At 43.1% G+C, this 213,773-nt stretch overlaps 1 protein-coding gene across 2 annotated transcripts; it reads left to right on the top strand.

Moving 5' to 3' along the window:
* Positions 1-42,284: 42,284 nt before the first annotated feature.
* Positions 42,285-208,061, top strand: RFX4 (regulatory factor X4; the record flags this gene model as incomplete). Of its 2 annotated transcripts, XM_079937873.1 has the most annotated exons (18): positions 42,285-42,327; positions 68,295-68,381; positions 100,544-100,604; positions 115,597-115,720; positions 130,830-130,891; positions 134,967-135,180; positions 136,660-136,737; positions 143,095-143,258; positions 162,716-162,816; positions 164,831-164,889; positions 168,846-168,990; positions 173,521-173,615; positions 174,036-174,153; positions 186,134-186,253; positions 186,593-186,754; positions 197,467-197,629; positions 199,288-199,426; positions 207,789-208,061. In XM_079937873.1, 18 exons carry the CDS (start codon positions 42,285-42,287, stop codon positions 208,059-208,061), a joined length of 2,208 nt encoding a protein of 735 aa, XP_079793999.1. The 2 variants fall into 2 exon arrangements, with proteins under 2 accessions (XP_079793999.1, XP_079794000.1); XM_079937874.1 differs by lacking the exons at positions 42,285-42,327; positions 68,295-68,381; positions 100,544-100,604; positions 115,597-115,720; positions 130,830-130,891 and adding an exon at positions 133,299-133,393.
* Between the last annotated feature and the right edge of the window lie 5,712 nt (positions 208,062-213,773).

Genomic DNA, 213,773 nt, shown 5'->3' with positions numbered 1-213,773 from the left:
TGGGCTTTCTATCCTGTTCCATTGATCTATATTTCTTTTTTTGTGCCAGTACCATACTGTCTTGATTACTGTAGCTTTGTAGTATAGTCTGACATCCGGGAGCCTGATTCCTCCAGATCCGTTTTTCTTTCTCAAGATTGCTTTGGCTGTTCAGGGTCTTTTGTGTTTCCATACAAATTGTGAAATATTTTGTTCTAGTTCTGTGAGAAGTGACAGTGGTAGTTTGATAGGGATTGCATTGAATCTGTAGATTGCTTTGGGTAGTATAGTCATTTTCACAATGTTGATTCTTCCAATCCAGGAACATGTTATTTCTCTCCATCTGTTTGTATCATCTTTAATTTCTTCCATCAGTGTCTTATAATTTTCTGCATACAAGTCTTTTGTCTCCTTAGGTAGGTTTATTCCTAGGTATTTTATTCTTTTTGTTGCAGTGGTAAATGGGAGTGTTTTCTTAATTTCACTTTCAGATTTTTCATCATTAGTGTATAGGAATGCAAGAAGTTTCTGTGTATTAATTTTGTATACTGCTACTTTACCAAATTCATTGATTAGCTCTAGTAGTTTTCTGGTGGCATCTTTAAGATTCTCTGTGTATAGTATCATGTCATCTGCAAACAGTGACAGGTTTACTTGTTCTTTTCCGATTTGGATTCCTTTTATTTCTTTTTCTTCTCTGATTGCTGTGGCTAAAACTTCCAAAACTATGTTGAATAATAGTGGTGAGAGTGGGCAACCTTGTCTTGTTCCTGATCTTACTGGAAATGGTGTCAGTTTTTCACCATTGAGGATGATGTTGTCTGTGGGTTTGTCATATATGGCCTTTATTATGTTGAGGAAAGTTCCCTCTATGCCTACTTTCTGCAGGGATTTTATCATAAATGGGTATTGAATTTTGTCGAAAGTTTTTCTGCATCTATTGAGATGATCATACGGTTTTTCTCCTTCAATTTGTTAATATGGTGTATCACATTGAGTGATTTGCGTATATTGAAGAATCCTTGCATTCCTGGGACAAACCCCACTTGATCATGGTGTATGATCCTTTTAATGTGCTGTTAGATTCTGTTTGCTAGTATTTTGTTGAGGATTTTTACATCTATGTTCATCAGTGATGTTGGCCTGTTGTTTTCTTTCTTTGTGACATCATTGTCTGGTTTTGGTATCAGGGTGATGGTGGCCTCATATATTGAGTTTAGGAGTGTTCCTCCCTCTGCTACATTTTGGAAGAGTTTGAGAAGGATAGATGTTAGCTCTTCTCTAAATGTTTGATAAAATTCGCCTGTGAAGCCATCTAGTCCTGGGCTTTTGTTTGGTGGAAGGTTTTTAATCACAGTTTCAATTTCAGTGCTTGTGGTGGGTCTGTTTATGTTTTCTATTTCTTCCTGGTTCAGTCTAGGAAGGTTGTGCTTTTCTAAGAATTTGTCAATTTCTTCCAGGTTGTCCATTTTATTGACATATAGTTGCTTGTAGTAATCGCTCATGATCCTTTGTATTTCTGCAGTGTCAGTTGTTACTTCTCCTTTTTCATTTCTGATTCTATTGATTTGAGTCTTCTCCCTTTTTTTCTTGATGAATCTGGCTAATGGTTTATCAGTTTTGTTTATCTTCTCAAAGAACCAGCTTTTACTTCTATTGATCTTTGCTATCGTTTCCTTCATTTATTTCTGATCTGATCTTCATGATTTCTTTCCTTCTGCTAACTTTGGGGTTTTTTTGTTCTTCTTTCTCTAATTGCTTTAGGTGTAAGGTTAGGTTTTTAATTTGAGATGTTTCTTGTTTCTTGAGGTAGAATTGTATTGCTATAAACTTCCCTCTTAGAACTGCTGCATCCCATAGGTTTTAGGTCATTGTGTTTTCATTGTCATTTATTTCTAGGTATTTTTTGATTTCCTCTTTGATTTCTTCAGTGATCTCTTGATTATTAAGTAGTGTGTATTGTTTAGCCTCCATGTGTTTGTATTTTTACCATTTTTTCCTGTAATTGATATCTAGTCTCATAGCGCTGTGGTCAGAAAAGATACTTGATACAATTTCAGTTTTCTTAAATTTGTCAAGGCTTGATCTGTGACCCAAGATAAGGTATATCCTGGAGAATGTTCCATGAGCACTTGAGAAGAATGTGTATTCTGTTGTTTTTGGATGGAATGTCCTATAAATATCAATTAAGTCGATCTTATTTAATGTGTCATCTAAAGCTTGTGTTTCCTTATTTATTTTCATTTTGGATGATCTGTCCTTTGGTGAAAATGGGGTGATAAAGTCCCCTACTATTGTGTTACTGTTGATTTCCCCTTTTATGGCTGTTAGCATGTGCCTTATGTATTGAGGTGCTCCTATGTTAGGTGCATAAATATTTACAATTGTTATATCTTCTCCTTGGATTGATTCCTTGATCATTATGTAGTGTCCTTCTTTGTGTCTTGTAATAGTCTATTTTAACGTTTATTTTGTCTGATATGAGAATTGCTACTCCAGCTTTCTTTTGATTTCCATTTGCATGGAATATCTTTTTCCATCCCCTCACTTTTCAGTCTGTATGTGTCCCTAGGTTTGAAGTGGGTCTCTTGTAGACAGCATATATATGGGTCTTGTTTTTGTATCCACTCAGCCAGTCTTTGTCTTTTGGTTGGAGCATTCAATCCATTTACATTTAAGGTAATTATCAATATGTATGTTCCTATTACCATTTTCTTAATTGTTTTGGGTTTGTTATTGTAGGTCTTTTCCTTCTCTTGTGTTTCCTGCCTAGAGAAGTTCCTTTAGCATTTGTTGTACAGCTGGTTTGGAGGTGCTGAATTCTCTTAACTTTTGCTTGTCTGTAAAGGTTTTAATTTCTCCATCAAATCTGAATAAGATCCTTGCTGGGTAGAGTAATCGTGGTTGCAGGTTTTTTCCTTTCATCACTTTAAAAATGTCCTGCCACTCCCTTCTGGCTTGCAGAGTTTCTGCTGAAATATCAACTGTTAACCTTATGGGGATTCCCTTGTAAGTTATTTGTTTCTTTTCCCTTGCTGCTTTTAATATTTTTTCTTTGTCTTTAATTTTTGATAGTTTGATTAATATGTGTCTTGGCGTGTTTCTCTTTGGATTTATCCTGTATGGGACTCTCTGTGCTTCCTGGACTTGATAGACTATTTCCTTTCCCATATTAAGGAAGTTTTCAACTATAATCTCTTCAGATATTTTCTCAGTCCTTTTCTTTTTCTCTTCTCCTTCTGGGACCCCTATAATATAATTCAAATGTTGGTGCGTTTAATGTTGTCCTTGAGGTCTCTGAGACTGTCCTCAATTCTTTTCATTCTTTTTTCTTTATTCTGCTCTGCGGTAGTTATTTCCACTCTTTTATCTTCCAGGTCACTTATCTGTTCTGCTGCCTCAGTTATTCTGCTACTGATTCCTTCTAGAGAGTTTTTAATTTCATTTATTATGTTGTTCATCATTGTTTCTTTGCTCTTTAGTTCTTTAGGTCCATGTTAAATGGTTATTGTATTTTCTTCATTCTATTTTCAAGACTTTGGGTCACCTTTACTATCATTACTCTGCATTCTTTTTCAGGTAGACTGCCTATCTCCTCTTCATTTGTTTGGTCTGGTGGGTTTTTACTTTGCTTCTTCATCTGCTGCATATTTCTCTGCCTTCTCCTTTTGTTTAACTTACTGTGTTTGGGGTCTCCTTTTCTCAGGCTGCAGGTTCGTAGCTTCTGGGGTTTTTTGGTGTCTGCCCCCAGTGCGTGAGGTTGGTTCAGTGGGTTGTGTAGCCTTCCTGGTGGAAGGGACTGGTGCCTGTGTTTTGGTGGGTGGGCCTGGATCTTGTCTTTCTGATGGGCAGGGCCACGTCCAGTGGTGTGTTTTGGGGTGTCTGTGAACTTAGTATGTTTTTAGGCAGCCTCTCTACTAATGGGTGGGGTTGTTTTCCTGTCTTGCTAGTTGTTTGGCATAGGGCATCTAGCACTGGAGTTTGCTGGCCGTTGGGTGGAGCTGGGTCTTAGCGTTGAGACAGAGATCTCTGGGAGAGCTCTCACCGATTGATATTACATGGGGCTGGGATGTCTCTGGTGGTCCAGTGTCCTGAACTCAGCTCTCCCACCTCAGAGGCTCAGGCCTGACACCAGGCCGCAGCACCAAGACCCTGTCAGCCACACAGCTCAGAAGAAAAGGGAGAAAAAAAGAAAGAAAAAAAAAAAAAGGAAAAAAAAATATTAAAATAAAATAAATAAAGAAGAGAGCAACCAAACCAATAAACAAATCCACCAATGTTAATAAGCGCTGAACACTAAACTAAGATAAACATAAAAATCGGAAACAAATCAGTCACAGACAGTAAACCCCAAGTCTACATTTGCTCCCAGAGTCCACTGCCACAATTTAGGATGATTCGTTGTCTAGTCAGGTATTCCACAGATGCAGGTACATCGAGTTGATTGTGGAGATTTACTCCGCTGCTCCTGAGGCTGCTGGGAGAGATTTCCCTTTCTCTTCTTTGTTTGCACAGCTCCTGGGGTTCAGCTTTGGATTTGCCCCACCTCTGCATATAGGTTGCCTGAGGGCATCTGTTCCCTTTTGGGAGGTCTGAGGTCTTCTGCCAGCATTCAGTAGGTGTTCTGTGAGAGTTGTTCCACATGTATATGTATTTTTGATGTATTTGTGGGGAGGAAGGTGATCTCCACATCTTACTCCTCCGCCATCTTGACAGTCTCCCAACGGTTTGATCTTGGTTGGAGCCATAAGTTTAAATGTGCCCCTCACTTTCATTCAAACACTCCCAAATGTGTGCCTTGGTTACAGTGGAGACTGGGTCAAAGTGTGTGGTTGACTGAAAGTGAAGTCATTTCCACTCTTGGAAAACAAACAGCTTCAAGTATTTGCCTAATACTTGGTTACGAGCACAGTCTTCGTGTGTTCAAGAAATTCAGGATGTGCACATGGCATTGTTGGCCTTCCCATCTGGCATCCTGACTCCCTCAGTTACCAGATTTTATATACTTATATTCATATATATATATTCATATTCAGCTGTGTGCATTGAACTCCGCACTAATGTCCCCCATGCAAGAATCTGATGACCTGCGTAAGAAAGAATTTGTGTCTGAAGGAATCTTTGGCTTATGTGCAAAGGAAAATGTCTCCCCTGGAAAAATGCAGGCCTTACACATTTAGCAGACCCTCGTGTCCACAGAAACAGTCATTGGCAATTAGGCGACCACCGAAAGATCAGAGACAGGAGCCTGCACATGAAATGGAGGCGTCGTGCGGAGATCGCCGCCTTGTGTCTCTGAGTTATGGGCAGCTGAGGCTGCCTCCCCCCCCAGGCCCAGTCTACTCTGAGCTTTTCCTGCTGTGGACAGAGGCCCTGGGGACTTCGATGCACCCCAGTTTTCATGCAGCTCGCTGATCCCTTTTCACATGAATGAAAACCGCCTTTGATTTTGAATACTCACGTCTGTTTTGTGTAACACTTAGCCGATGTGCCAGAATCATTCTGTACCTTAAAGGGGGTCTCGCACTGGGTTATTAAAATCAGTCCTTCTGTGAAGAGTCACTTTGCTCACTTAAAGGATAACCGCCCTGCCTGTCTTAATGATGCTCATCTCGTTAAACCTGGATTAGGGAAAAGAGGGGCAAGCAGACCAGCCGTTGGAACACAGCCAGAGCCTATCGATGAGTTGGTCCAGCTACAGGAGAGGCTTCAAAGCACTATTACCTGCTGATCAGCTGATCTGGAGCTCCCTAAGCCTTTCAATCCTGTTCCTCTTTGGGAACCCTGCTTCAGAGCTTTAATTGCAGTTAGAATCCTGGGAAGGCAATAGAGACCTTGAACCAGTGGGTCTACTTCATTTGTTCAGATGACATAATGGGCTGTTTGATTATCTGTGGAATTCCCCGTCTCTGGAGAGGTCCGAGGTGAAGTTAAACCATTAATCCATTCAACCAACATTCTCTGTTTCTTCTAAGTGGAGGGCTTTCTACTAAGTCCTGGGAAGGTAGCCATGAGTTAGATGCTCAAAATTGGGAGGGAAGACAGAAGCTACAACACAAGGAGGAGAGAGGCTGCCCTGTACACATGTAACTTTGGCAAATTCAACTATATGCTCAGCATTGGAAAAGAGAAGGAAGGGTAGTATTTAAACAAGGCAGACAACTCTGCTCTCATCTCCCCCTTGTCGAGTCTAGATTACATGAAACATGATCTGCTGTCTCCTCATGGCTCTCACACTGTGAGAGTCTCTGCTCTGGTGTGAGTTTCTAGAATTAAAAAGATTGTGGGTGATTTTTTGTTTTTGTTTTGTACATTATGGGCCCTGAATTTAAGACACCGTCCCATTAGGTGATCAACAAAAGAAATGAGTTTATGTTGTCTTCTAGGGTAATTTTGACTTTATGGGTTTTTTCCTTTAAATGCTGACTGTAGAAGCTAATTCCCCAGTGAGAGCAGGTTCCTCCATCTGATGGCAGAAGGGGAAGCCAGCCTGTGATGTCACAGAGTGGAAGCTCCTGAGCAAGTTTCCCGGAAGAGGGGACTGCCGGAGCTGACTTTTTTTTTTTTTTTTTGCGGTACGCGGGCCTCTCACTGCTGTGGCCTCTCCTGTTGCGGAACACAGGCTCCGGACGGGCAGGCTCAGCAGCCATGGCTCACGGGCCCAGCCGCTCCGCGGCATGTGGGATCTTCCCGGACCGGGGCACGAACCCGCATCCCCTGCATTGGCAGGCGGACTCCCAACCACTGCGCCACCAGGGAAGCCCCGGAGCTTTTGATGAATGAATAGACATTAGCCAACGGAAGGGTAGTCTGGGGTGGGACTGGAGGTGAGGAGGAGGACGGGTGGAGAGAGTAAGGACGTAGAATTGACAGGATGTTGTAGGAGGTGGGAGAGAGAGAAAGGAATCAAGGAGAAACTCGGGAGTAGTGGCTCAGAAAGGCAACTGGGTACTGAGCCACCAAGACGAGGAGCAGCTAGCGGAAAGCCGGTGGTGGGGGCCGCGGGTGATGAGATGTTTCATTGGGAACATACTCAGCTGGGTGCCTATGGGACACCTGAGTCAGCGGCCCTTCAGTGGGTGAGGGGCAGGGCTGCCAAGGCAGGTTTGGAAGTCACTGGGGATCGAGGTTTCCACTGACCATGTACAAAGTTAGGTTCATTTATTTCGTTTGATTTAGGCTTTTCAGAATTTTTAATTTAATTTTGTTTTATATTAAGTCCAACTTCTATCCCTGTCTTCTCCACCTTATTCACTTCCTTCTATAGGTAACCCTTTAAATGTTATGCTTATATTTGTATTTTTTTAAAAAACTACATACATATATCCTCCTCTTTGAAAAACAGAAACATACTGTGTATACTTCTCCACCTTGATTTTTTTCATCCAACATTATATTCATGAGACCCCCTCCGTGGTAGTATATAGAGTAAATGGGTCTCTGTCAGTGGGGTCAGATATTACATACTACTTTGTAGGCTGCCTTTTATCACCTAATACCCCAGATGCCATTTTTCCCTCTTCCCCTCCTGCTTTGGAAATACAATCAGATGCACACCAGCTTTGTGGGAGGGTCCCCATGACAATACATCTCAGGCTTTTGTTTCCATCCATCAGCTAAAGACTACATATATGTAGTCCATCAATTTTAGGTCAAATAATACGTAGAGTTTCAACACATTTGGTAGACAATAAAAACCAATATTTTAAATTATTTCCACTTGTTTTAAATCTGTGAAATGGATGATATTTGCCATTTTTTTACCCAGGTTTTATATGCAGCTTGGTGATGAATGGCTACAGACCTAGGCGAGGGTACCCATCAGTCTTTTCTTATTTTTTTCTCAACTATTAATTTTGACTCAATTAGAAAATCCTAACTCACAAGTCTTCAGTGGTTCTAATAACTAGTTCTGGATGTTCATTGTGGAAAGTGTTTCTATTGCTACCTTGAACCATCTCAAAACTTGGCAGCTTAAAACAGTAGTCTGTTTCTCATGATTCTGTGCATCAGGAACGTGTGCAGGGCTTAGCAGGAGGTTCTTCAGCTCCATGCCTTGTGAGCAGAGGTCTCTCAGCTTCATGCAACTGTGGCTGGGCTGGGCTGGGCTTGGGAAGGTCCAAGAAGGCCTCACTCACATGTCTGGGGCCTCAGCTGGCATGCCTGGAATGCCTGACAGTCTCTCTTGCTCGGTCTTCGTGTGGTTCCCCAGCAAGTGTCCAGACAGGTTTACAAAGGCAGCTGGGCTCCAAGGGCGAGCGTTCCAAAAGGACAGCCCCAGGCACTCATCAAGGACAGCTTACCATTTGCTAATGCCCTGTTGGTCAAAACAAGTCATGTAGCCAAGTCCAGAGTCAGTGTGGGAGGGACCACACAGGTGTGTGAACACCAGGAGGCATAACTGGGAGCCACTAAAGTAACAGTCTACACAGGAGACCTTGTTCAAGCCTCCTTTCAGCTCTGTGTTAGACTCTAGCTTCCAAATGTGTCTGCCCAACATTGACAGGAGTCAGTGTTTCAATTTGGGATGCAATGATAAATGCACCCCTTGAGGCTGTCTTAGAATATCACCCTGGAAAATATTTCCTCATTTCCATTGCAGCACTCGGATGTGGTTTTTTAAAAGGTGCCCTGATAATTGATTTACTCTGACAAGTAAAGGAAATAAAGGATTAGGAAAGACTCAAACTGAGCATTTAAATCAGCTGCACCAGTTTGTCCTTCTTAAAAGTCTTGTTACCTGCTCTTCCTAGAAAAACTCGTGGAATACTGGCCCTGAAGTGATAGCCTATGTCTACACAAAATACTTGCTATTTCAGTGAGTTGCTTCCCTTGAGCAAGGCACTTGCAATCGTCGAAATGGTCCTTACTGGCATCATCAGCATCATGAAAAGTGTTTTATCTCATCGCTTACTTTATTTTTTTATTATTTATTTATTTATTTATTTTTAAAAACCACTAATTTTTATTTATTTATTTATTCTTGGCTGGGTTGGGTCTCCGTTGCTGCACGCGAGCTCCCCCCAGCTGCGGCGAGTGTGGGCCACTCCCCGCCACGGCGCGTGGGCCTCTCATTGCGGTGGCCTCTCCCGTTGCAGAGCACGGGCCCCAGGCACGTAGGCTGTAGAGCATAAGCTCAGTAGTTGTGGTGCATGGGCTCTAGAGTGCAGGCTCAGTAGCTGTGGTGCACAGACTAAGTTGCTACGCGGCATGTGGGATCTTCCCAGACCAGGGCTCGAACCTGTGTCCCCTGTACTGTCAGATGGACTCCTAACCTCTGCTCCACCAGGGAAGTTCCTCATCCCTCACTTTAAAAACTTATGATAGGGCTTCCCTGGTGGCGCAGTGGTTGAGAGTCCGCCTGCCGTTGCAGGGGACACGGGTTCGTGCCCCGGTCTGGGAAGATCCCACATGCCGCGGAGCGTCTGGGCCCTTGAGCCATGGCCGCTGGGCCTGCGCGTCCGGAGCCTGTGCTCCGCAACGGGAGCGGCCACAACTGTGAGAGGCCCGCGTACCGCAAAAAAAAAAAAAAAAAAAAAAACTTATGATAATAGTTACTTCCGGGGCAGGAGGTAGGATCAGGAATAGTTGTCAGGGGTCTTTAGCTTTATCTGTCCTGTTTGGTCCCCTATAATCAGAGTATTCTCAGGTACTATTTATACAATTAAAGATCAAATTAATAGAGAAGAGGCGATTTGCATGAGCACTTTCACTTCCACAGCCAACATACTTCACTGTGGAAAAGCCTGGTCTTAGGCCTATACTTCATTTGGGTCCTGAGATTGGGTGTTATTCACAGTTTTCACTGTTTCCCTCAATGCTGAGTCCATATCTGGAAGCTTATTGTTACCACTGACTGTTCTCTGTGATTCCAGTGCTGTGTGTTGGCTTTTATGGTCAACTCCTTGTTAGAGGGTATTTTTCTTATGTTTTCATCACCCCTAGTCCCAGCACACCTTATCCTGTCCGCGTCATCTCAAATAAGAACTAACCATTAATCAAGTAGGGAAAACGTCTTGTCTCCTGTGTCAGGGTTTTCACTAATAAGAAAACCCACTTTCAATATGCAATACATGTTTGTCTCACCTGTGTACTGCGATACGCCGTGAGCAGGACCATGGTCTGTTATGTTAGAGGTTTTATCCAGCTGTGCACATGTCCACATGAGAGCAAGGGCTGGTCCACACTGATAATATCCACACCCAGCAGGTCATCGGACAAAGGAAGTATGCCAGGTGATCACGTCACTCTATTTCAGAGCATAATCTTAATGGTGCGATTGGTTTCAGGTAGTGTGACTCATACGCTGAGGGCAGCTGTAGGGGAAGTTAGGAGCGAAGCTTCAGGAGGACCTGGGTTTGAAATGCAGCTCTGCCTCTTATTAGCTACATGCATGGACTATTGGATAGGTGACCAAGGTCAACCAGTTGGTAGACCACATTATGAGAACTACTGCCTAAAGCATGATTTAGTGTAAGAGTCTTGGAACAGCTCATGCTGGTGAGGAGTGAGGCTGAGTCTCAACTTTCATATACTTCTCAAAGGTGTTTGTGACCTTGAAAAATTTTAAACTATTGATGTAATGAAAATATGCTTTCTTTAATCATTCTGACCTGGCTAGCAGGTAGAGAGCCTGAGAAAGCAGATACCAGAGATTATGATTTTTGGTGTAAACAGAAGTTAAAATTGGATATTTTTGGCCCCAAAGGCTGAGAACAATAGAGTGTCCCCATTTCCTACGTCAAGGTGCTAGACCCCCGCTGCAGAGCATGATGAGAATATGAAACCAGTTCTGTCAGCATCAGGAATCATCCACCTCTAGCCTACAGAAGGATGGGGGTTGAAGAGGCCAGAGGAAGAGAATTTCTTTGGAGAGAGGAATTGGATTGTCCTGGCATTTTCCCTTCCCCTCACCTATGAAAGACAGCAGGATAGGGGAATTCTTCCCTCCCCTCAACCCGAAAGAGAGGGACTTCAAGGGGACGATTTGGAGGCTCAATAGGGGTGAAATCTGAAGCCTGACACATGCCTAAGAAAGCCAAGAATGAGAGACTGTGGCCATGGGGCTGAGGGAGCAGAGGAGAGGGACAGGCTCTACACTTTCACTGATGACAAGGACAAGGAAATGTGAGTTTTCCCGAAGGGCCGAGTGGACCCACAGGAGGAAGGCTGCCTCGTGATATTGTAACAGGGATGCCAGGGAAGAGGACTGTTTCAAGAGCTGATGCAGCTCCAAGAGAGAGTCAGAGTAGGATTGTATTAGGTAGCATTTGCTTTGCTGCAAGTGAGGAAGAATTAACAATGGCAATGACTTAAATGAGAAAGAAGTTAATTTCTTTCAAGCAGATGTAAGCAGACCAGGGCTGATATGGTGGTTCCAAAACCATCAGGGGTCCAGGATCCTTCTGTCTTGTTGCTCTGCTATACCCAATACATGGCTTGCACCAAAGGACCCAAGGATGGCTATGTTAGCTCCATCCATTACTTCTGCATTGCAGCCAGCTGGAAGGAAAGAGAAAAGCAGCCTTTCTGCATTTGAGGACATTCCCAGAAGTTGCACATATGACTTTCACTTCATTGGATAGAACATGGTTATAGGCCACATCCACCCAGCTACAAGGCAGACTGGAAAATGGCATTATTCCAAGTTGCCATGTGTTCAGTTAATTGGGGATCCTATTTCTGTGGAAGAAGGGTAAAATCAATATTGGGGAACAATTAGTAGTCTCTGTCGCATTGGTAGACTGCCCATGATTGAGAATTGAGGTGTAAGAGTCTAGGCATATGAAAGGCATTACCCAAGTCAAAAAATTGCAGGAGGCTCCCATCAGAAGCATTGCCAAACACATTCCCAGAAGCACTCCATGAGAGAAAGGATCAGCACCGATGAGGATCCCAATTGACCTCACCATGTAAGGCTGTGCCTCCTTTTCATCTGCTTGTCTCTCCCCCAAGACCTTAAGTTGGAGGAGTCAGAAATTATGACCCATGAGTAGAAGACAAACCAGTAAAGATAATAAAAGCCCCCTTTGCCCCACTCCAAGCTTTGAGTCCAGCCCAAGGGAAGGACCTATAAATTAGATAAGAGCTTGAATTTTGAAAGTATTATTCTCCACCTGACTTTTAAACCACTAAAGTAAGTCTCTTTTTATACTGCCTTTTTTAAGTGCCTGGAAGACTTTAAGATTCTAAAAATGGCAGTTCTTTAAAAAGTTGAAGGTAGAGTTACCATAGAATACCCAGCGATTCTGCTTACTAGGTATATACCAAAAAGAAATTGCAAACATGACCACACCGAAACTTGTCCATGAATGTTTATAGCAGCATTACTAATAATAACTAAGAACTCTAAACAACACAAGTGTGCATCAACTGATGAATGGATAAACAAAACTGGTATATCTATACGATGGAATATTATTCAGCCATAGAAGGAATGCATTACTGATATAACTTGGAAACCTTATGTTAAGTGAAAAAAGCCAGATACAGGGCTTCCCTGGTGGCGCAGTGGTTAAGAATCTGCCTGCCAGTGCAGGGGACATGGGTTCGAGCCGTGGTCCGGGAAGATCCCACATGCTGCGGAGCAGCTAAGCCCGTGCGCCACAATTACTGAGCCTGCGCTCTAGAGCCCATGAGCCACAACTACTGAGCCCACGTGCCACAACTACTGAAGCCCGCACACCTAGAGCCCATGCTCCACAACAAGAGAAGTCACCGCAGTGAGAAGCCCGCGCACCACAACGAAGAGTAGCCCCCGCTTGCCGCAACTAGAGAAAGCCCGTGCACATCAGCAAAGACCCAACACAGCCAAAAATAAATAAATAAATTTATTTTTTTTAAAAAAAGCCAGATACAAAAGCCAGATACAAAAGGCCGCATATTGTCTGATTCTGTTTACATAAAATGTCTAGAGTAGGCAAATCCATAGAGATTGAATGTTAATTAGTGGTTGCCACAGACTAGGGGGAGAAGCTGGAGAGTGACTGCCACTGGCTATGGAGTTTCTTTTTGAAGTGATGAAAATGTTTTGGAATTGGTGGTGATCATTGTAAAACCTTGTGATTATACTAGAAACCATTGAATTGTACACTTTAAGAGGGTGAATCTTATGGCATTTGAATTTTTTTAATTTAATATAATACCGGTCAGAAAATTATTAATCCTGCTTGAGATTTCATCCAGAGCTGGGGAAAGATCTAGCCCACAGACATATCTAAGGGGACAGTGGGAGAAAAGAGTTGTTTTTTAATCATACTTGGCAGAGCCCAGTCCCTTCAGTATAATGGTTACATTTGTGAGAGCTCATCGAGGATCCTTCATGTTAAACAGAAGTGATCAAAGTGCTAAAAAGGATTAGGAGACCTCAGGATCAGCTCTCACTTGTAAAGAACTTGGATTCTGTCATTCCCATTCTTACAAGAAAAAAAGGGAATAAACTGAAAATCAACCACTTTTCTCAGACCCAGTAGAGATATGAGTCTGTGGGTGTCTTGGTCCGTTCAGGCTGCTGTAACAAAGTACCATAGACTGGGTGGCTTATAAACAACAGAAACTTTTTTCTCACAGTTCTCGAGGCTAGACATCTGAGATCAGAGCCAGCATGGTTGGGTTCTGGTGAGAGTCCTTTTCTGGGTTGAAGACTGCTAACTTCTTGTTGTATCCTCACATGGTGGAATTGGGGTGAGGGAGCTCGCTGGGCTCTCTTCTATAAGGTCACTAATTCCATTCATGAGGGCTCCACCCTCATGACTCCATCACCTCCCGAAGGCCCCCACCTCCTAATATCATCACATCAGATGTTAGAATTTCAACATATAATTCTGAAGGTATACAACCTCAGTCTATAACAGTAGGGCAAGCTGCCACCCTGAAATCTTTAGAGAAAGGAAAATCCGAGACACATCTGAGATGTACTTACCTGGAGCAGAAGCTGATGGAGACGTAAACTAATAGGAAAATTTAAATAGTAATTTTGATGAATTTTGAGAGGTTAAGCATGGACTAGCCTGAGAGTGAGAAACGTCTGAAGCCTTCAGATTTGTTTCGGGGTGGGGCATACATTTTTGTGGGCTCTACCTCCAGTAATCCCCTCAGGTGATCATTGTTAAGATGCCAGAAAAGTCCCCTCATGGCTGTGGCAGGGGCAGGGGAAGAGTAATCATTATGAAATATACCCAGAGTGTTCTTCATAATAAGGACCTACTCTCCAGGGAGAAATCTATTCCAGAGCCTTATCCCACCTGGGGGAAGGGCATTCCTCCTGCTCAGTCCCCTCTAACTTACTGACTCACTTAGGGGAGAAATTGATGCCAGTAGAGAATCACTTGTGAAGGTCACAGGCCAGAGGTACAGCTCACCAGAACACTGAGATTTAATCATAAGGTTAGGGAATGCTCTCCCTCCACTCCAACAGGGCTCCAGTACAATAAGCTTGAAGACAGGCCTGTGGCCTGGGGGTTAGGGACCCCTGTTATATAGGATAGAGACTTGCATCCACATAAAGAAAGGAAGAACATTAGATAAGAAATGAAATCTTTTTATTTTTCTTAGTTGATCTAAAAATAACTATTTAAGGTAATAATAATAATGATTTATTGGGTGATTATAGCATATGTATAAGTGAAATAAATGAAAGTAATGTCATTAGGGGATGAGTGAGAGGAAGTGGGAATACTCTATTATAATGGACCTGCACTACACATGAAGTAATATAGTGTTATTTGAAGGTGGACTTAGATAGTTAAAAATGTATTTTGGAAACTCTAGGGCAACCAGTAAAAAAATGTTTAAAAAGAAACATAATTGATGTCCTAATGGAGGAGATAAAATGGAACCATATAAAATGCTCAATTAAAATCAAAGAAGGCAGAAGAAAGAGAAAGAGAAAAAGAAACAACAAATTCAAGGAATAGAACAGAGTTACAAACATAGTAGATATTAATCTAACTATACCAATAGTCACTTTTAATGTGAATTATCTAAATATACCAATTGAAAGAGAGAAATTGTCAGAGTGGATTAAAAAAAAAAGATCTAACTATGATACTGTCACTGTCTACTCTGTGTTCTTACATACACCTGATATCCTTAAAATAAATTTCCTATTTTTTTATTAAACTATATCCAAGTTTACTTGTAACCCAAAGAGTCCAAACTAATACTCTACAGAAGACTGCAATCAGCATAGATAAGACAATATGTGCACATGCATTATAAAGACATTTAAAAACAATGAATGCATGCATATTGAGAAAGCCTTCCTCAGATTATTTGGGACACACATGGGAAATGTGGCAGAAGGAAGCATAAAGGTTGCCATGTTATAAGCACAGCATCCGGGGGAAAAATTAAAGGGATAGAAGAAGACGTACTACACTATAATACTATCCAGAAGAAATCTGTAGTAGCTATATTAATTTCAGACAAAGCAGACTTCAGAACAAGGAAAATTATCAGGAATAAAAAGAGACATTATATAATGATAAAGGGGTCAATTCTCCAAGAATACAAAATAACCCTGAATGTATATGCACCTAACAAGAAAACATCAAAATACATGAACCAAAAATGGATAGAATTGAATGGAAAAATAGACAAATCCACTGTTGTAGCTGGAGAGTTCAACACCCCTGTTTCAGTAACTGATAGACCAAGCAGACAATCAGTAAGGATATTGAACCTGAATAACACTGTCAGTCACCTCAATCAAATTGACATTTATAGAACACTCCATCCAACAAGAGCAGAATATGCATTCTTCTCAAGCTCACATGAACGTTCACCCAACAAAGACCACTTTCTGGGCCATAAAACATACTTGAACAAAATAGGTATAGGATCTATATGAAGAAACTGCAATGCTCTAATAAAAGAAATCACAGAATAGATATCAATAAATAGATATTCCATGTTCATGAATTGGAAACTCAGTATATTAAGATGTCAAATTTCCCAACTTGATGTATAGATTCAGCATGATCCAAACCCAATGTTATTTTGTGGATATCAACAAAAAGATTCTAACATTTATATGGAAAGGCAAAAGATCTGGAATAAGCAAAATGGTCTTGAAAAAGAAGAACAAAATCGGTGGTTTCACCTACCCAATTTCAAGACTTACTGTAAACCTCAATAATCAAGACAGTGTGGTATTGGTGAAAGAACAGACATGTTGATTAATGGAACAGAATAGAGAACCCAGAAATAGACTTACACAAATATAGTCTACTTACCTTTGACAATGGAGAAATAATAGTCTTTTCAACAAATGATGCTGGAACAAATGGATGTCCATATGCAAAAAAAAATTGAACCTACACCCAGACCTTACATTTTTCACTCAGATTAACTCAAAATGGATCAGAGACCTAAATATAAAATTCAAAACAAAAACTTCTAGAAGAAAACATAGGAGAAAATCTAGATGACCTTGGGTTTGGTAATGAGGTTTTAGATACAACACTAAAATCATGAGCCATGGAAGAAAACTTGATGTTATTAGACTTTGTTAAAATTAAAAAGTCTGCTCTGTGGAAAACAAGCCACAGACTGGGAGAAAATATTTGCAAAACACATATCTGATTAAGCACTAGTGTTTAAAATATACAAAGAATTCATAAACTTCATTATAGGGAAACAAACAACTCAAAAATGGGCAAAAGATCTGAACAGACACCTCACAAAGAAGATACACAGATTTCAAATAGCATGTGAAAAGATGCTCAACATCGTTTGTCATTAGGGATTTCAAATTAAAACAATGAGATGCCACCACATACCTATGGAATGGCAAAACTCCAAAAAACCTGACACTACAAATTGCTGATGAGGGTGTGAAGCAACAGGACTTCTCATTCATTGCTGATAGAAATGCAAAATGGACAGCCACTTTGGAAGACAGTTGGGCAGTTTCTAACAAAACTAAACATTGTCTTACCATGCAGTCTAGCAATCATGTTGCTAAGTATTTATCCAACTGATTGGAAAACTTATGCACACAGGAAAGTCTGCATAGGACTGTTCATAGCAGCTTTATTCATAATCTGCAAAAGAAGGGAAGCAACCAAGATATCCTTCAATAGGTGAATTGATAATCAAACTATGGTACCTACATGCAGTGGAATATTATTAAACATTAAAAAAGAGCAATCAAGCCATTAAAATATGGTTGAATCTTAATTGTGTATTGCTAAGTGAAAGAGTCTGGAAAAGGCAAAACTTTTTGATGAAAAAGAGATGGTAAAAACATCAGTGATTGTCAGGTGTTTTGGGGCAATGCAGGAAGTAGAATAGGAGAAGAGGTGAAGCACAGGAGACTTTTTTAGAGTGGATAAATTATTGCATATGATACTGTAATGGTGAATACATAATACGACACATTTGTCAAAACCCATAGAACTTTACAGTACAAAGAGTGAACCTTAATGGATGTAAAGTTAAAGAAAATCATTTAGGAAGTTGGGGGATCCCAGGATGGGATGTAGAATGGGACAAAACAACTTGTGTTATACATGTATGAAGCAACTTCATTGATGGGAGTAGGAGGAAAATGCGCTGACCTAAGTAACCTTGGAAATTAGTAGTCTGTAAGATCTAGGCCCTGTACTCTAGTTGATAAAGTTGTTTCCTATGGGATATGGGTTAACAATTTTGGTACCACTATACAATACTGGAATTGAACAATTAAGAAAATGATGTAGTAGGGTGAGAGCCAGGTGTCTCACTGTTGGAGAGGGAGGGGCAAGAGGAAACCAAGAGGACCCTAAGGAAACATGATTACTAAAAGTAATATGTATCTCGGATGGGATTCTGAAATAAGAAAAGGACATTTAGGTAAACAGTATAGAAATCTGGATAAAGGGCCGACTTTAGTTAATCATGAATCAGTGTTGGTTCATTAGTTAGTAAGTATACTATACCAATGTTAGATGTTAACAAGGGAAAATGGGTGTGGGGTTTATGTGAACTCTCTGTATGATCTTTGCAATTGCTCTGTAAATTTAAACTGTTCTAAAATAAAAAGTTTGGGAAGTTCCCTGGTGGCTTAGTGGTTAGGATTCTGAGCTTTCACTGCCATGGCCCATGTTCAGTCGCTAGTTGGGAAACTGAGATCCTGCAAGCTGCATGGCATGGCCAAAAATAAATAAATAAATAATTTGTTTAGAAAAAAGCATTATAGAGAAGTGAGAGTTCCTCAGAATTGCAATTAGAATGATCTAAACTGATATTTAATCTGTGTATGACAGTAAAAGAATAAATGAAACAATATTGAGTGCTAAAATTTTGAAGAAAGGATTAGAGAAAACCACAATGAGATACCAATAAACCCATTAGAATGAGTAAAATTTTTTAATTTGACAATATTGAGTGATGATGTTGGCAATGATGTGGAGATATTGGAACTCTCATACATTGCTGATGGGATTGTAACATGCTACAACCTCTTTGGAAAACTGTTTTTGACAGTTTTCTTATAAGTTAAAAATTCACTTACCCTATAACCCAACAATTTAATTTCTAGGTGTTTCCCCAAGAGATATAAAAGCATATGCACGCACAAAGGCGTGTTCGTGAATGTTCATACAAGTTTTACTCATACTTGCCCAAAGCTGGTAACCACCCAAACTGGTGACTCACTAAACAAATTTTGGTATTTTTATGTAATGGAATACTACTCAGAATTAAAAAAGAACAAACCTACTGCGTATGCAATGAAATGGATCAATATAAAAGACATTATACTGAGTGAAAGAAGCCAGACAGAAAAAGAGTATATACTATATGATTCTATTTTGATGAAGCTCGAGGAAAGGCAAATCTAATCTATAGTGATAGCAGATCAATGGTTGCTTGAGGCTGAGGATGGGAGGTGGAAATTGAGAAGGAACAAAAGGGAACTTTTTAGGATAATGAAAATATTAAATATCAATTCTGGTGATGGTTATGCATATGTATATGTTTATCAACACTCATCTAACATTGTACACTTAAAATGTGTGCATTTTATTATAAATCATTTCATAATGAAGTTTATTTTTAAAAAGGAGTAGAGGGGGAAATGACAGATTAGAAGGTGAAGGTGATTAAATTTATGCAAAATTGACATCCTTGAAGAAGGATACCAAACAAATAGAACAACAGCAACAAAATCTTCAAAGTACAATTCAAGAAGAGTTTCTAGGAAAAAGAAAAGGCTCAAACTAAAGCTTGACAGATTCATCATATCCCAGGAATATTTGATACAGAAAAATCAACACTGAAATTAGAGTATTTATTAGGTATCAAAGCAAAATAAAGAATATTTGGGGCTTCCATGTAAAAAATCAGGTTACTGCATATTGTAACAGAAAAAGACTAAAAAATACCAAATGTATCTGTTGCTATCAATAAATGCAAGTGGATAAACTAACTTACTAAAAGGAGAAATATTCTGGCTGGATCACAGTGCAAGACTCAGCTATTTGCAGTAATGAATAGACACAAAACATGATAACCAAGAAAGTTTAAAATAGAGATATGGGGCAAAATTCTGGCCTATATAAACAAAAGGAATGCAAAAATGATCACAATAAAATTCAGGGCAAAAAGTATTAAATGGGGGTAAATAAAGGCAATTTATATTAAGGGGCAAACTGCACAATGAAGACCTTACATTTAAATTTATATACCAATTACAATATCATCCTAATTTATGAAGCAAAAATATAAGGAAATAAAAGAAGAGATAGAAATACAAGTAGGACACTTCATCTCTCCTAGCCTAAGAGTTAAAGTTCAGTAAGCTGAGAGAAGACTTAAATAAAATACATAAGACAAATTTAATGCACTGAACTTTACATACCCAAAACAAATAATCATTATCTTCTCAAGAACCATATAACATAACATTCTCCAGTCCCAATGCAAAAAAACTAAAACTCAATGGCAAAACTAGAAGACAAAGAAAAGCAAAAAACCATCACCAACTGCTGAATCAAAGAGAAAATCAAAGCAAAAATTAGAGAATATTTAGAAAATAATGGTAATAAAAACATATTTAAACTGATGAGATATGACTAAAGTAGAGAGAGAAAAATCATAGCAAAAGACATAACAGTTATAAATAATAAAAAAGAAAATTAATAATCTAACTCAAGAAGTTAGAAAGAGAACAATGGAATAAAGACAAGGAAGCAGAAGGAAAACGAATATAAGAGTAGAACTTAATGCATTAGAAAGTAAAAAAAAGGTATAACTAATAAGTAAAAGGAGTTATTTAGAATAAGAACAAGAACCTAATCAAGAAAAAAGGAGAAAGCACAAAATGTAAAGAACAATGAAAATAATCTGAGAGTAAACTAAAATAATTATGTCTAATTTGTTCAGTTTCAAAATAAGATTTCCAGGGAAATATGAATATCTAATTTTAACCTTAGAAAAGACAGTAAAATCTAAACAGACCATTAGATAGAGAAAAGTTAAGTGTTAAAGATTTAGTAAGCTATCTTCCACCAAAGAAAAGCCCACATGGTTTCCCAGGGGAAATTGAACCAAAATTCTAAGGAACCGAAATGCTTTAAATTTTTTTTTCTTGAAAATTAAAGAATAACGTTCTGTAAGTATATGCACTGAGGTACTCCCTTTTTTCCCAAAGATAGCAATAATGGACAAAATACTCAAACAGAAAATTAAACAAACATAGCCAGTTTCAAAAAACAAATTCAATATCTCTATGCACTGGGAAACAGGACAGTAACACGAAGTGCAAACCTCAGCTAAAGAACTGGCAAACTGGGTTCAGAACCTGCCATGGCAGCTTTTTCAGGGTCAACTCGGTCATCACCAGAAATCAGAGGCTGTACCAGGACTCCCCAATCTGTGAAAGGAGGCTGAAAAATCATTGCCAACTGCTGCCTTACAAGACTTGCATGAAGCTCTGGTCCTGGGGAGACACAGTTTATGACCAGGAATTAAATCAAGCTGTCCACTGACAGCTTGGTAGCATATTTGCCATTGCTTCAATATCACCATAGGGCAGGAACCCTACACTGCCAGATAAGACCTGGTTCAGGACCAAGAGGATGGGGTAGAACCACTAGTCTGGCTGGTGGGAGAGTGAAGAAAGAGACATTTTCCAACATACAAAGACTAAAAGTGTTTATTACCCTTCAGCAAGAAGAAAAGAGGAAAGCTGTGGGATTCAAGAAACAGTGGTGAACACAGAAATTAATAAATGTGTGGATAAATTTAATTAGCTGTAGACTAAAAAAGCCATTAACTTTTTGTGTATAGAAAAGTGAAACACATTATGGAAATCAGTATTAGGTGGGTTACAGCATGTTCAGATTCTTGTTTTATTTGTGACTTTAGCCTTTTTATAAGAAAATTAGCTACGTATATATGCTGAAACTTCAAGGGCAACCCTTAGAAGAACAGAAATCCACTCAGCACAGAGGGAGGTAAAAGAATATAGAAAACCTTATTTGTTAAACCACAACAAATTACTGCAAGCTCGGTAACTTAAAACAACTGAAATTTATTCTCTCAGCGTTCTGGAGGCCAGAAGTCCAAAATCAAAGTGTCAGTAGGGCTGTGCTCCCTCTGAAGTGTCTAGGGGAGATCTTTCTCTGCGTCTTCCAGCTTCTGGTGGCTTCAGGAGTTCCTTTGGCTTGTGGCTACATAACTCCACCTCTGCCTCCTTTGCATGGCCTTCTCTTCTCTCTGTCTCTCCCCTGTGTGCCTCTTATAAGGACACGTGTCATCAGGTTTAGGGTGCATCTGAATAATCCTGGATGGTCTCATCTCAAGATTCTAAACTTATTTACATCTGCAAAGGCCCTTTGTCCAAAAGAGGATACATTCACAGGCTCTGAGGGTCAGGAAGTGGACATGTCTTTTGTGAGGGCACCATTCAACCCACTATAAAGGTTAACTTACCTATTATAACAAGAAAGAGAGACTATCAAATTGGATTTTTATAATATATCTATACACCAATTACAAATGATATGCCTAAAAGTAAATTACATATAATGATTGAAAATCAAGGGAAAAATATATCTACCAAGGAAGTGCTAATCAAAAAAGTTATAGCAATGTTAAAGCAGACAGCTTATAACTTGCATTGTCACTTTATTTTTAATGTCTTTTGATGAACAGTTCTTAATTTTATAGGGGCAAATTTGTCAGTATCTTCACTTTTTTTTTTTTTTTTTTTTGCGGTATGTGGGCCTCTCACTGTTGTAGCTTCTCCCGTTGCGGAGCACAGGCTCCGGATGTGCAGGCTCAGCGGCCATGGCTCATGGGCCCAGCCGCTCTGCGGCATGTGGGATCTTCCCGGACCGGGACATGAACCGGCATCCCCTGCATCAGCAGATGGACTGTCAACCACTGCGCCACCAGGGAAGCCCTATTTTCACTTTTTGAGTCTTAAGATCTTCTTATCTATCCCCAAATCAGAATAATATTCACCTATATTTTCTATTAAAACTTATAAAGTTTTGCTTTTGACATATAAGTTTGTGATCCACCTGAGTTAATTATTTGTATGGTGTGAGGTGTAGGGATCAATTCCACTTTTTTTCAATATGGATAACAGTTTTTATTTTCAGATTCACTTACAGAATAATACCTCTTTTCAACACTCAGCTGCCCTGACAGATAAGTGAGTCTGTTTCTGGGATCTCTATTCTATCAAGTGTTCAGAATGTTTATCCTATCCCTATACTGTGTTATCTTGGTTACTATAGCTTCATAATAAGTCCTAATAGCTGGTAGGACAAGTCTTTCCTCCCTACTTTTTTCTCTAGAAGGTATTGACTTCTTTGGACCTTTTATTCTTCTATAACAATTAAGAGACAGTAAAGATCTAAATAAAGAAATCTATTATGTTCATGAACAGGAAGATAACAATATAAAGATGCCAGTTCTCCCCAAAATGATCTATGAAATTCCAATCACAGTTCCAACAGGTTGTTCATGGAACTTGATAAGCTGCTTGTTCTCTTTGATCCAGCAATTCTATTTCTAGTAGTATACCCTACGTATACTAGCACATATAGGCAAAGTGAATGTACAAAGAAATTCACTGCAGCATTATTGATACTAGAAAAAACATTAGAAACAATATAATATCAACAGAGATGGAACTGATTAAATTATGGAACATCCATATGAAGAAATATCATAAAAAAATTTTAAAGACAAAGCCAACTCCATATACATGTACTATGTCGTGACCTCCAACATACATTGTTTAATGGAAAAGAAAGGAGCATAGTAATTTAAATTATACTTCTAAATTATTAATTTTGATTTTAATCGTTATCATTAATATCACTAATATTTACTGAGCATTTATTATGAGACAGACACTTTCCTAGGTGACAGAGCATGGCTGAGATGTTTTTACCCTAGTGGAGTTTTGAGAGGCGGCATTGCCAGTCATCTACCATTGCCAGAGAGAAGGGCGGTGCAGTGGAGGCAGCACACACTTATATTTAACTTGAGGATTCAGCCCTGTGTTGAGGAAGAGGGAGGCAAGCTGGAAGACACCGCATCTATCGTGTGGGCCGTCCTATCCACCATTCCACTCAGTGAGCACATGGACAGAGGAGAAGGACCCATAAGGGATATCAACATTGAAATAGTATTAAGACATTGACTGAGTGTCTCAAAGGAGAACTGGGGATGATAAAAGTCTATGACGTAAGAAATTATTTATGTGGGGCCTTTTGGTTTCAAGTAGCAGAAACCAAATTCAAACTGCCTTAAGCAAAAAGGTGAACCTATTGGCTCACATATCTGAAAAGTCCAAAAGAAGATTGAACGTCGGGCATCACTGGATCCACTCAAAAGGCATTACTGGGACTCTCTCTCCCTTCATTTCTTGGCTCAGCTTCCATCTAGGTGGGATTCAGTCTCAGGCAAACTCCCTTCTCAGGTGGCCTTCAGCAGATCCAGAATTTCATCCTTCCAGTTTAAACCCTTGTTTGCAAGAATTCTAACAAAAGCCCTGGCTATGTTTGGACCACATGCCCACACCCTGGCACTGGGAAAGGGGTCAATTCCATATAGTTCAACCACATAGACTGAAGCAGATGGTATCAAAGAAAAAACAGAGCTGTTTTCAATAGAATGAGTGTGAATAGATAGATGCTGAGCAGGCAGAACCTACAGTTGTCTACAACTGGGGCTTAACCTAGTTTGGAGACCTAGGAATGGCTATTTTGGGAATATGGAATTCAAGGTGGGGGTCTAGAAAACTCTAGCAAATATGAAAATGCTTACTGCTCTGCTGAATAAAGCTCCTTGGAGAAGGTGGCTTTTATTGCTTCTACCCTTATGTTATGGTATTTAAGGGTCCCCTAAATTGGGAGGTAATAGAGGAAGAGCCGTGATAGACTTGTCTTTTACTTTTGCCTTTATCTTGCGTCTCTCCCTGAGTTTAGGAGCAACGTCTTATTCATATTATATTCCTAGCACTTAGCCTGGTCTGTAGTGGGGAATAAATAAATATTTGACAATCAAAGGATAAACTAATGAATAAAATATAAGTTCTAAGAGTATCTTTAGTCATTAGATCTTCTAAACCATATTCTTGCAATGAACTGTTTTGCCTTCCCACTTCACTTGCCATTCTTTTTCCTGGTTTCCCTGGCTCTTCTGCCCCTTGATTTTGTATCCTGGTTCCTGATAACCACTTCAGGCTACTCGTGTTTTTATGACTCATTTCAACTCTCTGTTAGAGTCCTCATTCTTCCATAGAAGTTCAACCCTCAGTTTTTATACGGCTACATTGATGCTCAGTTTGAAAATGATAGTTTCAAGCCTCCCTTGTAGCTAAGAATGGTCATGTGACTTAGTTCTGGATGATGGGAGGTAAGCAGAGGCATATGACAACTTCCAGGAAACTTCCGTGGTCGTTAGCCTCCAGAGATGGCCCCCAACAATTCTTCCCCTCCTGTACACACCACTCTTCACATCAAGAGGTGGAGTGTGTCGACTATCACCCCTTCTTTGGGCTTGTCCTGTGACAGCTTTGACCACTAGAATGCAGAGGAAGGACATTCAGGGAAGTCCAAGCTTAGGCTTCAAGAGGATTGGGACTTTCACTTTCTTCCTCTTGGGACACCCATGCTTGGAATGATTTTTTGAATGCACTTCCATGCTATGAGGAGCCCAAGCAGCTGTGAGGAAAAATCCTTATGAAAGAGAACGGAGGCTTCAGGCAATGGCCCCAGCAAGCTCCTAGCTAATAGCCACTGCCAACTTTCCAGCCTTGTGGTTGAGGACATCTTGGACCTATCATTTGTCCCAGAATGCTGGCCAACACCAAGTGAAGCAGAAGAACTGTGCATTCTACTCACAGAATCATGATGTATAATAAATTATTACTGTGTTAAGCCACTAAGTTTTGGGGTGGCTTGTTATGCTTCAGTAGAAAATGAAAACACTTTCCTTAAAATATGGTTATCATACATTCTTCGCCTCTTCTTTTTCCCTTTCTCCTTCATGTATATAGGAATATATACATGATAAATAGAGCTGAAGCAATCATACTGGACTATGAGGTAATCTTAGGAATGTAGGTCATGCAAGAGAAAATAACTTGAAGTATCTCTACTTCATGTAAGAAATATAGCTTCTATCTTGAATAAGCCACTCTTATTTTGGGTCTCTGTTCAAGCTGAACCTAATTCTAACTGTATTGACTCATTCTCAGGCACCATTCAAATGATAACATCTGCACATCCCCTCAGTTTTTTCAGTTTGCTTGTTCTTCCATTTATTTTTTAATTAATTTTTGTTTTATCAAATATATGTGTATACAGTTTTAAAATCCACATAATTTTGGAGTTCCAGTTCCTGACAACATGAAGGGTCAGCTTAATCTCACTAATTCCTTCCTCCAAATCCTACTTCATAAATATCACAAAAGCCAGAAGGAAGTTGTGTGAAACTGACATAAATGCATGAGAAAACTCTGTGCAACAGGAGGTGTTTAGGTCCTGGTGTGGGGGAGAAGTAGAAGCCCAGAGCCAAACACGGCTGAGCCCCATGGATGAAAACCAGGTCAGGTGGGTTGCGGAGACTTTGAGATGTGCCTTTTGCTCTTTAACATTGTCCTGGGCAGACTTTGCTCATCTCCATGCCATGGTGAAGCAGAAAAAAACAGCAGCCAGCCATGGACTGTCAGGACTACCGGTGTAACATCAGAGCAGGCACACTAGCCAAGTTGGGTTGTTAAGAGCTGGTTAATAATGGGTGCAAGCAGACTCGCCATCCCCTTAGCATTCCTTGCTTGCCCCACCCTGCGTTATGGTGACTGCTGCTTCACAGACAACGTTTGAAAAATAGCAGGTCCAGGATGGAAGTCTAAACCGTGAAGTCCTGAGGTGTGTTCTCATTCTCTCTCTGCAACCCCTATGTAAACTTACCAGGAAAGGTAGAAAGTAGGGCTTATGCTTTGGTCCTCCTCACCAGCTCAGATGTCAGTACTTCTAGGATTGGATTTCTCAGTCTTGGCTCTATTGAAATTTGGGGCAGATAAATTATTGTTGGTAGAGGATGTCCTGTACACTGTAGGGTTTTTAGGAGCATCCCTGACCTCTACCCACTAAAAGCCAGTAGCAATACTCTATTACTGCCCCTCGCCCAGATTGTGGCAACCCAAAATGTCTCCAGAAACTTCTAAATGTCTCCTGTTGGAGCAAAATCACCCCTGGTTGAGACCTCTATTTTAGGAGAATGGGTATAGGACCCCTGCATTGCAATGTGATAGCCCTGAGTATGAACTCATAGGAAAAAATAATTAGGCTTGTTGGGAGAGCCACTGGGATAAGAGAAAAACAACAAATGGAAAACTCAAGTATATTAAAAATATAAGAAAGGATACTGCTATAATGCCAAAGGCATAAAGGAGACCCAAGAATTTCTGGGTATGAAAAAAAAAAAACTGAAACCAGAAATTCAATAGGTTGACTATTGAATAGTAGATGGAATAGCAGAATAAATGTAGAATAAATAAATGAAGTGGAGGATTAGTTCCAGAAAACATCAGGATGGGTTATATAGTTGAAATATTAAAAGGAAAAGTGAAGGGACACAGTAAATAAAAATATAAGGATCAACATTCAAATAATAGAAGTCCCAGAAGAAGAGGAAAAATAGAGATAGTGGAACATTTAAAGATATAGTAACAGAAGATTTCTCAGGTTAGAGAAAGTTTTAAAACCTCAAAGTACAAATATAGGAACTTAGACAAATATGATCAATGAGGAAAAACATGCCTAGATATATTTTTGTATCATTTACGTGCATTGAAGATGAAGGGAAAAGTCTAAGCAGTTCTAGATACAAAGCAAATTGCCTCCAAAGAACAAGAATCAGACCAACATCATATTTTTCAGAAGCAACATCTGCAAGGAGATCGCAGAGCAATACTTCAGGTGTTGAAGTAAAAAAACCTGGGACCTAAATTCCAAATCCAGCTAAACTACCATTTAAATATGATGTCAAACTAATTATTTTTACCATACGAAGACCCCCTTTGAAAACCTTCTGAGAAGAAGTGCTCTAGCAATAAGCAAAAAAACACCAAGGGGACGTGACCAAAACTGGAAAGGTAGATAAATAACTTGGTGAATTTCACTGTTGTAAAACTCAGCAATCATTACAATGAAATAAGCAAACAAAACTTTACATGCATGGCAATCAGTAACTAAAATTGATCAGCTAGACTGAAATTTCTTTTACTTAAAATTATACATTCAATTTTATTCTTCTGGTTGTTGCTCATAACTACTAAAATAAAACTTGGTTTAATTTTACACTTTGTAATGGCAAGTAACAAGGATGACAAAAACAAAAAGAAGATGTGATGAATAGAATACATGAGAAGAAGGCTGATATTATTTTTAAAGAAATTTAAATATAAGAGTAATTGCAATAAGTAGAAATAGATAAAACAGTATAAAATATAAAAACACAGAGAGGATTAATGTGTAATATTATTTACAAGAGAAACACTTAAAGCAAAAGGATACAAAAGGATTAAAAATATAGGGATGAAGAAAGACAAATTAGAGAACTATGAATTTTTTAATATAGCAATTTCATCATCAGAACCAAATGACAAAGAAGGATGCTATATATTTGTAAAACATATTTCAATGGACAGTGATCACATATATATTCACCTAGGAATTCTCTGAAATATATATATTCACCCAAGAATTCTCTGAAATATATATATTCACCTAAGAATCCTCTGAAATATATATACATATATATATATATTTAATGACCTTTGAAAGAAATAACTAGGTCAACAAGTATAGTTGGTAGTGTGAGATACACAGGTGTAAGCATTTGTCATGCTTATGGAACAGAAAACAAGGTCTGTGCATTTTACTGTATGTAAATTATTCCTTGTCTCAGCTCAGGTCCTCCAAGAAGCAGGAGCCAAAACACGATTAGACACGCAAGACATTTACTGGGGAGAAATGCCCGTAAAGAGTAAAGGGAACAGAATGGAAAAAAATGGGGAGAATCTTCACACTGCAGTGCACATCTGATCCCTGTGAAAGGAGAGGGGAAAGGCAGACTGGGCAGAAAGACTCCCAGACTTTGACATGGTTCTAGAATGTTTCAGCTAGGGGAAGAGGGAGACCTCAAGCCAAAGTCTGCATCCTGCAAAAACAAGCAGCCCTATTCCCCATGCTGTGCCCAGTGACTGAAGTGTGGCCTCAGCAGGCAAGAAGGCGATGGTGGATTCAACCCTGTCCATCAGCCCTGCTCTCTGCAGCAGGTTCTCTTGAGGGAAATCCGGGTGGCTTATCTCCATGACTGTCACGTGCCTAAATAAGGTTATGAGAAAATAATCCAATAGTGTTCCTCCACACCAGCAATAACCACTTATGAAATGTAACAAACGAGATGTCACGCACAATAGCAAGTCAACCATAAAGTGTTCTGGAATAAATCAAACCAAGGCAAGGACTTTTACCAAGGAACTCAATTAAAGGGCACACAGATTTTTCGAATAAATGGAGAGATTATACTATATTCATATATGGAATGACTAACATGCTGATTCAACTCAAAATGATTTTAATTCAGGTCCAATTAAAATTCCTCAAGGATTTTTAATAAAGCTGACAAATTTATTCTAAAATATATACGGAAAAATTAGTTCATGAGTAGCTAAACCAATTTTGAAAAAGAAGAGAAGGGAGAACTTGCCTACCAGACATAAAGAAATGTTATAAAGCCATAGTAATTAAAATAGAGTAGCACCAGATCAGAAATAGGCAAAGAGATGAAAGGAAAAGACTAGAGAGTACCCGTACAGGAAACTAGAATATGATTGCAATGGTACCAAAAACCAGTGGGGAGAGTATGGATTAACAGTTGGTTGCTGTGGACTGAGTTGTATGCTCTGCACCCCCTACAAATTCATGTGTCATGGCTCTAACCCTCAATGTGACTGTATTTGCAGATAGGGCTTTTAGGAGGAAATTGACATTAAATGAGGTTTTAAGTGTGGGGCCCTAATCCTATAGGATTGGTGGCCTTATAAGAAGAGGAAGAGAGAAAGATCTCTCCATCTCTAGGCGCGCACACCAAAGGCCACGTGAGGACACAGAGAGAAGGTGGCCGTCTGCAGGCCAGAAAGACAACTGTCCCACAAAATCAAATAGACCAGAACCTTGATCTTGGACTCATAGCCCCAGAACTGTGACAAAATAAAATTCTGTTGTTTAAACCACCCAGTCTGTGGTATTCTGTTATGGCAGCCTGAGCTGACTAAGACAATAGTTTGGTGGGAAAAAAATGGTTAACTATATTGAAAGAATATATATATATATATATATATATATATATATATATATATATATATATGTATAAAAGATGAACTGAAGTTGGATTAAATGTTTAGATGGAATGGTAAAAAGGTTAAAGTAATGAAAGAAAAATAGTAACTTTGTAATTTTGGAGAAAGGAAGCTTTCTTAATTAAGATCCTCAAAGCATAAACCATAGTGTGGAAAAAAAATTGGTAGTGATATCCCATCATTTTTGCCGAATTCTGTTCATTAGAAGTGAGTCAGTAGGTCCAGCTCACACTCAAAGAGAGAGAATTACATGAGTGTCTGAATACCAGAGGTGGGGATTTTAAAGGTTGCTTAACATAGGATAGAAATAAGCAATCCACAAAGGACAAAATGCTACAATCTAATAAAAACAAGAAAAGGTGCTGAACCTTACTAGTTAAAACAGCAATTATTCACCATTTTTACTCCACATTTGGCTAAAAGTTTTAAAAAATAATAACATTTAGCACAAGCAAGGGCACGCATGCACTTTCATATATTGCTGGTGGAAGTGTGAACTGTTAAACTTTTGAGGAAAGCAGTCCATCCATGTCATTCAAATATTAAATGACCCAGCATTCCCCTTCATGGCAATCCATTTGATAGAGATAAAAACACCAGTACTTAAGAACATATGTGCAAGGATGGTCTATTGTAACATTATTCATAATGGGAAAAAATAACAAAAAAATACCCAGATCTGGAAGCTGCCCTTCCAGAAAACCTTCAATAAAGTAAACATTGGAGAAATTATGGTACAACTACACTGTGAAATATTCTCATCCAGTTAATTTGTTTATGTTTGAGCACGGAGAAAGATGTAGAACCACATACACTAAACTATTAATACATGTTACCACAATAGGATTATAGGGGGAAGGGAGCGTATTCATTTTTAATACATGCTCATATATAATTTGAGATTTTGTAGCAAACATATTACTTTTGTTATTTCGCAAAGGCAAAAATAATTTTTAAAAAGATAAATTTACATTTCCACATGAATTAAAATCACACTGGAATTTCTTTTGGAATTGCATTTGTGTGTAAATTATTTTCTCCCAGTCATTTAAGCATTTTTAAAGCTTCACATAGGGCTTCCCTGGTGGCGCAGTGGTTGAGAGTCTGCCTGCCGATGCAGGGGACATGGGTTCGTGCCCCGGTCAGGGAAGATCCCACATGCCGCGGAGCGGGCTCGCTGAGCCTATGCTCTGCAATGGGAGAGGTCACAACAGTGAGAGGCCCACGTACTGCAAAAATAAAAAATAAAAAAAAAGCTTCACATAGTCCCTGAGCATGATCTGTCTACTATATGTAGGAGCAGCAGCTACTAAGAGTCAAGCATTTCACTGTGGTTAATCAGTTCTCATGAACAACAACGGGAAGAGAGATTTTTGCAGGACTGGGGACATGGGTCTTCTCTGCACTTGTCAAACCAAACCAAGGAAGCGAGTTTTGAAGATTCCATCTCGAGGAATGGGTGGAGTGCAAAGCTTTGTGCCATTCTCAGTTAATATTTTTTCTCATGAGTGAACTGTTGATGGGAATCAAATGGGAGAGTGTTGGAGGTCATGTGCTCCAGCAAGGCAAGGACCTGGAGCGAAGGTATTCATGGACAAGATGTACGTTTTGTTAGTTGAGCAGAGGGCCCTTCCCACTACACAGCATGAAGTTATGCAAGGCTGATCTTCTTTTAAATGGTATGGCAGACACTACTGACTGCCTACCCATTCCTCTCCTTCTTCCTTGGTAACTGAACACAGATTTGGTTCAGATACCTGGTGTCTGTGTATTTCAGAGGAAGATGGACCCCTTTCCAGCCCCAGGGGAGAGTTTTGGTTCATCTTAGCCTATCATGGTATTTATTTGCCCTTTGTCTATTATCGGTAAACGAATGGACAGGCAAGTCAATTGTTCCATGGGACAGGAAGAAAAATCTTCAAAAAAGCATTTTAGAAAGTTTTCCTACTCTTAAGAAAGGACAAAAGAAGAGAGATATTCTCTTTTCTCCTTCCAGTCTTGGCAAGGGGTTATTTATCTTGTAATTCTCTTAATTGGCAGTTCATTCCTTTCTCCTTTCCTTTCCTTTCCTTTATTTCCTTTCCTCCCTCCTTCCTTCCTTCTTCATTCTGTCTTTCTCTCCCCTCTCTGAACTCCTTTTTGCAAATGCACATTTATTGACTCCCTCATAAGACATCTCCCTAAGACAGTGTTTCTTAAAATGGGTCCAAGAACCTTCTTCATCATATCATGTAGGGCATTAATTTTAAAATAACAATGATGGGACGATAAACAAAAAGTTTTAAAAAAAAGTTACTATAGAGGAAAGAGAATACAGAATAGATACGGATAGAAGAGGAAATCTTTATTAATATACCTTGTTTTGCCCATTTGATCTGCATATTTGGCTTTGGAAACATGCAAATGACTTACATGTGTTTTTTAAAAGAAATCAAAGTGGAAAGAAAAATCTAAATGAAACAAATGAATAAACTTCCAGTTTCAGCTCTCATGTAAAGAGCTTGGAAGTCATCAGTCCCATCCTTACAACAAGTAAAGGCTGGACAAACAAAAGTAATGACTTTTTGGACCCATTAGAGAACTGAGGTTGCAGGGCAAAGTACCAGCCCAAACTATGGAGAGAGATGAGGATCTAGAGCATCATAATGAGATCTACTTACCTGGAGCAAAAGCCACTGGAGTCATGAACTGATTGGCATTTAAATGGTAATGTTCATGAATTGTTGGAGACTGAGTGTGGACTAGTATGAGTGACAGCCCCTGGGGATCTCAGTCTTAAGGGAACCCCCAAGCTTCATGGGCTTTATCTTCAATAACCACACCAGGGTCTCAGGATAAAGAGCTGAAAAAACCCTCATAGCTCTGGCAGGGGGAGGGAAAGAATAATAATTGTGAAATATGCCCAGAGTTTATTCCATAACAAATGCCTACTCTCCAGGGCAAAAGACTACCAGCACCTTGTTCCAGAGCCCTGGGAGAAGGGCATTGTTCCCACTCCAGCCCCCTCTAGCTTTCTTGTCTTGTCTAAGGCGAGGGGAGGTAAGAAAGTTACTATAGAAGAATAAACACTTGTGAAAATTACAGTCCAGAGACACAGGCCCACTAAAAGACTGAGATTTATTTGGAATATTAGGGAACGCTCCCCCTCCCTCACACCTTACTACCACAACAACAGGGGTCCAGGATAATAATGGATCCACTGAAAGAGCTGCAAGATGCAGACCATGCATGAGAAGGAGTAGTTAAGGGAATCCTGAAGTTGAAAGGGGAGACAAAAACAAGGACACTGAGGGAAACTGAAGCCTCTGACAACTACAGCTACAGCAAACATCAAATACAGCGCAAATCCTCACCAGATTAATATAAATCCTCACACTAAAGGCTCAGTTCCTATTACCCAATGCAATGTACCCAGTTTTCAACAAAAAATTACAGGACATGCCAAAAGGCAAGAAAAATCAGTCGGAAGAGATCCAGCAGACATCAGAACCAGACTTGGGTATGACGCAGACGTTGGAATTACCAGACATTTAGTTTAAAATAACTGATTAATATGTTAAAGGCTCTAGTGGAAAAGTAAACAACATTAAGAATAAGGCGGGTAATTTAAGCAGAGAGATGGAAATTCAAATAAATGATCTAAAGGAAATGCTAGAAATCAAAAACAGTGTAATAGCAATGAAGGATACTTTTGATGGCTCATTAATAGACTTGACACGGTTGAGGAGAGAATCAGTGACCTTGAAGACAGGCCAATAGAAACTTCCCAAACTGAAATGCAAAGAGAAAAAAAAATGAAAAAAATGGAACAGAATGTCCAAGAACTGTTGGACAATTTCAAAATATGTAATATACATGTTGTTGGAATATCAGAAGAAGATAGAAGAAAGGAAAAGAAATATCTAAAGTAGCAATGGCCAAGAACTTTCCAAAATTAATGACAGACCCAGAAAGCTCAGAAAACACCAAGCAGAATTCAAAACAAAACAAAACAAACAAACAAAATTACCCTACACCTAGGCATATCCTACTCAAAATGCAGAAAACCAGAGACAAGGGCAAAACCTTGAAAAAAGCCAAAGGGAAAAACACCTTACCTAGAGAGGAACAAGGGTGAGAATTACAATGGACTTCTCATCAGATACCATGCAAATAAGAGAATAGAGTGATATATTTGAAGTTTTTTTTCTTTTTTAAAGAACCCCAACTTGGAATTCTGTATCCAACAAAATTATCCTTCAAAGTGAAGAAGAGAGAAAGATATTGTCTAACAAACAAAAACTGAGGAAACATTGCCACCAGACCTTTCTTGCAATAAATGTTAAAGGAAGTTCTTCAGAGAAGGAAAAAAATCAGAAACTCAGGTCTGTGTAAGGAATGTAAGAGCATTGGAGGAGGAAGAAATAAAGGTAAAATAAAATCTTTTATTTTTCTTATTCTTAATTGATCCAATAAGATCAATAAAAAAATAAAAGCTTATTGTTATTTAAAGGAATAATAGTAACAACGTAATGGGTGATTATAGCATATGGATAAGCAAAATAAATGACAGCAATGTCATAAGGGACAGGCAGGAAGAATTGAGTCTACTCTGTTATAAGGTACCTGCACTACATGTGAAGCAGAATAGTGTCATTTGAAGGTGGATTTAGATTAGTTAGAAATGTATATTGAAAACTCTAGGGAAATTACTAAAAAAAAATTTTAAGTATAATTTACTAGGAGAGGAGATAAAGTGCTCAATTAAAACTTAAACCCAAGGAAGGCAGAAAAAGAAGTTTCTGGCAATGAAGAGAAAATGGTTACAAACATATTAATGTTTGGTTGACATTAACCCAAATATATCAATAATCACTTTAAATATGAATATTTAAATATACCAATTAAAAAACAGAGATTGTCATGGTAGATTAAAAACAGAAGACTCAACTATGTGTTGTCTACAAAAACACAATTTAAATATAAACATTCTGATAGGTTAAAAGTAGAGGGATAGAGAAAGATATATGTCCTGTGCTAACACTAATCAAAAGAAAGCTGGAATAACTCTATTAATTTCAGACAAAGCAGAATTCAGAATTAGGGAAATTATCAGAGGGGCACGACATAATAATAAAAAGATAAATTGTCCAAGAAGCTATAACAAATGAATAAAGTTGATAACTTATCTACACAGATATTTTCCCCATGGGACTTTAAAACAATTATTTGTACGGTCCTTGGAAAATATACCCTAATGACAAAATGCACCAAAAGAAAAAGATCTTAAATGACTTTCAGTAATCACATTGTTAATAATAATATTGATATTCTGAAACTATCACACACACATGCACACAACTGTAAAGAGCTGGGTCCTATCCTTCAGGGACTTAGGGCCAAGCGCAAGATACAGACATAAAAGCTATTAATTATGGCAACATGATAAGTAATATAATAGGGCTATGAACAAATGCTGGGGTAATAGCCAGGAGGAAACACTTAACTTTGCATAATACGGTCAGGAAAAGCTTCCTAGAGAAAGTAACAATTGAGCTGTTATTTTTCCTTAGGGATTGAAAAACTGTAATGTTTAATTGTCATTCCTTCTGCATATATTAGCTGGAATTCTCAATTTGAAAAACTTCCATCAACTATTTTTGTTGCTGTGAGATAGAGTTCATATAGGAAAGGCAGGATAAATGTTTGACTTTCCCCCTTCACTTACTAGTTTTTAAGCTAATAATTCTGTTACCTAGATTCCTCCAAAGGTGAACCTCTTTGGGTATTTTATTGTAGTAGTATTATGACCTCATAGCATTAACACATTTGATGTGCTTCAACCCGTTAAGTTATTATTTCCAATTCTAAAATTGTCACATCTTGAAGCTCCCTTCAAGGATCTTGAAGTTTTTCACAGCTTCCTTTCTCGTTGGCATGACCAAGTGATCCAGGCTCATCGTTTACATTTCTTGCCCCAGACGTGGAATCAGCCATTTCTCCAACACTCTGACTCCTTCAATGGGAAATAGTATTTAGAGCATTTGGGAAGCTTTTTAAATGGTGGTCTCCTGTCTCTAGTTTCCCTCTCTTTAAAAACATTCTCTGCCTTTATGCCAGTGTCTGATGATCTTTCTCTAATGCAGATCTGATTATGTCCCTTACTTGATGATAATTGTCCATGCTGCATCATCCTCCACAGGTTCAAGTCTAAGCTCCTTAGATTGGCACACAGGGCCCTTTTTTTGCCTACCTTTGTCGTTCACATTTCTATCTACCTTTCTAGCCTACTTTCCTGGGCACATAGTGCCCTCCAACCATGTCAAAGCATTTTGTAGCTTTCCAACTGAGCCATGCATTTTGTCTTTATAATTACATGTTTGCGACCATTTTCTATTCATTGCCAGAAACTTCTTTTTCTGCCTTCTTTGGTTTTAACTGAGCATTTTCTGGATATCAGTGACAACTGTGGGCAGAAATCAATTCAGCCTTCAGGTGGTTCCAGAGTGAGCGGGGGTGGTGGGGGGGATCCCTTCCTGCCACAGCAGCTCCAGGCACCCTACTTGTAGATTACTTATCCAGATGTTTTATAGTTCTTCCTGAGTCACCTTCACTGAAACAAGACAATGTAAGGTAAACACAGTCTTATTGGATGATTTATCCCCACACCTTGCAGAGGTGCATTGAAGGTGCTCCAGCAAAGTTTGTTGAAGTAAATAACTATGTAATTAACAAATGAGTCATTAACAAACATAAGGTTGGACTCATGTCTTTACTATAATAGAAGATCCATGAAGGCAGGAATATTGTTTAACATTTGTTTGTTTATCATCAGCCCTCCCAACAGCATGGAGACTCCAGGAGGTAGAAGGGAGGGGAGGAAGCTTGTCTATCCTGTTCACCTCTGAACCTCTGCCTAGAACAACACTGGTTGTGTCTTCCTCAGCAGAGGTTTCTCTGCTGAAGGTGATCCAGGCCTAGACCCACACATAATGCAACTCTACAGTATAAACCCACAATTGGAGATTTTGATAGAGGACATATTGTCTTCCAGATTTCACTTTTAGAATTAGTGGCACAGGGCTCTGACTTTCACTTAGAACCAGAGTGTTTCAGTGCTGTGCAAAGTGTGAAACTCGTGTCCGGTGACTTCACTGCATGAGGAAATCCATCATCTTGTGCTGTTGTGGGTCTGTGTCACTTGCTACCAGTCAGACCAGTGGATGGGCCATTCATAGCAATCAATAAATACTGTCCAGAGACAGGTTGACAGCAGTGAGCAAGAGGGACAAAGTTCCAGCCCTCCTAAGGCTTGTGTTGTGGAGTGGAGAGGCATGCAATGAATAAGGAAACAAAACAGTTTTAGATGGTGGTAAGTTCTGTAGAGAAAATAGAACATCAGACAAGTAAATAATTACAGTAAGGTGAGTGTTAGGATTGGGAAGTACAAGGCACTATGGAGACAACAGCAGGGGTGGGGCAGAGCATTCCGGATGACCTGGGAGGGATTCATCCTGCACCCTCCTCTTCTATGCTGCTCCTTCATCCATTCCAAGGACTTCAGAAGCCACCAAGGTCTACACATCAGTGCCAACTCCATGCTTTCATGGGGCTGCCTTCCAGTCATTGCCACTGGGCTATTGGGAAGTTTTATAAGCACTTCAAGTCGCCTCTGCCTTGCTGCCAGATCTTCCCTCCTCCCCCCATCAGACAGTCTCTGTGAATGGTGTCAATAGCCCAAGTCAGAAACCTGTACATCACTCCACCCTGCCCCTCACTGGGCACATCCAGCTAACACCAAAGCTGATAGATGTGATCTCCTCAGTATCTCCTGAACCCCGTCACTTCTTCCTGCCCCCACTGACATGTCCCTATTTCAGGGAATCCATCAGGATTCCTCCCCCCGACTTCAGTGACCACCACCTCTAGCAACCAACCCCCATCCTGGTGTCACACTGTGGCCACACTGGTATCTCCAAAATACAAATGTAGTCCTGTATTCAAATCCCTTCCAGGATGGGATTAGCATGACCCGATCCTCACCTACCTCCCAAAGAAGTTGCTTGTTACTCCTCCCTCCCGTTCTACGTGCAGCCATGCCAGGCTCCAGACCCCAAACATACCACAGAGGCTCCTATGTCTGGAACACCCCTCAGCCCCCCTGCCTGCTGAATCCAGTTCCTGGCTTAGTCATCACTTCCTGGAGGAGGCCTGCCTTGACACCAGCCTCTTGGGCTCAGCTTCACGTCCCTGCTCTCGGTTCCCACAGTACTCACACTTTCTCCACCGCCCCCTGTGTATTTATTTTGGAGGATAGGAGCTGGGTCACTCACTGTTGTGTCCACAGTGCCTGTGAAGTGCAAGAGTGCTACACTGCACCCTAGTTGTCCTCCTCTCTCAAAGTGGGGACAACAATAATACATGTTAGCTGTATCATGAGGATCAAATGAGATAATGCGTGGAAAACACCTATCACAGTCAATACATAAAGAGTAAATGGTAGCTATTATTACTATATGATGTTGCTCATACTGAATCTAAACATTTTATTGACGTTTGAAATACATTCAGGAAAATACATAGAATCATAAGCATACAGAGCTCAGTGAATTTTCACAAATGAATGCACCCTTGTCACTGACCCCCAGATAGCACTGTTTTATTTTATTTTTCTTTATTGAAGTGTAGTTGATTTACAATGCTGTGTTAGTTTCAGGTGTACAGCAAAGTGATTCAGTTTATATATATAAACATATTCTTTTTCAGATTCTTTTCCATTATATGTTATTACAAAATATTATAGTTCCCTGTGCTATACAGTAGGTCCTTTTTGTTTATCTATTTTATATATAGTAGTGTGTATCTGTTAATCCCAAACTCCTAATTTATCCCTCACCCCCTTTGCCCTTTGGTAACCATAAGTTTGTTTTCTATGTCTGTGAGTCTGTTTCTGTTTTTGATTGGTAAGTAAGTTCATTTGTATCATTTTTTTAGATTCCACATATAAATGATATCATATGATATTTGTCTGACTTTATTTAGTGTGATAATCTCTAGGTCCGTCCATGTTGCTGCAAATGGTATTATTTCATGCTTTTTTATGGCTGGGTAATATTCCACTATATATATGTACCACATTTTCTTTATCCATTCACCAGTCGATGGACATTTAGGTTGCTTCCGTGTCTTGGCTATTGTAAATAGTGCTGCTCTAAACATTGGGATGCATGTATCTTTTCGAATTAGAGTTTTCGTCTTTTCTGGATATATGCCCAGGAGTGGGATTGCTGGATCATATGGTAACTCTATTTTTAGTTTTCTAAGGCACCTCCATACTGTTCTCCGTAGTGGCTGCACCAATTTACATTCCCACCAACAGCAGATAGCACTATTTTAAAGCTCAGATGTTACCTTCTCAGAGATGCCCTCCCTTATGTCCCACCCCCTACATAGCACTCATCATCAGACATCCTAAATAACCTAATTATGTATTTTATATATTATCTGTCTCACCTCACTCCAACATAAACTACAGGAGAGCATGATTCTTTTTAGTCTATTTTGTTCACTGCTGTATCCTCAGCTCCTAGAATAGTGCTAAGCACATAGTAGGTATGCAACAAAAATTTATACTAAAGAATGAATGAATAAGTGCTTATATTCATTTCTTTAAGCTCCTGGGTGCTGCAGCACTGTCATGTCTAAGAAACAGTACCCTCCCAGGTTAGACAGCACAGGGCAGGGACCTAGCCTAGCCTGCGCCCTGAACTGTGCACGGCACGCATCTGCGCGGCCCACCTGAGTTCTTTCTCCTCACTCCTCCCTGGCGAGTCTGGCCCACCCCGCCCCAATTTTGCGTGCATAATAATTAAAATAAGAATAATAGCAACAGCCATAACAGTCTCGTCCGCCCTCTGGAGACAACCCGGCCCCTGGCATCCCTCAAGGATTTTCCCAGGGCCTGAAGCACGAGCTTCCCCGCAACCACCGGAAGGCACCTCGTCAAGCTCCCCGCCAAGTCTTCTACCTCCCAATGGGCCCCTGCAGCTGGCTGATGGAGGTTTTTATCATCCGCCCCATTTCGTCCAGGGAAAAACGGAGGCTGCGAAAGGAGAACCCGGCCTCTCTGATCTCCTGACTTGGAATCCCGCGGTCTTTGCCACCACGCACACCACGACCACGTGCGGTGATCACCACCGTCGCCTTTGGTTGGTTTCATACCCCCCTTCCCTTCACCAACCATCGCGGCCGGAAAGAATGTGCCTGGCGCTGCTCTGGGCTCTGAGCAAACGGCTGTGCACGGTGTTCCTGCAGGAACAAACGGGTTATGAACCAGGCACCGGCCGGGGCAAGAGGGGCGCCTCACACAGAGTGGTCAGGCGCACTCCGAGGAGGCGACGCTAGCTGAGATCAGGGTGATGGGAAAGAGCCGGTCACGCGGGCACATGTTGGGGGGAGGTAGATGGTAAGGAGAGTTCCAAGTAGAGAGAACAGCGAATACTCAGCCCCTTTTACATCCACTACCTCGTTTAATTTTACCCCACACTTTGAGAGGGGACACTTTGCCCCATTTTACAGACGAGGAAACTGAGGCCCATAAAGAGTAGGGCATTTACCGAATGGGATTCGAACCCAGCTCTCTGAAATACGCTAAGCCCGGACTCTCCAGCCCGCGTTCCGCGCCGCCTCTTTTCTTCCGCACCGTGACCTTAACTCGGCACGTGCTGGCCCCTCGCCCCCCAGCCCAACATTGTCCCACTTAGGAGGGCAGACTGGGGGGCTTTCGGAGGGACCGCGGAAGTCGCGCCCTGCTTGGGGTCCCGGGTTAGAGACTCCCTCGCCCTGAGTTAGGGACCCCTCCCGCGCGCCCCGCCCCTTCCGCGGCCGGGCCGGCGCTGCCTCTGTCCATGGTCAAAGCACCCGGGTAATCCGCCTTTCTCTTCCGCCCGCCGAGCCCCATTCATATTCTAATCACAGCGCGGCCGGCCCGCGAACGGCCACTTTATCGGGGCCCGCGGAGACGCAGCCGGCCCCCCCCACTTCCACTTCCAGCCCCCCAGCTCCTCGCCCCCCTCTTTCTGCACTCTACACTCAGCCGAGGAGGGGGTCCCTGGGAAAACCGCGTTCCCACTCGCAGGCCCGGGCTTCTCGCAAACTTCGTGGCTGGCTGGGGGCGGGGGCTGGAGGAGGGAGGAAGGGACCGAGACACAGACAGACTGACAGACAGAGTTACGGGAAGAGGCGGGGGCTGCGGGGAGTGTCAGAGAGACCAAGGGGGATAGAGACAGAGAGGGGCAGAGTCCTAGGGAGAGACAAAGAGGTGAGGGGGCAGGGGCTGGACCGAAACGCACGCAGCCCAAACCGGAGACATAGAGGGACACAGAGGACGAGGGAAGGACAGAGGGAGACAGAGACAGGGAGGCAGGCGGAGAGAGAGAGGCAGATACACCCAGAAGATAGAGAAAGTTCTGGAGATGAGTCAGCGCCTCACACCCTCCCTGCCAAGCGGCCTTCTCGCCGCCCGGGGTGGGGGTGGGGTCTTAGGGCTGCAGTTCCCCTTCCCCTCCCCTTTCAGCGCTCTCCACTCCCCCACGCGTGTCCGCGGATCCGCGTGGAAGGGAGTCAAGGCTTACCTCATCCCCAGGGCTCCCACTCGAAATCTAACCCGGGACCAAACTTGGGGGGCCCAAGAGAAGCGGGAAAGGAGTGGGGCCCACTCGTGGCCGCGTAGGCGACTCACCAGGCTCCTCGGAGCCCCCTGCCCACCCCCCAAGCCTGCGCCGCGCCTGGCCGGATCGGGGGAGGGGGGCAGGGGGGAGGGGGCCACATCTAAGCCAATTTTGATTTCGCCTATAATGAGTGCCGGGCGAAGGCTGGAGAAGGCCTCTGGAACTTTAAATAAGAAAAACGTTGCTAATGCTATAATAGAAGGGGGAAGTCGGAGGGCTGGGATTGCGTCGCTCTGAGCCCCCCTTTTCGGAGGCGGCTTTTCTTATTCAAAACAGGCCCACAATGGGCTTCACAGTGCGCCTCGCCACGGCCCCATCTGACGAGCGGCCATTCATCAGGCCGGCTGGCCTATCAATGACATTGCTCCCATCGGGGCTCCTATAAAATGATGCTTTTTCCCATGAAACATCCGCAAACATTTTGACGGGTTTGGCTTTGCCCGGCTGGATTACTGAGTGTCCCCTTGCTCGCTCGCTCTTTCTCTCTCCCCCTTCTCCGAGCTCTCTCCCTTCTCTCTCTCTCTCCTCTTTTCTTCTTTCTCTGTTCGCCTTTCTCTTTCTGCCTTTTCCTTTTCTTCTTTATCCTTCCGTCCTTGCACTCTCTGCGTCTCTTTCTCCTTCTCCCCTCCTTCCTCCCTTCCTCCCTGGGCAGCTCTAGCACAGGGGACCCCCAAACATCAGGACTTTTGGGGGGCGCCTGTGCTGTCCATGGGAAGAGCATGCATTGTGGGTTACTGGAGGAACCCGACATGGATTCCACAGGTTAGTCCTACTGGTGGGGGTTGGGGGGAGACATTGGGAGGGAAAGAAGAGGTAGAAGGGGAACTTCAGCAAGAGTCGCAAAAAGTTCAGAAGGGTCAACTTGACAGCGGAACCCCAGGAAATAACGGAGCCTGCAGAAGTTTTCAATCCCATGCGATGTGCGATGTCTGTAAGCGGATGCGTGGAAGTGTGCGCGTGTGTAAGCGTGTGACTGTATGTGTAAATGTGTGTGTGTGCGCGCGCGCTGAGGAGCGCGCTCTTGCTAGCCGCGGACACAAAGTTATGTAAAGATTCGCTGGCTCGCGGCGAGCTCGAGGTGCCACTTGCAGAAACTTTGCGAGCCGACCGCCCCCTCCCGGGCCCGGCTCCTCCCCCGGTTTGGGGGCCCCGGAATAGCGGTGCGCTCTGGAGCTGGTGGCTAGGGCCAGGAAGCCGAGCGGAACGCCCCAGAGGCGGGGGAGGGCGACGGCTCCGCACAGCGCCTGGGAGGTGGGGACAGAGGCTCCGACTGGTAGAGATGCGCAGCTGGAGGGAGTGGCGGCGGCGAACCCGGTGGTCCTGGGGAATCCGCGCCCGGTCTGGAGGAGGGAGCCCCGGGCCGTCCGAGGCGGGGTGTAGCCTCCTTGCCCGGAAGGGGCACCCGACGATGCGCTCCGCTTGGGGATTGTAATTCTGCTGAAGGGAGGACAAGACGCTGAGCGGCTGGCGAGGCCTGGCGTCTGGGTCTGCAAACTGCTCGGCACTTTGGGGTCTGTTGGCTGTGGGCATCAGGTTTTGGGGTTGCGGCCGTCCGTAACAACAGAGAAAGCAAGCCAAGGAATCTCTTACAACGAAAAAGCCCAGCGTCTCGGTTCTTTCTCCAGTAGAGTCTTCGCCACCTCCCAGTTCTAGCGCCTTTGAAGAGCCGCCAAACTTCTAGATCAGAGTTATGCTCCCTGTGCCCCTTCCAGGTGAAAGAAATTCTCTGGAAGTTCACCTCCTCCCCCAGCCGCAGTCTTCCAACCAGTGCAGTCCTGTCCCGGCTTGGTTGCAGCCTTGGAGTTTCGTGGGGAGAGGCAGAAACAGGGCAGTGAGAGCAGCCTGGGCCGAGGCAGCAGCTTGACGCGATGCTTGAGGGGATGCCTACGAGCATCCGCTGCTGGACTTTGCAGCGCGGAGCAACAAGTGCCTTCCAGTCTCTGCCATCCCCTAACACACGCGCGACTCCTCCCTGAGCAAATAAACACCACAAGATTGTTTCCCCATCTCCACTCCGAAGCAGGCTGGAAATGGATGTGGGGTGGGAGTAGGGGTCATCTGGGCATTGCCCCAGATGGTCTTTCTTCCGTCCTTGCAGATAGATTTCCAGCCTCTCCTGGCTTCTGCTGGGGCCCTGGTGGACAAGACGCCCACCCCCTCTGGCCAGGGGTATATTTGATTTTCCAGGGTAATCGTCTATCTCTGATCTCAAGAGCTAAGTCCTTCTCCACTGCGCTCCCCCGAGTGGGTGTGGGTCCCCTGGGAGTGGGGAAAGGCTGAGCCCCGAAGAACTCCTTACTATGTGCAATGACTAATGAAGGTAAGGAGAGGCGTCGCCTGCCGCCCGCCCGGCTGCGGGTGCGCGGCCAGCCCTGCTGGATCCTCTCCGCTGGCGGTAAAGAGGGCGCCCAGAGAGGGAAAAGAGACCCTCCCTACATACTGCTATGCCAAGTGTTAGTGCCACTACGCACCTCCTGGGCACCCCAACTTTAGAGGTGAATATCCTTGAACAAAATTAAACCCATGTCTGCATGGTTTGTGACCAAGTATTTGCAAGGGGTTCACGTAGGGACTTGGGGTCTCCATGCCCCGCACCAGCCATGGCCCAGCTGGGGGTTTTAGCCACCCCTTCCACACGACTGGAGCTTCTCGGTGCGTTCTGGGGAGAGCTGTGGGGTTGTGGAAACGTTCTGTTTTCTGTCCTCTAGCTAGTGGTCGTGGAGACACCTGGTCATTACTTACAGCAGACACCCGCAACGGGTTCTGAAATCTTTTCTCCCATCCACTCCCCTCCCCTTTTCGAAAATCTGAGACATCCCTAGATCGCCATCCTGAACTCAAAAAGTTCTGGGAAACGGCAGCGTGAAGAAATGACACGAGGCGCACCAGGTGACATTTTCACTCGGGCTTGCAAAACCGACGACAAGGGAAGTGCGGCTCGGCGCGGTCCGGTCCAGGACCTTCCCTCACCTCGCTTCCAGAGAACTTAATCCAATTAGCTTTTCTTTGGAGTTTCCCTTTTTATGTAAAGTTCCTTTCTCCCCGTCTTGCTGAGACCTGCGCTCCTTGGAGCAGTTCGATTCTGCTCCTTTTACGGCAGATTGCGCGCAAATCTTACGGCAGAACCACGAATATTATCGTTATTATTATTTCATTCCGAAAGGGCTGGAACGATCGATTCGCAGCAAGTGCTGGGGCGATGTCCGGAGCGTCCGGGGTCGGAGCGGCCGGCGGGCCAGGCCTCCGTCCCTTCCTCTTAAAAGGAAAATCACCGCAACGTGCCTCGGGCCCGGGAGGACAGTTTTGCAGGGGCCGGGGCTCTAGTGGTCCGCCTGGGGGCCCCTTCAGCGTGGCCTGCGGAAACGCGCCCCTTTGTTCCGCGCACCGAGGCGGTAATATATTCCTCAAGTTTTCCCAAAATACTCAACAAGTGTGAGGGCTGAGACAATGCCCCGTCGGAGGAGGCCGGGGAGCCGGCGCGCGCCTCTGGGCCCTGGCCTAGCCCGCCGCCGAGTGCCACAAAGCAGAGCTCCTCTCACAGGAGGCCCGCAGCGCGACCGGGCTCGGGGAGGCGGCGGAGGCCGCAGGCGCACGCGTGGGGCGGTTGACGCGCCCTCCGCCCGGTGCGCGGTTTGCAGCTGCGTCGCTGCCGGCTCGCGCCTCAGCCCCGCGCCGCGCAGTCTGCGCCGAGCCCCGTGTGGCCCGCCGTCCCCACGCGGGCCGCCGCCGGCGCTTAACGTATTCGTGGCCTGTGGCTCCAATCCCGGCTGCCCCTCCCCGACGAGCGTTGCTCAGTTACTCAAGGTACCTGGAAATTCGAGAACGAGGGGCGGGGTGGGGGGAAAGTAGGTAGAGTTTTAGGCCACAGAGAACTTGTGCAAAGTGGGCCGGGGCCAGGTTGGTCGCCTGCGCAACAGTAAGGGTTGTTTCTTGTTAAACGGGACGGCGCCTTACGGAGGGGCAGTGACGAACCCGACCTGGAAACTTCTGCCTCTGCCCGCTTTCCGCCGCGACCTCCAAAACCCAGAGCGGCCAAAGCACCCCTAGAGCCGGATTTGAGCTCCCTGGGCTACAACGGCGGGAAGACACTCTGGTCTACAGGCCTCCGGCTCAGCACAAGGCCCGACCTGGCTCCGAGGGCCCGCAGGTGGGGACCTTTAGTGGCTTTGGCGTGGGGCCGGCGGGGCAGAGAGCGCCCGTGTGGGAGGAGGCCCCGGGCCTAGGAAAGCAGCCGTCTTCTCCAGCCCCGGGACTCGGACTGCGAGCTCGGGGAACAAGGGGTCGGAGCTGTGAACTTTGCCCCCGCGCCCAAATCAGACTGTCTCGCCCTCCCCGGCCGTGTGTGTGTGTGTGTGTGTGTGGCCGGTAAAGGGGGCATGCTCGCGCCACCCTCGCCACCTGCCAAGTGCCGACGTCTGGGTTTGGCATCAGGGTCAACTAAGAGCCGCGTGGTCCCCAGGTCCCCAGTCCGGGTGGCTGCAGCACTAGCCAGCGCGGACGCGAGGTGCAGGCCGGGCTCGGGGAGCCCCGCACGCGACTTGGTGCGGCGGCCCGGGACAGCGCGCTTTCCCACCCGGCCTGTAGGTCCTGGAGACCCGGAAAACTTTGCAGGGCCCGCCCGGCGACTAGGCCCTGGGATTTCCATAGCTGCGCCCGCCCCCCTCCCCAGCGCGTCGCCATGGAGACTGCTGGAAGTTGGTGGTGGAAAACAGACCCAGCGCAAAGCAAAATATTATGAGTGCAGTTGGGGTGACTTCAGGGGGGGCAGGGGACCGGAGGGCATGAGCGGGAGCCAGAGGCAGAGGCCGACAACAAAAGGCCGAGTACGAGGAGGAGAGAGGAGTTTGCACGGGGCCTCCCCGCCGCTGTGTGAGAGCTGGACCATCCTGCTTCCCAGAGGCGCCGAGGTCTCTAATTTCTCTCCAGCAGCTACACCTTTTCTCAGCCCGCCTGCGCGCCCTCTCTCCCACCCCTCCTCCTCCGGGTTCTCGTCCAGCCTCCCTCCCCATCCCGAAGTTAGGCGCCAGCTGGGCAGTGCGCCCGCCCCCCCCACCACGAGCCACAGGCTCACCAACGTGAAAGGTTCTGGCTTTTCTTCCCCACGACCCGTGGGTCGCCCCAGATGAATTTCTCATCGCCCCCCCCCCCCAAACTGGATCTGAAAGGGCAAGGGGTTAGGATAAGGCGGGAAAGAGAAGAGAAGGAGGTGCCTGGTCAGAAATCTTGGAGGGGTGGGGAGGGTACTGAAGAGAAGATCCTCCCAATTTTTTTCTCCTTTGTACAGTGGGGAAAGCTCGGGGTTATCATTCTGACTCAGCCACTTGTAAGGATACTTTAGGTAAATCTTCTAGCCTTTACAAGATTAATTTTAATTGCCTGTAAAATGAAGGGTAAGACAGCTCACAGACTGGGATTCTCTGACAAGTTAGACGTACCCCTCTTTACTATAGAACCCAGGTTACCACTATCTGAACTATGATCCACTGCACAATTAGTGACTCTCTCCCCAAACGAATAATATACTAAAATATTTTTACAAGTCATTTAGGATTTTAAGAGTCAAGAACCTTGAATAACCCCCTTTTAAGGACCTGTAATTGCCTTTCTCAGTTACACCTGAGGTGCTTTCCTTAAGGCGTTAGATTTTATGGGGCTGTACCCGGCGTCAACACTGAAATGCCTCTGGGTGGTGAAGTCAGCATCACAGACCCCCGCAAATGCTGGATAAGAAGCCACACTGGCCCATGTGGTGAGATGTTGCTATCAAGAGTACACCAGACTTTACCCTCCGTTGCTCAAGCTTTTAGGAAGAGGTGAGGCTCTTCTCACACCTGGCCACCCCTCCTAGTGATATGTTCAGCAGAGGAGTCCTTCCATTCTCCCCAGACTCTGTTGCCTCATCTGTAAATGAACGGATTGGATGCAAAGATTGCCACAGTCTGTCTGAAAGTTTATGACTAATTTACATGCCCGTGTCTGTGATACCTGCCTGGTACTAGGTTTATAAAGTAGTTCATCACACATTGATCCTCACAAGCGCTCCACGAGAGAGGTATTATTGTGACCTGCATCAGGCACAGGGTTTCTCTTCTGTTTCCAACACTGCAAAATCGTGATTCTAAGTCAAGTTGATGTGTGTGTTTGCCTTGGTGTCTGTGCAAAAAAAAGAAGGCTGAAAAGGTATGGAATGGTGACATCACAAGTTGGACGCCAGACAGTCAGGTCTCCACTTGCATAGACCCCTGAGAGCCTGCCCTGCCTGCTGTACAGGTTACTTGGGACACTCTTCAGCTGCCCCTCCAGGGATGCACTGTTCTGCAGGATGGAAAACGTGGTGGTGGGGGAGAATCTCTGACGTTGCTTCTCCCCACACCCACTCTATTTGAGATGTCTTTGCAATTTTATCAAGGTTAGGGGAGAGAGTAACTCAAAGACAGATAATTTGGAGGTGTCAGGTAAAAGTTAAAAAAATTACTTTGGGTGAATTTATCGGAGGTTTTATTCAGTCTCGCTCACTGAGCACCTGTTGGGTGGCAGAGCCTGGGGATGAATAAGGCCACAGTCCCTACTGTCAAGGACTTTAAAACGTTTTGATGAGGGAAGGCATGGACATATTGAGAGTGGTGAGCGCTACAAGAGACAGAAAAATAGTGTCCCCTTGGGGCCTGGAGGAAAGGATGCTCTCTCCTGTTGAACACCTACCATGTGGCAGCCCCATTAACAGGCACTTTACCACACATTAGCCAGTTAAGCCTGATAGCAGTTCTGGGTTGTCCCTTTTTAGGATAAAAGAGGGTCTGGAACTTGCATAGGGTCACAACTTGTACGTAGCAGAGCTGGATCGGAGGCCAGACTGGGAAAGCCCGTTCCCTCGCCCCACCCTGCCTGCTTCAGCTGGACACTGGTAGAGCGCTAGCCTGGCAGGGCTTGGTGATGATGCTGGCCGCCAGGTGGATTTGAATCCCACTTGGTGAGAAGGGAAATGCATGGATGAAAGTGGAGGAGCAAGGAATGTTGTGTCTTTGAGCTCCAGAGAAAACATCTCTGAAGTTGTCATATGATTCTGGTTTTGAAGAGGATTTTAAATGATGCAGTGGTAGGAGGCAGTGCATCATAAGGGTTGAGTAGAGTATAGACTTTGGGCAAATTTTAGCTTGTTTCATCCATCCATTCATTCAAGAATTCTATGTGCCTTCTATGTGCCCTGCATTCTGCTAAATGCTGAGCTTTAAAATGCCATCTCTGCTCCTCTGGAGCATAAATTCTAGACAGAGAAACAGATAAACACAAATATAGATAATCTCAGCTAGTGATACGTACTATGAAGAGAAAACACTATCTAGATTAATGAAGATAGAGTGTGGTGATGGGGAGGTTGCTACCTTTCACAGGGTGCCTTTCTGCCACATGAAGCTGTGTGTCTTTGGTCTGGAAGCTAGATATTGCTGAGCTTCAATTTTCTTACAGAATTGATAGAACCGTCTGATAGGGCTGTTGTGAGTCTGCAATGCAAAAGTGATAATAAATAACATATATTCAATACTTACTATATGTTTTCACTTTGCTAAGCATTTTAATTTAAATGCATTATCTAGGTAATGCTCACAACAATGCTATGAAGAAGGAACTCTTATCATTCGCAGTTTAAAGGAGGAAACCAACAGGCTCAAAACTGAAAAGTTTCTGAGCTCTAGAAGTTGGGCTGTGAGACATACCTTGACTGCATGGGAAGCAAGAGCGATCTTAATTGCGTGTGCCAAACTTTCCTGAGACAGAATGCAAGTAATAAATCTAGGTTTTTGTTTTCATTTTTAAAGCTAATGTTTGTCAAGTGCCTTTCACATGCCAGGCATGTACTAAGCACTTTAAATTCATTATTAGTTGTATTTTAAAATATATGTTAGGGGTACTGTTATTATCCATTCCATATTATGCAATGGGAAATGGAGGCAGATAAAGGATATCCTTGAAGGGGGTAAGTACCCTAACCTGCAGTGATCCACACTCTTAGTCACAAGGCTATACTGTCTTTCTTTTCTTTTTTGTTTTAGCGAGGGAGAGGGTTGTGTTGGAAAGGATGTCCAATGAGAGCGTATATTATTTTAGCAAAAGCATGCTGTTTTCTTCCTGTAAGAAAGCATTAGGGTAGTCTTTTATACTGTGAAGACAAAATTGTAAATTATCATTGGCAAAAATAGGGACATAAAGGGACACATCTTTACTACAGATGTGAAATGCACTGTAGTCTTCTCGGGGATTCATTTGAAGTTTAGTTACCATTCGCTTTGTGTCTGTGAATGTCTAGGCTTCATTCATGCTCACATACAAACATACCTCAGCCAGAATAAACTAATGAGGCAGAAGCCATTAAGTACTGTGATTATATATGTAGCCTTTTGGTAATTTAACAAACCATATATTAGAGCTAGAAGTCATTCACAGATATGTGTTCCCTATGGCCTCAGGTATATGTGGGTGTGCTTTAAGGAAAAGAACATGGGCTTTGCTATCGGATAGACCAAGATTTAAATCCCTGCTTGGTCACTTGCTAGCTGTGTGACCCGGGGCAAATGACCTAAGTGCTCAAGCCTCAACTTCCTTCTTTGTGAAAAAATCCACTCTTTACCTTCTAGGGTTCTTAAGAGGATATACTGGGGAGGAGGAGGTTGTTGGGTGAAATAAGTGAAGGGGATTAAGAAGTACAAGCTCCGGTTATAAAACAAATAAGTCACAGGGATGTACTGTAACAGCATAAGGAATATAGTCAATAATGCTATAATAATTTTGTGTGGTGACAGATGGTTACTGGACTTGTCGTGGTGATTGTGTGGTAACGTATTTGTCGGATCACTATGTTGTACACTTGAAACTAACGTAATATTGTATGTCGACTATACTTCAAGAAGAACAAAAAGAGGATATAATGAGATTGTGCACTTTAAGTTAAGCCTGGCTCCTAGAAATTGCTCAGTAAATGGCAGACCTTACTATGATTGAAAATAATTATCTGGCCTCCTGTGCCAAATCCTAGGTGTCTAGTTGGGAAAAGGGGATAAGAATGCTGAAAAAATTTTAGATTGTTTCAGCATATCTAGATGTTTTCTGCACTACGTAGACATAGTCTCAATTCTCATGTCAAGATAAATCATTCTCTTCTAAAAGGTTTTAGGCTGAGGGATTCATGTCATATTCATTTCTCTACCTTTCCCATGAACAAGGCATTTTATGTGCTTCTGTTTGCCATGGTTTCACCCTTGCGTTTTCCAGTTTGTTAAAGGAAGTGGAAAATGTGTCTTTGTAGAGGCAACACCTGTTGACTGGGATTTGGATCCTGCAAGAAAGTTAGTTCCATGGAGCTCTCGGAGGAGACGTATGGTGCACACCTCTGATGAAGGCCCCTACACAACCCCTGACACCCTCCCAGTTCTAGAACGTGATGGCCCGCGTTCTTCATCCACTGCCCTCCCCCCACTGCCCAATACGTGTAGGCATCACTGTTTTATTAAAGACTGAACCATTTTACACTTGACTTCCAAGAAGGGGAAACCAGCTTCAAGTGAGTCTTTCTCTGAAACTTGTTTTAGCAGGAAACGCATTTAGCTCTTTGGCCTTTCTTGCATCTTTTTCTAACGTGAGGAGAAAATGTCCATTTGTTCCGTTTCTGTCTTTATAACTTGATTTTATCTACATTGTGGTTTCTGGGTTTTTGAAATATTAACAGCTTTCTTTAAGAGAGAGAAAGATCATAAAAAGCAGAAAAGAAAGAATGAAATTCAGCCCTTCTGTTTTCAGTTGAATAGGATCTGAATTTAGGCAACCAGGGCTGAATTACCTGTGCCAGTAGATTACGTGGTTTCTGTGCTCAGATCTGATCCTCAGAGCAGAATTTCTTTAAAATCGGTATATAGTCTCCACTTTTGTGGTTGGTTAATCCTCAATAAAATGTAAAAGCATAATCTGCCTATGAGCCATCAAGAATTATTAGTAGACAGGTGAACCTTGACGTGTTGGGTTTATATTGTTGTGATTGTTTTGCTTTAACTCAAGGGGATAATAAGAAAGCCTTTGAAAAGGCTTCAACCCAGTGAAGGTTAGTCAGGGCTTAGTGCCCTGCGTGTTTTCTGACTACCCAATTGTGCTAAAGGTCAGCATTGTTTAGACGCAGCCTAAGTGAGATTGATGAATATAGCAGATTTTTATTTAATTGGAAGGGAGAATTACTACTTCATAAGCATTGATCTCCTGAATCCATCATGTTGGAGAAAATGCAGTATCAGTGAACACGGGTGAACTACTCCTGAACTAGATTTTGAACTGTCATTTGAATAATCTAAAGGGTGATTAGTGATTGCTAATTATACCGCCAGCAACCAATTTTTGAGGCACGAACGCATTTCGTGGAGAAACGTATGTTAACATGTTTGTTTTGAATCTTGTGACGGCTCTGAAGTCATTTCAAGCTAATATTAGACTTTTGAAGAAGGAGGCGTTTCTTTGAATGTTACAATTACAGAATTTATAATTTTTTTAAAAAGCAGGGCTGATATTTGAGCTCCACATCATCTTTTTCTGAACGATGAGTCTAAATTTGGGGGTGTTGATACATGTGATGTATTTATAGTTTGTGAACCGGTTCTCAGAGCTCATGGGTAGGTGAAATTCCTCTTGAAGTTGTTGGGGTTTTATAAAGTTCTGGAATTGGGCCCATGGCATAAACGCAGATCTGTTTACGGTGGAATTGATTGATCACTTTAAATATTTCGCCGTGTTTTCTTTGTGGTGTTCAGTTCCACTGCTGATAAGAAATGTAGAGTGGGGGCAGGAGGAGAATTTGGGTGCCTCTATAAGTTCTTTGTTCTACTGAAAAGAAAATCAACTAATTTTGTATCATTCTTATATGGCTATGAAAAAAGCTAAAATTTCTGTTTCTAGGAGTTGTTTTTTTTTTACTTGATGGCTCCTTTTACAAAAACAAAATAGTTTCTCCACAAAGCATTATTAGACATCATAAAAAAAATAAATAACTTTGGCTGAGAAAGCCCTGGGAGTTTACAAGGAAGGAAGATCCCAGAGGGCTTCAGGCCCTCAGTTAAAATGTGAAAACTTTTAAGCATTGGAAAGAAGATTTCTAAAGCGTTGAGCTGTTGTTGTGAGAGGGCCGTTGGTCTCCATGAACTTTTATTTTCAACTCAGTGGGCAGAGTTTTTGAGGTTGCTGTGGTTTGGGTAGGGGACCTTTTCAGAAATGCCAGGCTTTTAGAAAAAAAAAACACAGCTTTTCTTCTAATCAAGGCTCCGTTTTAAAGTTTGAAAACTTTGCTGTGATTAGAAGAATGAATTATTTGCCTGCTTTGTTGGGGTTTCCTCCGGGTGCCCAGGCTGCAGGGCATTCTCCGCCTGGGCTACCTTGCAGGGCGCTGCTGAGGAGGCACTGGGAGCGGGGAGAGCTGCCTGCCTGGACCTGGTCTCACTGGCAACAGGCGTGAGCCTCACTCAGGCTGGTTGAGCCCCGAGCGTAGCAGGGAAAGCGTGCAGGGCAGAGAGGTCCAGAGGGGTCCAGAGAGATCCGAGAGATGAGGAACCTAAAAAAAGGATTCCCTGTGGGTCTGCGTTCTGTTCAGAGTTTTTCTTGGTATTGAGACATACGTAAAAAAGAAGAAGAAAGGAAAAAAACACCAAAGCCGTATGATTGTACATAGTACCTGGAGACTATATATTGATACATAGATTGTTTTTGAGAAGGAAAGAATGAAGGAAAAGGGAATGAAGAGAGGCAGAAAGGAAAGAAGGAAGGAAGGAGACAAGGGAGGAAGGAAGGGACAGAGGGAGGATGGGAGAGAAGGAGGGAACTACACGAATTATTTTGGTAATTGACGGCAGGCTGCCTTAATGAATTATTTTCAAAATTATTAGTTGCTTTTTTTAATCAAGTGACTCCCTTTTTGAAATCGGGTAGCAGATTAATAACATTTATAATCTTTTCCAATCACTGTGCTAAATGCTTATGCACGTTAACTCATTTAATTCTCATACCCAACCGAAGGCATTATTTTCCCCATCTTACAGAAGAGGAAACCGAGGTGCAGAGAGCCTAGGTAACATGTCCAGGCCAAATGGCTAGTGTCAAATGAGGATTTGAGCACAGATTATTCTGATTTCAAAGCCAGGCTGCCTCCTTGCCTCCTAAGACCTGGAGTTAGAAGGAGAACCTCAGAGGTGTCCATCCTAGCTCACCTGCTCTACTATGTAACGAAGTTCAGGGTCAAGGTACCCCTGCTCCTGGGGGAGATGGCCGCTCATGCTGCAGTTCTCTGGAGCACACTGTCACGGGTGTCGGTGGGCTTCTGGCTGTCAGGGGCACCTGGATGTGACTTTGGTAGCAGACTGCTGACTGAGGACACCCACGGGGGCCCCTTCCTGCGGGGGCACCTTCATGTCAGGTGTTCCTTTCATCTCTAATTGTTCTCAGGGCTTCTGAGTTCAACCTGGCACCACCACTGGGGAGGTATCCCCCGCCTGCCAGTTACTCTGGCAAATCTGACATCTTATATCATCAAAGGCTTCATACCTATTTACTTACAGACATAATTTTCCTTACAATAGGTTAAGCATAAAAACCTTGGGTGTTAAAGTAACAGCCCCTTCCATTGCATAGCATGTCACAGTTTGCAATCACTGTTACAATCATTTTTCAAAATATTTATTTATTCATTTATTTATTCATTCATTTATTTATGGCTATGTTGGGTCTTTGTTGTTGCGCATGGGCTTTCTCTAGTTGCGGCATGCAGGGGCTACTCTTTGTTGCGGTGCGCAGGCTTCTCATTGTGGTGGCTTCTCTTGTTACGGAGCATGGGCTCGAGGTGCACGGGCTTCAGTAGTTGTGGCATGCGGGCTCAGTAGTTGTGGCATACGGGCTTAGTTGCTCCGCAGCATGTGGGATCTTCCCAGACCAGGGCTCAAACCCATGTCCCCTGATTTGGCAGGTGGATTCTTAACCACTGCGCCACCAGGGAAGTCCACTGATACAATCATTAATAGCAGGGAGTTTGCAATCACTGGTACAATCATTAACTGCTCTGGCTATAGAATCCCATAGACTTAGTGAGAACCGGCTTTGCCATGGGCTAGATGTATGAATTCAGCAAGTCACGTGACCTCTCTGAGCCTCAGTTTGCTTGTTAGTAAAGTGGGATCATGCAGAGTACCTATCTTAGAGGGTCTTGTGAGGATTAAATGAACTAATGCATATAAAGGGGTCCACACAGGGCCTTGGCATGTTGTAAAAGCTCAATAAACAGAAGGTGCTTCGAGCACTTGCTTCTCCTTGTGTACCCCGAGTAGCTACCGAGACCTGCCTTCTCCCCATTCCCCTTTCTGCCCCTTCCCCCAGGACTGCATAGAAGAAAACATTTTCTACAACACTTCCACTGTGTTCAGTCTTTTCAATACATAACCTCATAAACCTGTGATCTGGGTAGGATCATTCCCATCTTATACTTAGTGAAACTGCCACTCTGTGGGATTCAGTCACTGTACGTGCATCGGTTCGTACAGCGAGAGTATCTGAACTGAGGTTGTTATGGCACCAAAGCTAGTCCTGCTTTCTTTTTAATTTTTTTTCTTTTTAATTTTTATTTGTGGTACGCGGGCCTCTCACTGCTGTGGCCTCTTCCGTTGCAGAGCACAGGCTCCGGACATGCAGGCTCAGTGGCCATGGCTCACCAGCCCAGCCACTCCGTGGCATGTGGGATCTTCCCGGACCGGGGCACGAACCCATGTCCCCTCAACCACTGCGCCACCAGGGAAGCCCGGTCCTGCTTTCTTAAACCAGGCCATCGCCATACCAATTAAAAACATGCAGTTGTAATGAAGGTGTTGGTGGTTTCCCTTCCACACAGAGCTCTGACTGTCTTAACTTTGCCTCACAGTGCTCTTATCCACGGGGGCCTGAAGTGCACATACTTCCAATCCTCGTTTTCATTGTTTACTTGATGCTTCTTCCTTTGTTTCTCAAGATTTCCACCTGTGTCATTATTCTCTGTGCTTAGCACAGTGCAAAGCATCTTCCAGAGTGTCTCACACAAGTCAGTGCTTGATGAGTATTTACTTAAGATATAAATCAATTCCTCCTTCATATTCTGAGGAATGCTGCATCTCTTCCCCTGCTTTCTAGGAAGCCTGGCTCAAGACTCCATGCAAGCAAGTACTTGATAGATTAACTGCAGATGAACTGACACTCTTGAGCCCCTGTGAGCCAGGCATGGTGCTGGTGCCTCATTCATTTCTTTCTTACCCTCTCTCCTCTCAGCCCTTCCTCTTCTCTCCTCATTGATCTGCTCTTCTGTGCCAGGCACCGTCCTAAGTGTGGGGAATAAGGTACAGTCAGCTCTTAAGGAGCTTATATTATTTTTCCTAATCCTCACAGTAACCTCATGGGGTAAGTATTTTTAATATAGGAAGAAAATTGAGGTCCATGAGGTTAAGTAATTTGCCCAGGGTTGCAGAATTTACTTGGTCCCTTGTAAGGGGAGGATTAGAATTAGTGTCCTGCCGGCTCCCAAGGCCATACACCAAGAGATCCAAGAATCAAACAGAAAGAATGATAACAGGAAGGAACTAAAGAGTAATTCCTGGGAGGTGGGCATGATATAAAACTTACAATAGCTAAGACTTATTTAGTGCTTACCATGTAAACATTCTCTGTGCCTTATTCACTTAATTCTCATACAAACCCCATGAGGTGCTATTATTACCACTCCCATTTTGCAGATTAAAAAAAATTGAGGCTCAAGGAGGTTGAGTTGCTCACCCAAGGTCATACTTAAAGGAAGTCAGACTTGAACCTGGCAGTTGAGCTCCACGGTCTGTGTCCTTAACGACTACATTGTTATTCAAACAAACCAAAAAAGTGCCTTAGTCATAAACAGGTGCCTGGGACTCACGGCGGTTCCATGTATTTAGAACGTGCTCTGTGCCAGACACTGTGCTCTAAGTACTTTCCATGCATTTGTTCACTGCAATCACACCCCACTAAGATGAGGTAGGCACATCATTATTACTCACATTTTACACAAGGGGACACTCAGGTTTAGAGAAGTTGCCTAAAGTCATTTCACTAGTAAGTACTAAGGCTGTAATTCAGACCATTCGTCTGTAGCTAGTTACGAAGCCCACATGCTTACTTTTCCTTCTCCTAGGTGATTCTCAGGAAATGATCCAAATGAAAGAAAACATTACATGCACCAAGTCGTCCATTAAAACATTGTAAAAAATAGGAACATTAGCTCAGTGGAACACTGGGCACGTATTAAACAATGATGAACGTGAGGACTGTAGCAACAGAGGGGAAGTCTCCATGATAGAATGTTGAGAGGAAAAGGAAGAGAAATTGTACATTCCCTGAGATTACAGCTCACATATGTGCACAGGTGCGCATGAGGCTGGGGAGCAATGCAGAAAAAGGACAAGTAGTTCACACGTTAGAGGGGTGGGATTGTGGGTCAGTATGTTTCTCTTTTCAACATTAAAAAGTATAATTTATTCGATAGATTAACACAGGAAAGAAAAAAGCGCTTTGCTTAAGAGAAGGATACTTTGTTGATTTATCTCAAAAGTGCAGACTAGTTTGAAGTTTCTTTGGGTCCGGCAGCCAGGAGTGCCTGACTCTTGAGTTTTCGGAGGGGGAATCCACATCCTCTAATACAGGGGGTGAGAAGAAATGCAGAAGAAGTAAACAAACAAACAAAAACCTAGGAAAGGCAGTGATGTCAAGAATCAAATAATACCAGATGATGTGCGCAGCGAGTAGCCTTGGCTCCAGTAATCTTTTTCAGATTTTTTGTGTTTTAATAATATTGTAATAATAGCAATAGAAACAAAGAAAATGTCTGCCAACATTGGGTAAGGGTAGGTATGCCCCCCCCACCCCGAGAAGTGGAGGGGGAATGAAATTTTTACAACCTGGTTATGCAATTATGTACATTAACTCTGGTGTTCCCAGAGATATTTTCAGAGCAGAGATTTCCTTTCACATTGAATTTATATTCGACAGGAGGTGGCACTGAACACCTTAGCTTTAATTTTCTCTAGTCTCTGGAGACTGTTGGTGAGTTCATGATCTGTGAAATATCAGCATTGGTGCACCTTCAGGGTTTCCTCACTAATTCTTGTATATTGCAAACAATGACACCTTAATTAATCTCTTTGCCCACTTTAGAGCTTTCTATATTGAGTTTTCCTGAAGTAAGAAGGAGCAGTAACATTCCTGAGCACATATTGTGTGTTTGGTGTTATTTTAGACACAGCTTAGTCCTCACAATGAGACTTTAAGGCATGTGTAATTGTGGGTATTACAGTATAAGTTAATGGTTAGGTTAGAGTCAGATTCAAACCCTGGCTCAGCTGCTTACTGGCTGTGTGATCTTGGGCAAGTCATTGCTCCCATTATGATGTTGACGAGGATGATGGTACTTCATTGAGAGGCCACGTTCCAGGATATGTCATTAGTGGACTCACTTGCATCATGCAGTGATTGAGACCCCAGCTGATGAAGAAGAGACATGGGGACACTGGTCCCATGGATCGACCAGAGGAGTGGATACAGTTAGCTAGAAGGAGGGCAGAGTTCTTATCTTTTCTCATCTCACTCATCTGTTCTGGTTCAAGCATCGAAGACTTAGACTCTTGCAGTGGCCTCCTACTAGGGGGACATTAAGTCCCAGTTTTGCCTGGGACAATCCTGGTTTACACACATGGTCCTGGCAAAATTATTACTAACACTGCTTTTCAGTCTCAGAAATGTCCAGGTTTAGATGATAAATGATATGGTCTCCTGCTTCCCTTTCCCTCCCCACTAAAATTGTGTTTAGTAGCCCCGGATGGAGCTGCCCACAGAGCTAATTTGTTTATGCCACACTCTACCCAAAAACTTTTAGAGGTTCTCAACCATCTACTGAATAGAATCCAGACTCCTTAACCCAGCCCTGAGTACGGAGGCAGGGCTTTTACGTGCACATGCCCCTTAGCACGTTCCAGAGTGCTAGTTATACAGGATAGTCTCAGTAAACACATGTTGAATTAACACCTGAATGAATGTGTCCATTCACGCTCAGGCTGCCTGTCAATTTCTTGGGTGTGTCATTCTTCTGCCAGCTTCAGGGACTTTGCATATGCCATTCCTTCTGCCAGGAACACTCCTCCCTCTTTTCCCTGGGGTAGTAACACATGTCTTCTTACTCTTTAGCTGTCAGTTTAATGCTGCCTCCTCTGAGAAGCTTCCTTGACTCTCACAGATTAGATCAGACCTTTCTTTTTTTTCCTCTCCCCTGGCTTTCTTGGTAATTATGTCTCTATTTGTGTGATTATTGAACAGCTGACTTCTGCACTAAACTCTGACCTTCCATGAAGACAGAAACTGTCTTGTTCCCTGCTATGTCCCTACTGTGTAGCTCAGTGCCTGCAACACGCTACCACATAAATAGGTGATAAACGGACAGTGGGATGAATGAATGTAAGTCCCCTCACAGGCTGCCCTTTCTGAGCCAGTGCAGTTCATGTCACCTGGTTAAAGCCTTCCAATCGCGTCTTGGCACACTTGGAATAGATGTGAAGTTCTTACTCCAGCCAGCAAACTTCGGGCCCTTCCTAACTTTCTGACCTCAGTTCGCACTGCCCTCCCCCTTCCTTCCTCTCCTCCACCATACTGGTTTCCTGGCTCTTCCTCACACCCTCCAAGCCCACTCCCACCTTGGGCCTTTGCAGTTGCCTCAACATCACCTCCTCCGAGAGGCCCTCAGCGTCCCTGCCACCTAAAACAGCGCCCCAATCTCTATCCCATTCCAGGGCTTCGTTTCTTTGGAAGACTCATCATGCTCTAAGTCATCTTGCTTATTTGTTTTTGTCTGTCTCCACCACAGAATATAAGCTCCCTGAGAGCAGGGACCTTGCCTGCCATGTTCATCACTAGATCCTCAGAGCCTGGCAAACAGTTGGCGCTAAATCACGGTTTGGTGGGCGAGGGAAGGAATAAAAGCAGCGGCAGCGTGGGGCTGCCCCTTGGAGGCAGGACAGGGACCCCTTCCTGGAACCCAGCAGCCCCTGGGGCGGGGCCTGTGGTGTCGCCATGGCAACCCACTGACCTGAGGTACCTCCTGGAGAGGCCACAGCTGCCCGCCTCCTGGGCCCACTTTCCACAGCATCCTGTGTGTCACCACCACGGGGAGTCCCGGGGAGAGAGGAGAAGCAGCATCCTGGTGCGTGGGGGGACGGGAGCAGGCCCCAGTGGCGTGGTTCTCCTGATAATGACCAGGGCCTGGGGGAGGGGACACCGGGATGTGCTCCGGCACCTCCGGAGGGACCTGGGGCCCCGTCCTCCCTTGGTAGCTGCGAGTGTGGCATGTCAGCTCTTTCATGTAGCATTTCTAAAGCTGCAGGTTCCTAAAATAGGCCTCAGCACAGCGCCCCAAAAGACTGTTGATGTAAAGAGGATGAATAACGCCTTCTATTAAAACCCAGTGACACTTTGTAAGTCAGGCGGCGTTTTCTTCAGGTATTGCGTAAGTCAGAACTCCCTGTTCTCATCCAGTTCCTCAGAAACAAAGCTCATCGTGTTACTCCCCCACTGCTTAAAAATCATGGCTGGCTCCCAGCTGCCTGCAGGCTTCTTGGCCTGGTGGGTGAGGCCTTTGCAATCTGCTCCTAATGGACTCTCCCACTTGTCTCCCACCACTCTTTGGGTCACGGGTCAGTGGGCTCTTCACCTTTCTCAGAACCCATTTTGTGCCTTTGTCTGCGACGGTGGCCCTCTTTCCCAGAATTCCCTTCTTTCCTCCTTGGTCTGGCAGATGCCGACTCCTTTAAGGACCAGCTGAAATGCCTCCCCCCCACCCTCTGTGAAGCAGCCAGGCCGAGCTGGAAGCACCTTACTGTAATCTAGACATACTCCTGGTTACCTGCTGGCTTAGCAAGGCAGGGTGCCGTGGTGACAGCAAACAGCTTTGGGGTCAGACAGACCTGTGGTGGTGACATCACCTAGCTTCTCTGAGACTTTCCTCTTCACAGATCGGAGTTGTTCAGGTCTCTGTTTCAGAGCTGCTGGAGGTGAGCAGAGGTGAAGCAGAGTGACCGGCATGGAGAGGACACTCAATAAATGCTAGATGTCACCATTGCCATCTGTCCCCATCATGGCTGTGAGCACCTGCTGGAGAGAGACCATGCTTTCCTCATCTTCCCACAAAGCCAAGCATGCTAAGTGCCTCACCCATATCATTTCAGTTAATCTTTGGAGAAACCTGGGAGGCAGGGCTTCAGGAAGGTTCCAGAACCATCTCAGTGTTACATAGCTAGTGAGTAGCAGGTCTGGGATTTGAAACCCAGTTGTCCTAACCCCAGGCCCCACATTCTTCCTGGCCTGTGTCTGTCTTCTCTTTCATCTTGTACTGTCTACCCCATGGCCACTCCACATCAGCCCCCGGCCCTTCTTCCAGTTCCTTAAATAGGTCACACATGACCCCACCTCAGAGCCTTTGCCTTTGTGGTCCCCGCTGTCAGAACTTTCGAAGGCCGTTTTTGCTCCCTCACCACACTCGGTCTCTGCTCAAATGCTGTTTCTTCCCAGAGGCCTTCCTGGGTAGGATCCCCCGTCCACCATTCCCTGTTCCTTCATTCTGCTTCACTTCATCACAGCCATCACCGCCAGCTCTGTGCCCAACACTGCTCCAGGCTCTTGGGAACTAAGTGCTGAACAAGATACTCCAGGTTGTTAGAACTTACAGTTTTAAGAGTGGGGAAATCAATAATAAAAAAAGAATACATAAGTAACCAGGATACTTTCAGGTCCTGAGACCCTGGTCCATCAGAGATATCCTGCTGTACTGTATTGGCTTCCTGTTAAATAGCTTTTGTCCATCTCTTCTGTTAGAACTTTGCACTGAAGACACTTGATAACTATATGTTTGCAAAATGAATGGATAGAGGGATGAGAGAGAACAACTAACCTGTGCCCAGTAGGATGCAGCAGGAAGAATAAGCATAGGCTTTGGAGACTGAAGATCTGGGTTTGAATTCTGACTTTAGCACCTTTGAACTGGGTGACCTTGGCCACACCACTGCCAACAAGCCACTGCCATGTTCAGTATCCTTATCTGTAAAGTGGTGTAAATTTCTGTCTCACGAGGTAGACTGTGAAGCTCAGATCAGGTTCTCCGTGTCAGTGTGCTCTGTAAACTTCAAGGATTACCTGCCTTTTGACAACTAAGTTGTCTCCTCCTGCCAGGCCAATATATGTTCATGAAGCACTGCTCTGAGTCTTGGACTGCCTTGGACATGCCATGCCTCCGATACAGCTACTTGCTGGTTGTTTTTGCTGCTGGAACGGGAACCAAGTGTCCTAGGAAACCCAACAACCATTTATGGCTCATTCTATGAACTTGAGAAAGTCACTTCAAATTGGGGTTTCCAAATCTCCAATACGAAGTGGGGAGGAGTGAAGATTTGTCTCTAAGGGATGTGGGTTAAACTCCTTATAAGATGAAAATCTATAAGGCATTATCTGCATCCTCCTTCCTGCCCGTGATCCCAGATGAGTCAGATGAGGGATGCCTCGCAGCCCAGGAGCCTATGCTCACAGCCGTCAGTAAATCCTGTTGGGCACTTAGAGCAAGCTTGGCCCTTACTAAAAGGTCAGGTGGTTTTTATGGATCAGGAATGAGGCAGCTGGGGGGCTTCCCTGGTGGCGCAGTGGTTGGGAGTCCGCCTGCCGATGCAGGGGACACGGGTTCGTGCCCCAGTCCGGGAAGATCCCACATGCCGCGGAGCGGCTGGGCCCGTGAGCCATGGCCGCTGAGCCTGCGCGTCCAGAGCCTGTGCTCCACAGTGGGAGAGGCCACAACAGTGAGAGGCCCGCGTACCGCAAAAAAAAAAAAAAAAAGAATGAGGCAGTTGGGAGCAGGAAGTTATCCAAGTGTGAGCTGAGCTCTCCTTCTCCCGTGTTCCAGAGCACAGCGCCAATACTGCCACACTGATCACAGTATTAGAAGTTTTGCTTCAAGCCTCAGTTTTCATATCAGTAAACAGAGATATTAAGACATACCACATTATATCGTTCTGAGGTTTAATTCAGACTGCACGTGTGAAAACTTGCGTAGTATCTGGCACACAGTAGGAACTTACTGTTGTCTTTTGAAGAAAGTAATACATTCAACAAACATGTCTTTACTGCACAATATCTGTGGGGCTAGGCACAGTGCCAGGCACTGGGGACAGATGAACAAAGATGACAGGGTGCCTGCACTCATGAGCTGACGGAGTAGCACCTGCCTTGCTTTCTTGACGGCAACTAGAGGGCGGAAACCAGTCTTACTCATGTTTGTATCAGACTCACTTTACTACAGCTTCTTGTATCTAGACAGTACAAAATACATTTTTGTTCAATTTTCCTTTATTTGGAAAATTGCCTTCGATGTGTTGTCCTTTTTCATGCCTTATGTGGTAAAAAAGAAAATGATTAGGAAATTCTGTAGATACGTGAATGTACCTCCTTACATGCTGTGCATTCTTTGATATCATGCGTGTCAATAAAGTAACGTCCATTGAGGCCAGACTATAGGAGAAACTTCATACCAGGCACTAGTGGAGAGTCAAAAGAAATGGAATAAAATGGACAGCATTCTTAAGATGTTTATGTTCTGAACTGAAGAGCCTGTTATGTATAACGAAGGCTTGCAAAGAAATATGTAAGTGAATTTAGCAAAAATTGTAATATGTAAGTTGAGTTTTAGCAAAAGTTGTAATGCAAGGCAGGCTGTGATCAGTGCTGCAGTATCGGCACCATGTTCTGGAGATCATGTGGGACACAGGATAAGGAGAGCTCAGGGTGCACTTGGAGACAGCATTGTGGTTATGACCCGAGACTGAGTGCTTGTCCTGACCCTACCTCTTACTAGCTGGGTGACTTTGGACAAGTCACCTAATCTTTCTGAGCCTTAGTTTTCTCATCTCTAAAATGTGCATATTAATAGAACCTACCTTATAGGGCTGTTATGAGGATTAAGTATGATGGTGTATGGAATGCATTTGCATAATGCTTATAAGGGCTCAGTATATGGTGGCCTTTATTAAGTCACTTAATGTATGTAATGAGTAAGATAGATGAACACAGTGCTTTCTTAAAAATTCAGTATACCTGTCATTCTGGTTGAGTAATTCTTGATCTTTGCAAGACAAAAATCCATTATTAGTAGTTTTAAAGTATATAAAGTTTACTTCAGGTGACCTAAATAGAGGCCTTCCAATCCTGTGGAGCAACCTAACTTATGGGACACGAGTTTCAGATGCCACTGTTGAGGGTCCCCCTAGGGAAGAAGACAAACGTCAAAGGGCTCCAAGGCCCATGGCCTGTAGAGATATTTCAGAGTGTTGCATCCATGCAGTCTGGAATGCAAGACCTTTGAATGCACTGGAAAGCCCCATGTCCAGAGCAATAGATGTGATGGTTCTGCTGTATTTGGCACTGCTTAGACCCCATCTAAACCCTCAGAGCTCATCCTGAGTGCCACATGTTCAAACAGACATAGAAGACAGCCAGAAATAGATGAACAGGATGGCAAAGAAGTGGGAACAATTTCTCCCAAGAAAGAGCTGAAACAAGTGGAGTACTTTGACTAGAAAAATGGAGACAGGGACTTCCCTGGCAGTCCAGTGGTTGGGACTTCGCCATCCGATGCAGGGGGTGTGGGTTCGATCCCTGGTTGGGGAGCTAGGATCCCACATGCCTCGGGGCCAAGGGACCAAAACATAGAGCAGAAGCAGTGTTGTGACAAATTCAGTAAAGACTTTAAAAATGGTCCACATCAAGGGCTTCCCTGGTGGCACAGTGGTTAAGAATCCGCCTGGTAGTTCAGGGGACACGGGTTTGAGCCCTGGTCCAGGAAGATCCCACATGCCGCGGAGCAGCTAAGCCTGTGAGCCACAACTACTGAGCCTGTGCTCTAGAGCCCGTGAGCCACACCTACTGAGCCCTTGTGCCACAACTACTGAAGCCCGCGCGCCTAGAGCCCATGCTCCGCCACAAGAGAAGCCACCGCCTGCGCACCGCAACAAAGAGTAGCTCCCGCTCGCCGCAACTAGAGAAAAGCCTGTGCACAGCAACAAAGACCCAATGCAGCCAAAAATAAATAAATTAAAAATAAATAAATAAATAAAAAGGAAAAAGAAAGAAAAATGGAGACATGGTGGCTTCTCCCTATATCTGCCGTCTGCAACAGAGACCAAACTTACTCTGTGTTGCTCCTGGGAGCAGAGCTGGGTAGCAGAGTGGCTACAGGCATAAGTCAGGAGTCAGAGAGCCCTATGTGGGGGCAGTGGGTGGGGGAAGGGAGTACTTGGTGAGATTTCTTCTCTCTACCCTCTTTCCCTTCTGTAACCTTGCTTTCACCTTTCTCCAGGGTTGAGGCTGGGCAGTGTGGGGAGAGGTGCAGCCATCAGCAAAATTCTTTGACTTGAACTCTCGTGGGTGGGTGTTGCCTCTCTTGGCCCACATGGTGCTCAGAGCCAGCTCTTCTCTGGAATGTTGCCATGAGTTCTTCAGAGCGTGTGTCCCACCAATCACTGGGAATTCTCACCTGCAACAGTAGGCCCTTCCAGGACTCCAGCGATGACAGGCCTGATCTTGGCACTGGCAGATGGGTGAGAGGGAGAATGTTGCCTTAGTTCCCTGTTTCTGATGAAAGAGGGTGGTGGTGTACGTGTGAATGTTGTGTGCCTACATGCACGTGAGAGTGCAAAGGTGTGCATACCTAGCTGGGAAGACCAGGGACTGGCCCAGAACAATAGACATTGCTTTTGGTGGTGTGCTTTGGTGGAGGGAGGGACCGCAGATTTCAGGGGACGCCATCCAAAATCAGCCATGGCTGTTGCCAGGGAAAATGTGCCAGGACTTGAAAGGGTTAGAAGATCTGAGTAGAGACATTCTAGAGAGTTCTGAAAAGAATCCCGGAGATTTGTATCCAGATGTGGTTTTGCATAAGATGTGATGAGAAACACCCATCCTGTGCCATCACAGCTTTGAAAACATTACAGGCCATTTGTTTCTATGTTGTGCATTTGAAATCTGGAAGGGGGTAGCGTTTTAATGTTTTGAATCTCTCTGCAGCTCAGTGTTTCCTTAGAAATACCAGATTTCCATATACTCTTTAACAATCTGGCTCCTGTTCCTCCCCTGATATTTCTCTCCTACTTATTTACAATTTTGGAAGCAGCTTTTAAAAGAGCAGTTTGTTGGGACATAAAATACAAACCGAAACCCTAACATTTCTCCTTGCTGTTGACGTTTGCTTTCCCCTTACTACACAGCTTACTCGCCAGCGTTAGCATGGCTTCCTTTTACAATATGTTACTAAGAGCCAAGGAAAAGTAATGATCTTTTCCTTGGCTCTTTGAATTACGAGGCGTCACATTACTCTATTAAGCTTCAGTTGCTCTCTAGGGAAACTGGAGATGAAAATCCTTACTTCAGAGAATTGTCCAAATTCAATGAGATAACATATGTAAAGGGCCTGGCGTGTTAAAATAGGGGTTCAGTAAATGCTAGCTCCCATATTATAAAGAAGGCAGGGGGAGACAGCACTGTTCAAAGCACACATCCATAGGTATAGTCAGTTCTGCTATAATACCACATATGCATTCCCCCAAATCACCATCATTCTACAAAATTGCACAATAAAAAGTACAGAGATCACTGGAATAATAAGCTAGGGGCACAACACTCAAAAACTTTGTCAGTGACGCATGGGAAAAAAGATAGGAACCTAATAGAAAGGATAGCACAGTTTTACACATGTTAAATGGTTAAGAGGCGCATAAATACAATAAATATGACACTTCACCTTGGACTTGAAGTTGCTTTTGAAGCTCTACGAATCCTTAATAGTTTTTTTTTATAATACGTTTTTTAAAATTTATTTAATTTATTTATTTTTGGCTGTGTTGGGTCTTTGTTGCTGCACGCGGGCTTTCTCTAGTTGCAGCGAGTGGGGGCTACTCTTCGTTGCGGTGCACGGGCTTCTCATTGTGGTGGCTTCTCTTGTTGCGGAGCATGGGCTCTAGGTGCGTGGGCTTCAGTAGTTGTGGCTCGTGGGCTCCAGAGCTCAGGCTCAGTAGCTGTGGCTCGTGGGCTCTAGAGCGCAGGCTCAGTAGTTGTGGTGCACGGGCTTAGTTGCTCCGCAGCACATGGGATCTTCCCGACCAAGGCTCGAACCTGTGTCCCCTGCATTAGCAGGCGGATTCTTAACCATTCTGCCACTAGGGAAGCCCTGAAGTTTGCTTTTGGAAGTGGACTTCAGAAGGGCTGCAGCTTGTGTGTTATTGTGAAATGTTAGAATGTGGGCTATCTGGGCAGGTGTGGCTCACAACCCACACTGTAAACTCAAGTAGCTGGTAGATGTTTGAGGTGTGAACACGTGTGCATTTTTGCATATTCCTACAGGGCTCAGTTCAGCTATGTGCAGTTTTCTGCATTCATTTGATGTTTTTTAAGGAAGAAATCAAGCATAAGCAAACAGAAAGTTTGTGCTAGGCACAAATTGTTCCCTAATGTATCACTTGCATTGAACGCATTGGTGTTTTCAAAACAAGCATTATAGCAGAAATGATGTACTTAGCTGATGCTGTTGAATAAATGAATGAATAGTGGGTGGTCTAGATCAGTGATCCCCAGCCTTTTCGGCACCAGGGACCGGTTTCGTGGAAGACAGTTTTTCCACTGATGGGGGTGGCGGGGGTGTGAGGGCTGGTTTCGGGATGATTCAAGCGCATTACATTTACTGTGCACTTTATTTCTATTATTATTACATTGTAATATATAATGAAATAATTATACAACTCACCATAATGCTGACAGGAGGCAGAGCTCAGGCCGTAATGTGAGCGACGGGGAGCAGCTGTAAATACAGATGAAGCGTCGCTCGCTTGCCCGCCTCTCACCTCCTGCTGTGCGGCCCGGTTCCTAACAGGCCATGGACCGGTACTGGTCCTTCGGCCCAGGGGTTGGGGACCCCTGGTCTAGATGATAGAATAAGCATTATGCTACATTGTGGAAAGTACATTTGTAGCCTTTGGAACTGGATTTTTAAAAATCCATGGTCTTCTGGATTTCAAAAGTAATGGATAACTATTACCGAGCTTTTGATGCCTCCTCCTGCAGTGACCTTCAGTCTATGCTTGGAAGAGCCCCTTCAGGGGTCGCTGGCAAAGGGTGGGAAGCTGCAAGTTTCCCTGCCCTGCGCTTCTTCAACCAGGGCCCTCAGGGTTGTATCTGCTTTTCTCTTTTGTTTTCTTTAGAAGAAAGGGTTCTGCTGCTAATTTACAAGTCTCCAAACCACGACTAGTGATTCAGTTGACCAAATTTTGTTTTACAAACTAGTTCTCAGGAATGTATCTTCTTTTGAAAAAACATAATCCTCAGTTGGTACTATTGGGCTATGAATACTCCAGAATTAGTAGAATTTGACCAAGAAATAAATACTCAAGTGGGGCTTCAAATTACCATTTTGCCTCCAAACTACTCAGGCAAGTCTCATCAGCAATGGTGCATGCGGGGCTTCCTGTCAAATCCAACGCCAGTCTGGGCAGATCTCAGATGAAAGTTGATGGGCATTTAAATCTAGCGCATTGATGATGTTCTCTTCTCTTCACAGACACCAACAACATGATTTTCTTTCTTTTCATTTTTAGAGAGCTGGATTGAAAGATGTCTCAATGAAAGTGAAAACAAACGTTATTCTAGCCACACATCTCTGGGGAATGTTTCTAATGATGAAAGTAAGTGCTTGAAACTCATTCTTCCATGGTGTCCTGGATGCGGACTGTGTCCTGATGAGGAGTGGTGCTTCTAGAATGCTAGACTGGGGCAAGTTACCTGAAACAAGAGGCTCTCCAGCCATTTATGAAATACCCCAGGCCCTCCCTGTAATATCCTGCAGTAAGGAGTGCAATGCAGTCAGGTGAACGTGGAAACTGAGGCCACGGCAAAAACTTGTCATTTACACATTTTTATTGTCTGAGTCCCTAAAGACCCCATCTCAGTGATGCTCCAGTGGGAAAATGTGGACCTTGAATGGGAAAGGCCATTCCACGTAGATGTGGGTTTAAAGCGTGTCATGGGACTGTTGTTTTAGGGTCACAAATGTCCTTGGTGTTTGAAAGTAACAATTTCTCCTGGATCTTGATCTAGAGAATTGGTATTAATGGAAAGATACAAACTGCTCTGTTTACACCTTTCCCTGTGTTATGTCAGACTGGGGCTGTGGGTGCCTTATATTAAGAGCAGAAGACTACTTTGGACTTGTAATTGCTCCTAAAGCACTGCAAAAAGGGGGCAGCTTATTATAAAAGTCATTTCCAGCAGGGACAGAGTGTTTCTCTTGGTTGGTAAAGAGCATCTCCTTAGTTCAATTTTCTTGAAGATTCAGGGAATCTTCATGGAAGATTTAGCCATACTGTTGTATGTCACAGTAGTTTTTCTTTTTCATCGCTGCATAGTACTCCACTGTATGCATATATCACAGTATACATATCAGTATAAACGCTGATGGATATTTAAATTGTTTCAAGTTTTTGACTGTTTCTTAAGCATCTCTGAACATTCTTTTTTAAGTGTATTTTATTGTGGTGGAATATACCTAACATAAGATGTATCATTTTAACCGTGTTAAGTATGTAGTTCAGTGGCATTCAGTACATTCCCCTTGTTTTGCAACCATCACCACCATCCACCTCCAGAACTTTTTACATCTCCCAAACTAAAATTCTGTACCCATTAAATAATAACTCTGCATTCCCCTTTCCCCCTAGTCCCTAGCAACTACTCTTCTACTTTCTGCCTCTATGAATTTGACTACTGTAAGAATCTCATATAAGTGCAATCACATAGGATTTGTCCTTTTGTGACTGGCTAATTTCATTTAGCTTAATGTCTCCAGGGTTCATCCATGTTGTAGCATGTATCAGAATTTCCTTCCTTTTTAAGGTTGAATGACACACGCTTGTATGTATATACCACGTTTTGTTTATCTGTTCATCCACTGATGGACATTTGGGCTGTTTCTACCTTTTGGCTATTGTGAATAATGCTGCTATAAACATGGGTATACAAATATCTGGTCGATTTCTGCTTTCAGTTCTTTTGGATATATAACCAGACGTGGAATTGCTGGATCATGTGGTAATTCTATGTTTAATATTTTGAGGAACTGCCATATTTTCATGGTGGCTGCACCATTTTACATTCTCACCAGCAATGTGCTAGAGTTCCAATTTCTCGACATCCTTGCCAATACTTGTTATTTTCTGTTTTTCTGGGGTTTTTTTGTAATAGTCATTCCAGTGTATAAGGTAGTATCTAATTGTGGTTTTGATTTGTATTTCCCTAATGATTAGTGATGTTGAGCATCTTTTCATGTGCTTATTGACCATTTGTATATACACTTTGGAGAAATGCCTATTCAAGTCTTTTGACCATTTGTTAATCAGACTGTTTATTTTTGTTGTTGTTGAATTGTAGGTATTTCCCTAATGATTAGTGATGTTGAACATCTTTTCATGTGCTTATTGATTATTTGTATATATTCTTTTTAGAAATGTCTATTCAAGTCTTTTGACTGCTTTTAAATAGATTGTTTACTTTTTTCTTGGTAAATTGTAGTTCTTTATATATTTTGCATATTAACCCCTTATCAGATATATGTTGTGCATATATTTTTTTCTCATTCTGTGGGTTGCCTTTTACTCTATTGATTGTGTTCTTTATCACAGAAGTTTTCAATTTTGATGTAGTCTAATTTATTTATTTTTTCTTTTGTTGCCTGTGCTTTGGTGTCATATCCAAGAAATCACTGACAAATCCAATGTCATGAAGGTTTTCCTCTATGTTTTTTTTCAAAAGTTTTATAGTTTTAGCTCTTATGTTTTGTGCTTTGGTGTCATATCCAAGAAATCATTGACAAATCCAATGTCATGAAGATTTTCCTCTATGTTTTTTTTCAAAAGTTTTATAGTTTTAGCTGTTATGTTTAGTTCTTTGATCCATTTTGAGTTAATTTTTATACATGGTGTAAGGTAAGGATTCACATTCATTCTTTTGTTTCTGGATATCCATTTTCCCCAACACCATTTGTTGAAAAGACTGTGCTTTCCCCATTGAATGTTGACACCCTTGTCAAAAGTCATTTGACCGTGTATGTGTCTGGAATCTCTATTCTGTTCATTGGTCTATATGTCTGTCTCTATGCCAGTACCACACTGTTTTAATTACTGTAGCTTTGTACTGAGTTTTGAAATCAGGAAATGTGAGATCTTTAATGTTGTTCTTTTTCAAGATTGTTTTGGCTATTCGGAGTCCCTTGAGATTCCATATGAATTTTAGGATGGATTTTTCTATTTCTGCAAAAAAGTTTGTTAGGATTTTTATAGGGATTGCATCGAATCTATAGATCTCTTTGGATAGTATTGACATCTTAACAATATTAAGTCTTCCAGTCCATAAACACAGGATGTCTTCACATTTACTGATGTTTTCTTTAATTCTTTCAGCAATGTTTTATAGTTTCAGTGTACAAGCCTTTTGCTTCCTTGGTTAAGTTTATTTCTAAGTATTTTATTCCTTTTGGTGCTATTGTAAATAGAATTGTTTTCTTTCTTTTTTAAAATATTTATTTATTTGGCTGTGTCAGGTCTTTGTTGTGGCACGCAGGCTCTTCGTTGCAGTGCGCAGGCTTCTCTCTACTTGTGGAGTGCGGGTTTTCTCTTCTCTAGTTGTGGCATGGGCTCTAGAGCATGTAGGCTCTGTAGTTTGTGGCACATGGGCTCTCTAGTTGAGGTGCGCGAGCTCAATAGTTGTGGCACTCGGGCTTTGTTGCCCCCCAGCATGTGGGATCTTAGTTCCCCGACCAGGGATCGAACCCGTGTCCCCTGCATTGGAAGGCGGATTCTTTACCACTGGACCATGAGGGAAGTCCTTAGAGTTGTTTTCTTAATTTCCTTTTTGGATTGTTCATTGGTAGTGCAGAAAAATGCAGCAGACTTTGTATGTTGATTCTGTATCTTGCAACTTTGCTCAATTCATTATTAGTTCTAGCAGTGTGTGTGTGTGTTTGTGTGTGTGTGTTCTTCTTCTGGCAGTATGTTGAATAGAAGTGGCAAAAGTGTTCCTCATCTTAGAGGAAAAGCTTGTAGTCTTTCCACCGAGTATGACGTTTGCTGTGGGTTTTTCATATAGGCTTTACTCTGTTAAAATAGTTTTCTTCTCTTTCTATTTTGTTGAGTATTTTTATCATGAAAAGATTTTGAATTTTATCAAATGCTATTTCTGCATCAATTGAGATGATCATGTGGTCGTTCTGTTAATGTGGTTTATTATATGGATTGCTTTTTGTATGTTGAACTATCCTAGCATTCAAGTAATAATCCCACTTGGTCATAGTGTATAATCCTTTTAATACACTGTTGAATTATGTTAACTAGCATTTTCTTGGGGATTTTTGCATCACTGTACATAAAGGATATTGATCTGTAGTTTTCTTATAGTGTCTTCATCTGGCTTTGGTATCAGGGTAATGCTGGGCTTGTAGAATGAGTTTGGAAGTGTTCACTCCTCTTCCATCTTTTGAGTTTGAGGAGGATTGGTGCTCTGAATATTCTTGTGGACATCCTCTTTTGTGAACTACCTGTTCAGGATTTTACTTGTCAGGTTTTGTTGTTGTTGTTTGTTGTTGTTTTTTGATTGTGCTATTTGTCTTTCCCTTAATGATTTGTAAGAGTTGTTTTTATATTTTGAATAGGAGATATTTGTTAGATAAAAGTATTGAAGTTTGTGGTCTGCCTTTTCATTCTTTTAGTGGTATCTTTTGATGAACAGAAGTTCTGACTTCTAATAAAACCCAGTTATCAGTGTTTTTCTTTTATAGTTAGTGCTTTTGTGTCATATTCAGAAAATTTTGCCTACCTAAGGTCGTGAAGGTTTTCTTCATTTTATTATCTAGAATTTTTATTATTTTACTTTTTACTTTTCTGTCAACAGACATCTGGAATTTTTGTAAATGGTGTGAGGGAGGAGTCAAAATTCTTTTTTTATTTTTAATTTTGACTGATAGAGCACCACTTTTTCTGAAAAGAATGCCCTTTACCCACTGGTCATAAATCAGGAGATCATATACATGTGGATCTATGTCTTGATCTTTATTCTGAATCATTGGTCTGATTGTTTTAGAGCCAGTACAATAATCTTTATTACTGTACCTTTTATGGTACATTGTAATACATGGTGGCATAAGACCTCTTTTTCAAGATGGTTTTGGTTAAGTTCTTAATATTTCTATATAGATTTTAGAATCAGCTTATCTATTTTCACATGCACAAAAAAAAATCTGCTAGGATTTTGATTGGGATTACATTGTATCCACAGTTAATTTCAGAAGAATAACATCTTGCCGACATCAAATTTCTAATCTGTGTATGTGCTTTAAACCTCCATGTATTAGATGGCCTTTAGTTTCTCTCAACAGTATTTTGCAGATTTCAGTGTAGAGATTTTGCACATCTTTCATTAGATTTATTCCTAGGTAATTGATATTTTTCAGTACTGTTGTAAGTAGTATTATTTTTAAATGTTTTCTAATTGTCAGTTGCTAGTATATGAATATGCAATTTATTTTTTAGATAATGACTGTAACCAGGCACTTTGCTAAATTTGCCTATTATTTATGAGTTTACTATGAACATAATCATGTCACCGGATAATGATAGTTTTGCATTTTCTTTTATAGTCTTTATATTTTTATTTCTTTTCTGTGCCTTAGTGCACCTGCTGGGACCTCTACTGCAACGCTGAGTTGAAGTGGTGATAGCAGACATTCTTGCCTTGTTCCTTACCTAGGGGAAAACATTTAATGTTTCACCACTAAGCATGATGGTTGTTATGAACTTCTTGTAGGTATCATTATTGAATCCCTGGTTTGCTGAGAGACTTTTCTTAAATGGGTGTTGAACTTTATCAAATAGTTTACTGAGCTGAACATATGAGCTGATCATATGTTTTTCTCCTTTATTCTGTTAATGTTGTGAATTACATTGATTAAATTTTTGAAGTTAAACCAATCTTGCATTCCTAGAAGACACTGAACTTGGTCAAAAGTTTGATTTTTTGTATTTTTCTAGGTTAGATTGACAACTATTTTGTTAAGAATTTTGACATCTCTGTTTATTAGATTTATTGACCAATGATTTTCCTTTTATCCTCGTCAGGTTTTGGCATCAAGATTATACAGTCCTTATAAAAACATGTGGAAACTTTCTTTTTTTTCTGTTCTTTTGAAAAGTTTGTGTAAGAGTGGCTTCATTTATTTCTTAAATATTAGGAAAAACTTAACACTGAAGTCATCTGGGTTTGGAGTTTTCCTTGAGGGAAAGTTTTTAATGATGGATTCAGTTTTTAAAATAGCAATAGAATTATTCATATTTTTCTATTTCTTGTTTTGTTACTTTAAGCAAATTGTTATTTTTAAGGAATTCATTTCATCTAAATTTTCAAATTTATTTACATGATATTGTTTAAACGTTCCTTTTATTACTTTTTGTCGTGCTTTTAGCATCTACAATAATGTCCTCCTTTCATTTCTGATATGTTTTCTCTATTTTTCTTGATCAGTTTTGCCAGAGTTTATCAATTGTATTAGTCTTTTCAGGTATCCAACTTTTGGCTTTTTTTTTTCCCCCTCAATTTACATCTTTTAAAAATTTCATTTACTTTTGCTCTTTTCTCTAGTTTTTCCTTCCTTATGCTTTCTTTGAGTTTAATTTTTTATCTTTTTCTATTGTGAGATAGACACCTAGATCATTGATTTTCAACCTTTTCTAAGATAGGCATTTAAAGTTATAAAATTTCCTCTAAGTACTACTTAACTGTTTCACATAATTCTTCTGGTGTCATACTTTCGTTACCATACAAACTTATTTTCTAATTCCTATTGTGATTTCTTATTTTACCTATGATTCATTTAGAAATCTATTGCTTAATTTCTAAAAAGTTGGGGATTTCCTAGTTGCCTTTCTGTTACTGATTTATATTATAATCCACTGTGGTCAGAGAACATATTCTGTATGACTTCAATATTTAAAATTAGTGAGACTTGTTTTTTTGTCCAAACATATGGTCTATTGGGCAAATGCTCATGTATGCTTGTAAAGAATGTGTATTCTGCTGTTTTTGGATGGAATGTTCTGTAACTATCAATTAGGTCAGGTTGGTTAATCATGTTATTCAGATGTGCCATATCCTTATGGATTTTGTTGTTGTCTATAAGGTACTGAAAGAGGTGTTATATTGTGGTTATCTATCTCTTCAGTTTTGTTAATTGCTGCTTTATGTGTTTTGAAGTGTTAATTTCTTAGAAATTTAGTATTGTTGTATCCTCTTGTTGAAATGATCTTTTTTATCATTATTAGATGTCCCTCCTTATTTCTAGTAATACTTTTTGCCTTCAAGTCTATTTTGTCTGATGTTAATATAACTACACCAGCTTTCTTTTTTTTTTTTTTCTTTTGCGGTACGTGGGCCTCTCACTGTTGCGGCCTCTCCCGCTGTGGAGCACAGGCTCCGGACGCGCAGGCTCAGCGGCCATGGCTCACGGTCCCAGCCGCTGCACAGCATGTGGGATCTTCCCGGACCGGGGCACGAACCTGTGTCCCCTGCATCGGCAGGTGGACTCTCAACCACTGCACCACCAAGGAAGCCCTAGCTTTCTTTTTTATTGGGGTTGTTACGGTGTATCTTTGTCTTTTAATTTTCAACCTTTCTGAATTCAATATTAAGATTTTTATATAGTTGTTAAAAGCTAGGCAAATAATCTTTACCTTTAATTGGAATATTTAGATCATTTAAATTTAATGTAGTTACTTACATTGTTGGGCTTAAAGCAACAAACTTGGTACTGTATTTAATTTTTATTTCTCCCATCTGACTTTATTTCCTTATTCCTCCCTTGTTCCTTTTTTGGGAAGGATTAATGCAATTAAATATTTTTAATGTTTTTCTCTGCTAGCTTTCCAATTAGATATTCTTTTAGAGTGTTTTCAGGGATTACACTATGTACCCTTCCTTTCACGTCTGCCTCACGTTAATCCTTCCCCCGCTTCAAATACAGTGCACGAACGCTCTCATAGTTTAACCTCATTTACCACCTTCCCACCCTCTGTGCTATTGCTTTAATGTATTTTACATCTACGTATGTTATAAGCTCTATAAGACATTATTATTATTATTGTTTTAAATATTAGTCATTCACATATTTTACTATGTGAATATATGTATTCACATATTTGCCCTTTCCAGGGCTCATCATTCTTGTCAGCAAGTCCATGCTTCCATCTGGGATCATTATTTCTTTAACCCAAAGAAACTCCTTTACTATTTCTGGTAGTGCAGTATAGAGTAGTGTAGATCATGAAAAACAGTATTATTTCACCTACATTTTTGAAGGACGTTTTTGCTGGATATAGAATTCTAGTCTGGTAAGATTTTTTTCCTTTCAACCCTTTAAAATTTTTATTGCATTGTCTTCTGGCTTCTAGAAGTTAGTCATCAGACTTGTTTTTTTATTTCTATTTTTTATTTTTGTGGTACGCGGGCCTCTCACTGTTGTGGCCTCTCCCGCTGCGGAGCACAGGCTCCGGATGTGCAGGCTCAGTGGCCATGGCTCATGGGCCCAGCCGCTCTGCGGCATGTGGGATCTTCCTGGACCGGGGCACGAACCCATGTCCCCTGCATCGGCAGGCGGACTCTCAACCACTGCGCCACCAGGGAAGCCCCATCAGACTTATTTTTACTCCTTTGAATACAATGTCTTTTTGTCTCAGGCAAAAGATTTTTTTCTTTCTCTTTAGTTTACAGCAGTTTGACTGTGATGTACATAAATATGGTTTTCTTATATTTTTCCTTCTTGGGGTTCACTGAGCTGCTAGCATCTGTGGGTTGTCATTCATGAAATTTGTAAAATTGTTCACCATTGTCTCTTCAGATACCTTTTCTGCCCCATTCTCCCTTATCTCCTGAATTCCAGTTACATGAATACTAGACCTTTGACTGTACCCCATATGTTTCTTAACACTCTGCTCTGGTTTGTCCATTTTTCTCTCTTCATTCTTCAGTTTGGTGTTTCCTGTTGACATCATTTTCAGTTGTCAATTCCCATGAATTGACAATTCCATGTCATGTCTAGAGTCTGCTATTAAGCCCATCCAAGTTACCTTTTTTTTAATATAGTTTTGTGGTCTATTTTCATTTATTTATTCATTCATTCATTCATTTATCTATTTATTTGGCTGCACTGGGTCTTAGTTGTGGCACGCGGGGTCTTCGTTGTGGCATAAGGGATCTTTCTTTAGTTGCAGCGTGCAGGATCTTTTGGTTGCAGCATGAGGGATCTTTAGTTGTGGCATGTGAACTCTTAATTGTGGCACATGGTATCTAGTTCCCTGACCACGGATCAATCCCGGGCCCCCTGCATTAGGAGCTTGGAGTCCTAGCCACTGGACCACCAGGGAAGTCCCCTACCCAAGTTATCTTAATTTCGGATATTGTTTTCTTTCTTTTATGGTAGATGCTCAGTTGATTCTTTTTTTTTTTTCCAAATCTCAGTTGATATTCTACATTTTTCATCTGTTTCGTCCATCACTTCATCCAGTTTGACTGTCCTTTCCTCTATCTCCTTAATCTTATTAACCATAGTTATTTTAAAGTCCCAGTCTGATAACTCTAATATCTCAATCATCTCTGGGTCTATTTCTATTATATGTTTTTTCCTTGGATTTCAGTGTTTTGGTCTTGTTTTTCAATGTACCTTATAGTTTTTGATTCAGTGCTCGACATTATGAATGCAAAGTTGGAGAGGTTTTGGGTGAATGATGTTAATAACATCCTCCACAGAGTGTTAAATTTTGTTCTAGCAGGCAGATAGAGAACCAGCAAGTCTCCTTGATCCTGTCAAGCCTTGGTTAAGTCCAGTCTATTTCAATTTTGTCCATACTACCAGAGTGTGGTCTTTACTCCTAGGTCATAGCTTTTCTGGGTCCACAACTGAAAGCCCTGGGTATTTACCAAGTTCCTTCTACCTTGACCCAGCTTGAACTCCAATTTCTGACACCCTAGCTAATCAATGACCAGCTCTTTAGCCTCTAAGCTGATGTTTTCTCTTTGGTTTTTTTGGTTTCTCACTCTCTGCATGTGCAGCATAGGAATGGGCTAAAGACTTGAGGGGAGTTTGAATGCAGGCACGTCTGTCTTCTTCTCTTCTCTCTGGAATGTTGCTCCTTATATCTTAGCCACTCTGTCATCTACAAACTCTGACTTCAGTCTCATCAGCCCAATAGACTACACTCTTTGCTTAGGTTCCAGTGCAGCAATTTAGAAATATCCTCAGGAACAAATCTAGGGTTGATGTGGAGCTCATGTTGGTGCCAGTGCTAGATCTAAAACGTGGGCCACCTGACTTCTATCAGTCCATATTTTGTTTTTGCTTTCAAAACGCAAAAATACTACATTAAAGAAATTCACCCCCTGGCTATATGAGTCATGCATGTATATATTTGAAAAATATAGGGGAAAAGATATGAGGAAGAAAAATAATTGCCTCTATCCTGCTATCCAGAGGTAACCACTCTTGATGTTTTTGTATTGCTTTCTGGTTGTTCTTCTAAGCATATATTGTTAAACAAAGTTGTATATATGTATATATTTATAGTTAATATGTATATATGGCTATCATCTGTTAAGCAATGAGAAGTGCTTTAATTCCAATACCTCTCATTCAATTATCACAGTGGTCCTAGGAGGTAACTTATTCTTATGAGCTTCATTTTATACATAGGAAAACTGAGGCTCAAAGGTGTTACGTAATTTGCCCAAAGTTACACGGCTGGTAAGTGGTAGAGCTAGGATTTCAGCCCAGGTCTGTATGTCTGCCTTTGAACATTAGGCAGTTAGTCTTTGCACCGTTCTGCCTCTCAGAAGGTAATGCTTCAAAGACTTTTGAGGATTTCATACCTTGTCCATAGGGATACCAAGGCCAGAGCTAGGAAGGCCCACCACTCCCTCTCAGTGGCTTATTGGTATGTTAATACTTGTCTGTGCCTTGTCATCTTTCACCTCGACTGAAAGCCCCATGAGGGCGGGAATGTTGTGTGGTTCACTGTTGTAACCCCAGGTCTTGGCACATAGTGGGGGCCTTAGAATATGGCTGAAGTTTCAAAAATTAATTTTTCTCTTAATTTTAGTACTTTAAGAGTGTTTTGGATTGTAAAAGAGAGTAACCTGACAGTGGTTTAAACTGTGTAAATATTTACTATCTTATTTAACCAAAAGACGAGAAGTAGAAAGTTCTTAGGTTTATTCAAGAGCTCAACATCACCCAGGACCCAGGCTCTGTATGTATTTCTGCTAAGTCTTCCAAAGTTGTTGGCGTTTTGTCCTCATGTTGGCTTGTGACCTCATGGTCACAAGATTGCTGCTTCAGGTCCAGGATTCAGGTCCACATTTAAAACAGCTGGATGGGGCAAGAGAAGGCACCAGGTAGCTTACCTCTTATGTGTTTTCCTTTTATCAGAAAACAACAACAGGGACTTCCCTGGTGGTCCAGTGGTTAAGACACTGCGTTTCCATTGCAGGGGCATGGGTTCAATCCCTGGTCGGGGAACTGAGATCCCTCATGGAATGCAGAGCAACCAAATAAACAAACAAACAAACAAATAAATAAACAAATAAAAAGAAGAATAAAACAGCTTTCCCAGAAGCCCTCTGTAGACATTTTTCTTTTACTTTGTTTATGTCCAGAACTTTATCTAATCTGTAGCTGAGAGGGAAAATAGGAGAGTGAATATTTGTCAAAATAATAGAAAAGAGTAGAATTACGATGGTTGGATTGCTCCCACTTCAAATCCAGCCTGTCTCTTGTTTTTATACAGTCCATGATCTTAAAATGTTCTTTTGTTTTGTTTTTTCTTTTTTTTATTTTTTAAATTTTCTTTTATTTATTTTTTTATACAGCAGGTTCTTATTAGTTATACATTTTATACATATTAGTGTATACATGTTAATCCCGATCTCTCAATTCATCACACCACCCCCTGCCCCCGCCACTTTCCCCCCTTGGTGTCCATACGTTTGTTCTCTACATCTGTGTCTCAGTTTCTGCTCTGCAAACCAGTTCATCTGTACCATTTTTCTAGGTTCCACATACATGCGTTAATATACGATATTTGTTTTTCTGACTTACTTCACTCTGTATGACAGTCTCTAGATCCATCCATGTCTCTATAGATGACCCAATTTCATTCCTTTTTATGGCTGAGTAATATTCCATTGTATATATGTACCACATCTTCTTTATCCATTCATCTGTTGATGGGTATTTAGGTTGCTTCCATGACCTGGCTATTGTAAATAGTGCTGCAGTGAACACTGGGGTACATGTGACTTTTTGAATTATGGTTTTCTTTGGGTATATGCCCAGTAGTGGGATTGCAGGGTCATATGGTAATTCTATTTTTAGTTTTTTAAGGAACCTCCATACTGTTCTCCATAGTGGCTGTATCAATTTACAATCCCGCCAACAGTGCAAGAGGGTTCCCTTTTCTCCACACCCTCTCCAGCATTTGTTGTTTATAGATTTCCTGATGATGCCCATGCTAACTGGTGTGAGGTGATAACTCACTGTAGTTTTGATTTGCATTTCTCTAATAATTAGTGATGTTGAGCAGCTTTTCATGTGCTTCTTGGCCATCTGTATGTCTTCTTTGGAGAAATGTCTATTTAGGTCCTCTGCCCATTTTTTGATTGGGTTGTTTGTTTTTTTAATATTGAGCTACATGAGCTGTTTATATATTTTGGAGATTAATTCTTTCTCTGTTCATTCATTTGCAAATATTTTCTCCCATTCTGAGGGTTATCTTTTCATCTTGTTTGTAGTTTCCTTTGCTGTGCAAAAGCTTTTAAGTTTCATTAGGTCCCATTTGTTTATTTTTGTTTTTATTTCCATTACTACAGGAGGTGGATCAAAGATCTTGCTGTGATTTATGTCAAAGAGTGTTCTTCCTATGTTTTCCTCTAAGAGTTTTTTAGTGTCCAGGCTTACATTTAGGTCTCTAATCCATTTTGAGTTTATTTTTGTGTATGGTGTTAGGGAGTATTCTAAATTCATTCTTTTACATGCATCTGTCCACTTTTTCCAGCACCACTTATTGAAGAGACTGTTGTTTCTCCATTGTATATCCTTGCCTCCTTCTTATAGATTAGTTGACCATAGGTATGTGGGTTTATCTCTGTGATTTCTATCCTGTTCTATTGATCTGTATTTCTGTTTTTGTGTCAGTACCATACTGTCTTGATTATGGTAGCTTTGTAGTATAGTCTGAAGTCAGGGAGTCTTATTTCTCCAGCTCTGTTTCTTTCCCTCAAGACTGGTTTGGCTATTCAGGGTCTTTAGTGTCTTCATAAAAATTTTAGGATTTTTTGCTGTAGTTCTGTAAAAAAGGCCATTGGTAATTTGATAGAGATTGCACTGAATCTGTAGATTGCAGTGGGTAGTATAGTCATTTTCACAATGTTGATTCTTCCAATCCAAGAACATTGTATATCTCTCCATCTGTTGGTATCATCTTCAATTTCTTTCATCAGTGTCTTATAGTTTTCTGCATACAGGTCTTTTGTCTCCCTCAGTAGGTTTATTCTTAGGTATTTTATTCTTTTTGTTGCAATGGTAAATGGGAATTTTTCCTTAATATCTCTGTCAGATTTTTCATCATTAGTTTATAGGAATGCAAGAGATTTCTGTGCTTTAATTTTGTATCCTGCAACTTTACCAAATTCATTGATTAGCTCTAGTAGTTTTCTGCTGGCATCTTTAGGATTCTTTACGTATAGTGTCATGTCATCTGCAAACAGTGACAGTTTTGCTTCTTCTTTTCCAATTCGTATTCCATTTATTTCTTTTTCTTCTCTGATTGCCGTGGCTCGGACTTCCAAAACTATGTTGAATAACAGTGGTGAGAGTGGTCATCCTTGTCTTTTTCCTGATCTTAGAGGAAATGCTTTCAGGTTTTCACCATTGAGAATGATGTTTGCTGTGGGTTTGTCATATATGGCCTTTATTATGTTGAAGTAGGTTCCCTCTATGCCCACTTTCTGGAGAGTCGTTTTCATAAATGGGTGTTGAATTTTGTCAAAAGCTTTTTCTGCATCTATTGAGATGATCATATGGTTTTTCTCCTTCAATTTGTTAATATGGTGTATCACATTGATTGATTTGTGTATATTGAAGAATCCTTGCATCCCTGGGATAAATCCCACTTGATCATGGTGTATGATCCTTTTAATGTGTTGTTGGACTCGGTTTGTCAGTATTTTGTTGAGGATTTTTACATCTATATTCATCAGTGATATTGGTCTGTAATTTTCTTTTTTTTGTAGTATCTTTGTCTGGTTTTGGTATCAGGGTGATGGTGGCCTCATAGAATGGGTTTTGGAGTGTTCCTTCCTCTGCAGTTTTTTGGAAGAGTTTGAGAATGATGGGTGTTATCTCTTCTCTAAATGTTTGATAGAATTCACCTGTGAAGCCATCTGGTCCTGGACTTTTGTTTGTTGGAAGATTTTTAATCACAGTTTCAGTTTCATGCCTTGTGATTGGTCTGTTCATATTTTCTATTTCTTCCTGGTTCAGTCTTGGAAGCTTATACCTTTCTAAGAATTTGTCCATTTCTTCCAGGTTGTCCATTTTATTGGCATAGAGTTGCTTGTAGTAGTCTCTTAGGATGCTTTGTATTTCTGCAGTGTCTTTTGTAACTTCTCCTTTTTCATTTCTATTTTTATTGATTTGAATCCTCTCCCTCTTTTTCTTGATGAGTCTGGCCAATGGTTTATCAATTTTGTTTATCTTCTCAAAGAACCAGCTTTTACTTCTATTGATCTTTGCTATTGTTTTCTTTTTTCTGTTTCATTTATTTCTGCTCTAATCTTTATGATTTCTTTCCTTCTGCTAACCTTGGGTTTTGTTTGTTCTTCTTTCTCCAGTTCATTTATGCGTAAGGTTAGATTTTTATTTGAGAATTTTCTTGTTTCTTGAGGTAGGCTTGTATAGCTATAAACTTCCCTCTTAGAACTGCTTTTGCTGCATCCCATAAGTTTTTTGTTTGTTTGTTTGTTTTGCGGTACGTGGGCCTCTCACTGCTGCAGCCTCTCGCATTGTGGAGCACAGGCTCCGGATGCACAGCCCCAATGGCCATGGCTCACTGGCCCAGCCATTCCGCGGCATGTATGATCCTCCCGGACAGGGGCACGAACCCGTGTCCCCTGCAGCGGCAGGCGAACTGTCAACCACTGCGCCACCAGGGAAGCCCAATCCCATAGGTTTTGGATTGTCGTGTTTTCATTGTCATTTGTCTCTAGGTATTTTTTGATTTCCTCTTTGATTTCTTCAGTGATCTCTTGGTTATTTGGTAAAATATTGTTTAGCCTCCATGTGTTTGTGTTTTTTACATTTTTTCCCTGTCATTGATTTCTAGTCTCATAGCATTGTGGTCAGAAAAGATGCTTGATATGATTTCAGTTTTCTTAAATTTACTGAGGCTTCATTTGTGACCCAAGATGTGATCTATCCTGGAGAATGTTCCGTGCACACTTGAGAAGAAAGTGTAATCTGCTATTTTTGAATGGAATGTCCTATAAATATCAATTAAATCTATCTGGTCTGTTGTGTCATTTAAAGTTTGTGTTTCATTATTAATTTTCTGTTTGGATGATCTGTCCATTGGTGTAAGTGAGGTGTTAAAGTCCCCCACTATTATTTTGTTGCTGTCGATTTCCTCTTTTATAGCTGTTAGCATTTGCCTTATGTATTCAGGTGCTCCTATTTTTGGGTGCATATATATTTATAATTGTTATATCTTCTTTTTGGATTGATCCCTTGATCATTATTTAGTGTCCTTCTTTGTCCCTTGTAACATTCTTTATTTTAAAGTCTAGTTTATATGTTATGAGTATTGCTACTCCACCTTTCTTTTGATTTCCATTTGCACAGAATATCTTTTTCCATCCCCTCACTTTCAGTCTGCATGTGTCCCTAGGTCTGAAGTGGGTCTCTTGTAGACAGCATATATATGGGTCTTGTTTTTGTATCCATTCAATGAGCCTTTGTCTTTTGGTTGGATCATTTAATGCATTCATATTTAAGGTAATTATCAATATGTATGTTCCTATTACCATTTTCTTACTTGTAATGGGTTTGTTTTTGTAGGTCCTTTTCTTCTCTTGTTTTTCCCACTTAGAAAAGTTCCTTTAGCATTTGTTGTAGTGCTGGTTTGGTGTTGCTGAATTCCCTTAGCTTTGCTTGTCTGTAAAGCTTTTGATTTCTCTATCGAATCTGAATGAGTTCCTTGCCGGGTAGCATAATCTTGGTTGTAGGTTCTTCCCTTTCATCACTTTATATATGTCATGCAACTCCCTTCTGGCTTGTAGAGTTTCTGCTGAGGTATCAGCTCTTAACCTTATGGGAGTTCCCTTGTATGTTATTTGTTGTTTTTCCCTTGTTGCTTTCAATAATTTTTCTTTGTCTTTAATTTTTATCAATTTGATTACTATGTGTCTTGGCATGTTTCTCCTTGGGTTTATCATGCCTGGGACTCTCTGGGATTCCTGGACTTGGGTGGCTATTTCCATTCCCATGTTTGGGAAGTTTTCGACTATAATCTCTTCAAATATTTTCTTGGGTTATTTCTCTCTCTATTCTCCTTCTGGGACCCCCTATAATGTGAATTTTGTTGCGTCTAATGTTGTCCCAGAGGTCTCTTCGGCTGTCTTCATTTCTTTTCATTCTTTTTTCTTTATTCTGTTCTGCGGCAGTGAATTCCACCATTTTGTCTTACAGGTCACTTATCCATTCTTCTGCCTCAGTTATTCTGCTACTGATTCCTTCTGGTGTATTTTTCATTTCAGTTATTGTATTGTTCGTCTCTGTTTGTTTGTTCTTTAATTCTTCTAGGTGTTTGTTCTTTAATTCTTCTAGGTCTTTGTTAAACATTTCTTGCATCTTCTTGATCTTTGCCTCCTTTCTTTTTCCTAGGTCCTGGATCATCTTCACTATCATTATTCTGAATTCTTTTTCTGGAATGTTGCCTATCTCCACTTCATTTAGTTATTTTTCTGGGGTTTTATCTTTTTCCTTCATCTGGTACATAGCCCTCTGCCTTTTCATCTTGTCTGTGTTTCTGTGAATGTGTTTTTTGTTCCACAGGCTGCAGGATTGTAGTTCTTCTTGCTTCTGCTGTCTGCCCTCTGGTGGATGAGGCTATCTAAGAGGCTTGTGCAACTTTCCTGATGGGAGGGACTGGTGGTCGGTAGAGCTGGGTGTTACTCTGGTGGGCAGAGCTCAGTAAAACTTTAATCCACTTGTCTGCTGATTGGTGGGACTGAGTTTCCTCCCTGTTGATTGTTTGGCCTGAGGCGACCCAACAGTGGAGCCTACCCAGGCTCTTTGGTGGGCTAATGGCAGACTGTGGGAGGGCTCACGCCAAGGAGTACTTCCCTGAACTTCTGCTGCCAGTGTCCTTGTCCTCATCGTGAGCCACAGACACCCCCGCCTCTGTAGGAGACCCTCTAACACTAGGTCTGGTTCAGTCTCCTATGGGGTCACCGCTCCTTCCCCTGGGTCTCGATGCGTACACTTTGTCTGTGCCCTCCAAGAGTGGAGTCTCTGTTTCCCTAGTCCTGTCGAAGTCCTGCAATCAAATCCTGCTAGCCTTCAAAGTCTAATTCTCTGGGAATTCCTCCTCCCAATGCTGGACCCCAGGTTAGGAAGCCTGACGTGGGGCTCAGAACCTTCACTCCAGTTGGTGGACTTCTGTGGTATAAGTGTTCTCCAGTTTGTGAGTCACCCACCCTGCAGTTATGGGATTTGATTTTATTGTGATTGCGCTCCTCTTACTGTCTCACTGTGGCTTCTCCTTTGTCTTTGGATTTGGAGTATCTTTTCTGGTGAGTTCCAGTGTCTTCCTGTCAATGATTGTTCAGCAGTTAGTTGTGATTCCGGTGCTCTCGCAAGAGGGAGTGAGAGCACATCCTTCTACTCTGACATCTTGCTCTCTCTTGTTTTTTATTATTTTTTATTTATTTATTTATTTATTTTGTGGTACGCGGGCCTCTCACTGTTGTGGCCTCTCCCGTTGTGGATCACAGGCTCCGGACGCGCAGGCTCAGTGGCCATGGCTCACGGGCCCAGCCGCTCTGCAGCATGTGGGATCTTCCCGGACCAGGGCACGAACCTGTATCCCCTGCATCGGCAGGCAGACTCTCTACCACTGCGCCACCAGGGAAGCCCTCTTGTTTTTTAAAGAGTAGAGAAGAAAAGGAGAAGCATATGTGACAGTGACCATATGCCTGCAATATTTACTCTTTGGATCTTTACAGAACTTGTTTGCTGACCCCTGGAAGAGACGAATCATGAGTCCCTCTTAGGCTGTCACGTTACTACCTTGAATAAAACTGGTGTTTGATTAGCAAGCAGAAAAAATGGAATACTAGCTATTGAGTTGCAAGCTAAATGGTGTGCTGTAGAGTTTATCTCTGAGCCACACCAAGCAGGTAAAAATGCCTTCGCAGGGTGATTTGAGAGAGGTCAAAATTCCAGCTGCTGAAAAATATTTCTTCCACTGGCCTGAGTAAGAGCTGAGCATTAGCACCAGGAGGGTGCTGGTTCTAATGAAGTCGAGTGGGAGGATAATCAGTTTATTAGCCTAGAAGAGACTGTGAGCCTTTATAGATCATGTTAGCCCACTCTCCAGTTTTATGGATGAGGAAACTGAGGCTCAGAGAAGGGAAGTATTTGTCTAAAATCATACTCTTGGATACTGCTAAAATCAAAATTGTAAACCCAGGTCTTCTGATTTCTATCTAATGGTCTTCCTGTTATGTCCCTTTTAGCAGGTCAGAAAAGATCAGTTTAATTGAGTAACTAGAGCTTCAGGGAGCATGAAAAAAACGGGACATGGGACATTTTGATGGAATACAGTTGGGAAGAAAACCTTGGACCAGTGAGGTCAAGCCCTGAATGCCTGATGAGTGGGAGTCTGAACAAGAGTGGATGGGTCATTTACCATAGTTAGGGTCAAATAAATTTTCATTCCCAACCTGAATAAGTTGCAGTTTATCCCTGGCAGATGTCAGCAGGTCTTTATGTTTAGAAACATATGGCATGCCTACCAACAAATAGGGAGACTATGACTGTAAAATATTATCAGGTTCATGACTGGTTAGAGCATTCTGTCTAGAGAGGAAAGCTTAGCAGTGTGGATTGACAAGAATTGTACAGGTTGGAACAGAAGTTTCTGCAGAAATTGGGCCCAGAAGATTCCCTGCGCACTTACTGCATATAAGACTCTGTGGAAAGCCCAAAGTTATACATACAAGGAAAGAGCAGGGAGCCAAAATTAAAATCTATTCAGCATCAGGCAGCGTGCTAGGCATAAGCGCAGCCACTCTTTCCTCTAATACTCTGGGAGGAAGGTTTTTTTTTTGTTTGTTTGTTTGTTTTGCGGTACGCGGGCCTATCACTGTTGTGGCCTCTCCCGTTGCGGAGCACAGGCTCCAGACGCGCAGGCTCAGCAGCCATGGCTCACGGGCCCAGCTGCTCCGCGGCATGTGGGATTCTCTTGGACCGGGGCACGAACCCGCGTTCCCTGCATCGACAGGTGGACTCTCAACCACTGTGCCACCAGGGAAGCCCAGGAAGGTTTTTTTTAATCTCCATTTTACAGATGAGGAAACTGAGAATCAGAGGTTATATAACTTATAGCCTAGCAAGTAAGTGGTAAAGAGTCAAACTTAGAGCTGTCTGATTTTATAGCTGGTTCTCTGTCTACTGTATAAACTCTCTCTTCTGTGGGTCCCTGCTCTCAAAGAATTTTCATTCCAGAAGGGAAGCTAAGGCACATGCTTGAGTATTAATAATGCAAGACTGTATGTGATAAATTCAACTTGAATTATGCAAGGTGTTCTACCTGCCATACCAGGTATGTTCCTGGACTCCAGCACGACCTCACTGGAACCTTGTTAGACATGCAGACTCTTGGGCCCACTGCAGACCCACTGAGGCACACTCTGCATTGAACAAACTCCCATGTGATCAGGTTGCTTGCTAAAGCTTGGGAGCAGTCACAAGGTTGGAAGGTGACCAGGGAAGGCATCTCAGAGAAGGTGGCATTTGCATTGGGCCTCATAGGATCCATGTGGTTCCTTTAAGTAAAGGGCTGGGAGGCAAAAGGCCACAAGGCAGGTTTTGAGCTTGGAGAGTTTTCTACCTTGTCTGGAGCAGAGAGATTGAAGAATCATGGGAAACAGGGCTGAGAAGGGGAGTTTGGGCCATATTGTTGAGGGATTTGGATTCCCACAAGTGGTTTGGAGTTTGATAGTTAAGGTGCCACTCAAGGAGTTGGGTGGAAGAGTGACAGGTCAAAGTGGAGTTTTCAGGAGGCTAGTGTGGAGGTTCTCTGCAGGTGGGTTAAAGCCATGAAGGCACTTAAGGGGCTTCCGCCTGGTCCAGGTGAGGAGATGAGGCTGTAGACCAGCATGGTATCAGTGGGATGGAGAGAATTGGAGATACTGGGGTGATAGGATGGGTCCAAAGAGCAGGAACCCCGTGGGATTCCTTGGGATTCCTGTTTCCCTCCTTGGGAAACAGAACAAATTAAATGTAAGCCCAAGCCCGCTAGTCTTCAGGTCATCGTTTCCTTAATATCTAAATCAAATGACTTCAGCCTCTATCTTATATCCTAGGCAGGAGTCCAGAGTTTTCCCTTTATCGTCAAGAGTTATCAGGCTCCGTGTGTGTGTGTGTGTGTGAGAGAGAGAGAGAGAGAGAGAGAGAGAGAGAGAGAGTGAGTGACAGTCCATACTGAGTCCCGTTCCCTCTGTTCTTTGACAGCTCCTAACAACTGCCTGCCTGCCCCACTGGAATGTCCCTGCTTCCTTTATTGTCCCCAACCCTTCACCAGCTCATCGTGGCACTTACTGATAGACTGGTGGTGACAGAGGATATTTATAACACAGGGACAGGAAAAGTTGGAATTCATCAGCACGGTGGCATAGAACTGGGGTCACAGTGAGTCACAACCTAATGTGACTCATCATTAACATATTAAAATCTCATCACATTTCAGGGCGATATATGTGAAAGTCACATATCTCTCTCACTCCACTGAGCATGTCAGGTTATTATTCCAGTTTGGGATCTTATAACTCCATAAGAAGGGGTTCCAGAGAAATGTGGTTAAACTCATCCATAGTCCCGTCAAGTTGTGGACAAAAGCCTCCATCCCCGCCAACAGCAGAAAGGTTCTCAGACAGCTCCTAGACCAAGGGCAGTGCCTTAGAGTGGGAAGTCTGGGGTGGGGAAGTTCACAGAGAGTCCTCCCATGATGGCTTTTAAAAGCTGAATTGTCCTCGTGGGGTGAACGCTGCAGTTTTAGTCGTGGCTGGGAACTGAGGTAAAACAGTGCTGGAGAGCTCAGGAGGCCCAGTGGTTAGGTTATGATTTAAGACAACCCACCGACTCTTCCCCTTTCTCAGCCTCCATATCTATCACGGGCTGCCCTTCCTGCTCCCTGAGTATCTATCTGTCCCCTCCTTGAGGAGAATTAGGCTCCCTCCTCTGTGTGTGGAGCACACTGCCAGGGCCCTTCTGCACCTCCCCTCCCTCCCTCCACGGGCCCTCAATCCCTGAGGGGAAGGGAGCCTGTCTGATTGACTGTGTCTTGCCAGCACTTAATATGGAAGGCCTGGTACATAGTAGGTGCTCAGTGAGTGTTTATTAAGTAATGGATGTTAGCAAAGCAAAATACTATAAAGCCACGCTAGATTACAAGTAATAGTTGTAATTCACTTTCAGTTTTTGGCACTCCAGGACCATTTAACCATTTGAAGAGGTTCTTCCTTCTGACGTTCCCTCCTTAATAGAGTCTTTTAATTTGTTCAAAATTAGAGTATTTTTGAATGGATAATACGTTCATACAGTCCAAAAATCAAAATGCTGTAAAGGTACTCACTGAGAAGTCTTGCTCTGTCCTTGCCCTGTCGTCCCTCCTGAGCTCCCTAGTGGGAAGCATTTTTATTTGTTTTTTATGCATTCTTTGAGTATTTCCAATGTTTATTGTGTATTCTTCCAGCATTTGACTTTTTTATGCAAATAAAAATTCAAATATATGTTCTTTTTCTGCCACTTTCTTACACAAAAAAAGTAGCACCCTATATGCATTTTTCTGTGACTTGCTTTTTTCACTTAATAATAAACCCTGGCGTGTTCCATATGAGTAAGAACAGAGAGAGCATTCTCATTCTTTTCTTGCTTTTAATCTCCTTTTTTCACAGCTGTGTAGTATTCCACTGTGAGCATGTATTGTAATTTAGTTAACTAGATGAGCGCTGGGCTGTTTCCAACACTTTTGCTGTTACAGCCAAGTTGCAGTGAATAACCTCGTGTGCGGTTGTTTCCCATGTTTCCGGGAGTAGCGGCAGGATCTGTTCGCAGACATGGGACTGCTGGATAAAGGGCATATAGGATTTCAGTAGATTCTGTGAAATGTCTTTCCATGTGGGGAGGCACCACTTTGCACTCCCGCTGCAAGATAGGAGGCACCTGCTTCCCTATGGCAGAAAACTTCAGGGCAGAGTTGTGTCGTTGTGGTTTGGATTTTTGCCAATCCGATACGTGAGAAATGGTATTGTAGTGTAGCTTTCATTTTCATTGATTGAGATTGTCTTTTCACATTTCAGGAACATTTGCATTTTTTCCACCAACTGTGTATCTTGGTCTTTTTCCTTGTGGTTTTATTGTAGCTGTTTCTACAGCGGGGAGGTGAGACCATTGTCTGTGGTTGCAGTTTTCCCAAGCGGGTCATTTTATTTGTACTTACAGTGTGTTTTTTTCCCCCACATAGAAGCTTTAGATTTTTTTATGTAGTAAAATTTCTCAATATTTTCTTATATGGCTTTGGGTTTTGTATCAAAGTTAGAAAGGCCCCTTCCTACTCCAAGATTATGAAGGAATTCACCCAGAGGAGGTGAAAGGAAGCAGGTGTGGGCCCCCTCAGAGCAATGCTGCCAACATCACAGTTTTGTTTGGGACTTAGCCCTGTTCCCACGGAGAGAAGGGTTTGCTGCCAGGGGCTGATGCACACTGCCAAAGGCCTAGTCCAGGCACCCTGAGCATCAGCTGATGCTCTTTGCAGGGGCTGGAAAGGAGGTAGATAAGGGGAAATGAAATGTTTGGCAGCCCCGTGTTCCCAACAGGTGAGGTCTGGCCAGGTGCAGCCTTGATTAGGATAATGAAAGGAAATAGAATTAGAACTTTGAAGTGAAACTTGAGATTCACATAAATTTGAACCGTTCTTGGGATTTGAAAAGAAGTAATTAATTTAGAAATGTTCTCCGTCAATGTTAAACTCTGCCACATTGGCTCTAGGCAGGAAATATTCTAGAATAGGTTACCAAATATCACAAATTCAATCAGCATAGAGGCAGAAAATAAATGATTAGGTAGATAGTTCCCTAAAAATCTCTAGCTCAGTGCCACAGGTTTAAAGAGAGAATGAGGCTCGTAAGTGTTTGGATTCAGGGAGGTTGAGATGTCAACTAGCCTGGGTCCCTTTCCTGGCTCCATTGCTAAACTGTGTGACCTCAGACAAATTGCTTCCCTTCTCTGAGCCTCAGTTTCTTCCTCTATGAAAGGGGATAATACTCATAATTAAACCTAACATTGATTAAGCACTAAGTATATATCAAGCACCATATTTGATGTTTCACATGCATTAAATTATTCACTGTCTCAGGAAGCTATGAAAATTAAATGCAGTAATGTGAAGAGCTTTGCCCAGTGCCTAGCACATTATAAGACCCCAATGAACGTTCCCTGATAGTGTTGTTATTTTATATGCTTACTGCAATCAGATGGGTAGACTCAGCATTTGACTGTGGTTTTATCTTAGCCATTCATTCATTCCACAAATACTTTCATGTGTGGGTGCTGGAGACACAATGGCAAATGTGGTCTATGCCCTACAGAGCTTACAAACCAGCAAGGCAGATGCACTGGTCAGCACATAGCGACCACACGCTGTGACGAGGGCTTCGCCAGGGACCAGCCAAGGTGCTGTGGGAGCACAGGAGAGGAGTGGATGACTCTGGCCCAGGTGCAGGACTTGACAAACCCAGGCCTACGGGCAGGACAGGGATCCAGGTACACGACCTCTCTGGAGGAATGATGACTGTCGCGAACACTTAGATAGCACATGCCTTGTGCCAGGAGTGGTTTAGTTAACCCTCACGATTAGGGCTTGGTACTATTATTACCCCTATTTTACAAATAAGTGAACTAAGGGCACCAAAAGTTTGTTTGAGGTCACACAGCCAGCAAGTGAAGGATCCAGGATTTGAGCCTGGAAATGTGGCCCCAAAGTTAATATTAGGAAACAGATCCAGGAAAGGGAGTAGAGATGCTCACCACTGGGAATTGGACCAGGATTCCCTGGGCGGGGACGTATTAGGAATCATAATTGAAAAGTGGGAGGGAACAGAGCGTCAGGGAGAAGTCCAGGCACTGGGCAGCATCTCGGTGGGAGGAATTTTAAACAGATGCTGCTCTCCGGCTTTGGTAGGACGAGCAGGGTGGGCCTGGAGGATGGATGGCTCAGTGTGTGCCGTGAATGGCTCCAGGAGTCTTGTCAGCCTGGAATTCGGCCTTACAGGATGCTTCTTGTTTGGTTTGAGGCTTTTCCGCCTGTTAAAATGAAGAGGCATTTGGGAAGGCCAATTCCTAAAGTCTCTGTCAACCATGTCTATTTCCATCTTCCTAACACGTGCCCTCCTGTCCTCTTTGTCTAGCTGGCTTCTGCCTCTCCTTCACATCCCAAGCCTGGGCTCGCACCCCACACTTGGCGCTGCCATAGCATCTTGGGCCTGCCCTTCTCAGCTCTTGCCCAGGACTTGCATTTTATTTGCTGACAATTTGAGCTCAAGAGAGCAGAGACCACGTCTGCCTTTTCTCCCCGATCAGCCCCTGGCATAGGGCTGGAACATACTAGACACTCAATAAATACTTGATGAATGAGTGCCTGAGTTACCAGCACTTCTGGTGAATTAGGATGGAGAGCCATCAGGCAGGAGGGTCAGGTCTGGGTGTGACACACAGCCTCTTTGGGGATAAAAGGCTGGGAATGAAGTCACCAGTGTCTGGAGGGAAAGGGGCCTGCAGAGGTGGGAGGCGCCTGTTTGATGACTGAGTGGAGGGTCCCTGTTGGCTCCGGGTAGACCAGTTCTTATCTAAATACTATCAGTAGCTGCCACATGCCCATCACTGAGTGAGGTCCAGCCTCCACTCACGGGCCGCATGGCTTCCTGCAGATTTTTTAGCCTCACGCAAAGCTCGATTTCCTTACTTATAAAATAGGGATATAGGAGACTTCCCTGGTGGCTCAGTGGTTAAGAATCTGCCTGCCAATGCAGGGGACACGGGTTCGAGCCCTGGTCCGGGAAGATCCCACATGCTGCAGAGCAACTAAGCCCGTGTGCCACAGCTACTGAAGCCCACATGCCTAGAGCCCGTGCTTCGCAAGAGAAGCCGTCACAATGAGAAGACCACGCACCACAACGAAGAGTAGCCCCTGCTCACCGCAACTAGAGAAAGCCCATGCACAGCAACAAAGACCCAGTGCAGCCAAATGAAATTAAATTAAATTAAAATTAAACTAATTAATAGCACTGTTGGGAGGAATAAAATGAGATGGCATATGAAAAGTGATGCACAGTGCCTGGCTTAAGTACTTGGCCCGTGAAGGCTATTAGTATTGTTCTGGTATTCTTTTTAAATGTATCTAGTTTTTAACATATTTTATGATATTTAATCTTCAAACCATCCTTGTAACGTAAGTTATGATTCTCATGTTTTAGGTGAGGGCCCTCCAACTTGGATGTGTCAAGTGACTGCTTGGGCTCCCACGGAGTTAGGGGCAAAGCTGGAATTCAAAGCCAGGTCGGCCTGCCCTCAAAGCTAGTTCTCTTGCCAGCGGTTGGTATCAGAAATGGGCCCTAAGAAAGTTTAGTTGGGAAGAAAAAATCTGACACAGTAGAGACGGGTATCCCCTGAATGGGAGACACTGTGGTGGAATCCCAGAATGGGGAACTTTTCTGGCTCCAGGCAACGGACCATTTGCCTTTTCCCTCCGCTAGGAGTTTTCTCATGCTGCTTGCTCCCCCTGGAGTACCCCTGCCCTCAACATCCTCCTCTCAAAGTCTGACCTGTCCTTGTAAAGGTGACTGAGTAAAACAGGTTACAAGCCAGGATGTGCTATGTGACCCTCACTTATTTTAAGTTAGGGGTGTGTGTGTGTGTGTGTGCGTGCTTGGTTGTGAAAGAGAACATTGAAAAAAAGGCTGGAGGTAAATAGGATAAAGGGTTGACAATAGTTTGTTCTATTGAGAGGGGCTTGTATTTCCAGAGATTTCTATTTTCCCTATGTATACTACTATGTATAAATAGGTAATGAGAACCTACTGTATAGCACAGGAACTCTACTCAATGCTCTGTGGTGACCTAAGTGGGAAGTACATCGAAAAAAGAGGGGATGTATGTGTACGTATAGCTGATTCACTTTGCTGTATAGCAGAAACTAACACAACACTGTAAAGCAATTATACTCCAATAAAACTTGAAAAAACTATTTTCCAAATTAAAAAGCAAATGAACATGTATTATCTTTGCAAACAGTAAACAAGGTTGTCTTTTAAATTCTGACCATCTCTTCAAGGCCAGCTCAAATGCCACCTCCTGTTTGGAGCCCTGATGTCCCCTGCTGTGTGTTTGCCTTGCAGAGTCCCTGTCGATGCCGTTGTGTTTGCCCCTGTAAACCTTCCCGAGCAGAGAGGTGGCCTCCCTTGCCTGCTTCCCACAGTAGATCCCAGCTGAACAGAGTCGCTCCAAGGCCTCCCAGCCAGAGCAGCCCAGGGCAGCCTTTGCCATGCAGCTCCTGCACTGATGTTTTCCAGCTCTTAGCTCTTAAGTTCATTTCACTCAATCCTCCCGAATATCTTTCCAGGTAGGCATTATTATTACTGTCAGTTTAGAGACCAGAGACTCTTAAAGATTGAACGGGATTACTAGATGTCACACAGCACCGCTTCAGTGCCCTTACTCCACTCCACCTCTTGACTAGGACCCCTGCTGCAGCCACCTTGCTTCTGGGAAGGCTGCCTGATCTTTCAGGTCCCCATGGCTTTATCTGTCCCCCACCTTCTCCACCCTACCCCTGACTTCATCCCACCTTCCTTGACACCTGGTTCCCATCTCTGGCCCACTCAGGGCTCATCTTACTTGTGGCTTCTTCTCGGAAGCCTGTCTTGACAGGCGCTGCTTTTTCATGCAGTCTGGGTTGGCAGGATCCTCCTTGCCTACCCACAGGACAGCATTTATCACTTCTTACTGAACTTGGCCTCTTTCTCTACTGTTTGTCTTTCTCCTTCCCCAACCAGACTAAAGGACAAGAGCTTAATTTCTTTATTCTCAGTGTCTAGCTGGCATACATTAGGTATTCAATGAATTTTTGTTGAATTAATTAATATGATCCCTTCAATAGCCCTTTAAAATGACTAGTTTTACAAGTGAAGAAAAATGAAGCTCAGAGGTTGAGGGGTTTTCTCAGTCACGGCCAGTAAGGTTTTAAATTGATTTTAGAATATAGATCTTTTGACATGTAGCCCACGTTGACTGATGTGTTGAAATTTGAAAAAGCAGAGAAAAAAAATACCCTGCCATTTCTAGTGGGGGGGGACAAAAATATAAATCATGGGCCAGCATAAGCTGGAAAGAGATATATTTAGGTTGTTTATGTGTTTTTCCTTGTTTAAAAACATGCAATTGATCTTGTTTTTTAACATAGCCTTTCAATTATTTACTTAGTGTAATTCCTAGGAGTTGGGCTTGTTAGGCCAAGTGACTGGATATTGTAGATAGCTCTCAGTATCATTGCAAAATTACTTACCAAACCACTGTAGCAGTTAACACTACCTTCAGAGAAATGAGAGAATGTCAGTTTTTCCATTTACACACCAGCACTGGAGATGATTATTTAAAATTTTGTTGTTCTCAGAGGTATAAAGTTGTACCTCATTATTATCTACTTTTTATTTCTTGGTGAACAGCTGAGGTTGAGTATTGTTCTTTGTGTCTGTCTACCTACATTCTTATGGGACTCATGCTCCTTTTCGTGCTTTTATTTTTAAGATTGTTGAAGACAGTTGTAGAAGGCAGACTCAGCTATTTAATTAAGTGTGAATGGAAGGCATTGGCTGGAGGGAACACAAAGATGACTAAGATACCATCCCTGCTTTCTTCTTTTTTTTTAAGTTGAGATATAATTGGCATACAAGACACTATATTAGTTTCAGGTGTACAACATAATAATTTGATATTTGTACGTACAGCAAAATGATCACCACAGTAGTCTAGTTAACATCCATCACCACACATACAGAATTTTTTTTCTGGTGATGAGAACTTGTAAGATCTACTCTCTTAGCAACTTCCAAATATGCGGTTCAGTGTTGTTAACTGCAGTCACCATGCTGTCTACAGCATTCCCGTGACTTATTTATTTTATAATTGGAAGTATATAGCTTTTGACTCCCTTCATCTGTTTCACCCCCCACTTCCCCACCCCCTGGCAACCACCAGTCTGTATCTGTTCTTTTTATCTATGAGCTTTTTTTTTGTTCCGCATGTAAATGAAATCATATGGTATTTGTATTTCTCTTACTTAATTTCACTTAGCATAATGCCCTGAATATCCATCATTATTGTTGCAAATGGCAAGATTTCATTCTTTTTTATGGCTGAATAATATTCATATATATATATAAAATATTTTCTTTATCTATTCATCTGTCATTGGATGCTTAGGTTGTTTCCATATCTTGGCTATTGTAAATAGTGCTACAGTGAACATGGGATGAAGATATCTTTTCTTATTAGTGTTTTCATTTTCTTCAAATAAATACCCAGAAGTGGAATTGCTAGATCATGTAATAGTTCTATTTTGAATTTTTTTTTTTTTATTTGCGGTACGCGGGCCTCTCACTATTGTGGCCTCTCCCATTGCGGAGCACAGGCTCCAGACGTGCAGGCTCAGCGGCCATGGCTCACGGGCCCAGCTGCTCCGCGGCATGTGGGATCTTCCCGGACCGGGGCACAAACCCGTGTCCCCTGCATCGACAGGCGGACTCTCAACCACTGCGCCACCAGGGAACCCCTCTATTTTGAATTTTTTTTTTTTTTTTTTTTTGCTGTACATGGGCCTCTCACTGTTGTGGCCTCTCCCGTTGCGGAGCACAGGCTCCGGACACACAGGCTCAGTGGCCATGGCTCACGGGCCCAGCCACTCCGCGGCATTTGGGATCCTCCCAGGCCAGGGAACGAACCCATGTCCCCTGCATTGACAGGCGGACTCTCAAGCACTGCGCCACCAGGGAAGCCCTATTTTGAATTTTTTGATGAACCTCCATGCTGTTTTCCATAGTGGCTGCACCAATTTACGTTCCCACCGATAGTGCGTGAGGGTTCTCTTTTCTCCTCATCCTCACCAGCACTTATTTCTTGTTTTTTTGATAATAGCCATTCTAAAAAGTGTGAGGTGATATCTCATTGTGGTTTTGATTTGCATTTCCCTGATGATTAGTAAAGTTGAGCATCTTTTCATGTACCTATTGGCCATCTGTATATCTTCTTTGGAAAAATGTCTATTCAGATCTTCTGTGCATTTTTCAATTGGATTATTTGGCGAGGGCAGGGGGTTTGCTATTGAGTTGTATGAGTTCTTTATATATTTTGAATATTAACCCCTCATCAGATACATGATTTGCGAATATTTTCTCCCATTCAGTAGGTTGCCTTTTTGTTGTTGTCGCTGATTTCCTTTGCTGTGCAGAAGATTTTAAGTTTGATGTAATCCCACATGTTTATTTTTTGCTTTTGTTGCCTTTGCTTTTGGTATCAAATCCAAAAAGTCATCACCAAGATGAATGTCAAGGAGCTTACTGCCTGTGTTTTCTTCTAGGACTTTTATGGTTTCAGGTTTTACATTCAAGTCTTTAATTGGTTTTCAGTTAATTTTTGTGTATGGTGTAAGATAGTGGTCCAACTTAATTGTTTTGCAAGTTGCTGTCCAGTTTTCCCAACACCATTTATTGAAGAGACTGTCCTTTCCCCATTGCATATTCTTGGCTCCTATGTTATAAATTAGTTGACTGTGTGTGGGGGTTTATTTCTGGGCTCTCTATTTTGTTCCATTGATCTATGTGTCTGTTTTTATGCCAGCATTTTACTCTTTTGATTACTATAGCTTTGTAATATAGTTTGAAAACAGGCCTCCTTGCCTTCTTAAGTAGGATCTTCTTAAGTAGGATATGCAAGTCAGAGAGATGGATATGGATATGCATAGAAATAATGATCCAGATGGCTAAACCATTCGACTGAAAGACAAGTAATGGGGTACAGAAGAACAGAGTTAGGATTAATGATTCCTGACTTGGAGGCTTCGAAGAGGTGGTGTTGTATATTCTAAACTGGAAAGGATGACAAACATTTAGAAGTAACTCCAGGTTGACAAAGCAGCATGAACAGATGTTGAGCCCAATGATGTATTGGGACATTTTGTCCCTGAGAACATTTAGTTTTAGTGTTGTACCAGTTAACATGGTTTTGGAGGCAAGGAAGTGAATACCCAATGAAAAGAGGATTTATTAACTCAGAAAATTGTATTATCTCATAAAGAGGCAGCAGTTTTTAGGGTTGGTTAATCAGAGGCACATCATGACATTCAGAATCCCCAGGTTTTCCCCCTTTTTCTCTCTGCCTTGCTTGGCATTGACTTTGTCCTCAGGCTGCTCTTTTCCCAGTTGAAAGTTTGCTGCTTCACTCCAATTATCTACTCACAGCTGTGTTCAAAAGCAGACCAGACCAGTGTGTCTCTTCTGTTTCTTCCCCTCCTCCCTGCTCCTTCCTTCCTTCCTTCCTTCCTTCCTTCCTTCCTTCCTTCCTCCCTTCCTCCCTCCCTCCCTCCCTCCCTCCCTTCCTTCAGTTTTGGAGGCCAGAAATTCGACATCAAGGCCCCCATTCCTTTTTGTTACAGAAAAATAACTTTCCCAGAAGCACCCAGAGGGCTCCTTCTTAATCTGATAGGCCACATCACCATGTCACATGCCCCACCTAATCCATCAGGGGCTAGATGACATAAAATTACCGTGATAGATTTAAATTAATCAACAGTCATCTCTCTAGGATTTGAGAGGGGATAACCCTCCCTGAACACATGGTCCCCTTTAAATTGGGATTCTATTAATAAGGAAGAAGGTGAGTCTGTACAGTTGTTGAATGAGCAACAGCAATATCTTCACAGTTTTTATGAGCAGACATTGTAATCAGACTTACACCAATACAGATAAGCTTTCATCAAGAAAATATTTTCTGAGGGCAACTTTATTAAGCTACTTCATTGGCAGTATATTTTACTTTCTTCCACTTTCATTTTAGTTTTACTTAAATTATTTTCACAAGTACAGATTCTTTCCCATATAAATCTTATACCACAGATTTATTTCGTTGACTGTTTTACATGTTCTTATTAAATTTTGTTGATTATATTTGTAGGTTTTGACATTATTTTCTTTTGAGACTGTTATTTGTACCAGTTTTCTTGGGTCAGATTTTGTGGGTCAAGAAATTTTACTATTTTTTAATTTATTATTATTTTTTTGCTGCGCCATGCAGCTTGTAGGATCTTAGTTCCCCTACCAGGAATCAAACCTGCGCCCTTGAAGTGTAAGCATGGAGTCCTAACCACTGGACCATCAGGGAATTCCCTAGAAATTTAATTTTATGTTGATTATTTCTATCAATAATCTTCATTAAGAATTGAATGCAACTAATTAAATCTATTTCTCAGTTAATTCATGATAAAACTGTGAGCAGTCCTTCTTAAGTATGCAAAGATTGATCTGTTGTTCAGATTGCTGTGTTGCAGAGGTCTGCAAACTAGAACCCCACAGACCAAACCTGGCCTGACACCTATTTTCGTAGGGCTGTAAACTAAGAATGATTTTGTAGATGGATATTTGTAATCTGTTGGATGAAAGGGAATGTGAGCTTTGAACCCCAGTTAAGAAAAATGTTACCCGCTCCCCCAAATTAATTTCATTTTTAATTAATAGACCTGTATTACAAAAATTATAATCAACTAGTATTATATTTTGAATTTTGTCAATATGGAAATGGAATTTGTTTTCTCTCTTGTTATATAAATATTACATAATATTTTTGATTTTGCCTCTTGGCTCCCAAATCCTAAAATATTTACTAACTGGCTCTTTACAGGAAAAGTTTGCCAACCCCTGTTCTATTGTATTGCTAACCTGATTCTTCTGAACACTTACACTCTCCGTTCCCTACACTAACTGTCTGTTCCATTGGAGTTACAAGAAACAAATAGTGGCGAAGTCAGTGTGTTCTTAGGGTCAAAATCATCGTATCAAATGTCCAGCTTCAGTTGCGAACATAGCATGTTGGGGGAGTGCAGTCATATTGTTCAGTGATGAAGAGAGATAGCTCTTCAAACTGTAACGTATTATGTCAAATAAAAATACAAATTGATATAAGAGTTTTCCGTAAAAGTCAGTTTCTCCTTTTTTTTTTATTAAAGTGTGATAAATCTAACATGTTAGAAAAGCCAAAATATCATTGCTTTCAAAGCATCAACCTTTGAGGGCAACGTAGTCTTTTGAGACTTGGGAGAGCTGAAAGGCCTTGTATGTTTTCCTACTGAAGTTCACTCCTTTTTCTTTCATTTAACAGATGAGGAAAAAGAAAATAATAGAGCATCCAAGCCCCATTCCACTCCTGCTACTCTGCAATGGTAAGTTCCATTCTGAGCAAGTTCTCTCTTGATGGGAAGCTCATATAACTATGTCTTCCTACAGACAGGACAGCATATTACTTGGATATTTTGACATTGTCATAATAACTTGACATCCAATAGCCCATATGCAATCAGTTTAATTTGTAATTATGCATAAAATACTCAACTTAGATATAGACAGGAGATTTGAATTTTCATATTTATTTTATTTGGGAATAGATTTTTTTTCCATCATCAAAACACTGGCAAAGACTGGATTCTACATGGATGTTATTAATTGATTTTAATAGAATCTATTATTTTAATAAATAATGTTGCAGCCAATTATAGAAACATAGGTCTGTTCACCCCTACCAATGAACTCTTAATAAATTAATAATTTATTGCAACTATACTACATTTATTTTAACATTAATACAAATTATCTACTTGAGTGGCTCTCCCTTTAATATTTGGAATTCCTGGACTTGATGTTATAGTTAATGATGTTGTTTAAGTGTTTGCACCCATGTTTGGTATTTACAGGTAAATTCTCCTCTAAGAGTTTTACTTAGAAATTACGTTGTAGCTTTGAACACCAAAGCTATTCTATACCTGAGACTCACCTCTCAGAAGAACTTGTCACTTAAGGGCTATTACCACTCTAGTTCAGCCCAGCAAAGCGGAAGGAAGTAAGGAACAAAGGGGAAGGAGAGAGAAGTAGGGAGGGGAAAGGAATGAATCTACTGTGTGCCAGCCTGCATGCTAGGCACTTTGTATACATGCCTCATTTCATTCTCACAATTCTGTGAAGTTGGTATTGTTATGCCCATTTTACAGATGAGGAAAATAAAGCTTAGACAGTTAAATCATTTGCTTGAATATACACATAGCCATGAAGTGGCAGAGGCAGGAACCTGGCTGGGTCACTTTAATTGCAAAGCCTATGCTTTTGAAGAAAGGAAGAGAAAAATCAGGAAGGATGGAGAAGAGAGACTGGATCAGAAAAGGAAGCAGATTGGCTTTAATGAGCAAATCATATTAGATTCTTCTGACTAATCCACCCACAGGTGAGAGGAAAACAACATTGGGAGAAAGCATTCACAAATGTAACTCAATCTTCTCTAACAAGAGTCTCAGTAGTCAACTTGTTTTGCTACAAGGATAGCAGAGGTTGTGTTCAAGAGCTCCATTTCCAGCCTTTTGGCTTGTTTCCATCAGTTTGCCCCTACATTCTTTTTCTCATTGCATTTGCTGCTTTTTGCTTTATTTAAAATTCTACTTTACTTCCCTGGTCAAATCTCTCCCTGCACTCCTTACCCCCAAATTATGGTCACACAGATTCTCATAATGCTAGCACATTGAATGAGGCATCAACATAAAAGAGTTTGGGGGTGAGAGTTTCTAGAAATGCTAGGAATCAACAGACACTCTTGCTTTAATAACCTGAACATGTCATACATTTCAGAATAAAAAATTTGAAAGGGACTAGAAGAAAATCACCTTGTTCATGTCTGTTTTTCTGTGATTCTCTGACATTTGCCTGGCAACAGCAAGGCTGTAGATAGAGTAATCTCTTAAATCACACTGCCAGGAATTAACTCCCAGCTCTGCTTTTCTAGCTGTGTGACCTTGGGCAAGGTCCTTCACCTCTCTGTGCCTCAGTCTACCTGTAAAATAGAGATGGCAGTAGTATTTACCTTATATCAGGGGTCCCCAACACCCGGGCCGTGGACCGGTACTGGTCTGCAGCCTGTTAGGAACCGGGCCGCCAAGCAGGAGGTGAGCGGCAGGTGAAGCTTTTTGTGCCGCTCCCATTGCTCGCGTTACCGCCTGAACCATCCCCCTGCCGCCCGCCCGTCCATGCAAAAATTGTCTTCCATGAAACGGGTCCCTGGTGCCAAAAAGGTTGGGGACCACTGCCTTCTGGGGTAGTCACAAAGAGGAAGTGAGTTCGTATATACAGAGTGCTTGAACAGTGTCTGGTGTAGGGTGGGTGCGAGGTAAATCTTAGCCATGGATTGCTCAGCAGACCTCTTCCTTCTGAGTCCCACAAGGACATCCCAGAATAGGGCTTTCCTCCTTCCTGACATATGCAATGCCAGTTCTCCTTCTACTGTACGTAATTCTATACAAAATATCGGTTTTTCTAAATAAAAGGTCACATAGATCATTCCGGAAGAAATTTCATCCTCCAATTCACAGAGTTAGGCAGTGGATTTGTTTTGATGAAAAAAATCTCTTTTCAGAGTCAGATCAGGTTTGAAAATGTATAAATTTGAGTATTATTATCAAAAGGTAACAAGTTGTTCAAACATCAAATTGTCCTCTAATTCCTTTTATATTATATTTTTAAGATAGAATTTTAGTTATTAACTCATTTAAGAAATGTTTACTGAGCACCTACTGTTTGCTAGGCCCTATTCTAGGCCCTGGGAATGCAGTAGTGGATAAGACAGACCAAGAATAGGGGCCGATGAGAGAAAAAGTTGGGTGATAATTTAAAAAATTATTATATTAATGATAAATAAATAAACAAGGAATGTATTAGATACGGATAAGTGCTGTGTGGAGAATTAGAACTGGCTGATATGATCATATCTCAGAGGCTATTTTAGGTTGAATGGTGAGGGAAAGCTTCCTTTAGGAGGTGATATTTAAGTGAATATTTGTATGACAAGAAGCCCTCAGACACCATGACGATGTTAAAATCAGGGAAACGTTCTAGAGAGGGAACATTGCAGGTCAAGCTCTCCCAGAGGCAGACTCTGAGCTGTGCCTACAGGTGGCCTATTATGTAAGGCACCCAGTATTGACACCATGAGGGTACGAGGGGATGGGCAGAGGGGGTCTCGGGCTGGGAGGAGGCTACGAGAGGCTTCAGCGATCTCACAGGGAGTTCTGAAGCCAGGGTGGGCCTCAGAGATGAACTGAGGCAATGGATTCAGGTTTTTATTCCCCCATCTTGCTCATCACTGCAGGTAGTTTGCCCCGAGGGAGAGGGGATATAACTTTGGTGTTTTTTTTTTAATTGGAGTATAATTGTTTTACAAAGTTGTGTTAGTATCTGCTGTACAGTGAAGTGAATTGGCTATATGTATACCTATATCCCCTCCCTGTTGGACCTCCCTCCCACCCCCCATCCCACCCATCTAGGTCATCACAGAGCACCGAGCTGAGCTCCCCGTGCTACACAGCATGTTCCCACTAGCTATCTGTTTTACACATGGTAGTGCACTTATGTCAAACCTAATCTCCCAGTTCATCCCATCTCCCCTTCCAGCCCTGTGAGGGGGCATAACTTTGGGCGAGGCAGTTCCCATTCTGCTGAGGACAACTCCCCAGGAAGGATTCAGCCTCAGCAATCAACGTCTCAGCGGTGGGGAAGAACGCCTCAGTCCTGAAAGGTAACCTGGGCACAGACCACAGTATCCTCCACTCTCTCCAGGCTGGAAGCAGGCTGGGCTTGTTCAAGGAGCTGCAGAAGGTGGCCCGTGTGGTTGGAGCATAGCCAGCAAGGAAGACAGCAGTACAGATGAGGTGGGGGAAGGAGACAGGGGAGTATGTAAATAGCAGGGAAGAAAAAGTAGGACATTTCTCTAAACTTAGGGATAGAGCCATGCTTAAAACCATGGTGGAGGACATGTGACATCCTATATCAAGTTCCACATGAGTAAACTTTTTTAGACTAGACTTTCAGTATAAAAACTTTGTCTCTCAACAGGAACTGGATGCACCCTCCACTCTACAAGGGAAAGTGATATAATTTATACCACATGTCCCCTCTTTGCTCTGGCTGCCAGGGAGTTCAGAGCTAAGTCTGATATTTATATACTTTTTTTTGTTTTTGTTTTTGTTTTTGCATTACACGGGCCTCTCACTGTTGTGGCCTCTCCCATTGCGGAGCACAGGCTCCAGACGCGCAGGCTCAGCGGCTATGGCCCATGGGCCCTGCCGCTCCGCGGCATGTGGGATCTTCCCGGACCAGGGCATGAACCCGTGTCCCCTGCATCAGCAGGCAGACTCTCAACCACTGCGCCACCAGGGAAGCCCTATATACTTTTTAATCTCTTTCCTTTGTCTAATTTTCTTCTTTTTGTGTTTATTTTGTTAGCTTTTTAGAAAACGGCAAAAGGTGCAAATAAATTCAACAAATACACATTTACATTTAAATTTTATTTTATTTACGCAAAATGCATTTCCTTATTTTAAAACGAAAACATTACAGATAAGGTTAAAGTCCACCTCCTCCAGAGCAGCGCTGTTACCAGTGAGAAATATGTATGTGTGTGGGTGTGTATACATGCGTGTGTGTGTGTGTGTATATATATATATATTTTTTTTTTTTTTTACTGTCCCTTGCCTATGCATTTACATGCATATGTACTGATAGAAGTTTCTGAATTGTGGTTTTTTATTTAGTATTTTCTCCTTTATAAAAAGAATACAGACATAGAACACTAAAAATATTGTTCCACAACCTGTCACACTATCTTGATCCACAGCTTGCTTTCTCCCCTTAGTCGAATACCCTGAAGCTATACCCAGATTAGTCCCCAGAGAACAACCTCATTTTAACTGCTGCACAGAATTTCATGTAAGACAGCGGCAGAATTCAGTTCGCCATTTCCCTCTTTGACCTACATTTAGGTTGTGTCCAAATCTCATCTTTGCCTTTACACATAAAGTCCCAAAGAACATCTTCATATGTCCCCTCACACACCTGCTGAAGTGTTTCTTCTGTCTGGGTATCAGGCAGTGGAAGTGCTGGGTGCACAGAAAATGTTAACAGGATTGCAAAATTGCCCACTCTAATGGCCTTACCATTTTATATTCAGCCGAAGTATACAAAATGCTGCTTTTTAAAAAATGGGAACCTAGCTCCGCAACATGGCATCTCATCCTCCGAGGCGTCTGTATCCTTCATGTTGTCCCCTCTCTCCAGGGGTAGCAGGCAGCCCCAGGAAAGGACCTTGGCCTCACCGCCAAGGTGGTAGCCACTGGCCTGATAGTGCCCAGTTCTCCCGGGACGCTTGGCTTGTTCCTGGAATTGGTTTAGGAGCTATTTGCCTCTCTGCCTTCTCCCACCTTGCTGAGAGCCCCTCCCCATCACCCTAGAGACCATCCCCACTCTAAGAACAAATAATACAACAGCCAAGCAGCTGAAAATAAGCAGGGCCACGTGATCTGGAGGCAGTTCCCAGCAGAAAACAGGCAAATATTGTCAAATGCCTTCCGCCAAACACTTTCCAGCATCCTTGGTCATGAGGTTAGTAAGGCCCAACCCACTGGGGATGGTGAGCCCTGCTGGAATCCTGGCCACACAATAACCTCTATTCACAAAGAGGATTTCGGCAGGGAAAGCAGCCTGTCTGCTGTCCTGGCCTACTCGCTGCCAGCACGTGTCCACCTCCACTGCCCCGCCCTCTCACACACCTCTCTTGTTGCCAGTGTCACTCTGAGCTCCTGTGTGCCATCAGGGGGGAGACACTTCCCTGTCTGCAATTTCCAGGGAAAGGGAGGCCCTTCCCCAAAGGAAGAGGATTGAAGACCAAATTGTCACTTTCGTGGGAGACATTTTCCTTTCTTTTGAAAAAATAAAAATGAGGCTTGGGTGATTGCTAGGCTTTCAATATTTCAAATCAATATGAAACAAAATAAATTCGGTGTTTCTCTTTAAAATGTTCTCAGAGGCCAGAGGTAGAAAATTGGGCTGGGTACTGTGCCAAAGAAGTACGGTGACATTTTAGACCCAGCCACAGCTGCTAGGCCAGACCCATGGGATGTCACCAATACCTGACGTTGTGCACCCATTTCTGATTTAATTCTTTATTCAACGGTGGCATAACCTGATTTGCTTTCATAGTGTGAGTTAGTCCACCTCACTCCAGAAAGGGAGGCTAAACATTTTTAGCTCTGAATGTAACCAGAAGTGACATACAGTGCCAATAGGTGTGACTATGTCCCGCTAGAAGTCCTCAGCCAGAGATGGAGAAAGGTAGCTTAAGCAGGACAACGTGAAGGGTGTAAATGTCTCAGAGAATGAGACGCTATGTTGTAGAGCTAGGTTCTTATTTTTAGAAAATAGTTTGTGCTGTGAGTGAAGGTATAAGATGGTAAAGCCATGTGAATGGGCAATTTTGCATCCCATTAACATTGTAATATGTACATCCACTCCTGGATACTGACATGGAGAAACACTCCCCCAGGTGTGCAGGGGGACACACATGAAGATGTTCTTTGCAGCCCTATTTGTAACGGTGAAGTGGAGATGAGTAGAGGCAGGGAAGAGATGGAAAGGGAAGATTGAAGGGGGTGGTTTATGGTAGAGGATGGTGCCAAAATCCCCTCCACTGCCATTCGGGGCCACCAGCGCTCTGGCTGCCAACCTGTAGCCTAGGCCCCGACAGGTGGGTTAGCAGCAGCACAGAACTTGTGACACTCTGCTACTGTACTGCCTAGTTTTTGTCCAAAAAAAAAAGAAAAAAAGAAAAGGACTTGATTAATCAAAAAGTGAACAGAGGAATGCCAGAAGCTGGCTAATCCCAGGCCTTTCTGGAGCACCAGTTTGGTAGCTTGTAGGCAAAGCACAAGATTTGGATTAGACTACTGTAGATTCTGGTCCAGTTGAGTCAATACAATGGCAGAAATAAATCCCTGACTCAGTCCATGGCTGAGCAGGGACCAAACTTACAGGTTGGGCCAATACCCCTGGTGTGCCAGGCTTACCCCAGCTGATGTTGCTGGCTGAGCTCACTGGATCTCACGAAAACCGGGTAGAGGAGGCAGGATTATTACCCCTATTGGAAGAGGGCAACTCAACACAGCAGATGGTCCCAGTCTCACTCCACTCACGTGGGGGAGATGCCTGACTCCTTATAAGAAGACCCTCAAGCAAGGGGAGGCGGGGCCGGCGAGGTCCCAGGAGAAACACCAGGGACCCACCTGAACTCGTGTTTGTCTACCCAGCAGCAAACTGTGGGCTTAATTGTTGCAGTTTAATAAAATAGATTGGGTGGGTTTTGTTTATTTGTTTTGGCCTTCTGTAGAATCCGAGCCCACAGGAGCCAAATGCCACCATTTTGTACTTATTTATCATCTGGTGGTGGTCTCTCCTTGGTTCCCATCTTCCTCCTGAGAAACCGTCGGCTTCCTAAAGGCGACGGTAGGGATTGCGTCTTCTCGTTCACTGCTGTATTCTGCGGTGCCTGGCGCATAATAGGTGCTCAATAGGTAATGCTGACTCACTGAGCACATGGATGCCAGTCCCTAGCACAGAGTGAGAGCTTTAGAAGCATCGTCCCGGAGTTCATACTCCAAGGCGGGCTTTTCCCAGCCAAGCAGTTTGGGGCAAGTCACTTAGCCTCCCCAACTCTCCATTTCTTCCTCCATGTCATGGAGATAAAGTTACCCATTTGTGGGAGTAGTGATAGCAAATATGAACATCTCTGGCACGAGAGTAGGCGCTTGAAAATATAAATCAGATCTGTTAATATAAACAGGCTTTTCCTTTAACCCCCCAGGTGTTAAGATTTTTTTAAACTTTTTTTTGATCTGTGCAAAAGCCTGCTTTCCTTCCTTGCCCCCAGCCCTTGCCACACACACACACACACACCCCGCCTCCTTCCTTCCACACTGTTACTGACCATGTTCAGGTCACAGTGCTAGGAACTATGCTGGCATAAATAGAAGTGGTCCCTGCCTTCAAAGGACTTTCAGTCTAAGATGTGAGGTGTTACCTGAATATTCTGCGCTAATATAGAATGATACCAATAGTTACCCTCCATTGAGTGATGTGCATATGCCAGCTGGAGGGCTGAGGGCTGTGCTTGGATTCTTGTTTAACCCTCACAGCAACCTTGGGAGATGGGTGTTGGGTATTGTTTCCCTCATTTAACAGATGAAGGAAGCAAGAGTCTGAGAGCTCAGGTAACATACCTGAGACTGTAGTGCTTGCAAGTGGTGGAGGAAGATTCAGACTCAGTGATCCCTGACTGTAAAACTGCTGTCTCTCAGTGAAGCTGTTCGGAAGAGCTGTGGAAATCCCCAGGAGGCAGTGAGAGCTCTAGGAGGAGAAGATGTGTCTGCTCAGTCAAGGTGTTTTCCTCTACAGACATAACTCAGCACTCTACATGTTATCAAATGAATGAATATGTGAATTTGTCAAGGAAGAAATGATTAAGGAGTGATCAGCAGTTGGGGCTGGGTGGAAATTAAGCACAGTTTGGTGGAAGAGAAATTTGAGCTGGGTCTTGAAGGGTGAGGCCCAGCAGAGGGGGTCCCCTCCCATGGTGGGAAGGCCAGGGAACGTGTACCGTAGCGGGGAGCGTGGCAAGATATGTTTGAGGAACAACAGACAGTCCCGTCGGCTGGAGAGAAGTGTATGTGTAGGGGAGTGAGGCCAGAGAAGCCTGGAGAAGGAGAAGTAGTCAGGGTCAGAGAGATAGGGGGCCTTGGGTGCCAAGGTAAGGAATTTGAACTTCTGTGAGAGGCAGAGGGGAGCCACTGAAGGGTTTAGACTATTGTCTGGCTCTGATTGTTTGGCCAGATTTTTTTTTCTCACATATTTTGCAGTCTCAGATCTCTCTGATAACCTCAGTAATAAATTATGATGTTTAGCAAGTAAAAAAAAAAAAATCCTATTTTCTTTTCTTTGGGTAAAATAGAAGAAAAAAGTTTCTGTCCCAGACATGTCTACAAGGACTCGAGAAGTGGAGGCTGGACTGAAAGCCCACGTGAACATAGAAGAAAACATACGTTTAAAATGAGAGCAGAGGGAGAAATTATGCTACGCGCTGAGACATCTGCTCTTCACCGTAAAGCGCTAATACGAAGCTTCCACCTTCCTGGATGCTGCATGCTGAAACCTTGCGAGGAGGTCTTTTAAAAATGTATACTGCAGATAATGACTCATGTTGGCTAGTGGACCGAGGTCATTATCTCTCCATAATAGGATAGGCTCAATTCAAATATGATCAGGTTGTTAAATAGAAGATCAGAAAATGGAAGACGTGGAGAATGTTTTGGTGATCATTAAAAAAAATATATCCAGGTATAATGGAGTATTGTTCACCATGTCAGACTAATGATGTCCTGTAAAAGTGAGGAGGAAAAGGGGAAATTTCATCAGATATGAAGAGAAATAATTAACTGCCTTTCTGCCATGCCTTGGTCAGGAAGCTGGCATTTCAATTAGCAACTTCGGTACAGGCACGGACCCTCTGGAGTTTGTAAGAAGGTTTGGGGAAAGGTGTCATGATGCTATTCCTGTAGAAACTCATCAAGCATCAAAGTTGCCCTTAACTCCAATTACGTGTCTTCACTCACAGAGCTCATTAAAATGCTTCATAGTCATAAGCCACCTAGATACCTTGAGGCAAAGAAGCTCCAGTAAGAGAAACAAAACGTGGATAAGAATGTAGTTATTTAGAAGGCTCTGTCCTTTGGCAGGTACCTGCTTAATTAGCTCAGCCTGTGTGAACTGTGACTTACACCCGTACGGTTCAAACATGGATAGTTTGTTGCCGCTATGGATTCATTTAATGGGATGTATTTTAAACTTGACCTTGTATTTAATCCTGATTTCTTGACCAGATTTAGTGAGCAAACGAACCATACAAACAACAAATAGAAACTGAGGCACAGGGGGCTTAAGTAAAGTAACCAATGAGGGGGGAGCCAGGAATTTATCTGGGAACCCATGGCCTTTAGCACAACATTTGGAAGCATTATTCCCGCCCCTGTAACTCACCTCCTCAGCTTTTCTTAATCGTGGGGATGGAGCCCCTTTGCACCCATTCAACCCAGTTATGAACTTGAGGGCTTCCTTGGTTGCTCCCACCCTCCTCACATCTGGCAGCATGAGACCCACAGCCTAGGTGTTATCTCTGCCCTGACAGCCACTCCTTCAATCCATGCTCCATCATTTCCTGCCCTGACTATTAACGTGGCTCCAAACCGATCTCATTTGTTCGTTCATTCACTCATTCATTCTACAAGTACTACCTAGTCAGCCACTATGTGCCAGTCTTCACTAGTACTCCTTGTCCACTCACCATAGAGGTGCCAAGGTGACCTTTCCAGAGAATAAATTTGATCCTGGCACTCCTATGCTTTAAAAACTTAACTGGCTCCCTATAATTTAAAGGATCATATGCTTTTTTTTTTTTTTTGCGGTACGCAGGCCTCTCACTGCTGTGGCCTCTCCCATTGCGGAGCACAGGCTCCGGACGCGCAGGCTCAGCGGCTATGGCTCACGGGCCCAGCCGCTCCGCGGCATGTGGGATCTTCCCGGACTGGGGCACGAACCCGCGTCCCCTGCATCAGCAGGCGGACTCTCAACCACTGCGCCACCAGGGAAGCCCCATATGCTTTTTATAAGATGAATTCTGAATGGTTTGAAATGCATGTTTGTTGAATGTGTCCATGGATTTTTCTGGCCAAAATCAATTTTAGAAAATCATTAGTAAATATAAGCAAAAAGCACACAGCTGGTTATGCACAAAGTTCCAGCTTCCCAGATTGTTCTTGTCTATGAGTTAAACTGGAAAATATCCCACAACACAGTGGCCTAAAGAGCTGAAGTTAAGCTTTCTAAGGAAATTGCTTAGTGGCACTCTCAGTCGTCTAAGAGGAAACCTATGAGACTTGGGGGTTTTTTTGTTTTTGTTTTCTTTAAACGTTCTTTTAGTCTCAATCCATTGCTGGCAAATACAACATATTAAACTTTAAATTAATGCTAGTTACTGTTGTTGATTACATTCTAAAATTGAAGTATAGTTGATTGACAATGTTGTGTTAGTTTCTGGTGTACAGCAAAGTGATTCAGTTACATATATATTAGTTTTCACATTTTTTCATTATGATTTGTTACAGGATATTGAATATAGTTCCCTGTGCTATACAGTAGGACCTTCTTCTTTATCTACTTTATGTATAGTAGTTAGCATCTGCTAATCCCAAACTCCTAATTTATCTGTCCCTCACCCCCTTACCCCTTTGGTTAACCATACGTTTTCTATGTCTGTGAGTCTGTTTTGTAAATAAGTTAATTTGTATAATATTTTAGATTCCACATATAAGTGGTATCATATGGTATTTGTCTTTCTCTTTCTGACTTACTTCACTTAGTATGATAATCTCTAGGCCCATCTATGTTGCTGAAAATGGCATTATTTCATTCCTTCTTATGGCTGAGCAGTATTCTATTGTATTTGATTACATTATTATTATTCCTACAGCATCCTGGAAACACTCGGGTCTTCCTGTCTCTGAATATTTTTTTCAATCCTGTCTGGGTAACACTCCATTACCTTCTGAAAATAAGACTTTCATAGTAACTCTTCAACTCTGGAGGTTGCTAAACTCTTAGGCCAAGCCATGTTCTCTTATGCGGCATGCCCCTCCCCCATGGTTCTTTCCTTTCAGATACTCCATTACAAGCCCTCTTCTCCACTCAGACCAGTGTCTCCATCATCCAAAGCTCGAGCCACATTTGTCTCTTAGCCTTGCTGTTCTCCTTGCCTGGAACCCCCTCCGTCTCCCATGGCAGAATACCACAGTGGTTCACAGTGAGACAAACTCTCCCATTTACCAGCTGCATGACCATGGGCAAATGAATTTCGCTCTCTGTGCCTCAGTTTCCTCATCTAAAATATGGGCATCAAATGGTTATTGTGAGATAATGTATACCCCATGCCTGGCACCTAGTAAGAGCTCAACAGATGCTAGCTGTTGTTGTTGTTACAAAGTTCTAATTCCAGTTCATCATGAAACCTCAATCATCTGTTCCCATCTACACAGTAATCTCTCTGTCTTCCCACATTCCTCTGCACCTGTGGTTGGGAGTTTGTAGTATTTAAATATTCTTATTTCTGTGCATTATTCTCCCCACAGTAAACTGCAAAGTGAACTAGGGCATAGATTGTGTCTTATGTCAACACAAGAGCCTACAGGAGGCAGACAAGGAACAGAAAATAGATTGGGTGTAAGAAAAATAGGGAGGAGTGAGGACTCTGGCCAACCCGAGGGCACATGGAACTCTGCCCAATTGTCACGCGGGAATATGGGCCCAGTGTTGCCAGATCTCAGCCTTTTCAAAAGAAGCCAGAAATCCAGATTCTTATGTGAAATGTCCTGAATTTTAGAAGTTGGGCCAACACTGTTCAGGCCAAACAAAGAATGTTTGTGAGACCCCATTTTGTGAAAGCTGCATTTTTCAGGTGACCCCCACGAGTTTGTGCATAAGCTGGTTATTTGGACCTTTGAACTCACTTTTATAGGGAAACAATACTGTGAATGGCATTTAGGGGTCCAGGCTAAACTAGACGGCTGATCCCCATTCACACCAGCCCCGAGGCTTAGGACAGTCCTAAGAAACCTAATCTCTATGTGAAACCATTTTCCCACAGGGAAATACATTTAGAGTTCCAATGTATGATGTTGGGGACACATAGAATGTAAGCCCTTTCAGGACAGGGCCTTTGTTTTGTTCACCACTGTTTCCTTAAAGTCTAGAACACTGCCTGGCACTCAATAAATATTTGTTGAATTGAAGATTACCTGTGTCTTTATCCACCTGTCCACCATTAATCTGTTCTCCATGCGCAAACAAGGGCTATCTTGCACACCATGGTATTCCCAGCACCTGTTGGGTGATAAGAGATCAGTAAATATTTGTTGAATGAATATATGACTGACACAATCTATCCATCAAACATTTACTGAATACCTGCTGTGTGCCACGGAGTCTGTTGGACTTTAAAAATGCAGAAGTGAAGCAGACACCACCCCAGCCTCAAGGAATTAGGCTGCCTAGAAGGGATTGCATAAACTATTTCCTGGCACACTTATAAAAATTGTCAGGTGTTACTCAGTGTTCCCCTTCCCAGAAGAGGGGGGAGTGGGTGCGACTACCTGGGATGGCTCAGCACAGGCATCTTCATTTGTCCGAGCGTTCCTCGGGTTGCTTGGTCCTCCGCGTCATCCGTGGGGTTTGGATATGAAATGATTGAACTGATTTTCTTTCAACCACATGTTGCAATGAGCCGAATGAGCACTGCCCTTTCAAGTGGGCACCTCGGGAGGCCGTGTCCTCATTCCACTTCAGTTACAACAGCGCTGGACCACTTCTTTGGCAAGTGCCCTCAGAGAAAGTTAGAAGCCACTTGAGGACATTCAATTCATTGTTTTAGCATCATGCCTTATTTTTGAACCCCTAGAAAAACAGTTGGGAGAAAAAGGTTATTCCAGTCACTTTAGCCCTCAAACTTGGTTCCAAATGACTTGGGGTTGTTTCCTAATATCCAGTTCACAGTCAGAGGAGAAATATTTTCTATTGGTGAGTTTATTGAACAGTGTGTGCCCCACACTCTGAAGGCAGCGGGGCCCAAAGAGAAGTCGACAAACTGTCACGTGCCCCAGCAGTTTTGTTGGAAGAGACGTTTAACCTTCCACAGTGTCCATGACAAAGGAGCCTGATTCTTTTGGACGCCTACATTCTTTTCTTTCTTTCTTTTTTTTTTTTTTTTTGTGCGGTACGCGGGCCTCTCACTGTTGTGGCCTCTCCCGTTGCGGAGCACAGGATCCGGACGTGCAGGCCCAGCAGCCATGGCTCACGGGCCCAGCCGCTCCGCAGCATGTAGGATCTTCCTGGACCGGGGCACGAACCCGTGTCCCCTGCATCGGCAGGCAGACTCTCAACCACTGCGCCACCAGGGAAGCCCTCTTTTCTTTTTAACAGTGAAAACTTTTATATTTAGAAGTAGCCAGCTGGACTCAGTGTAGATGATCCCAACTTTGTTGGCAACATCCAAAGCCTCATAGTCAGGAGCCAGTCAAACATATGCCTTCTTCTCTCCGTCAGGCCTGATCAGGGCATTGACCTTAGCCATGTCAATGTCATAGAGCTTCTTCACAGCCTGTTTAATTTGGTGCTTGTTGGCCTTGACATCCACAATGAACACCAGTGTGTTGTTTGTTGTCTTCTGTTTTCTCCACGGCTGACATGGTGGTGAGGGGGAACTTGATGATTGGATGCCTACATTCTGGTGTTTGGGTTAAAGAGGGAAAAAAAACCCAAAACTGTATCAAGTTTACTTTTATGTTCCCAGTATCAAGCACAAATTCTGGACACCTTGAGTGCCCAAAAATGTTTTATGGAGCAGAAAAGTGGATGATAATGAGGTCTAACACCTACTAAGCTCTCACCATGTGCCAGGCCCCATGCTGATGCATGTCACACGTTACATGTGATTGTCATGACAACCTTGAGAGGCAGTTATAGTCAGTACCTCCAAAATGAAACTGAGGGCTGAGGTTAAGTAACTTACTTACCCGAGGTCACCAAGCCAGCAAGTAGTAAGGCTGGGATTTGAATCCAGATGGGAAAGTTCCTACCCTGAAACACTAACCTATAGTCATTAAGAAGATAATGGGTGTAGAATCATATAATCCCAGTACAGCAGGGAAGGTGAGCCTAAAGGAAACAAGCAGTTCAGCTCCCTGCTGTGGTCATATAACCTCCCTCAGCAGTGGGTTAGTGGCCGTCTAGCTGTCCAGCCTGTGCCGGGGCATTTGTTTTCCCAGGCTATCTCACTCTGCTGCTCTTGTTAGCCAAGAAGCCCCAAGATTTTAACACCTATCAGGAATGGCTACACAGTGGGTAGCTAGGCTGAGGGGGGTACCTGCAATATCCTCTATCATTTTTTGGAGTTTGGGGGAATCTGATTCACCCAGAATGTGGTCAGGCCAGTGACAACACAGAGGAAAGGGACTGGGAATTTGGACCGGAAAAGTGACCTGAGGTCATACCCAAAGGGACCAGGGGTCTGATCCTGCTAACCTGCTAACTCCGTTCCTGACCTTAGGCAGACTGTTTTGTCTTCGTGGGCCTTGGTTTCCCCATCTGTAAGAAAAGAGTTATTTCTCAGGTCTGCCCAGCTCTGGAGGAGGACTAGAAAGAACAGATCCTTCTTTCTTGTGTTTATTCACTGGGCTTTTATTTCCCCAGGCTGGAGGAGAACTATGAGATTGCAGAAGGGGTCTGCATCCCTCGCAGTGCCCTCTACATGCATTACCTGGACTTCTGTGAGAAGAATGACACCCAGCCCGTCAACGCTGCCAGCTTTGGAAAGGTGAGTCCAACTTCACCAGACGTTTTCCTTTTCTTCCCTACTTCTAAGTAATTTATGCACAGTTCCTAATCATGTTTTAAATCATTTAATTTTTTTTTTAGGTTATCAAAGTAAATACGTTGGTTACTTTGCTGTAAAAATTTCAAACAGTTGTTAACAGAGTAATACCAAACCAAATACCAAAACAGAGTAATACCAAAGTATTAAATATTTCAAACAATTCAGACACGTTGTAAAGTAAAAGTGAATGTCTACCTTGAATTTCCTTGGTACTTAATTTGCAGACAGTAACTTCTTTTCTCTGAGCAGCAAATATTGAACTTGCAAGTGTGTTATGTATATGTCAGTGAGCCTGGGACAGGCAAACTGCTTGGCTTGGTAATGTGAGAGCCTTAGAGAAACTGGGAAGTGGCCTTGTATGATAGCTTGGAGGTCTGGGAGTCCTCAGCTGGGGGTGGACTGTTTGTAATATCACTGCAGGCCTGACTGTTCTCTATCCACTTATGCTAAAAATACATCCCACACTCAGGGCTCTCTCTACAAAAAATCATCACCGTTGGTCATTCATATTCAGCTGGCCAAGGAAGGCTATTGGAACTCAATTTAAGACTCATCACGTGTTTATTTGATAAAGATCTAGATTTTTTTACACCCCAAAAATATTCAATTTAATTGAGTCAATACATCTAAACTCTTTCTCCTTTTATTAGCTTCTTTTTCCTGTGTGTAACTATTTTTCCACATCGGCTAATAAAAAATAGGCAAGCTTGTCCTGTACCACTATTCCTTACCAGTTTTCTGAGTGCAAGCGTCACAAGGACTGAAATGGCAGGAAGGGGTCAATGTTTCAGAAATTCACTTTTCAGATCCTTAACAGATAAATCATCAGCAAGAAAAGACAAAGGGCAATGTTAGCCCTGAGCCAACCACCCCGGAGAGTCTGAAACTGAGTGGCTGAGAATTGGCTCCACTCAGTAAATGGGAAGATGCTCTGTGGTGACTTAGGAAGGGAAAAATGCTTGTGTGATGGGTTAATGTTCCTTCTCCAAAGTGAAAAGAATTTTTAAAAAAATCAGTGGCGAAACCACCTTTGCTGTTTCTTTCGTTCATTTCTTCAGCCGGGCAGTGTTGGCTGAGACTGGCTGTGTGCCATGCACTGTGTCAGGCAGTGGAGACTCAGAGGGGTCCCAGTATGGGTCCTGCTGTGGAGGGGCTCCCAGTCTAGAGAGGGGCACTGAGAGCCTCTCAGCAGTGGGAGAAGGAAGAGCACAGCAGGAGTGCATCCCTGTCCTGTGTCTGGGATCCTGGAACATTCTCTTGCATCTACACACTCCCTCCCAGAGGCCGAAATGGAGAGTCAGGTTGGGTGAACCAAAAGACCAAGAATCCTAGCTCTCCTGGACTTATCACTTAACCTCTCTGAGACTCAGTCCTCTCAGCTGTGAAATGGAAATTAACCCCTGCCTTCTTCCTGGGATGTTGCAAGATTCACCTGAGAGGGTGGCGGGCTGATGTAGGGTACTGTGCACTCAGTCATCTGGTCGCTCAGGTATTTGGTAACACCTACCATGTGCCATTACAACTGTTATTATGACTTTTCTATGAGATGCTTGTGCACAGATACAGATAGCCATTTGTTAACTTAGATTCTGAAACAAAAACAAAACGAAAAAACAAAAAAATCCAGCATTTCTAGAAACTCCAATTTGCCTGTGTAAGGACCTTCTATTCCTTTTTCTCTCAAATTCTTTTGTAACTCTGTTGTCAGCTCAGGGTTTCCTTGACCTTGTGATCTAGGTAAAATCGATTTAACTCTTCCTCTCCTCCCAGCATCCCAGTTCCATTCCTATTTCAAATCTCAAATCTGCCACCAAGATTTCAGCAAGTCCCAGGATGTTTGCATCCTCAGGGTCACCTTGACTTGGGACTTCTCTTTCTGCATATACCCCCTCTCTCCACACCTGTGCTATCAGTACAGTAGCCTCTGGCCACACCCAGTTGTTTAACTTAAACAAAATTAAAATTCAGTTCCTCAGTCACACTAGCCATATTTCAGATGCTCAGTAGCCACATGGAACTAGAAGCTACCATATTGGACAGTGCAAATAAAACATTTCCGTCTCCACAGACAGTTCTAGTGGACAGCCCTGTTCTGTACCATGATGAGCTAGGGATGAAACTCGGGGTCCTCTTTGCTTTGCACAAGGCAGTCCACAGAAAGCATCCATGTAGACTAAAGCGTCCTAGGAGACTGAAGTGTGCAGCGGTAGTTTACATCCCAAACGTGGTTCCATGGAACAGACATCCCCATCCCAAAACGCTCCCTGGCCCTCCTGCCAGTTCTCCACAGCTGGTGCCGCCCTCTCTGCTCTGCTGCCTCTCCTGTCCTCCTCTACCGCCTCCTGCTGCCCCCTGCACTCTCCCTCTCCTTCCTTCTTGGGACAACCTCCACCAAATTTCCTCTATTCTCTAGTCCTCGCTTCCTGCTGGCATCTATGCCCACAAGTCTCATTTAATCCAAATGGCTTTTCAGAGTATTTTCCCAAATAATAAGTTTCCTCTCTAAGAAGAATTACAGTGCCAGGTGCTTCCAAAATAGTCATTTAAAAAGGCATCCAAGGGCTTCCCTGGTGGCGCAGAGGTTGAGAGTCCGACTGCCGATGCAGGGGACACGGGTTCGTGCCCTGGTCAGGGAGGATCCCACATGCCGCGGAGCGGCTGGGCCCGTGAGCCATGGCCGCTGAGCCTGCACGTCTGGAGCCTGTGCTCCGCAATGGGAGAGGCCACAACAGTGAGAGGCCCGCGTACCGCAAAAAATAAATAAATAAATAAAAGGCATCCAAGGGTAAGCTGGGACGAAGTGAGAGAGTGGCATGGACATATATACACTACCAAACGTAAAACAGATAGCTAGTGGGAAGCAGCCGCGTAGCACAGGGAGATCAGCTGGGTGCTTTGTGACCGCCTAGAGGGATGGGTTAGGGAGGGTGGGAGGGAGACGCAAGAGGGAGGGGCTCTGGGGATATATGTATATGTATAGCTGATTCACTTTGTTATAAAGCAGAAATGAACACACCATTGTAAAGCAATTATACTCCAATAAAGATGTTAAAAAAAAAAAAAGCATCCGAACTCTGTCTTATCTCCAGTCCCAAAACAAGGAAATACTCTAACTGAAATTAAAGCACAAATGCAAAAGCTCTCTGCAGCTGCCTTGCCATCAACTTCAAGTACACTGGAAATTGGGGCTGTCCTTCCAGCCACGGAGGACAGAAAGTACCTGCTGAGGGTTTTCGCATTGAGCTTGTTGAATTGAAATCCCAGACACATTTTCCCTTCCTGAGGGCTCCCGGCACACTGCAGCTGCCACCTCCTTGAGAGAAAGGGACTAGTTCTGTAAAACCTTGGCGTGTAATCGTGGACAGTCTTCCTTTGAGCCGAGCCGTCCAAACTTATGATTCATCTCTGAACTTTTAGCTTAGAGCAGGCAAAGTTCACTATTTCAGCTTAGGTTTTAGAGAAAAATTAGATTGGTGGTCGTCCTCCCACCTGGCTTGCAAGTGGGCTGAGGTGAAACAGACCTCAGTGATAAAGCTGTCCCCATGTCTCCTGGCTGGGATCCTGTTCTTGGTAAAGTGGATGGCAGCGATCGCTTTGCTGCAAGTAAGATCTGAAATAAAAATCCCCTCTCCAACACCGTGGGCAAGCTCCGAAAGCACTAGCTTCCAGTAATGTATTGACTTTGGGTCCTGGAATTAATTTCGGAATTGCAGAGCGTGCTGAGGCTGCTAGCTGAACTGACTTCTTGTGCCTGCTTTTGCTGTTGGCTGGGGTGATGAAAGGTCATCCAACTTGGAGTCACTTCACTTTTCTGAGCTCCCGTTTCCTTACCTTTAGATAGGAAGTGTCCCAGATTACTCCAGGGATAAAATGAGACAGTACTTATGAGAATGTTTTTTAAAACTGTGAAGTTCTCTATCAATGGAAGAAATCACTATTTTCTAAAATTGGCTGCATTCCGTTCTAACTCCTCTATCTTCTTACCATACTTTATTTTTCTTTATAGCACTTATCACTGTCTGAACTACTATATATATATGATGTTACTAATATATATGTATAGTTATCTATATATTGTAGTATTATCTATATATTTTATTACATATATATAATTATTAATACATGTAACTAATAAATATGTAACATATATATTTTTTAGTTGCTTGTGTTTTGTCCATCTCTTTTTCTAGAATAGAAGCTCCATGAGGACCTTTTTGTTCACTCTGCATCCCTAGCCCCCAGAATAGTGCCTGGCACATAATAGATCTTCAGATATTTGAAGATTGAATGATTTACATTATTGCTGTTTGCTAAGAACACCAGGAATCGTTTGACATGTGGCAGTTTGCTTAAGCCTTATGGTCACCATACGAAATTGGCATTGTATCCACTTTCCATTAGTCCATTTACTGAGTAGGGATGAACTTGTGAGGTACCAATGGAAACTGGTTGTATTTTCACTTACTTTAAAGAGCTGCCTTCAGAGTCCTCTGTCCTCATTCCTGCTCTGCCCTCTGACAGCATTGCAGGGCAATCCCACAGCATCAGCCATCATATCAGTCTTGGCTGGATCATTAAAACTCATTCTCAGCTATGAAAAAGCCCAGTTCTGTCCAATTTAAAACTTCCATCTCACATGGAAGGCAGACCTCCCCCAACGATGCCTCCGAATTTGCTCTGTGAAAGGGAAGGGGGGGACTCTTTCTCTCCTCTTCTGACTCCTCCAGGGTCGGGGGAGGGGGACAGAGGGGGAGGGTATCTAGAGGAAAGGCAACAGGAGTCTTTTTGACCAGCTGGTGCTCTCTGAAGGCTCCTCCCAGCTATCAGTGTCCTGTGCTGTGATCGTCATCCATACGCTGCGGGAAAGGGGTCCGGTGGTGGGTTTGGGGGGAGACCCCCTGGATCTCTGTCCACACTGGCTGAAGGGCTGTGCTCTCCAGCTGACCTCCCACTGCCCACCGCTCTTGCTTCTCCACTGAGGATTCACCCTATGGCTCTGGCCTTATGCTGGAGGGCTCTGACCAGCTCTCTGAATGCCTCGTGTTACGCTTTTATTCTTAGAGAAGCCCAGAGGAGCCCCCACGAGTGTGACGGGTATGGAACAGGCCCACCTTGGTGATGTGCAAACAGAAAATGGCTTTGCTTTGTTTCTCAACCATGTTACGGCCAAACTCCCTTCCCTGACCCCTGATGGTTTTGTGGCAGGTTTAACAGCTTTTCGGTTATTGATTATAAAAACACGCCTCAGCAGATGTAGAGAATGGACTTGAGGACACGGGGAGGGGGAAGGGTAAGCTGGGACGAAGTGAGAGAGTGGCATGGACATATATACACTACCAAACGTAAAATAGATAGCTAGTGGGAAGCAGCCGCGTAGCACAGGGAGATCAGCTCGGTGCTTTGTGACCACCTAGAGGGGTGGGATAGGGAGGGTGGGGGGGAGACACAAGAGGGAGGAGATATGGGGATATATGTATATGTACAGCTGATTCACTTTGTTATACAGCAGAAATTAACACGCCATTGTAAAGCAGTTATACTCCAATATATTGTAAAGCAGTTTATACTCCAATAAAACAGAAAACAAGCCTCTTTTCAATAATTTTAGGTGCTCTTGTAGACACTAAAGTCCAGTGCAGTGCTCTAGTTGAAACCTACAGTCTCTCATCCATTTGAAAACTCCTCCCCTCCCCCCCACCTCAGGACTGACCACGTGTGGCCTGGGGACCTGCAGTGGGGGAGGGGAGAGTGGTCTGACCTTCTGCTCTTCCCTAACCTTTCCTTCCTGCTACTGGTGCCTCCAGGCTTGTCAGGGTGAGAAAAAACACTTCCAAAATGATACCCCTAGTTCTCCAGCAAAAGCAGTGAAATAAATGTTTAGAGAGCAACACAACTGTAAATTGAAACAAACACAAGGTAATATCAGAATTGGCCTACACATGACATCATACTCACATAAATTACCCAAGCTTATTAAAGACAGTTCTTTTTAACAGATATTAGAAGTGTCTAGCTATATCTAAGTATGAATGCAGCATTCACAGATGTTTAATAAAATTAATAAAAATAGCGAACACTTACATAGTGCTTTCTATTACCTGGCACTGTTCTAAGCACTTGACATATGTCAACCTTGTCTAATCCCCCAAACAACTCTATGAGGTAGAAACTATTATCCCCATTTCATACAAGGGTAAACTGAGCCCCAGAGAAGTTAGGTAATTTGCCCAAGGTCAAACAGCCAGTAAGTAGATGTGTGATTCAGAATGTGACCCTGAGAAGTCTGGCTCTAGAGTCCCTGTACTTAACTGTCTCATTTACACAGAGCAACTTATTTTGGGGGTACGGTCCCTATGTGTAGAGGCAGGTTTTGTGTAAACAGTTGTCCTTTTGACTTTGGTGTTGTCATTAGCAGTCACTTGGGCACCTCCATATGATCAAATTTGGGAGTGAAGTCTCAGCCTGTCTCTCAGGGTCAAGTTCGCTGGTCACTGCAGTTGAGAAATTTCCCCTCAGATCTTCCCCCCAGGGTGTTCCAGGCACTGGGAACCCCCCTGCCAGCATTTCCCATTCTGCTTCCCCCTCAACACTTGGATTCACCCAAGTGAACCTTAGGTATGTATTTATTAGGTATGCATTTATCTCAGGAGATGGGAAATGGAGTCCTCTAGGAGAGGAGGCTGCAAACGGACATATGCATGTGAGAAACTGCAAAGCAAGATGGCAGATGTGCCCCCTGAGCTATGAACACCCAGCATCGGAGGGACGCAGAGGAGGAAACCGCTGCCTCCTCGGGGTGGGGAGTGAGGGCAGCCTGAGAACCAGGTCAATCCCGGAGTACCTCTAGGTACCTAGTATTGCCTTCTCCTAACCTGCAGACTTGCGGGATCCGTGGAAGCTGAAGCGAGTGTTTCAGTTTCACCAAATGCTTCTTTCTCCTGCTTTTCCACTGGTCTTTTGGAAACTAAAAACTCCACCTGCCCAGAGATGGAGCATAACTGCGCTTAGCAAGAGCTAAGCTTTTTCGGAAAGAAAAACTGGACCTCAGATTTCTGAGCTAAGAGAATATCTCTTCCTAATTGGATTGCTTTCCACGCATTTGAAACAGGCATTCTGGTGGAGGATTAAAGGCAAAAGAATGTCTTCTTCCACAGACTTTTACTGAGGGTCCACCATGTGCAGTAGGCGAGGAGTTTCCAATAACGCCAGGTTTTGGGCCCTGAATTTGAGGATCTGTCACTCTTACTCTTTGTATTACCCTGGACAGGTCCCATTTCCCTGTCTGAACCTCAGTCCCTCCATCTATCACGTGGGGAAGTTAGTCTACAAAGGTGTGAGGGTCTTTACCATATGAACTGGAAACACTTTTCAATGAGAAATCATAATGACAATAACACTGACACTCTTTGCCAGGCACTGGGCCAAGCCCTCTGCACATATTACCTTATTTTTTTGCGGTACGCGGGCCTCTCACTGCTGTGGCCTCTCCCGTTGTGGAGCACAGGCTCCAGACGCGCAGGCTCAGCGGCTATGGCTCATGGGCCCAGCCGCTCCGCGGCATGTGGGATCTTCCCGGACCGGGGCACGAACGCGTGTCCCTTGCATCGGCAGGTGGACTCTCAACCACTGCGCCACCAGGGAAGCCCCCATATTACCTTATTTAATCCTCACACAGCCCTGTGAACTAGATGCCGGTTTTTGTTCCTGTTTAAAGATGAGATAGCTGATTCCAGGGTCCCTGGAACCTTTCCTATGAGGTAAGTCCTGGGTGGACATCAGAAGGTGTATCAGTTAGGAATTGTATTGGGGCTGTGTGTAAGAGATGCCTCTCCTCATTCCCAAACAGTGGCTTAAATAAATTTGTGGTTTTACTTTTCTTCACATAGAATAAGTTTAAAAGAAGGTAACCTATGCTAGTATAACAGCTCTATAAGAGCATCAGGGACCTGGGCTCCTTCTCTCTCTGTGCTCTGCCATTCTTAGCAGATAGCTTCTAATTTCTAGGTCACCTCATGGTCCAAAGTGACTGCTGGACAACAAAGCCTGAATTCCAGGCAAGAAGTAGAAAACAGGGTGTAGGGAGAGAAAGGTCAAAACTCCAGCTGAGTCAGCTGTCTTTAGAAGCTTTCCCAGAGCCCTGCCCAGTGATTTCCCCTTTTGTCTCACTGTCTGCCCTTGGCTGTCAGGGAGGCGGGAGAATGTAGTCCATCGCCTCCTGGAATAAAAAATTAGAGTTCGGTTAGAAAGGGAAAGGGGCAGACAACTAGCCATTTTATCCACATAAGGGCATTTCAGAAATCCACGTATCCTTTTTCTTTTAAAAAAATGAGATCTAATTGACATCTAACATCGTATTAGTTTTACGTGTACAACGTAGTGATTTGATGTATGTATGTACTGCAAAATGATCAACACAATAAATTTAGTTAACATCCATCACCACACAGAGTTACACATTTTTTTTTCTTGTGATGAGAACTTTTGAGATCTGTTCTCCTGACAACTTTCGATCATACGGTACAATAATGTTAACTATAGTCAGCATGCTGTACATGACGGTTGTACATGACAACCCAGGACTTATTTATCTTATAACTGGAAGTTTGTACCTTTTGATCACCTTCACCCATTTCTCTCCATGTGTGCTTTTTTGTGTCACGACTATAAAATGGAACCCAGGATCCTAAGAGAGTGCAGGGTGTACTCTCAAATGTGGAGCCCACGGGAGGAAACATAAGTGCACCAAGTGAGTAGCTTAGACTGTGTGGGGTAACATGATTTATGGACAAAGATTTGTTGAGCTTGTCAGGAAGAGGCTGTTTCATGGATAGGCAACTAGACAGCTGTGACACAGTGCGACTTGAATACGTCGGGAGGCCCTTTAACCTCGCAAATGCACCTCCCCCGAAGGCTTGCCGATATCTCAAAATCCTCAGTTCCTTTCGTTTAAGTCTGTGGAAATGCAACTACAAAAGAGCAGGGTAATTCATTAATACTTCCCAGTTACTAACACCTCAATGTAAAGAAGTTTAATCTATTAAGGGAACTTAAAGATCTATTGGTGAGACCTTCTCATTTTCCAGACAAGGACATTAAAAGTCAAAGAGATTGAGTGGGCTTCCCAAGGTCCGATGTGTAGTGGCAGGGCTGGATCTGAGGGGAAGGGGGGAGACCAGTGGATGCCACCTGCTGGGCAGGGACCCCCCCCCCACCTCCAGTAAGAGGTAGGGAGACAGGAGGAAGGGAATCTGGGGCGGCAGATGTACTTGTATGAATTGAATTTATTTATATCCTGCCTTTTCCCCGTGAGGGCTTGAGGTACTTAGCCATTTGGGCTGTGAGTGTTGCTTCCTTGAATACGTGGCTCCTTCCTCCCCGCCGCCCATGCTTGAGCAATGCAAGAAACAAACAGACAGACAGACAGACAACAGTGTTCTGGGGACCTATGCTTCTTTCAGCCACATATGCCTGGAACAGAGATAAGGCTAAAGGTTCCTCTCGTTTTACATGACTGCCCTCTTCCTCAAGAGCGCTCACAATCTGCCCTGACCCCAGGTTGCTTGCGCACCTGTGGAGGGACACAGAGGGAGATAAAGGTACTCTTGAGGCATCTTTAGGATTCTTCAGGGATGGTCTTTTTGCAATTTGCAAAGGAAAAAAATTAAGCACATGGACAGTTTCCTTCTACTTTAAATTCTTGCATATGTTTTTCTTAACCCTTAGTATCTGCTGTGATGTCAGAATGTCTGATTTCACACCAGATTCCATATTTTGTTACTTCACACGTCTTTACTGATGTGCAGTGTAAAAGCTCAGAAATCAAATTGTGTGGGTTTGAATCCCAGCTCCACCATTTACCAGCTGTGTGAACTCAGGAGCTTTCTTAATAGCTATGAGCCTCAATTTTCTCCTCTGTAAAATGGGGACATGGCACCAACCACCTGAGGACTGTTGAGATAATGACTGTTAAAAGGGCTGCCTTAGCACAGTGCCTGGTAAGTATAAACACTCAGTGCACTTTAGCTCTAATTATGATTTCAGTTTACCATCGCAACATTGCATGACTTTAATACATCATGTTTTTAATATATCATCACTAACATATGAATGTTTCAACCTTCCTAGCTGCTCTTCCTTCTGAACAATTTTGAGAACAATTGTTCTAAAAATTTCCCACATCACACACATGCTACCATCACCACCCTCACCCTCTCGTATTATCATCTTCAGAATTATTCCCTTTTTGACTTAACCTCTATCTTATGTAACTCACCACATTCTAGCTAAATGGGTGTATGATGACTGTCTCTTCTCACACTCACAGACATGACACATCCTCCCAACATCCCAAGGACAATACTGGGCTCACATATAGATTTTTGGACTTCTTGGAATTGTTACCCACGGTACTTATCGCGAGCAACAGATCGTTACCTCTCTAGCCATGGGTGTTTGCTCGGAATCCTTCTTCGATCCGTATGCATAATCTGAAATTCCATTTCTGTCTCATTGCTCTAGATGTAAATTTCTTGTAATTTTTAAAAATTTCTTTTGTGGAATTTCCTGTGGAACCTGCAGCCGGGTAGAACCCACCTCAACCTCCAGTGCCTGGTACCCAGTAGGTGTTACTCCTCCCCAAATTGTTAAATGGATAGAGTTATCCCAGCATAGTAAAATGACTCTGGCAAGCACCCATTTCAAGATGGTAGCATCGATGGAAAGTATTTAGGAAAACTTATTCATACTACCAGGCTTAATGATTTTTTCTTCTCTGAAAAAGGCTCAAGGTCTATTGCCAACAAAGAGAGTACCCCACTTTCAGACTTAAAGTTGTGACAATTAGAATCCCTTTAACCTCTTTCCCTAACCATTTCTCTCTCTTGTTCAAAAAATCGTTGTGTGTGTTTTTTAAGAGAAGGCACAAGTACTTGCCATTGTACTGAATTTATAATTTCTTGCTGCTTGAAAAGCCCCTTTTCTTTTTCCCACACCCAGATGACCTCTGAAATAAGACCGGGAGCTCTTGTTTTAAAACCGTCTTAAGCATACTTGATTCTTTGTATACACGAGTTTGTCTCCCTCAGAGTGGGGGAGAATATCCACTGATTCCATTACACTGGAACTTCTTTTGGATCAGTTCCTGTTGGTGGCAAATCCTTGCCTACTGAGGGTGGATTGAATTTTGGGGAACAACCAAAAGCCTTTTTTCAGAGCGTCCCTGATGACTAAGTTTGGAGATCAAGCTGGATCAAGCAAGACCATATGACTTGGGGTCAAAATCAAACAAGGCCTCTCTGTAGAGTAATGAGGCCGAGTGGCTTTGCTATGTGGCTCTGAAGGTGTCTCTTGAGGTGACACCCACAGAGAATGCTGAGGGTTTCGTGCACAGTCAGTGGACCCTTGCTGGCTCCCTTGGGTGTCAGTGAAAGTGATGAACAGGAGACAGTGGAACTGGATCCCTGCTGCTTCTGCTCGCTGGCGTCTGTGAATCCGAGCAGCCTGTATCACCCTAGACCCCGGTTCCTCATTTGTGAAACGAGGACCATCATATTCTCCTCCAGTGTGGTTTTTAGGATAAATTTAATACCGAGAGTAAAATACTTTGTCTAGCGCATGGTGCCTGCTGATGCCCAATGGGTGTCAGTTCCTCTTCTCACTCTTCCCCTTCCTTATCTTAAATGAGGCCTGTGGTTTGAAGATGCCATTTCAGGAACGTTTGCCCCAAACTCACTCATGTTTCTTAAAAAACTACAACCACAAAATTATGTCAGGGTACCCTGCGTGCTGAGTTTCCTTCCACCTGGAGCCATGTGTATAATGGAGAGAAGAACGGACGGAAGAGATGAATAACCTGACCACCACCTAAAAAAGGATGCCAGCAGCCCCGGAGGGACTGGTTCGCCAGAGCTTCTCCGCATCCCACCCCTGCCTGGCCCATGGAGACCCCAGCCCCGTCTGCCCAGGCTGAAAGAGCAGAGGGTGGGATTCCTGAGTAATTAAAGGGAATTTGGAAGGCTGGGATGTTGCGGAATGTTAGATCAGTAGCTAGAACAGCATGTGGTGTTCTTTAGGCAGGCTTCATTGAATCCATACAAAAAAAGAAAGAGGGGCTGCCTGCCGTCTGCCCATTTATCAAACAGTGAAGCTCAACTCTCACAGCTCCACAAAAGTGTTTGACTGTTTGCTGAGTCTTGCTCCAGAAATTAAAAGCTGAACAGCCTTAGCAGGGCTGAACCGACCCTGCATTTTGAGACTCAAACTAAATTGTGCTGGGCTTTCAGATTCAGGGACCAGCTGATTATTTGGTGAAAGGAAAGGAGAATAATTTGTAATTTGCAGCCCATAAGAAACACTTAAAAAAAAAGCAAACTCCCTTCCCACAGGTTTTTGTTGCGGCTGGAAGGAGGAGGTGCTGTCTGCGACAGCTTTCTTTGCTCAGAGTGGGAAAAGTCTTGACCTCCAGTTGGGCAGAGAGCGATGTGGTGCAGCAGGGCCTCCACCCATCCCCCACCCCCAACTCCTAACAGGCTTCCTTTCCTCTTCGTGCTTTATTTGAAATGACCTTTCTCTCTTTTTGGAGGAGGAGGAGAGGATTTGGCCATCAAATATTTTTAGAGAAAAAGTATTTTCACAAATGGAATTAAAGATTCTAACCATGCAAATATATTGCTTGGGAGACCATAAGATAACCACAAAAGCCTGGAAACTGGGTTTTCTGAGAATCCTCTGAAGAGCCATCAAAGGATTTGAAGGATACGTCTGTCGATGAAGAGAATGTGCTAGAAAAGGGTGATGCTCCTGGAGGACATCAAGCGGGGGGCAGAGCCTGGACGATAGGTTGAAACAGTGTCGTTATCCCCATTTGATAGATGAAAAAGCCTGATGCTCAAATGGAAGAAGGAGGCACAGGTCATTTTTTGGCTCTCCAATTTAGCACATTTTTAAAAAGTGGTAATACCCTTCAATACTTGATGGGATTGGGAGAGGAAGAGGACGACGAAAGGTGAGCTGGAATGAAGGCAGAACCTGGTGGGTTTGGACTTTGTCTGGAGTCTTCATGAAGGAGTGGTTGAGGTGAGGCATGCCTGGCAGCAGGGGCAGTGAGGCCATTGCAGCAATCCAGGTGTGAGATTATGGCCCTGGGGCCGATGGAGATGGAGATGTGGGGAGAATCAGGATATATTCACAATAGAGGGAGGATGGAACTTGGTCACAGACTGGAAGTAGCAGGTGCACCGGTTTGGAGAAGGAAGAGCTCTTACCTGGTCAGGGGATCAGGAAAGGCTTGGAAGAGGGTGTAAGTGGATCAGTAGAGATTCATCCCCACCTCTGAGAAGGTGCTCATAGTTCGTGCCCTGCCAGTGGGAAATGAGCAGCAGCATCTCTTTTTTTTTTTTTTTTTTTTTTTTTTTTGCAGTACGCGGGCCTCTCACCGCTGTGGCCTCTCCCGCCGCGGAGCAACAGGCTCCGGACGCGCAGGCTCAGCGGCCATGGCTCACGGGCCCAGCCGCTCCGCGGCATGTGGGATCTTCCCAGACCGGGGCACGAACCGCGTCCCCTGCATCGGCAGGCGGACTCTCAACCACTGCGCCACCAGGGAAGCCTGTGCAGCCGCATCTCTTATGAAGGACAGTGTGCAGGCTCCCTCTGTCTGACCACACCTGCCTGCTCGATGCTGTATTAGAAGAGAAGGGAGTTAGAAGAAATGTGGCTAGACTTAAACATCCCTGGTAATAAAAGGGAATGAATGAGTCATCAGGATAATCACTGGTCATAATGGGCAATGTTTATTGAACCCTTACTAAGTGCCAGGCACTGTTGCTAATTATTTACATATGTTTACTGTTTAAATTTTCACAAAAATTCTCTGAGGTAGGGGTTGGTATCATTCCCATTTTACAAATGAGGAAGCTGAGTCATTTGAATGTTAAATAACTTGCCCAAGGGCCCCAGAATAACAAATGGCTGAGCTTGGATCTAATCCAGGTAATCTAGCTCCAAAGCCCTTGCACAGAACCCCTCTACGTACTGCCTCTTCACAAACACCATCGCTGTACACACCAAGAAAGAGGCCCATTGGTTGTGTTTTCACCTTGGCAGAAGGCCCCTCCTCCTAGGTTTCTGGCAGATCTATGTGGTTGTCCTGGGAAGCAGCACTTAGCCTCGTCCACTTGTCAAATGAGTAAAGGGTACTCTCCAGGCCAGGGGTCGGGCTTCATGCCTTCATTCGACAAACGTGGACTGAGCTCTTCGCATGTGCCCTGGGCCAGGTCCCTGCTCTCGTGGAGCTTATGTTCAAGTGGGGGGAGATGTGAAATAAGCCCTCAGAGAGCAAGCGAGCGAGACAACTGCGGAGAGTGCCGAGAGGAGGACAGAAAGCAGGGTCGCATGCTGGGGTGCTGCATGTGTTACTCTGCACCCGCTGGTCAGAGGAGGCCCCTGGGCAGAGGGACCTTGCCCAGAGGCCCGAATGTTGTAGGAGAAGGAGCTAATCTTGTGACGATCTGGGTGAAATTGCATTCCTGATGGAGAGAGCTGCAGTACAAAGGCCCCCAGTGTGGGGAGGAAGCCTGGCATGTTTCAGGAACAGGGAAAAACTAAAATAAAAAGCAAGCCAGTGTGGCTGGGATGCAGTGAGGAAGGGCGAGAGTCGGAGGAGAGGAAGGCCAGGAGGCAAGCAGGGACCGGGTTACAGAGGCTGAGGTGGGGGTGAGTACCAGGTGCAGCGGAAGCCTTTGGAGGGCTGTAAACGGGGGTAACAGGTTCTGGATGAAAGCGTACACTGCCTACGTTGTGAGGAGGGGGGTGAAGCCCAGAGCGGCCAAGTGAGACCCCCCTGAGTATCCAGAGCCCCACCGTCACTCAGGTGCTCCCCCCCCCCAGCGTCCCCAGCACCAGTGGTCTTCTCGGGGTTCCTCTTGGACTCCTAATAAGTCATCCCAACCAAGGGTCTGTGTTTTCCTTCATTCTTTAGATTGCTGTTTGTAAACTCCGGCACTGCGCTCCCAGCTTTTCCCAGCGCGTAACTGATTCTTGTGTTGACTTACAGATCATAAGGCAGCAGTTTCCTCAGTTAACCACCAGAAGACTCGGGACCCGAGGACAGTCAAAGTAAGCACCGACAGCCCTTCCACCTGCAGAGTGCACGTCCACGGGCCTCCAGTCAGATCGGGACCCCAGGCCTTTCATCCTGAGCTCAGTCCACAGGCCTGGGGGGGAAGTCTGTGGCTGGCGGGAGTGGCCCCCTCTCCCAGGAGCCCTGAGAGCAAGGCCGTCCAAAAGGCCAGCTGCTTTAAGGAATCCGACATGGTGCCACCCTGCCTTTAGTTGTTTTCGTGAAAGAGTCTTGGGCATTCTTTAAAAGGAGCGCCTTGTGGTTTCTTGACCAATCTCCAGGTTACTTGGATTGTTTTGGTCAACAAGCTCTCTACTCTGACAGTATCCAGTCTGCCAGAGAAGCAACCCTGTACCAATCCTGCAAGGGAGATGGGGTGGAAAGCTCCAGCCATGCTGTGGTACCCAGGATGTACTGCTTCCCATTCATCCATTCGGAACCAACCAACCAACCAATGTTTGCTTCACATTTTCTGCATGTCAGATAAATGGTGCTAAGTGCTGGGGACACACGAGCAAACAGGTTTCCGCCCTCCTGGATGGAACATGTATTCTCCAGGGGAAGACAGACAAAAATGATCATCAGATTGTGAAGAGGGTTGTCCTAGAGAATAACAAAAGGTTGGTTTGGTTTAGAGAGGGTAGCCCTGGAAGGGCTTACTGAGGAGGTGACCCGAGGAATGAGAGGCTGTGTGGATGCCTGTCTGCCAGGTGAGAGTCAATGGGAAGGGACTCTGCCTATTTAGCCCAGGCTTCACTAAAATCTGGATTTATAGAGACTTGCCTCGAAGGGTGTTTCAAAAAACTGTTGGAAGTGACTAGGTGTTCCAGGAAGAAGGTCTGTTGGCCATGTAAGTTTGGTAAGCACTGAGCTAAACAGGGTCCTTTATGCAGGACTTGTCAGAACCTTTATTATACTACTGTACACCGTGATTCCACTAGAGGGTGCCTTATTATGCAGCATTTCTAAACGTTTTTACCATGCTGAGTAGCAGATCAACACATACTGACTTATAAAATAATGAAACTTTTTGTTAAAAAACAACCACCACATAGGACTTGTAAGACTTGTCACTAAAAATGTTTCAAAAGCAGCATGTCCAATACTGCCCCCTGACTCTACCCCTGGCCATCCCCAGGCAGCACATTCCCATCCTCCAAGGGTGGGTTTAACTTTGGAGCCAAATTAGGTAAAGAAAGTGGAAAGTGGATGATCAAACTGGGGAAAACCCTTTGTAGTAAAGTTCTGAAAATAAACGAGGCTCATTTTTTTCATGTGGCTCAGAAGCTCTGGGGGCAATTTCCAAAGAGACTTACAGAAAATTTTTGAGCAAGGGACATCTTGGAATAAATTTCTAATAATTTTTCAGGGTGACTCCTCTCATGAACAAATCTCATTCATAATGAAAAATTCCAGTATTTGTTTAAAAATGAGCTTTCAGCCCTGGTAAGAGTATAAAGTAGAAAACCCAGATTCTTCCTTATTTGTTTGCTGGTGAGCACAGTGGTTGGCACGCAAGGGCAAATCAATCCACAGAGAAGCAGATGGTTGGAAGACTCTTGAATGAATGGAAAGGAATTATTTTTCTCCAGCTTACGGTCTTTTTAGAGTCACTGGCTCCAATACATTGTTGCCATTTCTGAGATAAAAGTGTACAAATAGATAGTAAAGATAGATAGATAGTAAAGACAGGCAGTAAAAGTAGTAAAGATAGAACAGCATGGTTTCCCATCCTGCATAAGTTTGGAGAAAGTTTCCAAAGTTACATGTAAGTTACATGTAAGAGCCTGCTTTTGTTTTTTTGTTTTCTTTTTCTTTAACCTAGAGGTTGGCAAATTGGGCAATATCTTCTTTAAAAATTCAGTTTCATTGTATCCTCTCCATAAGGATCCTCCAAGGTTGGTCTCACCTTCAACCAATTGAGAGGTAATAAGAAGCTCTAGTCTCCAGCATGCCATTTGGCCTTTTAGAGAAAATCCCTCAGCAAATTTACTTGGACAGAATAAATTGGGGGGGCAGGGGGCTGATGGAGAGTGTGTTGACGTGCCTTACAGACCTGAAATAGAAACCTGAGAAGTGGTCAGAGCACTAGCTTCGCTGCAGTTGCCAATTCTAGCAACATACAGTCTGAAAAATCAAGAAGCGGTCTGATCTGAACATGTTATTACTAGCTTGATCTTAAGAAAGTGTAAGGGGGGACTTTGTAAAGTTAGGGAGGCGTGTCATAACTGCCCTCCCGCCTGGAGGGGCTTCCAGAGCAAATGGAACCCGCCCCCACCCCCACTACCAAAGGAGTACCCTCCAGGTGGAAAGGCAGTTATGACAGTTGGGAAGTAGAAGGCGTAGAAGACAGAGATCAGCTCAACACAAAGAGGAACTTTCTGATCACTGCACCAACCTAAAATGAACTGGGCTACCTTCGGAGGGTCTGAGTGCTTCATCCCAGGAGGCATTCAGATAGAGGCGAGATGCCCACTGAGCAGAAGTATCACAGAATGGTATCAGGAGTGAAGGGGGAGCGGGGAAAGGGGAGGTTACCTGTGCTCCGCTCTCCTCTCCCTGGGAAGCCTCTCCCAGAACTCAGACTGCTTTCTCTTTTGTATTATCTCGTGACTGTCACCACCATATCTCCATGAGTAGAAAAGAGTAGTTAATACGTTGTACAGCATTTCTGAAAGTGAGGTCCATGAATTACCTACATTAGTATTGCCATGTGATCGTAAAAATCCACTCTGGATCTGCTAAATCAGAATCTTTGGAAGCAGGGCCTGGGAGTCTGTATTTTAATATGTTTTGTAGGTGATTCTTATTAGTAGTAAAATTTGACAGTCACCGGCTCAGCGCTTAAAAGCACTTTTAGAGGTTCAAATCCTGCCTCTACTGCTTACTCACTATATGATCTTGGATGTGTTACTTAAATTCTCTGGGTCTTAGTTTCCTAGTCTGTAATATGGGGATAATAATTAGTTCTAGCCTCCCAGGGGTTTTGTGAGATGAAATCGGGCAATGTGTGTAAAGCACTTAGTACCTTGTTAGCTGCTGTGTTAGAATAGTAGGTAATGGCGGTCTCATAGAGCCAGGAATGTACTGCAGGGGCCTAACCCAGCAGGCTTGCTGATCTCAAATGGATGTGCCTCAGAATTATCTGTGGTGCTCATTTCAGTGCTGATTCTCGGCCCCTTATTCCCTGTCCTGAATCCTTAGGTCTGGGAAGGGGCCTTGGAATCTGTATTTTTATTAGTCCATAAGTGGCTCTGACAAACATTAAAGTTTGTAACACTACCATGTGGTGTGTTTTCTTAGTGTAGCACAGTGGCTCTGTAGTCAAACCTGCTTCCTCCCCTAAACAGCTGTATGACCTTGAACAAATTACTTAAGCTTTCTTGCCTCCATTTTCTCATCTGTAGAAAGATTATAATAATCCCCATTTCATAGAATTATTTTACAAATTAATGTAGGTAAAGCACTTTCCAAAGTGCCCAGCACATAGCAAGTGTTCAATAGATTGTAGCTAAAACCCAAACAAAATGCAGCCTCCATCCCTCATTCGTCTTAATTGAAAACATTGCTGTTATTAAGCCCATTCTGAGTTAATAAAAGGTCCTGGTCTTTGTCTTACATTCAGTGTCAACTGAGATACTGAGTTTATCCTTTTTAAGATACAGTTCTTTAAGACTGCCATTTATTGATTAAGAAGAACATAGACCAAATGAATTTTTGTTGGTGGTACAGTTAACAGTCATAAACACACTCTTCTTCTTGGGTCCATGTATATAAGAGATTAAGTACAAATGGAAATTTTTTTATCCCACTTTCTGCTTTGCAAAGTATTTGACTTAACATTTTCTGTAGGAGGCAATTTTGGTTATTTTTACCTGTCTGATTGATGGCTGGCAACATGGAACTTTGCTTTAATTCTAGACTTCCAACATGTTGAGCCTTGCAGAGGAGTTAACTCTTCTAGCTCAGGGAGGATGGGTCCAGCCGTCTTTGGCCTTGGGCTCCCGTGGCTCAGGAACCTCCACCTGATGAGGGTGCATGTGGGTCTCTCTCTCTTCCTTTGTGGCCCAGGTATCATTACTACGGCATCGCGGTGAAGGAAAGCTCCCAATATTATGATGTGATGTATTCCAAGAAAGGAGCCGCCTGGGTGAGCGAGACGGGCAAGAAAGAAGTGAGCAAACAGACGGTGGCGTATTCACCCCGGTCCAAACTTGGAACATTGCTGCCAGAGTTTCCAAATGTCAAAGATCTAAATCTGCCGGCCAGTCTGCCAGAGGAGAAGGTGACCACGTCTGAAGTGTTGCTGGGAGTGGGTGGTTTCTCTCTCTCTCTCTCTCTCTCTCTCTCTCTCTCTCTCTCTCTTTCTCTCACACACCACAGCACACACACACACACACACACACACACACACACACACATACACACATACACTTTTATTACAAAATGGTGAGTTTAAAAATATAAAGATAGAAATCAGATTCAAGTATGGACTTTAGTTGACAATAACAATGTATCCGTGTTGGTCCATTAGTTGTGACAAATGTTCCATCCTAATGCAAGATGTTAACGGTAGAGGTAACTGGGTTTGAGCTATAAGGGAACTGCCTGAACTATCTTCAAAACTGTACTACAACCCAGTACTATTCTAAAATTAAAAGTTTCTATCTCTCTACCTATCTATCTTACTTACCTTCCTACCCATCTATGATGTTGTACTGTCTCATTTCACAAGGGCCCCCTCCTCTGGATTGCTTTTATATAGGATAAAGTTTATTTTCCCATGTGCTGCAGAGGATGTGGTGAAATTATAGTCCCATAGACAAAAAAGATTTTATAGGTACAGTGAATCGGATAGTTTGGGCCATAGGGTATTGGGAAGAAATAATTGGAAACACAAATTTGGAGACTTTCCCCTGGGTGGTCACATCCTAATGCACCTACCTTGTGCTGCCCAGTGTACCAGTAGGTGATGAGTTTCTACATATCGCACTGGGTTGCAGTGGTGAATGAGACTTGAGTCCTGCTCTCAGGAAGCTTACAGTCGAGCAGGGAGACAGATGCTTGCACAAGCAAACTAAGTTTATATAAAGCATATATCTAGGTTCTAAAACAAAAAGAATACCTGAAAAGAATGCTTTAAATCTAAGAACTAGATAAATCCTTATTTTTTCTCAAATTTGCTTTCTTGCTCAACAAACTTCCTGTACCATTGCTTTAAAATTCTTAGTTAAATGGAGCTGGAGATGCAATTCTTTTGCTAAGCAGATTCTAGAGAATTTCCAAATGTCTTTTTGTGATTTGGGCAAAAGCACCTCTTCTTATGAGTACATGCTGGGTTTTAACTTTTCAGTATCTCAGCTGATGAGAATTTAATTCGGTAGGCCTCTACTATGTGCCAGGTACTGTACTAAATGCTGGATACACAAGCATGAATAATATGCTATTTTTATTTTCCCAGAGTCCACAGTTTCAGGGGGTGGAGATGGGGCAGAGAGAGAAACCCATGCTTTCCATACCACAGGGTGAGTGCTCTGAGGGAAAAACACACTCAGGTGTTATGGGAGCACAGAGGAGGGAGCTGAGAGTCAGCGGGCCCCACCTAGTGAAAATGAGTTTTGTCTGGGTCTTGCAGGATGAGTAGGAATTAGGCGAATTTCATCTCCTCCACATAGAATAAATGACTTGAAATTGAAATTCCAAGGGCAGAAGTAACACGTATTAATGTATGCCTTTATTGTTGATCCCTCCTCACCCCTCACAGGTTTCTACCTTTATTATGATGTACAGAACACACTGTCAGAGAATACTGGACACTGTAATAAGAGCCAACTTTGATGAGGTAGGTCAACAAGTGTTGAGCTATGAATACTCTGTGTTAAAATATTATGATAACACGAACTTCTATTTCACGAGCTCCCTGCTAGTTGCCAGGCCTCTGGAAGCCCTTGATGCACATTAGCTCATTTAATCCTCACAGTGATCCTAGGAAGCAGGCATTGTTACTATCCCCATTTTACAGATTCTCTGTGTGAACAGCAGTTGGCATGGCTTTTTACTTGCTCTGTCTAGTGAACTGCATCCTGCCCAGTTGGCCTCCTGGGAACACAGTTTTGCCAAGGTATCATTACACCCAGAATTATACATTCAGAAAAACGAAAGGAAAGCTGTTCTTTATTTTTGATTTAACCTTTTCCTGAGGCTCTTCCGCTTCAGTGCATTTGGAGCTGGTTACCCTCCATTCTCAAGGTCTGGTCCCCGTGTCCATCTCACACTGCCGGTAGGGCCATCTTTGAATACAAACAATCTAAGAATTTCATTTCATATTTAGTTAAAAATATTACAGTTAAGGAATGGGGAGGAGAAATAAGGGAGGATTGAAGCACTGGTTATATAACCAAAGAGACAATAAAATCTTCTTGCCTAAAATGCCATCCAAAAGAATCTTCCAACAGGATGGCAGGAAACCGCACATTTCACCCCATAAACCTGAGGCCTTTCTGTTGAAAGAAAATGCCTTTCGGGCAGGAAAAAAAAAAAAAAAAAAACTAAACTAAACCAAAGACACCACCCTGAGATCAGGTGTGGGCATTCAATTTCAGGGAAGATAACCCAGGCTCTACAGGGGCTATAAAAATCAGTAGTTATTGGTGAAAAAGATGCTGGAGATCCCCTTTTTGTGTGTTTTAGGGGGGCATGTGCTGTTGGAGATGGAGGGGAAGAGGATGAGGTAAGGCAGTGAATGCTTGTTGAGCACTTGCCGGTACTTGTGCACCTTGTTTACTGTTCCCTCAGGAGCCCAGTGTAGCAGTGGTACCACCGTATGTGAGCTGTCGCTTGGTTCTCAGACATGGCTCCAGGAGAGGTGGCAGCGTGTTGGCAGAGAAGGACTATTCTTCCTGCTCTTGACTTTCATCCACTAGATTCTTAAATTCCCCAAATTCCTTGAGTGACCGTTTACGTGGAATTATTTTCTTTTTAAAGAAAGCAAACTCACTGCTTTCTCTCGTATTGTAGTTTGGCTATGTCTCACGAATCAAAGACAGTGCACTGAGATCTGGGCAAACCATGACTCATGTCTGGTTAAGACAACACTGGCTTCTGTAACAGATAAGCCCCAAGTCTTAACACAGTGAGACAATACATGTCACAATCCAACGTGGACGCCCTTGGTTGGAAGGCTGGTTTCTGGGGGTGGTTCAGGGACCCAGGCTCTTCTACTTTGTGGCCACACACTGCCCTAGAGTCTTGGAGTTCCCTGTTCAGCTGATGGATGGGGAAAAGGATTACAGGGAAGACATCCCCTTTCTTAACCTTGTCAGCCCAGAAATAAAATGCATCACTTTTGCCCATAGTCTATTGGCAAGAGCTGGTCTCACAGCCCCACCTTGAGGTAAGGGGAGCTGGGAAGTGTGGCCCCTCACTGGACGGCAGCTTACACTACTAGAGAAGAGGCGCTCTGGTGGATAGCTGTCCCTCTCTGCCACAAAAGTACTAACAACAAAACTGGTGACAGTCCTCCCTTATGTTCATATCTAGCTTTATACATCTCAAAACTTGATCATCATCTCACTTCACTGAATTCCATTCATCAATTCCAACACTTGTTGGGCATCTAATGGTGCCATATGCTGCTCTAGCCCCCAGAAATGGGGTGACAGGACACGGTCTTGAGGGAAAAAAAAGGCACGCACACCAGCAATTAGGATGCAGAATACATGGTCCAGAAACCTTGTGAGGGCTTGAGTGCTCCTGCGGGAAAAGTGCTAGACTCAGAGCTTAGGCTTGGATTCAAGACGTGGCTCAATTCCTCATCCTAGAAACGAAGATAAAAACATCATCCCTGCCTATCCAGTTCACAGGATTACTGGAAGGAGGAGATGAGACAATCCCTGGTAAAAGGCCATACAAATGCTTGCTCTCGTCAGATACGTCAACCAGAGAGTTAAGAGAGGTCGCACAGTTGGTTAGATCTTTGTCACCTAACACTGCTGGTCCAGTATTTCTTTCTACCCCTGGGCAGAGGTATTTGGTGGCTGTTTTTGAGATGGCTGATCGAGATGTTGTTCATTCTACCCAAACACAAAAGAATGAAGGGGGTATTTTACCTCTGATGGGCATGGCTTTCTCCTACAGCTGAGAAAAGTCATTGGTAAATAAATGGTGGATGCATCTGGTACACTTTGATGGTGTAGTTTGTTTCAGGTCTTCAAGATGTTTAATATCCATTGAGGTCACAATGTAGACTAGTATTACAATCTTACATTATCTTATTGTTTGCTTGTTCATTGTTTGTCTCCTACCACCACCATGGAAGCCCTTGAGGGCAGGGACCTTGTTTGTCTTGCTTACTACTGTATCCAGGTCAATTATACTCTCAGGCTCTCAGTAAACGTTTCTTGGGTGGGTGAGTGGATAGATGGATGGATGGGTGGATGGGTGGATGGGTGGATGGATGGAAAACCGCCACAGACTTATAGCATTGTCAGGCAAGCACAAAGAGTCCAAGTCTGCAGGTAGGGGACTTGCTGCAAAGCCTTCTCCAAACTACATTGCACAGAGAGCTGTAAAATCCAGATAGTCCTGTGTTTGATCCCAAATTCACCACTTTCTAGCCTGTGACCTTGAGCAAGGTACTTAACCTCTCTGAGCCTCAATTTCTTTTTCTGTTAAATGGAGATAATAAATATATCTACCTCACAGTAAAATTGTGATGATTACATGGAAATTGTATAGATAAAGTGTCTGATTTCAAACTCAGAGCATAATACGTGGTAGGTATTTTGGTAGTTATTGTTTTGTCAAGTTCCTTTTAACACTGTAGCAATTAAGTACCCATGACTGGAAGTCATCAGATATGTTTCCACAAGGTGCCAATATATTAGGAATGAACTAAACATAGGCATGGAAAAGAAATAGAAAACTTACTTAGGTATTCTTAAGGAAATCATCTCCTGATACTTCATTGAACAGAGAGAAAAAGGGCTGGGAGTTCAAGGGACTAAAGTAGATAATCCAAGAAACTTGGTTTAAATAATCATTTTCAATCATTTACCCCTGATTCGCCCACCATTTATGCTTGCAAGGAGTGAGGAGAACTTTTCCCTTCTGTATGATTATGTTTCCATTTGTTAAATGCCTTCATCATGCCAGGCATCTTACAAGTTATCTTATTTCATCCTACTGATAGGAAGACACCATCTCCATTTTGTAAAGGCTGGTAACTCTCATATTTGTATATTCGTTTAGTCCGAGCTCCAGATTCAAATGACTTGCCGTCTAACTTACGGTGGTCTAATCAGAGCTCTGATTTTCACTCCCAGATTTGTTCTTCCCAAGTCTTAGATTGCCACTACCACACACAACTGCTCAAACCACAAACCTCGGTTCTTCTTTTCCCCTCACGCTTCCTATCTAGTCTATCAGGAGGTCCTGTTGGCTCAGCCTCCTGATATGAACACTGTGTCTGTCCATTTCACCCCTGACTTCCAAGTATCAGCCCTTGAGCTTTACACTGTTCTCCCTCCTTTTTTTTCCTTCTCACTCTGAGGAACTAGTCCACTGGACATTAAATGCTCTTAAATGCAGAGTAGGAAGGGAGGTCAAAACTGGATAATATGCCCTCTACAAAGGCTGCCCTGGTACCAGGACTGATCAGGGCTCCCTGTGCCACTTGAACAGACTTGAAAAAGACAGATGGCTGCTAATGAGAGTGACTTTCTACAGATTTGTTTTAATGTACACAGCAGCTAATGTTTGCCAGAATTTCTGCTGGAAATGGACTACTCATAAAAAAAAAAAAAAAGAGTAGGGCTACATGCAAGGAGAGCTTAGAAAGGCAGATGAATTCAGAATCTACCGAATACTAGGAATCAACTGGGCAATGCTTATTCAGAGTTGGAAGGACAGGCAGGGAGGTCCAGGACCTGGCCAGAGGCCAGTGCCCAGGGATGAGATGGGATCCGGAGACAGCAGAGGGTTGTCCGGAGGGTAAGCACCTTGTCTAAGAGATGTGGCCACCTCCAGGCCCAAGGCGGCCAGCAGTCAGCCACCAGGTGTCCCAATAAGAACAGGAACCTTGACAGGTGAGCAGAGCCACCATGGGGATCCTGGCTGGGTGACGCTCAGAAACGTAGGCAAGGGGTCTCAAATGTCTTAGGGCAGTGCACTGATTTCTTGGGCCTCATAGTTGTAGTGCCTCCATGATACAAATAATAATAATAGTAATAATAATAGCAGCTAACTTTTATTGAGCATTTACTATGTGCCAACCACTGTAATAAGTACTTTTTAGGACTCTTTACCAAAATCTAGTAAATACTACTTTTATTCCCATTTCACAGGTAAAGAAACTGAGGCATAGAGATATTATACCCCTAGTTGGTAGTGGTGACAGGATTAGAACCCTGGAAGGCAGTCTTCACTCATTTGGATTTTTTTTGTTGGTTTTAATTTTCAATCTCATTGTAAACTTTGCAATATTTTCACTCTCGTGGAATTAACAGAACTGTGACTTTGAGTTTCATAATTTACAAACCTGACCTCCTTTACCACTTTGATCCTGTTTTTGGAAATTACCATTTTCCCTCTAGGAAGTCAGGGGGCATGCTTTTCTCCTCATTCCTCACCCCCAAAGGCTCCCATCCAGTGTTTACGCTGGGAATTCCAGCCTGGCCGTGGGGATCAGGGAATTCTGTCCATACAAGGCTGAGCTCAGGTCACCAAGCTGGGGTCAGAGGAAGCAAGGAAAGTAAGACCCTACTTCTAAGAGGGGCTTGAAGGACAACTGCAGGTCCCCAGGCTGGGGCAGAAAGCTGGGATGTGGGCAGCAGTCCAAGAAGAGGCATAGGTCTCAGGAATGGGGTAGAAGCCCACGTGAAGAGCAAACTAGCCACTAGACTGATTTGTGAAAAGACAAATTCATCCATTCCCTGACTTGCTGTCTGGCTTTGGACAAATAAGTTTATGTCTCTACACAATGGGAGCAGTGATCCTAAGCTGTAGTATTAACTGAGAGAACCTGTGCTAAGTTCCTGACGTATAGGAGCACTCAATAAATACATAACGCTAACACCATTAACAATACCACCTCCAAAGTGTTAGACTTGGGTACTAAATGACCTCCTGCCTTGGGTCAGGATCGATTTGGGGAACCAGGGATGTGGGAAGTGCTGTACACAAGGGTTCAGGAGTGCCCATCTGTGGAGGAAAGAAAGATACATAGTACAGGAACCAAGTTGAGCTTGTAAGAATTCACAAAACTTCAATTATTTGTTCCCTAACTTTAAGATGAGTCACTCCTCAGTGTTAGCCAAAGTCTAGGTATCTTTAGTGTTATTATACATACCAGATACCCATCTTCTACCGTGTCACTTCCCTTCCCTTATCTTGTCCCACCCCCCACCTGCTCTCTCCCTGACCTCCAACTCAGACTCTGGAAGATACAGGGGTAGGGGGCCTGCTCTCCTCGATTAATAACAATAACTCCATTTTGAGTGCCCGCTAGATTTCTGTCCTGTGCTAGTGGTTGGGCTTGGGTGTCCTCGTACCTTACTGTCCAGATGGCACCGTCTAGCATCCCATAATGACGCTAGCCAGCCAAGGCTGCACCAAGGGCTCTTTGAGAAAGTGCTCGAATTTGGCCACGAAGAGGCCTTTGCACTTTATCCATTTTGGGGGCGCACAAGATTGTATCAGGAGACTTCTGTCTGTGACACCTACTCTTCTTCCTCCTAGACACAGTCCTCTTACCAGCAACTCGCACAATGTTCCCTTCCTTTCCAGAACACCCTGGGGTCCCCGAGGCACCAACAGGCCCAAAGAATAGTTGTAGTGCTCTGAGCTTTTTAGAAGCAACATCCCACCTTCCCTTTCTTAAACTTTTTACCCAGACCACGCTCAGCATGAAGGGGCAGATGGGTTAACTTGCTACTGCTCTCTCCCAGGGCAGGATAGACCCCAGGCTGCCAGGCCAAGTGCTTCTCTAGCAGGGGGCATGCACCCAGACGGGCAGGGTGAGGACTTGGGACAGGAGGACCTTCCGGGGCCTTGTAAGCCACCCAGGCTGGGATGGCCTCTGCTGCTGCAAGGGGAGAAGAGAATAACGCTGTGGACTGGGCTGGCCTTGGCTGAGTCCCAGGGCTCTGCTGGGAGGGCCTTGTGTAACCTCAACGGTTCTTCTCTCTGTGGGTTGATACAGGTTCAAAGTTTCCTTCTGCACTTTTGGCAAGGAATGCCGCCCCACATGCTGCCCGTGCTGGGCTCCTCCACGGTGGTGAACATCGTCGGCGTGTGTGACTCCATCCTCTACAAAGCTATCTCCGGAGTGCTGATGCCCACTGTGCTGCAGGCATTACCTGACAGGTGGGCACGCTTCTTCTCATATCCCCTCATGGCTGGTCCTCAGCAGGTATTGTTCCTGCTTCTCATTTATTGAATAGAACCATGTACTGTCTGGGGGCCTCCCTTGTAAAGACCATTAATATTGGACTTTAAATTTTATTTATATTTTTGAATATAAATAAAATTTAGTATTTCCAGTATAAATAAAATTTAACATTTTGAACCTCTTGTATCACTCAAAATTCAAAAAGGATGATATGTTACACAGTGAAAAGTCTCCTAATCTTCTTCCCCACATACCCAGGTCCTCTCCCCAGAGCATCAAATACAGTCATTTTCTTAGGGCCCTGTCCGGATCTGCTATGCACATGTAACCAGTGCATGACATATACTTTTTCTTACTCAAATGATGACATACTACATATGCTGTTCTATACCTTGTTTCAAAAAAACAAGTCTTGGAGATTGTGTTGGGCAGCTTCTGTGCCCCTTCAGATGCAGGCTCCGCTGTGTTCCATGCTGCCTTCTGCCTGGTGAGGGGTAGGTGGGGAGGGTGGACTGCATGGAACTCCTTACGGGGCTCCCTTTCCCTCTGGCTTCCAGCCCTGATCAGCTGGTGGTGGGGAGGGGGTCAGAAGGGACATCAAAGGGAGGGAGGAGAGTGAAGTCAGGAGATTGCCTCACTACCTCCCTCCCTATGAGGTCACCCCCCGGCTGGCCACGTACCTCCACTGGGCTCTGCTGCCCTCCAGGCCGCCTCTCTCCCTCCAGGTTGTCCTTTTGTCATGAGGTGGATGAGAGCCTGCTGACCCTAACCCCTGGTTGCAGTGGTCACCTTTATGGGTTCTCCTATGCCTATCCACGCCTTTATGACTTGTCCCTTATAAACAAACTCTAGTGTTTTGAGTGGCATCTGTTTCCTGTTGGGACTGCTACAGAGAGCATTTTACATCAGTCTATAAAGAGGTGTTTTTTTTTTCTTTTTCACACCTGCATATTGTTCCTCTGTGTTGAGTTAAATTAGTTGTCTTGATGTTTCCAATCTTGTCCTATTACAATGCTGTGATGAATGATGTTTTTAGTACATTCTTTTCCGTGGTGCAGTTTGTTAGTTTCCTAGGGCTGCAATAACCAAGTACCACAAACTGGGTGGCTGAAAACAACAAACGTATTCCCTCACAGTTCTGGAGGCCACAAGTCTAAAATCAAGTTGTTGTCAGGGTTGGTTCTTTGCAGAGACTTTGAGGGAGGATCTGATCTGTGCCTCTCTCACAGCTTCTCGTGGGTGCCGTCTATCCTTGGCGTTCCTTGGCTTGTAGCTGCATCACTCCAGTCTCTGCCTCCCATCTTCACATTGATTCCCACTCTGTGTCTTGCTGTCTCCCGTAAGGACACTTGTCACTGGATTTGAGGCCCACCCAGTTAATCCAAGGTTTCATCTCAAGCTCCTTAATTTAAGCATATCCACAAAGGCCCTGTAATCATATAAGGTCAACTTCACGGGTTCCAATTGGACGTATTATGGGGGGGAACAACCCTTCATCCTACTACATAGAGTATATGTGCAGGATAAATTCCTAAAGGGCTGAATTCCTGGTTCAAAGGGTCTGTGACTTAAACTTGTCTCAGTGAGGTTTTAATTTGCATTTATCTTATTACGAATGGAGTTGAATATCTCTTCATGTCTTTAAGAGTGATTTCTATTTCTTTCCCATGAACTCTCTGTTCTTATCCTTTGACTATTTTTCCATTTGGTAGTTGATGTTTTTCTCATTGATTTCTTTTTTTAAATTTTATTTTATTTATTTTTTTATACACCAGATTCTTATTAGTTATCCACTTTATACATATTAGTGTATATATGTCAATCCCAATCTCCCAATTCATCACACCACCACCACCACCACTTTCCCCACTTGGTGTCCGTACGTTTCTTCTCTGCATCTGTGTCTCAATTTCTGCCCTGCAGACCAGTTCATCTGTACCATTTTTCTAGGTTCCACATATATGCGTTAATATACGATATTTGTTTTTCTCTTTCTGACTTACTTCACTCTGTATGACAGTCTCTAGATCCATCCACGTCTCTACAAATGACCCAATTTCGTTCTTTTTTATGGCTGAGTAACATTCCATTGTATATATGTACCACAACTTCTTTATCCATTCGTCTGTGGATGGGCATTTAGGTTGCTTCCATGACCTGGCTATTGTAAACAGTGCTGCAATGAACATTGGGGTACATATGTCATTTTGAATTGTGGTTTTCTCTGGGTATAGGCCCAGTAGTGGAATTGCCGGGTCATATGGTAATTCTATTTTTAGTTTTTTAAGGAACCTCCATACTGTTCTCCATAGTGGCCGTATCAATTTACATTCCCACCAACAGTGCAAGAAGTTTCCCTTTTCTCCCCACCCTCTCCAGCATTTGTTGTTTGTAGATTTCCTGATGACGCCCATTCTAACTGGTGTGAGGTGATACCTCATTGTGGTTTTGATTTGCATTTCTCTAATAATTAGTGATGTTGAGCAGCTTTTCATGTGCTTCTTGGACATTTGTATATCTTCTTTGGAGAAATGTCTATTTAGGTCTTCTCCCCACTTTTGGATTGGGTTGTTTGTTTTTTTCATATTGAACTGCATGAGCTTTTTATATATATTGGAGATTAATCCTTTGTACGTTGATTCGTGTGCAAATATTTTCTCCCATTATGAGGGTTGTTTTTTTGTTTTTTTTTTTTTTTTGTGGTATGTGGGCCTCTCACTGTTGTGGCCTCTCCCATTGCGGAGCACAGGCTCCGGACATGCAGGCTCAGCGGCCATGGATCACGGGCCTAGCCGCTCCACGACACGTGGGATCTTCCCGGACCGGGGCACGAACCCATGTCCCCTGCATCGGCAGGCGGACTCTCAACCACTGCGCCACCAGGGAAACCCGAGGGTTGTTTTTTTGTCTTATTTGTAGTTTCCTTAGCTGTGCAAAAACTTTTAAGTTTCATTAGGTCCCATTTGTTTATTTTTGTCTTTATTTCCATTACTCTAGGAGGTGGATCAAAAAAAGATCTTTCTGTGATTTATGTCAAAGAGTGTTTGTTCTTCCTATGTTTTCCTCTCAGAGTTTTATAGTGTCCAGTCTTACATTTAGGTCCCTAATCCGTTTTGAGTTTATTTTTGTGTATGGTGTTAGGGAGGGTTCTAATTTCATTCTTTTACATGTGGCTGTCCAGTTCTCCCAGAACCACTTACTGAAGAGACTGTCTTTTCTCCATTGTATATCCTTGCCACCTTTGTCTTAGATTAGTTGACCATAGTTGCATGGGTTTATCTCTGGGCTTTCTATCCTATTCCATTGAGCTATATTTCTGGTTTTGTGTCAGTACCATACTGTCTTGATTATGGTAGCTTTGTAGTATAGTCTGAAGTCCGGGAGCCCGATTCCTCCAGCTCCATTTTCTTCCTTCAAGACTGCTTTGGCTATTTGGGGTCTTTTGTGTCTCCATACAAATTTTAAGATTTTTTGTTCTAGTTCTGTAAAAGATGCCATTGGTAATTTGATAGGGATTACATTGAATCTGTAGATTGCTTTGGTAGTATAGTCATTTTCACAGTATTGCTTCTTCCAATCCGAGAACATGGTATATCTCTCCATCTGTTTGTATCATCTTTAATTTATTTCGTCACTGTCTTATAGTTTTCTGCATACAGGCCATCTATCTCCCTAGGTAGGTTTATTCCTAGGTATTTTATTTTTGTTGCAATGGTAAATGGGAGTGTTTCCTTAATATCTCTTTCAGATTTTTTGTCATTAGTGTATAGGAATGCAAGAGGTTTCCATGCATTAATTTTGTATCCTGCAACTTTACCAAATTCATTGATTAGCTCTAGTAGTTTTCTGCTGGCATCTTTAGGATTCTCTATGTATAGTATCATGTCATCTGCAAACAGTGACAGTTTTACTTCTTCTTTTCCAATTTGTATTCCTTTTATTTCTTTTTCTTCTCTGATTGCCATGGCTAGGACTTCCAAAACTATGTTGAATAATAGTGGTTCGAGTGGACATCCTTGTCCTGTTACTGATCTTAGAGGAAATGCTTTCAGGTTATCACCATTGAGAATGATGTTTGCTGTGGGTTTGTCGTATATGGCCTTTATTATGTTGAGGTAGTTTCCCTCTATGCACACTTTCTGGAGAGTTTTTATCATAAATGGGTGTTGAATTTTGTCAAAAGCTTTTTCTGCATCTATTGAGATGATCATACGGTTTTTATTCTTCAGTTTGTTATTATGGTGTATCACATTGATTGATTTGCATATATTGAAGAATCCTTCCATCCCTGGGATAAATCCCACTTGACCATGGTGCATGATCCTTTTAAGGTGTTGTTGGATGCGGTTTACTAGTATTTTGTTAAGGATTTTTGCATCTATATTCATGAGTGATATTGGTCTGTAATTTTCCTTTTTTGTAGTATCTTTGTCTGGTTTTGGTATCAGGGTGATGGTGGCCTCATAGAATGAGTTTGGGAGTGTTCCTTCCTCCGCAATTGTTTGGAAGATTTTGAGAAGGATGGGTGTTAGCTCTTCCCTAAATGTTGGATAGAATTCACCTGTGAAGCTATCTGGTCCTGGGCTTTTGTTTGTTGGAAGATTTTTAATCACAGTTTCAATTTCATGCCTTGTGATTGGTCTGTTCGTATTTCCTATTTCTTCCTGGTTCAGTCTTGGAAGATTATACTTTTCTAAGAATTTGTCCATTTCTTCCAGGTTGTCCATTTTATTGCCACAGAGTTGCTTATAGTAGTCTCTCAGGATGCTTTGTATTTCTGCGATGTCTGTTGTAACATCTCCTATTTCACTTCTAGTTTTAATGATTTGAGTCCTCTCCCTCTTTTTCTTGATGAGTCTGGCTAATGGTTTATCAATTTTATCTTCTCAAAGAACCAGCTTTTAGTTTTATTGATCTTTGCTATTGTTTTCTTTGTTTCTATTTCATTTATTTCAGCTCTGATCTTTATGATTTCTTTCCTTCTACTAACTTTGGGTTTTGTTTTTTTTTCTTTCTCTAGTTCTTTTACGTGTAAGGTTAGATTGTTTATTTGAGATGTTTTTTGTTTCTTAGGTAGGATTGTATTGCTGTAAACTTCCCTCTTAGAACTGCTTTTGCTGCATCCCATAGGTTTTGGATCGTCGTGTTTTCATTGTCATTTGTCTCTAGGTATTTTTTGATTTCCTCTTTGATTTCTTCAGTGATCTCTTGGTTATTTAGTACGTATTGTGTAGCCTCCATGTGTTTATGTTTTTTACATTTTTTTCCCTGTGATTGATTTCTAATCTCATAGCATTGTGGTCAGAAAAGATGCTTGATATGATTTCAGTTTTCTTAAATTTACTGAGGCTTGATTTGTGACCCAAGATGTGATCTATCCTGGAGAATGTTCAGTGCACACTTGAGTAGAAAGTGTAATCTGCTGTTTTTGAATGGAATGTCCTATAAATATCAATTAAATCTATCTGGTCTGTTGTGTCATTTAAAGTTTGTGTTTTGTTATTAATTTTCTGTTTGGATGATCTGTCCATTGGTGTAAGTGAGGTGTTAAAGTCCCCCACTATTATTGTGTTACTGTCGATTTCCTCTTTTATAGCTGTTAGCAGTTGCCTTATGTATTGAGGTGCTCCTATGTTGGGTGTATATATATTTATAATTGTTATATCTTCTTCTTGATTGATCCCTTGATCATTATGTAGTGTCCTTCCTTGTCTCTTGTAACATTCTTTATTTTAAAGTCTATTTTATCTGATATGAGTATTGTGACTCCAGCTTTCTTTTGATTTCCATTTGCACGGAATATCTTTTACCATCCCCTCACTTTCAGTCTGTATGTGTCCCTATGCCTGAAGTGGGTCTCTTGTAGACAGCATATATATGGGTCTTGTTTTTGTATCCATTCAGCAAGCCTGTGTCTCTTGGTTGGAGCATTTAATCCATTCACATTTAAGGTAATTATTGATATGTATGTTCCTATTACCATTTTCTTACTTGTAATGGGTTTGTTTTTGTAGGTCCTTTTCTTCTCTTGTGTTTCCCACTTAGAGAAGTTCCTTTAGCATTTGTTGTAGAGCTGGTTTGCTGGTGCTGAATTCTCTTAGCTTTTGCTTGTCTGTAAAGCTTTTGATTTCTCCATCGAATCTGAATGAGATGCCTGCCGGGTAGAGTAATCTTGGTTGTAGTTTCTTCTCTTTCATCACTTTAAGTATATCATGCCACTCCCTTCTGGCTTGTAGAGTTTCTGCTGAGAAATCAGCTGTTAACCTTATGGGAGTTCCCTTGTATGTTATTTGTCATTTTTCCCTTGCTGCTTTCAAGAATTTTTCTTTGTCTTTAATTTTTGTCAATTTGATTACTATGTGTCTTGGCATGTTTCTCCTTGGGTTTATCCTGTATGGGACTCTCTGGGCTTCCTGGACTTGGGTGGCTATTTCCTTTCCCATATTAAGGAAGTTTTCGACTATAATCTCTTCAAATATTTTATTGGGTTCTTTCTCTCTCTCTTCTCCTTCTGGGACCCCTATAATGCAAATGTTGTTGCGTTTAATGTTGTCCCAGAGGTCTCTTAGGCTGTCTTCATTTCTTTTCTTTTTTTTTCTTTATTCTGTTCTGCAGCAGTGAATTCCACCATTCTGTCTTCCAAGTCACTTATCCGTTCTTCTGCCTCAGTTATTCTGCTATTGATTGCTTCTAGTGTAGTTTTCATTTCACTTATTGGATTGTTCATCTCTGTTTATTTGTTCTTTAATTCTTCTAGGTCTTTGTTAAACATTTCTCGTATCTTCTCGATCTTTGCCTCCATTGTTTTTCCGAGGTCCTGGATCATCTTCACTCTCATTATTCTGAATTCTTTTTCTGGAAGGTTGCCTATTTACACTTCATTTAGTTGTTTTTCTGGGGTTTTATCTTTTTCCTTCATCTGGTACATAGCCCTTTCCTTTTCATCTTGTCTTTCTGTGAATGTGGTTTTTGTTCCACAGGCTGCAGGATTGTAGTTCTTCTTGCTTCTGCTGTCTGCCCTCTGGTATATGAGGCTATCTCATTGATTTTTAAGAGCTCTTTATTTTTTAGAAATATTAACCATTTATCTGTAATAAGAGTTGCAAATCTTTTCTCATTTTGTTCCTTTGTTTTTGCCGTACAGAAAATATATTTGTGTAGTTGAATTTATCAGTCCTTGTTTTTATGGCTTCTGGATTTTGTTTCATTGTTTTAGAAGTCTTTCCTACTCCGGTTACAAAATAATTTTCCCTTGGTTTATGCTACAAACTTTATGCTTTGATTCTGTACTTTTGAACTTTTATACAATTTGGAATTCATCCTTGTGTAAGATGTAAAGTATGGCTTCATTTTTTCCCCAACAGCTCTCCCTATCCTCATACATATGTTAACTATTCCATTTTTTCGTCACAGATTTGAGGTGCCTCCTATTTAATGTAGTAAATGTCATATGTATTGGTGCTATTTCTAGACTTGCTAGGCTATACCATAGATATTTGTATATATTCATGTTCCAGGGTCACGCTGTCTTTAAGTTTTGTGCTTTTAAACATATTTTAATATTTAATAGGCTAGCTCCTCATACTTACTTCTGTTTGTAGAATTTTCCTATTATTGTCTCTTATTTTTCCATATTAACTACTTTAGCGTCAGTTTGTCTATTTAAGTATTTATATACATATAAAAATTTATATATAAATATATGTATGTTCATTGGGATTACATTACACTTATAGATTAATTTAGGGAGAATTATATCTTTATGGTATTGAGAATTTCTAGAAAAGAACACTGTTTGCCTTGCCATTTATTCTGGTCTTAAACTTTGTGGCCTTCAGGAATGTTGTAAATATTTTTTCATATAAATCATATATATTTTTAAAATTAAATTCATTCTTACTTTTTTTTGTTGCTATTGTAAATGCAGTCTTTTCCTCCATATCTCTTGACTGGTGGTTGTTTATATATATGAAAGCTATTGGTTTCTGTGTGTTCTCTTTGGACCTGACTGTTTTAAATTTAACTATCTTAATGTTGTATTCCTTTTGGGGGCTTCTCTTAAATTTTCCAGGTTTAGAATTATATTATCTAAAAATGTCTTTCTAATTTATTTATCTTATCTAATTATGTTGGCTTATTCCTCAAGAACATGTTAAAAGCTCTTGACTTTAATGAGAATGCGTCTATTGTTTCTCGGTTAAACATGATGCTGGCTTTGGATTAAGAATGAGATATTCTATCATGCTAAGGAATATCTGTATTTTCTTATTTCATTAAACTTTTGATGAAGAATGGTTGTTGCATATTATCCAATGCTTTCCATCATCTATAGAAGTGATCATATTACCCATATCCTAATATTGAACCATTCTTGAATTCCTAGAATACACCCACTTACTCATAGTCTATTATTTTCTTTAATGTGTTGCAGGATTTTATTTTCTATTTTATTTAGGATTTCTGCATCAGGAGTCAGAAGTGAGATTGGTTTGCACTTTTCTTTTTTGTTGAATCTTTGTCAGTTGTTGGTATCAACGTTATTTTTGTTTCATAAAAGGGATCTGGAAGGTTCCCTCTGCCCCTACTTTTTTTCCTAAGGTCTGAAACAGTTTAAATAGCATTGAAATTATTTATTCTTGAAGATTACACAGAATTAATTTCTCTTTGAAGGCATCTGGGCCGAGTGTTTTGCGGGAGTAAATCTTTGAAATTTTTCTTCTTTTTTTCCTATAGTAATTGGTCAGTTTAGGTTTTCTATCTTCTCTGAGGTAAGTTTTGGTAAATTATATTTTCCTAGAAAATTATCAATTTCTTCCAGATCTTTAAATTTACTTGCTTAGGGTTGAACAAAGTGGGTTTGTAGATTCATTGAGTTCCCTTTGTGTCTGTGATTATTTCTGTTTTACTGCATTTTTGTTTGCATAGTTGTGTTTTCTGCCATTTCTTTGTGAATAGGTTACCTAATTTGTTTAATTTTTTTCAAGGAAAAAGCTCTTGGATGTATTTATTGGTATTATTATTATTTCTTTTTCTCTAACATTAATTTCTACCTTTATTTAATTAATTTATATTTTAATAAATTTATTTATTTATTTTGGCTGCATGGGGTCTTTGTTGCTGTGTGCAGCCTTTCTCTAGTTGCAGTGAGCGTGGGCTACTATTCGTTGCAGTGCGCAGGCTTCTCATTGTGGTGGCTTCTCTTGTTGCGGAGCATGGGCTTCAGGCACGGGGCCTCAGTAGTTGCGGCATGCAGGCTCAGTAGTTGTGGCTCACGGGCTCTAGAGTGCAGGCTCAGTAGTTGTGGTGCATGGGCTTAGTTGCTCCGCAGCATGTGGGGTCTTCCCGGACCAGGGATCAAACCCGTGTCCCCTGCATTGGCAGGCGGATTCTCAACCACTGTGCCACCAGGGAAGCCCTGCCTTTATTTTTTTAACTCCTTTTCCTTTCTTAAGTTTACTCTGTTACTCATTTATTCAACACATATTTATTGAGTGTCTCCTATGTGTCTGACTCAGATCTAGGAAGTTGGGTTATATCAGTGACCAAAAAACAGATGTTTGATGTATTTTCTTTCTTTTTCTTTCTGAATTTTTTTGCTTTTTTTTTTTTTTTTGGCTATATTGGGTCTTCGTTGCTGTGCATGGGCTTTCTCTAGTTGCGGCGAGCAGGGGCTACTCTTCATTGTGGTGCACAGGCTTCTCATCATGGTGGCTTCTCTTGAGGAGCACAGGCTCTAGGCGCATGGGCTTCAGTAGTTGCAGCACACAGGCTCAGTAGTTGCAGCACGTGGGCTCAGTAGTTGTGGCTCACTGGCTTAATTGCTCCGCAATTAAGGGATCTTCCTAGACCAGGGCTTGAACCCATGTCCCCTGCATTGGCAGGCGGATTCCTAACCACTGCACCACCAAGGAAGTCTGGCAGGTGGATTCTTAACCACAACATCCCCAGGGAAGTCCCTATGTACTTTCTTTTAGTTTTGGTTAGTAACATAAGTATTTCAGGCTCGGCTTTTTCCTTTGAGCACTATTTTAGCTTTATCTCATAGGTTTTTTGGGTTTTTTTGTTTGTTTGTTTGTTTTTGTTTGTTTTGCATTATGCGGGCCTCTCACTGTTGTGGCCTCTCCCGTTGCGGAGCACAGGCTCTGGACGCACAGGCTCAGCGGCCATGGCTCACAGGCCCAGCCGCTCCGCGGCATGTGGGACCTTCCCAGACCGGGGCACGAACCCGTGTCCCCTGCATCAGCAGGCAGACTCTCAACCACTGCGCCACCAGGGAAGCCCTATCTCATAGGTTTTGATATGTAATATTTTAATACTGTTATTTTCTAGATATTTTGCAACATTGATTTGGAGTTCCTTCTTGTCCTAAGAATTTAAATAGAGCATTTAAAAATATCCAGTTGTTTGGAGCTATTATTTCCTGGTTATGTTATTCATTTTAACTTTACTGCTTTGTGATTAGACTGTTTTCTGAACTATTTCTTCTTTTGAGACTATGCTTAGATTTTGTTGTCTAATATATGGTCAGTTTTGTTACATTTGAAGAAGCATTCTGTATCTTCATACAGACTTTTTGACATATATGTATTTGGACCAAATTTATTGTTATTTAGTTCTTGTGTTGTCTTAGTGTTTGTCCACTTAGACTGTTATGGACTGAGAAAGGTTAGTAAGTTAAAGACTGATTTCTAATGTGTGCCAACCTATTTCACCTTGTATTTCCTATTATTTTGTTTTTGAATGTTAGTGCTTTGATATTTCTAATTGCTTCGTCTTCAGTGTGAGTTGTAATGCCTTCCTTATGAATTACAACATCTTCATTGTAAATTGTACTCTTAGCATTATAAAGTCTCATTTAATTTTTTTTGGCCCAGAATTCAATTTGTCTGATATTGAAATCATGACCTCTATTTTCTTTTTGTTTTCATCTGAGGGAATACATTTGCCCACTCTTTTATTTATTTATTTATTTATTTTTTATTTTTTTTCCCCACTCTTATTTTTAACCTTTATAACTCATTTGTATACAGAACCATTAGAATTTGTTTTATTATCCAATCTGATTTTTCTCTTATAAGGTAAGTCCAGCCCATATACATTTATTGATACAACAGATACTTTTGTTCTTAGTTCTATCAGTTTATTTTATATTATTATTTATATTTTATAGCTTTTAATTTAATTTTATTTTTTAAATTCAAGTTTATTGAAGTATACCTTATATTCATTAACATTCATCATTTTTAGTGTATACAACAAAATATAAAATAGTTTCATCACTTCAAAAACTTCGCCTATTTTGTCAGTGCCTCTCCCCACTGGCAGCCCCTGGCAATCACTCATTTATTTTCTGTGCTTATACTTTCACCTTTTCCAGAATCTTATATAAATGGAATCACATGTTAAGTAGCCTTTTGAGTATGACTCACTACACTTAGCATAATCCATGTTGTTGTGTGTAACAGTAATTTGTTCTTTTTTTAAATTGAAGTATAGTTGATTTACAATGTTGTGTTAATTTCTGCTGTACAGCAAAGTGACTCAGTTATACACATATATACATTCTTTTTTTATATTCTTTTCCATTATGGTTTATCCCAGGATATCGAGTATAGTTCCCTGTGCTATACAGTAGGACCTTGTTGTTTATCCATTCTATATGTAATAGTTTGCATCTACTAAGTCCAAACTCCAGTCCATCCCTCTCCTACTCCTCCTCTCCCTTGGCAACTTCTATGTCTGTGAATCTGTTTCTGTTTTGTAGGTAGGTTCATTTGTACCATATTTCAGATTCCACATATACATGATATCATATGGCATTTGTCTTTGTCTGGCTTAATTCACTTAGTATGATAATCTCTAGTTGCATCCATATTGCTGCAAATGGTATTATTTCAATCTTTTTTATGGCTGAGTAGTATTCCATTGTGTATATGTACCACATCTTCTTTATCCATTCATCTGTCAGTGGACATGTAGGTTGTTTCCATGTCTTGGCTATTGTAAATAGTGCTGCTGTGAACATAGGGGTGCATATATCTTTGCGAATTATAGTTTTGTCTGAATATATGCCCAGGAGTGGGATTGCTGGATCATACAGTAATTCTATTTTTAGTTTTCTGAGGAACCTCCATACTGTTTTCCGTAGTGGCTGCACCAATTTACATTCTCATCAACAGTGTAGGAGGGTTCCCTTTTCTCCACATCTTATCCAGCATTTGTTATCTGTAGGCTTTTTAATGATGGCCATTCTGACTGGTGTGAGGTGGTACCTCACTGTAGTTTTGATTTGAATTTCTCTAATAATTAGCGATGTTGAGCATCTTTTCATGTGCCTATTTGGCCATCTGTATGTCTTCTTTGGAGAAATGTCTGTTTAGGTCTTCTGCCCATTTTTTGATTGGGTTGTTTGTTTTTTTGTTGTTGTTGAGCTATATGAGCTGTTTGTATGTTTTGGAAATCAAGCCCTGTTGGTTGCATCGTTTGCAAATATTTTCTCCCATTCCATAGGTTGTCTTTTCATTTTCTTTATGGTCTCCTTTGCTGTGCAAAAGCTTTTAAGTTTAATTGGGTCCCATTTATTTATTTTTGCTTTTGTTTCCATTACTCTAGGAGACAGATCAAAAAAAATGTTTTGCCATTTATGTCACAGAATGTTCTGCCTATGTTTTTGTAGTAGTTTTATAGTATCTGTCTTACGTTTAGGTCTTTAATCCATTTTGAGTTTATTTTTGTATATGGTGTTAGAGAATGTTCTAATTTCATTACATGTAGCTATCCAGTTTTCCCAGCACCACTTACTGAAGAGACCATCTTTTCTCCAATGTATATTCTTGCCTCCTTTGTTGTAGATTAATTGATCATAAGTGCATAGGTTTATTTCTGGCTTTCTATCCTGTTCTGTTGAACTATGTGTCTGTTTTTGTGCCAGTACCATACTGTTTCGATTACTGTAGCTTTGTAATATAGTCTGAAATCTGGAAGGGTTACATCTCTAGCTTTTTTCTTTTTTCTCAGGTTTACTTTGACAATTCTGGATCTTTTTCAGTTCCATATAAACTTTAGGATTATTTGTTCTAGTTCTGTGAAAAATGTCACGGGTATTTTGATAGGAATTGCATTGAATCTGTAGATTACCTTGGGTAGTATGGCCATGTTAACATTATTAATTCTTCCAGTCCAAGAACACAGTAAATCTTTCCATCTCTTTGTGTCATCTTCAATTTCTTTCATCAGCATCTTATAGTTTTCAGAGTACAGGTTTTTTGCCTCCTTAGGTAGGTTTATTCCTAGGTATTTTATTCTTTTTGTTGTGATGGTAAATGGGATTGTTTTCTTTATTTCTCTTCATGCTATTTTGTTGTTAGTGTATAGGAATGCAAGAGACTTCCATGCATTAATTTTGTATCCTGCAACTTTACCAAATTCATTGATGACCTCTAGGAGTTTTCTGGTGTTTTCTTTAGGATTTTCTATGTATAGTATCATGTCATCTGCAAAATGACAGTTTTAATCTTCCTTTTCAATTTGGATTCCTTTTATTTCTTTTCCTTGTATGATTGCTGTGGCTAGGACTTCCAAAACTGTGTTGAATAGAAGTGACAAGAACGGGCATCCTTGTCTTGTTCCTGATCTTAGAGGAAATGCTTTCAGCTTTTCACCATTGAGTATGATATTAGCTATGGGTTTGTCATATATGACCTTTATTATGTTGAGGTATGTACCCTCTATGCCCACCTTCCAGAGAGTTTTTATCATAAATGGATGTTGCAGAATTCTTTATATATTCTGGGTACAAGTTCTTTTCCAGAGTTGTGTTTTGAAACTATTTTCTTTCAATTTTTGCTTGGCTTTTCACGTTATACACAATTATCACTTGAGGAGCAGAATTTTCAACTTTTGGTGAAATCCAATTTATCAATATTTTATGATGTGGATTTTGCTTTTGGTGTTATATCTAATAATCATTTGCCAAGAAAGGTCACCGTTTTTTCCTAGATTATGTTCTAGATGTTTTAGGTTTTACGTTTTTTACATTTTATAATTTTTTAGACTTTACATTGGTTCATTTTGAGTTTTCCATATGGTGTAAGGTGTAGGGATAAAGGTTCATTTCTGCTTTTTGCAGATGAAAGTCCAAATATTCTAGCACCAACTGTTAAAAAGACTTAAATTTTGTTTATTGAATTACATTGAAGTTTTGTGGGAACTTACTTGGCCATGTGTGTGTGTGTGTGTGTGTATTTCTGGACTCTCAATTATGTTCCTTTCCTTTATATGTCCTCCTTTCACCAATATCACACTGTTCTGATGACTGTGGCTTTGTAGTAAGTCTTAAAGTCAGTTAGAATGGGTGCTCCAACTTTGTTCTTCTTTTTCAAAACTGTTCCTTTGCTTCTGCATATTAAGTTCATAGAATCTGCAAAAAGTTCTGTGAAATTTTGTTTAGGATTATATTGAATCTATAGATAAATTTTGAAAGAATTAACATCCTAACTATATTGTGTCTTCCAATCCATGAATGTGGTATATCTCTCCATCTATTTAGGTCCTCTTTAATATTCTTCATTGGTGTTTCATAGTTTTGGAGTTTTTAGCAAATAGATTTTGTACATATCTTGCTAGGTTTATATCTAATTATTTTGTGGGTTTTGGTGCTATTGTAAATGCTACTATTTTTTATGTTCAGTTTCCAGTTGTTCATCGATAGTTGAAGAAAAATGATTTTTGTTTGTTGATCTTGTATGAGATCCTATTAAACTCACTGACTAATAGCTTTTTTGTAGATTCTTTGGGATTTTCTATGAGTATAATCATGTACTCTAGGAATAAAGACACCTTTATGTCTTGATTTGCAATATGTATACTCTTTTCTCCCCCTGTCTTATTGCACCTCTCAAATGATGTCCCCATTTAAGTAGGGGTGGCATTTTGGCATTTTCCCTGATCTTAAGGAAAAGCATTCAGCATTCATTATAAAAATGATGCTAGCCATAGGTATTTTTTATGGATGCACTTTATCAGGTTGGAGAAATTCCTTTCCATTTCTAGTTTGTTGAGAATTTTTATCATGAAAAGATTTTGAATTTTGTTAAAAGCTTTTTTGTACCAAGATCATCATATGGTTTTTCTTCTTTAGTTTGTTAATAAGGTGGGTTCCATTGTTTGACTTTCAAATATTGAAACAGGCTTTCATCCCCAGGGTAAACTCACTTGATCATGGTAGTTTCATACATATGTATAATTGCTACATCTGAATGGCTAATATTTTGTTGAGGATTTACATTCATGAGAGTTATTGATCTTTAGTTTTATTTTCTTTTAGTGTCTTCTGGTTTAGGTATCAGGGTAATCCTGGCCTCATAAAATGAGTCCCTCTCTTCCTTTTTCTGTAAGAGTTTGTATAGAATTTTATCTAAAATTTTAAATCCATGAGCTTAAACGTGTTCATAGTATTTCCTTATTATCCTTTGAATATCTGTAGGATCTGTAGTGATGTCCCTTTATTCATTCCTGATGTGGGTAGTTTATATCATGTTTTCTTTTTCTTGGTCAGTGTCCCAAGAGGTTTATCAATGTTATTAATCTTCTCCAAAAGCTATCATTTAGTTTCTCTGATTTCTTTGGTTTCTTACTGTTTTTCTGTTTTCAATATTATCGATATATGCTTTTATCTTTTGTTCTTGCTTTGAGTTTAGTATACTCTTCTTTTTTAATTTTCTTTAAGTGGAAGCCTAGGTCATTGATTATAAATCTTTCTACTTTCCTAATAAAGCATTTAATGCTATAAATTTTCCTCTAATCACTGCTTAGCTGCATCCCACAAATTTTCATGTTATGTTTTCATTTTAATTCAATTAAAATATTTTCCCTTGCGACTTTCTTTTTGACTCATGTGTTATTTAGAAGTGAGTTGTTTAATTTCCAAATATTTCAGGATTTTTGACATATCTTTCTGTTATCTCTAGTTTAATTTTCTTATAGTCAGGTTACATATGTTGTATTGTATCAGTTCTTTCACATTTTTTTGAGACTTGTCTGGTGGCCCAGAATATGTTGGTGAATATTCCATGTGTACTTGAAAAGACTGTATATTCTGCTCTCATATGGTGGAATGTTCTATAAATGTCAATTAGGTCAAATTTATTGTTAGCATTTTTTATGTTTTCTATGCCCTTGTTGATTTTCTGTCCATTTGTTCTATTGTTTACCAAGAGAGGAATATAGATGTCTCTAACAATAATTGTGGATTTGTCTATTTCTTTTTTTACTTCTATCAGTTTTTGCTTCGTGTATTTTGAAGCTCTATTAAGTACATACACATTAGGATTGTTGTGACTTCTTGATGAATTGCCTGCTTTTCATAATGTAAAACCTTTCTTTATCACTGGTAATATTTCTTGTTCAGAAGTTTACTTTGAATAGTAAGATAGCTACTCCAGCTTTTTTTTTTTTTTTTTTTTTTTTGGTGGTACACGGACCTCTCACTGTTGTGGCTCCTCCCACCACGGAGCATAGGCTCCGGACGTGCAGGCTCAGCGGCCATGGCTCACGGGCCCAGCCGCTGTGCGGCATGTGGGATCCTCCCGGACCGGGGCACGAACCCGCGTCCCCTGCATTGGCAGGCGGACTCTCAACCACTGCGCCACCAGGGAAGCCCCTCCAGCTTTTTTTTTTTTATTAGTGTTTGCATGGTATATCTTTTTTCCACTCCGTTACTCTATGTCTTCATACTTAAAGTAGATTTCATATTCTCAACATATAATGAGGTCTTGCTTTTTTATCCAATATGACAGTTTCTAATTTTTAGTTGCTATGTCTAGACCTTTATATTTAATGTAATTAATTTACATGGTTGGATTAAAATCTTCTATCTTGCTAGTTGTTTTCTGTTAGTTCCTTCAGCTTTTGTTTCTTTTTTTCCTCCTTTTGTGCCCGGTTTATAGGAAGCACACAGGATAAATGAACAGTTAAGTGTCACTACAAGGAAGAAATCAACCAAATCAGAATGTGGGGCCTTCCATGGAACAAATAACATGATGTTGCCAATAAACCAATGGCATGAAATAGAATTTTTTTAAAGGCTTAACAAATAGAACAAGGCAATTATATCTTTTATGCAATGTGTGGAACTTGTGTGGATCCTGATTCAGACAAACTAGAAGATGTCTTTGAGAGGAATAGAGAAATTTGAGTACAGACCGAGCGTTAGATAATATGAAGGAACTACTATTCATTCTGTTGGGTATAACAATGGCATGGTGGTTTTAAGTGTTTGTGCATGTATGTACATATATAAATACATATTTAAAACTTGTCAGTTAGAAATGCATAACATCTTGAATTCACTTAAAACACTCTAGAAAAGAAAAAGAAGCATGTGATAAATTAAACTGGCAAAATGTTGCTAATTATTGATGCTGGGTCATGGGTATTTGAAGGTTTGAAGTTTTTCTTAATAAAAATGTTAAAAATAAAACTCAACAAAGTAGAGTGCACACTGAAATAGAGACCACAGAAAAGAACCAGGTCTGATGGGGAAATGATGAATTCTGTTTGGACATGTTTAGTTCGATGGACCTTTTGGGGCTTTGAAATGGACGTGTCCTGCATGCAGTTGGTCCAGAGTTCTAGAGATGGTGACTGAAGCTGTGGGCACGGAGAAACTATCCAAGGAAGGAATACAGTGTGATAAGAGAGGGCCCAGGACTAGACTTGGAAGAACTGGACGATGTAATGGCCAGGTAGAGGGGGCTGAGCTTTGTGACTGGGGAGAAGTAGCCAGAAGATGGAGGGGTCACAAATGCCAAGTGAAGTAAACGTTTCCAAAAGGAGGAAGGGCTAACGGAGCCGAATGCTGCCAGATGTCAAGCAACGTGAGGACCAGAATGAGTCTATGGGTTTGTGTCATGGATGGAGGTTGCTGCCTGGGTGGGAACTTTGTAGGCGGAGGTACAGGAGTGAGGTGAGGAGTGAATGGGAGGTGAAGAAGAGGAGACGGAGAGTCTAGACAACTCTGAAGAAGTATGTCTGTGAAGTGGAAGAAAGAGGATAGTAGCTTGAGGAGATAGAGTGAGGAAAGAAGACGGTCTTTTGTTTTTAAGGTGAGACATTTTTGAACATGTTAAAATGACAAGAGGAATGATCAAGAGAGAGGAAAAGGTGAATATGCAGGAGAAGGAGCAGTCAGCAGTGGCAGGTTCCTGAGAAGGCAGGAGGGGAAGAGATGGGGCTGGCTCCTTGATTCTGTCAGGTAGGCTGACTTCTTTGGGGTGTTTTCCCTGAGAAGTAGGAGGTGATGCCACCTGCTGGTGGAGAGGGGGGAGGTGGGGGTTTGGAAGTGTGAGGAACACGGAGAAGGTTGTAGTAAGTCATGGAAAAGGAAAGAGTGAGTGAGCAGAGGAACACAGAGAAGTTTGTAGTAAGTCATGGAAAAGGAAAGAGTGAGTGAGCAGAGGAACACGGAGAAGTTTGTAGTAAGTCATGGAAAAGGAAAGAGTGAGTGAGCAGAGGAACACAGTTAGGACTGCTTAACTAGGGGGAGAATCCGACAGGGACTGAATGAGAGCAGGGTAGGCAGTGTTGGTGGAAGGCAAGGATGGTGTGGATGGTGAGGGTGGGGAGAGGTCCTTGTGGCAGGCATGACTAAGGAGGACCTCATGGAGGACACCGGACCTATGGTGATGAGCAGATGATTTTGATGGTGAGAGCCTGAAAATGGTGCTTAATGTCTCCTCGACTCCAGATTCCCATCTCATATTGCAACCGACTGCCCCCTCAACCCTTCACCCCTCTAGCCGCCCCCCCCCACCTCCTGCCCCCAAACAGTCCTTGACTTTCCAAATCTGACATGGCTTCCAGGTCTGTGTCAGGGTTGTTTGTCAGTTTAAAAATGTACTCTTGCTTCCCAGTTCCTACCAAGAGGCAAACATTTTAGTAAGCCCGAGTCCCGGCTGTGTGGGCAGGCGTGGTGGTATGCTGCAGATGGGGTTCCTGCCCGCCTGGGGAGCTCCAACAAGACTGAGCAGCATGAGGAGGAGAGGCCAGTTGCAAACGGTGCTCTCAGGTCCACTGTCCACTGTCATTACCCCTCCCACAAGCCTCTTCAAAAACACGAAGGATGGTGTCTTACTCGCAGACAGGGTTCTGGATGATGCCAAGCATTGCAGTGGGCTTTTCCCCACACCTGTGTATGCTGTGTCTCCCTCGTCGACCAGCGTGGGCACCAGAGCACATTCTGTCCACGCCCTTCTCAGACCCACCAGCTCTCCACAGGGCATGGACTGCTGACCCTGTCCCTGAGGTTGCTGCTTTCAGTGGCGCCTAATGGTTGCAGTCAAAACATCATCAGAGGAAATAAGACTCTGTAGGGGCCTGTGGGGAGGACTGGGCAACACACAAGGCACTTAGCATGTGTCATTTCTCTTTCTAGCTTAACTCAGGTGATCCGAAAGTTTGCCAAACAGCTGGATGAGTGGCTAAAAGTGGCTCTCCATGACCTCCCAGAAAATTTACGAAACATCAAGTTTGAATGTGAGTATGAAGTTTGGGAGCAGAGGGGAAGGGAGGGTAACATTTTAGTGCCAGATATTTTACATAGGTTGTTAATAAAATAATAATAATAGCTAAGAATTTACTGATGCCTACAAAGCACCAACTATCATGCTCAGCACTTTCCATGCGTTAACTTCGTTAATCCTCACAAAATGTTTATTATGGGTGGCACACCTCTCCTTTACAGAAAATGAAACAGATTTAGAAAGGAAGTAAGCAGCAGAGGCAGGATTAGCCCCTAGGTCTGTTTGATGCCAGAGTTTCTGCTGTCACCACCACACTCCTTATCCCATTTAATCCTCACCCATCCCTGCAATGTAGGAAACAGTATCCCTCTTCTACAGGTGAAGCGCCGAGAGGCAAAGAAACTTCGCCAAAGCCACACAGACATGCAGATGGTAATTAGGGGCCAGGAGTCAAACTCACGCCTATCTGACCCTAAAATGGAGATTTCCCCGAAGCTCCTGTCCACAAAGTGGGGGTAATAGAAGACAGACAAGAGCTTCAGGGCTTCATCTATTTAATTCTCTGCCTAATGAGAAAGCAAAATTAATATTTCTCATGGGGGATTCGGACTGTGAATCTTTTCTCTGCTGAGCATCACCACTCATTCCCCAGCATTCATGTGGCCTGAGAAAACTGGTCCTCTTTCTCTGTGTCGATGTGTCTTTACTTGTGGGAAGTCTCACGTGCTATTAAGCCAAGGTGAGATGATGTTAAGCCAAATAAAGTTTTAAGATATGTGTTTCTTAAAACCCCATTTGAATACAGCTGGCCATGCTTGCCCGAAATAAGTACCAGCAAGGAAAATGAAGGAGATCCAATTACCCTCTCTCCACAGGCAAAGGGGGCCCTTTCAGACGTGCTTTGAGGCCGCCTGCCGTGCCCATCACCTATTGATAAAGCCTGCTTTATTTCACGGCTCTCAGCTCTTTTCTTTTCATGAGCACTAAATTCCACATCACAAAGTTAAAGAAAAAGTAATTAAGGAGAAGGATTAACGATTGATCGGCCTGGAAAATTAGAAGTTCATCTGTCCCCCGACTCCACCTGCCCCCCCCTTCCTCCACCCCATGCCCTATTTTTCCAACCAAGCTGGTTCTGAGTACAAATTAGAATAATCCCAGGGAAATTTCTGATTGTTTCTTGACCAGTTCAGAAATTAATGAGAAGAATGCCCCGTGCCCATTTTAATTACGCTGGCAAAGCAAATCTCTTGAAAGTCCGAAGCCAGGAGGTTTGTCGGACCTGCCACCTATGGGAGCCTGGAGGCGCCCTCTCTCCCCAGGGAGCCTTGGGGGTGCACTTCAAGAAGGTGCAAGGAGTGGAGACACACACCTCTCCAAAGGACTCTGTAAGGATGAAGACCTTGGGCTGGCACATGACTTGTCTGCTTCGAAACCTACAGATATAAGATCACCCCACTTCAAAGCATCAGCCTATTATGTCAGCATAGGACCCAGGATCATCCATACAAATAGGTCGTGGAGACTGTTGGATGAAAACGACAGATGATGAATGCAAAGCCACATTCAAGGTGCCGCCCAAGGTTCTATCCTAGAAGCAACCCTGCTCAATCAAGGTTTCCTAGTAGACATACTACTTTTTAAAGGGCCTTCTTCAAAGCTTCCACTTGATTCCTGCAATTATTTATGGGGAGAAGTGATTGAGCTTGCAATTAGCGAAATGAAAGACAAGTAAATAATTGCTTTTACTCACGGTTGATTGACGCCACAGTTTCTCACACCTGCCAGTGTGGAGTGTGGGCAACTTTGAAATATGTACCCCAAATATCGTCATCTTAGGAAATAGTTGTCCATATGGGAGAACAAAGAAGCAAATGCAGGGTTTTGCCAGTGGGTGCAGAAAACAGGATTGGACAGTGACAAAGTTAGGCAAACAAGGAAGCTACTTTTTGAAATCGGCCTGCGGAAAATCCAAGGTCGGACCATAAAGCATAAAATGTGTCATACTCACTCTTTTCTTCTTGCAGTGTCGAGAAGATTTTCCCAAATTCTGAGACGGCAAACATCACTAAATCACCTTTGCCAGGTAGCTGTCCTGTGTTATGTGTTCTAACTACTGCTAAGTCATTGAAAATGAACGGCAAATCCACAATAACTCTGGAGAGGATCTGTCAGGGTGTGGTTGTTTAATAGTACACTCTCACCATTATCTTAAATTTCTACAGATAAGGAATTGAAACGCTAGCCAATCACTAAATAGTTTCAAGTAACATACAGAATAATTTCTGACATCATTTCCCCATTAACCTTTCATATATTCTAGGTCCACAAGTTTTGTGTTTTGCTTAAGTACATTGGGGTTTCTCAGCCACTGTTGCCTTTTTGGGCTGGGTAATTCTTTGTTGTGGGGAGTTGCTTTGTGTATTGTAGATGCTTAGTGGTATCCCTGGCCTCTACCCACTAGATGCCAGTAAGACCACCCACCCCCAAGTACCACTTTGGTTGCGACAGTCAAGAATGTCTCCAGCCATTGCCACGTGTAGCCTGGGGGGTGCAAAATCACCCCAATTTTGTTTTTTCCCCAGGTTTCTGTTCTTTTTAGCACAAAAGTGACATTTGCTTACTATTAAAAAATTTTTTTTAATTAGTGAAAGTATATACATACAGTAAAAAGTGAAAGATCCCGCTGTAGCTCTGTAGTTCTAACTGATGGCATAAAGTTTTGCATTTCTGTTAATTTTGAACCTCAAGGAAGGGAATCTAAGTCTGTTAAGGCAGGCCATTAACATTCATTAAACTGTTAATGACCTTAAAGCCCAGGGGACAAACTGGTGGCTGCAGGTCAAATCTGGCCCGCAGATGTGTGGGGTTATTTTTGTTTGATTGGCATATGTTCAAAAAATTTTTTTTACTTAGTCACTAACAGTTGAAACTAGGAGATGACAACTAAACACCCACATATTCTGTAGAAAAATTGTAAGAGCTGGCAACCCCAGAGCTAATTTCCCCGGGGCAATAACCAGCTGGATGGGCCGAGCTTTTCTCTAGCAGGCAGCGTCCTCTCATCACCTCCGCTTTCTCTTACACTTGGCCCACCTCACTCATGCACTTCACCTGCCTGCTTTGTTTATGTGTTCGGGTTTGTAACCTCTCCCTTACATTGTTGGTTTTGGGTTGGTGTTGGTTACTCAAGGTCAAAGTGGGAGGGGGAGGGGTCTCTAGTTAGAGTGGCCTGAAGGAAGGCTCCAGGCCAGGAACCAGAAAGTGTAAAACTACCGCCACCCACCCACCGCCCACCCCCCCCCCCCACCTCACTGTTCCAGCCCTGCCCCTGGCATAAATGGCACAGAGGGAAACCTTCCACATTTGTACTGTTTCAGAGGCCACACCTGGGCACTGTTCTGGGGTAGGGCAGAGCCTCACAGGTTAATGGGATTCAGGAAATAAAATGAATAGTAACAAAATAAAGAAACACTGCCAGGGTTAGTTTTCAAATCCTACCTCTGTCCATCAAAAGGTTTTAGGAGGGACTCAACACAAGCCTGAGGGTTCTATTAATATCACTAAACATATAGTATCTACACATAAAGATCAAAAATTTCTTGTTTAATTTTTTATATTAAATTTCAATTGCATAAATATGTGTATCTTTTTAAAACAAAAACAATAATAATTTTACAATAACAAAAACAGTGATTAGATGGAAGCAAATATTTCCAGACCTTAATGATGGTAAATTCTGGGTCAGGGAAACTCATATTCATCATGGGTATTGGGTCTTGGGAATTGTCATTTTTGTCTTTGTATCTTACACATTTATTAAATATAAAAGATTTTAATGTGTATATAAAATAAATTGATTTGAGATATTCTTTATAAAAAAAAAAAGGAAAGACTGCATTGTTTCTGAGGGTGCATGCCGTCTGGTTCTTCTTCCCAGCTTGGAAGAGCCGGTTTTGGGTCATATCAGGGAACTAGATACGGTTTTAGGACATAGTTAAAAGTAGACATTTAGGAAGTTTAGAAAGGCCTTTGACCCTTTAATGTACCATGTAGGTAAAAGCATCCACACCCACGCCTACAACCACCTGCATGCTCACGGGCATGCGCACACACACACTCGCCACTTCTCACATAGACAGTTCGTACTTTAATCAGCAATTGCTACCTTTCCATCTTCACTGGACAGCTATCAGACACATTTCTGGATCAGCGAAAGGACTAGGGTTAGTGCTGGGAATGAAACACCATGGAGCATCTTAGCTAATATCCCAGCAAGCTTTCCTAAACACACACAAGGCAAGTCAGACTAAACAACATCCAGCCAAAAACTCACCCCCAGATACTTAAACCCAAGAGCCAACTATTCAGGCCCTTTTGGATATACACTGAGCAAGCAACTTGGCATTCATATCTCAGCCATTCATCCCACAAAATCATTTGAGTGCCTACTGTGTGCCAGACATTTACACTTAGTGGTACTTGCCCAACAAAAAATAGTGAAAAGTGATAAGCGTTATGAAGGAAAGAGAATGGAAATAGAGAATAACGGGGCATTTTAGATCCTATTGAGATAATGTGGTTAGAGGAGCCCTCTCCATGGGTACTGCATTTAATTTTGAGCACGCATGATGGCAGGGTGGCCGGGGCAGGGTGAGAGAAGAACATTTCAGCATCAGGAGCACCCTGTGCAAAGGTCCTGGGGTGTCAGGGCGATCACAACAAAGAGAGTCGACCTGCATGAGAGGAGCCTCATTTATTGAGCTCTTACTCCCTGAACTGTGCACCTTGCAAGCATTATCCCAAGGAGTCTTCAACAGTGGCCCTCCTGAAGAGATAGGTACTAGTACATCTTCATTTTATAGATCAGGAAACTGAGGTTAATCTGCTTGCCTGCCCCCAATCAATCAGCTGGTCTGTAGCAAGGTCAGGATTTGCACTAAGTATATTTGAATCCAGAATCCTAGACCTTCACATTCAATTATCATTAGAAACCAACCCAACTCACTTTTCATATATTCATATATTCTAGGCCTCTGTGTTGTGCAAAGACTTCTACAATGATTTAAGTAAGATTTTATTTTACCTGTGCTCGGACAGTCTACATGTAAAAGGGTTGTCAGTATTTACATTTGATTGGAAATTCATAAGCATTAGGCGACTTATAATGTCCATGTGTCTTTGAAATCTTGTTTTGTTTTATTAAAGACATTTTTGAAAACATGCAAGTAAAGGAAATGATTCTGGAAGTGTTTTCCTTTGCTTTTATCAGTATTGTTACAACTTGGTAGTTCCAAGTATTGTTGTTCCGAGTATTGTTCCAGCTTACAAATTTAAGTTCTACTATGAGGGTTGCTGAGGAAGCCACAGATTAAACGCACACACACTCACACACTCACAGACACACACACACTCACACACTCTCACATTCACACAGACCACCTTAAAAGACCACTGAGTCGTAAGGTATAGTTTCCTTTTCTTCCATCTCAATTGTTCATATTTGTTTTAATTATTATAGTTACATAAAAAGCAAAAGCAGAAAGCTAGACCATAAACTGCTTCAGAATGCACTTAGATGAATACTACACCTTGTAAAATTTCTGGGGTTGAATCTATCATAGGCCCAAGGGTAGCAGGACCCTTCCTAGATCTGAGCCTGTTGCTTCTCACACGCTAGAGACACGGGTTATTAAACACAGAGCTCTCGCCCACAAGCTCACATCAGGAGGCTGACAGATCTCTGGGCTTCATCCCATTGTTCCACGGGGTCAAGACCAAAGGGGCTGGGAACAGCAGGTTTGGTCTGGCCTAGGCCACCATGGGGTAGTTTCTTATAAAGAGAGATGTGAGGAGAGAGCCACAGAGAAAATGGTATACGGATCTTCTGAGTTATAGACTCATCTTCTGAGTTTTCTTGAATTTCAGAGTACTTTGCAAAGTACCATAAACAGATTCATTAAAAAGAACCAAAAGGAAATAAAGGAAGGGGTTTTAACCTAACAACCCATGAGCTAATGAGTTGATTGTATTGGATTCCAGGCATCTCGAACAGTGATCCACAGTGCAGACATCACATTCCAAATGCTGGAAGACTGGAGGAACGTGGACCTCAACAGCATCACCAAGCAAACCCTCTACACCATGGAAGACACTCGAGATGAGCACCGGAAGCTCATAATCCAGTGTAAGATGCTCTACCAGGGCGTGTGTCTTTTTATTTGTTTAAAAAGAAAGAAAGAAAGAAAGAGTATCTTGGTACATAATTAGGTGGCATTCCCACCCTGTCCTTCTCCCTGGGATCCCATCCCCTCCTTGTCCCTGTTGAATGGGTCGGCCTAGATGGAGGGGCTAGCTGATTTTCAAGGACATGGGTCAACCTTGCTGGAGAAAATGGGTGCTGGGCCATTGGGCAGCACACAGTGTCAGGCAAAAGGCCCCACCCGTGACCCTCGATGCCAGGTGCTGTTCCCTAGGTGGCATCAACAAATGAGGACAAAAGCTTGCTGCCTCTCTCAGTGTATGTCATTATGTCAGCCTGGAGGAAGCTGGAAATCCCGCCTACTTTTCTGTGGAGGGTCACGGGCGTCAGCCCACCTATTTACTGGCAGGTGAACCTCTCAATCGTAGTAGATGTTTGAGAAGGGGATGGAAGGTGATTCACTTCTGTGAATACATGTTCATGCCCCTGTGGATAACGATGGTGAGAGTACCGCTCCAGGTATTATCCTGATGTGGTCGGGTTGCTCTTCTTAGCAGCAGAGGACACGGAAGGCCAGAGAACACCACCATTCTTAGCACATCCGTGCTGTTCCTCAACAGCCCATCACAGCCTCTGCCCAGGGAATCCCCTGGACCAGGGTCTGTTGGCTCCTTCCTTATTTTACTCAGCCGTTGCTTCTTGTGCCTCGGGGGAAGGGAGCGTGAGGACAGAGGGTGAGTCCATCCGCCCCCATCAGCTCTTGGAAAGCTTGGTGCTGAGGTTGTGCTGGGTGTGGGGGATACGGCAGCAGCTGTGCCTTCTGGATGGGGTGAGGCCCAAGGCCCTAATAGTGACATTCAGGAAGCTGCAGAGTGGCTGTCCCCCGCCCCGAGAAGAGGGGCCTAGTCTTCTGAGAGCCCCAAGCCCCTTAGGTTTCTACTACGCCCCCTCAACACTGTTGCCCTGAAGGAAAACTTTCTTCATCCAGCCTAAGCATGTCATGTTTATAAACAGAGTTCTCTAAGATGTTCCTATTAGAGACCTCTTTTCAAAAACAAATGGAGCAGCTGAAGCACTGGATCACGTGGACCTTCCCTGGGGCTTCTTCTTTCCTAGTGACCCCAGAGCTCCTCTCAGGCTCTTATTTCTTCCTGTGCAACAGCCTCCAGCCTGCTTTCCCCTGTTAGGAATTTTAGAGATTGTGACAAATAATAATTCAGCTGATAGCGTGCCTGGTTTATGCCAGGTCCTGTGTCATGATCTCAATCTCCACATCAACCCTTTGGGGAGGATGCACTTATCAGCCCCATATTACAGATGAGAAAACTGAGCCCCAGAGAGGTGGTGAGCCTTTCCCAAGGTAGCAGAGCTAGACCTGGAACCCAGGTCTAGTTTTGGTGTCACCGCCATGCACTTGTGCATGCCAGAGGAGAAAAAAATAACGAGATGTGGGCAAGCTTTAGAGGTTCCAGGATCTTTCCAAGTGCTTACAGTCATGCTTCCTGTTGTGTTTTTCCTTCTGGAAGGCAATGGAAAGCATGGCTAAGAGCCCCCTAACAGTGCTAGCTATACTCCTGATGGCCGTGTCCCCAGGGCCTCACACAGGGCCAGGGGTAGAGGCGGAGGCCAGCAATGTTTGTAGAGGACCAAATAGATGGGTGGAAGCCCACAATGATCCAACTTCCTGGTTCTGCTAACCACTCCTAGCAGCATTAGACTCAGCTCTCTTCTCCCCTCAGCACCTTTCATGGGGGGAAGAAAATGTGACCCAGACTCATAAGGAAAAATACAATCACCATTGCTTGTTTTAGGGACCAGGCTCTGAGCCTTTGCTGGAGCAGCACGAAGGTCACTGCTGCTTCTCCAAGAAAGAACCTTTTGGGGCTTTCTCTTCTGGCTTTCTTAGGCTGGGGGCAGAATATTGTCCTTTATTGTTTATTTTTGCGGTACGCGGACCTCTCACTGTTGTGGCCTCTCCCGTTGCGGAGCACAGGCTCCTGACGCGCAGGCTCAGCGGCCATGGATCACGGGCCCAGCCGCTCCGTGGCATGTGGGATCTTCCCAGACCGGGGCACGAACCCGTGTCCCCTGCATCGGCAGGCGTACTCTCAACCACTGCGCCACCAAGGAAGCCCAGAATGTTGTTCTTTAAATCTGTGATTGTATTCTTCTAGAGGAAGGGAGTCATAATGAGGTTCAGTGCAACCCACCTGGTACTTAGTGAATGCCTGTCCTGGGTCTAGCACTGTGTTAAGACGCTGAGCAAAGAGCAGTGAATAAGATGGACACTGCCCTTGCCACGTGGAGCTTAGAGTTAATGGCAAATCAGAAGTTGAACAAGTAATTTCCAAATGGTTGCGTTTTCCCAAAGAGGACATACTATGTGATGCAGTGCCGGGATGAGGGGGATTGAGGAAGCCTGAAGGCAGGTGGCCTGGCACGCGGGTGTCATCCTTGCTCCTTCCAGACAGCTGGGAAGTAAGTCCCTGAACACAATGAGCTGGACCAAAGGTCGGTTTGAATAGGACTAGGGGCACCTGTGTGCTGCACCCTCCTTTCCTTACAACCAGTTGACAAGTCTGCGGATTCTTGCTTTAGGGGGTTACCATCACATCCATGATGTAGATGCTGGCTGGGGATGCCTGACTTACCTTAAATTAAAAAGTACACATTGGGACTTGAGCATGATGATTAGAATGAGTCTTAAGTGGGGCTGTGGTAAGAGCATGCGGTTGGGATGCCCGACAGACCTTGATTCAAACCCTGGTTCTGGTGCGCTGTGACCTCGGCTTCCAAATCTGTAAAATGGGGATAATGCAAAAGGATGAAATGGGACAATGTGTGCCACATACATGGCACACAGCGTAGAGCTAGTGTAGAGAAGAGGTTGGGAGGCAAGCACTGGAGGCAGGCTGTGTTTGCCACTTGCCTCTGCCATTAACCAGCTGCGGAAGTCACTCATCTCTGTGCGCCTCTTCTGCCTCATTTGTCAAAAGGCTGGGTGTGTGTGGGGGGGTAATAATAGTACCTACCTCCGTGGGCCGTTCATCCTTTCAACAAACATTCGAGCAACTACTGTGTACCAGGCACTGTTCTAGGTCCTGGCCTCATGACATTCACATTCTAGGGGTAGTCTAAGGTCAGAGTGTGCCCGTAGAAAACATTTTAGGAGAGTGCCTGGCCTGCGGCAAGCACTCAGTAAATGTTGGCAGTTAGCACTTTCATTGCCATCTCGATCTTTATCATCACGGATTGAAGCACAGTGGCTCAGACGCACAGGCAGTGCCGTGAAGAGCGAAGGAACACCAGAGGGAAAGTCAGAGACTGGGTTCCAGTTCCTGCTCTGCCACCAACTCACCCTCTGACTCTGAGGGGGTCATCTGACCTCTAAGACATAGCTTCCTCACCTATAAAATGAGACAGATCAACTAAATGGGTTTTGTAAAGTCCTTTCTCATTCTAAAGTATATGTTTTCGGGTCCTGGAAGCTGACCTCTTGCAACAGTTATCAGTTAAGTAAAATAGAGCAGATTGGCCAGTCCTGGAAAATGGGACAACAAAAGCTGCTCAGACAAATGAAAACTGTAGGAACATGTGAATCCTGAATCGTGGTTTGATTTATTGAGCTTCACATACAAAAACACAAAGAAATGTAGTAAGAGGAGATGTTCCGGATTGGAGATCACCACAGCAATGTTTCTACTTTCTGCAGTGCTTCACTGATTACAGAATCCTTCTATACTCAATGATTTGACTTGTACCTGAAGACAGGTTGTAAAGTGATATGATGATCCTCCTTTGACCAATATGGAAACTGGAGGGCACAGTGATGGTTTCCTTTACACAAACGTTTATTAAGCGTCTGCTATGTGTCAAGCACTGAGAGGCTGGTTAGGCTGCTTGTCCAGTATGGTTGTGGTTCAGAAACATTTGAATGGTCAAATGTGCCTTACCATGGGGCAGAGAGCAAGAGAGCAGCAGTGCATCTCCCCTGTCATGCAAGCAAGCGCATACTGGGTAAGAGCTATAGCACAGGTAATGTGCCAGCTAATAAAGCTATCAGGCAAAGAAGTAGCAGGGGGACACGCCCATACACACCCCTAACTATAGCAGTGTTCTTAGTGATACAGTGAAGGTAGAATGCAAATAGTAAAGTGCTGTGAAAGTACAGAGGGAGAGTGATCAGTTCTGCCGGCGAGGGGCATGGGAGGGTAAATAGGATTTCATCGGAGGATCATTTCAGCTGTTTCATGACAGACTAAACAGTCTAAGCAGAGGGAACTGCCTGAGAAAAGCGGGGATGGCAAGTAACCCGGGGTGGCCAGGGCTTAAAGTGTTCACAGGCATGGAGGATGAGCCTGGAAAGGTAAGTTGGGGTGTATTCTCTAAATCCTTGAATACCCTGCTAAGACTTTGGAGTTTTTTATTTTATTCCGTTGTATTCCTTTGTTCTTTTAACACCTGTGTGTGTTTAAACACAACTGCATGGTGTGTGGGGTCTCCTCTGTTTGACAGTGTATCAGGAGTTCGACCATCTCCTGGAGGAGCAGTCTCCCATCGAGTCCTACATCGAGTGGCTGGACACCATGGTGGACCGGTGTGTTGTGAAGGTTGGTAAGCTGAAGCGGAAGGTGCAGGCCCGGGTGTGGCAGCCCATCACTCGCCTTGATGGCGCTTGGGTAATACAGAGCCCCGCAGTGAGCTAGCTGAGTGTTTCCTCGGCAGCCTCGGAGCCCTAGGGATGCAAGGAGAGGCCTGGGCCCCCCTCAGGAGTGGGGGAGGGGGGTGTCACGAGGCAGGACTCTTAGAGTCTCCCTCCCCTGGTTCAACCAGGTCAGCATCTCTCCTAGCGGTTGTACCTGTTGAGTCTCGACATAAGATTTCATTTCTTAAAGTGTGTTTTTGCTGTTAAAAATAAAAAGTCTATAACATTGAACTTAGAGACCCGAAGCCTTCCTGTCATTTCAATAAGAGACAGTAATAAATGAAGGTCAAATCAACCACGCATACAGCCGTTCACTCTCTTGTAGGTGGCTGCCAAGAGGCAAGGGTCCTTGAAGAAGGTGGCCCAGCAGTTCCTCTTGATGTGGTCCTGTTTTGGCACAAGGGTGATCCGGGACATGACCTTGCACAGTGCCCCCAGCTTCGGTAAGGCCACCCCAGCCCTCCCCACATCCAAACACGTCTTCTCCGGGCTCCATGTACCAAGTCCATCTCTCCGGAGTCAGGCATGGTCTTGCTGTCTCTGAGACCACAAGGACATCACCCGGAAACATTCTCTATTCTGGGGGGACACGATATTGTTAGGACTTTCAGGGAGAAAGATGGCATTGCACGCTAAAGGAGAAGTATACGTATCTGAAAACGAGAGGCTTGCACACAGATAACATTATTTGAGTTTAAAGAGGAGTAAATAGCAGTGGCTGTGCTCCCCTTTTTCTGGAAGTCCCCAGTCATGGCTGCTTCCACTGGTCTATTTTGCCAAATTTCATAGTGTGGATTTGCCAAGACTGGGCACATGAAGAAGCCTCCAAGTGCAAAATTTGCAAACAGCTTGATTGACAGGCCAGTGGTGGGTAAAGTTTTCTTTGATAACGTGCCCCAGTGTGATCCCCAGTAAACGACTTTTGCATTCATTTTCCCTTTTGTTTCACTGACCCCTTGGGTTTTCATCACCTCCAGGACACATCCCTACCCCAAGTCCTTGTCTCCTGTTTTCCAGTTTAACGGGACTTGAAATCTCTGACCGGAGGTGCTTACGGTAGTCTCTGCGGGCAGGAACCTAATCACCGACTTGAGGTGAATGCCATTTTTCACTGGAAAGAATGGCATACGCATTGAGTCCGGGTCATCATTAGCAAAGTGAGGTGGAACTTTAAGGCATTATCCAGACATTTGAAATCTCAAAACACTTTGGCCTCAGTTTTCTAGGCATTTCGGCAAAGGGCTGTTTGTGAATTTTCTGGGTAATTGCTTCAGTTCTCTGTTTTACTTTGCAAGTAGAGATGTGGTTTTGCTTCTCATTATCTCCAATTAAGCCAATCAGCTCTGGGTTTTGCTCTGGGTTTAATTTGACACTTTTCCATCTAGCTTTTTATGGTCTTGTCACTATTTCCCAGTTGTGCTATACAATGCAGTGAATATGTGGTGAAACAAAGAAGGCACTATTTTTTCTAAACAGCTCTGTCCATGAAAGACTGTGTTTACCCAATTGGAGAAGCGTTTTGTTGTGGATTTCTTTAATCTCAGCGTTGGGAAGTTCTCTGAACCTGCCTGCACCATGGCTACAGATGGAAATTCTCTTTGAGCTGTATATGGAAATGCTCTGGTGACTGCTACCTGGGCAGTGCCACCAGGCATGGCATTTTGATGACTTCCAGTTCAGCATAGTTAGTGTTAGGACATGTTACCTGTGGCTCTGGGAAGATCATTTGTGCATAACTGCTTTCAGTTAAGCTGATGGGTGAAAAATATTCGAGATTTTTTTCATTGCTTCAGAAATCAAAGAAGAACGATACCGCACAAATAAGTATATATACATCCACAAAGCAAGCACCCTTTCCTTGTTTTATATCTTATTCTTCAAGTTGCTGATTCTTATACTGACTGTATATTATCAAACACCCTTCATTAGACAGGGAAAGTAGTCTGTGTTGTAATAGCCTTTGAAATCCATTTGTATGTACTAAGTTAACAGTCAATGTTATGGAAAGTAGAACAATTAGAATAGGTTGAATTTATTACTAAGAGATATTATTCCTTAAAATGTGTTTATTTCTTTTTGAACCACGCACATTCTAGGATACACTGGAAACTCAGGCAAATGGCAAACATGGTCACAAATCTTTTAGAAAAGGAAAGAAAAAAGATATTAACCCAATTTCACTTTTACAGTATTTTTCAACCCTGAACAGATGGAAATAATACCTGTCTCCAAGTCCATTTAGCAAACTATCTGAAATGGTCCTGCTCATCCGACTCATTGTTGAGTTTTACAGCTTGGGGTGACAGGCAAGTTGAAAGAATTTGCGGCAGACAAAAGCCCAGCTCCCCCTTTCTGCCTGTATATGTCAAAGACACAGTTGGTGGTTGTGTTTGGGTCATGTGTTCCCTGTATAAAAACAGCTAATTAGGAAAAAGAGCCCTCTGTTCCCTGGCCCCTCCCCCAACCACAGGGGCCAGCTCTATATATCTTATAACTCCCACACGATCCTGGTAGCTGTGAGTGGTGCAGGGTTTGTATGTCCGAGTAGCAGGCTGACCGTCACAATGATCGTGTGGAATATCACAATGATCCCACGGGGGGACTCTATCACCTCTTCGCAGAACAGCCTCTTTCAAAGGTAGTTGACTCCTTTCTTCTCCTTAATTCCTTTTCACTCTTTTCTCCCTAATTCCTTTTCACTGAAAGAGCCTATGCGGTGAACTAAAGTAGCCAGACTTTCTTTCTCTGCTGCAGCAGCACTTTCTAGCAAAATTAGTCAGCAAAGGTAGGGTAGCAGGCAATGAACTTTTCATCCTAACGGGGCTGAGGAAATTAGAGGTTCTATTTAAAAAAAGCAACAACAACATATTTTCAGTTGACTGCTCTGATTTTAGTTCGTAGGATACCTGGATCCCAAGTCAGTGCAGGTACCTTTACCTTTCACTATGGGTTTTTACCAGATGCCCCTGTTTCACTGTTAGGAACATCCGGAAGGCAACAATAGTTCCTGGAAGTGCTTCAGCATGAAATGCTGTGAAAGGCTGCCTCGGGTTTGACGGCCAAGGGGGCAGGGCTACATATCATTTCCCAGGTTTTCACCTTTTTACACGCTTGTTTTCTGGCCTAGCATCAAAGCTCACCCACTCGGGCGGGGCCGGGGAGGCCACATGGGATCAACTCCCAGGCCAAGTGGCCATGACGGACGGAGCCTCCAGACTGCTTCTCAATGTTTAGATGTCCTGGCCTGGCTCTCTTACCCAGAACCTGCTAAATTGCAGGATCTTGACATTCAAAATGTCTCTCAGGCCCCCTCCAAGCACCAGGAGGCAGGAATTGCTTTCCCTGTATTCGGGAGAAGAAGCAAGAGACCCAGAGAGGAGAGGGGGCTTGCCCAGGATGCACAGCAAACTAAGCTGAGCTCCCCTGGGGATCTATCCCATGCTAGAGCCACACTGCCAAGGCCTCTTTAACTTCCTCCAGCTGAATAGTAATAAGAAAAGCAAAGTAACATTTATTCAGGGACTAGTGTACACTAGACATAACAGTAGGCACTTTCCCATTTAATTCTCACAACAACTTATGAGGTCCACTATTACTGCCCTCAATATAACAGACAAGGAAGTCGTGATAGAACATGAAGCAAAGGCAGGATAATGCTACTCTTTATAACAAATGTGTAGGAAGCACATAGAACCATTTAATTCTCACATCAACTCTGCAAGGCAGATAATAATAGGTACCTTTTTACTGAGTTGGAGAATTTTCTTGCCCAAAATCAATATGGCAAGTGGCAGAGCCCTGTTTCAAAATCAGATGTGCATGACCACAAAACCCATGCTTTTTCAATTCCCACAACTGAGACAAATATCCTGGGCTCAGATGCATGGCACAAAAAGGCTAGACAAATTTGTTTACCCCTCATTGATGGATTTTCTAAAACCATATTGATAGAGTAAAAATTTTTTTAAGCTATGAGAGAAAAGAACAATAATTAGACAATCATGAGTAATAAGAGATGCCAGGAGACAATGGAATAATATCTTTTAAGTGCTGAGAACAAAGAACTGTCAACCATTATTCAAGAGTGAGGGCAAAGCACAGACATATTCAGTTATACAAAAACTAAGAGAACTATATGGCACCCATAGAACTTCACTTAAATAAAATTAAAGGATGGGGGCTTCCCTGGTGGCGCAGTGGTTGAGAGTCCGCCTGCCAATGCAGGGGACACGGGTTCGTGCCCCGGTCCAGGAAGATCCCACATGCCGCGGAGTGGCTGGGCCCGTGAGCCATGGCCGCTGAGCCTGCACGTCTGGAGCCTGTGCTCCACAACGGGAGAGGCCACAACAGTGAGAGGCCCGCGAAAAAAAAAAATTAAAGAATGGATTTCAATAAGAAGAAAAATAAAACCATAACTAAGGTCTGGGATACAAGAAACAACAATATTCTAGTTATTGTTGTTGTTTAACAAAAGTGTAGTGGTTTAAAACAGTATTATGCTTACAGATTCTATGGGTCAGGAATTTGGGCAGGGTCCAGCGGGGATGGCTTGTCTCTGTTCTATGATGTCTGGGACCTCAGAGGGGAAGACTCAAAAGCTGGAGTTCATCGACGGCTGGAGGCTGGCATCCTCTGGAAGCTTTTTCCCTCACGTGTCTGGTGCCTGAGCTGGGATGACTTGAACACTAGGACTGCCGATTGGAGTGTGTTCAGGTGGCCTCTCCATGTGGCTCAGTTTCCTCACCACACAGTGGCCTCTGGCCAGTTGAACCTCTCACATGGAAGCTTAGGCCCCATGAGTGAGTGTGCCGAGGGGGGAGCCGCATTGCCTTTATGACCCAATCTCAGAAGTGAAAGTTTCACTCCCCCTTACTCTGTTGATCAAAGCAGTCACAAACCTACCAAGATTGAAGGAAGTGCATAGACACCGCCCCACAATTTTCCCAGGAAGGAGTGTCAAAGAATTTGGGAGCCCTGTTTTAAGATGAGAGAAATTTTAAAATATATAAGCAAATGTAATTAACTTTTGGTTGTAATTTAAAAACTAATTTGTGTGTGTTTCAAGAAAGTAAAACCAAATTCCAGGAAACAATAAAACACAGGGTAGCTGGGAGAGAATCTTTAAGGAATAGTTAACGCATGCTAAGGTCTTTGTCTTGAAATACTAAATAACTGTAGACTTTGTTGAAAAAAATTTATAGTTTGGATTTAATAGATGTTTGGATATATGATCATCACTAAAAGAATAGAATCATAAGTTACCAAAGAAAAATGGAAAAATGTGAAAACTTAAATGGCAAGAATTGAGAAGATAAAAGAAGCTTAGAAAAAGGATCGTAAACTCAAAATATGAAACAGGATGCTAGAAATAAGATCAAATAATAACCACAGTAAATGAAAAGGTCTCTTCCCTCAAAAAACATCAGGCATAAATTGCAACGTTTACTAAACTTTTAAGAAGCATAAAATCCTTAGTTTATGAAAATGAACATGAAAACAAAAGAAGGAAAGCTGTACAGTTAATTTTATGAAGCTAATATAATCTCAGTTTCAAAATCTTGGAAGAGCTGTAGAAGAAAAGAATATTATGACTCAACCACACATAAATATAGATGAAAACATTCTAAATAAAATACTAGCAGATCAAATCCAGGGCAAATTTTTTTTTAAATCATGGTTAATGAGGCCTATGCCAAGAATTCAAGTATGATTCAAAGTCAGAAAATTACTATTTAACATACTGCATTAACAAATTAAAAGAGAAAAGTCATATGTTCATCTCTATAGATACAAAGGAAAAAATGTATTTGATACAGTTCAGCTTTCAAGTATAATTTTTAAAAACTCTAGGCAAACTAGGAATAGAAGGGAATTTATTTAATATGTTAAAGAGCATTCAAAAATCTGCAGAAAACAATATACCAAATGGTGAAACTTTAGAAGTTTTCCCATTCCTGTCATGAATAAGACACAAATGCCTTCTAATGCTGTTTCTGATAGATACGTACTGGAGGTCCTAGCCAATGCAATAAGAAAAGGAAATGAAATATAAGAATTGAAAAGGAAAACACAAAATTGTCTTTATTTCTAGACATGTCATGATGGCTGACAAGAAAAAGAGAACCTACAAACTAATAGAACAAATAAGAATTCAGGCAGGTTACTGAATTCAGTTTTTTAAAAATCATTGACATTCTTACCATTAACTAGAAAATATCTGTCTCTGTGTATCTATATATCTATATCTATATATCCCATTCACAATAGCAATAGAAATGTGCCCAGAAAAAAATTCTAACAAAAATTATTTTAAGACCTTCAACGAAAAAAATTTTTAAATATTACTGAAATATACCCTGTTCATATCTGGAATAGGATATGCCCTTCAAATACATAAATCAATTGGAATTTCCATCTGGTTCTTAACTTTTTCTTCCTTTGATTTTGAAAATCTGATGTTAAAATTCATATAGAAAAGCAAAAGCCTGAGAATAGTAAAGGCATTTTGAAAGTAATAAAGAACAGGTATAGGGACTTGCTTACCTGACGTTCAGGTTTATTAAGGAGTAAGACAATGTGGTCATCTAACAGTGCTAGACAAAGAGTAGTGAAACAGCAGAGATGCCCAAGACAGACTGACATGAAACTTGTCTTTGCCTCATCAAATTCTTGCCTTTCTGTCTCAACAAGAGGACTGTACAGATGATCTGTGTGACAGAGATATGGCATTAAAAATCAGTGGACAAAGGTTCTGGGACACGCATTTTAGGATAAATAAAATAAAATTAGACCCCTTCCCTAGAAACAATTTTCCCCTTCTGAAAAGAAACATCTAAACGAAAAAAAAAACAACCAAAACTTAAAACCTTTTAGAAGAAAATATGGATGATAAGTTTATGACTTTGGAATAGGAAATTATTTCTTTAAAAAAGTACCAAAAAGGATAAATCATAAGGAAAATATTGGCAAAGTTGACTGCACTCGGATTTTAAATTTCTGTTTAATAAGCACAACATAGACGAAATTAAAAGATAAAAGCCACAGAGGGAATTCCCTGGCGGTCCAGTGGTTAGGACTCCACACTTTCACTGCTGAGGGCCTGGGTTCGATCCCTGGTCAGGGAACTAAGATCCCACAAGTCGCATGGTGTGGCCAAAAAAAAAAAAGCCACAGAAAGGGGGAAGATATTTTGCAATGCATATAATGAACAAAGTATTAATATCCAGAATATATGATAAATCCCTCTAAATACATTTTTAAAAGACAAATACCCCAGTAGAAAAATGGGCAAAGAATATGAATAGACAGTTCACAGAAGAGGAAATTCAAATGGGCAATATCATATGAAAAGAGGTGGACCTTTCTAGTAATTAGGGTACTGCAACTTATAAAGACAATAACATTTCATACCCTTCAGATGGCAAATACTGTATTTCCTATGCTACCAGTAAGGATGTAGAAGATTTTGGTGAGCAGTGTGGCACTATCTCATTAAGACTTAAGATGCAGGTGCTCTTGGACCCATTGATTCCACCTCTGGTCCTAGAGCCAGGTATTTTTTGTACCTAGGCAACAGGTACAAAAAATATTCATTAGAGCCAGTTTCCGATAGTGAAAACTGTAAATAACCTAAATTTCATCGACAGGAGAATGGACAAATAAATCGTGGCATAGTCACACAATGGCCATTAAACAAGACCTACATGTGTCAGTGTGGATAGACCTAAAAACACCCAAAGTATCAAGTGCAGGTTGTAGAATACTCTGTAAAGTATGGTACCATTTCTATCAAGTTTGAAAATAAAAAACAATATCATGTGTTTTTATGGATATATAAATATAGGCAGTAAGAGTATAGAAATGCATGTAAACAGTAAATACCAGATTCGCGGCAGTGATTACATCAGGGCATGAACACAGGAAGCAGAGAAGTAGAATTAAGGAAGGGAACACAGGGGATTCATTTTTATCTTCAATTTAAAAATATGATTCAAATATGGTAAAATGTTAAAATATTATAAAGCTTGGTGTTGAGTACACTGGCGTTCATTTTAAAATTCTTTTTTTTTTTTGGCCGTGCTGTGCAGCACGCGGGATCTTAGTTCCCCAACCAGGGATCAAACCCCTGCCCCCTGCATTGGAAGTACAGAGTCCTAACCCCTGACCACCAGGGAGTTCCCTTAAAATTCTTTATACTTTTCCATATGTTTGAAACTTTTCATAAGAAAAAAGAAATGCTTTGATTCTATAAGGTGCCATTAACTATGTTACCATATAACAACAACAATCTCCTTTTGTCTCTATCCTAGTACCTTTTTCCATAACGGGCTCTGATGCTCAATAGCTCTGTAACTTTAGGCAAGTCATTTAAAATCCTCTGAGACTTCATTTCCCCCATGTGTTAACTGAAGATAATAATACCTCCTTGGGACTTCCCTGGTGGCGCAATGGTTAAGAATCTGCCTGCCAGTGCAGGGGACATGGGTTCGAGCCCTGGTTCAGGGAGATCCCACATGCTGCAGAGCAACTAAGCCCGCAAGCCACAACTACTGAGCCTGCGTGCCACCACTCCTGAAGCCCACGCACCTAGACCCCGTGCTCCACGACAAGAGAAGCCACCGCAATGAGAAGCCCGCGCACTGCAACGAAGAGTATCCCCCGGTCGCCCCAACTAGAGAAAGCCCACACACAGCAACAAAGACCCAATGCAGCCAAAATATAAATAAATAAAAATAAATAAATTAAAAAAAAACCCTTCATAGTGTTGTTGGAAAATTAAAAGGGCTTAGCACAGAGCATATGGTAAGTGGTCAGTGCTTGCTCATTTGATTCATTCATCCAACAAATAACCATTGAGCCTCTACTGTGCCTGGCACTGTTCTAGACACCGGGTATAGAACAGTGGGGAAAAAAAAAAAGATAAAAATCCCTGCATTTATGGAGCTTACAATCTAGTGTAGGGAGGCACATGATAAAGATAATTTCAATATATAGTATAGCAGATGGTGTTAAGTGCTAAGGGAAGAAATAAAGCAGGAATGTTAGCTATAATTGCCTCTATCCTGTCTGTCTTTGATGTTTCTCTTTTCCTCTCCCTCTTTCCCTCCCCTGCCTCCTTCCCCTGTCCCTCTCATCAGTCTTTGTGTACCCTGGCACTGAACTGTTTGTTACCTAATAATCTTAAGGATTGATTTTTGCTAAGGACACTGTAGCTTTTGTGGAGTCAGTGACTGAACTTTAAGTTTCCTTTGTACTAAGAGCACTTTGCACAATAGTAATAAGCAAGAAGCAGTAGCTCTACAAACTCTCCTTGTTTGAAAGATGATTGAAAATTATCAGACCAATTGGGTAAATGATGAGAGTCATTAGGAAGAGAGCTTGAAACCCCAAATCAACACTTCCCCTGGAGTACTGGCCTCCAAACCCAGCTCTGATGTTTTCTAACAGTGTGGTCTTAGGCAAGTGTCTTCACCTCAGATCTTGTTTCTTTATCTATTAGACAGGGGTGCTGTATAGATGATCCAAGGTGCCTGCCTGTGCTAAAACTACTAAAGCCATTTTTATTATCTAGGGTTTTCCATTCTAATTCGGTTTCATAGTGTCTTTCTCTCTTTCTATCCTTATTGACTTAGAGCCACATCTCAGCAAATACTTCTTCATTTTGGAGACCTTTTCCTTTTAGGTATTTGATGCTATCTTTTGACTTCTTTGACTCTATGAACAAAACAGTCACATCACAGGGTGTTAGAACATTAATAGCAAAAGCGACCTTAGTTACTATTTATTAAGCATCTAGTATATACTTTTCCTCATTATGGTACTTCTGTAAAATAGGTTTGACTGTTTCCCTTTTAGAGAGCCATATTGCACGATTGAAGAACAACTTCAGAATCAGACAGTCTTGGATTCAAATCCCATGTCTGCCACTTAATAATTGTGTGACATTGGACAGTTACTTTACTCCTCTAAGTCTCAGTTTCCTCCTTTGCAGAAGGAGGGTATCGCTCATTTCAAATGGTTGTGATGAGAATTAAATGCAATAATAAATCTGCAGCAGTTAACCCAGTGGCTGCCACAGCGCAAGGGCTCAGTAAACGGCTGGTTTTATTTTTAACGTTTTCGAGGAGCAGCTCATCCAAGGTCCCAGTTACTAAGTGGCAGAGCTGGAGCTCAACCTGGGCAGTTTGATCCAGACCCATGCAGTTACCCACAATACTGTACCTCCTCAGCGGTTCATAGGACTCATTTTGGGGAAGTAGATGGAAAGTTTAGTCTTGGAAGTCTGCATTTCACCATGACTCAAAAAAACCCTGAACCTTGCTGAATTCCAAGTGGGGTCAAAAAACAGACACAGCACCCTGGAGATGGAGGAAAAATGTGAAGAAAGTTCAGGACAGGGGACGTGGACGTGGAGCTCTGTGGGCACAAGGATCATAGGTGGTGGCAGCTCCGGAGAGACGGGGTATTGGTGTAGATGTGCATGACCTGCAGGGCATCCAGTGGCCTCAGAGTTAAGCCGGGGATTTTCTTCTGTAACATTTCTGGAGCAAAAGAATCAATCTATCTGAAATGAATGTGTGTGTGTGTGTGTGTGTGTGTGTGTGTGTGTGTGTGTGTGTGCGCGCGCGCACGTGTACAAAGAAGCCAGGTGCAACTAAAAAGGAGAAAATAAATTCCACCAAAGAGGAGTCATCCAAAAGCCCCCAACTGGCCCTCATCACCTTATTTCTGAGACCTGAAAAGGCATAGAGCCCAACTCAAATGGCCCTTCTGGGGACCATGTTCTTTATTTTCCCCATCTGTGCTATGAGGAGACTGGACCAGATGATCTGTAGGGGAAATGGGAACGGATTTTCGGAGCCAGAGCAAACTGAGGCCAATCCCTACTTAATTCCAATGAAGAGACTCATTTCTTTGTGTGTAAGAGGATAATACCACCTATCTCACAGTTTGGTGAAAGGATGAGACCTGTGTTAAGTGCTCAGCAGAGTTCTTGGCACATAGTAAGCATTCAATAAATGGGAGGTGCGATGACAATGATGATGATGACAGTAATAGTGGTGTTGATGATGATGCTAGGATCACAAGATAATAAATAATGCCAGAGTCTCATAAGGCTTCTAAAAAAAGCAAACTCAAGGGAAATAGGAAGAGGAGGGCAGCTTGTAAATAGTCGGTGAGACGTTTTGGACACTTCATGGGACAGCAGGATGTCCATGTGGAGATGTCCCTTGAGAGGTGGAAACATGGGACTAGAGATGAAGGCTTGGCCTCTCTGACGCTGGCATCCGTGAGATCTTCATGACAGCAGACATGAAGGCCCCTTCCGTATGTGGATCTTCCACTGTCCATGCAGCATGACGTGCAAGAAAAGATGGTTTGGGGGACTTCCCTGGTGGTCCAGTGGCTAAGACTGCACTCCCAATGCAGGCGGCCTGGGTTCGATCCCTGGTCAGGCAACTAGATCCCACATGCCTTAAGAGTTTGCCTGCCACAACTAAAGATCCCGCATGCCACAACGAAGATCCCGCAGGCTGCAACTAAGACCCAGAACAGCCAAATAAATAAATAAATATTTTTTAAAAAGATGGTTGTGAAGTAATGTACTGTGTTATCTTGCACAAGTACTTGACTTTGCAAAACAGGAGTAAGAGCACCTGCCTCACAAGGTGGTGGTAGATATTAAATTAGAGAATATAATACTTTGAGCACAAAGGCTGGCACGTGGGAAAAATCTTTTAAAATGATTGTTCACATCCCTTTTTATGAAGTAATCTACTCTAAATTTAAAATGAAGAATACTGCTTGAGGATACCAAATCTTTTCCATTATAATACCTTTTGTAACAACCATGTGCTAAACGGAAGTCTCAGAAACATTTAAGGAAATAATTCCGTTGTTGCTAATGTAAAGTGTCAGTTATGCTCCTGGAATTATGTTGTGTACATTGGTAGACACCAGTGAGTTAGAAGGCAAAGTCCCTGCCGTGAATATCCTTAAGTCCAGTCGGGGAAATAAGATAAACTTGTGGAAGAGAGAAAAATGCAAGGCACTATGTCAAGCAATGCTGAACAAAGTGAGGGGTGCCCAGACGAGGATGACGCCAGTGCGAATGTGAGAGCTCAGGCGCGTTTTGACAGGTGGCTCAATAGGTGTCATTTTTGATGCTGTCCTATTAATAAATCGAGCAAGGAAAAGACTCGCTTGCCGCAGTGTTAATGACACTTACCTTATGCTAAACACCAGGCTAGGTGAGGAGACGACAAAGGAGAGCATCCTCTGACCGCAAGGTGATCCGTAACTGAGAGGGAATGAGGGTCCAGGACAGAGGGTCAGAGCACCGTGTGACGTGTTATCGACCAGGCTGAGGGGCACACCCGAGCCGACATGACTTACCTTTCTGTTTGGATCTTCTCTCACCAGGGTCTTTTCACCTAATTCACTTGATGTTTGATGACTATGTGCTCTACCTGTTAGAATCCCTGCACTGCCAGGAGCGCGCCAGTGAGCTCATGCGAGCCATGAAGGGAGAAGGAAGCACCGGTAAGCCGGCATTTCACTGGGAATCGTCCTCCTTGTCAATCTGATTTGTATCTTTACTTCTGTGCTCTGTGTTTCTTTAGCTCCGCATCCCAAAGAATTTAGTTATGGTGAACAAGTCAAATGGTGGGAAACCAATAATGTCTTCTTCTTCTTGAGAGCGGGCATGTGTGTACGTGGGAATTCCCTTGCATGCCACCACGGTGATGGGAAACCATCAGAGGTTTTAAGCAGAGGAGTGACATGACACAGATTAGAAAGAATATTTGCTTTTTAAAAGTCCCTGAAAGACAACTTGCCTTGACCTTTGGCTCTAAGAACCCACCCTTTCTCTACCCATAGCAGAAGTCCGAGAGGAGATTATCTTGACGGAGGCTGCCCCACCAACCCCTTCACCAGTGCCATCGTTTTCTCCAGCAAAATCTGCCACGTCCGTGGAAGTGCCACCTCCCTCCTCCCCTGTCAGCAACCCATCCCCTGAGTACACTGGCCTCAGCACTACAGGTAATGAACAGCCCCTCAAAGGCTCTGAGTGGGGAGTTGATGTTTAAAGCCAGAGCTATCTGGAAAAACATTCTCCCTCCAGCCCCCTCCCAAAACAATGCCAAAATCTGAGTATCCTCCTGGATTTATGGATGACTTGCAGTTATCCATTTATTAGTTTGTATGTATTCCTTATGCTTCTGTTTTCAAGTTGGCAGATCAAGTCCATGATAAAATCTCCACCCACTGCCCCCCCCAAAAAAGATAAGTCACTAAAATGATATAAAACACAGCCATTCTTGAAAACAAGAAAGGGAGCCCTCCATGAGCCAGAAACTGAGAGGCATCTCTGGAAAGTGGGGAGACAGGAAGTCATATGCTAAGCCATGGTAGCCAGAATCAAGGCAGGGGCAATAATGGAGGTTCAAGCTAATGCTGCAGGGTCCCCAAGGAAGGGGAGAGTCCATCTGGTTGGAGACCTCACAAAAGAGGGGATTTGAGCTGAAACTTGATTTTAACTGACAAAGGTATTACAGAAGGGCCTCTGGGGAGAGGACAGTGTGTGCAAACGCACGGGGCAGGAAGTATGGGGCCTTTTCGGGGAATGGTAAAGTGGTTAAAATGTAGGTGGTCATGAAGAAGTGTTACAAGCCTGGAAAGGTAAGTCGGAGTCACATCCTGCAGGATCTTTCATGCCAAGACAAGGTTTGAAAATGGAAGAAATGTTACAAGGGTAATAATAGCTAGTTACTAGTGTCTAAATGTTGCTTTACCATGCACAAAGGGCCCTTGCATAATTGTCTCACTTGATATTCACAGTAACACTGCAAGGTAATTATTGTTCCATTTTATGGAGGAGGAAAAGTAAAGGGTGGAGAAGGGTTAAACTCCTGGTCCCAGGCACCACAGTCAGCAGTTACCATAAACAAACTGATTCATTCAGTCATTCAGCAAATGTCCTTGCTCTCAAGACTTGTGGAAATGATACACTGGATGTGGAATCTGCAGTAAGTGTTAGCTAATATAATAAATAGAGTGCGTGTGTGCACACGTGTGTGTGTGTGCACGCACGTGGTGTGTTTGTGTGCACCTCCACGTTTTTACACATGGTTGCTGTGGGGATTAGATGAGGTAAGAAAAGCCAAAGTGCTTTGTTAACAGTGCACTGCTATCCAGATAGCAGGGGTTACTGTTAGGAGTGCCTACAAGATGAGGGCTGCAGCCAAGAGGGGTATAGGAGTTCAGGGAGGAGCAGACCCTGTCCATCCCACCAGAACCTGGGCAGGCGGAGGAGAGTCTTCAGGAGAGAGGTGAGTCTCAAAGGCAGCCTTAAAAGACGAGAAGGACTCAGCTAACAGAGGAGTGAGCACACAGGAACCAAAGGCAGAAACAACCTTCTGCTAGATGGCCCTGGGTGAGAGTGGGGCAGGTGAACAGACCAGAGTGGAGTGGAGAGCTTGGTTAAGACTGTGCTAATTAAATTCATTATCTTCTACTCCCTCATTTACCCAAGTACCAAATCCGGAAATCAGCTCTCCTCTCCCTCAGCTCTTCCTGTATTAGCTAGAATAGGCTAAGTTACTGTAACAGATAGACCCAAACATGGATGGCGTTAACACAGTGGAAATCTATTTCATGCAGGGTGTTTCAGTCAGAGAGGAGGCTCTCTTTAATGTAACCATTTAGAGACACGTGTTCCTTCAATATGAGGCTCCACCGTACCCCAGGGCAGTGGTTCTCAAAGTGTGGTCCATGGACCAGAAGTATCAGCATCACCTGAGAACTTGTTGGAAATGCTCATTACCAGAGCCCACTGCAGGCCTACTGAATCAGAAACTGTAGGGTGGGGCCCAGCCATTTGCTCAAGAAGCCTCCAGGTGATTCTGAGGCTGACTAGTTTGAGGACCACTGACTTAGGGCTTTGTCAAGTCTGCAACCAGCTAATGGAAATGGAGAGTGGGTCTGAAGGAGGAAGACCGACTCGGAAAAGCCCTGGCCTGAAGCTGGCGGATGTCACTTCCACTTAGATTCCATCAGCGAGGACTTAGTCACATGGCCTCATGTAACTGTAAAGAGAGGCGGGGAAGTGTAGGATAGGGTTCCCAGGCAGGGAAGGGGAAACAGATATGGGAGAGACAGCTGGCATTCTCCTCCACACCTCCCAAGGCCAGTTGTTCTAACACAAATCTTGACCCACCCTTTCCTTCCCAGCCCACTGCTGCCATCTGGTTCAGGCCTTCCCCACCTCTCATGGACATCCACAGTGACTCTCAAGCTGGGTATCCTCCCGGTTAGAATCTTCCTCCAGCCCCTCATAGCGTGGGCTTAGTTATATCCCAGTTCTAACTAGAATACGCTGGGAACTAAATTATGTATTTTTGAAGATCAAATAGGATGAGATTGTCGTATTTAGGTGCTATCTTTTATCTGCTCGTTCACTCACACGTCCATCCGTTTATTCATTTATCTAATAAATATTTCTCAAGTGGTTTCTGTGAGCTAAACACTTCAAAAGCTGGTGATACAAACAAGTGAGTCGTGGTCCCTGCCCCTGGGAGTTTATTGTGAGAGGTTAGGGTTCTGATGAGCAAGACAGCAGTTACAATATAATGTCACGAGTGCTGAGTTGGGAGAAAGGTCAGAGTGTTAGGGAGCACAAAGCAGGGCTTCCAGCCTCTATTTGGATGGTCTGGTCGGGGGCCAAATAATAGAGAAAAGGTATTCCAAGCAGAGGAAGTAAGTAGTACAGAGGCCTGGAGGCAAGAGAGCATGTCATTTTCCAGGAGTCATTTGATTAATTCTTTCACTAAAGTTTCCAGAACCAGAGCTACTCAGAGAGGGGATGAACAGATGCTTAAGAGCCTTTAAGGTGCCTGCCCTCTTTTGCATGTTGCCAGGGGCAGAAACGTGCCAACAAACCCAGTGGCCCTTTGTCAGAGACAGCTCAGGAGACTGGGTTCTTCAGAGCAGTGATGAAAAAAAGCAGGGTTGTCAACAACTGGCATTAGATGGAGTGATGATTTCACTTTGGGTCCACAGCTGGAGAGTCTTCCTCTTCTGTGGAAATTCAGATGTGAGCATCCCTGCATTTGTTTACATAGATGCACTTCAAGTCGCATTTAGTTTCCTACTTGGAGCAGAAAGAACTTGACCGCCTCCCACCTCCCTCCCATGTTCTCTCCCTAGTGGGTTGTTGTAGTTCCTGTTTAGAAGGCTCCAGAAGAAAAGTACAGAACGACGTTATTCGCTGAAAATAAAAAGGGAAAAGAACTTAAGCACTGTTCACAGCTCCGCAGCTGCTCAGGGGTCCATCGGAGACTGGAGTTGGGGGTCTCCTGCCTCACTAAGGAAGGAAGGGCAGTGAGAGCATCTAGGAGCCACTTACCTGAATAATCCTGCCCACGTACTCCCACCACCGCCCAGCAGACACACATGTCAGTCAGTCAGTGATAATATCCTTACTTCTAAAATAAACAGGGAAAATATGCAAATGAAACAGTTCTGCATTATGAAGCAGAAACAATTTGAGTGGAACCTTTCTTCCAGTGTAGCAACAGATCAAACAAGAGGACAATAAGGAAATAAGGGGACGGAGGAGTGCAAAGGAAAGATTCCTAGGATCTCATGATCATTCTCAGCCAGCTAGTGAGTCTGCTCCTGGCTTTCTTTGTAGCAATTTGGAGGCCTCACGCTATGGCAGGTGTGATAGTCAGAGGCACAGGAATATCATGAATGTGTACAGAGATTTCTGTGCAATGTGTTCAGGAGTCGTAAAAGTAGCTTCTTAGAAATACAAATGTGAAACAGGTTCTCTTCAGATGAGTGTAGCCTTTGAAGATTTTGGCACATTCCAGCTTTGTTCTCAGATATCTCCAGGGGGCATTAAAAATGTTATCCTGTATAAAACTATCTGTAATATTTTTCTCAAGTACGACTTTTGAAATACTCCATTGCTAAATTGGACTGGACCTTGGCATGCATTTTGGGTCATGGTCTTGGAGGGAACATAAACATAATTTCCTAACAACATGTATGGTTTTATAGCTATTACAATACAAAGCACAAATTATCCATGATATACACCTAAATCTTAGGAAATCTATTATAGTAGGCTTCTTAAGTTTGGGAATTTGTGCAGTTTTTTATTGAACAATGTTGTAAATTGGAGAACAATTATTATAAATTTTATAAAATGCATTTGCCGTGTTTTTTTTAAGTTAACTCAGCATATGGTTTTCATGACCAGCTAATTTTTATTTCCATCTTTAAATTACTGCTTGATTTGTATACCATTACTTTCCAAGAAGTATCTAAAGTGGTTAACAATTAAAAAAAAAAAAAGCAAAACCAATTTTTTTAAAAGGACCCAAGCCAGGAAGCAAGAAATGAAGAAGTAGTAGAGAAAATTAAACAAAACAAAACAACTCTTGGCTGAAACAGCTTATTAACGCCTTAAATGAAATTTTATGTGATCTAGTGACTTTGTTGGGCTTCTAGGACTCTGAATATCATTGCTCAGATGATGTACGTGTCATCAAGTCTAGCTCATTGAGAGTCAGGGCCAATCAGGTATCTGCAGCTCTTCCACATAGCAGTGTCTCACTCTTGATGGACACTTCCCCATTTTTCAGCTGTGAAAAAGAGAACAGTATTATGTCTGTCTGGTGAGCACAAAGAGAAAATTAATTCATTGCACATAACCTTTTGGGAACCTTTGACACAAGGACTAGTGAATACAAAGTAGTGTGAGAATGAGTTATGACTCACTAGGAAAACAGCCGCCCATCTATATCTGTATCTAGTTCTCTGTCCATACCTGTATGTATTTCTAAATATGTTTTAGGATGGTATTTATTAATTGTTTTTAAAAGTCAGAGGGAAAAGGAAAGGCATATCAAGCACCCCAAACCACCTGATGCATGGCCAGTTTTGGTTGGGTATGTCAGAGTCTGTGGCAATGCCATGAGAAGAGACTGGGTAAAAGGTTCCATTTCAACAGATTTCCACAAGGTAGAATCTGGCCCATTGATCCTTTTTTTTCCTAATGTTGTGGGCTTGCCACCTTCCTCCTGGCCCAGCAAGTTCAGAAACCTTAGTTTTCTTTTTTAAAATTGTTTTTATTTTCATTTTTTTGCTGTACACGGGCCTCTCACTGCCATGACCTCTCCCGTTGCGGAGCACAGGCTCCGGACACGCAGGCTCAGCGGCCACGGCTCACGGGCCCTGCCGCTCCATGGCTTGTGGGATCTTCCCGGACCGGGGCACGGACCCGTGTTCCCTGCATCGGCAGGCGGACTCTCAATCACTGCGCCACCAGGGAAGCCCCTTAGCTTTCTTTAAGGAAAACTGGTGCTCCTCCTCTTCAGGAGCATGGCAGGTGGTTCCAAACGGAGCAACCCACTTCACAGGACACTGGGCTGCAATTCTTTAATGTCTTTTAAAGCAAAACGTTAAGATCCCGCTCTGTGCAAGTCAGGCCCCCGAAGGGTTCTAAGACCTCGTTTATGATGTCATTTTAAGTATTCCCTCCTTCAGCAATGACAATAAAAGTTAACTATTAAACTTGTTTTCAACTTCCCACCATGGGTTCCCTGCAACACAAAACCAGCAAATTAAATCATTGAGATGCTAGGATGCCTAAAGAAATATAAAGGCAAATTCCTCATAAATAGCCCTAACTGTAGAACATCTGGCCTGCCCAGCTGCGTTTTCTCTGCATCAGTTGAGGATGTAACAAAGATAACTGGTGGCTAGTCTTTCCAAGTAACAAAAGCTCAGTTATTCTGAGGGCAGCTGAAGTGAGTGGGAGTTGGTGGACACTGCGGCCCCGCCACAGAGCCGCAGTGACTCACTCACAGAGCCCCAGAGTTGTCCCTGCCAGTGAATTCCTCCTCGTCCATCCCTGCTGCCTCCTTTTCTCCAAAGGAATGAAATTAGGCAATAAAAGCTGGGGTTGAAAATAGATTGTTTAATCTGCCCCTGACTTCACACCACCAGGGGCTTGGCTTCATGTTGGAACCTCTGGATTTGCTCATTCATTCATCTGTTCATTCATTCCGCAAAAAGTAATTCCACGTCTAATCTGTGCCGTGCCCTGGGGTACACAAGCGAGAAAAACAGGCGCAGTTGCTGTCCTCATGATCCTTACATTCTAGTGGGTAAGAGAGTTAATACAGAAGTAAAGCACCAGGTAAATATATAATTTTGAATGGTCATAAGTGCTATGGGGACCCACCATAGATGGTGGTCAGAGGAGGCCTCTCTGAGGACGTGACATTTATCTGAGACCTGGAGTATGACAAGGGGCCAGCCACATAAAGGCTGGGGAGAAGAAAAGATCATTTTAGGTAGTGGGGATCAGCATGTGTACAGGCTTGAGGCAGAAAAGAGCCTGGCATAGTGAGGACTTGACTGATGTATATAAACAAGGGAGAGGGTGCAGGAGAGGAAGCTGCAGAGGTGGACAGGGGCCAGGTCATGCCATATCAGCTTACCTCTCTGGGAACTGATGCATTTGCTGCCCCTGGTCAGTTTTGTCAGTCAGATTTTGGCCAGGGAACTGTTGGTAAAGTGTAACTCAAACAGATGAGGTTTTCAGCTTCAGCAAATATTCTCCTTAAGCACAGCCACCTTTAGGATAGATGATAGCCAGTGGGAGTGGAGATAGATATAAAATCTTCTTTCTCTTCTCAGTTTTGAAGGTCACAGGAAATGTCTGTTTAGTAACAAATACTCCGAAACAAAGCTGTTCAAATGGAACTTTCTGTGACGATGGAAACGTTTTTTTGCTTTTTTGTGAATCTGAGCTGTCCAAAACAGTAGATACCAGCCACTTGAGGCTACTGAGTACTTGAAATGGGGTTAGTGTGACTAAGGAGCTGAATTTTTAATTGTATTTAACTTTAGTTAATTTAAATTTATACTGGCTAATGTATAGGGAAAGACAGCTCTAGAATCTAGACGTACTTAAAGGAGCTTATTTCTCAGGAAGGTACTAAGAAAGGCTTAGGCTGGCCCAAAACCTGAGCAACATCTGTGATGGTCCATAGAATCCTAGTGGGGAAAAGGTTCAAATGATTTGGTCCAAAATCTGACAGAAGGGTATGGCCAGGTAGGCTAGGAAGCAGTTTAAATGTTCACAAGTCTGTACCAGAGTCTCACAGCTTGTGATCTGTAATGGCCCTGAACATACACGATGCACGACAGGAGGCAGTGTTTCCTAGAGGCTTGCTACTCAAAGCGTACTCCATGGACCAACAGCATCGTCATCATTTAGAAGCTTGTTATACATGCAGAATCGCTGGCTCAACTCCCAATCTCCCACTGAATCAGATCTGCATTTTAACAAAATCCCCAGCGATGCAAATGCACATGCAAGTGTGAGAAGCAACTGTTATTGTGGAAAGGTTATGGAGTTGGGCAGATCTGGGTTCAAATCCCAACTCTGCCACTTACCTGACCAAGTTTTGGGCCTCAATTTTCTCACCTGAAAAAGGAGGTAATACTACTTACCTCAAAAGGATTATTGTGAAGATCCAATGTGTCAATATATAAAAAGAAACTAGTATGAGAACTGGTTTATGTTGGATGATCATTCGTTCATTCACTTGTTTAACAAAACATTATTGATTGCCTCTTATATTCTAAGCATCCTCCCTGTCCTGAGGCACCCCTTTCAAGAAAAGAAGAAAAGTAAACACCACCAACAACAAAAACTCAGGGAAGAAGAATGTTTTACTGGGGATGGGAAGGAAAGAAAATATTCCTCTCTAGCAGTTTCAATACTATAACATGGACAACAACTTTATAGGATTCTCAAATCCTATAGGATCTTTAGAGGATTCTCAGAGATCAGGGACTCTCACCACTATTCTCAGACTTTTAATTAGACGTGGGGGAACGGGGAGGGGAGAATAAGAGAAAGATGGGAATTAGACAAACATGGAAGGTTTGTTATTGTTTTACCAACAAATAAAAAGCATTAGAGCTGTCTTAAAAATTAAGCACAAACTATTAACTGCACAGATATTCTTTTATTAGTTTCCTTAAAAACGAAGAAGCAGCAGTCCTCACTGGAGGTCCCACCGGTAGGAAAGGGAATGCAAGGGGTGTTCTTTTCTGCTCCCCAGGGAGAGAGCGTTTCTCACCCAAGCCAGTAGGTGTTAATCTGCTTAAGCCTGCCTGAGTGGATCTGTTAGGTTGCTGGCACATGGCCATTTAGGGGTTTTGTTTCCCAGACCACAGGAGCCCATTTTTCCGAGAGTTCCACTAGCTTTTTGTTTGATAACGTCTATTTCTAGCAGCATTTACTCCTTCAACAACAAATTCAATGGAACAAAAATTTACTGAACACCTACTATTTGGCAAACCCTCTGTTGGGGATACAGAGATGAATAAGGAACCGTTGCTGTGCTCCAGGAACTCACACAAAAGTAACTTGTGCTGCATTCTCTCAGGTGATGGCTATTCTCACTGTGTCTTCCTACTGCTTGCGGAGCTGGGGGAAGAAAATCCTTTGGCTTCCCCGACTGCCCCTTTTAAAATACCCACTGACCTCGCTGTGCTCTCCTGAGGTCCCAGGGCCTTGAAGGGTTAATTACTTGCTTGCTGTGGCTGGTTCATTGTTTTCCCAAACTTCCCACCCCCTCCAATTCCATTTCTAATTGTGAAATTTGTTTTAATACATTTTAATAATGTTTTTCTTTTCACAGAGGCAATACACATTCTTTACATAAAAATACAGATAAGCAAAATGAAAAAAATTTTAAAACCATCCTCAGCAATAACCTGTTTTAATAAAAAAGGGTATTTTTAAAAATTACAACAGTTATGTAATTTCATATGAAGTTCAAAATATAGAGGAGAGCAGTCAGGCATAATCCAGTCCTCTGAGACATGATCATTTGGGGTTTTTTTTTTTTTCCTTCTAGTCTTCTTGCATTTATTATAAATGACACCTAGCACACAACCTGCTAAAGTCATTATCTTTGGGGGGAAAATAATGGTGTGGATATCCAAACCAAGAAGGGGTGCTTTTAGCCATACTGCTGGATAAGGATATTTGTGATTTTGCAGAAGAACATGGGTTTAGAAGTTTGCTGTAATTAGTTAAATCACTGTTGCTATTCAAACGTTTCACCCCTGGTGACAGAATCTGACCCAAGAAACTTGTCTTTTCTTCCTTGGAATCTGAAATGGGAAATAAAGAAATTTCTACTTTAAGAAAGTCTGATGTAAGAATACCTGAATTCATAATGAAGAGTGCTTGAACATCATTAAAAGCCTACCACGTGCCAGGCTTTTTGACATATATTATCTCAGTTAATCCTCACAACAGTCATACAAGGTATGACTTACATGACTTGTATGACTTACATGATATAATAGGCGTAATTATCCCTATTTTACAGATTATGAAAGAAAGGCAGATAAAATTTAAGAGGCTGGCTCAAGATCTTACAGCCAGTGCATGGCAGAATTAGGACCCAGAGCAAAGAGACACTATGGTAGAGTTCCACTTTTAAATGAAAACCTTTCCTTTATCTTCCCACAAGAATTTCAAGATTAAACATGGTCTGCGTAGAAGGTATAGGATTGGAGGACCAAAGTTTTCTCTTTTAGTTCACCTTAAAAATGACCTCCTTTGACCAGTTCTTCAGTCTTCCATGTGCCTACAAGGAGGTGCTGAATCCTATTCCCGCTACCTTTTAAAATAGGTTTAATCCTTTCCATTATATCAACATTCTAAATTTATCAGAAATTAAGTTGAGGACTTTATGATCACTATTAGTGATTTCTTAAATCACCATTTTTTATTCTATCTCAGAAAGCTCCTAAGTCTCTTGAAGGTTTTAAATTTTGTCAGTTTCTTTTCCCAGTCCCTAGCACTTTCAAGGTATCCAATTAAAAAGCAAATTAATGGAATTAATAATATGTATGGAATAGGTCACCGTTAAGGTCACTGTCTAATAATCTTCAAAAAGACCTGGGCAGGCAGAGTCCAATAATCTACTTATCTTTGCTTAAAGCAATTTGTTGGATGCTTAACACCTGTTTAGTTGAGTGCTGAGAAGTTATTTGGGGAGCCCGTCTGAGCTACATCGCCCTGAGCTTTCTTTTGTCCTCTCTCCTTCCCTCTCTCTTTTTCTTTCTTCCTGTCTTCCCTTTCCCTTTTCTTCCTTTTAAAATTTTGATTGAAAATCTTTTGGCCACCAGTCTCTGCACTAAGCACCAGGGACCTCATGGTGGGCAAAATAGACAAGACTCCTACCCTCATGGAACTTACCGTCTGGTGTGGGGAATTAGGCATTAATTCTATCACATTCATGAATGGGTGTAAGATTACAAACTGTGGTGGGCACCACCATGCAGTAAGGGATCTGACTTAGTCTGGGGTTAGGAGACAGCTTCTTTGCATTGAGATATGAAGAACGAGTGGGTACTAAGGGAAAACTGAGGATTCCAGGCAGCAGAAACAGCATGTGCCAAGGCCCTGTGTTGCCGGGAATCATGGTACGCTGGAAAACATGAAAGAAAGCTATTGTGGCTGGATCAGATAGCACAAAGGCAGAGGGTAGGGGATGCTTCTTGTGAGATCAGCAAGGACCAAGACACATGCTTTATAAAGATTTTGGCTTTCAGCTGAAGAGCAATGGGAAGCCACTAGCATTCTAAGGAAGAACTGGAGGTGTGAGAACTGTTAATGACTGATGCACCTTCGTTTGTCTCTGCAGGAGCGATGCAGTCATACACGTGGTCTCTAACATACACAGTGACAACGGCGGCAGGATCTCCAGCTGAAAACTCCCAACAGCTGCCCTGTATGAGGAGTACACACGTACCTTCCTCCTCGGTCACACACAGGATCCCAGTTTATCCCCACAGAGACGAGCACGGGTAGGTGACTTTCCCGGGATGTTGCCTTGCTTTTACGTTTGATTTGAAAGGGGAGGGTTTACTCGGTAGTGGTTTTCTGAGGACGGGAAGGTTGCGCCCTCTGTTGAGTTCTCAGCGTGCTCTTGCCCCTGTACAACTGTCTCATGCAGTCCCCACAATGACCAGGGGAGGTAGGCGGGTCACCCCCGCCTGACAGATGAGGAAGTTGAGGCTGCACCGAGTCCAGTTCCCCAAGGCCACACAGCTGGCGAGGGTCAGGCTGACAGCCTGTGTCTGCCTCCTTTAGGAAGGAAAACTGAATACTCCCTCCCCGCAGCTCCCCTGGATGGTCCTCGTGCACTTTGTAGCCTTATAACACAGCTTCATGGTGGGTCCAAGTCCTTTATGACTCGATAGGAGGAGGGCTTCCTCACCCGAGGCTGGAGGTCCCTGGAGGGCAGCAGTCATTCATGGGGTTCAGAGAATCCCCCTGGGTTCCAGTGGTGCTTTGGACCCTGAATAAATAAATCATTGATTTTGCCCATATTTTTTCCCCAAATCTGTAGTGATGTTACTGTGATGAATAAGCTACAGATGCATTTAAAAGGGTAACAGCTTTTTGCCACTTTGCATTCTTTATTAAAAGACATTCCTCACACAGTGTCTAATGTGCAGTTATCTGAAAAACACTTATGATGTTAAAAAGGGCCCTTCTTGTCACGAGACTCTGCCATGTAGGCACAGTAAGCCTCCCAAGCCAGGTTCCAACAGACCAGCTCTGGGGGACACAGGAGGGGACGGAGGAGGACCGCTCAGGTCCCTTCCACGTGGTAGCCTGAGGCCTGGCTGTGGGCATACTTGAGGTTAATTCCATAGGCTCAGGTGCCCCTGACCCATCAGTGGGGCAGCCACCATGTCCTCCCGGGGCCTCCTAGAGTAGTTCCCCACACATTTAAAATCGACTTCGACATTGTTTCAGAGAGCTTCCGACTCTGCAGAAATGGCACAACAGACACCCGCATGGTCATATGTCAGCGTCTTTGCTGTAAAGATGTTATTAAGAATAGTGGTAATAGTATCCTATGTTTCCACAAGACTATTTTATAATAGAAAGTGACCCTCGGGGTCATGTGCAGCATTTTTAGTACAGATGTGAGAAACAAGGGTGCGAGTAGCCCAAGGTCCCACAGCTGGGAAGTGGTGGAGCCAGGCTTAGAACCGGAGGCTGACGCCTGGTTGGCCGTGGTGTTTCCCCCCTGCACCAGAGACATGGGAAAGCAAAGGCCTGAACAATACAAAAACAGAAGTCCCAAAGTAATTTCTTCTTTTTTTCCTATTTGACTTCAGGCTATAATATGGGGCTTTTTACCACAACAGAAGAAGAGGTTTCCATCACTAATGATGTTTTGCTCAGGGCTAGTTTTCATTCCCTGCGCATCCGCAGGGTGGTGAGGGAGGTATGCTGAGGGGAGGAGGAAAACCCACCTGGGAGTTTAAAACTATCACAGCAAAGCCGCAGAGTGGAGATGGTAGGAAACAGAAAGAAGAAAAATGGAAAACAAAAAGGAAGAAAAGAACAAAAAGGAACAAAAGTAGATGAGGTTGATTTTTAAAGGTGTCAAACTGATTTGTTCTCCCTGCTGTTACTCACAATATTCAACGTGCCTAATGCGTTTTAGATACACGGGAAGCTATAACTACGGGAGCTATGGCAACCAGCATCCTCCCCCAATGCAGAGCCAGTACCCGGCCCTCCCGCACGACACAGCCATCTCGGGACCGCTCCACTACTCCCCGTACCACAGGAGCTCTGCACAGGTGAGTCGGTGGCCCCACTTGTTGTCCAGGCCTTGGTGTGCGTGGTGCCAGGTCTAGTCAATTCAACACAATTAATAAGCACTTTCTGCATACTGTGTGTCTCCAAGGAAAGGACAGTCTTTTCCTCAGTGTCATCTCTTCCCTCCAGTGGCTGCCCACAGTGGGTGCTCAGCCAGAGTTCACCCCTACTTGCTTTCACGTACATGGGTGCCAACCACATATCTTTAGTTCTGTCCTCCCTTTGACCTCTCTCCCAGGAGCCAAGCAGCCGCAATGTCTGTTGTCCTTTTTTTCGGGCAGCCACTCTCAGACTGAATCTTTTGTGTCCTCTCCCACCACCCACTCCTGGTGCAGTCAGACCCTTATGGAGTCCTGTCAGGACTGTCATGCCAGCATCATCCTGACTGGTCTCTTGGTTTCACATCTGTTCCTTTTCAGTCCAACCCACACACACAACCTTACCAGAAGAGTCCTCCTGAAATGGACCCTTATCCGATCATTCTCAGGCCTTTGGCCCTTCACTGTCTAACAAACCACATTGCTCCTCTGTGGCCTTGGTGAGTGGGGATAGTGGCTGCACCTGTCGCACCAGTGTTGGGTGCTCCACTTGTCTCAGACTTGTTCCTGTGCACTGTGCCCCAAACACAACTGGTCACCAGTTCCATCCTATTCTGCATCCTCGTTGTCTCTGCACACTCCCTGTCCTTGTCTCAGATCAGGTCTTTATCCAACCTGGATGATGACAAAAGCCTTCCCATCTGTTGCCATGCCACTGAACTTGCCCCATCTCTGGTCCGTCCCCAATACTGCAGCTGGAGGAATCTTTTGGGAAAAAAAAGCCAACTGGCCATAACACCCTCCCTCTTTTGCATGTCATCGCTTTCAAAGTCAAGTTCAACTCCTTAGCACGTCTCTCAAGACTCATGATCATCTGGGCTCTGCCTGCCTTTCTGGCCTACCAGCCATACCCCACCTTTGCCCCAGCCATGCCAGCCCACGTGCAGTTCCCCCAGGTCTTCGCAGATACTGTTGCCTCGGGCTGGGATTCTCTTCCTCAACCTCTTCTGCTTGTTGTTCAGGACAAGCATCCTACTGTCTGTGCGGCACTTGCTGACACCGCCCTCGTCCTTCCTCCAGGACCGTATTCGGTGCCACTCCTCTGTACTCACATGGTGCGTTGGGCTTCCTTCTGTTGGCATACTTCTCATCACTGACTTTCCTGACACCCACAGGAGACCCCAGAGCTCCTTGAAGGCAGAAATTAAGTCTAGGATCTCCGGGTCACAGCACCCATCAAAAAGAACAGCTAGCTTTTACTGAATGCTGTCCCGTGCCAAGCATAGTGCCGAGCCCTTTCCACACCTCCATGGTAACCCTTGCAGAAAGGAAGCGAGGATAACTTGCCCGAGGACTTGAACCCAGGCAGTGTGACCCTGGCTGCCCAGGCTCTTAAGCAGCAGCCTCCGTCACCTCTCATAGAGGGCATCCACTGTTTATTGAACAGAGGAGTGAACAGGAGGTGGGGCAGCATAAACAACTGTGGTGTGCGGCAGGCAGGGCGGCAGGTTTGGGAGGCAAGATGAGAGCTATGCTTAGGAAAGAGCTCCTGCAGCAAGGGCCAAAGGACGATGAAGCAGAGAGGAAGGGGCCTGGCAGAACAGGGAGCGCTGCCAGGAAGCACTTGCAGGAGTCCAGAACAGAGGTGGCAGGACGTGAGCTGGGATGCAGGCTGCAGTTACATCAGCTGTCAGCACAGACCTGCCTCTGGGGGCGGGCACCGAGCAGAGTGTACCCACGGTCCACGGGCCCTCGGGGCAAACAGGCGTCTGTTTTGATTTCCATCGGCAGTACCAGGGGGAGCCCTGGTATAATCCCCGGACAAGCCAAGAAGTGGATTCCTCGAAATCATCACCTGGGGCATTCAGTATAGGTCCCAACTGTGTCACACAGAGAGGCCTTTTCCCTAGGGACTGCTTCTCTTGGGAGCAGAGTCTGTGCTCCCCCACGCTGATCCCCTAAGGGACTTAGAGCTGCTGCCATAGACTGGGTCACACACAGTCTAAGCAGCCCACTCATTCATTCATTCAGTCGCTCTCCCACGACTGTCGAGTGCCCACTCTGCGGCAAGCACTGCTTAGCCTCTGAGAATACGGGGAGAATGAGACGGAAGCGTGCCTGCTTTGGGAGAGCTTCGGCTCCAGTAAGGAGACACTGGCAAGATCAAGCGAAAATCCCAGCCACAGCTCCTGGCATTACCTTCCCTCTTTCTTCACTCCCTCATTCCTCCTCATGAAATTTCTGGAGCTGGTTTTTCTGGGCTGTTATTTTTAAAGCCTTTAGCTACAGAAAGAAGCCAAAGGCTCCTAAAGGCCCGTGCGGTCCCTGGTGATCAAAGACAGGTCGAAGCATCCACCCCGGAAACCACAACGGTCCCCAGCTGGAGCATCATCATTTAATCGCTGGTCCTAATCCAAGGGCTGAGGACTAAACGAACGCCTGTGGAGGAGCCCGCTGAACCCAGACTAGGCGTGGGAGGTGAAAGGGTCCTGCAGCGTTGTCACCACTGTGTCCTGTGGCTCTCAGGCAAGGTCCTTTCACGACCTCTGACCCCCACCACCCGCTCATGCCCTCCACTTGGTGCTTAATGCCTTTGTCTCCATTTGTAAAGTGGGGTGGGGAGCCGTTAGTTATAAAACATCTCTGCCCAGGTCGATGGGTTAGGGTTAGGGTTAGAAGGGTGAGATCAGCACTTCTCCTGGGGAGGGTACTGTCTAAAGACAAAGAATCCTTCGTTTTGTTTTTCATTAACATTTATGGGTCAAGCACTGTTTTAGGCACTTTCAAATACAGAGGCTCACTTAATTCTCAGAGCAACCTCAGGAAGAAGGCATTTTCTCCAGGTGTTAAAGACGAGGAAAACCTCAGAATGTAATTTGCCCCAGGTCATGCATCCAGTAAGTGACAAAGCAGACTCAAAGGCAAATTCTCCAAATCTCAACCCCAGGCCGGTGGCACTGAACACTACATGGTGTGTGTTTTGGAGGGTGGGAGGTAAATTGGAGAGGTTACTGCAGCTGTTCTTAATAAGTTTCAAGTTCCCAAAGAGAAGAATCACACACTCAAGATACTGTGTTTCTTTCCTTTCCTGGTACTTTGGTTTAAGGTTGAGCACATAGGGGAAAATCCACTGCAGGGCTAATTAGTTTTAGCTTTCCAGAGCAGAGGTCAAGCCGTTCTACTCCTGAATACTGAATATCACACTTCATTACATCAGACTCCGTGGGGAAAAGATTAGTCTGAATGGAAGAAGAATCACAACCATAGAATATGGTTAAAGAATGCAGTTGGTCATTAGCACAAGAAACTAACTTCTGCAAGTAAATGCCTACCAGGTTTGCCTTAAAGAATGGATACAACACCTCTGTGAAGTTCAGTAATCGCAGACATCCCAGCATTTATATACACAAAATAACGTGAAGTCATTTGTTTTTTGAAATAGGGCATTGTGTGCCCTTGTTTATACTACTCATTTATACAAGACATGCTTTCTTCATGGTACTACAAAGGTAAACCTCCAGTCCTGTTTGAATCCTCGTAATTTCTCAGTTAGTAAGTCCAGATGAATCAGGTTGCACAGGGTAAGGTTTGAATTATTTCAGAAAAACACCCTTCTTTCAGCTATACTGCACTTGTCCACACCAAAATAAGTGAACAAGGGATGGTATCAGCTGCCCTTTCCCAGGTTCCCCATTCTCATGCCCAACCAGAAAGAGAAAACAAACCAAACACATGGCCACAAAGTATTTCTGAGCCTCATTCAACACACATTCATGGAACCTCTACCCTGTCAGCAGCCATGAATGTGAAGTGGGCCCTTGAGCTTAAAAGCCATTTGATCAACCTGAAGCAAACTGGCTAGAAAGACACTTAAGGTGAACCAGAAAGTTGTTGCACATTTCTCGTCTGTATGGCCAAGGCCCAGCCTTGCCAGCCGGTCACACAGCTCTCACGGCAACTCCAGTGGACCAGCCCAGGGCCAGTGGGTCCTCGATCTCAGTGGCCCAGTGACTGCTACAAAGTTTGCTTAGCGTGCTCCACTTTGGGATAGCATCTTGGGCCAAAGGGAATAAAAGAAGCCCACCATAGCGGTATAAAATCTCTGACTGTAGAGCCAGGCTTCCTGAGTTCAAATCTCAACTCTGCCTCTGATTAGCTCTGTGCCTCAGTCTCCTCATCTGAAAAATGGAGATAATTCTAGTACCTATTTCATAGGGTTGTTGTGAGGTTTGAGTGAGTTAATAAAGGTTAGAACAGGGCCTAGCTCATAGTTAACACTCTGTGTGGATATTTTCATCATTATCCTTTGTAACACCACTGTTATTATATTTTCATAATTATAGAATTAATTTCTATCTTCCTCAACTCTACTAGCTCTGTGAAGGCAGGGACCAGGTCCTTTTTTTCTGACCATTTTATTCCCAAGACCCAGAACAGACCTGGCCCTTGCTGGGTCCTCAGGACATACTCATCAATGAATGAAGGGATGAATGGATCCTTACTCTGGTAGTAAGTTGCTGTGTGACCTCACGTAGATCATTTCCCCTCTCTTGCCCTCAGTTCCCTCATCTGTAAAGTGAGAGGTAGGACCAGGTGGTCAGTCACTAAGGCTCTTCCTTTCATTAGTGGACCACGAATATCCATAATAGTTACCACGTTTTGAAAACTTACTGTGTGGAAGCTCGAAGTGTTTCACATGTATTAACTCAATTAATCCTGACCCGAAGAGCTCAGCAGATGTGGACCGTCTGGCACAGTCTTGGGGGAGCTATGTCCTGGGTGGGGGGTGCCTGTTGGCAGAACTTTGGTCAGTGAGAGCCGCCTTTCATAGGAAAACAGTTTGTGTGCCCGACGGGGGCCACCTTTCACCCGTGCTCAAGTAGCAGTCCATTTGGCGAGGGTCAGGGATAAAGGGCTCATTCTTCCCTCTCCAAGTGCAGGAAAGTCAGCCCTCGGTGTGAGTAGTCACTTCTCAAAATAGCACTTCCTAAAATGGTTCCAGAGAGGCCCGGGGTCAGTCTCAGCTGAGATGGACTCATGTCACGGCCCCTTGAGGGAACCTTTGCCCACTTGTGCACACACACGTGCACCTACACGTGCCCACAGACACCCCTCACACACCTCTCACGGGGTGGGGACTGGTGACTCATCTCCATTTTCACATCAGTAGCAACAGTGTGGGATTTGACCTAGAAAAGGCTAACTTCTGGTTAGGGGCCCTCAACAAAAAGTGCCTTTATCCTGAGCAGAGCTCTCGGGACCTCAGGGTTTGTGCCCAGTGGGCCCGAGGAGCCCGCGTGAACCCGGATGTGAAGTGTGAAAGGTGAGGCGGGTGCTCCCGCCAGACTAAAGAGAGGCCTCACTGGCGGCTTTAATGGCCAGGCCGGGCAGCGGCACTCCAGCCTCTCAGCTCTCAATGGTCTCTTCACCACGGGGAAGACGAGTCACTGACTCATTTGCAATTAGCTGACCTAACGGGACAGAATTTTCCAGGCCGGATTCTGTGGTAACAGAATTTTATTGTCACATTGGAGATATTTTGAGCCAGTCTCATTTCCAGGCAATTACTCTTTTGAGCCTGTGACACAACCCCTGGGCACAGCTGCATCTAGGGTCCTTGCTTCGGCACAAAAGACACGCTCTCTTGGGTTCTGTGGGGAGGAGCCTCCAAGTCCACACGGTGACATGGTACCTACACAAGCCAGGCAAGTAGGACTCTGTCAGAAGCATCAAGCTGAGGCCTGGTCAGGGTTGTAAGACCCTGTGGTCTGTAGGGGAGGGGGGGGCTTAAAGGAAGAGTGACAGACAGATTCAAGTTTAATGGGCTGTGTTCCAGGAAAGGAGTGTCTTCCTCTCTGAATTCTCTGCAGTTCAGTTGTGGTGGGTCATGCCTCGTTTGGGCCAGTCAGATTGATGTGGAGGAAAGTCACCAGCTCAGGACCGGGCCTTTCTGCCAGCTCTCCCACTAGCTTGCCATGTGGCGCCCCACTTTATGGATCCTAGTTTTCTGTACAACATCTGTACAACGTGGGGTTGGATTATATGAGCCCTAACGTTCTTTCTAGCGGTAACGTCCTGGTGTTCATTCACCAGATAAGTTATGTAGCACCTGCTAGGTGCCAGGCATCATTTCAGATGTTGGGCATATGGTAGAGAACATGACAAAGCCCCACCAGGAGCTTAGGAATATAAGCCAGTGGAAGGAGACAGCTGACAAGCAGGATGCTAAGATCCCGACCTGAGAGATGGGGGGTGAGGCACTTAGCTTGGAGAGAGAGGATGTCCAGAAACGTCTCTCTGAAGAGGTGACATTTGAGCTGAGGTCTGAAGAATGATGAAAAGGCGAGCATGGAAGGAGCTTGGGGGTAGCGGTGGGGAAGAAGTGTTCTAGGCAGAGGCAACAGGTGGGACAAAATTCTCTGAGGTGGGAACCAGCTGGGCAGGCCAGAGGACCAGAGAGGAGGCCTCTGTGCCAGGGAAGGGACATGCATCCGGGGAGCTTACCTGAGAGACTGTCAGGAGGGGGAAGCCACCTTTTGGAAAAAATTAGAGACCATTTTGTAATAATACTTCTTAATATTACCTGTTTAACACCCAGGATCTTGATATCTTGGGCAGGGCCCAATCTCAGTACGGTCTCTTTGGGGTTTAGAATGGGTCCTAGGCTAGAATCCCACTGCCCAGGCCTGAGGGTCCACCGTGGCTGCCGTACACGCAGCTGATTTGGGGATTATGAAAGGCTCCGTGCGCTCTCCCTGGTCTCCTTGGCAACACCCCTTGGTGCCTTGTCCCCCCAGATCCCAGACACCAGCTACGCCCTTCTCCCTCTTGCCTACCTGTTCTTCTGACTGCGGAAGGCACGTTGTCTGTCCTAGGTAGGACAAAACCCTCACTCCTAGAACTTGGCGCCCTCCTCCTTGACCTGTGAATAGCTGGTTCTCTTTGCATGCTTTGGGCCTAACAGCCTTCCCCTGCTGCCCCTCGGGCTGCCACTCAAAGAGGCAGAACAGTTCCCCTCTGGCCCGCTCGACTACAGGGGGCACCACTGTTGTCATAACCCCTTCTCCTGGCTGTCTAGGCTTCAGCCTGTCTGTCTCCCTCACAGGGGGCAGCTTCCCACCGAATCCCTCGGGGCTCCACTCTCCAACTGTCAGGGAAGACAGATGGGGAGCAGAAGAATTCCGACATTAGCACATATAGGCGCTCTCCCTACTCGTTGCCCTTGCCACCCTTGTTGACTGGCTCCTGCTCTTGTTGGGGTGGCCCTTAGCACAGCAAGGAAATCTTTGTGCTGCCTGGCCTGCAGACCCCGGAGCTCGCAAAGGGAGCCCAGAGCTCCTCCCCTTCCTCCCCTCTGATTGTACTAAAAGCGGCTTATTTGCATAGCTGTCTCGGTAACTGAAAAGAATGTAAAAGAAGCAGCACTTCAGGGGCCCTCCTCTTATTCCCGATTCTTTCCAGAACAGCTTCCCCTCTTCTTGTAGCTATTAACACCTGTTTTCCTGGCCTGCACAAAAGCACCTCCCCTCCCATTTGGCTTATCTTGACTCCTTCTTCCACATTCACACCAAGCCCAATAATTTACCATTTCCTGCTTGTATATCTTCTAGGACTTCAGTGAATGTGAACCAAAAAGAGAGATGTTCTCTGAATGATAGGCACTAATAATAACCTTTGAAGCTGTTGACTTGCTTCCTCTTCAAAAGCCTGCTTTTAGGTTGCAGTTCATAATTGAATTCAACTGTAAAATGCTATTTTTAATGATGTCATTGTGTTTTTCTTGGCAGTATTGTTCTCTTGGGTTGATGGAGTGGGACCTATCACATCTCCTAAAATGATAAAGCTCAAAACCATCCATCCATATATCCGTATCTATTTGGACATGCTGTTCCTCCTGTACACACACACACACACACACACACTCTCTCTCTCTCTCTCTCTCTCTCTCTCTCTCTCTTTCTTTCTCTCTCCCTCTCCCTCTCCCCCTGTCTCCTGTATTCACAGTGGGGTTATTCCTTCTTTTGGGTTTGACTTCCCCAAATATTGCAGATTAAGAGCACAAAAAGTCAGTATTTTTGGTTGAGTGGCTATCAGCCTAGCTCTGGCTGTGAAATCCTTTGCATTTCTCCTGTTATATACTTCCTAGACCAAGAGTCAGTCTTTCAGAATTTCACTGATTACTTCCCATCAACTTTCATTAACAGCGTCTTAAGAAATTTAACTTAAACTGTGAACATGACTGATATTGTGTATGTGCAACTTCAAGCTAATTTTAACTTTGTGGAATTTCTTTCCCCTCAACAAGTACCCGTTTAATAGCCCCACTTCCCGGATGGAACCTTGTTTGATGAGCAGTACTCCCAGACTGCATCCTACCCCAGTCACCCCCCGATGGCCAGAGGTGCCCACAGCCAACACGTGCTACACAAGCCCGTCTGTGCATTCCACGAGGTATGGAAACTCTAGTGACATGTACACACCCCTGACCACGCGCAGGAATTCTGAGTATGAGCACATGCAACACTTTCCTGGCTTTGCTTACATCAACGGAGAGGCCTCCACAGGATGGGCTAAGTGACTGCTTTCATAGAAATCCATATTTAATATTAATAATAATTAATAATAATAATAATAAACTCAACACCCACCCCCCAGAAGAATTTTATCTCAATACATCATAACTCCTGGACTATTCCTAGGCGTCCATCTTCCTAATGAATATGAGGCTGGGATTCAGTGTGGGATGATAAACTTTAGTTCAGAAATGGGACTCACTAAAAGTCAGTGAGGTTGGGTTCCTGTAGCCAAGCCAGACTTGACTGTTTGTATAGAGCACTATCTCGGGCAGGCCGACCTGTCCCTTTTCCCTCTGTTCCATGCCTTCACTTTATGTTGGCAACCATTGCCAGTAAATTACCTATTTTCCTGTTGACAGAAGCTCTTTAGTCTTGAAGGGTGGATACTAGAGACGGAATTTGGTTTGTGCTTTTGGATGGGCACATAATTTAACCAAGAGCATTCACCTTTCCATCTGGCTGTCATCTTACTGCACAACAGACAGCCCCCTCAGATATGTCCTAAGCATCCCTTCTTCCTGGTGGTGTCGTCACTGCTTCCTGGAGCACCAGGGCTAAGTGGAGGTATCTGGAAACTCTAGATTCCCTGTTACACTTATGTCTGTCACAGTACCTGCATTGCCTTGGAATGTAAGCACTGTTTAGGGGGAAGGAAGAGGCCTGTTCTGTATGCCTTAAGTTGAGTGAGGTTTGTAGGGGACCGGTTCTTCTACATGCAAGTATTTGTCCTAAGTTTGCACAATGGCTAGTGTCAGCAAAAGGCAGGAAAGGGGTTTTTAAAGTTCTGAGAGAATGTGGATTTATGGCATTGAGTATCATACTCAGCTCTGCTATATTAACTCTGTGAAACTGAATGGACCAAACTTTTAACTTACCAAGCACCAAGTGTGAAAATGACTTTCATGGTTCCTTCATAAGACTATAATAATTTCCGACATTTTGATAGAAAAAAATCAAAGCTGTGCCTTTGAACCTATACTATACTGTGTATGTGTGGAAATAAAAATGTATTGTACTTTTGGAAAATCTTTTCGTAGGCATTTTTCTGTTAGATTTGTAGCAATTTGTGAGGTTTGTTAGAGATTAACATAGGTTTTCTTTCTGTATTATAAAAAACACCAAGAAATTATGGTGGACCTATTACCCTATGGGTAAGAAATAAATGGAAACATGACATCGGATGTTTTAGCAGTTGTTCTGTAAATAAAACATTTGATCACACCACTCAGTGTGATAATCATGTCTACAGCTAAAATGGACATAGTTTTATCTGTACAGTTGTGCAAGATATGAATGGTTTCACACTCAAATAAAAAGTATTGGAATGACCTGCTTTCTTCATTTTCATTTTGTATTTGATAATGACCTGTGTGTGTGTGTAATATAAATGACATTCTGAATACTTAGGGTATAAGTAGGCGAAGCAAAACTAAGTGGTCTTCTGTGGTTGTGCTTATCCAGCTCCCTGTGATCTTGTCATCATTAAAATGTGGATAGGCCACACATGCAGTCCTTAAACGACGATTTAGCACCCACAGCCTGATGTAGGGAACCAGTTCTACATACAAGGATTTACCTGAAGTTTTCATGATGGCTAGTGTCAGCAAAGGGCAGGAGCCTTTCAGCTCTTGCAGGGAATATTATTCTTCAATACCAGCATCATTAAGAGGTCCCCTGGTACTTAGTTCATTATGCTTTAATGATCACTGGTTGTAAAGATATTTCAAGCACAGTGCTTTAAATGCCAATAAACTGGTGGAAAAGAACAGTAACAGTACTAAATACTTAGTAAGTACCAACAAATTCTTCTCCAAAACTGCATTTTGATTCTAGGGTTGGGAAGTGAGGACACAAGAGGGAAAATGATTAAATGTTTTGCCCAAATGTTAAGAGTCTAGGATCTATGAGAAATTCAGAGCCACAGATTTCCAGAAATGGCAGTAGTGACTATTTTAACTAAAAGGCATGAGAATTTGACAACTCAATTTGCATTTTGAAAGATTTATTTTTAAAGCCAAGCTCTTACTTGCTATTACATAACATACTTATACCTGAAATTTTAATTTTAGGATTAAAATTATACATTTTACATAGCATCCCCTTTAAAAAAAATTAGCTATGTTGTTCTACCAAAAGGAAGCAGATGTTGGATTTCACTCTCTGATGGTAAATGAGTTTGCTCTTTCAGCCAAGGTCCATTAGTTGGTTTTATATGAGGCAAATAAGGGAGAGGACGAATAAAATTTCATATTTAGTCACTGAAAATAAGCCTGAGAATAACCAGACCTATTGCTCTCCTGCAATCCAAAGCTCGTGCTCCACAAACGAATGGGTGTAGTAAGTCTGACTTTCGACCTACTAAGCACAAAAAAACTAAGCAATTGCCAGATTCTCTAGCCAGGTAGCAGCAGCGCAGAATAAACAACACCCATGTACAAGTAACAACCACAAGCTCTTTAAATGCGCAGATGTTTAGGCAAAAATAGTCACGATCAACAAGAGCCTGAATCCCAGAAAATAGAGCGGTTGCTCGAGGAACTCTGCAGAGGAGAGAACAAGGGCCTCCTCGTCACAGCACAGCGGAGAACCGGGAGTCATCGGCGCCGTAGGAGGAAGGAGGCAGCTTCAGATGAGGCGAGTGGCCACTGGACGCTCTCTCCAGAGCACAAGGTCCCCATGTCTTGGGAGTTTAGCATACTGCTTATGTTCCCAATTGTTCTAAAGCTTCCACTTCAGAACACAGAGGGATCTGATTAGAAGAAGACAACAGCTGCTGTGAGCTCATGACTCAGCTGCATCTTCTCTCCCTCTGGTGGCCCCTAGCCAGCCACCAGGAAGGGAATGGGCAAGGCCGGCAGCTGGGAGCAGGGCCAGCCGCTTGTCAGAGGGTGCACAGAGGAGTCTTGGCAATAAAGGGACCCTGCCCTCTTCAGGACTCTCTCTGAAAAGGACTTGGCCAGCTTGAAGCTGGCTGAAGTCATGAACAGCAGCCAGGATGGCTCGCCCACGTCACAGGCCTGTGGCGTCCTAGGCACCCATCCTGCTGTGTCCTTGTCAGGCCTCTAGTATAGCCCAGGTCTGGAAAGAAAGGGGATCTGTGGCCCCTCGGAGACAGCAACCCAGTTACAGACCAATCAAAACTGTCTGCCATCGAGTGAGCCCAACCTCACTGAGGAGAGGGGCCGAAATCATGGAAAGAGAACTGAAAGGGAGCCGTGGCTTTGCCACCATGTGACCTTGGAGGGGTCACCTCCCCACTGGACCTCGAGCGGACCTCCTCTATGACTGTGACATCCTGAATTATAGTCTGTGTGCTGATGGACCAGGGCGGGCAGATCTGGGTGAGGAGGGTGGACAGCTTAGGGAAAACAAAGAACAGACTGGCAGCTGGGCAGTGATTCAGGAAGGCAGCAATGAGAGAGAAGGCGACGGCTCCACCAGCTGGTGCTAAAGAAACGGACTGCGGTTCATGCCCAGGAGCTGAGTCCCATATACCTGCACCACCATCACCAAGCAACACCTCTTCCTCGTATCCAACCCCAGCCTCTCTTACACGACTCCACTGGGGATGGCAGTCTCCTGCTATTTCCCCCTCCCTCCAGACTTGTCCTGAATATTTGCTTTAAAGTGACATCAATCAAAATGTCTGAAGTGAATCTGGAGAAGGAAAGAGCAAAAACAAACAGGCTATTTGTCCCAGCTTCTCATACCCCTTAAAGGCAGAATCGAAAGATTTTAAAAAAAATCATGGGAAGGGGCTAGTCTCCCTTTATTACAGGGGAAAGAGTGTGGGGAGGGGCAGCTGTAGATCTCTTGAAGCTCAGAGTTCAGACTTAGTCAAGAGTCTGAAGTATGCACATCATCATCATAGGAAGCTTAAAAGAAAAAAGGTGGATGTACTTACTGGCTTCAAAGTGAGGTAGAACTGAGATTAAATCTTGGTTCCACCAGAGATGTTACAGAAGGGACATTCCTGCTCTAAGTAGGACTGGACTTCAGCAGTTCTCAACACTGGCTGCCCGTCAGAGTTATTCTGTCAACTTTATAAAAATACTGATAGGTAGGACCCACCCACAGTCAATACTTGACCTGGAATGTGATGAGGAATCAGTAGCCTTTTAAGCTCCCCAGATGATTCTAATATGCAGCCAGGGTTGAGAAACACCACCACTTCCACCTTGAAGTTCTAAGATCCAGGGACTGCTCTTCCCCGAATAGGCACCCCAAGTTTCTTTTTTACAGACTGGCAGATGCCAGTCATCCACACTGTTCACAGTGTCCCCACAGCTGACAAACCTTTCCCTGACTGTACTGTTTTGTTTGTCCTTCAGCCCAGCCCACCTCCCTACCACTCTGCCGCCTGCCCTCCTAACCTGGCCCTTCTCTGCTTCAGTTCCTTGGCAGCCTCCCAAGCTAAGCCAGCCCTTGTGGTTTCCTCTTCTTCCAAGGAGGTCAGAACCTTTTGTGCTTCATCAGCCTCCTCCCTGAAGCTCTTCCCCCATTCCTCCTCCTGCACCTCGACCACCCCCCACTCCAGCCTTCTCACCCCCATATTTTGCTGCTACTGGTGTAGGTGGGACGGAAGACGTAGGCCCAAGAGTTGAGAAAAGAGCTGTTGCTAGGAAAAGAGTGTGGGTGAAGAGAGAGGGTGGGTGGGAGAAATAGGGCTCCCCAGTTTTATTCCTCCGTTTGTCATCATAAATGCCTCCAGAGCTAAAACCAGTTGTTTTAAGAGCTATTACGAAAAATAACGAGGTCTGACCGAGACAGCAGGGGTGAGAGCATCAGCCTCAGAAGCAGCTGCAGTGCTGATCCTTGATATTTAAAATAGTCTGCTGATAGAAGGGAAAGCCACTGAAAGAAGTTCAGAAGAGTGAATTCTCAAAGAACTGCCAAACGATGCCCCCACCAGAGATGGAATCCGAAATGTCTTGGCCCGGGCTACACCTCTCGGAAACAAACTGCAAGATGTCTTCTTAAGAACTGAAATGTAATCAAGACAGAAGGACAAGCTTTAAATGAGACACGCTTTCCTCATCTCACACTGAGTGACATATGGTCCATTCCTGAAACAGCTCTGCCTCACTCCATAGAGGTTTCCGTTTCTGGGGGTCTGCTGCGTGCCAGGCCCGTCAGAGGCATCATCTCCGCTTCTCAAAACCTCCTTGAGAAGTGTCAGTGGTATAATCATTTCTCTTTACAGGTGGAGAGACAGAGGCTCTGAGCAGTTTAGTGCCCTGCCAGAGCCATACACAGTAAATGGCAGAGCTGGGATGTGGAAACTACGTTGCCCCACTCCCAGAGCCTGTGCTCTTTCTGCTATAGCGCCCTGCCTTCTTCCTCCTTCCTACTTTTGTTCCCGCCCCACCCCACCCCCATTCCTCTCTCCTAAGCGGCTTTGCAGTTTTTAAATCAACCTTGACCGTGGTAAGAGAATCTGCTGGGTTGACAAGAGTTTCAGAAGTTCTGGGAAAGTTTTGTGTGTTAAATGAAGGCAGATTGTAAGCTGCACCTGAGGTGGCATCCACTCACTGTAAGTTAACAGCAGACCAGTTTTCCCTCCATCACTTCCCAGGGTACATACAAACCAATACGTTATCAAGGACCAAGACTTGGTCATTCTATAGAGAAACAGGAACAAAAGAAAATAATAATGTAAAAAAAAATACCAGGTCACAGGAGGATTTTTATTACTAGGTCAAAAAAAAGCTCTG

Source organism: Stenella coeruleoalba, assembly GCF_951394435.1.
Source record: "Stenella coeruleoalba genome assembly, chromosome: 11".
Taxonomy (NCBI): domain Eukaryota; kingdom Metazoa; phylum Chordata; class Mammalia; order Artiodactyla; family Delphinidae; genus Stenella; species Stenella coeruleoalba.
Note: the sequence above shows the minus strand (reverse complement) of the source record. Positions and strands in the feature narration are given on the sequence as shown.